The sequence below is a fragment of the Dipodomys merriami genome, unplaced genomic scaffold, assembly GCF_024711535.1.
Source record: "Dipodomys merriami isolate MVZ:Mamm:240054 unplaced genomic scaffold, mDipMer1.0.p SCAF_30, whole genome shotgun sequence".
Lineage (NCBI taxonomy): Eukaryota > Metazoa > Chordata > Mammalia > Rodentia > Heteromyidae > Dipodomys > Dipodomys merriami.
In genome coordinates this window covers 3,428,218-3,716,575 of record NW_027204493.1, presented here as the reverse complement: position 1 = coordinate 3,716,575, position 288,358 = coordinate 3,428,218, and the positions used below count along the sequence as shown (strand labels likewise).

The window sequence follows — 288,358 nt, the reverse complement described above, 5'->3', positions numbered from 1 at the left end:
AATAATGCTGCAATAAACATAGTCGTGCTGGTAGCTTTAATGTGAACATTTAGTAGCTTTGTGAACATTTGGGTAAATGCCGAAAAGTGGGATTGCTGGGTTAAGGGAGCTCTATGTGCAGTCTTTTGAGGAACCTCCATACTACTTTCCAAAGTGGTTGAACAAGTTTACACTCCCACCAACAATGCAGTAAGGTTCCCTTCTGTCCACATCCCCTCCAGCATCTGTTGTTATTAGAGTTCTTGATTCTAGCCATTCTAACTGGGGTGAGGTGGTATCTCAATGTTGTTTTGATTTGCATTTCTTTTATGGCTAGGGAGGTTGAGCATTTCTTCATGTGTCTATTGGCCATCCTTCTTTCTTCTTCAGAGAAGTTTTTCTTTAAGTCTTTAGCCCATTTATTTATTGGGCAGTTGTTTCTTTGAAGATTTGTTGTTGGGGGATTTAATTTTTTGAGTTCCAGGTATATTTTAGATATGTGACCCTTCTCTGTTGTATGGCTAGTGAAGATCTTCTCCCAATTCGTGGGCTTTCTATTGATCTTGCTAGCTATGTCCTTTGCCATGCAGAAGCTCTGCAATTTCATGCAATCCCATTTGTCCAACCTTTCTTTGATTTGTTGTATTTCTGGGTCTCTATTAAGAAAATTTCAGCCTGTGCCAAGGAGACCTAGGGTTTCTCCTATTGCGTCCTGTAATGTTTTCAGGGTGTCTTCTTTGACTCTGAGGTCTTTGATCCATTTGGAGTTGATTCTGATGCAGGGTGATATATAAGGATCTAGCTTTAGTTTTCTACAAGTAGTTAACCAATTTTTCCAGCACCATTTATGGAAGAGGCTGTTTTTCTTCCATTCTATTTTTTTTTAGTTCCCTTATCGAAGATTAGATGACTATAGGTCTGTAGGTTCATTTCTGGGTTTTCAATTCTATTCCATTGGTCCTGAGGTCTGTTCTTGTGCCAGTACCAAGCTGTTTTGATTCCTATGGCTTTGTAGTAGAATTTGAAATTTGGTATTGATATTCCTCCAGCACTGTTCTTTTTGTTGAGGATCGTTTTTGCTATTCGGGGTCTTTTATTGTTCCATATGAATTTTTGGTTTGCCTCTTCTATTTCTTTGAAGAATGAGGTTGGAATATTGATAGGTATCACATTGAATTTGTAGATAGCCTTGGGAAGTATTGCCATTTTCACGATGTTGATTTTTCCAATCCAGGAGCATGGGAGTTTTTGCCACTTTCTAAGTTCTGTTTTGATTTCCTTTTTGGGGGTTTTATTTTATTTTATTTTTTTTGGGTCCGGTTGTGGGGCCTGAACTCTGGGCCTGGGCGCTGTCCCTCTCAGCTCTTCAGCTCAAGGCTAGCGCTCTACCACTTGAGCCACAGCACCACTTCCGGCTTTTTTCTTTTTGCTTATGTGGTACTGAGGGATGGAACCCAGGTCCTCAGGCATGCAAGGCAAGTGCTCTACCACTGAGCCACCTTCCCAGCCCCTTTTTCGGGTTTTTAAAGTTTTCATCACAGAGGTCCTTCACTTTTGGTTAATTCCTAGGTATTTTATTTTTTGGGGAGCTATTACGAATGGAATTGCTTTCCTAATTTCAGCCACACTTTTCTCATTGTTGGCATGCAGAGAAGCGATTGATTTTTGAGGATTAATTTTATACCCTTCTACTTTGCCAAAGTTTTGAATCAGCTTGAGTAATTTGGGAGTGGTGTCTATGGGATTCTTGAAATACAAGATCATGTCATTTGCAAAGAGAGAGAGTTTTACTTCTTCTTTCCCTATTTGGATCCCCTTTATGTTTGCATCTTGTCTTATTGCTGTAGCTAGGCATTCTAACACTAGATTGAAGAGAAGTGGAGAGAGTGGAAATCCTTGTCTTGTTCCTGAGTTAAGAGGAAATGGCTTTAGTTTTTCACCATTAAGTATAATGCTGGCTGTAGGTTTGTCATATACAGTCTTTATTGTATTGAGGAATGTTCCATGGATTCCTAATTTTTCCAGAACCTTCATCATAAAGGGGTGTTGGATCTTGTCAAATGCTTTTTCTGCATCTATTGAGATAATCATGTGGTTCTTATCCTTGCTCCTGTTTATGTGATGAATTATATTATTTGATTTGTGTATATTGAACCAGCTTTGCATCCCTGAAATGAATCCTGTTTGATCGTGGTAAATGATTTTTTGGATGAATTGTTGAAGTAGATTGACCAAAATTTTGTTGAGAAGTTTTGCATTAATGTTCATCCAAGAAATGGGTCTATAGTTCTCTTTCTTTGATGAGTCCCTGCCTGGTTTTGGGATTAGGGTTATGATGCTTCATAGAATGAGGTCAGTAGTGAACTTTCTCTTTCAATTTCATTGAAGATTTGGAGGAGTATTGGTGTGAGCTCTAAAGGCCTTGTAGAATTCCACTGTAAAGCCATCTGGCCTTGGGCTTTTCTTAGATGGGAGGTCTCTTATTACTGTTTCTATTTCAATGCTTGATATGGGCCTGTTAAGATGGTTTAACTCATCTTGGTTTAGTTTCAGCATGTGAATATTTGCTAGGAAAAGGTCCATTTCTGCCAAGTTCTCAAACTTATTAGCAGAAAGTTTTGAAAAGTATTCCCTTATAATGTTCTGCATCTTGGTTGTTTCTGTGGTAATGTTTCCATTCTCATCTCTGATATGATTTTTCTGATAAGATTTGGTAAGTGTCTGCCAATTTTGTTCATTTTTTCAAAGAACCAGCTCTTTGTTTTGTTGATTCTTTCTATGGTTTTTTTGGATTCTAATTCATTTAATTCTGATTTAATTTTAATTACTTATTTCTGTCTACTGGATTGGGGTTTATCTTGCTACTCTTTTTCAAGGAGGCTAAAATGTCTCATTAAATTGTTGGTTTCAGATCTCTCCAATTTGTTGATGTAGGAACTCAGAGCTATAAACTTGCCCCTTAGTACTGCCTCTGCTGTGTCCCAAAGGAGCTGGTAATTTATGTGTTCAGTTTTGTTAAATATCATGAACATTTGAATTTCCTTTCTAATCTCTTCCATGACCCACTCTTAATTCAGCAGTGTGTTGTTCAGCCTCCATGTGTTACAGGATTTTCTTTGGTGGCTTTTGGTGTTGAGTTCTAATTTTATTCCCTTGTGGTGTGAGAGAATGCAAGGTATAACTTCAATGTTTCTGAATTTGGACAAGTGTGCTTTGTGGCCTAAAATGTGGTCTATTTTGGAAAGTGTTTCATGTGCTACTGAGAAAAAACGTGTATTCTGATGCTGTTTCATGAAATATTTGGTAGATGTCTGTTAAATCTAGTTGATTGATGCAGTTGTTTAGATCTGGGGTTTCTCTGTTGAGTTTTTGCCGAGTTGATCTATCTAGTGGGGAAAGTGGTGTGTTAAAATCCCCAACAATTAATGTCTTTGGATGTATGTGGGATTTGAGGGAAAGTAGTGTTTCTTGGATAAATTTGGGTGGTCCGTTGTTTGGCGAATAGATACTTAGAATTGTAATATCCTCCTGAAGGAGAGATCCTTTAATTAGTATGTTGTGACTTTATCTCCTCACTACTTTTAATTTGACGTGTATTTTATCTGATATTAGGATTGCAACTGCCGCCTGTTTATGGCGGCCGTTTGCTTGGTAGATTTCCAACAATTCTGATCTCAGAGGTGTGACAAAGATATTTTTTACTGAAGGAATGCTGAATTTATTTCCAGCTTTTATTAATTTATGATACCACCTTTGGATAGTCCTCATGCAAAATCAATAAATCCAGAGTTTTAAAAGTCACTTTGTTATTTTTCTATTCTTTTTTATGTGTGTGTGTGTGTGTGTGTGTGTGTGTGTGTGTGTGTGTGTGTGTGTGTGTGTGTGTGTGCAGTTGTGGGGCCTGAACTCTGGGCCTGGGCACTGTCCCTCAGCTCTTTAGCTCAAGGCTAGCAGTCTACCACTTGAGCCACAGCACCACTTCCAGCTTTTTTTTTTCCTGCTTATGTGGTGGTGAGGAATCAAACCCAGGGCCTTAATCATGCAAGGCAAGCGCTCTACCTCTAAGTAGTGTTAATGAGGCTATCCAGCATGGCGTACCCATGGTGGGAATTCCAGTTAATGCTGACCAGCCCATAAACATGTTCCATGTAGAAGCAAAAAAACTTGGTGTCTCACTTTCAATGATCAACCTCACGGCAGAAACATTGGCTCTGAAAGTGAAACAAGTTATAGAAGACAAGAGGTGAGTAGCTGATCGCTAAGGCCGGATGCCATTCTAACACTTAGGGAAAAAATATGTGTCTATTTTTTGGTAAGCTGAGTTTTACAGTTCATTGTTGTATGTGTATATGATGGAAAATGTTGACTTGTGTCCTCTCAGAGTAACACTAGGACAATTTAGGTGAAGTATTGAGAATAATTTTCTATACTATGGCTTTGATGATCCCAAACTCCACATACAGAGTCTCTTGGAGAATTTTGGTCTGCAGAGTCTGGATCCATCATGACATTCAGCTCTGACATCCAATGTGACCTTCTTAGAGAATTCATCTATGACAGCTCAGTAATCTCTTCTTCTACCAACCCAATAATGTCATTTTTTGTTAATGTTTCTTAAGGCTCACAATTACTTTATGTTTTCATGATAATGTCCCCCATTAACAGAGAGCAATCCCCCAGAGGACAGCAGTGTGGTTCTTATCTTAACACTCTGTTCTCAGTTCCAGAACAAGGGCTGTTACCAAGTAGGTAGTTAGTGAATGCCGGAAGGTATGCTTCTAGGTGATGTCATAAAAGAGACCCAGTAACCTTCCAGGCAAAGTACTGCCAATCCAATAAAGAGACCACATGTGAAGAGAAGGAAAAGCATTGTCTTCCTTATAACTAAGAGGAATTAGAACAATTACTGGAGTTTCAAGAGCATGATCTTAATACAGATCTCAAAGGTTCACATGCTACCTTGCATGTGGGAGACGTTAACAAAGTCTTGTTATAATGAATGAAACACGAACATGTAGCTTGAGGTTCTTAGGTCTAGGTTCTAGATCTTTTACATATATTACATCAAATGTAATTTTTCTGTTGTGTATACTAAGATTCCTTGAGCTGGCCCTGGTCTTTGCAGGCTGAGTCACTTGTAGAGTGTTGCACTTTTAGGATGAATTAGTGATCAATCATTGTATAGAAGTTTTATTAAATGTTTTCAAGGCCATACCAACAAAATTCCTTTGATAGCAACCTATGGAATTAGAAAGGGTAAAAGTGTGTGTGTGTGTGTGTGTGTGTGTGTGTGTGTGTGTGTGTGTGTATGTGTGTGTGTGTGTGTGTACGCGCACACATGCGCGTGTGTGTGTGCCTCGTGGTCACACATAGTGATGCTTCCTTATCTGTTTCTGCCAAACCAGGTACAAGTCTGCAGTGGTGGCAGCCAGCATCATCAGGCACTCCCAGCCCTTCACCCCCCGCGCAGCGCCTGGTGGGTTGGATCGACCACATCCTCCAGAATAAGGGTGCAGAGCACCTCAGGCCTTATACCTTCCAGCAGCCGTGGACTGAGCTGCATCGGCTCAACATCTTCCTGTTCCTGCTGGGTTTCACTCTGGGTGTCCTGTGGCTTTGTGGGAAGCTGCTGAGCCTGCTGACCAGGTGGCTAAAGGCAGCCAGGAAGCTGAAGAAGACATAATGCTTAGTATGGCCTAGCCCTGACGGTGTTGGAGATTCTCTGGTTCTTTGCAGGCATCCCCTTTTCCAGCCCAGGGCACTCTGAGGTTCTCTCCTTTCCTCCACCTATTTTACAATTCGCTCCTCTTTATTACCTGCTTCTTAAAAAAAATCTTTATGCACCACATGGACTCCTTGAGTTGCTCCTTTTGATTTGGACCTCTCTGTGCAGACACAAATCTTCCCGAGCCAGCCCTGTGCGTTCCTTGCCCCCATGTTTTATTCTTTTTGGCAAAGTGGGTTTCTTTTTTGGTTGTTGTTGTTTCTCTCTCTCTCTCTCCCTCTCCCTCTCCCTCTCTCTCTTTCTCTCCCTCTCTCTCTCTCTTTGTGCTTATACTAGGCCTTGAACTCAGAGCCTGGCTCTCTTGCTTGGCTTTATGCTCAAGACTGGTGCTCTTCTATTTAAGCCACAGTTCTATTTCTGGCTTTTTGCTAGTCTCCTGGACTTACCTACCTGAGCTAGCTTCAAACTAGGATTCTCAGATCTCAGCCTCCCAAGACCTGGCTGACACATGTTCTGATGACTGCATTCCCCTGTCCAGATAACTTTTCAGTCTCTTTCCCTTTCTCCTTCTATCACCTTACATAAAATACATATTTAACAAATTCTTACATTTTCCTCTGACCTGTTGCCTACCTGAAGCTATCCTCAAAGTTCCAGAAGCCTCCTCTGTTCTCCTCCACTCAGGAAGGAGCCCCTCCCATAGTATAAAGTTTAATTGAATGGACAAATAGGAAATAAAATAATAATCATGTTTACTTGGTAAAAATTAAAAGAAAATTTATGAAATATAGAAACAGAAAAAATTGATATGTATCTGAAATGAAATATGAATTTCCTTAATATTTAATGAGATTAAAGAAACAATAGAGTTATCTACACTTTGGAGTAATTTTTTTGCTACAAAATATGGCAAGCTAGAGTGTGAAAATCTGACACATAATGAAGTTGAATGTTTTAGAGTGGAAAGAAAACAAAGAGGAAGAATCAACATATTTTGGAAGCCAAACAGATTCATGGAGCAAAGAATGTACCGTGGTTGCTTGAGACTCCACAATTACTCTTTTATTTATTTATTTTTTAATCCCTCTCTCATTTTGCTCCCACTTTCTCTCCGTCCCAGGTTGTAAAGTTCATTTCCAACATATGTCTTGTGAGTATCTCTGTTGCATTGGTTCACCCTTTGTCCTTTGTCACAACACTTCGTTGTTCCCCTTCAGATAAATGTATATACAAGAAACAGGGTGCCAAAATAAAACACAGTGATAACAGGGGATAAAGCAAAGGGGAAAAATGAAAGAGAAAAGAAATAACTTCACATAGTACATCAAAAACAATAACAACAAAGAAAAATCTCTCTTATTTCCATATCTTGGAGTTCATTTCACTTAGCATCATCTTATATGGTCATATGTACATATTGAGCTATTGTGATCCTCTGCTAGGACTATGCTAAACATACACAAACTACTACAAATGAAGGAAACCGTGGAGCCTATATTTCTTTGGTTCTAGCTTACTTCACTTAATAACATTTTTTCAAGTCTTTCCATTTCTTTAAGAATGGGGCAATGTCATTCTTTCTGATGGAAGCATAGAATTCCATTGTGAATATATACCACATTTTTTTGATCCATTCATCTACTGAGGGGCACCTGGATTGGTTCCATATCTTAGCTATGGTAAATAGTGCTGCAAAAACAAGGCCATATTAAAGCTAACAGCACAATTATTCTTGACAGGAAGAATAAAGCAGAGAATCCTGTGAAAGAGGATGTATAGAATTCAGAAAGAATGGGCTGGAGACACAGGGAAGAGAATGAGCTCTCTATGCTTTTCTTCTTTAGATAGGTTGTATTGCAGTGATATGCCAATATTTTACATACCAGATCCATATTTAAATGACTAATAAACCTTTACAATGAAATGTGCACAGAAAGAAATTCAGTTCATTTTAAATGAATATAACTTAAAAACATAATATTTAACAATGAACACTTAAACGAAAGCCATAACTATTATCCTAATATTAAAGGGCTACAAAAACCTGATGCTGGTGGCTCACGAATCCTAGCTACTCAGGAGGTTGAGATCTGAGAACTGTGGTTCAAAGCCAGCCCAGGCAGAAAAGTCCATGAGACTCTCATCTCCAAGTAATCAGCAGAAAACTTGCTCAAAGTGGTAGTCTTGAGCAAAAAGAGCTCAGGGACAGTGCCCAGGCCCCGAGTTCAAGCCCTACAACAGACAAAAAAAAGGTACAAAATATGCCCACAGTTTATTGCATAGATAATTCAGTTGTTTGATTTGGCATATCAGAATCCATATTGTAGGCACAGGATTGAGCAAGTGAGTAAATAATTTGTTAGAAAGTCAGGTTTCTAGTTGCAAAAGAGAACAGTAGAAATCAATAATGTAACAATACAGGTGGTGTTTCTTTTTAGCTGAAGGTATCAGTATGAATTCATAATCTCACACAAAATTAAGAGGCTTGGTTTAGATAGAGATACAAATATTGATCATTATATATTCCTATATATTGTTTAAATCTGTCCACTGAATGAATAGAAAACCATAGCGCTTCATTAGCAAGGAGGAAACCTATATTGTGGTTTCTCAGCACCATTCTCCTTGAGAAAGAACCAACGTACCTTGGATGAATTTAAGACTAGGACAGGGGAATATATAAGTGGAACATCATGTGTCAGGAAAGTAGAACTTGGTTGAAAAACACTGAACTTCCTCTGGGGCCAATCCAGCAAATATTGATAGTAATACATTTGTCTTGCTGAAAGTACTAACAGCACTTACTAACAGTAAGTAAATAAATATGGAGAAATAATGATGTTAAAATAATTGGTATGCCACTATCCCTGTCATAGCAAACGTGTTTGAGTATATATATGCATAAAATTGATTTCTGTGAGTATTAGAGCCAATTTTTTTTTTAAAGGTTCCATAACTGGGGCTGGGAAGGTGGCTCAGTGGTAGAGTGCTTGCCTTGCCTGCACGAGGCCCTGGGTTCAATTCCTCAGTACCACATAAGCAGGAAAAGCCAGAAGTGGCACTATGGCTCAAGTGGTAGAGAACCTTGAGCTGAAGAGCTGAGGGACAGCACCCAGGCCCAGAGTTCAGGCCCCACGACCAGCTAAAAAGCCCAATTGTCAGTCTGGGAACGATTGACATTTCAGCTTGACTGGTTTATGAGAGAGCATAAATATGTGGACATCTGGTGAAATTTCTTACAGACCTAGCATGGTTCTCCTCCCTTGTCTTCTCTTGGAGTTGTACCTGATTTTTCTTTCTTTTCTTTTCTTTTCTTTTCTTTTCTTTTCTTTTCTTTCTTTCTTTCTTTCTTTCTTTCTTTCTTTCTTTCTTTCTTTCTTTCTTTCTTTCTTTCTTTCTTTCCTTCTTCTTCTTCCTCTTCTTCCTCTTCTTCTTCTTCTTCTTCTTCTTCTTCTTCTTCTTCTTCTTCTTCTTCTTCTTCTTCTTCTTCTTCTTCTTCTTCTTCTTCTTCTTCTTCTTCTTCTTCTTCTTCTTCTTCTTCTTCTTCTTCTTCTTCCTAGTTTTCATCCAAATCTACTGAGGAATGGGGTGATTTTGCTTTTGTGCTTTTGTTTCTTGGCCAGAAACTACTTGATTGTGAAAGTCTTGTGAGAAGACCTGCTGAGAACCCCAGGCAGGCAGAGTAACATGATGGCGAATGAAAGCTGAAGAGCTGCCAACATTGTTTTTTGTTTTTTGTTTTTGTTTTTGTTTTTGATGGATTAGAACTCTGCTTTTTGTTAATTGCTGATTGGTGAAAACCAACATTTGGCATTTTGGAAATACCAAAACTTTTGTCTTATGTTCTAGCTCATGGTTCCCCCCCAACTCACCAAATGGATTTCTGGAGCAGAGTGTAAGAACTTTCTGTTATCTTTGTTTCTCCTTGAGGCAAAGGGAAATTCTGGCTTTGTTTGTTTTAGAGTTCCTTATAACAGCACTTTGTGAAAGCCTTAGACCAGTTTAGTCTCATCTTCTACAGAAAGCTAAACTCTGGTTTGTGAACCCTTACTTTGTCTTTGAATTTGCTTTGCCTCTGCTTCCCAATATCGTTTATACTAAAGGTTCAAAAGATAAACCTGGTAAGCCAATACCACAAAGAAAAACATTAGAGCTCTGTTTAGATTTCCTTCAGAGGACATGAGTACATAGGTCCTGACTGCCATGTGTCACCCACCACAGGGTTTCTTGGAATGAAGAAAACTGAAGCAGGGAGGTTTTTAGGTCACAATGTGTTCAAGGTAGTACAAGTACAGTGTTTGGCTTCCTCTAACCTGCTATTGAGATCTCTCTTACCACTTTCCAGTCCTGGTCAGATGTCAGAAAAGTCTCAAAATCAATGTTGATATTTTCATTTGTGTGATCTGTGTGATACATGGATCACACAGATAAATAAGCAGTTCTTCATAGCAACAATTGTTAAGGAGTCTTCATTTCAATTCGATTACCATGGGATTGTGAGCTCACAAGTTAGTCTATCTCCTAATTTTTAAAATTGATATTCACTCTTTCCTGGCTGGATTATTGCTCCCGTGTCGGGAGCCTGGTCTAGGATAAGAGATGGTTTGATAGAATTTGTAGTTCTTTGGAAAAACAAACTTCTCTTCTCTTAGGACATACCAATGTTGTTCTAGAATGTATGCTGTCACACACTCTCATGGTTTTCCTGAAAAATCTCAATTAAGCCTAAATGTCTTGTCAAATACATTTCAGACTCAAAGATTTAGGATGCAATTATTGCTTCCTACATGCTTTTCCTTCTAATGACTGTGCTATAGACTCTCCATTGAGTTCCCACATTTCTATCTCCTATAACATAGAGTTCTAAAGAGAAAGATTCCAGAAATAGCTCAGAATATATCTATATATCTATATATGATTTGGGGTCCGGTTGTGGGGCCTGAACTCTGGGCCTGGGCACTGTCCCTCAGCTCTTCAGCTCAGGGCTAGCGCTCTACCACTTGAGCCACAGCACCACTTCCTGCTTTTTTTCTTTTTTGCTTATGTGGTGCTGAGGAATCGAACCCAGGGCTTCATGGATGCAAGGCAAACGCTCAACCACTGAGCCACCTTCCCAGCCCTATATGATTTGTTGAATGGAAACCCTTTTCTACAAGTACTTAAATGTAATATTGTTAAAATAAACCTGAATATAATTGTGACAAGGAGAAAAAATAGCTTAGGTTATATAAATATTAAAATATACAATTATATAATATATGCTAATTCTATTTTTAGTATATATTTAATATATATTTAGTATATGTTATATTTATATACTATGTATATTCTGTATATTTAGCATATATGCTATATGCTACATCTAATGTATTTTAAATATATTGTAGTATATAAACTATATAGTGTTACATAGTTAGCCTGTATATACTAATTATATAATATTTTTATTATCAATATACTAATTCTATATGCTATACATATATTTTATTGAATTGTTAGAGTTCCTTATAACTTCTGACATACTGGAGGTTAATCCCCTGTCAGGTTTTTTTTTCTCTATTGTTCCTTTGTTTCAGACACCTTCTAGTAAGGTGGAAACCTATTTGTCTGTTTTGGGCTTTTGGATTAATACCCAAAGTATCCTTGTCTATTCCAAAACTCCAAAATGTTTTCCCTAGTTTCTTCTAATAGCTTCATAGTTTCAGGGCTTATATTTTGGTATTTAACTCATTTGAAGTTGATTTTTGTAACTGATAAGAGTTACAATTTTTTTTTGTAAAACTGAAGAGTTTCAGTTTTTTATGTGTGGATAACCAGTCTTCCCAACATTATTTATTGAAAAGACTATCCTTCTTAAATGCATCTTCCTAGCACTTCAGTCAATAGTCAGTTGGCTGTAGCATAGGCTTTGGAGGATGTTTTTGTGATTGTTTTAGTTTTAAATGTTTTTTTTTTTTTTGTGAAAATATCATACAGAGGGGCTACAATTACATGAGCAAGGCAATGAGTACATTTCTTATCAAGCATTGTTGCCTCCTCCTTTGCTTCCCTTTACCATCCCTGCCACCCCCCCAACCCCTGCCAAAGTTGTAAAGTTTGTTTTTCAACATATGGACCCATTGCAACAATGAGATGTACAAGACATTATGTTGAAAAAAGAACAGTATCTTATGCACAGAACAGCAGTGGTTTTGAATCAGATCAGTGCATCTGTCTGTCTCTGCCTCTGTCCCTCTCTCTCTCTCTCTCTCTCTCTCTGTATGTATGTATTTCATGAGCTGAGCAGTCAAGCATGGCCATAGACGAAGACATGGGAGAGAATCAGATAAACAAGGTTTGTTTGCTCACAAGTCCTAGAGACAGGAGACATGTTATATAGAGCCACATGGGAATGACATGAATGTGATCTCTAGGCAGAAGACAGGACTCAAGGGAAAGCATGCAGGACAGAACTTTTAATTGGTGTTTCTAATGGAAAGGCAGGGCAGTGTGAACAGTTCGTGAATGGTTAGTTTTGAACAAGTGGTTTTCTCTTGCCCCTCAGACTTATGTACTCTGTCAGAAATCTCCTCAACCTATATCATATTTATTAAGCTCAAGGATATTGCCTTTTTACCTCTAGGGAAGACTGATGTGTTAACAAGAATATATATAATCCTTTTCAGTGATCTGAGAAATCAGATACCACCCTTGTCTGAGGCTACACATATGGTAAAATGTAGAAGAGATGGTGGTACTCGGGTCTTTGCAATTCTGCTCTCTGTTTTTTATGTCATTGCTTCACAGTGGAAGGAACAGGGGCATGGAGTAGTGAAGGGAGGAAGACTGTCATATATACAAGGAAAGAAAGTATAATAAAGAAACTTTCCTTGCAGAGGGACATTTGACCACCTTTTATTTAGCAAACTTACTGCCATGGAACAGTTGTTAAAAGAGAGAAGTGAAATGAGAAGAGCAAAAGCTAAGAAACGGGAAAGTCATGTTGTGCGTGTGAGCCTAGAGAAAAATAGGAAGGCACTAATTACCAGTGGCCGCTCCTGAGAATTTGATTTATCCCACGTGGTGATAACCTACCGTAGCAGTAAGCTGTCTGGAGATAATAGAAAGGTTAAGAAGCAACTGCCTGAAAGATGGAAAAAAACTTGCTGAATGTTATTTTTATAAAACACAGGAGAGCAAGTTTTGGTGCTGTTCTAGAAATCAATCCATAGCAAAACTTCTTTCATGCATGTGTTTCTAACGCATTTATAAGATTATCTCTTTGTTGCTTTGTATGTCCCTCCCCCACAGTATAACCCCTGCTTTCACTATATTTGATGTCAGTATAACTTGTGGAGGAGATGGGGAAAAACCAGTTGTTTAAGGATACAGGTGGACCTGTTGCAACAATGAGAAGTACAAGTTGTCATGTCCAAAACTAGCTTTACAAGGTCGCTGCGGGGGGGAGGAGGGGGGAAGGAGAAGGATTGGGATTGGGGGAGGGGGGAGGCTGGGAAGGGATGTGAAGGGTAAACAAAGGAGGAGGCTGCAATGCTTGGTAAGAAATGTACGCATTATCCTGCCCATGTAATTGTAACCCCTCTGTACAGTATGTTCACAAATAAAATAAAATTAAATTAGAAAAAAAGAAATAAAAACTTCCAGCTGGCTTTGCTCCCCTAGAGCAAACAACATAGGCTTTCACAGTCACAGAGATTCCCTAGGCAACAAGAGCATAAACTTGAGCAAGGGAGAGACAACAGTAGAGATTGATAGTGAGCTGAGCCAGTTAGGTTGTGAGTCTGTAGCAGGCTTCTCAGGCCATCCAATTGGCACCGGGCTGGGCGGGGGGGGGGGGGGGGGGGTAGCCAAGCACACCTGAGAAAGGGAGGGGCAGACTGGGAGGGGACCAGATTTCCCAGATGCAGGTGGCAGCATCCATAGGTTCACTTTGAAGCATCTGGTGGCCACAGGTTGGCATTGAAGGTAATTCAATCTTTTTAAAAAATTTATTCTGGGGACTTGATCCCTTTTAACGAAGTAGACGGTAGATGTTACTCTCTAAAATAAAACCTATACATTGATGAGAGTTCTTGGACTTGGAAGGTAAAAATGGAGGTAGGGTAAACAAATTCTAGTGTTTTAAGATGCTGAGAATTGTTTGGAATACTTCCAGAGTTCTTTTGCATGAGAAAAGAGAAATCCTTTCATTTTCAGAGTCTGTGACTTGTTTCTGTTATGAGTAGTTGATATGCCAACAACAGGAATGTTAGCAGCATGACATTAGATTTCTAACTCCAAACTCTACTAGGCTTTCTGGAACTACGCATCAAGAGCACATAGAAGGCAAATAATTCACTGGATTTCTAAGTAGCCAGAAAATCAACAAGTAGACAAGTAACTCCAAAGGAAACAGGAAGAGATCGCAAAATAGTTACTGAGCAAGTGTATTTAATGACTAATGGATGCAAAAAGGCCAGTGACAGGCAGAGCTGTGGCTTTCTCTGCATCTATAAGAATGATGAAAGGGCTCTGAAATCACTGTTGGAGACTAAGCCTTTCTGCCTCTGAATAATGAATTTCGAGGTAACTTGGTTAGTTCCAAGAGCATAGTCATTGAAAACAGGGGCATTTGGAAATGAGCCTTTTTCTCTTTCTTTTTTTGTATTGCTTTATTATGTTAGTTAGTGGTTTGTACTCAAGTCTCTGCCTACCATTCATAGTTAAGCATTTTGTTTTCTCTGCTTCTTTAAGATGTTGTATGTGGTAGGCTGACTTCACTCTAAATAGCCTGCCAGTCATTTCCTGGTGAAATCCCTAAGGGGGAGTGGGGAAGGAAAAGCAAGGTGATTGCTCCAGACAGCTTCTGAGCTGCCTGGTGTTCCCAAGGATGCTTATTATCAGGAGAAGCTGTGATCCTGGGCTTCTGTGTTTCATTAAGCTTGGGTTTTCATGTTGCATTTGCCCTTTACTATCATGCTGACAAGTTTTCTCACTCTTCTCTCCTCGTGGAAAGTGCTAGGGAGCCCTGTGGCGCTCATCCATCCTGTGTCCAGTCTATGTGTTCCTCAGCCTCACCTCTACTCTAGCTCTGGGAGTGTGACTTAGTATTCTCCCTGACATCCTGAGAAAGCTTGGCCCGGGGAAGGCTGTCCTGCTTTAATTGGGAGGGGCAAAACTGACAAAGCACCACAGAAGGAACATGTTTAAGGTTTATTACTTACAGATCCTGAGCAAGGAAGGGTGTAAGGAGTCAGGAGGGCAGTCCTATTGAGAGGGTTAGAAGAGGCAGAAATGAGAGTCAAGTCTTGGGGAGACAGAGGGGAGGGGAGGAAGATGAGGAGGAGGAGGAGGAGGAGGAAGGGAGCAGAAGGGGGAGGGGAAAGGAGAGAGGTAGGGCCAGGGGAAGGGGAGGGGAAGGTGGAGAGGAAGGGGTAGAGGGATGGAGAGAAGGAAGGAGGAAGGACAAGGAAGGAGAAGGAAGAAGGAGGAGGAGAAAGGAAGGGGGAAGGGAAGAGGGAAGGAGGAGGAAAGAGGAAGGACAAAGGAAGGAGGAGGAGGAGGAGGAGAAGGAGGAAGATGGAGGAAGAGTGGCATGAAGAGGGGCAGAGAAGAGTAGAGAAAGAATGTAAGAGGAGCAGTAGCATATATAAAGGAATAGGTATAAGACACTTGAAGACAAATAGCTGGATGGGGCATTTTAATGAAGCAACCCCAAACTGCTACAGAGAGGGAGATAGCTCTGAGCTCACTTCTGCGGTCCTGGCTTGAACCATCTGAGTGGGATGTGAGCTGGAGCCTGTTTCAGGTGTGACATGGTAGGAGAAATCTAAACTTGTATTCAAAATGGATGCTGATATGACATAAAAATGTAAGAATTCTCTTCAGGCCTCCCTCCTCCTGAGGCAGTGTTATGACTCAGAATCAAGGCTGAGCCAGTAGAGATGGGAGAGGCTGGGGCTCAGATGAGGGCTGGAGGGGAACAAAGAGTTTTCCACTTTCTCAGAACTAGTTTGAGGCTCTCCTAGTTGAGTCAGCAACCTGCTCTCTGTGATTTTTTTTTCCTTTTTTCTTTTCACTTAGTAGATGGTTGTAAATTACATGACATTATTATAGTCCCTTTTTCTTGAGAATGGCCAATATAGTGGTCGAGCTATTTAACAATCACAGAAAGGCCTAAAAATTAGTCTTCAGGCAAAAATCATTACACGGTCTGGTGAAAATGGGCTTAATGGCATTAAGAGGCAAAGTAATACTTTGGGGGAAAAAATCAGACTATTTAGCAGGAATTTGCTGATTTGGAGTAGCTTACATGATATCCTCCACAGGTTAGTAAGAAGAAGCACTTCCGTTCCCCATCTCTACCCTTCTGCCTCCTTTTCTGTGCATCCGTTGACCTAAATCCCTCCCTCTCCTCATCCACACAGGGTAACTTTTCTCTCTTCAAGTTCACGGTGCTTCTTTTTCCTCATGCATTTGAGCAATTGTATATTTTCTGAAAGAGAAAAGCAGAAGTATAACCTTGGAAAAACAAAAAGGGGTAGGCAGTTTGAGAGATTCGGAAAGCAATTTCTTTGTATTTTTACCGTAAGAGATTATAGAAGAGTTTCGTTTGGGGTTTCTAGTGTGTGGATCTATGATTCCTAATGTGGGCTCTTCAGTAATTAGACATATTTTTGAGTTTGCAGGTTGTTAGCTATGAATGGGGGGGGAGAGCGAGTGAGAGAGAGCGAGAAAGAGAGAAAGAGAAAAAGAGAAAGACAGAGAGAGATAAAGAGAGAGGAAGAGAGAGAGAGGAAGAGAAAAAGAGAGAGAGAAAGAGAGAGAGGAAGAGAGAGAGAGAGGAGAGAGAGAGAGAGAGAGAGAGAGAGAGAGAGAGAGAGAGAGAGAGAGAGAGAGAGAGAGAGAGAGAGAGAGAAAGAGAGAGACTGTTTAGTTTTGTTTTTTGCCACTAGGAGGAACCAAAGACATGCCAATAAAATACAAACCCCAGTTTTACATCTCTCTCCTCTTCCAAGGATCAGCTTAAATCTGTCTCAGACCCTTACCTTTGCGCATTCCTCAGCGTTTCACTTTCCATCCTTCAAGGACTCTTGCATTGCAGGCAGGGCAGGCACAGAGCTTTGGCAGTGGTAGCTATCTGCACACTAGGATAGAGGAATGAGGTGACTTCAATGACGAGCAGAGCCAGAGCCTCCTCTACCTTTACTGCTGACTCCTCCATTTGGCCTCCACCGGTCTTGAGGCCTTTGCCTTTCTCTGCTCTGTGAGTGTCCTTTCCCATCTGCCATGGGGGATGGAGTGGGAAGTGTCAAGACAGCCTGGCTGTCAGGCCTACCCTTCCTCTGCCCCAACCTGCTGACTCAATCACTTGCCATTTTAAATGGCTCCATCTCTCTCTCTCTCTCTCTCTCTCTCTCTCTCTCTCTCTCTCTCTCTCTCTCTCTCTCTCTCTCTCTCTCTCTCTCTCTCTCTCTCTCTCTCTGTCCCGCATCACCTAGAGTGCAGATTGGAGACAACACCATCCAGGCTTGCCGGTCCCACTTCCTGTCTGTTCTTCACACCGCGTTTAGTGGAGTCTCTTTCTTTTAATGCCAACAGTTCTTCCTTGTTAAGAACCATTGAGGTCCACCCATGCAACCCCTGCCTCAGGTTCTTTGTGAAATGGTGCCTGTTTCCTCCTTCCACAAGATTCTGTTTCTGCTTCCAATTTTTCTTCCCAATCTCCACAACCGTTCATCTCCCTTCCTCTGTATCTCTAGTCTCCATATTAAAATCTTTGCACTTCTTCAATTATACTCGTCTAAGCCATTGCTGCATGTGCTGTCTAACGTATGCCATGCTTTTTAATCCTTTTACTGTCACAGCCTGCACTCCAATAACTATCATCTTCCATTGGGATTAATACTTAAATGCCTGCCTTTGAGCTGTCTTCACTCCACAGCAATATTAGTTATAATTTTGTGATTTTTTTTGCAGCTCAATAATGGAAGTTTATCATTCTCCGCAGGCTGTTAACTCTGTCTCTTCTTTTTGCCCCATATCTAACTTTGTGTGCATGTTTAGACAGTGTTTAGTCTCCGACATTTATTTAAGGAATGGGTTGAATGGCATTGCTGGCCATGGAAATACGCAGACACTGAGTCAACACTTGGCGGTGCTACAGCCACACATATCAGGGTGGAAGCGCTTTTCTGCTTGCACAAGCCTGGCTGGAGGCACTCAGCACCATAAATGTCAGTCTCCTGTTGAGCAGGGTTGTGATGTTACTGATGCATTTGAGGACAGGCTTGTGCCCCACAGCCTGTTGCATTATATAAACTTTAGAGTTTTGAGTATTTTCCTTTACCAGAGATTTTACTTCCTCTAAAGTCCTAGTTCTTGCAATCTTTTGAGTTCAAATGGATTGACATCCCAAGCTATTCAACGGATTGCTTCCTGAGAATTCCAGCACACTGCCAGCTTCTGCCCTAGCACAATGCCTTAAAAACAGTACACAATACACAGTAGTCGTTTGCTGATGAATTGAATGGCATTGATTTAAAGTGATGTCAAATGAGCTGGCAGGAAAGTATGTACTTTTATTTTTTTGAATTTATCAGCTTAGATTTCATAGGCGTAGGCTACATGACCACTGGGTGATCTCAATGTCAGAAGGTAGAGCAGATGAGAATGCTGGACTCTCTGAGACTCATCTTCCTGGATGCTATCTTGTTTACTTATGACAGAACATTATCAGATTGCTCTTTGGACCTCTCTTATACTATTCAGAGACTTGGTGGAATAGAAAGAATCCTGCTCAGGAATCAAAAGCCCAGGATTTGATGTTGGCCAGGAATTTGGGACAACTCATTTTACAAAACCACCCCACTGTTCCTGTTTGATTAAATGTGTTCCCCGAAGTTCATATATTAGAAGTTGAAATTTTAACTTCATAGGTTCCTGGTACTTGCAGATGGTGTCTTTGAGATATACATAGGGTTAGATGAGGTTAGAAGGTTGGAACTGATGGCAGAGAAAGTGAGACCTGCATCATGACACTTGCTCTGTGGTGTAGGTTGCTCACACTGTAGCTCTATTGCCTCCATTCTGATGATGGTACAGCAAGAAAGGCCTGCAGGGCACCGCACAGGTATTTATGTCATGCTCTTGGACTTCTAAGTCTCCAGAATTATGAGCCAAATAAACTTCTCTATTTTGAAAAATAAATCACCTGGTTTAGGTACTTTGGTAGGGCAATAACACAGAGTCTAAGACAGTTTCCAGCTGTGCAAAATGAGGATGTAGTCACAGAGGATCTTTAAAGGTTTTGCATTCTCAACACTCCCAAATGCTAGGATCCATATTGTTGTCTGGCTGACTCAAGTTACCTGATTTTTCTAGGTCTTCTGATTAAATAAGTGGACACATTCATGGGATTAGTAGTTTCTGGAGCAATTTAAAGATCATCTAATCCAACCCTTCCATTGTTCAGGAGAAAAGTGGGTTTTAGACTCAGATGCTAGCAGGGGTGGGGTAAAGAGGCAGGATTAGAACTCAGCTCTCCAGCTTCCCAATTTCATACTTTTTCCACTGCTACAAGAGTTCTGGGGAAACAGAACTTCACTTCTCTCACATTCACTTTTATATCTGAATGGTTCTAATACAACAAGCAAACTATGGCAAAAAGTACTGTATGTGTGTGTATGTGTGTGTGTGTGTGTGTTTGAGAGAGAGAAAGAAAGAGAGAGAGGAAGAAAGACAGAAAGAGTAAGAGAGATAGAAAGAGACAGAGAAAAAGATAGTTTTGTTTAATTTTTCCTATTCTTGAACCTTGTTAGGTGTTAATGTACTTGCCCGTGTTAATATAACCTGCCAAGCAAGGTGGACATACTAGTAAAAACTCATCCATGTCTAAGTATTGAGAGTTCAGTGAAGCAGATACAACAAAATAGAGTTTGGATAAAGGAAGAAACAGGGTGAAGGGAATATAGAGAATTCTAAATAAGCAGATAGACTGTGAGAATGTGAAGCAATTAGAGACTTACTTTGTATTAACTCATATTAATGATAGAAACTAGTTTATATGTCACTTCCATTTCATACATATACCGTGCTTTGTTCCAATTTTCTCTGTCTAATATGGCCTCTTGCCATCCTCTGTCTCTCCCTCACCTAGTCCCTTTTTCTTCCCTATTATTATTTTTTGTATGGAGAGAGGAGGGCTTCAGAAATATGCAAACATACTGTGAAATAGCTATTCATTTAAAGCTGTTGTTCCAGCTAGAGAACACAGGACTAGTTAAGTAAGTAATAAATATGCCAGTCATACTATTAGCATAGTTACAAAATGGGAATTCTAGGAGATTTGAGACAATTTATGACAAAGAGAACTGTAAATTTCTTCCTTGGTAAGGCTGCCTAGCTTGTGGTGTCCCTGAGGCCTGAACTCCACTCATGTGCTGTGGGTCCTCCTTCCAGATGGCCGGGACAGCGCGCCATGACCGAGAGATGGCAATCCGGTCCAAGAAAAAGCTCACCACAGCCACGGATCCTATTGAAAGACTGCGACTGCAGTGCCTGGCCAGGGGCTCTGCAGGTATCAAAGGACTTGGCAGGTAGGATGGGGTGGCCGGAAGAGATGGTAGAATGGTGAAAACTGCTAGGAGAGGCTAATATCGCCTATGTGACCTTGGGCAAATCATGTCTCTTGTGACAGGTCTTTTTTTGGTCCCTGATTTAGCAAAGCCTGTGTTGGTGGCCCCTGGGACCAAAAGGAGAAGTGTGTCTATGTAGTAGAGACACCTGGCAGAGAGGCCATCTCTGAGGCTGGAGTGGAAGAGGAAGGAACAGCAGGTCAGCCATTGCAAACCCAGTTTGAGTTCTCCTGCACAGTCATGTCTCACCGCTGAGAGCCGCGGATTGCCTGGGGGATGACTGACAGTCACGGCTTGTAGGGCTCTAGTGGGAGTGAGTCCTATCCTCCAGCTCTCTGATAGTGTGAGTAGCTCTCAGGATTGAGAAACTCAAGAGAGAAGAAAACATGAGCCTAGGGAAAAACACCTGGGCAAAACCTGACTAAAATGAGGTCCTGTACATATTTTGACAGCCTTCTACGTGAGCAAGCGTCTCCAGGCCCCATGGAGAACTTAGAGTTAAGGAAATAAAATAATAAAAATAAACATCTAATAAAATAAACACCTTTATTAGAAGCTATAGGCAAGGGAAGTACAGGATGCCAATGGCTGGGGCTTTCAAACTTGACCCAGAGGTGTGGGGAGAGCTTCACATCCAGCCAGAGGCTGATGGGATATCTCTTTGAATAGTCCCAAATCTCAGACTAAGCTTGGATTTATCTGGCAGAGGCCCAGACTATGTATGCATAGACTCAGGGTCCAGGCTGTCACAGTGCAACTTGTATGGAGGGAGGAGGGCTTCAGAACTTCAATATTGTATCATCCCTTGTACATCTCTTCAGTACTGTATCACCCCAAGTTCTACCTCTTTCATCCTTAGTCCACCTCACTATAACTCTCCGAGAATCCCTACTTTGCCCTTCATTGCCTGGTCTGGGCAATCAAATCCTTCTGGCTGCATGTGCCATCTCTACCTGCTGGTGCTAATGTACCCTCACAGAATCTTAGCCCTCCATTGTAAGTAGATATAGCTTTTTCATGAAATGTTCTCTCTGCCTCTGTCTTTCTGGCCTCTGCTTCCCTAAGTTTCTCCTCCACTCAAATGGGGGCATCTATTTCTCTCTGTCCCTACCTTTAGGGCTATTGAGAAGTAAATACTTCAGTGTAACCCAAGATCCTGAGAAATATGACCTTTTTTGTTCATTTTCCCACTTCTTGCCAATTTTGTCTTTGAAGGACCTCTCTTCAGGTTACATACTACCAATTGCCAGCCCACAGGACATTCATTCTTCTGGGAAATGTTGGCTTGTAAATCTTCCCACCCTGTTTTGAGTCTTTATTCTGGCCAAGATCAGGATGACTGAAATCATTATTTTTGTACTTCATCTTTTTTTTGATATTGATATCTGGTGGTTTTCTACAGTACATGTTCTTTCTTAGTCATTGCCAATTGTCTGAGAAATATAGATATGTCCCCAGATTCTGTGCCTAGTATCTTTAATTCTTCAGATATTCTGCCCACTCTTGATTTAGCTCATCTTTACCACCTTGGCTCCTTTTATAGTCTTAACATTAAGTTCTCTCCTGAGCTCCAAACTCATTTCAGAATTTGTGTCTTTTAACTCAAAAGGACACCAGCTAATAGCTTAACTCATTAGCTATCCAGTTAATACCTTCAATAGTTGCCTTACTTTCCAAAACAAAACAGAACCAAACAAAATCCATGGCCCCTTCCTGGAAACAGAGCTTTCTCCACAGCTTCTAAGCTTTCAATGGTATTACCACTCTTATAGAGCTGTGGGTTGAAAACTAGAGAATTATCTTCATCAACCTACCACACTGATGACTGTACATTTGCAGTATCTCCTGATCTCATTTAAACTGTTTATCTCAGTTGCTCACGTTAAGACACCCAGCATCATTTCCTGGACTAGTACTATAATATTCTCACTGGTTCCACTGCTTTCAGTCTTCCAACTCATTCCTCTTTGCATGCCTAGGGTTTTCGTAGCTTTTAGTTTGGTAATGTCACTTTCCATGAAAACCATGCAGTAAACTTTTAAAAACTTAATAATAAAGCTCAAATTCTTTAGAATTTAAGGAGATTAGAATATTCTCTAGATTATTTTGTGGCCTCAAGTTTTCATATGAATTCTACTTTTTTCTTCCTCAATATCTACCCTCCAGTTCTTCAAGCTGCCCCTCCAGTTCTTCAAGCAGCACTGCTGTTGTCCTGAAATTCATCCTTCTCTCTTCACACAAAGCTATTGATCATTCTTTTGAATTTTTTAGTTTCACATACTCTCTCTCTCTGTCTCTCTCTCTTTTCTTTCTTACAGTAAGTTCCTTTGGGTCAGAGGCTGACTCTATATAGTCTTATCCACTTATATATTCCTTCTCACAGCTCTTAGTCCAATTTTGGCACTTAATCAATGTTGAATTTTGTTGAATTATACAAGGGGGTTTAATAATTTATTATTTCAAACTTACTTCTGTTGTACTTGAAACCTATCAGTTCATTTCCTGAAGCAGTGCTGTTTTTCAATTCATTCATTCATTCAGCTAATTGATATTAATGAAGTGACTGTGGCTACATACTAAACACCTAGAAGTCATCTAAACAGTCATGGTCTCTAACTTTGTGGAGGCTATGCTTTAGTCTATAATGCACATATTCAAAGAGTCCTTTCTGTTTTTTTAAAATGAAATGTGAAATGAAATGATGAATGTCATTTTGATGTATGACTAACACAGAGAAAAGTATAAGTTGTGACTCAAAATTTATACATTATTGACTTTAGATAACTAAAGAATAACTGGTTCTCTTTTGTAGAAAAATGAGAGAGTTTTAGAGAAGTTGAAAGCTATGAGTAAGACTATAACCTAGTTTTAGCAATAGATCTTGAAATCAAGGTGTGTTTTCTGCATCTTAATTAAAATCTTTCTACCTGTTAGAATGCCAGGAAAACAGAAAATCCCAGAGCTGTGGAGAGGGTGGTAGTAGATGGTAGAGGAGAAGGAAATATTTAGCAAACAGTTAAGATCCTAACAGGGTAGGGCAAGATTGATGAAGGACCTGAGACATTAAAATTAAACACAGAAGATAGTCATATAGGTGCCATGTGTTTGAAGGAGCCCAGGCATATTTGGATATTTGGATATCATGGAGCATGTTTCTAAGTGAGGCTTTCTTTAGCTAAAACAGCATCTATACATTTTATGTGCTCTGTAGAAATATGTTTTAGAAAATAAGAGGCCATGTTTATATTCTATGCTAGGTTCTGGAGCCTTATCATGAAAAACATGGTAAGACAGGGTTTTTAAAATACTAACCTATATTTTCTGCTTTTTTAAATTGGGAGATGGGGAAATTTGGGATTTATGAACAAGGAGAGATGCCTGAAAAAATATTCCATGTGTTATATTATTTCTCCAGCTTTGTAAAAAAAAAACCCAAATACTTCAGATAAACATCTTATAAGGAAGAAAAGTTCATTTTGGTTCATTGTTTCAGAGGTTTCCTTCCATAGTCGATTTGCTGCACTAGTTTGGGCTTATGGCAAAGAATAACAACATGAAAGTGTGGTGGAGCAAATCTGCTTCTCTCATGGCAACTAGAAAGCAGAGAGGAAAACCAGGAAGGGGCTCAGGCTCCAATGTTCCCTTCAAGGACAAGCCCTCAAAGATCTAACTTGGTTCCACTAAGCTTTACCTCCTAAAGGCTGCATTATCTTACCTTAGCATCAGGGGCTAGCAATCAAGATCTCAGCTCCTTGCCTGTAGGGTACAGTCAAGATAAAAACTATTGCATATGCCATGCAATTAAAATTCTATAGTGTAATTGTGTGTGTGTGTGTGTGTGTGTGTGTGTGTGTGTGTGTGTGTGTGTGTGTGTGTGTGTGTGTGTGTGTGTGTGAGTTTAGAGGCATGTTCTCCTTTACAATAGTTTTTCCAATTTTATCAGGAGAGAACAGAGAAGAATTTAAGACTTCTATATTTTACATTTTAAAAAAGAAATCAAACCAAATCAAACTAAACCCAAACAAATAACAACAATAAAAATGAAACCAGGCACTGGTGGCCCAGGCCTGTAATTCTAGCTACACAAGAGGCTGAGATCTGAGGTTCCGAGTTTGATACCAGCCTGGATAGGAAAGTCCATGAAACTCTTATCTCCAATCAACCAACCAAAAACCAGAAATGGAACTGTGATCCAAGTGGGAGAGCACCAGCCTTGATCAAAATAACTAAGGAACAGTGCCCATGTCCTTGAGTTCAAGCCTCAGGGTGGCACATACACTCAAAAGAAAACAGAAACAAAAACCTGAAAAGTGCTTTTCTTCTGAATCTGTATACTTACTCCATTGCGGGGACGGGGAGGGGTCATTTATGTTCCTTTCTCATGTGTGTGTATGTTTTCCAGAGTGTTTCGAATTATGGATGACAATAACAACCGAACACTTGATTTCAAAGAATTTTTGAAAGGGTTAAATGATTATGCTGTAGTCATGGAAAAGGAAGAGGCAGAAGAACTTTTCCGGAGGTTTGATAAAGATGGAAGTGGAACAATAGACTTCAATGAATTCCTTCTCACACTAAGAGTAAGTGGCCCTGTGAATAATCAGTGTTATCTTCAGGGCTTGGTGTTCACATGGTGTGACTCGGGTAGTTTGAGGTTTTGTGTTTCAGAAGTTGTAAATACATTGTGGAGGAGATGGGGAGAAGACTGAATAGGCTGAAGGACTTTCTGAAGCAATTATAATGCATTTCCATTCAGAGGCATAGGAGTAATTTTCTGTCATTGAATGGAATAATATATTCTATCACATATTATACAAGAAGAGCTCATTTACATGCATACAAATGTGATTTCCAATTTATCTAGCCTCCAATGTCCAGAGCCAGGAAAGAGGTAATTATGAAAGCTTTCAGAAAGCTAGACAAAACCGGAGATGGTGTTATAACAATTGAAGACCTTCGTGGGGTATATAATGTAAAACATCATCCAAAGTACCAAAATGGAGAATGGACAGAAGAACAAGTCTTCAGGAAATTTCTGGATAATTTTGATTCACCTTATGATAAAGATGGATTGGTAAGTGCAAGTTTACTCATGAAATTGCTTATACTCAACTTGAAATTTAAATGATAAATTGTTGGTTCAAAACATTTTAACCATCTCAACACATTTGATATAGAAGAATATATTTCTTTAGAAAACACCTAGAAATTTGAAAACTAAAGTAATAAAAACATATTTATCAAATACACAGACACAGACACATATGTTTGCTAGGGAATCCCTAGATATCAGGTGGAAATGTGGAATTTTGGCTAGATTCTCCAATTACTTCCTGGTTACTGGATTCCTCCAGGTCAGCTAACTACATTACTATGAGTAGACTACAATCCAACATGTTGAGTTTTAATGAGATTGTAATTCAATTTGGGGGAACAGTGTCAAAAGGACTTTCTAAGTGTTTGGTGTCTTTTACATTTTTCTACCTGGGCGTCTCCTTATTTGAGCATCTATGGAAATACCTTTGAAAGGCAGGTTTGGGTAAAGGGAATGCCAGAGACAAGATTTACCTTGATTCATTCTTTAGTAGGATTTAAAATTAACTTGCATTTCTAAGTCACAGAGAACTTGGAAATAAAAACAACTACCCTATCTTCATTAGTCACTACCTTCCAGTTAACAAAAAATTTTGGATGGTAAGGGATTATAGCTCCATTATTCTGTCTAGGCAAAGATGAAAATATAAACTTTTACCAATATCCATAACATAAACACATCCGTTTCTGCTGTTTAGTGACAAGAGAGTTATGATGACCATGGAAGGGTTCCTTTTTTAGTCTCATTTGTCAGCAACCTTGGGGTGGGTTACGTTTTAACCTTTTGGCCATACCAGTCAAGGTAAGTGGGACAGTAGACAGGAAGGGGACATGATTCTGGAAAGAAGAAATAAGCCTTCCCCTTCTAAAGGGAATTTCCCTCTATATTTCCTATGAAAGTTTATGAATAGTCCTGTCACTAGAGGTGGGTTAGAAAGGTGACCTTTCTTTTCCAGTCAAGTGTGGAGAAGTATCCACTATTATAGGCTGTGGAATTCTGGAGGCAGATAAAAATGAAGAAAAGAGAGTCTAGATTTTGTAGGGAAGCCAAATGCTTCATACAGAAATAACAGAACTGTGTGGCCTTTGATCTTTAAGATATCAGTGGAAAAATAGCCAACTGTCACTTCCCCTAACTAGCCCAATTCTCCATGGACCCTGGGTGTCTTTGCTTCTGCAGGTGGTTCCTTCTCACTGCCCGGGGAAACCTCAGTTGCTCTTCTCTCTAACTCCAGTCAGAGTAGCCCTGATGAGTCAAGTTCCCAGTTCTCCCCCTTCTGACATTTCTCTTAATCAGCCACTTTGAACTCTTCCCTACTTATAAAGGTTACTGAGGTTTGTCACAGTGACAGCATTTGATATCATCTGAATATCAAACACCTTATAATAATCTCCAGCTCTTTACAATGGTCATCAGTAGCATATATTGATAAATCAGATTGCTGGCTCTCCTGTGGAACCACAAAATCTGATACTATGAGGGGGGGTGGAACCCAATAATTTGCTTATCTAGTACATAAGCCGGTTGGCTTTTATACACAATCATATTTGAGATCTTTAGTATTAAAATATTCAGAAAGAGATGTTTTAATGACTAAATACAATAACCTCATGTAGCATGATGATGAAACTTTGCAAAATTATTGACCCCTTACCAAGTGGGCATTGTGTGAAAAGACTCTACAGGACTGTCTCAATTAAATGAGATAGTGAAAATGCTTATGAAAAATGATTCAAACACTTCCATTTTTTATTGTGAAAATACCATACAGAGGGGTTACAATTACATGGGCAAGGTAATGAGTACATTTCTTATCAAGCATTGTTACCTCCTTACCTCCTCCTTTGTTTCCCCTTCCCATCTCTTCCCATCCCCCTGTGCCAAAATTGTAAAGTTAAAATATTTGTCTTTTTGAATCATATTTAAAACCCATCACGGATTGTTGATGTAAAGGAACTGAAAAATTCTTTTAAAAAGCATAATTACCTTCTGTGCATGTATTATTGATTTGTATTTATAGACCCTTGGTAAACACACTATCACCATTGATTCAGTTCAATGTCTTTTTTTCCTAAAGTCTTCTGCTGTTTGACAAGATGGGGTTGGAGAATGAGAAACAACTGTGACTCCTGTGGCTTTTTGAGTTTTTTTTTCTTTGCACTTATAATCTCCTCAAAGAAGGCAAGTGAGCAACTCTGATTGTTTTTCTTGTTTGGTGACAGTATTAGGGCTCGAATTCAGAAGTTCATGATCCCACTTGGATTTTTTTTAGTTTAAGGCTGGTTCTCTCTCTCTCTCTCTTGAGCCTAAGTTCCACTTCTGGCCTGTTGTTGATTAATTGAAGATGAGAATCTCATGGACTTTGTTTTTCGTCCCAGGCTGGCTTTGAACCTTGAGCCTCACATCTCAGCATGTGAGTAGTTAGAATTACAGTAGCATGAGCCACTAGGCCCTGGCAGCACTTTGGAGTTTTAGAAGAGAGGCACATTTCCAAAGACTTGGATGGAGAAAAGTGTGCTGCCTTCGACTTGAAAGCTTTTAGTTACTTATGAGTTTCCTTTCTTGAAATATTTTTGGTCCCCTGTGAGTCCTGACAATTGTGTTAGCCAGAGAAAATGAATTTCCCAAATATCTGCCATCATTTTTCTTCATCTTTTCATAATAGATAATCACCTACTTTGGGTAAATTCACCAGCCATCAAGATCTATCAACCTGGAAGATAATCATTACTCTGATTCAACTACTCACACCAGAAAACATGTTTCCATTAGAAACCACACACCAACTTCTTCCCAGTAACACTTAAGACCAATAACTATTTTTTCCCTCTTTCCAGAATGAAAACAATATAAAATTCTATTATGGATAAGCACATTGTTTGCGACAATCGTAGGCAAAAGAGAACCTGGGGCAGGGTGGGAGGGAAGGAACAGGAAGTAATGTTTTTGCTCATTCTGAGCCTCAAATGAGTAATTTGTAGCTTAGAAACACGTATAAACCAGGCATATTTACTAGAAATTTGTTTCTTTACCCACAGAGCAGAATTCCATTGCTTGAAAGGTGAGATATGACTTATTCTGACACAGGGCATGTTTCTGGCATGCCCCACCAAGACAGTATTAAGTACAGTTTGAAAACATGTACTCCCTTTTCTGAGTTGAAGTCACAGGCATCTTAACCAAATGGCTCTTTCCCTTCAAGAAAAGCTAACCATCCATGCCTCTCTTGCCAGTTAGTTCTGTTTGCATGCTTTCAAGACATCTTCCTCTCCTCCTCTCAGCCACTCTTCTTGCCATCTTCCACTTTGCTTTTTCTTCCCCTGGCTCACTCATGATCATCCCGCACAAAGCCTCCTGGATGGAGTGGGGCCACTTCTCTTTACAGGACAAGGGATGGGCCTCCTTTGGACGAGCGGGAAGCAAAGTTTTGTTTTTGTTTCAAACTTTTCCCCTGCAGGTGACCCCTGAGGAGTTCACAAACTACTCTGCAGATGTGAGTGCATCCATGAGGTACACGGATGTGTACTTCATCATCATGATGACAACTGTCTGGAAGCTGTAAGTCCAAGACCCTGGAGCCTGGTGCATGACCACATGATTAAACCTCAGCTCAGAAACCAGGACTGTATTTGCTGTCATGTTCATTCCAGTATTTCTTCCTTGTCGACACACAGCATTTTCTAGGGTGAAGGAAAAGACACACATAAAGTCACCAAGTAGTGACCTGTGAGCTTGCCTCCTCCGAAGCTGTTATCTTAGGTCTAGAATAGGGGGTGAAATAAAATTACATCTAGAAAGCTCCTAGAGTTATAGATGATACATGCAGGTGTCTAATCAGTTCTGAGTTACCTATTTGGGTATTAATGAAAATTTAAATATTTTAATTAACAAAAACTTCCCCCATGTTCCTATTGTAGCTCTTAACCTCCTTTTAGATCATCTATTTCTAGGTAAGAGAATGCTTCTGTTTGTACGTGTTTCAGTCCCAATTTAGGGACCAGAGGAGACCCACATTAGCTTCAATTCTTGTAACTGCAACTTGAGTTACATTACCCAGTTACTAAACTGAGTATTTTCTCTGTTTACCACCCACGTAAACCTTAGTTTGGACAATATATTGAAACTGACTTTGTTTTTCTTTTTTCCTTGCTTGCTTGCTTGCTTTCTTCCTTCCTTCCTTCCTTGCTTTCTCCCTCCCTCCCTCCTTCCCTTCCCCTTTCTTTCTTTCTTTTCATTTCTTTCTTTCTTTCTTTCTTTCTTTCTTTCTTTCTTTCTTTCTTTCTTTCTTTCTTTCTTTCTTTCTTTCTTTCTTTCTTTCCTTTCTTTCTCTTTCTTTCCTTTCTTTCTTTCTTTCTCTCTTTCTCTCTTTCTCTTTCTCTCTTTCTCTCTTTCTCTCTTTCTCTCTTTCTCTCTTTCTTTCTTTCTTTCTTTCTTTCTTTCTTTCTTTCTCTCTCTCTCTCTCTCTCTCTCTCCCCTCTCTCTTCCTCCCTCCCTCCCTCTCTCCCTTCCTTCCTTCCTTCCCTCCCTCCCTCCCTTCCTTCCTTCCCTCCCTCCCTCCCTCTCTTCCTTCCTTCCTTCCTTCCTTCCTTCCTTCCTTCCTTCCTTCCTTCCTTCTTTCCTTCCTTCCCTCTTTGCATATTAAAGATTGATGTGAGAGTGGAGGCAATTTCTTTGAACAGTAGATACAGGACTATTGAAAGTATTCTTGTGTGCTCAGACTTTATGTAGAACCTCTTGTCCTGTGAACCAGGAGTCTTTACTGGTGGAGTGTTTGCTTCTCTTATTCCCTATGCTTGGCAATCATGTTGGTGTTTCCATTATTACAAAGATGCTAGGTGTGACCTGGACTAGGATAGAAGCATATTCTAAGGCAGATTTTCCATTTTGACACTTCATGGACTAAAGCCACAAAACACTAAATTCTGGTGTCCTATTGTTGATCTGTGGGAATCTTCCTGTGAAAGGCTAATTGACATGTTAAGGCAGTCCTGTCTTCAATATCCAAATAAATACTTAATGGCTATTGAATAATATTGAATATCTACTCAAATACATATTCAAACTATGGCTCTTGCTCTGAATGTTTTGTTCTGGGGATGTGGAGAGACTCACAGTGGGCAACCTCTCATTGCAGGGCTGAAGGGAACAACCTCCTGCCTTTGCCACTCAGGAGAACTGTGGTCCTGGCTGCGCTTACCCCTGCTTCTGGGATATGTATCCTTTAAGATCCCATGTGTTTAAGCCAGGCACCATCACACCTATAATCCTAGCTACTCAGGAGGCCAAGACCTGGAGGACCATGGCTCAAAGCCAGCCTGCACAGTAAAGTCTCTGTTACACTCTGTCTCTAAAACAATCATCAGAAAAAGCCAGAATGGAGGTGTGGATCAAGTAGTAGAATACTAATCATGATCAAAAAGTTGAGCAAGAATTCAGGGCACTGAATTCAAGCCCTTGTACCTATACCAAATTGTTACAATCAATCATAATCATAATCATAGCAGATCTTATGTGTTTAAGTGGCTCTGGATTAAAGTCAGAACACACTAGCGATTTTTATGCTAATTCATGTATTGGATTGAGATCAAGATACATATTAAATTAAGAGTTGTGAAAGAAAGTACTGCTAGATGAGAATTATAGCAATCATTTAATAGAGTACCTGTTTCTTTTTATTCTTTTTTTATCATGGGACTTGAACTTGGGGACTGGACACTGTCTCTAAGCTCTTTTGATCAAAGGCAAGCGCTCTGCTACTTTGAGCCATAGCTCTATTTCAGTTTTCTGGTGATTAATTGGAAGTTAGAGTCTCATGGATTTTCTTTCCCAGACTGGCTTCAAACTATGATCCTTAGATCTCAGCCTCCTGAGTAGTTAGGATTACAAGTTCCTAGGGGGATATTATAGGCGGGTTGTAATTTTCAACTCATTTATCCTTGCGACAGTATAGAAAGGGATTTTTTTTGTCATGAGATTGGACATGTTCTCCTGTCATAGGAAACCAGTTTTTAAAGGATTTATTGCTTATACTTATATAGAGTTTGGTAGGCCAACAGTAGCAAGTGCTGTGAAGAAATATGTGGAAATTATATAGAAAGCCCAGAGAAATGATGAAGAAATGTTTGGGAAAATGCCCATGTGTTTTTGCAGCCAGAGTCTTGCAAATTGTGGTTGAAGAGAGATCCCTGTTTCCTGAGCATAGGCGATTGATTGTAAGCCTATAGCTCTAGCTAGAGAGATTTATGACTTTGATTCTGGCTATGACTCATGTTTTGTTTAACTGGGACTCTAGAGTGAGCATGTGATTATGAGCTGGGCCTGGGCTGCAGCTATCAGCTTTGTTTTCCCCAGTGGTACTTTGCTTCCTGTCTAATGCACGCATGGGGCAAAGTGATCCTAGAACAGATAACCTGTGCCACAGTGTATTTGGTCACATCTAATGGCCTTCAGCAATTGCTTCTTGCAGTTGGTGTTTTGGGCCCATGAGTGAGATTCCGTCAAGGCTTTCCTTCTGGAAACAAACTTCTTAAGAATTTGATGATCAAGGATAACTCCAACCCCATTCTCAGTCTAATCTTTGATTTCTGGAATTGTCAGAGACAGATCATTCTACTATTCAAGTAGCCACGGAAGAAACAGAGAAGAATCATTTGAAAAATATTTGTGGACAATTTGATGGATATATTTTCTCTTTGTTTACCAGTTCACCCAGTTTTTAAACATTATTCCACTCACAATCTAAAAATTAACCTCTTAGGTGAGAAGATAAAGCACAGAAAAAAATCTTTTTTAATTTTTAAAAAATTATTTTAAAGTAATTGTACAAAAGAATTGCCATTTAACGAAACAGTTTATGAATATATCTTGACTAATGTCACCCCTTTCGACAAACCTCCCACACCTTCTTAATTTTGTAGCATATGCATTGGATTCTTGAGTGTTCTACCCCTCTTTTCCTTCTCATTCATCCACCTCTTTCCCCTTGAGCCTACTCTACCCCTTTCTAATACTCACTTTCTGGTGTTTTATTTTGCTAAACTTTGATTTTTTCCTTTTTAAGCAAGTATACTATTTGAGATCTTCCTTGACTCTATCGTATTTCAGTTAATACGTTTGTATGTACTTGCTTACCACCCAGTGTGTTTACTTACCAGTTTGTAAGTGAAATCTAGCCTCACATATAAACGAACATGTCTTGTTGGTCCTGGGTCCCCTATAGGAGATTAAGTGAGTAAGCCAAAGATAAAAATCATCTAAAACAAACCAACTAAAACACATTGAAGTCTGGGTTCTAAATTCACTCAAGGCAAGCCTTTGTGAGAACACCAGAGAATGGGCCACCAGCAAGAACAGGTGCACATTTTACCTGAAGTCCATTCACAGTACAAAAAAGAAACTCAAGATGTGTTGAATTATAAACCGAGAAAGGATTCTTTCACCAGTCTGTGGAGCTGGTTTGTACTAGTATCTGAACTCTAACAGGTTATAACATGGCCAGATGGCAATGTACTTGCCCTGTCTGGTTTGGAAGTCATCCTTCATACCTTAACAGTGCCTTGAAGGTGCTTTCCATGTAGGCTGATGATTAATTTGGCTTGCATCATGGTTTAAAGGCTGGAATCCATCCTATATATAACTACTTATTGTCCTGCATACTCTTTCTTCTTAGTTTGTGAGGACAGACTTATGAGTTAGAAGAAATACACAGAATAGTTTCCAAGCCAAACTAACAACCTGTGTTTGTTAATAAATGAAAGAAAGCTAAAGGTGGTGGGAATCATGTGTGCTAAAATTCTCTTCCTTAAGTGTCATCCAGGAGAGCTGGAATCCTTTATACAAACCTGTGTTGAGCAAACGTGTATTAAATTTGATGAACATACATATTCTATCAAGCCAACACAAACACAATTATTGATGATCAATCAATTCCCTTGGCCAATATAGATTGCCTCACTGAACCAGTAGAGTGCCAGCATGAGTCTGCCTACAAAGAAAGTCTGTTGTAATCAAGTGCAGAGATCAAATTAAATACATGCATTGCTGGATGGTATGTATGTGCCTTACTCTTGCTTCATGAAATCCTATTAACACGCTTTGCCTTGTATCCATCCTAGATTTCTGCATGTCTACTTAGTTCATTACAATTTTTCCAAATTATAGACTGAGTTTGGAAATAATTCTCTGCCTTTTGAAGTTAAGAATGTATTGAATGGCACAGCAATGTTTCAAGTCTTAGGAGTGCTTATGACTCAAAGGAAAAAAGTATCAAGGGTCTTTAAATTAACAGCTTATTAAATGCAGCAACATTTCTAAGTCTTGAAAATAATATGACCCAGAGCAAAAACAAATTTGTCAAGGGTTGGGTAGATTACCATGCAATTGGTCTGTTTGACAACTTGTATTTTTCAGTGTGATTTTTCTCCTCCAATTTACTTCTACAGAAGCTATATACTCTTGAAAGACATCTTGTATTTGAATAGAAAGCTCACTAAGTTAATGTCTAAAGTTATATGTCTAAAACAGATGATAGGTGAAATCTGTTAAAGGATACATAAACAAATGATTGATGGGGCTTCTGTGAAGACGGTGTGAACATTCTTTCTGCCGTCTTGGTTGGTGTGGTAGGAGGTTGTGGTGAAACAGTCCTTCCTCTCTGAGAATAGCATGTCCTTCTTGTTTTAGTTCTCACACCTGGCTCTCCAGAGCCCTTTTGTTTCCCTTTGAAAACTGCAGTGGTAGGTTGCTCCTCAGGCTTGGAACCCTCAGAAAATATAAGCTACTCATCAGTTGAGTGTTTGATATGGATCTTACATCTTGTATCAGGGAAAGATAACTTTGTCCTTTGTATTCGATTCTTCTGATTTTTTATAATAGAATGTACTGAGCTTACCATTTGACACTCAGAGATTTGTATTGATTTGGGAACATCTTGATCTTTAACGTGAAAGGGCTGATGACTGGTCTTCTGGAAACGCCCAGGCCACATGTTGAAAATTGATGACAGCATTCTGAGAGAACTGTAGCACAGAATGGGGGCATGAAGTAGAGAGAGAAAATGACAGATGACAGAGTGGCTTGTTTCCTCCAGGGCTTTCATGAGTCTCAGGTTTTCCAGGTTGATGGGATAAAATGCTACACAGACTCTGGTTATTATCAAATGCCTGAAATTACCTTACTAAGCCTAGACCATTCTTTTTGTTACCAAGGGAACTGGGAAGTAAAGTGCCATTCCACTAGTTTCATACTTAGTCATGTCGAAATCTCCTTTAGCAATATTATTTAAAAATCCATTTACTTAAGATGATTATTGAAGCTGAAAAGTGTATATTGTAAATCACTGAAAATTCTCTCTAATTAATTGAAGTCATTTGGAAAGTGCTTGAGTGAAAATTCTCTTTTATTTCATTGAAACTAAAAACTAAAAGGAAAGCAAGTTGCTAAGTAACTCAATAAAGTAACAACAACTGATAGGGCTGTTTCTCCCTTTACTCATATATTTATAGATCCTTGGAGGTACCTATTTGCACAATAAATATAAGTGTTCCTAGAACCTTTTTCAAAAATCATACCCCAATCGTTAGTGATATTTTATTATATAACTGTTATTTTCTGCACAGTGAAATATTCCCATATGTAAATCCTTTCTTCATACTATTTTAAAGTAGAAATTGAATAAAAATAGATTTCAAAACAATATTTTGCTCGGTTAAAAATTTTTCATAGACCTTATGATACAAGTGTTAAATGATTCTAATGGTGAGCTATATTTACATTGAAAGCAAGAACTTGGCATTTTTATTTTTATATTACCTTTAACTAGTTGCACAAAGAAGTTTCAGAAAACTCAACATGTCACTTTTTTAACACAATGCATCTTGATCAATAGCACCTCTTTTCTCATCTTCTCCATGTCTCAGACCCCACCATCCCTTCACTTTATCTAGTTCTATTTTACATACATATATACAGAACGTATCTTAATGGAAATAGTTGGGATATCATTTTTAGGAATCAGAGATTGAGATATTTTTGAGCTACCAGGTCAGGTATGTATTTGCTACTGTCTTTTTCTTTCTTTCTTTCTTGTTTTAAAAACAGGGTCTGTTATGGATCACGGGCTAGCCTCAAACTCCCAATCCTCCTTCCTCAGTCTCTGAAGTCCTGGGATTATGTTTTATCCCATCCGGTTTAGATTTGTTTTAATTGATAAAATGCAACTTATCATTCCCTCACATTTTCAGACTGTGTTTTGCAATTAGCGTGATTCCGATTTCATAGAATCTCTTCAGCTTAAGGTTGGAAACAACAAACATGATAATAAGAGAATTATCTAGCTTTGTTTGAAAGTATTTGTGAAATACATTTTTTGATCATATTTCTTCTTAACATGTTACATATCTTGCTTCCTTTTAGTGTTTACTTCCCTAATGGTGCATTTGGATCTTTTAAATATGCTGTTGGAATGATGTTTTAGTTACAGGTGATCAAATATCTTCTTTGAAAATGATAAAGCGCTATTCACATTATAATTTCTCATGGTTTAAAACAGACACAACATACTTATAAATCATTATTTTGACAGCCAAAAATTAGTCCTTCAGGGCTGGACTGTACCCAAGCACACCAAGTTCCCAGCAGGCCGGCCTGAGTGCTTCCAGATCATGGGGGCAGTGTAACTATTGCTGGTCTTAAGAAATGAGAGGGGTTAGAAGGGGAGAGAAGGGTCTTACAGACTGATTCTTGCTACATTTGTTCTTTTTTGTGTGTGTATGTGTGCCAGTCCTGGGGTCTGAATTCAGGGCCTGGGTGCTCTTCTTGAGCTTTTATGCTAGCATCTACCACTTGAGCCACAGCTCTGCTTCTGGCTTTTATTAGTAGTAAATGGCAATATGAGTCTCATGGATTTTCCTGCCTGTGCTGGCTTTAAACCATAATCCTCAGATCTCAGCATCCTGAGTAGCTAGATTTATAGGCATGAGCTATCAGCACCTAGCTATTTGTTCTTTTTTTCTATTTGTTCCTTTTTAAGTGAAACATGGGAAACAGTAAACTCTTGGTAGACAAAAAATGGGTAATCTCTAGAGTGAAGGATCTGTATCTTTGTTGTTAACGCCATTGCCTAGCATAGAAAGCACAGGTTAACAATGGAACAGCAATATTCACTAGACTCTATGTATAGAAATTTACAACTGGGAGGGGAGTTGGGGAGGGAAAATGGGAGAAAATGAGGGAGGGGTAATACCTCAAAAATAAATGTTCTCATTATCTTACTTATGTAACTGTGACAACCTGTACAATAAAAAAAACAACAAAAAGGAAAGCGCAGGTTAAATAATGGAATACACATATTCCGCCCAAATTGATGGGAGAGCTGGCTTTCAGTACCTACCACAACACTAGACCCTCTGGACTTGGCCATAGAACATCATAGATTCTATAGTTTTAGGTGCCAAAGATTCTGTGAAGGGTCTTTTCTCTAGTCTTGTCACTATCTACATATTTGATCTAGATTCCCTCTCTCTAAAGAGCATCTTTTCTGTACATTTGTGCTATAAATTGCTTTATGTTTGTCCCCTAAAATACCATCATCCCTTTTAATCTACAGAGAATTTGTTCCAGTACTCCACACAGGTAACTAAATTCCTGGATGCTCAAGTCCTTTATATAAAATGACAGAGTTTTGTATATGATTTTCTTCCATTTCTTTAGGTCCAGCAGAACATAATTTTGATTTTTTGAGTATCTTCCATTGGAGGCTGGTTTAAGCCACAGATTCAGAACCTACAGCACAGATGACTGACCATGTTATTAGTAGCCACAGTATGATTGGATTTGCTAGGATGATGGAAATATTCTTTAAACTCTGTAGGATGCTAGCCCATTGGCACATGTGGGTAATGGGCTGTTAAAATATAGTTACTACAACTGACTGTTGAGTTTTTAATTATATTTATTTTAATTACTACATAGTTAAATAGTCACCCACGGTTAAGGGTCACCTTATTGGGTAGTATTGTAGAAATCTAGAGATCTTATTTTACTGCAAAAAGTGATGAGTGAGTAGAGAGCTATATAGTTAGTTAGGGTGCAGGGGGAATATTTGGCTGGCTTTGTTAAAAAGCCACCTTAGAGGGAGAAAGCAAGGCAAGTATGCCTTGAATGACACAACTCTACTTGATCACTGGTTGCCAATTGCATTCAGTAGGAAATATCTCAAAAAAACATGTGAAATTTTCTACTATGACCCACAGATTTTGATACTATTTCTTTTCCCCACTTTCACATGCTTTCAGGTTTCAAAAGAAGACTTTTTGAACTATTACGCAGGTGTTAGTGCTTCTATCGACACGGATGCCTATTTCATTTTGATGATGACAAAATCCTGGAGATTATGAATTTTGACTAAGCATTCTTTGAAAAATGATGCTCTCTCATGGAGTGGAATGAACTTGAAAGAAGTCCAGCATGAAGGATTTTGATCAAGTGTAAACTGAATTGTCTGAAAGACCTGAAAGTTTAAAAACAATAGATCTTTCAGCAATCCTCTTGACTGCCTGGAATGTGTTTACTTCTACATATGCCTGATGATATAACTTAAAAGAAAAAGGACAGGAGGAAAGAAACAAATGGAACCAGGAATTGAGAATGGAAAGTGGTTTCTAGTTTTAAAAATGAGTGTACTTGTTACAAGTGTAGGTGTAAATGTAGACTTTCCCCAAACCTTTTTCTTATTTGATGTCCTGAGACTCTATGGGTGAACATGATAATTAAAAAAGTAAAGGAACATCTCACTGTGTGAAATTTTCTGAGTGCACTTATTTTACTGTGTCTCTTGGTGAATACTCTTAAAGTAAAAAAACCCACTTTATTCTGAATTGTATGACTTTTTTCTACTTTTATATTATAGTGTAGGGATTTAAACATACTGAATTTTATGGACAGTGAAGAAAGGAAAATAAGCTTGGATGGCCCTCTGGGTTCATGCCAGACTTGCATGGAATGGACTCCTCACTTATTAGATCAGCCTAATAGGATAAAAGAGAAGATAAGGAGAAAGCTGGCTGCTGCTAGCTGTGGTGGCTTTTTGAGCTTAGGGTAAACTGTAGAGATCTAGTTTGAACCTGTTTTGGGAATTGTTTTTTGAAGTCACTTATTTTGAAGTCACTTGTAGTCTCCCATATATAATACCTAAAAAAAAGGTTTTATGACTGATTTCCTTTTAAATAACTGCTTCTTAGGTAACAAACATGGCTGTAAGTTGGTTACTCATACCTCTAGGCCCTTCCCTTTGGGGAAGGGGTGGAACTGAGAAGAGGGGCCACCGGAAGATGAAGCTGACCTTCTCTAACTTTCCTGAGCACACGGACCACAGTGGATGGTATGCACATGGTATTTCTGAATCGGAAGCCTGGAGTGGGCTCTGACTTTCTGTCCACTTAGCAGACTTCCTCGTGATGCTGTTCTGTTGTCTTTGGTCTTCTGATAAAATTTGGATTCTAATTTGTTTATTTTCTAGTGTTTTACTTATTATTTAAAAGTTCTGAAATTTAAAGAAACATAACATATACAACTTTCAGGCATGTGTACAGGATTATAAGCCTTCAGCAAAGAATTTCTCATAGTCCAGGACTGAATCCTGTCGACTCCTAGCTTCAGAGACTTGAATTTGTCTGCTCCTTGGGATTTAACAAGCTCACAGCATTCGGTGCTAAAACAGGAATGTCATGCCACTGATGGGCTGTGGAAAACACAGTCCTCGTTTCCTGACCTGATTGAAGACTCAGATGAGTATGAGGATGGGAAAGAATAACAGCTTACCTTTAGTAGTAAGCAATACTGTACGGTATGCTCGAAACACTCTTTAATAAATTTTGTCACATTTAAACAAGTAATAACACAATATGTATTTTTTTTACTCATTGTCAGTGAACAGCTTTTCTTTGTAGTGATTCCTTTGTGATTCTTTGTAGTGATTTCTGTAGTGATTGTGTGGCAGGCTTCTATCTTGTTTGGTTCTGCCATTTTCCAGGGAACCATAGTCAATGACAACTGAACAGGAGGAGGGGTACTGAGGATACTGAAAGACTTTCTAAAAAGCGCTGCCTGGATGAAGTACATGCCACTTATAGCTGGATTTCACTTAATGATCACTAGTCAAATGATCATATCAAAATGGGAAAGATACAAAGGAGGATGGGAAAGGCAGTTCTTGTACATTAACTTTTTGCCACTGAAATTCTATTTAATGGGAGAAGAGTACAAATTTTAGTGGACAGTTAGCTGTCCCTGCCTCTCAAAAATCACAGTCCTTAGGGTCTGCTTTTCATTTTATTATAGAGGCATGCTTAGTGGTTTCTGTATCCCAGAAGGAGTGACATCTCTGCTAGTGGAGGAAGTATAGAACTAAAGCATCTCTACACTTAGCAATTTCAGCAAATGAGCAAAAAGAAACAAAAGTCTTAGTCAATCATGTAATTTTCCAACCAGTAAGACTTGTCACCCAATTCTCATCGTCTTCCAAATCTTGAAACTCATTATCTGTCTCTATAACTAAAGGATTGGAATTCTTCATATCTATAGGCTTAGGAGACTTCTTTGCAGATGATTGGCCTTATCACATATACTAGAAGCAAGTTATTTATTTATGTTTGCAAATAAAAAATATTTTGCTCTAGAGCAAGGTCCCTCATTGGAATACTGAGAATAACTATGAGGTTCTCCGATCATGGGAATCAAAACAATGGGCCTGAAGTAGAAACCTTTGAGTAAAATTTGGCTGACAGTTTAATGTGTTCATTTTGCCAGAAAGACCTTAATACTTATTTCACAAGTCCCTGGAGGGGACTAATAAAAATGTTCTCTTTGACCTTTGTATTTTGATACCACAAAGCCAAGTAGGAGAGAAAGCCTGTAGGAGAGAAACTTGCATCACTTTAGGTTTGTTAATAAAACAAGCTAATAAAATCCTAAGGGGACACCCTAACTAGTCTGCTGAAGGGTGAGGGGCATGTTTGTATCTTTCAAGGGTTTTAGCTATCTCTTGCTATGGTCTGAACTTTGTATCCTCACCAAATTGGTATGTGGAACTACAATTCCCCACAGTGATAGAATTGAGAAGCTGTATTTAGAGAAATGCTCAGCTCATGAAGTGAGAACCCCCATAAATGGAGTTAGTTTTGTATAGTAGGTTCAGCAGACCTTGTTCACTGTACTAACTCTGTGAGAATATGAGGAGGTGTCAACCAGGAAGCGGACCTTGATCTCAGCCTGATCAAATCTTCGAGTATCTTGAACTTGACTTTCTGACCTTCAGAACTACAGAAGCAAATTTGTGTTGTCCATGAGCTACTCAGTCTGTAGTATTTTGTTATAAAAGCCTGAACAGGATAACATACTTTTGTTCTAGTTTACTGAATATAATTTTCACAGCAATTTCCCTTTTCTGAATGCTGTTTATTTCCATATAATTTAGGCTACCTTAATGTAGTCTAAATGTGCTCTCTTATTATCATATTAAAGGGAAAAGCTCAGTCAAAAGAGATTAATTTTATTTGGAGGCCTTTAATTAGAAGTGATAACCAACTCTTCTAATAAACTTCAGAAAGGGGACTTGTGGATTTGGAAATGTACTAATCTGATCATCAAGATTGAGTGTGAGTAAAATGGAAACTGTAGGCAAAAGATTAGAAGCAAAGCGAGTTAAAAAGCAAAATATATAACATATAATGCCTGTTATCAGCAAAGCAGCAATGGAAGACCCATCTTACTTTGATTGCAGGAGCTCAGGTCACAGACATTTGTACATCTTGCTCATGTTTACTTCAAAATCATCACATTAAAAATAGAAGGAAACATTCCTTCCTGCCCTCTGTTAACCCCACCCCATCTTCTGCTTTTACTGAGCGATCTTACAGGTCAGTGTATGAGCACTGTTCTTCCAAATGTCCAAAGACCTCTGTTATCTCTCTTGCAAAAATGGCAGAAAAATTACAGATTAAAAGAGAGGATTAGAACCAATCTGGATGGTTTAAAATACAGCCCTCTGTGGCATAGTGACTGTGTGAGTAGGTAAAGCACTTCACTTTTTAAATTGTAGTTTCCTTATCTAGGTGGAGATGACTATATTATAGGATGAGGATTAAAAGAGTTCATACTAGTAAAGCTCTTAGACTATACTTGGGAGCCACAGAAACTTGTTTTTATTTTAAGGCACTTTAATGATATATTTGAGTGACATTTCTCTTTCTTCACATTTTTCAGTTCATGTTACTTCAAATACAGACATAGTTTCCCAAGACCTTTAATTTTTATTGTGAAAATACTGTACAGAGGGGTTACAGTTACATGAGTAAGGTAATGAGTACATTTTCTATCAAGCATTGTTACCTCCTCCTTTGTTTTTCCCCTACCATCCCTTCCCTCCCCACCTCCCCAACTCCTCTGATTAATAAGTGGGCTAAAGACTTAAAAAGAGACATGAAGAAACTCTCAACTTCTCTAGCCATAAAAGAAATGCAAATCAAGACAACATTGTGATGCTACCTCACCCCAGTTAGAACGGCTATAATCAAGAACTCTAATAACAATAGATGCTGGAGAGGATGTAGCCAGAAGGGAACCCTACTGCATTGTTGGTGGGAGTGTAAACTTGTACAAACATCCTTTATCTCTTTCCTCCTTTACCACCTCTGTTTTGACTAAGTACCCATCATGTTCCTGGTCCCACAGATGCTGAGCCAACTTCAGGTTAATCACTGCATGACATTCTCTTAGTGACATTCTCTCACCACTGGTCTAGGGAAGTACAGTAGACTTTTCAGTTGGATCCATCACATTAAAAAGAAAACCTTTCATTTCATGATAAGGAAAGAAATGGTTTTTATTTTTTTCATTAGCTAATTTCAGTAAGAAATGTGCATGCATTTTGGATATTAGATTAAGAAATCTGTAAGTATTGAAATCCTTTCATGATCCAACCACTTATTTCTTTCCCAAAGTTTCCCAATAAGGTACAGACAAATATAGGCAAAAGTCATCCACTAAATGATAGGAAGAAGATGATGAAGGTGGTCCCACTGCGGAGTGGATTAGACAGGAAGGATTTCCTTGGAACGAGGCCTGTATTTGTGGTGTGTGGTGAGCGGAGCTTTAGTGGGCCTACATCTCTTCAGAAGCCTCCAAAGGTATGCAGCTCTTCTGACCCTGGATGTTGGTTAACCTCATTGAAATCATTTTGGACATTAGATGGTCTGATCTTTATGGGCATAATTTGTGTTGCTTAAATCCACTAAGGTGGTGAACACTTGAATAGTAGACATGAAGACATTTCCTTATTGAGAAGTTGTATGCCATTCTGAGAAACCACTGAAAGTTTTTAGCTAGAGGAGTGACTTTGAGGCCTATCCCTTCCTGTAGATACCTAGTGTGTCAAGTGGATTTGGAATTTCTGTTCAGGAAGTAATATATCTTTTCTGTCTTTGGCTCTAGGTTTAGTCATATGATCTGCTTAGCTAATAGAATAAAGTGTGATGGATAGATATATTAACCCTGCAGTTTTCCTTCTTGCTTATTATTATTATTTTTTGTCGGTCATGGGGATTGAACTCTGGGCCTGGACGCTGTCCATGAGCTCTTCAGCTCAAGGCTAGTGCTCTACCACTTGAGCCACAATGCCACTTCCAGTTTTCGGGTGGTTAATTGAAGATAAGAGTCTCTCGGACTTTCATTTCCCGGGCTGGCTTTGCACCTGGACTCTCAGATAGCAGCATCCTGAGTAACTAGGAATTACAGGTGTGAGCCACCGGTGCCTGGACCTTGCTTCCTTTTTTCTTTGCTGTGAAAATGCAAGTTAGGCTAGGATGCTACTTTCAGAAGAAAGATAAAACTCATGGCACAGAAACTCATTTGAACTCAACTGATTTGCCTCTCTTTTCATATGCAATCTAAAAAGGAAAATATCACATTCATTTCATTTGAATGGTTTTATTCTTGAAGTGATTGAATATATTTTCATATCTTAAAAATTAGTTTGATTTCTTCTGTGAGCTTGATTTCTATTAATGCAGTTTTGTTTTTTCTTTCTTGGACTCTTCATGTTGTAAGACCCTTTAAGTGTCAAGGATATTAGCTCTTGTTTTTTTTCTGTCATAATCACATTTTTCCAGATTACTTTATCTCTCCTTGTTGCTATTGATATTTTAAAATTCAAAAAGAGATTATAAGTATTATTTGCAATTAAAAAGTTTATAAGCTTATGTAATATATCAAACTTTTTGGCTTCTGTGTTTCCTGTTCTATTTAGAAATGTTTTCCATATCTGAAAAACCTACGATGATTTATTCATATTTTCTACCATATTTATTTTCATCTTTAAAATTACTCATAATTTTAATCTATATTGTATTTATTTTGAAATAAGAGGTCAGTCTTCTTTGTTTTAACATTTCTAATGTGTTGCTCCAAAATTATTTATTAAATAATCTACCTTTCATCAGCAATTAGAAACAGATAAAATTTTTGTAATTACTTGAATCTTGACACAGACTCTATTCTATGCCATTTAATATTCTGTCAATTTTTATTAAATCAGATTTTAAAATCACATATGATTAGTCTCTTCCAAATTCTTTGTTTCAGTAAAATTGTGCATGCTATTCTTGAATTTCTCCATGTGATAAAAACTCCCATGTCATTCATATTCAGAAAAATAGGACAAAATAATATGGAAGATTACATATTAGATTTAAAATATAGTGATTCATGTAATTAGAAGAGTAATATCTTTAATATATTTATAACATAGTTATATATGTTTATATTTTACATTTAGGAGCACTGATAAATATTAAATAGCAAAGATTCAACACAGACTTGAAGAAATAAATACATGGCAATAAAATAGATTTTAATTTTTAAAAATAAATCTCCTTGCATTTTTCAATATACCACATTACCTGCCAATAAGGACAATTTAGTTTCTTCCCATTCACAATTTAGGTTTCTTATTTTATTTTCTTCTCTAATTGAATTTCAAGAAAAATATTAAGTGTGGTGATAGCAGAATATTTTAATGAGGAGCTTCTAATCATTAACCACTCACTATGACACTGGTTTATATTTTATTGATACTTCATGTGTTACCTTTCTCATTGCTGTTGCAGAATGCTTGATATAAATGACTTAAAAGAAGGTGAATTTTGAATCCCAATTTCAGAAATGCTAATCCATCTGGAAGGACTGGTAGATCAAAGCAGTTTATATCTTGGTGACCAGGAAGCAGAGAAAGATTATGGCGGGGGGGCATCAGGGAAATATATAGCAACTAAGGACACAGCTCCGTTGACCTTCACCCGGCTCCGTTTACCTTCTTCCTCAAACTAGGCCCTACCTCCTACCTTTCATCGCTTCTCAAGAATGCTAATCTATAATCAGTGCACCAACAGATTAAGTCACTGTTTAGGTCAGAGCAGTCCTCATTTAACTCTCTCTGGAAACAAACCCTGTGGTGTGCTTTACTAACCTAATCAAGTTGGCAATCAAGATTATTACTTTTTACTGAAGTTTTTATTTAAAAACAAGATTCAAATCATCATTTATATCAATATTTTCAACTTCATATTTGAATTCTTTAAAACATTACCATATAACTACGGATTTTATGATATGCTTGTAAGTATCATTTGTAGAACTTTTATGTAATTAAAATTAATGGCTCTAAAAGTAGTATTGCAGTCAGTCGACATGATAGTAAAATATTTCTGATTATTTTGTACCCCCCCCCCATTTTTTAACCAAATGCTGAGTACAGTTACCACTTTACAGGGTCAAATTTCAAATAAAAATGTCTTTTCAGTCTACAAGTTCTGCTCTTCTTCTTGATGAGAAGCGGAACAGCAGTTATTATAAAGGTGATGTACAGAAGGGTTACAGTTACAGAAGTCATATAATGTGCATATTTCATTCTGAACAGTGTCACTTCTTCCCTCATTTTCTCCCAGTTTTTCTCTCCTGACTCCCCTCCTCCTTAAGTTGTATAATCATAGTGTCTAGTGACCAGTGATACTCATGAGGTTTTTGTTTTTTAATTGACAATAGAGCAAAATTGACACCTGAATCTTCCAGCTTAACTCAAGTGTTGCAGCACAATTCAGTATTTAAACTGTTTTTCAATCCTCAGGAGGATTGCCTGTTGTTTTGTGTTTGGTTTTTTTAAACAGTGTCTTAAGGAATTTTAATGTGTTCTAAGATCTTTCAAGGTTTACACATTACACTTTCTTCTTCAAGCAGTTATATTATTACAAGCTGTCCATGAATGCCCACAGTAGCCATTAAGTTCTGAAGTTAAGGTAGACACAATGGGGATCTAAAATAAACACATATCCAAACAAAATTAGATGCAGATATTCTCCAGAGAAATGAAACTTGGAAAGTTCTTGCCCCACTCCACTCTATTATTTCCCCATGTCTGTGGTCACAGTGGTTAACAGCACAGCTGGGGAGGGTAGCGTGGATGGCAAAGGCAACTGACTCCTTGCACGTGGCTGCCCAGATGTGCTGCTTCTCAGGGATGTGGTGTGCCAGACTCTGAATAGTCTAACTTGCCATTCTTCTTGAATAACGATGCACTAGTGTGTTTATTCATTTCGTGATCCCATCATTCCCTGTTTATGACCAAATACCTGCTAGATTTTAGGTACTGTGTTTAGCAAGAGCTATAAACACAAACAACCATGATCTTCTAAGTGGTAAAACATGGATGAGTCAATGAAATAATTATAGGCCAGTAAGGTAACAATGAAATAATGATAGGCCAGTAAGGTAATAAGGGAAGTGAACACAGGGTATGACAGAGATGGACAGAAGCATCATATCCTGGCTTATAGGAGGAGGCCTTCCCAGAAAGAGTTGTACCTGAAAGAAATATTCAGCGATGAGTGTGAACTAGATGGGTGGTGGGAATGGTATATAGAAAGGCCAGGGATTGAGAGAAACAAGGATGGTGAATAACAACAAAAGCAAGGCAGGAAATAACAGGCTGAATAATGGTACCATAAAGATTTCTACCCTTTAATCTCTCCTGATCTAGAGATGGAGAGATTACCTTTGTGTTATTACAGGGCATCCAATATAATCACAAGAATTCCTACAAGAAGAGGAGCACAAGAGAATCACGGTGAGAGAAAGCATTATGGTAGGAAAACAGAGTTGAAATGATCCATTTTAAAGATGGAGGAAGGGGCCTTGACTTAGGGAATGCACTTGGATTTTATTAAGGGGAAAAGCAAGAAATGGATTCTCTTCAGAAGCCTCCAGAGGCATGCAGCTCTACAGACCCTGGATGTTGGTTAACCTCATTGAAATCATTTTGGACATCAGATTGCCTGATCTTTATGGGTATAATTTGTGTTGCTTAAATCCACTAATGTCGTGTACACTTGAATAGTGGACATGAAGACATTTTATTACTGAGAAGTCATACGTCATTCTGAGAGACCACCAACAGATTTTAGCTAGAGGAGTGAATTGATCAGATTTTGTTTAAAATATTCTCCTATGTGGAGGTGTAGGGTAGGTCATATGAGAGCTAGACTTAGGGGATGCTACAAGCAGGTCCAGGATGAGCCTGAGGCAAGAAAACAAAGTATTTGTGCCCAGTTCTTCTCATCAGAAAAACTTGTCCTCTTCTTCACTTCCATCTACTGATATTACTAGAGGCTCATTTTAAATTGGAGGGAAGAACTTGCCTTTTACTTGAATTTCAGAATTAGAGACAAGCAATGACAATAATCACAAAACATAAGCAAGGTAATGAAAATCATAAAAGGGATTTCGGAGGAGAAAAGAAGACATGATTAAGATTAGTGGAAAGAGAAGAGGTCATGTTTTTGACAGAATGAACTCCCTGTGAAGAAGTCTCAAAGGGCCCACAAAATAAGGAACCAGCCACACAGACAGCCAGAGAATTGTTTAAGACAGAGGAAACAATAAGACAAGAGGCCTGTATTTGGGAACTCTATTAACATTTAAGAGGTGGAGGTGATTTTTATGCAGGCCAGAGTGTGAGGTCATCACTGTGGACTCTGACCTTTTTGGTAGTGAAGAAGAAATGTTGGTACTTGATGTGCAGTTCATATTTTATTAATTATGAACAGAATCATGGCCTGTGTGTCTTCTGTGTTTGTTTATGGTCCATGCCCATAGAACTCCAACATTTGAACTAAGCACAATCTTCTATGCAGCTTTATAAGCGAGGGTTACTCTAAAAAACTTTGAGCACATTCTCAAATTGCAGGAAATTCCCAGTCTTTGATAAAGTGGTTCTTAAGTCTGACAGTTGTACATTTAATCACCTGAAGGTAAAATCAATATAGATACAGAATCTATATCTGATCAATTAAAACAGACTCATTGGGAGTAAGTCCAGAGACTCATGGAAAAGGATCCAGTATAATTGGCAGAACTTGGAGTTAGTCATGCACACAGGGAGATGAGTGTTTACTTTTTAAAGCTAAGAATTCAGATTGATCTTTTGTGTAAAGCAAGGGAATGCTATTATAGGGTTCCTATGTATCTTTGGTCTCACGTAATTGTAACTAGGGTCGGTCCATTTCATTGCTCTAATGTCAGCACTATTGCTCTAAACTATCATAGTGTAAAGAACTGCAGAGTGGACTCAGCAAAGTGCTGATCATTATTAACTAAGTACTTAATTGATAATTTTTTCCTAGGAACCCAGACCCCTAAAATGTCAGCAAATAACTTCAGAATGTTTCTCTGGAAGAAACATACAGATCTGTTGTCAGTTTCCTTCTATCTGAAATTATTACAGAAGACAAAACAGCCATGCGAAGTCTCAAAATATTTAATTAAATATGAGATGGTGTCACACACTGTATATTTATGTTCATAGTAGCAGCTCTACAAATATTAGTAATGCATGTGAAAAGAACACATCAGTTTCAGAGACGTTCACTGTAGTGAGTATTGGATCCATTTAAGATTAATTCCAAGGAAAACTACTGAGCTAGCAAAAATGTCTTCTGAGCTGTGTCCATACACCTACAACATACTCTTACTATCTTCCTTGCCAGTTCCAAGCCTGGCAGCACCTCCTGAAGAGCAAAGTCACATAAGTACATTCATCTGAAATTGCCCTTACTTGGACGTGTGGAGCCAATTCCCATGGAAAGCATAACACATACAGAAAATCCACTGAATAATTGTGAGTCCTCTGGACCCACGCATAGTCATTTGACCAAATTACTGCTTTGTTTCTCATTGTCCTTTCAGTTCTCCTTTCATTTCATGTTACACGGAGCTAGCAGTTTAACATCTCTGATTTACACATCATCTCTAATCAAGAGCTTTTTCTTTCTTTATAAATCCCAAGAAAGGGATGGGTGGGGACCAGATAGAAATCTTACATTGTATGTTCTCCCTGAGTATATAATCAAGCATAGCAGCAGATACCATTAATAAGTAAAAGTCCCATTACAATACATAGGTTTTCAATTTCTCCAATAAACATTATAGACACATACCAAATCAGATGACAACAATTGTCTAAACAACATTGAAATATAGGATTTTAGAAATGGAGAGGGATCTCAGTGTGGTCCCCAAGTTATTTTTCCTTTCTTAAGGAGATTGTCTATATATACGAAGGCTATAAAATTGGAGCTCCCAGTTCTGAATTAACATGTGAGTGTGAGTAACTTACTTGTTCCTTTCTGTGTTCCAATTTCCTCATGAGTCAAAGATAATAAAAATAAATCCTTCAAACAACCTCAGTGAATCAGGGAGTCTAAGATTTAGGGTGGGTATCAGATTTTGTGTGATCTTCTCTTTGTGGCTTGACTCTCATTTTTTAATATGGATAAAAAAATCTGCCTTCCTAATGGAAAATATCTCTACTATTTCTGGACCTGGTAGATTCTACTTTTTTGCATGCAAATTTATGTCATTTTTGTAGCATTTTCTTGATCTCTAATCAGCATACTTCTGTTATAACATTTTGAAGTATTATGATAATTTGTTGACAAGCTGTCACTTTGGTTAAATTTTGTACTTTCTGAGGTAGGATCCCATTGTTATTTGTTCTCTGATGTCCTGTGCCTAGCATTTTGGATGGCATATAGCAGGCTTTGTATAAATGATTGTCAAAGAGATGAAAGACAGTGTTTACAGAAGTGCTTTGAAAAAAAATCACAAAAGCACTAAGCACAGCTAAGGGGTTAGGGCACTGTATTTACTACTTCTGATGTAGAGGAAAAGCACTTTGAAAAGTAAAACATTCATCCCCAAATAAAATAGTCTGATTATGACTAGGGCTTAAGCCAATAGGCAGGCTCTATTTGTCCACAGTTTAAATTGCCATTCACAGCACAAGAGATACATGAAAATTAAAATCACTTAGTTTCCCTAAACAAAGTAGAGAGCGAATAAAGATGAAACACTAAACATGAACAACAAACTCTGAAAAACGACCTTGAACTTACATCCTTCTTTATCTCCCTGTCTCTACCTTGGATGATTCTATGAGCTGCCAGGACCAGGGGCCTGTGATCTATCAGGGTTGGCTGACATTGCCTAGCTGCCTTGAATTGGTTTGACCTAATCATTAGACATTTATCTAGACTAAAAAAGGTGAAAGGACAAATGTTAAATATTCATAATATGCCATCTCCATAGCTTTACAAGTGTAGCCAAAACTGGCCGCTCACTACAGTGTCCATAACCTATCCTCCCTGAAGTTTGTAGCAGCATCCAAGGATAATTCAGGGGCAGTATGCACACACATTAAAGGCACCATTCCTCCATTTCTTTGTCAACTGTCCCACTGTCCAGGGCTGGCAACAGGTTCTTCTCTGATCATACAAGAGGTTGATGGATGGTAGCAGCAATGGGAGCATACTCTTGGTAACTAATCAAACTTGAGGTCAGCAAAATAAAATCAAATCAGTTTGGAGACTTTCTCTTGCCTTCTTCCCATATCTTTGACATGGCTAGCCATGATGCTTACCCCTTGGAAACCATTTGTCTCCACTTTTTTCGTTACAGTGGTATTCATTCAATAACAACATGCTTATATTTATCTAGGACAGTTCCAGTTCATGCATGTCATTCTGGAGTGATTATGACTTCGCCTTTCACTTTCAAAAGTGACTCGGTTTGGATAATCAATCATATCATCACCCAGTAATTAGTAATGCTTGGTGCTCAAGAATGAGGCAGTCCTTAGTTAAGAGAAAGGTTCAGAAACAGGTAGATTGAAAATAGATCCCACGATCTTCACGCCCAACTTAGTGGGAAACTTAGAAGACTAATTTTCCCTTCACTCTTACTTTTATTTTCTGTAAAAAAAAGAATGATGGTTATAATTGACCTACTTCAGTGAAATAAACTGTGAGAGGGACTTAGCACAGCACTGGTTATGCAAATCCTGCCAATAGAAATTGTCATTGGTAATCCTTTTCTTCTTTCTTCTCTTACTCCATTGCTCATACTCATCCATCTTTTCCTTCACCCTTTCCTTAATTCTTTCTTGCTTTTTTTCGTCTGTGTGTCATTCCAAAGCTCAAGACTAAATCAATGTGATAGAAGCAGAATTTTCTTTTCTTGTTTTGAATGCTACTGAATCAGGATGTCACAGTCATGGCTCAGAGTCCTGAAGAGTGGATAGTGGAGTTCTCTCAGCCATATTTGTTGTTTGCAATGGGGATGGTCTTCAATTTCCTCACAATTCACTGGTTTTGGTAAAAGCTGGACATTGTGACGTATGCTTCTTCTTGATTTGGTCCCAGGGAAGTGTGGATGGGTGGTCCCTGAACAACTGGGTTTAAAGTCAGGATTCCTGATTGGAGAGGAAATGGTGGGGATAGGATGCTATCTGTAGTTCCAGGACTAGGTAGCAAGCCCAGGTACACATGAGGCCCATTCTTGTCACCTTCCCTGTAGTTTGGAGAATTGCAAGAGGGAAGAATAAGGCTATTGCATGTACTGACATTTCCAGCCTGGTCTCTGTGGGGTGCTTCTCTGCTGAAAGCTTTGGGGGTGATGGCTGTGCTCTCAGAAGGCCTGTTGGGGCTGCAGACACTCCCTCTAATCCCCTGCTCCCCAGACCCTAGTTGTGGAGGCAGAATGTCCTGCAGAAAACCTTGAGCTTCATCTCTAGCTTGAATTCCATCCACCTCATGAATCTGGTAGTCTAGAAAACTCTCGGGATTGAAGCTCACATTTAAATTCTGGAGAGAGAGGGAGAGAGAGGGGGCATTAGAAAGATGTGGACTAAGCATTCACTTCAGAAAAACAAATCTAAAGAATTTTCTGATGGATTTTCCTGGAATGTCACGGCATTGCCTACATATTCTTCAGCACTGCTGGGTTTGATGCGATCACTGATGTACTCTCCAATCCTGAGAAGCCCAGTAGTCCTGAGACACATATCTTATTCCAATTTCCTTTCTCCACTGAGCTGCATCTAGTATCTTTCAAGGTACATTACTTATGGAATGCATAAAAGAGTGGAAATTCATGTTCTGCTCTTTTTTGTTCTGGAATATCACTTTTAGATACAGAATGCCATCAGCAGGAGGCTTCTTCAGTGATCAGCAACACTTACTCTTTTTGGTTTCTTACAAAGTTGTTCCAGAGTCTTCTTATGATCTGGGAGACTCGGCCACACAATAGGCTTAATCCTGAAATCGGAAAACATTGGTAGTTAAGTGGCAGAGGGAGCAGGTCAATAATAGGCGTTTCTACTTTGTTCTGATCTTGGCTCTGTCATACTAGGTAGGTGACTATGGAGAACTATATTGTATTCTCTGAGGCCAGTGCCCTATTAGTCTCGGGAGGGGCTAGATCAGAGATCATTGTTATTAACATACTCAGTGAATAAGACAATGATACACCTGTGGAAAATGAGGTTTGTCAGGTGTCATTTTTAATATAGCTATAAAGCTTAAATTTGACTTGGTCATTTACCACCAATCTACATGGCAGTACTTTTTAGATTTGAGTATTTGTAATCCTGGAGATGTGGGGCTCTACGCTCTGGGCATCTCCTAGAACATTAAGAAATATAAATGGCATATCTTCTAAAAATATTTATTTTGAGGCTAAACATGACTCTATCATATGGTAGAATATAAACTTTCTAAGAACTTGAGTGCTTGAAATTAGCATACCAAATATATTTTGCATAGGTAATTATTTCTATGCTTATTTGGAGACTGGAAAAAAATTGAGAAATACTGCTTAAGGAATTCTTATTTTGGAAAAAGGTCCAATGAATACCTTTTTGTCTCTTTTGAAATTAGTGTAGAAATTCTTTAGCACCTAAGAATGGGAGAGAGGCTGGGTACCTACAGTTCCTGAAATCTATAATTCCCCCTTGAATTTTCCTCATCACTAAGTGGAGCTTCAGCGTTGTCAGGGATTCTACATAATCAGCCTTCGGATTAATTAAAGAAAATCACCTTTTTTCCCACAACATGCAGGCTAAGATGACCACCAGAACTATAGAGAAGCAACTCAGAGTGCTGACAGTCAGTAAAACAAGATTCATCTCCCCTAGAATATAAAAAAAATGATGTCATGGTGAATACCAGGATGCACACAGGCTTTCATAAAGCACCGAGTTTATTTAGTAACATGGTCTCACTTATTATTTCCGGAAAGTTGTTCTTAATAAGCAGAAGGATTTGTCTGGCTTAATTGGCAATGATTGGGTAAACAGAATGAGATCATCAGCTACCTGAAAGGTAGAAGTGAGGCACTGGTAAAGCCATCTGCTTTCTCAACTACTAATACTGAAGTAAAGAAGCCAGCACATAGGATGAAGAGGTAAATATTCACATGAAGCAACAGTAAGTGCCAGGTGAGGAGGAGAAGCTGGGGTGATACAACAGTTCCTGCAGCCTTCCAAAAGGGAACTCTGTGTGGGGGTACGTTGAACGTTTTTCTGAGCTGTGTTACCTGGCCTTTTCTGGCCATTATTATTTCATCGACATCAAGGACATATTTATCATCCTAGAGAATGAAACACAGGACAGCACCGCTGACCTGTCCACCTGTCACCAACAAAGTTATTCCTTACAGAAGTCTTCGTAAGGCCCATTGAAATCCTAGCTTAAGCAAGAGGCATGGCTAGGGATTTTATTTAGACTCAGGAGTAACTCCAGAACACCCCAGAGACCCCAGAGAGTAGCATCAAGATACCTTCTACCATTTACCAGCTACAGTGGATTCTTCCCGCACTGCTCCCTTATTCCTCATAGAAAATAGAAGGCAGGCTGTTCTCCACAGGAAATTGAAGACTTTCTCATAAGTCCTTGCAATCAGGGAGGCTGACTTGTGTCAACCTCTCTCTCTCACTTTCGCTCCCACACTTTGACACTCCCTCCCAGGCATTGTTAACAGCGATGGTGAACCATTGCTCACCTGGACTCTTGATCTCTGGATTTCTGAAGAAGGAACTTGGACTCCATTCGCTCCAGAAGCCTTCAAAATAGCCTTTAGGAATGGATCGGACTTTAATCTCATACATTGTGTTAGGTTTCAGCTTCCTCTGCAGGAGTGTCAACCTTGTGTTGGATAAATTCATGTGCTAAAGAGTTAAGAGGTATGGGAGTCATTTAGCACAGAAAATGAGGTACGGCTCCAGTAATTAGCTAGCTCTCTCAAATAACTTTAAGCTGAACTCCTGTAGTCATTTAGGCATCCTCATGAAGTTCTTAAGTACCTCTTACACCTAGGACCTTGTGTTTGTGGAGGGATCAGTGGCAGAAGCAGGACAGAGTCTGTGAAGATCTCAGTCACTTCTAGCACTTATTTCACCAGGGATTTCCTTTCCTAGTTCAATAATTTTTTTTATCTTTCTTTCCTCCCTTTTTCATGTCAAAAGTAGTCAAGAGATAGCGAGGAAGAATTCTTTCTCTTTAGAAAGATACTATTCCATCTTACATGGTAAATAGTAAAATAAAGCTAATACTCTCCTCAAAATGTGTGCATTAACCCTTAAAAACAAAAGAAAATGTTCTTACCGATTTGAGAGTTCAAAACCGGCCCAAGCTAAAAAGCTAGCAAGACAGACAGGTACCAAATGTTCATGTCTGTAATCTTTACTACAGGAAATTAAGATCTAATGGATCTTGGTTCAAAGCTAGACTGGGCAGAAAAGTCCAGTAGACTCCATCTCCTAAATAACCACCAAAAAACAAGGGCAGAACATGGCTTAAGTGATAGAGCATAAGCAGAGTGAGTGAAGGCACAATCCAATCAGGCTTAAGGCCTTGAGTTCAAACTCTTATGCCACTAAAAAGAAAAAAAATCTCCAATAATGCACCTTCATAATCTCAATCCCAGCTACACAAATGGCAATGGTAGGAAGATCATGATGCAAAGTTGGCTTTAGTATAAAAAGTAAAAGCCATGCCTATAAGCCTAGCTACTCAGAAGGCTGAGATCTGAAGACTGTGGTTCAAAACCAGCCTGGGCAGGAAAGTCCATGAAATTCTTATCTCCAATTAACCAAGAAAAAACTGGAAATGGAGCTGTGCCTTAAAGTGGCAGAGTGCTAGCCTTGAGCAAAAAAGCTCGGGGATAGCACTCAGGCACTGAGTTCAAGCCCCATGGCTGACACACATACACACAAAAAGTGAGAATCTGTCAGAAAAATAAAGAAAATAAAAGATACAAAAATGCAATGAATAAAATTCAGAGTTAGGTGTGTGGGGGTCAGGATTTGTGGGGTCAGCTTCAAACACAGTAGGAGGTGCTTTGGATAAAGGATAAGTTCTGGTAGTAAAACTAGAATGATTGCACCTCTGAGAGAATAATGTGTACAACATTAGGATGTTTTTATTTTCTGATCCTATTTGACGTTACCGTCCAGTTGTTTTCCTCCTTTTCCGGGTGGAAGGCTACATCATGTATTAATTGATTTGCATATGTCTTGTGCAAGTATGACAAATTAAAGGTCACTTCAAAGTCATTTGCTCCCTCACGATAAATGGCTTGTACATCAAAAGGTGGATCAGGTTTAACTGGCAAGAAAAGAAGATAAAGTCTATTTACAGAGCCATCAATGAAATGATGATAATTTATTCAATCTGCCTATTCTGAAAATCATTTAATCCATTCTTTCCATCATTTCATCCTAATCTGTAGTTAACAAACTACACAGAAAGCTATTTGTTTTTCTTTTTCTTAGGTTCAAATCCAGATAAACCCAAATGTAGTTGTTCATGTCTGTAATCCTCACTACTCAGAATTAAGAGGAATATAGTTTGAGGCCAGCCTGGGCAAAAAGTTCAACAGTCTCTACCTCAACCAATAACAAGCTATGTCTTTCATCCCAGCTACATGGGAAGCATAAATGGGAGGACAATGTTCCAGGCCAGGCAGAAAAAGAACCAAGGTCCAATTCAAGAAATAATGGAGGCTGGGAAGGTGGCTCAGTGGTAGAGTGCTTGCCTTGCATGCATGAGGCCTGGGTTCGATTCTTCAGTACCACATACCCCGAAAAAGCCAGAAGTGGAGCTGTGGCTCAAGTGGTAGAGTGCTAGCCTTGAGCTGAAGAGTTGAGGGACAGAGCCCAGGCCCAGAGTTCAGGCCCCACGACTGACCAAAAAAATAAAATAATGAAAACATAAGGAGCTGGGAATATAGCTCAGTGGTAGAGTGCTTGCCTGTTAAGCCCAAAGCCCCAAGTTCAAACTGCAGTAAAACACACACACACACACACACACACACACACAGAGACCAGTATTTTCTAGCCCACCTTGCAGTTTGTATATAGCCTTCTAAATGATGTGGATAGAAGTAACACCACTGGCTCCAGTCTTGGCCCAGAATCATACGCACATATGATCCTTATGTTTGCCGACCCCTGTTGGAGTCCTATGTTTAAGACAGTGGATCACAGGAGGGAGGGTGAGGGAAAGTCCTAAGTATTGCTTGGTGTTTCACTATTCAAAAGTTAGTAACATCCATTTTGTCTTTGATATGAATAAGAAATGAACTTGAGGGGCCAGGTGTTTTGAGCTAATTTTATACTAAAACACACTTATTTGCCTTTGAAATATTAGAGAACTTGTTGGCAACTAACCCTAATGCAGGAGTAGTTCAATGAAAACTTTAGGTCTCATTCTTCCAGTAAAACAAGGCAATGAATGCAGAGATAGGTGTCTTATCTCTGCTGCATGGAAGTGAAAGGTCTCTATCCTAACTCCCAGCTTGCACTGTGTCTTCAAAGAGTCTCCTCTGAGAGTCTCAACAGCATTAACTCTTAACTCTTCATCAGCCTCCCTCTGCCTTCTGCCCGTCTTCCTCACAGAGCTGTTAAGATTAAATGCACCACTTAAGAGAAAGTATTAGCGGGAGGCAGGGATATTTGCAGGCAGAAAAAAAGCCAGAAAAAGTATTAGTTTCCTAGGGAAGCATCTATATTAAGCCACTTTCACCTGAGACTTCTCTGTCCTGGTCTTGGTACCTCCTTTAGTCTGGAAAATTATCTATCACACCGATCTACCTCTAATGTACAGCTAGCTGAGCAAATTAGGAAAAGTTGCTCCTTCTTCAAGCAATATTAAAAAAGATTAATATGTCCTCATATCATCTGAATGATCACATCAATCTACCCTGGTCAAGCCAAGTGGGAAGACTAGAAACTGCCCCTCCAGTTTCACTGGGTGGGGACATCTAGGGAAAGGGAAGAGAGGGGGCAGGTGGTCCCAGTGGGGGTTGGAGGACTCTGGCTCTGGAGTCCATTCAGGAGCATGCAGTTGAAATTCTATTAAAAGGTAATCTAATACATGAAATGTTATGGGGGAACCAGCACAAGATGCTACTGGGCTCATGCTGGACTTCCTTAAAATGTAACCTGTGCTACCGCAGAGTATCTACTCAGCTCCTCCCCAGGTCATGGTCATAACCTGTTGATGAGAATGTGGGCCTGCAGGATCCCTGGGCACATGAGATCTGGATCGGATGTTACATGGTGTCACGTAATATGTGCATATGGATTGTGTGCATTTCCATGAATGCAGGGGGCTTATTTGCTGGGGTGGGTTTGTATGAGAAGGAACTCTCCCCTGATGTTCCAGCCCTGCTCTTTGAGGAAATAAATCTCTGGCCTCTACTTACCCAAAGAGAAGTGAATATAACCGTGCAGTGTAAATGATGATCTTTCAATATGATGGCTTTGTGTAGGGCACAAACTGAAGAGGTATCCAGAAATGCCTGGTCTCCAAATGACCAAAATCCAGCTTGCTCATGCCTAAACTCAGGGATATTCTGCAGTAGGAATCCTTACCTCAATAGGACTGAACACTAGTGTGGCCAACATACCATAAAGTTAACATATACAACCTAATGTTTCTTTCCTACCACATCTGCATGTTCAGTCAAGATCATCATTCACACATGGAACCTCTGCTTTTATTCTTCATTTCAGGATCTTAGGGAAGCAAAGTTGAACTGTTTCTCACTCTTCCTGATCTCTAATGAGAATTGTTCTCTCACTTTTAATTTTCTTTTGAAATGATGCAAAGAGGTCGAAAACAGAGTATATAAGTAAGTATCTTAGAGTATATAAGTATCTTTATACTTATGTATATACTTACTTATAAATCTGCAGAGGTACAATACATTCATATCTTATTCTCCCATTGTACTAATTCAAATTACAATTTGGATTGAATCATAATTTTTTCATTCACTTGCAGCAAAGTGTAATGTATACATTCTGAGTCACATCAGATTTGGCCATGCTTCATGCCTCACTTATTCTCATAGGAAACCATGATATCTTATTTGTCAAGCTATTAGTTAAGCTATGATGTTTCATTGTTTGGTTGAATGCCAATTTAAATAACTTCTGAATGACAAAAATTTGAATTAGTAGACCTAGTATGAAGCAGATCACCTTTCATAATGTGATAGACATCAGGTAATCTGTAGGCAAGAAAAAAGACTTGAGGTTCCTTGAAGAAGAAAAATGTTGTTTTTAAAAATGCAATAAAGAAATCCTTTGGTTTTCTGTTCTACGGAATTTGGATTCAAGATTGTAACACTTGAAACTTCCTAACATTCATTCTTAATTTCCAGGCTTCTAGCTTACCCTACAAATATCAAGTTTTCTAGCCTTCACAATCATATGAGTCAACTCCTTAAAATAAATGTGTTTATAGTCCATCTATCTGCCTACTATATATCTGCTGTCTATCTATCTAGCTATCTGTCTAGCTATTATCTATCACCAATCTATTTCTCATGTATCGATCTATCCACCTGTCTACCTATCTCCCTTTTATTAGATCTCTTTCTTCTGGATAGTTCTAATAGGGAAGTATATTTTAAAATAGCTTGACAATTTAGCTAATCACACTCAGAAGATGGTGCAAATATGTGCAGAAAAGTATAGGGAATTCAGGAAGAGGTATGATGAAGAAGGAAAGAACTTGTATGAATAAATGGCAAAGGGCTTATCTTCAGTTAGATATGCAAATCAATTTGATCTTCCCTCAGTGTGTAGCTGTCAAACACATAGCTTTAGTTTAAAGATTCTCAAAATTGTCTCACAGTAGGAATGAATATTATAAGAATCTATTCTTTTCATTTAATAAAATGGTATCAGATAATTAATTATTATCTATTGTGAATTGTTTCCATAACCTGCTTACCTTTAATATACAGAATGTTGAAACACAGAGTCAGCAACAAATATCTAGACCACAACAAACATGTCTTTCCAACCACCCCTTACCTATTTTGACTATGTTGAATATTTTGCAGTATATGTTTTTTTCTCCAAGCTTCACACATATTCTGCTTTCACCAATCAGTAAGAATCGTTTTGTCTTGAGGAAATACATCTCTTGCATTTTATTAAGACTCAAGCAATTTATACGCATCAGAGCTCCACTGTAGAAACAAAAAAGAGATTATCTTGATTTAGGTAGAAGCTTCATATGACAGAAGTTTCATATGACAGCAACAGAACCACATGTATGACCATGTATGGCTTAAACTTCAATCTCTCTCTCTCTCTCTCTCTCTCTCTCTCTCTCTCTCTCTCTCTCTCTCTCTCTCTCTCTCTCTCGGAATGTGAAAATGAATGCTCAAGAGAGAAAGACAATGAATTAAAATAATGTAGCTCCCTGTTCCATTACAATCAATGATGACTTATTCTATCATTAAAAGTAAGCATACTTGAAATAGTCAAAAATGCTTATGAAAATTAGGAAAATTTCCTGAATATTTACAATTATTAAAAACCAAAATTTTGATGGGAAGAAATGTTTGTTGTTGTTCTGCAGGAATAAATGGAGAAAATCAAGTTTGTAAAAAAGGGACACTTCCCTCTCCATGAAGCAGGGTTAAAAAGGAAATGTTAAAATATTCTAAAAAGCTCTATATTTAGTGGATAATTTTAGCAATGTTTCATTGGCAATTTTGGCTGATGAACCAGATCAAGAAAAGAAAGAACAAGATCAAGATAAAAAATCAAAGATGTAAATTATGAAAATCTGGACTGTAACAAGACACTTTACTATAGATTATTAAAGATTGTTTTAAAAGAATAGTAAGAAAAATTTATGCCAACAGAAGTAATAGCTGAACTATAGTAAAATTTTCTTATAGATACAAGTTAGTGAAAGTGGCCCAAATACAAAATGGTATCTGAATAGTTCTTTTTCCTTTAAAGAAATGACATGTATTATCAACATGCTGAATGGCTACAGGCTGATGAGTTCCATCAAATATTTCTATTGAAACACTAGACTGTTTTCAACATATTTGATGATTCTGCTTAACCCTGGTACCAAAATCTGGCAAATTTAATATAGAAAAATAATTAACAATGTCCAACAAGTGTCACTTTTAAATGTATATACAACATTCCTCAAGAAAACTGGAGAAAATTGATACGAGCACAATATCAGTCTTGGCACAGTTTATACTGTACTAATATGAATGTCCCAGGAAGAAAAGTAAGTTCAATAGTGAAAGATCAATCAATAACATTTACTACATTAATGAAATAAAACATAAATAATATATTCATAATTGCTGTGGTCTTTTTCATAAAATTCATGATAAAAACTTCACAGATTTAAAAAATAAAACCAGCAAGACCAGTGCTCAGTTCAATAAAAAACATTTTTAAAAATCTGGTAATTAATATGATATTGAATGATGTAATTGTGATCATTAATTATTTTCTGAGATCAGGATAAGAAAGAGCCACTTTTTTACATTTTATTCAACAGCATAGTTCACAAGAAAAGAGAACCAAATAAAAGATATTCAGATTAGCAAGGAAGAAAAAATTCATCTTTTATTTATAGAACATGTCATTATTCACAGAAGAAATTATAAAGTGGCTCCAGTAAAACCATAGTAACTACCCATTACCCAAAGGTCAATTTTAGTTCTATAAGTTAGCATCAAACAATTAAAAATAAAGTTTAAAGGACAGTTTCATTTATGATAACCATGAATACCAAATTACCTGGAAATAAAATTTATGAAAGATATTCAAGGCCTTTGTTCTAGAAAATACAAAATATTCCTCAGAGACACTAAAGACAATAAAAAGGAAGAGCTATATTTTTGGATTAGCAAAGTCAATAGTGATAAAATATTTTTAATTAAGCTTAATTAAAAATATGATTGAAAGATAACAGTAAACTGATTCAAAAGTTATGTGGAAATATAAAGAGCTCAAAATAATCACAACATTGACAAATGTGTAACAACATGGAGCATTTAGGACATTAGATTCCAAATTTATAAAAAAAATCTGTAATGATCAGACCTATATATTATTGGCACAAAGATTGACCAGTACAAAAATAGAGAGTTCTATAATAGACTGAAATATGCAAATGTGAGGTTAACTGACTTTAAAATAGCAACTTAGTGGGGGAAGATGGAAAGGAATGGTAAGGGGAAACAAAGGAGGAGGCAACAATGTTTGATAAGAAATGCACTCATTACTTTGTCCATGTAATTGTAACCCCTCTGTACGGTATTTTCACAATGAAAAAAAAAAAAAGAAAAATATAGCAACTTAGTAATTTTAATGGGAAAAATAGAAAGTCTTTTCAGTAAATTTTCATGAAAGGAATAGAAAAGAGAAAACTTAGTTTTCACACACTTATCTAGAGAATATAACTCTAGATATAAAATCTAGAACTATAAAATATTTAGAAGAAAGAAAGAAAATAAATGTGGCAGCTTTCTATGGTGAAATGGATATTGGACCTTTTTTTCTGCATCTGCTCAAGTGAGTCCTTTCTAGGAACTCTGTAGAGAAAGGGGAGTATGTACCTGTATCTCTGAGTGAGCTGGACATTGGGCCCAAATCTGAGACACATGTCTCAAGTACAGAATCTCATTCTTTGGGATCACTGTGATCTCTGAATTATGAAAACTGGAAATTAGTTGAAGGAAATGTAAGGTAATTGGTTAAAGGTATTTATTATCTGTAAAACATTTCTTAAAATTTCCCCCCTTAACATGTAACTTTTGTTACCTGCCATATTTTAGAGGATCCAGTTGTTCAGACTTTGAAGTGTGTGTGTGTGTGTGTGTGTGTGTGTGTGTGTGTGTGTGTGTGTGTGTGTAGTTTGTAGAACATTATATCCTTTTTGGGACCCATTTTTGAATTTTAGGTATAGTAAGTTAAGCATGAGTAGAATATTGAGTTATACATCCTAAGCCTATAAAGTATTTTGGTACTTTGGGATAGTAAGTAGTATCTAAAATAGTATTCTTAGCTCATTTCTATTTTTTATAGAATATAATTAATGAGCAATGGGCCACAAAAGATCGTATAGCTATTTTATGGACCTGGTTAAGGGTCCTGGAAACTCTAGGAGCTTCCTCAGGTGGAGGGAAATTCATGCCAAAAGACAAAGGTAAACCCAGCAAATTAGAACAGATAGCCTTTTTGCTACTAATTCTCATTTTGTGTGTCTGGAACATTAGTATCCCTTTGTGCAATCCAAATCAATTCCAGTCAATTCAACTAAATTAATTTACTTCATTGTCAAATATATGTTGCCTGATTTACGAATGTTCTAGTACTTTGAACAATAACTACTACTTTTTTTGTGCTGATTGGATAATTGAAATGTGGTTGGTCCAAGATGCAACATGACCTTAAACCTTTTGAACTACACACTGCATTTTGAATATTTACTGTAAAAAAAAGGTAAAACATCTCATTAATATTTATGTTCCCAGGGACTGGGAAGGTGGCTCAGTGGTAGAGTGCTTGCCTTGCATGCATGAGGCCCTGGGTTCAATTCCTCAGCACCACATAAGCAAAAAGAAAAAAAGCCGGAAGTTGCACTGTGGCTCAAGTGGTAGAGTGCTAACCTTGAGCTGAAGAGCTGAGGGACAGTGCCCAGGATCAGAGTTCAGGTCCCACGACCGGACCCCCCCAAAAAATATTTATGTTCATTTGACTACATATTGAAATGATAGCTTGGGTTATATTGGGTTAAATAAAATATACTTTTAGAGCTGACTTTATTATTTCTCTTTTTTTCTTGTTTAAAATGAAGCTATAATTAAAACAGCTAGAAAAACAGGAAAAAATGGAACCTAAAGCTACTAGAAGAAGCCAGATAACCAAATTAAAAGCAGAGATTAACCAATTAGAAAATCAGAAAACCATAACCAAAATAAACCAAACAAAAAGCTGGTTCTTTGAAAAAATAAACAAAATCGATGGCCCATTGGCTAGATTAATTAAAAAAAGAAGAGAGGAAACCCATATTAATAGGATTAGGGATGCCACGGGAAACATCACCACACGTACCCAAGATATCCAAACAATTCTAACAGACTACTTTCAAAAGCTATACTCTCTAAAGGAAGAAAATCGGGCAGAAATGGATGCATTTTTAGAGAAATATAAGTTGCCCAAACTGAGCAAAGAAGAAGTTAACCAATTAAATAAGCCAATATCCTATAATGAGATACAGGAAGCTATCAAAAGTCTTCCAACAAAAAAAAGCCCAGGACCAGATGGATTCACAGCAGAATTCTATAAGACCTTTAAACAAGAACTAATACCCATACTCCTCAAGCTCTTCAGAGAAACAGAGAAGGAAGGAGCTATCCCAAACTCATTCTACGAAGCCAATATCACACTCATCCCCAAACCAGGCAAAGACCCAACCAAAAAGGAGAATTACAGGCCAATCTCCTTGATGAACACAGATGCAAAGATCCTTAACAAGATTCTAGCTAACAGAATCCAGAAACACATAAAAAAAATAATTCACTATGACCAGGTAGGCTTCATCCCAGAGACACAGGGATGGTTTAACATACGTAAGTCAATAAATGTAATCCAACATATCAACAGAGCCAAGGTCAAGAATCACATGATTATCGCTACAGATGCAGAAAAGGCCTTTGACAAAATTCAACATTCATTCATGCTAAAAGCTCTGGAGAAAATAGGAATAGAAGGAACATTTCTAAAAACAATAAAAGCCATTTATGACAGACCAATAGCCAATATTATACTTAATGGGGAAAAGCTACAACCAATTCTCCTAAAATCAGGAACAAGGCAAGGATGCCCACTGTCTCCACTCCTCTTCAATATAGTCCTAGAACCCTTAGCCAGGGCAATAAGGCAAGAAAAAGATATTAAAGGGATCCTCATAGGAAAAGAAGAAGTTAAACTATCCCTTTTTGCAGACGACATGATACTATACCTCCACGATCCCAAAAACTCCATCCCCAAACTCTTAGAAATCATAAATCACTTTGGCAAAATAGCAGGATACAAAATAAACCCACAAAAATCAGTTGCCTTCCTATACACTGATAATGTACAGGAAGAGAGGGAAATAAAGGGAGCAACCCCATTCACAATAACCTCCCGAAAAATAAAATATTTAGGAATTAACCTAACCAAAGATGTAAAAGAACTATTTAATGAGAACTATAAAAAGTTAAAGAAAGAAATTGCAGAAGACACTAGGAAATGGAAAGACCTCCCATGCTCCTGGATAGGCCGACTTAATATAGTAAAGATGGTAATACTTCCAAAACTAATATACAAATTCAACGCAATTCCTATTAAAATCCCAATGACGTACATCACTGAAATACAGAAAACAGTCCAAAAATTCATATGGAACAACAAAAGACCTAGAATAGCCAAAACAATTCTAGGGGATAAAGACAATATGGGAGGGCTATCCATGCCGAACTTCAAACTCTACTACAGAGCTATAATAACAAAGACAGCATGGTACTGGCACAAAAACAGACCCGAAGACCAATGGAACAGAATAGAAGATCCAGAAATAAATCCACAGGCCTACAGCCAGCTGATATTCGACAAAGGAGCCAAAGACATACAATGGAAGAAACACAGCCTCTTCAACCGCTGGTGCTGGGAAAACTGGGCAGCCACATGCAGAAAACTAAAAGTGGACCCCAGCCTATCACCATGCACCAACATCAACTCAAAATGGATTAAAGACCTTAACATTAAACCTGAATCTCTGAAACTACTGCAGGACAGAGTAGGAGAGACACTTGAACTAATAGGCACAGGAAGGAACTTCCTGAACAGAGTCCCAGGGTCACAACAAATTGGAGAGAGACTCGACAAATGGGACTACCTTAAAATAAAAAGCTTCTGCACAGATAAAGCTATCGCAACCAAGCTAGAAAGACAACCAACTAATTGGGAAAAAATATTTACCAGCAATATATCAGACAAGGGGTTAACATCCTGTATATACAGGGAACTCAAGAAACTAATCCCTCCCAAACCCAACACACCAATTACTAAATGGGCAAGGGAACTAAAGAGGGACTTCTCAAATGAAGAAATAAAAATGGCAAAGAAACACATGAGGAAATGTTCATCATCCCTGGTGGTGAAGGAAATGCAAATAAAGACAACCCTGAGATACCACCTTACCCCAGTCAGAATGTCCCACATCCACAAATCAGCCAACGACAAATGCTGGAGGGGATGTGGAGAACGAGGAACGCTATTACACTGCTGGTGGGAATGTACACTCATACAACCACTTTGGAAAGCAGTCTGGAGGGTCCTTAGAAAGCTAAAGATTGACCTCCCTTACGACCCAGTCATACCACTTCTAGGCATCTACCCTGAACAACAGGAACCAATATACAAGGACACGTGCACCTCCATGTTTATTGCAGCACTGTTCGCAATAGCTAGGATATGGAAACAACCTAGATGCCCCACCACAGATGAATGGATCCAAAAATTGTGGTATCTATACACAATGGAATATTATGCAGCCATTAGAAATGACAAAATAATGGCATTTGCAGGGAAATGGATGGAGCTAGAAGGAATCATGTTGAGCGAGGTAAGCCAAGAACGAAGAGACAAACAGTACATGGTCTCCCTGATAAGTGGATGATGAATCCAAAATGTTAGGTGATATGACAAAACTAACAGGACTTAAGAAACAAAGAACTCCCACTCATCTGGTTGAACCACTACTAAATATCCCCATGCTGCTGATCACATATATGGTATATAACATATGAGCACCGTTATATATTACAGACTGTGATAGACAATTTGCTCCAGGAAAGTTAGAATGAACTTGTGACTTTAAATGAGCATCATTATTCCACAATACTGTGAATTTCCGGAAATTAAGTAATCACTTAATCACGATCAAAAAAAAAAAAAAAAAAAAAGAACCTTGGGGAAGGGAGGGAGGGAGGGGATGGTAGGGGGAAAACAATGGAGGGGGTAACAATGTTCAAGAGGAAGTGGAAGTGTACTCATTACCTCACTCATGTAACTGTAACCCTCTGTATAGTATCTCTACAATAAAAAAAATTAAAAAAAAAAAATAAAATGAAGCTATAGAAAATTCAAAATTGCATATGTGCTTTAAGATTTGTTCATTGTATTATATTTCTCTCAGACAGAGCTATTCTATGGCATTGAATGGTAGGTGAAGATAATAGCATGTATCCATCAGCATAATAGTAGATATGGATTTGATCATGTAAGGTCTTCCTAGGGAGTGTCAACCTTAAGTCAGTCACCTCCAAAAAGGCAGAAACTTTGGGGAACCATTTAACCTGGTTCTTAACCTCCTCTAGTCTTGAATAGTTCAGTAGGTAAGATTCTTGCCTCTTATTGTTGAAAACAGATACTTATATGAAGTAATGAAAATAGAAACAACAACCCCCCCCCCCGCCCTGCCCAAATCCAATTAAATCCCCCAAGTGTCCCTGGAAGAAATATAACTCCAAAACTCTGAACGATTTGGCGTGTTAGGGTAATTGGCCGTCTCAAGGACTGAATGAATGCTTGGGATATAACAGTAGTTCAGCCTGACACTTCTGGGTGTGGTCTGTGACTGTGGTGGAAATGACTGAAAACAATGACAGATTTGAAGTGGTATCTGGGGGTGGCACATGGGAGGGGTTGTGGGTCCCCCAAGAATTTGGAAGTCAAAGAAATATGATTGCCTTTTGAGAGTTGACGCAAGCATTCAAGGAGAAGCACCCCAATTTTAAATGCCCACAGAATCTACAAAAATAATTTAGGTGAGAGAAAAATGGTCTTAACTTCAGTACTAAAGATAAATTCTGCATTTGTAAAAGGGAGCCAAAAGTCCATTCTAGCTTTTTTTTGGGTATGGATCCAGCACTAGTCAATTTAATTTTTCTTTTTGCTTATGTGGTGCTGAGGAATCGAACCCAGGATCTCGTGCATGCAAGGCAAGTGCTCTATCACTGAGCCACCTTCCCAGCCCCTAGTCAATTTAATTTTTAAGGGAGAGAGAAACAGATTCTAAACAGTGAGTAATTTATAGGCAAAGGAATTACATTGATATTTAAATCAGTGTAACTCGTCTTAAAAATCACCAAATTTGTGAACATACTGTACAGAGGAGTTACAATTACATGGGCAGGATAATGCGTACATTTCTTACCAAGCATTGCAGCCTCCTCCTTTGTTTACCCTTCACATCCCTCCCCAGCCTCCCCCTCCCCCCCAATCCCAATCCCAATCCAGTATGTTCAAAAATAAAAGAAAATAAAATTTTTTAAAAAAAGAAAGGATGATAAACGCAGTCTTTGATTTGTTAACTGATCATATAAATGATCAAACTGTGAATTTCACCCAACAATGTAATTCTGACCTCAGAACTGAGTTGTATTTCCCCTCCATTTTGTGTGAAAAAGCAAAGCATTATGAATTTATATTTATTATTATATTTTAATGCACAAAATATTCCTGGAAGGACATACAAGAAATAAATGATCATAGGTGCCTTGGGGGAAAAAAAAATCACCAAATTTTCTTTGCTTTGTTTGATTACATTTCTAATGAAAATCAATGTATGCTGAGAGAACTCAGTACCATTTGTAGACATTTACCATTGCCAGACATTCACTCCATGAATTCTGATGCAATGTAGTTGCTATAAAGCCTGGATTACAGAACTAATTCAGTTATTCTATCAAGATTCCATACCATGTAGCTCTTTCCAGATGTCTCTGCTTTGTTGCCCAAGGCATATGGCTTTTGGCTAGAGTTTTGATGGATAAAATTAGTAACCCTACCAAGTAAAAGTGAATGTATTTTGATAGGCAACCTGCTTCCCCCCAGCACACACTCACAATAGGTCCTGATGCCAGAATCAGTATTTAAATCTTATCATATCTATCCATTTAGAATGGCCAATTGGCGCACTGGCAATCCACCTCTTTGAGTTTGATTAATCTGAATCTAACTTCACTTTTGAGATTTGCTAACTGAACACTACTAAATCTGTGTTTTGGACTGGTAAGATAATGGTCATGCCTAAGGTAAGGTAGTTAAACACATCACTTTATGAGAGAGAGCAATTGACATCTACTGATCCAATCTATATAACTTCATCAGCAAGCACCATTTTCATAGGATTCTAATTCAGTTTTTATACTTTTATATTAAAAGAAAATAAAAGCACCAAAAAGCCAGTTTTATTTATCAAACTTAACTGGCAAATACAGCATCCTGGAATTTAATTGCCTGTTCTAAATGCAAGGGAAATTAATTGCTTCTTCTGAACCCAGAGGCTACATGAATTTCCTAGTCAATGTATAGATAACTTCTTTTGAAAGTGGCTGCTTTCTGGAAGTTCATTTCACCCATGTTTTAAGAAAATCCTTTTCCAAATGGAAATATCTGAATCCATTTGAGAACTCCAAATGGAAGCTCTAGACAGAGTATAGTAAGACATACATAAAATCGAGACGTGCTAATGGAAGTAGGGAAATCTGTTCACTTGGGTAGGAAGTGGTTAAATATCCTGTGAATGAAGTGAACAGAAAGGTCAGCCTTGGCCTCACCAAGACAAACCACAGTGCTCATGACTGTCTACCAACAAGATAGTTGGAGAACCCCAAACCATCATTGTGTGGGAGTGGTTTTCTTTCATTTCTTATTGAATTGAGGATTGTTTGAGTGAGTTGTTTGGCTGTTTTAGCATATCCTAGTTGGGGCATCTGTAGGCAAGTGTATGATAGAACTGAACTAACAGACACTGAGAATACATAACAATTGTCAAATCCAACACTATTGGATGAATATCCAATAAATGTGGAAGAAAGCCTCGCATGAATACATGCAGGAAGCGCCTTTAGATTAAATAAGATCAATTGAGGGAGGTTGGCATTTGACTGGTGGGAAGGACAAAGGAAGTTAAATACAGTTTAGCTAAATTATTTGCAACTATGAAACCGTTAGGGATATTACTGGATGTAATTGAGAGGTTGATATTTATTGAAATACAGTGTGGAGAGGTAGCAATGAAATCTCCCCTTATATACCCAATATAAACTAATGTAAATAAATAAATAAATAAAAAGGACTTGTCAGGAGTGTAGATGGTGAAAAAGTGTCTCAGCAAGATCTGTTTCACTACTGTCTTGACATATTTTCTTTATTAGGAAACTAATGAAAAATGAGATCATCTGATGTGAATTTAGAGATAGCCACAAGTGAAAATTTTATGTTTGAGGATTTTTTTTTCAAGGTACTAGAGATAGTAACCTTGGCAACAAAAGATAACTTGTGAGGAAAGGAGAAGATAAAACTTCCTGAGCTCTTTACCAACTCTCAAAGTAAGTACTTCCTTTTTTCCTTTTCCTTTTCTGAAGTCTTATGATACAGTGACCCAACTTAACTCTGGTGGGTTTTGGAAAAGTTTATGTTGGGTATATGATCTAGAGATAAAGTGTTCCAAGAGAGTGTAAGGTATAATTTCATAGACTATGAATTAATGTCTCTTCTCCATTATTCATTACACATTGGTTGATTGTTTGTTCTAAGTGCTTTCCATGTGTTGAACTAATTACCTCAGCTCTCTTATATAATCAACCATCTCATTTTACAAGAGAGGAAATGGAGGCACACATAAGTTATATAACTTGCTACAGGTCAGGAAGTGTATGGATTAGAAATCAGCCAACTTTTAAATGAGAAAAGTGTAACAGAGTTACTTTCAATAATAGCATTTTTTTTGGTCGGTTGTGGGGCTTGAACTCTGGGCCTGGGTGCTGTCCCTCAGCTCTTCAGCTCAAGGTGAGCACTGTACCGCTTGAGCCACAGCACCACTTTCGGTTTTCTAGTTGTTTATTGGAGATAAGATTCTCATGGACTTTCCTGCCTGGGCTGGCTTTGAACCGTGATCCTCAAATCTCAGCGTCCTGAGTAGCAACTGGTGCCTGGCTTAATAATAGTATTTTCTTTATGGGCTTATTATTATGATAGTAGCAATATAGTAGTCTTTTGCTTTTCTGAAAAAACAAATCAGCCAACTTCACTGAAAATCACAATCTGAACCCACTAGATTGCCTCATAGCAGGTAAATAGATTCTTTGGAGAGAAATGTTATATGAGAATCCAAGTTTAAATTCTATTATAAAATTGGGAGGAATGTGTGATCTCCAAGAACTATAGAAGAATTGAGACCTGGAGACCTAACAGATGAACAGTGAGAGTTGCTTTAAGATAGTCCCTTGGCAAGGGGCACAGTTCTAACACTTGATAACTTAACTAGATATTCCTTCTTTTGCAGGTACTAAAAAGGGCACATGTACTAAGAGACTGAAGATTTATTTCTCAGCACCCAAGAAACCATATTCCTCACCATATTTCCATTTCTAGATTGGTGCTGTTGATGTCTGGGTCATTAAAAGTACACGTAAGTGAGTGCTGAGCTCCATCGACTTCCAACTGACTGTAGCACCAGAAGGAGTAGTCATCTAGTTCTGCATCTTCCAAGTCTCCTGTGGAGGAACCAACAAGCAACTATTACTGAGATGCACAAAAATCTTCCTTCAGAGCTGTCTTGATCTTTCTCTTGGGAGTTTCTACCAGCCCTATACAACGAATATAACAGATGATTCAGGTGCCCTGTGGATCAGCTTTGTCCATACAAGTTTTCACTATATAAGTAAGCCAGATGCAGAATCACATGCATATACACACAAATGTATTAACTAAGCTATAGTATATTCAGGGGCAAATTTCAGCAGTAGAACTCCTTTGAGCTACTAACTTACAGTTTCTCAAAATGAATACCAGGAAACTAGAACATATGTTATGGGGGAGGGGGGGTTAAAGAAAGGGGCAGATGAATGGAGAGAGGAAGGGTGGGGGACAATGCAGTCATGATATTCAATGAACATATGTGAAAATGCAACTGAGTAAATTGAGGGGACGGGTGGGTTGCGAGGTATAGGGAAGAAGGATCAAAAGGGTGACTTTGATCAAGATAAACTCATAAACTGTCATGTTGAATTAAAACCTCTTTGTACAACTTAAAAATAAACAAAAAAAGTTAAGACATAGCTCACATTCTAACTGCTGCCAATTACTAGAAGAAGGTCCTTTGCTCTGTAACCTGAAAGAACAGGTCTGTTGCAAGATCTCACACACAATGCAAATTAGTGTTTATATGGGTTTCCCTGGCTCTTAAAGTCACTATGTTTAAGAAGCAGCACATTGACTTATTAGCAAGTGTTAGTGGGAAAATTGCTGTATAGTTAAGAAAAATTCCCTCCAATGATGTGTAATGTTGTATGACATTTGACAAAGAAAATGTCCTATCTGATGTGAGCTAAAATCCACAGCTAAGAGTAATTTACGTAATGGTTAAAATTTTGATGTTCTCGCTGCACAGATGTGGGGTTAAATCTTGTCTGTACTACTGTGCAGTATGGTTATTTAACCTTTCTAAGACATTGTCGTTGATGTAGAAATTCATCTTTTAGGAATCTACAAAAAGACTTAGCTTAGAGCACAGTAAGCTCTCAATAAGGATTAGCTCTATTATCATTTTTGAGAAATGATTAATGAAAAGGTAGAGTAAGATATACTCGAGACTTGCAGTTCATTTGTAAGAAAAAGTTCTCTATCGATTGAAGGTATTATAAGTATCATTTTAAATTACCTAAGAATTTCAACACTGAGTTAATGTATCCTTCAATAATTGTTAATACTTTAGTAGGGACCAAAACTATAGTTAAAATTTGTGCCCAGGCACTGCTGGCTCATGCCTGTTATCCTAGCTAGTCAGTAGGCTGAGATCTGAGAATTGTGGTCCAAAGCTAGCCTGGGAAGGAAAGTTCATGAAACTCTTTTCTCTAATCCCAGAAAAAGTTGCAGGTGGTGCTATAGCTCAAGTGGTAGAGTGCTAGCCTTGAGCAAACATTGCTTAGGGATAGAGTGCAGGCCCAGAATTCAAGGCCCAGGACTGGCAATAAATAAATAAGATAAATAAGATAAATAGGTATAAAAATGTAAGAGTTTTAAAAATATGTATTTTAAGCAAGGCAACATGATTTTGAAGACTTCTTCCTGCTGAATGAAATTAGATGAATAGCAGTTCAAATGGCTTACCATTTTTCAAAGTATTCTTGTAGTGTCTTGATCATCTTTGTGATTATCTTTCATCCAACAACTGCTGCTTGTTTATGAATTTCTTATACACTCACAGAAAGTGTTTTGATATTATTATATGATTATATTCATTGTTACAGACTCCTAAAACTACTGAAAATTTTAAAGCTGAAGCAAAAATTTAGTTTTCAACTTTATATCTTATTTCTTTGGAAAAGTAGTGTGATTGCTAGAAAGAAATAGGGATAATATGGTATATCAAAGGACAATAAGGTTTTCAAGGTTCTTGCCACACATCTGTCTTTGTGTAAATCTGAAGGAATATTTTGCATGAAGGAACAATTCTCTTTTAGCTTACTGTGAAAAATGTCATCCTCTAACAATTCGCTTAATGAGAAAATGCATGAGTCTTCCATCCTTGATAATTACTAAGTAAATTAACTCAAATATGTAAGTTGAGGAACTATGACTAAATAAATATGATTCAAAATACCTAAGTTATTAGCCTGGTGTGTTGGTATTTTCTATAAGGAAAATTATATAGGCATCGACCTATGTTATTAGATGGAGACGGGAGGGGCGGGGACAGGGAGAGAGACAGATTCACTATGTAGCCCAAGCTGGCCTAGATATCACTATATAGACTGGGCTGGCATTGAACTTGTAATCCTTATGCCTTAGCCTCCTGAATGCCTTCTGAATGCCTGCTAATCTCAGGAAATTACTTTTTTAATTTTTAAACTGAAAAAGCTTAACTTATAAGAATAATTTGTAGTCTAACTTTTCATGTGGTCCTGCTATTGCCAAATGCTTTTGTCTATAATCCTATTTTAATTATAATACATTTGCTAAGGAGTGAAAATGTTTCCAGAAAGCAGGCATTTAAGCATTCCAGAGAAGATTATTATGCATGATGAGTTGTTCAATAGGGAGGCGATGAATGTATTTCAATAAGACAACTCATTCAGATCTCTACTGAGCTACTTATTAAGAATCTAAGATGAATCTGGCAAACCTATAGGATTTTGAAGAATTGTCCACGCACTGAATGACTATTATGTTCTAGATAGTGACTTTAATACTAAGGAAATAGTACTGAGAATACAGACAATGCAAAGAAAGCTACTATTTCTTCAACATTTACTTTATCATTTAAAATGTTTTGGAATCAGTTAAGCCAAAGACAGCTGAATTTCTGGACAGCATAAAATTACCTTAGAAACTTTTCCAACAAGACTATTTCTATCATTGATATGAGTGTGCTGTTTAGCAGAAGCACAGTCAACATTTGAGATCTGCATTTTGAGAATCAATTTTAGTCCTTCTTGGCAATGCCCACAGTATTGTCCCATGCTCTAGTTGCATAGGGGCTAAATATATGGTAAGTATGTGGACTCTATTCATAGACAAGTGCTAGGTCCAGGTCTGTTAGGGAACTGAGGAATCCAAAGCATATGTCTGAAATAATTTAAAATCCTTAAAAAAAAAGTTAGAAATGACTCACCATTCTGTGCATAGCCACTTTCTCCAGAAACAACTTGAAGTAAATAGTAAACGATGCCAAAAGCTGTACCTAGAATCACCATTCTGAGAGATCAAGGGGGAACAAGAGAGAGAGAGAGAGAGAGAGAGAGAGAGAGAGAGAGAGAGAGAGAGAGAGAGAGAGAGAGAGAGAGAGAGAGAGAGAGAGAGAGAGAGAGAGAGAGAGAGAGAACAGAGACAGAGACAGAGACAGAGACAGAGACAGACAGACAGAAAGAGAGAGAGAGAAGAGAGCGAAGTGCAAACCTGTGTATACAAATGAATGAGAGAGAGACACACAGAGAGATTAAGTCTACAGCTCTAAACTTACTTGACCACAGACAGGAGGAAGTATATATACAGCATAAAAAAGGCAAGTGCCAGAAACAGGAAGTCTGAATAAAAAGATTGCTTTTATCAGCAGAGGTAGAGGAAATTAACAGATAAAATATTTTAAATTATTGTACTTCTCTGGTATTCCTTAAGTGGACAGGGCCAACTTCAGAGTTGGTAGATTTTGTGTGAAAGCTCAAGTAGTCTTCAGCCCAGTTTGAAAGGATCAAGAGACAAAGATCTAAATTTTTGAAGTCAACTGATTGTATGGGGGTTTTTTAATGAAGGATTCTGGGATTTATGAAATATAATGTGGTGTAGGTTTGCTTTAAATAGCTTTTTTCCTAACCTCTAAAATTCACATGACCAGTAGTTTTTCCGTTTTATTCTTTATTATCTCTAAAACTTATCTATATCTCATTCCTATAGTAGGCATTTAGAATTATTTGTTTAATTCAGATGTTTGCAAATTGGGGTATAGGAACCCCGATTTTTTTGTAGTCTGCAGTGGCTCTCATAGCAGAGTTGTGTAGATAAGACAGAAGTTACATGCTACATAAATCATAAAAACTTTATCATGACTCTTTAGAACAAAGTCAGCTAAGTTCTTGTTTTAAGCACAAAACATTGATCAAGATGTGCTATACTCACAAACATGTTGAATTAAAACCCCTTTGTACAAGTACTTAAAGATAGGTTCAAAAAATAAGTGCGAAATAGTTATTAGTGTATTTTAAACAGGATTCTACTTGTGAAAATCAAAATTGCCACCCCGCTTCTCAGAAACATATAATATATACACCCTTTCCTGATACTTTCCTATAAAGGAAAAACAGAGAATAACATATAATTTGGTCTGCCCTTAAACTTATATGAGAACCAAAATTGTTCCCATTAAGGCCTCATGGCCATATTTGGGAATATAAGAACAATGGGATGTACAAGACACTAGGCAGAAAACGAACTTTACAACTTGTTGGGGGGAGAAAGAGGGAGTGGGAAGGTGGGGAGGGAAGGGATGGTAGGGGAAAACAAAGGAGAAGGTAACAATGCTCGATAGGAAATGTACTCATTACCTGACCCATGTAACTGTAACCCCTCTGTACACTATTTTTACAATAAAAAACATAAAAAAGAACATATTAGGGGAATGTAGATAGAGAAACTAGTAAGTGATTATGCCTTTTTAAAATCAAGCTGGCTTTTTGGTAACTGTTGTTTCTTTTTCTTTAAGACAGCATCAGGTTTTCCTATTAGGCTCCTTGTAGTTCTGTCATCAAAGGATAAACGATACCTCTTGTAATTCATAACTTCTGCTCAGGTCTTTAAAGGAATCATCAAGTTGGGTTAAGGCCATAAAATAGCAATCTCATCATTCTCTATGGGCTTTCTTGGCAAGAAGCAGCCAGGCTGTGTTTTTAAGATGATGAATACACAGCAGCTGAGCCGACAGTGAATTATGGACTTCTGTTTGATTTCCTGTCATTGGATCAAATTGGTCCCATGAGCCTGTAAAAATGGCTTAAAATAAACAGAGATGAACAATCAAATCTCCTGAGATTTGAAGCCAATCAATATCTCTGAAAGCTGAATGAGTTAGCTTGTCTCATCCAGGTAGCTATTTATGACTATTGAATAAATTTACAAGAAAAGATGTCAGGTGTTTTGGTCTCTAGAAACTTCTACTCAGTTTTGAGAGAGCATGGGGTATAGATATGTTTGTACCAGGTATAACTCCATTCAGTGGACTAAATGGCCAAGGAGATTTAGAACAAAAAGCCAATTGAAGTGTATTCTGTCCTTTTCATCCTTCTTTTCCATTTTTTACTTCCCTACAAAAAACAAATTGGTGATATTTTGTGCCCTCTGTAATAAGTTTTGTCCTCATTTCTGATCTGGAAGCTTGGTTAAGGGAATTGTAAGGCTTATTCATTAAAAAAAACAGTATGTTTTATGCATTGAGCTGAATAGACTTTTAAGAAACTTGTAATTATATATTCCATGAACTAGCAAATTTTGAATGAGAAATCACAGATTATATCTGCCTACTATCCTGAATTTCATGAGCTGTTCACAGATGATCACTTTTTGAGTGAGTAATTGGACCATGTCTCTTTAAATTCTCTTGTTTATCTTTTAAGTGGACCATCATTTTGATTGTATCTATTTCCTTCAGTTGTGAAGATGTAAAAGAACAAAGTCAAGAGACAATATTTTGATACAGCCTGTGCTAGTTTGCTCAGGGGATTTCCACTGGTAAGTTTACCCCCTTTGGGTGGGCCAGGAGAGGGAGAAAAGACCTGAGAGACAGACACCTAAATAAAGCAGAGGGAGCTCAAAGAAAAATGAAAACACTCATCAATCCTTCAAGGAATTGTGGGAAACTTAATGGTTCCTTATCTTTCTTACTTGGGTCTAAGTAGTTCCTTGAAATTGACAAAAAGTGGAGGAAGAACCCAAAGAGCTAAGGAAGAACCCTCTTGCTGGAACTGTTCCGCACATAAAACAATTACTGGGTCTCTTTGTCGTTATCATTCTCAACAATAAAAGACAGAAGAACAGAGGACCCTGAAGAACACGGGCGCCTCACTGCAAAACCAGCACTGAAGCTTTGGACTGTGGCCAAGCAGGTCTTTAAGCAGGGAAGTTTGCTTGGACCATTTGACTTCCTCTCCTTACTACCTTCTCTCCTTCTTTAGTTTCATGAGTTCTTATGATGTGACAAACCATCTTGGGCAAATCCAACACACCCATCTCGTAAGACTCCCCATACCAGCTGCTCAGGTCTCTCCTGTTGCTTGCTTTTGTGATTTTTCAGGCTATCTGTGAACCTTATAAAACCTGTAAAGAGATTTTTTTTCTTCTACTTTTACATTGTAAAAGCTTACATTGTGTTCATATCTAATCCAGAGCCATAGAGTTGAGAGTTGACTGTTCAGTGAGACTTCAGATTCTAGAATGCAATGTGTTACTTCTGTACTTGATTGTTGTCATTGTTGTTGTTAACTGAAAATGGAGCCAAGAAGACCCTTATCACCTAGTTTTTTTTCCAGGCAAGAACAAAACATTTTCTAAGAACTATCCTTACTTATTTAGATTCATCTCTTTGGAACAGAAATTTCACCTCTATACTTTATTGAAATGACAAATTGAGTGAAATAAATACTAATGTATCAGCTGTCAGCATCTCTGGGAAATAATCTGTTGCCAGAGAAAAAGCAGCTCTCAGAGTCAGTTTTAATCTTATTATTTTATTTTAATTTTTAAGCCATTTGTTCAAATTTATTTTATATGTCCCATTTTCAGATTTATTTTTTATTCAAATTTTATTCATATTTTTTAATTCACATATATCATTGCAAAATAACCCCTCAGTTGTAATTCGTATTTGTGTATAATTCTTTATGTTTTCAGACTGAAGGTAGAGAGCGTTGGATTCAACATGGCTTTGTTATTTTCTTCTTTCCCAGTGGTTTTGTTATATATTTCAAATAACAGTTGGGCTTAAAGGTTTCTGTAGATATTCTGTTTTATAGTTCTTTTTCTTATTATTTGGCTGGTGTGAGTTGATATTATTTTTAATCAAATTGGGAAAATCAAAATTGTGTAATGAGGCACATTCACAAATGTCCTTGTCCTTCCCTGTCTGTATCGGGTCTCTCTTCCACTGTCACACAGGCATGGCCAATCTCAGTGCCCTTGCCCTGGCTTTCCTGGGTCTCCTTATATATTGAATGCATTTTAAATACCACACAGTCAGTTCTTAGATGCATTTTTATAAAACAGTCCTATACATTTGGTAATTTGTCCACAATGAGAATGATTTAAGCCACTTATTTTGAGCTTGCAAATTGAAGTAAAACAATCACCATCAAAATGACAGGCAGGTGATGTGGCAACAGAATCACCTGAGTCAAAATACAATCTGCGTTCAGATATTCAAGAAGTCCCAAATCCCATTCTACGAAATCTATATAAACTGAATTCTCTTAGTAACAACTTACTTTCCTTAATTAATGAGTTTTAGCTTAAGGCAAGGAAATTTGGGGCATCTGCTTTCTTCTAGGTGTATAGAAAGGCCTTCTCAGTGGAGTGAATGACGATCCTAAGAACCATGGCAAAAGTAAAGTGGAAAAAGCCAAGGGTGTCAAGTAGGTGAGGATAGATCAAAACAAACACAGTGTTGCTCTAATCTGAGATGAACTGTGTGTGAACGTGTGTCAGTACATGCTGACTAAGTCCCTAGGGCTCTCAGGGGATTCCTAGCATCTTGAAGTTTCATTTCCAGGTTCATAACATTTTTCTTCTTGTGATTTTTGTTTCATTTCCCTTTCCACCTTACACTACATCTTCAGTCCCATGCTTTACTGTTGTGTCTGCCCTCACTGGGCAGAGTTTGAAATGTCACTGTTGTCTTGACTTTAGAATACTTCAGTCCCCATCTCTCAGTGCAAAAATATTAAGCTTTTAAACATCAACATTTTTTCCTTTGCTAAATATGTTCTACCAGAAAGTAAGTTTTTTTTTTTGGTTGTTGTTGTTGGTTGTGGGGCCTGAACTCTGGGCCTGGGCGCTGTCCCTCAGCCCTTCAGCTCAAGGCTAGCGCCCTACCACATGAGCCACAGCAGCACTTTGGGGTTTTTCTGTTCATGTGGTGCTGAGGAATCGAACCCAGGGTGCAAGCATGCAAGGGAAGCACTCTACCACCGAGCTACTTTCCCAGTTCCTAGAAAGTGAGTGTTTAGATTTCAGGATATGCCTAAATGTGAGCAATATGGCTGATTTTTTAGTAAACTGCTACTTCTTCTGGCAAAGGCTGAATCCCAGCACTATGGTGAACGGCTGGAACAGGCATGGTGTGTGTCCTGCGCACGGTCTTCCTTCTTCCTTTCAGGCTCTGGGTAATGTCAAGGTCAGGCAGCATGTCTTCTGTGTTTGGGGGAAAGTCTGACTTCATGACTAGTGCCTGGACCTAGGTCCCTCTTCTGCAAAACATCTTCAGAGAGATTGCTATGAATTGCCACACTCTGCTGGTGTATTTAACCCAGACCTGTGGGAGAAATGGCAGGATCTCTCAATTGGCCTGCAAAGCTCCTTCTGCCATTTTGGAACACAGTTCCTCTGTGCTAATACAGTCGGCAAGACCATCTCTAGTATAATTTCCCAAGCCAACTATGCAAAGGCAATTTTTTTTCTGTTGTTATTGGTTTTGGGGCTTGAACTTGGGGCCTGGGTACTGACCATGAACTCTTTTGCTCAAGGCTAGCGCACTTTGAGCCACAGTACCACTTAAGATTTTCTTGTGGTTAATTGGAGATTATAATCTCACAGACTTCCCTGTCCCAGCTGGCTTTAAACCACGGTCCTCAGATCTCAACCTCCTGAGTAGCTAGGATTATAGGCTCCACCAGCACTTGGCTGCAAATTTTGAAGTGACTTTAAGTGATACATATGTCCCTAAAACAGAAAGAACAACCAATCTATCTGTGCCATTATGAATAACAAAGGGCCATGTTTTTAAGGCACAATTGTCACTTTCAGAAATTGTCCAAGAAAGTGGCATAATATTGCAATCTTTTGCTTTTCCATATGTAAATCTATGGGTTTATTGGTTTATTTATGGGTTTACATTTATTTTACCAGTGGTCTCAGTTTCACAATTCAATATAGTGATTCTTGTTCATATCTATCTATCTATCTATCTATCTATCTATCTATCTATCTATCTATCTATCTATCTATCTATCTATCTATCTATCTATCTATCTACCTATCTATCTATGTATCTGTCTGTCTGTTTGTCGATTGATCTATCTATCTATCAATCAGTCTATCTGTCTGGCTGTCTGTCTGTCTAGGCTAAGCTTCTAAAACACGGAGACCCAGCTATACATTTTGTTTTATAATGCTTAAGTAGTTATACAAAGGAGTTGCATTGGACAAAGCAGCTTATGAATACAACGCATCTTGATCAATGTCGCCCCTTTCATCCTTCTCCCTATCCTCTCAACTCTGGGATTTGCATAGAATGTTATGACCGCATCCTCTCTCCCTTCACTTCTTCATTCGTCTATCCCTTCCTTTTGATCCCCTCCTTCAGATAAGGTGATGTTAGGAAAATGAACCCTAAGATATGTATTTAAATGTTTTTTTTCTTTCATGCATTTGTTTCTAACGCATTTATAAGATTATTTCTTTGTTGCTTTGTATGTCCCTCCCCCTTCCTTTTGATCCCCTCCTTCAGATAAGGTGATGTTAGGAAAATGAACCCTAAGATATGTATTTAAATGTTTTTTTTCTTTCATGCATTTGTTTCTAACGCATTTATAAGATTATTTCTTTGTTGCTTTGTATGTCCCTCCCCCACAGTATAACCCCTGCTTTCACTGTATTTGATGTCGGTATAATTTGTGGAGGGGAAGGGGAAAAACAAGTCGTTTAAATAAGGATACAGGTGGACCCGTTGCAACAATGAGAAGTACAAGTTGTCATGTCGAAAACGAACTTTACAACTTTGGTGTGGGGGGGGGGGGGGAAGGATTGGGTGAGGGCGGGGAGGGATAGTAGGGGAAAACAAAGGAGGAGGCTACAATGCTAAATAAGAAATGTACTCACTATCTTGCCCATGTAATTGTAACCCCTCTGTACAATATTTTCACAATAAAAAATAAAAAATTAAAAAATTAAAAAAAGACACGCATACATTTGTTTTAATGCATTTGAAGATTTATTCCTCTTTCAGAGTAGATGACATTAGGCAGCTTCAGCTTCTTCAGTTAGGAATCCAGTCTGTCATTTTCTAGGCAGTTACCTTTGTCTGTGTACTCGAGACTAGTTTCTCAGCAAAACAATCTTATTCCAACACATAAAAAAGGGAAGCACATACAAATAAGAAAGTAAAGACAATCTGGCTGAAATGAACATGGTCTGGGGTGACTTCTTACTCATTTGTCAGGAACGAGTTACCATATCTACTTTGACCTCAAGGAATGAAGAGAAATGGAGTCTGAAGAGGGATTGCTATGTGCTCAACTGAACCTGGACCTCCATTAGTGAAAGGCAGAAGGCACACACAGATGGTAGGAAACAGCATCTTTTGCAATAGTTACCCACTCAGAGGCTTGGCAGGCACATGTATCATGAAAAACATGAGTAGCAGTGGCTAACCCCACCTGAGGAAGGTCAGATGGGACAACCGACCTTAGAATGAAAAGGTAAAAAGATCTTTTCAGGTAGGCAGGTAGATCAAGATCTGAACAGAGTAGAGACGCACTTGACAAATGAAGCTGTCAGATGTTCACATCTCTAATTCCAGAAAGGTTTAAGTATAATCAAAACTCTAAAACTAATGTTCCAAATTTGGACATTTAATGAATCTCCTAAAACTCTTAAGTAAGATATAAGGGTAAGAGATTATTTTATTTTATTGGACTCAAAAAGAATTGTGACTCCAAACTTTCAATGCCAATTTATTGACCTATAGGTTGAGCCTATGCTAAAGCCATTTTGTGACTGTCAACTGTGAGGCATTCATATCACTAAGTCTGAGCTAGGAATTGAACTTCTGTGTTATGAGACACTGTAGGAATTTGGCCAGTTTTCCCACATTTGTATTTATATGTTCTGTCCTTATCACCAAGGAGGAGATTGAGTGTCCTGGGCAGGCCTCTTACTACTGTTTTTCTTTCCGAGCAAAAAAGAGAGGATTTAAAGCAGCTCAATGTAGAATCATGAAGGTAAAGGGATGGAGAGGAAGGACACCTTCTTGTGCATAATTTACTATGTTTCCATTGAAAAGACTCAACTTAAAATGAATTTCAGCTGATTACTTTACATCAGCTACAAAGGCAAATTTTACTTTAAGTAAGATTGTCAAAGTTATCGGCCACTATTCTGTACTTGAGTTTTGAGAGGAGTCACTATAAAGGCTTTAGTGTACAGGAGGAAAGAGAGGAGGCTGAATCAGCGGCTTGTGGGTTGACCTACGGCATGGGGATATTTTGGAAATACCAATCACTCTTCCCTATCTTCTCCCCCCATGGTTTTACTTCTTGTTATTGCATTTTCTCACCACCACCCCATTCCTCCTACAGGGCCAGCCATTCTGCATCCTTGATGCAAAGAAGAAAGGTGTTAGTTTGTGGCTTGGAAGAAAATAGTCTTCTTTTAGCTTTTAAACTTCAAAAGTCTGATCCATGGAACCAGTGAAAAAGTAGAATAAAGAGGAAACAACAACAGTTCCTCCACCGATATGCTAGCAAATGGTTTATGTTGGTGAAGAAGAGAATGGAGAACTGATGGGAAAGACATCGGTAATCCCAGACTGAGAGGGCACGTTTGGAAGGGAGGGCTCAGCATAAAGCATAAAGCCATCTGGCTTCTCCTAACCAAAGTTTCAGATAACTGCTGAGTCACACAGAAGGAAAATGTCACTCTGGACCTCCAGATTGGGCCTACAAATGGAGAAGAGAAACCCTCCCTCTCTGCATCCCCATCATGAACTTTTACTTTGTGGCCCCATCTTGAGAGGACTATCATAAGATGGGGAAATGGTACTTTTCCTCATTACATTTTGTTTTATGTTGTAGTTCTTAGCATAGGATTTTGCTTGGAAAATAAATGCTTAAAACCTGAATTGTGAGGCATAGGGCTTGGATTTATAGTCACGTCTGTGATTATAAACTGTGATCTTAAGATCTCAATCTGAGCAAATAGCAGTACAGGTGTGAGCCACTTGTGCATGACTATGCTGTCCTCTTCAGTAAGAGTGTTTTAAGTAAATAATCTCTTAATCATGTCCTTTCTGAACAACTCCATCTTCTATTCTACAATTCTTTTGGTTATTTACATTAATTGGTCATCTACTTGTTATCTTGCCCATGTAATTGTAGCCCCTCTGTATGGTATTTTCACAGTAAAAGAAAGATAAATTGGAAAGAAGGGGTATATTTGAGTTAAGAAAAGATAAATTAGCTTCTGAATCTCAATTTTTGAGATGATATTTATCTCTTGTTTTCTATGTACCAGAAGTGCATTAAGGAGGGAAATTAAAAACCTGAAAACTTTGCAGGACAACTTACCAAATATATCAGGTTCATTTTTTTTTACAATGCAATGTAAGTTTCCTGTAATTATTTTTTCAAAATGGTAGTAGGATTCCATGTATAACTATGGTCTCAGATTTGGAACAAGGTAGGGTCTGAAGAAGAATAATCTTGAGAAGATGTTTTCAAAGCAAAGTAAATGGAAAAGACTGCTGGAGGACTTCCTATCCAAAGGTGCAGTGATGAGATAGTTTGGCAGGAAACATGATAGGCACTTGACTTTGTGAGGAGTTTTTGCATAAATTTGATAGGGCTCTGAAGGGGTGTGAACAGAAGATTTGAATGTCCACTTGTGCTGTCATATGGAGCACATAATACACTGCGGGGTTTGTGGGAAGCAAGGAACCACTGAACAGTAGTGTGAAAAAAAACAGTAGTGTGAGCACAAAAAGTGCTCAGGTCAAGGTCTTCATTCCCATGCTGCTACTGATTCCCTGAACTCCCTGACTCCATGGTTTGCTTTTAAAGGGGTTTTCTCAACTCTGGCGGATCATCTGACTCATTAGCGAATATTTAATGTTTAGACTGGAATCCAGTCTTTCCCTCAGCCAAGTAGCTCAATACGTCTCTGCTAGGGTGGTACCAGAATGTCCAAATGCAGGAGGGTTAGAGAACCATGGCCCACATCTCTTTTCTCAGGATGCTGAACTGTAAGGGCTGCTTTTACCACCACCCCTCAATGCCAGAGCTTCTCTATTTGTCCATAACCAACACCCTGCAAAATCATTTCTCTTAGCTTAATGACATAGGACTTTTCTGAAGAGTTCTTAAATTGGGTGTAAAACTAAATGAAACCAAATACATAAATGAAAGTTTATGGTGGATAATTCTCCTTTTCTTATTTAGCCATCCTAATGAAGCCTACTCAGAAATGAGTAAGATATGCTCCTCTCAGATCCTGCCCCCTTGCCTACTGCAGTCCTTACTGGAAGTGCCACCACAGATCTGTCTTCTTGGCAGATTTGTTCTCATTTCCTCTGATAGTGGCCCAACTTCTCAGCCCACTCCACCCACAGCTGAAGAAGAATTTGAACTTGTTGCCTTCTCAACTGGTGTCATGGGACTGCCTAGAGTCTGGGCTAATATTGCAAGGTCAGACAGAAGCCTCCTGCGGTGCCCTGCACCATTGCCTGACATGTCCTACTGGCTTCTCCTCCTTATAGCATGCACACTTCTATTTTCATATGGAATTTTATCACAGGTTGCACAGTGATGCTTGTCAGCTTGGAGTGAATGGGCTCTCTGTATTGGAAATTCCAACTAAATATCTTCCCTAATTGGTGCTTTCTCTAGAGATAAACCCTTTGGGGAAAAAAAACACCAAAGGTCCCTCACTACTACTGATCAACTTACCTGCATTATGTCCTGTCTCTGTTCTCTTCCATCATCTTCTCTTCTGCTCAACTCTCCATCTCAGCCTACCTGGCAATCTTTTATTTTCTTACTGAAAAGCTTCTTGTTGGAGATCCAACAATAGGAGTCCACCTCTCCATTTCTCTAGGGAGAATCACATGGAATACAAAATATAAGAAAACTTCAAGGAAATATAGGCTTGGTCTTTTCTTTGGGGAAAGTTTTTCTTTCTTTTTTTCTTTTTTAACATTTACCAATTCATTTTCTTTACTTGTTTATAGTTACTCAGATTTTCTGTCATCTTAAGCTTTGGTGTCTATGTGTTGCCTAGAATATGTCTATCATTTATTTACTAAATTTGTTGATATCTGGTTGGTCAGAGGATTCCCCTCTCATTAGTTTTATTATTGCAAGATCTGTAGTAATGTTTTCTCTTTCATTAATGACTTTAGTGACTTGGATCTTCTATTGTTTTTAGTTTATAGCTTTTTTTCTTGGTTAGTTTTTCTTAAATAAAACATTGTGCTATTATTTTTATCTTTCCAAAGGCTTTTCTTACACATAAAACTATGAAAGGAAAGAAGAGGAGAGAACATTATCTTGGTAAAATTGTCCTTAAGATTCCACTGTGATATTAGATTGGGGAATTCATTAATGACTTAAGAGTCATACGTTAGTATGACTAACTAGAATATGACATAGTATGCCTACTATGAATAAATAGAATCACAGCAGAAATGTGGGAAGAGGTGAATCATAGTTCAGATGACATGATTTGGAGAAGTATACGTTGTTCTTGGGAGTCCAGTGAGATGGATCAAAATCTCTTATTTCACTTTATGACTTGCATGCAGATGTGTACATGGGACAGAGCTCTTGCTTCTTGGAAAGAGAGCTCCATTTTGTGGTAACTGTAAGTGCAGTGAAAAGGCTGCGTGACTAGCAGGACAATGAAGTATAGACAGATTAGTGTGTGGCTGAAGGAATGGTGGCTAGCCATTAGACACAATGGGGTGGTCATGTCTTGCTAATTATCAGATTTTAGAATTAGTAAATAACTGGCTTGTTTTGATTTTCTAACGAAAAGAACTGTTTCATTTACATTGATGAACGATCTATGGGCATGGATGTGGAGATTGTGAGGGCCTAGAGAAGAGAAGAAAGTAAGAGACCAAGGACAAAAGGAGACTGAGCCAATGGGGCAGCTGCCTGCCAGGTGTCTCAGACTACCTGATTGTGTGTTGGCCAATATAATAAACTCTGTGCTTTAATCTCAAGAGACTTGAAATGAAATCTCTTTGTCAGTGGTTCATAGAGCTCTGGGCTTCTGTGGAGAGGATAGCAATGGCATGACCTGCTTCATCCATAATTAGTACATGTCTTTGGTTTTTCTCTTTCTTTCTTCCTTTCTTTTCAGTTTTGTGGTTTGAGCTCAAGGCCTCACACTTGCTCCACTCACAGGGCACCCCTGAGATATACTTCTGGCCATGCTTTGCCTGGGTTATTTTTAGGATCGCGTCTCATTTCCTGACCCAAGTTGTGTGCCTGTGCTAGGTTTCATATCAATATTGCAATCCCTACCCTGGGTAGAGTGGAGTCTCACACTTTTCTGCCCAGACTAGTCTAGTACTGCAGTTCTCCCAATTTTACCGGGTTATGTATTTTGGGATCACAGGCATGTATGTAGAGAGAAAGGGGACTGTTTTATCTGCCCAAGCTGTTCTTGAACCATAATCTCCCTGTTCTTTTCTTTCCCTTTATGTTAGGATTACAAGTGTAAGCTATGAGTATCTGATTCTCTTTGTTACTTTTTAACATATTGCAAAACTTTAAAATTTGACTTTGAAAAAATCATTTATTGATTGTTAAGGTGGTATACAGAGGGGTTACAGTTACATAAGCAAGGTAATAAGTACATTTCTTGTCAAACTTGTTATCCCTTCCCTTATTTTTCTCCTATGTTCCCTCCCCCAACACCTCGTTGTACAGATCATTTCTAACATATTTTCTTGTGAATATTGCTATTGCATTGGTTCCCTCCTTGACCTGTATCTCACCATTCTGTTATTCCCCTTCCCTTCCCTTCACATAAATGTATATGCAATACCAGGGTACCAAAATCAAATACAATGACCACAGGGGATAAACCATAGGGGGAAAAACATCCAAAAGAAACAAGAAATCACACAGTACATTAAAAACAACAACAACAAGTAAAACTTCTTGTATCTATGTCTTGAAGTTCATTTCGCTTCGCATCATCTTATATGATCATATGTACATAGCTATTGAGCTATTCTGCTCATCTGCTAAGATTATCCTAGATGTATACTAATTATTGCAAATAAGAGAAACCATGAGACCTATGTTTCTTTGGGTCTGGCTTACTTCACTTAATATGAACTTTTCCAAGTCTTTCTGTTTTCTTAAAAATGGAGTGGTGTCATTCTTTCTAATGGAAGCATAGAATTGCACTGTGTGTGTGTGTGTGTGTGTGTGTGTGTGTGTGTGTGTGTGTGTGTGTGTGTGTGTGTGTGTGTATGAAACATTTTCTGGAAAAAAAATCACTCTTTTTTTCTTTTTTTATTGTGAAAATACTGTACAGAAGGGTTACAATTACATGGGCAAGATAATGAGTACATTTCTTATGAAGCATTGTAGCCTCCTCCTTTGTTTCCCCTTCCCGTCCCATCCTCTCCCTACTCCCCCACCAAACCCTCCTCCCCCCACACCAAAGTTGTAAAGTTCGTTTTCGACATAACGACTTGTATGTCTCATTGTTGCAATGGGTCCACCTGTATCCTTATTTAAATGATTTGTTTTTTCCTTCCCCTCTACAAAGTATACCAATATCAAATACAGTGAAAGCAGGGGTTATTCCGTGGGGGAGGGACATACAAAGCAATAAAGGAAACATCTTATAAATATGTTAGAAACAATCGCATGAAAGAAAAAAAACATTTGAATACATATCTTAGGGTTCATTTCCCTAACATCACCTTATCTGACCTTTTCTGCTTGTCTCAGACATATACTAGTTATTGCAAATAAGGGAAACTTATGTTTCTTTGGGCCTGGCTTACTTCACTTAATATAATTTTTTCCAAGTCTTTCCATTTCCTAACAAATGGGACAATGTCATTCTTCCTGATGGAGGCATAGAATTCCATTTAAAATCACTCTTTTTTAACATATTTTTATTGTAAAGATTCTGTACAGAGGGGTTACAGTTACATGAGTAAGGTAAAGAGTACATTTCCTATTGAGCATTGTTACCCCTCTATTGTTTTTCCTCTACCATTCCTTCCTGCTCCACTTCCCCAACTCCTCCCTCCCCACCCCAAAGTTGTAAAGTTCATTTTCAGCATAGTGTCTTGTACATCTCATTGTTACATTGGGTCAACCTGTACTCTTATTTCAGCATTTTGTTATTTCCCTTCCCCTCCCCAAATCAGAAAAATGTATAAACAAGATGCAGGGCACTGACATCAAATACAGTAAATCCCTCAACAACAAATCCTAAAAAAAAAACAGCTTCCTGATTGATACGTGGGCTAAAGATTTAAAGAAAGGCTTCTCTGAAGAGGAACTAAAATGACCATTAGACATATGAAGAAATGCTCAACTTCTCTAGCCATAAAAGAAATGCAAATCAAAACAACATTGAGATTCCACTTCACCCCAGTTACAATAGCTATAATCAAGAAATCTAACAACAACAGATGCTGGAGGGGATGTGGACAGAAGGGAACCCTACTGCATTGTTGGTGGGAGTGTAAACTTGTTCAACCGCTTTGGAAAGCAGTATGGAGGTTCCTCAAAAGACTCCACATAGAGCTCCCCTATGTCCCCCCCCCCCAAATCACTCTTAAGATTTGTTGTCTGATGATTTCTAATGCAATTTTAGTAGCTTTATAGAATAAACAGAAAATGATTTTAAAAACAAAAACCACACATCTCTCAAGTTTTTGAGTGACTTTTGTTAATAGGAATAGGTAAGAGAAAAACAGACTGAAAACTGAAGGAATAACTCGTCAAGATCTTAAATAAGACAAGTTTACATCTGTAGTTAATTAATCCTGGACCTCAATTTCCTGGACTTCTTTCAACATAAGATTTGCCAAACCTTTTATTTTCTTCATATCTGCCTTTCTTTGTACTTTCTTTTATTATTCTAAGTGAAACTCACAAGATACAGCAAGATAATAACCCATTAAATGGATACAACAGGGTAACACTCAGTCATTCTTCTTCTTTTGATTATAGTATTTATCTTAGACCACCCTTGTCAGTGTGCTGAAAGGAATAATAATAATAATAACAGTGGTGTGTAACAGAAACTTTTCCATCTGATCATCACAGAACTTAATCTGGAGGCATGCTCCCCTAACCAGGGCAGTTGTTTACTAAAGAGAAATTGTGTTTTTCTGAAAATTCATCTATGCTAGATGTAATTGTTTTTGTAATTACCCAGGCTAGTTGAAACACTAGATGAATTGATCAACTACAAAAGCAAAATGTGAAGGGCAGTTTTTATAAAACATGTCTAAAATTTTTGGAAAGTGAAGTTGGTTCAATGACAATGAATTATTTCCACAAACAGGTGTAAGACAATTGTTATGGTTAGTCTAAATTGTAAACATCACAATGAATTGTTTGCTCAGCTTCTTGAGTTTTATTAATTACTCTTGAAAGAAAGAGTACACCAGGAACTGGTGGCTCAAGCCTGTAACCTTAACTACTTGGGTGGATGAAATTGCAGTTTGGAGCCAGTTTGGATAGGAAAGTCTGTGAAACTATCTCCAATTAGCCAGCAAAAAAACCAGAAGTGATGCAGTGGCCGAAGTTGTAGAGCACCAGCCTTGAGAGAAAAAGTTAAAGGCCAGCATCTAGACCCTGCATTCAAACCTAGTACCATACCAATACCAATCAAAAAAATGAGAAACCACAACTTGCTGGATAGGACTTATGAATATACATAGAATATAATGTAAGAAAACTAATTCCAAAGAAAGTTCATTACTCTTATTTCAAGACACTGCATGCTAATATATTTTAACATGTTTAGAGCAAAAATAGGTTTCACTATGATTTTTTAAATTACTCAAACATTTATTCTACTATTTTCATTTTACTGATCCATTTCCAGTGGTGTGGAGTCACTTTTGTTGTTGCTGCCTTTGGTCAGGCATTAGTTGTTTCATTTATGCCTTGCTATCAGTCTAATTCCCATCTACCTTATCTCACACTTACAAACTAAATGAACGGCTCCAACTCACATAGTTATAACATTCATAGCAAGAAATAAATAAGTGAGAATCATAAATAACCCACAACTCTCTTCAAGACAGAATTTTTCAATCATGGTATCCATCATTAAAAAAATTAGGGACTGTATCTGAAAGGTATAGAAATTCTTTTAAATACACACATTTTAAGACAATATCTAACACAACCAAACTATAGTATGGTGAGGATTAAGTACTATTAGAGAGTCACAGCTCTCAGATGGAAGCTACGGAGTGGTAGAGGGATTGGTTGTGAAGGTCTTCCATTCAGTTTTTAAGCCTTGAAAGTGTACTCTATATGTCATCACCAGAGTGCAATTAGGAGTATATATACATTTAGCAAGAATCTTATATATGATAGAGCTTTAGTAAGTGATGACTGGGCCAGTTTCAGTACCAAAGTTAGGTTTTGCTACTCCTGCCTTGTTTGATTTCATGCAAATCTGGGATTTTTTTGTTCAACCTCTCAATTCAGCCAACTCAGAATAAAACCCATCAAATTAAGTCTTTTGTGGAGGGCAGATACACAATGTCCTGAACTTTTCTTTTGACCTTCTGCACTGGTGCTAATGTGGATGTAGCGCATGAGCATCCACAGCCCATATAGCAACCAGGAAGGAGGAAGGCTGATTAGCTCCAGAATCATTTCCAAAACCCATCTTCTCAATGGGTAGAGGGTATGAAGTAAGCAGTCTTCTCTAGAGTCCATGTTGATTTCAAATGGAGGGATAGATATTCCCCATATTTAGCTTTACTTTTCACTTTATGTGAGTTCTTGTTTGCTTCTGTCTTTGAAAAAAGTTTTTCTTGTCACTTTCCAGTACTTTGATGTCATCTTTTACTTTTCCCTTTGGTTCCCACTGACTTTTGTCTCATGGTTGCTCAGAAATTTATTCTCCTATTTGGTCATCAAGATAAAAACTCATTACTGTGTTTCATATTCAGAGATCGATGAAGATATGGGATCCAACTGCATCTTAGAGTTAAGAGTTATTTGGAAATTTTAGATTTCATCATCTGGGAAATTAAATTTAAAAACTGAGTTGAGATAACAAGAAAGAATGTTGGAAGTCTATACTTCATGCTAACCACAGACTCCAGAGAAAGATCTCATCCACTTCAATAGTCTCATTTCTCCCAAAGTTTAGTCATAAAGCACCACTTTCAGCCTTTCTCTGATTAACAGTGAAAAAAGAAACTCATGTCACTACCTCTTTCCCTCAACTTTCTAGGTAGCTCTTTTGCAATTACAAGAAATGTTTGTTTATGAAACAAGTGAGGAATGACTAGAACGCAGAGTAGTAGTTACTGATGAGTGCCAACAAGGTAATTTGGGACTACTGAGGCCAGAATCATAAGAACTTTTATTGAAAGGAAAGCCTGAAATTTCTGAAGGATGAATGAAAAATTCTAGGCAGAAGAGGGAAGTTAACATTTCAAGGATTTTTTAAAAAAACAATGTCACCTAAAAACTGTATTCTAGTGAGAGCACAGCAAGGTTCCACAAGTTGAAAGAGTTGTGTGAGAGTCAGTGGATTCCAGTCACTTTGGCTGACTGTGCTTCATCATGCTGTTGTCCCATTGTTCTCATCATGGCCATCCTTCTCCTCGTCTTCCTCTTCGTCAACATCTTCATCGTTGCTAGCACATGCTGGTGGCTGGCAGACATGGCTTTTCAGGTGAGTCTTCACAATTCTCAAAGTCTGCTAAGGAAATTTCACGCACATCTTCTCTCTTCCAGGCAGGACAATTTCAAGTCCTCTGTGTTTTGTTCAGTGTGTTATCCTTCAGCTCTTTAGCTGGCTGAAGGGTCTTGTTTGTTGTATCTCCAAGTTCTCTGCTCCTTCTTAGTTTAAGATCACAAATGTCGGCCAGTGTCTAGCAGCACTGACTGACTCTCTCTCTCAGGAGAGAGAGAGTACATTTTCTACAAGCTAAAATATACTTCTGTACCTTCCATGAGAACAAATGGACATGTTGATGTTAAGTCAGGGAAGTGAATAAGAAAGCAGCAATATTTCAGGGACAAGGTGGTTTCAGATTATAAATGTTCAAATGTGAACATCAGTTGGCTGTAAGTTTTAAAAGGAGATTGATTGAGTTAATCAATCTTGTTCAATTTTCCCTCACATTCTTATTGTAACTCCCAGGGAAAGTGTGATCTTAGTTGGTGTCTTTGCCTATTTTTCCTCTTGGTACAGATCATACACAATTGGTTCAATTCTGATTGGCTTCAACCATTGCCATCTTGTTTATCATGTGGTGAGTTACTACGTGAAAGATAGTATGTCAGAATCAGGATTTTAACCACTGGAGGAAGCTTTTTGATGTTTTTTTGATGATGTACCAACAGACTTGTTAAACAGCAGCAAAAATGGTGCTCAGGTAGGAAATGTTAGAGAGATTAGGTTTTACTATTTATATAATTTAGACAACACATCTATCTTGACACACTGGTTTTGTTTTTATGATGCTTTAGCTACTTTGAAGTACGAGTGTATTATGAGACCAAGTTTTTAAATAAGTAGAATTTAGCCTTGCCTTAAAATAGTCATATAAATACAATAAAAATGTGAACTATTTTTAAAAATGGAAATGAAAAACATTCCTCCATGCTCCTCTTCTGTTTGATTTCTGATGTCCAATTCTTCTCTGTCCTTTTGTCTTTTTTCTCTCTCACACAGATCTGTTACCTTTTGAACTGTGAACCAGCACATTGTCTAAGTCAGCACTTGGGGCTAGCACCATCCTGATAGCAAGTTTTGCTTACATGTACAAATTGTTGTTGAACAAATTGTGGGAACAAAGGACTTTGTTTAATCTGACATATGTGGTTTCTAGGTGTTAACATCATTTTTCCCCGTAAGAAAACCCAAATTCATGTAATCAGCAATTTGCCAGTGGTATAAAGGAATGGATGAATGGTTTTGCTTGGTAATTTTCAAATTTTCAAACACTTAGATCTTCCAAAAGCTTAATCTGGTGTCATTTTGGGTACTACTTCCATGTGTGCTAAGTAGAGAATATTTTATATTTTATTTGCAATGATCAATATCAAAAATACAATTTTCAGATAATGTTTTATGATATTAAAAACATTATTTAAACAGTATTTAATTTCATAGAGTAAGAAAAAGTTTATTCAAATACGACTGACCATTCTAGTAAGAATAATTAAACTACCCACAGAAGAGAGAAGATAAAATTTGGCTAAAAAAAGGGGATTTTTTTGGTTCTTGAGGATAATGATAAATCATTAAAGGCACTCAAGGAGAAATAAAGATGATTGTGGTAATAGAGGTCTTTTTACAAATGGCAGAGAATATGATTTTATAGTAGCATTTTTTCTGTCATTTTGTTCTTGCCTGATTGAAGAAGCAATTCCATAATGATTTTAATTCATGTTCTTTCTCAATGAGAATTTCAGAGAAGCTTTATAGAACTAGGTCAGCTCAGTCTAGTGAGTAATTTATAAATGTGCAGCACATTCACATCAAAATAGGTCCACTCATTGTCCTGCTAAGAATTCTTCTTGTTTAAGAGGAATTTTAGCTCTAGCAATGAAAATCTATGTAACAAAGAGGAAAGAAGTTAGACCTGTATAATGTCATAAATTGTTCAAATAAAATTGGGTTGAATGAGAAGATCAGGTAGACAGGATACAAGCCAAGATGCAAATAGACAATGACAATAAAAATGGCATTTGGAACAAATACTTCAGAATTCTAGTAAATTAGGTAACCTACAATGAGGCTTACTTATGCACTCTCTTAAGGTAACACTTTCTAGGTTAAAAATAATTTAAAAAATTAAAGGCAAAAAACTTGGTATATCAGGATATTAAGTGAAGTAAGCCAGACCCAAAGAAAAACAGGTCACATAATCCCCCTCATTTGTAAGAACTAGAACATGTAGAAGATACTCTTAATAGAGGATTTCAAGAACCCAAATGCTTAGTACAAAGGACTATACATAATGAAGTATATTCACACGAACCCCAACTCATGGAAACAAGAGGCTCTCATTAGACCCTGTATATAGTTTGTTCTTTTTTCTCTATTGTTTTTTTCTTTCTTCACTTTTCTTAATTTTTTTGTACCTCATGTTTTGCATAATAGACAATGCAACATGTGGAAGAGAAAGGGAATCACAGAAACAGCAGAACCACAGCAACAGGATGAACCATAGCAACACAGATACTCATTTGACACTATGTTGGATCTGAACATTACAACTTGGGTGGGGGGTAGCGAGGGAAAAGTGGGAGAAAAAGAGGGATGGGGTAATGATGATTTAAAACAAATGTACTAGGATGGGAAGGGGAAACAAAGGAGGAGGCTACAATGCTTGATAAGAAATGTACTCATTATCTTGCCCATGTAATTGTAACCCCTCTGTACAGTATTTTCACAATAAAAAAACAAATGTGCTTATTGTCTTACCTATTTAGCTGTAACTCACCAACACATCACCTTTACAATTAAAAAAAATTAAAAAACTTCCTATGAAGACACTTCCAATAACTTTACAACCAGCCTATTTGACATATGAATTTGACATTGGTTATTTTACCAAATTTCTGATGCCTTTAATTTTTAGGTTCATTTCAATTTCAGACTTGTTGACATGTAAAAAATTAGGTTTTCCAAAGAAATTTGCACTTTGATCAGGAAGCACTTTGTCATCCTAATTATTTTTAAATATGTATGTTTGATATTTAGAAATAATAGAACTTGTTGAAGAATATCATATGGTTTGTGCTTTTCTAAACTTCCAAAGGCTTTCCTGTCATCTCGGGTAAATGAGAATTTACCATGCTCTGAGGTTAGAGTAGGAAGGGATCTGTATTGCAAAACAAATAACTGGTATGTAGTATATTTTATGGTTCATAAAGGCATCTTAGCATATTTTATATCTCATCATTAGGTATCTATGGCTTTTCCTATATTCTTCTGAGGTACTCTTTGACTACATTTTCAGAATCCACAATAAATCTAGAATTTTCATTTGACCTTAATATTCTCCAGATGCTGAGGAGAACATGGAGTGGGACAGCAATCTTTCTAGTGTAGCAAATACCTCAGGGAGCAGGTAGGCCTGGGCACTAGCTGCCCACTTGTAGGTCAGTATTTGATTACAAGAAAAATTAGTGATGGATTAGTGGCAATGACTCTCTCAATTATTGCTGGTAATGGCCCTTAGCATTTTATCCATGAAGACTTGAAATCTTCCTATTTTGCATATGAAATTTGGTTCCCAAACATGGAGGTGAGAAAGGTGTAAAGTTATTTATCAAATAAGACTAAACACTTACACTTTGGTGGCACCAGGTACTTTTGAACACCAGTTGGAACAGAACCTCTTTAACAAACCATAAGTGGAAAGTACACTGCCCATCAACACTGGTTATAAAAATTGATAAAAGTAACAACCAAAATAAGTTGTAGATGTTGCACAAAGTGAAACCTAAATTTAATTGGTTTCTTAAATAGTTAAAGCCTTACCCTGGACTGTAAAAGTAGGACTGTGGCTTGGAAACAGTCTTTGATATTATCTGAAAATCTTCAAAACAAAATGCAAGTTTTTTTCTAGCTGATCTGCAATATGTGTATTTTAGATATCTGATTGTGTTTAGATGTGGGTAAGTGGTGAGGAGGAAAAAATAATGCTTCTTCACTTAGAGGAGAAAAATACTTCAAATTGCTTGTGACCTACATGCTTTGGTAATCTACCCACAGTCTCCATAAGGTGGGAAATGTACTGGTAATGTGATACTTCTTCCTTCAGAGTTTGGAGTAGAGAAAAGAACAGACATTGACAAAGGTATTATTGATAGGTGGCAACTTCTGAGCTGTCATAAGAGGAATCCAATATCCTCTCAAGGTAGACCTCTAAGGGATTTATTTAATTATGGTTACTATCATGCATATCTTTAGAACTGTTTTGGGAGTACCCCCAAATCTTAGCCTTCCTGATCATTATCCATATATCAGTCTCCACTGAATTTTTTTTCCTGCCCAGACCAGTCAAACCCCAAACTGTTATTTAAGCCAAGGAGCTAAGAAAGAATTTTCAAATATTCATATCAACGTCTTTTTAATACATTGAGAAAGATTGTGTTCTGAGAATACTGAAGTAACCTGTCTTTTCTTTAAAATGTATTCATTGTTTTGTTTTTGATGACAAATGAAATGTTTTTCTAATTTCTATGTGTACAGGCATACTTAGATATAATTTTTTCATTTTAGGTTTATGTCTTTTAAATTCACTGTCATGTTTTTCACCATTACATTTTATACATGCATAGAATATATTTTGATCATATTTGTTTATATTAACAGCTTATTTCCTCTCCCAGTGATTCCCTTTCTCTTCTCAAATAGTTTTTCTTCTACTTCATGTCTTGTTTTTCTTTTAAAATCTGCATTCCACACATAGTAAGAGAACATGCTTGTGTTTGGAGTTTTGCCTATTTCATTTTACATGATGATCTCCAGATCCACCCATTTCCCTGCAAATGACATGATTTTAATTCTTTTTTATGGCTGAATAAATCCCATTGTGTATGTATGTATCACATTGTTTATTAGTTCATCTGTTTATGGGCACCTGGGATAATTCTGTAACTTGGCTCTTGTTAATAATGCTTCAGTAAACATGGATGTACAGGCATCTCTATAGTATGCTGACTTATTTTCTTTTGCATATATGTCCCAGAGTATGGTAAGTAAATTATTTGGTAGTTTTTGCTGTTCAAATGACCCTCCATAGCGACTTCTGCAGCATCTGAACTCATTTACAACAGTAATAAGGTCCCTTTCCTCCACATTATTTCTGGCAATTTTTGTAACTATTTTAACTGAGTGAGATAGAATCTCAATATAGTTTCAATTTACATTTCTCTGATGACTAAGGATGTTGAACATTCTCTCCTATCTTCATTGGCCACTTGGACATCTTTGGATAATTATCTTCCAAGTACAATTCCACACTAATACTTTAGTGGAATTGTCCTCTTACATTTTGTTAGCCCTTTCTCATAAAATTAACTTCTATTTCTTAAATTTAGATTAATATCTTAGTTCTCATGTTCCATGTTTATCTATATGCTTATAGAGTAACATACTCATGTGTAAAACATTACATAATAAATACATGTAAACCCACATATATGAAGTTACTTGTCTTTTATTTTATGAACCTTAATAAATATTTTAATATTATTGTGATTCTATAATACATTTTTTTATTTTTTTAAATTTTTTATTGTGAAAATACCATACAGAGGGTTACAATTACACGGGAAAGGTAATGAGTACATTTCTTTTCAAGCATTGTTGCCTCCTCCTTTGTTTCCCCTTCCCATACCTTCTCATCCTCCCCTCCCCCCCAAAGTTGTAAAGTTTGTTTTTCGACATAATGACTTGTACATCTCATTGTTTCCACCTGTATCCCTATTTAAACGATTTGTTTTTCCCCTTCCCTTCCACAAATTATACCACCGTCAAATGCAATGAAAGCAGGGTTATACCGTGGGGGAGGGACATACAAAGCAACAAAGAAATCATCTTACAAATATGTTAGAAACAATCGCAAGAAGGAAAAAAACATTTAAATACTTATCTTGGGGTTCATTTCACCTAACATCAACTTATCTGACCTTTTCTGCTTGTCTCAGACATATACCAGTTATTATAAATAAGGGAAACCATGGGACCTATGTTTCTTTGGGCCTGGCTTACTTCACTTAATATAATTTTTTCCAAGCCTTTCCATTTCCTAACAAATGGGGCAATGTCATTCTTTCTGATGGAGGCATAGAATTCTATTGTGTATATATACCACATTTTCTTGATCCATTCATCTATTGAAGGGCATCTGGGCTGGTTCCATATCTTAGCTATGGTAAATAATGCTGCAATAAACATAGTTGTGCTGGTAGCTTTAGAGTGGCCTTGTTTGTGATCATTTGGGTAAATGCCCAAAGTGGGATTGCTGGGTCATAGGGGAGCTCTATGTGGAGTCTTTTGAGGAACCTCCATACTACTTTCCAAAGTGGTTGAATAAGTTTACACTCCCACCAACAATGCAGTAGGGTTCCCTTCTGGCCACATCCCCTTTAGCATCTGTTGTTTAATAAGAGTTCTTGATTATAGCCATTCTAACTGGGGTGAGGTGGTATCTCCATGTTGTTTTGATTTGCATTTCTTTTACGGCTAGAGAGGTTGAGCATTTCTTCATGTGTCTATTGGCCATCCTTCTTTCCTCTTCAGAAAAGTTTCTCTTTAAGTCTTTAGCCCACTTATTTATTGGGCAGTTGTTTCTTTGAGGATTTGTTGTTGGGGGATTTAATTTTTTGAGTTCCAGGTATATTTTATTTCCAGGTATATTATATTTGTGAGTTGTGTGGCTAGTGAAGATCTTCTCCCAATCCGTGGGCTTTCTATTGATCTTGCTAGCTATGTCCTTTGCCATGCAGAAGCTCTGCAAGTTCATGCAATCCCATTTGTCCAACCGTTCTTTGATTTGTTGTGTTTCTGGGTCTATATTAAGAAAATTTCGGCCTGTGCCAAGGAGACGTAGGATTTCTCCTATTCCACCTTGTAATGTTTTCAGAGTGTCTGCTTTGACTTGGAGGTCTTTGATCCATTTGGAGTTGATTCTGATGTAGGGTGATTTTGATCTATTTGAAGTTGATTCTGGTACAGGGTGATATATAAAGATCTAGCTTTAGTTTTCTACAAGTGATTAACCAGTTTTGCCAGCACCATTTACTGAAGAGGCTGTCTTTCTTCCATTCTATTTTTTTAGTTCCCTTATCAAAGATTAGATGGCAATATGTCTGTAGGTTCATTTCTGGGTTTTCAATTCTATTCCATTGGTCCTGAGGTCTGTTCTTGTGCCAGTACCAAGCTGTTTTGATTACTATGGATTTGTAGTAGAGTTTGAAATTTGGTATGGATATTCCTCTAGCACTGTTCTTTCTGTTAAGGATCATTTTTGCTATTCGGAGTCTTTTATTGTTCCATATGAAATTTTGGATTGCCTCTTCTATTTCCTTGAAGAATGAGGTTGGAATTTTGATAGGTATTGCATTGAATTTTAGATAGCCATGGGAAGTATTACCATTTTCACGATGTTAATCCTTCCAATCCAGGAGCATGGGAGGTTTTTGCCACTTTCTCAGTTCTGTTTTGATTTCCTTTTTCAGGTTTTTAAAGTTTTCATCATAGAGGTCCTTCAATTCTTTATTATAAGATCATTATAGTTACTTGAGATTTTTACCTGAGACATAGTCAAACATTCCTTGTGGAAATTTCTCTAAATAAAGCAGTTACCTCTAAAGTCTTTTTCTCTTTCCTTTAGGATTGTTGTAAGGAATATTATATAATTAATTCAATTATTCCTGACAAATAGACCTTTCATCTTCTCACTTATTTCCATTACCAAATATACATATGTACATACATTCATAAATATACAAATATATGTATGTATTCACACACATTTTTTTTTTTTTGGGTCCGGTCGTGGAGCCTGAACTCTGGGCCTGGGCGCTGTCCCTCAGCTCTTCAGCTCAAGGCTAGCACTCTACCACTTGAGCCACAGCGCCACTTCCGGCTTTTTTCTTATGTGGTGCTGAGGAATCGAACCCAGGGCCTTGAGCATGCAAGGCAAGCGCTCTACCACAGAGCCACCTTCCCAGCCCCATCACACACATTTTTGACTCAGGATCTTGCTTTGTAGCCCAGGTTGGCCTGGAACTCTCGGTCCTGTACCTCAGCTTCCTAAATGTTAGAATTATCATGTTTGGCTTTCTATATATACAGAGTTACAGATACCAATATTTATAGCTATAGCTTCTGAGTTGAAGACTTCAAGTATTTTAAATTTTGATATATTTTACATGACTTTGATTTTAAAACTTGCTTCACTTTACAGTTCAACTAGCATGAGTTTAGAGTCAATGTAATTTTCTAAATACTAGTTGTGCCAAATGTGGTTCATGGGCCATCATCAGCATCATTGTCTGGAGCCCTGTGAGCTCTGTAGCCTCACAGATGCACTGTTCCCCTGTCTGTCACTGTAATCTGTTTTGAATAACATCCACAGGGTGGGTGACTTTACCAGTTGAAAATTGCTCTTTTGAATAAGCTTCAACTCATTTAGGTGGAAGTTGGTTTATCAAATGTTTCTTTCCTGGAAGGACAAAAAGGCAGTAATAGAGGCTGATTCTTGGGTGAAGAACTTGAGAACTATTAGACTATCCTGGGATGGAAATGTACTTATCTGCAAACATTTGGGTGAAATTGAGCTTTTCCATGTGCATACACTATCTCAATGGATTTTTGTTGTTGTTGTTGTTGCCAGGCTTGAACTCAAGGCCTGGGCACTGTTCCTGAGCTTCTTTTGCTCAAGGCTAGCACTCTACCACTTGAACCACAGCATCACTTCTGGCATTTTCTGTCTATGTAGTACTGAGGAATTGAGCCCAGGACTTCATGCATTCTAGGCAAGCACTCTGCCACTAAGCCACATTGTCAGCCCAGTATCTGGACTTTAAAAAATATTTGTTATTGTAAAGATACTGTACAGAGGGGTTGCAGTTACATGATTAAGGTCAAGAGTACATTTCCTCTTGAGCATTGTTACGTACGCCCTCCTTTGTTTTTCCTCAGCCATCCTTTCCATCCCCACCTCACTAACTCCTCCCTTCCCCCCTGCTGAGGTTGTAGAGTTCATTTTTAACATAGTGTCTTGTACATCTCATTGTTACAGTGGGTCAGCCTGCATCCTTGTTTCAGTGTTTTGTTATTTCCCTTCCCCTCCTCAAATTAGAAAAATGTATGTACAAGATGCAGAGCACTGGAATCAAATACAGTGAAAACAGGGATTATACCATATGGGAAGAACATATGAAAGAAACAAGAGAAATCACATAGTACTTTATAAGTACATTAAAAATAACAGCAACAAGGATAATTGCTCTTGTGTCTCCATCTTGGGGTTCATTTAGCATCCTCTTATATGGTTATATGTGCATAGGTTTTGACCTTTTCTACTGGACTGGTAAGGTTATCCTAGATTTATACGAGTTATTGCAAATAAGGGAAACCATGAGACCTATGTTTCTTTGGGTCTGGCTTACTTCACTTAGTATATTTTTTTTCTCAAGCCTTCCCATTTCTTAACAAATGGGACAATGTCATTCTTCCTGATGGAGGCATAGAATTTATATATATATATATCACATTTTCTTGATCCATTCATCTACTGAGGGGCATCTGGGTTGGTTCCATATCTTAGCTATAGTGAATAATAATGCTATGATAACAAAGTTGTGCTGGTAGCTTTAGTATGGCCTTGTTTGTGATTGTTTGGGTAAATGTCCAAAAGTAGCATTGCTGGGTCATAGGGGAGCTCTATGTGGAGTCTTTTGAGGAACCTCCATACTGCTTTCTAAAGTGGTTGAACAAGTTTATACTCCCACCAACAATGCAGGAGGGTCCCCTTCTGGCCACATCCCCTTTAGCATCTGTTGTTAGATTTCTTGATTATAGCCATTCTGACTGGGGTTAGGTGTATTCTCAATGTTGTTTTGATTTGCATGAAACTTCAGAACTTCTGCATGGTGAAGGACAGACCTAGCAAGATCAATAGAAAGCCCATTGATTGGGAGAAGATATTCACTAGCCATACAATGGACAAGGGCCTCATATCTAAAATACACTTAGAACTAAAAAAATTAACCTCCCCCCCACAACAAATCCTCAAAGAAACAACTGTCTGATTAATAAATGGGCTAACGACTTAAAGAGAGACTTCTCTGAAGAGGAAATAAGAATGGCTAATAGACATATGAAGAAATGCTCAACTTCTATGGACATAAAAGTATCTGAACATTTTTTTCTATTCTTTTTTTATTGTGAAAATACTGTACAGAGGGGTTACAATTACATGGGCAAGATAATGCGTTCATTTCTTATCAAGAATTGTAGCCTCCTCCTTTGTTTCCTCTTCCCATCCCTTCCCATTCTCCCCTGTCCCCCACTCAATCCTCCTCCCCCCTACCAAAGTTGCAAGGTTCGTTTTTCCACATAACGACTTGTACATCTCATTGTTGCAATGGATCGACCTGTATCCCTATTTAAACGATTTGTTTTTTCCCTTCCCCTCCACAAATTATATCAACATCAAATACAGTGAAAACAGGGGTTATACCATGGGGGAGGGACATACAAAGCAACAATGAAATCATCTTATAAATGTGTTTTTTTATTTTTTTTTAATTTTTATTTTTTGTGAACATACTGTACAGAGGGGTTACAATTACATGGGCAAGATAATGAGTACACTTTTTATCAAGCATTGCAGCTTCCTCCTTTGTGTACCCTTCACATCCCTTCCCAACCTCCCCCTGTCCCTCCACCCAATTCTCCCCCCCCCCACCAAAGTTGTAAAGTTCGTTTTCGACATGACAACTTGTACTTCTCATTGTTGCAACGGGTCCACCTGTATCCTTAAACGACTTGTTTTTCCCCATCTCCTCCACAAATTGTACCGACATCAAATATAGTGAAAGCAGGAGTTATACTGTGGGGGAGGGACATACAAAGCAACAAAGAAACAGTCTTATAGATGCATTAGAAACAAATGCATGAAAGAAAAAAACATTTAAATACATATCTAAGGGTTCATTTTCCTAACATCACATTATCTGACCTTTCTTGCTTGACTCATACATATACTAGATATTGCAAATAAGGGAAACCATGGGACCTATGTTTCTTTGGGCTTGGCTTACTTCACTTAATATAATTTTTTCCCAGCTTTTCCATTTCCTAACAAATGGGGCAATGTCATTCTTTCTGATGGAGGCATAGAATTCCATTGTGTATATATACCACATTTTCTTGATCTATTCATCTACTGAGGGACATCTGGGTTGGTTCCATATCTTAGCTATGGTAAATAATGCTGCCATAAACATAGGTGTGCTGGTAGCTTTAGTGTGGTCTTGTTTGTAAACATTTGGGTAAATGCCCCAAAGTGGGATTGCTGGGTCATAGGGGAGCTCTATGTGAAGTCTTGAAGTCTTTTCCAAAGTGGTTGAACAAGTTTACACTCCCACAAACAATGAAGAAGGTTCCCTTCTGTTCACATCTCCTCCAGCATCTGTTGTTGTTAGAGTTCTTGATTTTTGCCATTCTAACTGGAGTGAGGTGGTATCTCAATGTTGTTTTGATTTGCATTCCTTTTATGACTAGGGAGGTTGAACATTTCTTTATGTGTCTATTGGCCATCCTTCTTCCCTCTTCAGAAAAGTTTCTCTTTAAGTCTTTAGCCCACTTATTTATTGGGCAGTTGTTTCTTTGAGGATTTGTTGTTGGGGGATTTAATTTTTTGAGTTCCAAATATATTTTAGATATGAGACCCTTGTCCATTGTATGGCTAGTGAAGATCTTCTCCCAATCCGTGGTCTTTCTATTGATCTTGCTAGCTATGTCCTTAGCCATGCAGAAGCTCTGCAAGTTCATGCAATCCCATTTGTCCAACCTTTCTTTGATTTGTTGTGTTTCCGGGTCTCTATTCAAAAAATTTCGGCCTGAGCCAAGGAGACCTAGGGTTTCTCCTATTCCATCCTGTAATGTTTTCAGAGTGTCTGCTTTGACTCCGAGGTCTTTGATCCATTTGGAGTTGATTCTGATAAGGATCTAGCTTTAGCTTTCTACAAGTAGTTAACCAATTTTGCCAGCACTATTTACTGAAGAGGCTGTCTTTCTTCCATTCTATTATTTTAGTTCCCTTATCGAAGATGAGTTGGCTATAGGTCTGTAGGTTCATTTCTGGGTTTTCAATTCTATTCCATTGGTCCTGCGGTCAGTTCTTATGCTAGTACCAAGCTGTTTTGATTACTATGGCTTTATAGTAGAGTTTGAAATTTGGTATTGATATTCCTCCAGCAGTGTTCTTTCCATTGAGGAGCGTTTTTGCTATTCGGGGTCTTTTATTGTTCCATATGTATTTTCGGATTGCCTCCTCTATTTCCTTGAAGAATGAGGTTGGAATTTTGATAGGTATTGCATTGAATTTGTAGATAGCCTTGGGAAGTATTGCCATTTTCACGATGTTAATCTTTCTAATCCCGGAGCATGGGTGGTTTTGCCATTTTCTAAGTTCTGTTTTGATTTCCTTTTTCAAGATTTTAAAGTTTTCATCATAGAGGTCCTTCACTTCTTTGGTTAAGTTAATTCCTAGGTATTTTATTTTTGGGGGGCTATTACAAATGGAGTTGCTTTCCTAATTTCAGCCACACTTTTCTCATTGTTGGCATACAGAAAAGCCATTGATTTTTATAAATGTGTTAGAAACAATCACCTGAAAGAAAAAAAAGTTTGAATATATATCTTAGGGTTCATTTCTCTAACATTAACTTATCTGACCTTTTCTGCTTGACTCAGACATGTACTAGTTATTGCAAATAAGGGAAATCATGGGACCTATGTTTCTTTGGGCCTGGCTTACTTCATTTAATATAATTTTTTCCAAGTCTTTCCATTTCCTAACAAATGGGGCAATGTCATTCTTTCTGATGGAGGCATAGAATTCCATTGTGTATATATACCGCATTTTATTGAGCCAATCATCTACTGAGGGGCATCTGGGTTGGTTCCATATCTTAGCCATGGTAAATAATGCTGCAATAAACATAGTCGTGCTGGTAGCTTTAGTGTGGCCTTGTTTGTGATCATTTGGTTAAATGCCCAAAAGTGGGATTGCTGGGTCATAGGGGAGCTCTATGTGGAGTCTTTTGAGGAACCTCCTTGAGGAACCTCCATACTGCTTTCCAAAGTGGTTGAACAAGTTTACACTCCCACCAACAATGTAGTAAGGTTCCCCTTCTGTCCACATCCCCTCCAGCATCAGTTGTTATTAGAGTTCTTGATTTTTGCCATTCTAACTGGCGTGAGGTGGTATCTCAATGTTGTTTTGATTTGCATTTCTTTTATGGCTAGGGAGGTTGAGCATTTCTTCATGTGTCTATTGGACATCCTTCTTTCCTCTTCAGAGACATTTTAAAGAGAGTCTTTGTGAGTGTAAAAATTACTTTCCATTCTCAATCTGGATGAGCAGAGGAGTTCTGGGATCTCACAGTTACTCTTTACATATGACTGTTAGTGTTGTCATGTTATGGTACGCCTCTTTAAGAACTGTAGTGGTATGAGAAAAAATTTCCAAGCCACATATCTTGCTTTTTGAGGAAATGAAAATGTGATGACAACAGTGAGGGAGCATTTGCCAAGGCAGAATTTGAGTCAGTGTATAGGAAACTTTCCAGCTGGTGTATGGTTCTACAGCTTGAATTGTGCCTATCAGCCCACTGTGAAATTTACATTAATGTCAGATTTCTCAACATCAGAAAGTTAATTTATTTTTTAGATTTTATTTTATTTTATTGTAAAGGTGATGTACAGAGGGGTTATAGTTACACAAGTAAGGTTTTGAGAGTACATTTTTTGTCGAAAAGTGTTATCCTTTCCCTTGTTTTCTCCCACTTTCCCTCCCCTGAATCCCCTCCCCCACAAAGTTGTAAAGTTTATTTCCAACATAGTGTCTTGCCCTTTTGTTATTCCCCCTTTCCTTCTCCAACTCAGATAAATATTTATACAAGGCACAGGGCATCAACATAAAAAAAGTAGTGACAACAGGGAATAAAACAAAGGAACAAAATGGAAGAAAAAAGAAATAACTTCATACAGCACATTAAAAAACAACAAAACTCCCCCTATTGTTTACATATCATTTCTATTAGCATTCTATTAGCATCATCCTATTAGATTTGTCTTCTACCAAATCCCCCTTATGCTCATGGCCTCAGAAAAGAGGAGAGTTAAACAAGTGATAAGGAACTATTTCACCTAGAGCTTAGTGTTGCTGCAAGGGAATGATATTCAAAGAGTGACTGGGCTCTTTCCCTCTATCCAAAAAGATGCCTCATTGATTTTCTTCTTCCATCCCACAAATTCCAACTTTGACTATAAGAGGATGTCTACAGGGCAAAAAAAGATGCTCATAGGAGGAAAATCTCCCATATTTTTTGAAAAAAATGGGAGAACCCAAAGGGTGGGAACAAAGCCTGAAAAGAAAAGAACAACAATTTGTCAAGAACACCATAACCATGATATTGTCATAGAATTTTGCTACTGGTCATTAGGGGTACATTTTGTTCCAAGATTTTACTTTCTGGGTTTTGTTCCACCCATAGTAGAAAGTAGATTCATCTGCTCAGCTTTTGAGGACATTTCAAGGATAAGAAGCTCTTGTTTCTGGGGAAGAAAATGGCAAGCACCTCCATCTTTCCTGGGAAAGAACAAGTCATGATCTCACAGAAAGGCTGAGGGAGGAGAAGACCATTCACCATCCTCAGGTCCAGTGGTACTGCAAAGCTGTTTCCTGTAAGTGTGTTGGGTAAGGAGAACTAGGCAGGTGTTAGCGATGAAGAAGAAAAGATGAGGGAACAATGATGGGCTATCTTCCTGGCAATGAAGATTTTAGGATATCCATTTGATTTTCAATCTCATATATAATAATAAGGATTGATCTGCTGACCTGGAATTTTCTGTGAGAGACTAGAATGCCTTATAATGTAGCTCTGCAGCCAGATTGAAAATAGATCCGCCAGTGTAGTTTCCAGACCATATCATAATTGATATATGATCGTCAGCAATCATTACCTCAGTGCTAGTATATTGCTAATCGCAATGGAAGGGGTAGCTATAGGAAGTTGTGCTGACTTTTCCATTTCAACTTATTTTTGCAGTTAACATTGAGAGTTAGATAAAAGTACACTGTTCAAAGTCCTCCCCACACTAAGGAACTTGCAGGCAGTTGCCTGACGCCTCAAGAGATTAAGATCATACTCCTCTCACTTATTTCATGTGATTCCCTGTGGAAAGCTGAGAGGGAAAAACTGAGAGGCCGCAGGATACACACTAGCCTCATGGATGTACTTGTTTTGCACAAAGTTGGACTATACAGTGTTATAAATTTATTGGTAAATATTTAAAATGTAGGAGACTTTGCATAACAATCAGAATTTCTGGCTAGCTGATATTTGGTTACAGCCAAGTACTCTGTAACACAGCCCTCAGCATACCTGTGACCTCTCTAGGATTTAAGATGGAGGGTAATTGCTACTTACATTGTTTGTGCTGTTTTCTTCTACTAAAAAGAAAAAAAAACAATGAAACCTACCTTGCATTTTCTTTAAAATATGGGAAAACAATAGAAAAAAAAAGAGAGACCATTTGCCAAAACTCTCCTTATCATGGCATTTATTTTCAGCTGATACTCTTTTGTTCAAACAGTTTCATAATCATGCAGCTGAAGAAATCTGGGAAATTCAATTATGGCCCATGCACTTTCATTTCACCATGAGCTTAATCAAGAGATACACGGAAGAACATTTGAATATCTCGACTCCTTTGCAGTGGAGAGTTTTCATGGGAAAGTACATTCTGAGGTTCATTTGTTCCACTGTTATCTGTCTAAAGTTTTTATCCAGACAAAGGGTGTAGACTCTTTTTCCTTACATTTCTGCAACAGAATGCTGAATGACAGATGATTTAGAAAGAAAAGAGGTTTACGTGGCTCACAGATCTGGAGGCTGGGATGCTAAAAATGATGTGGCTGCATTTGGTGAGGGCTTTAGGCTATGTCACATAACGTGGTGGATGGCATCACAAGGTAGGATGGATGAATAGAGGAGAGGTGGGGAGAGGGACAGGGTGAGAGAGGTCACACATTGCATGAAGAAGCAAGAGGACAAGCTATGGAAGCTAAGCTCACTTTCTAACCATCTGTTTTCTGGGACATTACAGTCTCATTCCAATACACAATCCCTCTTAGAGACATTTTCCATCACCTTTTAAAGGCACCTCTTCCCAACACTGATGCACTGGGACCAGATCTCACATTAATATGTGGGGACAGATCATATTGTAAATGGCAGGTCCTTCTTACTGAGCTGAGAGTCTGGGTAATGGTAGACCACATGTAATGGAAGGCCAGATAGACAAATTGAGGGACTGTTGGTCAGAAACGGGAGCTCAGAGTAAGGGTCTGGGACAGACACCATTGGGAACGCAGATTAACCAAGACAAATGAGCTACAAGAAATCAATGTCAGTTAATGAAGTCTGATTTTTCCAGCTAAAGTTCCAATGCAAAGTTCTGTCTTGAGTCGCAGATAATTAAAAGACTAAGTCCTGGAAAGTCCAACTCAGCCCTAGGTCAGTGACAGTCTTGGGAACTTCATGCACTTGCTTATATCTGGAAATGCCTCCCTTCTGCTCAGGTGACCGAGTGGTCCAGTCCAGCACAGATTCAGGAGACAGATTCCTTTCTGAGTTACAATCATACTCTCTTCTTTCTAGCTTTCTGAAATAGCTGAGCCTCTTATGCCCTTTATATCTTATGTCCCTTTGCTACATCATGAGGATAGTTACATTCCCACATTAAAAAGCTTCCTGTGCCATTCAATGAGGATTAAATGGGAGAATTCTTCTAAAGTCCTTAAAATAGTATCTGGCACATGCCAAATATCCAATAAATAACCATCATTTCCTGTCTGCAACTTCTATCTTCTTTAGAGAAATACAGTAATTTAGAAATAGAGTTACCAACTTAGAGAAAGATACTTCCCTTAAAAAGTAGCAGCACACTTTTTATGAGTGAAGTATTAGTATTTGAAAGTATTTTTGCTAGTATAAAGCACCAATTTCATAAAGGAAGCTAAGCGTTGCCTTCTGAACCAAAGCAACCTTGTCTTAGTTTAAAATGGAGCAACATGGCAGATACTACACTTGGTGTAGAGGAACATTGCCATGAAATGGGCCCAAAGAAAGAAAGTGGTGGGAGATGAAAGGTAAACCCTCCGCCTCCAAGGTGCATGGTGATGTCTGCCCTACACAGGGAGGATGTTGTGGTTTCAGCCTGGTTAGTGGGGGCACAGCAAGGTGAGACTCTTTCAGGGACCGTGTGCAGTGTCGCTGTCTCCTGTGGTTAGTGTGAGGTGAATAGAGATAGGGCAGCTTGTGTTTGGAGCTTAAAAGCTCCAGGCGCCTTTTGAGCCCCATGCGCCCCTTTGAGCCTCTATGTGGCCCTTTGGGGCTTTGAACAGAAGCCGCAAGACTTGAGTGACATCTCTTTCCAGATTTGTTTTGAAACAAGCTTGAGGACAAATTTTTTACCTTGTCTTTATGCTAAGAATCTGCCTGAGGACTTGTTTATTCCATTCAGAGATGCCCCTAAGTTTTAATTAGAAGATGTGTCAGGAAAAAAAATGTTTAACAAACCAGAAAACAAACTATTGGAGATAGAAGGATTCATGCCAGCAGGCAGCATGAATTTGTGATTGAGTCAAATCCAGTAAACTGTGAGAGGAGATGGAAGCTGTTTTAAAGGGTGTTGAAGCAGAGGCAGGCACTTTGTTTAGGAAGATGGATTTGGAGCAGAAGGATTAGGCTGAGACCATTGGGTTCTATATGACTGACCTCTTTAGAATTAAATGAGATTCCAGATACCATAGAGTTGATTGTAATAGACTCTTTTTTAAGCGTATGATTTATTTTGTTTATTTATTTTTGGTCATGGGGCTTGAACTCTGTCCTGAGTGCTGTCCCTCAGCTCTTCGGCTCAAGGCTAGCAGTGTACCACTTGAGCCACAACGCCACTTCCACCTTTTTGTGCTTATGTGGTGCTTCATGCATGCGAGGCAAGCACTCTGCCATGAAGCCACATTCTGATCCTCCTTCCATTATTTCAACAGATTTCATTGTTCTATGTTCATAGATATGTATGAAGTACTTTGACCATATCAACCCCCCTTCACCTCTCCTTTTGCTTGTCTCCCTCACCTGTTGTTGCCCACCTATAAACACGACCTGTCATTTATTTTTTAAGGACTAGATTCCACATACGAGAGGGAACATGTGGTTTTTCTCTTACTTGCTCTAGTTATGTCACTTAACATGATGATATATTTTTCTTGCAAATGACAATTTGCAGGATCATTCTTTTTAATGTTGAACAATATTCTATCTATCTATCCATCTGTTTGTCTATATCACACTTTCCTTATAGATCATTAGTTGATGGACCTCTAGACTTCTGATTTTGGCTATAGTTCAGGATACTGTTATAAACACAGAGGTGTTGGTATCTTTATTATATTGACATACCCTCCTTTGGAAATATGCCCCGGAACATTCTAGAAAGGTGATACAGGAGTTCTGTTTTTAAGTTTTTTAAGGACTCTCCATACTGATCTCCTAGTGGCTACACTAATTTACATTCGTGCATCAAAACAGTATATAAGAGTACGTCTTTCTCTCTCCCTCTGTTTTGTTGATGAATTTTTATAGCATACACTAATTTCCAAGAGGGGTTTCATTGTGACATTTCCACAGGTGAATATAATGCATCCCACCAACATCACTCTATCTCCTCCCACTTCGCAAAAACTTTCCTCCAGTTTTCATATAATAATAGTAAGGGCTATTGTGTTTTGACCATCCTCTCCAGCATTCACTCTTGCTTTTTACCCTTACAACTCCACTGATTTCCCACACACAAACAGGACCTGTTTTACTTTCATGTCATTTATTTTCTAAGTGCATATCAATTGTACCAAGAGGTTTTACTATGATATTTGCCATATTTTAATCAGAGTAATGGTTTTCTGCATCCTTGACAGTATTTATTTTCTTGATGATAATGATTCTGGCTGGGATGAGATGGCATGTCAAGGTTGTTTTGGTCTGCATTTCTTTTATGTCTATGGATGTTGAGCATTACTTCATATGTTAGCCATTTGTCCTTCTTTTGAAATGTCTCATTTGTCTATTTTAATTGGATTATTTATTCTTTTGCTGTTTAATTTTTAGAGCTTTTTATATATTCTAGATAAACACCCTTTATTCTATGAATAACTGGTAAAGGGTTTTTCTCTGTAGGTTTTCTGATCTTTATAATTACCTCCTCTGCTGTGCATAAACTACACTTGATGCAATCCCAGTTTTCAATTCTTATTCTTACTTTCTGAAAAACTTTATTTTATTAAGAGAATATTACCTATTCTTATTATATCTTCCTATATCTTGAAGTATTTTCATGGAACAGTTTCAAATTCTTAGGTCTTCATTAAGATCTGTGACACATTTGCAATTTGTTTTGTGTATACACAAAAGTTAAGAGGTAGGAACCCACTTTCAGTCTTCTGCATGAGGACATCCAATTTTCCCAGCACTATTTGTTGAAAAGGCTATCTTTCTCCAACATGAACTTTTGGTGCCCTTGTTGAAAATCAGATGGCATAGCTATCTGATTGGATGGTCTTATTTCTGCGTCATCTCCATATTCCATTAATCTGTTTGTTATTGTGTCAGTATCATGTTATATTCATTACTTTGAATCTGTAGCATGGTTTGAAGTTAGGGATTATGATACAGCCAGCACTGAGGTTTTGAGCTCAGGTGACTATAAGAACAATAGCTATTGCTATTAATCAAAACTGGAGGTTAAGAGGAGGAGTTCCTCCCAGTGAACTTCCCAGATGTGTGATACCACAGGTCATTCTGCCAAGTGCTAATTGAATAACTTTATTCCCTTCACTCCCACTGTAATCTCCCCCAGGTAACTCCAGTCTGCCTTGAACAGGAAACCAGCCAAGTGACTGCTGTATGATTTTGGGCTCCAAGTTACTTCTAGTATGAGGATCATGGAATGCTCAAATGGTGGTATAAGTATAGTCAAAGTGTTCCAGAGAGGGAGAGATTCTTATTCAATAAAGACGGAATGAAAAGTGTTCATTGAGGAGGGACTATGGAATTTCTTTGAAACAACAAAGGGTGAAGCACTGGGCTTCTATCATGGCCATTCCCATCTTTGCCACATCATATCCCCACTCTCCCACACTCTGTGCATCTGGCAAGGAAGAGCTCATGGAATTCCAATCAATTCCAATCACGGTTCATGTTGGCTCATCCCTGGAGAGCAGAGACAAGACACTTCACTTAAACACCTTTAGAAATGGTTAGAGATGGCTCTGTGGTTCTCTAATCTGAAGCTTTGCTTTGCTTCTCAAGGCAAAGGCTAAGGAGTTTTGAGTTTCTGCCTATCTGAATAAAGCATGTGTGTGCAAAAGTATATGCGATGTTTATGTTTATATGGAACCAACTTCTCTGTATATAGTGTGTGCATGTGATGCGATGTATGCCCAAGAACCAGGCACAGTTTGCTGTTGAGGTCTCACCATAGCAGACCAGAAGAAATTGATCATTTAACTCAGTTATCATACTATTACTGATAGCCTGAAGATATTCATTAGGAGACACATAGCACAGCAAATTAGATTGTGCTTAGTTTATAAAAGATTTCATTTTGCTTTTAAATACCATGAAGCCATATTTCTTTCATTCTTTGTTTAATTGCTTATGTGTACCTAAATGTAGAAAATTAGGTAAAATGATGGCTTTGGGGGTTAGAATTAGGTTTCTAGTCTATGGCTATTTATCAGTTCTGTGACTCTGAATGAGCTATATAACTTTTCTAAACTTAATTTTCACCAGAATGTACTGAGGTTTCATGGAAATAGGACCTATAGGACAGTAGGAAAAATGTAATTTTAATACTGTGGAAATGATAGCAAAAGGAAATAATAAATGGTCAATATGAGACAGTGGATACATTGTTATGATAGAGAGGCTCACTATGACCAGATCTGCTGGTTATGGTTTTAGTTTTAGGTACTAGGCACAATAGTAAAGAAATGCAAAAATAAGAAATAAAGAAGGAAGGAAGGAAGGAAGGAGGAAAAAAGAAAGAAAGAAAGAAAGAAAAGAAGGAAGAAAGAAAGAAAGAAAAGAAAGAAGAAAGGAAGGAAGAGGGAGAAAAGAGGGGAAGAAAAGAGGAGGACAGATGGAAGAAAAGAAGAAAGGAAAGAAGGATGATTGTGGAGCTTGCAACCCATTGGATTGACAGACAATAGAATAAACCTTAACTTTGCAGAAATTGGTAAATGCAATGAAGAAAAGTTAGAAAGTATGTGGTGTTGATAAGATGCCTTGTTCCTGTTTTGTATTACCTGGTGAAGGAAAGCTTTAGAAAATAAAGTGTCATTTGAACAGAGACTTGAAGTCATGTGACAAACCATCCAGAGGCACTGGAGTAAAATCTGTCCAACCAGGGAGAGGAGCAAATGCAAAGGGCCTGAGGCAGGAGGGTGCCTGGTATCTTCTGTGACAAGTTAGGTGGGCTTGTTGTTTAAATAGAGAGAAATAGGGGGAAATGGCAGGTGAGATCAGAGAGGATGCAGGGATAATAATGTCCAGGTAAGAACCTGCTCTAGATAACATGCCAATAGAGGGGTGGGAAAGGAAGAGAGTATGGCATGACTTGCACTGAAGAATCTCTTGTCTAGCTGCTGTGGGAACAAGGATGGGGAACTGCTGCAAAGATCCAGGCAGGATATGATGGGATTTTGGAGCAGTATTCTTGTGATGAAAGTAAGGAAGATTTGAGGATAGATACATTGGGACGCTATGTGCTGCTGGAGTGGAGCTAAGAGTCAAGGGAAGGATGACTTCAAGGTCTTTGGGTAGAATAGTAAGACTGAGTTGCTTTAATAGGGGAAAATGCAGAGGAGCAGGAGGGAGAGCAGAATTCCATCCCACACCTGGTGAATTTGGCATAAACACTGCCTATGAATATGAAGACAGAGATTTTAGAGGATTTCAGAGGAGGTCAGGAATGGAAGTGTCAAGACTCTCAGCCGCAGTTACACCCATCAAGTCACACAAGTGGGTGAGTCATCCACATTCTGGCTTGTGGATAGAGAAATCAGGTGCCAGACCTCTGGGGCATTGGGAAGCTGAATACACAGAGTAGATCTCCCAAGCGACCTTCAGAATTGGCATCCTGTAACCCGCCCCACCGAGAGGCCAGGGAAGCCCAGACAATGGACTTCCATCCCCACTCAATTTTTTAAGACACTTTCTCAAAATATGTCATTGATGTTCACTCTCGTATTGATCAATACGCCTGATCAATACCAATCAGCACACTTGCACAAGTACTATTGTACATGAAGAAAACCTTCTGCTAAAGAAATTAATTATTAATAGGCAAAAGGGGCCCAAGGGTACTAGCAGCTTGATAAAGAAGGCTTCTCCTGGAACACTGAAATGCACCTTGTTTTATAGCATGAGGAGCGAGGGGGTTTGTACAGAGCAGTTCTTTCCTGGTAGGAATTTGGGGGAACTTTTATTCAGGGTTTTCACCTAACATAGCTACTTCTCCTGGGGGAATTCTCTCAGTAATGTTTCTGGTATTTTCTATTTTCAGAATGACTTCAAAATGCTGCTTTGCTTACTTTGGGTATTTGCACTTTCTTCAAGGCTGATGACTGATCATTGAGCAAGATTTCCTTTTCAGGCATTTCCTTCCCCTCCCCCTCACCCCGTGAACTGCAGGAGTCACATCTCAAACAGTATGACACACACCACAGTCACACTTAATTTTCAGAAGATTCATTGCTAAATTATGTTTAAAAAATCACATTCATTCATCTTCATTTCTTTTCCTCTGTAACTCTTGAAGGTGACCTCTCTCTATCACTTCCTTGAATGTGTTCATTCCTCTGCAGAATCATTTTAATATCCTAAAAGAAAACATTCAAAGAGAAGTTACAAAAATGAGAGTGTTTGATTAATGATGAACAATGTTTCTTCCCTGCCTCCCTTTTGAGAAAACGTTTCATTGAGTTTGAATCTCACTCTGAAACAGAGTAGTTACACCTAAGATAGCTAAGGTTTTTTTTCTCTTAATAATAGAGCTGTCAGCTGGGTGCTGGAGACTCATACCTGTAGTCCTAGCTACTTAGGGGGGCTGAGATCTGAGGATCATGATTCGAAGTCAGGTTGGCAGAAAAATCCCTGTGAGACTTATCTCCAATTAACCATTCAAAAACCAGAAGTGGCTCAAGTGGTAGAGTGCTAGCCTTGAGCACAAAGAGGCTCAGGGACAGTCCTTGAGTTCAAGCCCCACAACTGACAAATAATAATAATAATAATGAAGAAGAAGAAGATGATGATGATGATAGAGCTGTCATTTCAGCTTCTCTTGCCATAAAACAGCAGAAGGTGTAACATCTAACATCAAAGTGATTTTTAGCTGCCAGGAACTGAGCTAACCATATTATATTAGCCCATTTCATCCATACAAAACCGGTTTATGGATCAGAGAGCTGGGATAATGTGAGGTTACTTGCCCAAGGACACACATCTCAGAGGTGAAGCTTCAGAGCTCCATCTCATAAGTTCAAAGCCAGTTCACCTTATATTAGGAACATGTCATCATCATTGCACACAAAGATACATCATTTTCAATGTTTCAGCTCCTACACACACATCTTATAAAAACAGGGCTGTCAGGTAGCAACCTTCACTTTCCACTGTTTATGATAGCAAACAACATTTTAATCTTGAAAAACCACACTCTAGCTTTTGCTCTGCTTATCTTGAGCAATCTCCAAATAACATCACTGTGGTTTAAGTTTGTTTTTAAAATGTGATCTATTTACTTGTGCCTGGATATCTGGAGCAAAAAAAATGGTAGGTGGATATGATAGACTCCAAGTTTTCAAGATAGTTTTCCTTCCTTTCCCTTTCCCTTTTCCTCTTTCACTTTCCCCTTTCCCCTTTGCCCTTTCCCCTTTCCTTTCCTTTCTTTTCCTTTCCTTGATAATAAAAACAAGCATTGAATATCTTTCTCAAAAAAGGACATTGTTTCATTTTAGGTGTCAGAATGTAGGCTTTCCAGGTCATGGATACAAGTCACCTTGATTCACAGTCATCTCAATGAGAACCAACTGTGGTAGTTTTCTGTCTTTTTTGTTTGTTCATTTTACTCCAATCAAACCAGCCACAATGAAATGTGAAGGGCAAGAACAAGAATCGAAGCATCTGACTTAGACATATCTTAAAGAAGTATTCTGGCAATGGATTAATTAGCTAGTTAGTTTGCTGATGAGCACATTAGCTTTGTGCTAAGAGAGTTCTTGAGTGAGTGACACTAGGAAACAGGCTAACTGGAGGATTCATCTTGAGAGGGACTGCACAGCAGGGAAAAAGTTAGAGGTAGTTTTGTAGCTCAACATGTAAGATGCTCCTAGAATGTAGTTTGTAGGAGCCCAGAATCTTTGATATCATGCTCCATTTGAGACAGTCCCACACAAAGAGGAACTAGACTGTCCAAAGTAGTTCAGCTGAGGAATCTAGCAGGTTGAGAAAACTACTTCCAAAATGAGAGAAACCATTGGAATAGAGTCCTGTAGATTCCAGCTTTCCTGGAGGATTCCCATTAGGATTTGCTGTCTGATCTTCTTTCAAGGTCCACTCTCACAGGAAGTCATCTAGGGGCTTTCTTCTTTCAGGTGAAATAGCAAACAGAATCTTCTCTACAAGGGAATCATGTTTAGTCACTCTGGTCAGAGTGAAGGTATTCCAAATCACTCTGACATTAGAGAAAGTTTTCTTCCCACTCAGGGAGGAAGTATGCTATCATTTTATGCTCCTACTTTTTCTGGTAAAAAAAAATGAATCTTACTATATGTCATTCCCAGAGATTTTGTAAGTGATTTTACTGGTTCAAAATAAGAAGCTTCTTTCCTGACATGTGGATAAAATGTAGTGGAACTCACTTTATAGAAGATGTCATGATGACATGATGTGGTTTAGTGACAGAAATATTTAGGGATGAAGAGATCAACCCCCTTCCACTTAGCTCCTTAGAAGCCTATTCATACAGCATTATTTTTCAAATGTAATCCAGATTTTCTTGTAGTTCTTTGCAATCTGACCTGATTTTTTACTAATTCAGTGGGGTCATACTCTATTCTTGCCAATGGCTCTTCTAGGCATTAGATCTACCCACAGAGTCCCACTGTCATACCATATTCCAGGCCTGCTTTTCACTGAGGAGTCTGCCATCTTTCCAGCCAGTAACAAAATGTATGCAGACCTCCTTATCTCTCTCTCCACTGTCCATCTTTCCAGAACAGTTTAATTTTATACTGAGCAGATCCCCATGCTTCTAGCACACAAAAGTCATCTTTTGAATGTGTATAATTTTGTACTTAGTTGGTCTACCTTATATCATTCCCTTGTAATTCTTGCAGGTAAGAATTGCCTTCCAAATGGAAGTGGGATTTGTTTAAGAATGGCAGCTGCATTTGCTATGCAGGGAAGCTTATGCTCCTGGGGTCGGTGATTAGGGCAGTTTCAGTGGCCATCTTTATAGCACTTTTCACGTGACAGCTTCCATGACAGGTACTTTACATGCAGGATCTGTCATAATCTTGAGTCATTCTATTGAATAGGATTGGCTGTGATTTCCCACTTCACAGAGGAGACAGCCAGGATTTGGAGACAGTTGCAATCAGATAGCTGATGGGTAGTGGTCAAAGGTCCAGATTCACAATTCTCTGATTCTAAACCTGGATTCTTAAATGCTATAATTATATTTCACTTCTGGATGTGCTGAAGGTCTCAAAAGCAGTTAGCTTTATAAAAATCAATTTCAATTAGTTTGAATATAGGTTATAAAATTGATATGAAAAAGGAGCCTCAATTTAGAACAATTAAACTCAGATACAAAGATAGTTCCATTTCTGGGCAAATCTGTAAAAAAAAAATTTATCGCTAAAAAGTCAGGAAAAATGCTTCTTAGACCCCATGGATTTTAGCAAAGAGAAAGGGCTTTTAATCTCAAACTCAACAAACCCTTTCTAGTTCAATAAATGGGTAGCAGGAACCAGAGATGTCATGCTGTTAAAAATGGTACAGGGGAATGATAGAACAAATCTCCACTTGCCTTAGTGCATGCTATTGAAAACTTGAGATTTGTTTCGGTGCCTGTGACCTGACTGCCTACTGTGTGATCTCTGAGTTGCTGTTCTTTTTTATTTCTTCCTTATTTTTTGTTGAGCCTATCTATTCCCTCTGCTCATTTTTTTTTTTTGCGTGTGTGTGTTTTGGTGTGTGTGTCTGTATTGGGGTTTGAACTTATAGTATTATAGTTTCATGCTCTTACTTTTTGTTTTTGCGCAAAGCTGGCACTCTACCATTTGTGTCACACCTCTATTTCTGGCTTTTTGGTGGTTAGTTGGAGATTAGAGTTCCACAGGCTTTTCTGCTGGGGCTGCATTGGATCCATGATGCTCAGATCTCAGTCTCTTGAGTGGCCAGGATTATAGGCATAAGCCACCAGTGCCCGATCTTCCCAAATTTTCTTTAATTTCCTCATTTTACATATTGCTTTCTTGATGGAACTGAAACCTTATCTTTTTTTATGTACTATCAGTTCTACCTATAGACAATATATTCTGTGATTTGAGTTTGACGGACATGTCAATGCTTGGCTGGAGACCTTAAATCTTTGGCTAGTTCTCTTGGACAGGAAGGATCTTATTATCTGCACTCTTTTCTTATAGGCTAGGATCATTATATCACCAGAAATAGTCCATAATTTAATGGTCCACAGACCCAGCTTTAACTACTTGTATCACTAGTCTTCTGTGGTAGCCTCATAATAGTGAGAAAGATTCTTGACACTGAGAACTGCTTCACTACTATGGACCCTGTGCCTTTTTGCACTCCATGGCCAAATTCATCTCCCCTGAGAGCCACATTAGAAATTCTCAGTGTGCTCTGATCTTGAGCTCCAGATAGCAACAGCTTGCAGTCATACTCACAGGAAATTTGTAGTCTGAATAATTTGCAATCAGGTCTTGAATGAAAGGATGCTTCAAGAGGAGAGAAACTTCAATTGGCTCCAGGTTCCTGGAACCCAGATCCTGAAATGTTTTGATGAAGCTCTTTAAAGAAGAACAAAAATAAGGGTAATTAATTTAACGTTAGTAATTGTGATAATAGTGTCATATAATTTAATGAAGGTAATTAAGATAATGTTAGCATTCTGGAGATAATAAAAATGTTTTCTTATTAAAGAAATCCCCATAATTAATTTTTACACTATGATATTTTCCCAAGCAAATCCATTTAAATATACCCAAAACTAAGGCCAGCTTTCCCAATGTACACTTGTCTGTTTTACAAATAAGCTAACCAACCTCAGCATAAATGTTCTCTGACTTTAGATGGATGACAAATCTGTTCACATCTTGTGCTTCGTTTCCTCCTTGGAACACTTTGAGTAGTGTCTCTATGGAAATCTTTTCAGTGTTTGTATTTTCAAGGACTTCTTCTTCCTTCTGTTCTCTCTCATCCCTCTCCTCTCTTATTTCCCTCTCCTCTCCTGTGACATTTTCCTCAAGTTCAGGAAATTCTTCAATGGGACTTATATCAGTAGAGAAGGAAGTCTGCAAAGTTAAATGAAGAAAATGCAAAGTCAGACTAAAGTGCTTTCAGCTGTAGAGGCATTTAGAAAACACTAATTCATGCAATGGAACACTAATGCCTAACACAACCTAAACAAAATGGAGAAGAGAATGTGCTAGCTGCATTGGGATTCGCAACATCAAAATCTTGGACCAACGTTCCTTAGCACTTTAGTCAACGTCAGTGAAGACTTATTCTTTTTTCCAAAAGCCTTTGTACTTACTGCATTGCCAGCGATATCAAGTTACTCAAGTAGACACTGAACTAAATTTGTGGAAGTAGTGTCAGGCTTCTACACATGAATATAGGTTTTTGACAGGATGTGAATTTGAATAGACTGAGCTTAAGGTAAATTATTATTTCAGATCCACCAGTGATTCCTACTATTACTCTTGGCTAACAGCATGAGCTCAGGCACATTTTGTAGATGGCAGAGAATAAAATGCTGCTGAGATAATTTCTTAGGTTATGAAAGCATAGAAAATATTTGAATTCTTTGACTTAGTATAATCCAGGAATAAAAATCCAAGAGCATAAATATTTTTGAATTATTTCAGTATAATAGAAAACCTATTATTGTAAAAATGACATATATATATATATATCTGTGATGGAATACAATATGGAAATTATAGCTTTGAAAGATATATAGTAATATAAAGAAATATCTTTAGCCCCTTATTGCACTGGTGTTTGTGTGTGTGTGTGTGTGTGTGTGTGTGTGTGTGTGTGTGTGTGTGTGTGTGTGTGTGTGTGTGTACTGGTTGTGGGACTTGAACTCAGGGCATGGGCATTGTCCTTGAGCTTTTCTGTTTAAGGCTAGTGTTCTACAACTGAAGCCAGAGCTCAACTTCAGGCTGATTGGTGGCTACATGAAGATAAGAATCTCACGGACTTGCCTGTCCAGGCTGGCTTTGAACCATGATCTTCAGATTTCAGCATCCCAAGTAGCTAAGATTACAAGTGTGGGGCACCTGGCACCTACTGCATTGGCCATTTTTGAAACAGTTTTGCTTTCTGCCTGGGTATTCATCTAGACCACAATTTGCCTCTTTATACTTCCCATGAAACCAGGATAATAGGCACTCAATGTCATTTTATTATTGGTGAAGAAGGAGTCTTGCATGCCGGGCTAACCTCCAACGTTGTTCCTTCCTGCCTCAGCTTCCCAGCTAGCTCAGATGACACACAGGAGCCACATTAAACACTTTAGAGTGAAAAAATATCTGTATCCTCTTTACATCAGAGAAAACTAAAACAAAATGTTTTTGATGATTTTGATTTATGGGGCTGGGGGAGAATAGGTTAGTGATTCAGACGGTGGGGAGGAAAAGTGATGAGGCCCAGATCAGACTAAAGGAGGACAGTGCAGCATCCTGGGCACCTGAGGCTATGTTAGGAAAGGACATTCTCTCCAACAGACTCTGAAGAGAGAAAATTTGAATGTTGCTCTATGAGCAAGATCAGTGATACTAGGTAGAGGAAAAGTCAGGGCTTTTGAAGGAGTAAGTATTAGTGGTATCAGAATTCTGAGGGTCACTTTATTTATAAACAGGGGACCCATGGCACTGAGGTAGCTCTCAGAGACAGCCCTTAGGCCTCAAGGATTTCCAAAAAGTTCATCTTTGGACTGGTGCCTGAACATCTTCCAGACCACACATTTCTATCCTTCAATCAACTCAGGACTGTATCTCAGAAGGCAGAAAATAAGGTCAGTTCTGGGAACTAATGTGGGAAAGGCATTAAAGAAAAGAATGGAATTAGAGATTTATGTGCCTTGAGCCCCAGGGCCACCAATACTCCTACCAAAGAGGTTTTTTATTTAATGTAACACTTTTCTATGTAGGAGAGTCAAACTCACAATTTACTAAATCCCGGCCTCACAATCCAGTGCTACACAGGTTGCAGAATGAACAATTTTCCCCACAAATGTCATTTATTCACCAGGACTAGTACATTACTGACCAGTGCCTTGCTCTTGGGCTTCTTTTAAAATTATTCAAGAAGCTATAGAACTTAACAAAAGGTCTGAGCCATATTGAGTAACACCAGCATGAATGGTAGAGTAAGGAAGAAAGAAATTCCGGGGGAGATTTCCAGTTGTTTACACGGAAAGCAAAAGCAGAGACCTGACTGAATGCCTTGGGAGTGAATATAGATCAGCTGGAAGTATGATTGCTAAGCAAGCTCTTTATGATGGCCTTCTGAGATGAGGTTGCCCAGGAAACTAGAACACAGTTGGAAATGACTCAGAAATAGAGCAGAATAATTGCCACAAGATGTTAAGGACCAGGGACAAGTGAAAATGAAGGAAGTGGGCAGTTTCTGGATTTCAAAAGCTCTTAAGGATCACTCTAAGCTAGGAACAGGTCCATGAGTTGGAGAAAGGCTCCCCAGTGCCTCAGGGCCCACAGATCTCTGTTGCTTGGTTCCATTTCTGTACTGTGCCTTTGGATTTGAACAGACCTCTCCAGAGCAGCACTCAGGATGTGTTTGCATTAGGGTTCATGGATGGGAGCAACTAAAGCCTCTGGTCCTAGGTAGCTTGATTGCCGCCTGCTGAGGTGGCTGTTTGTTGCTAGGGTAACAACTCAAGCAATGCTCCCTTTCCCCTTCTCTTCCATTTTTTAATTATACAGAAAAACAAAAAATAGTGTATAAAAGCAATAGTGTTCAATTTGTTAGATATGAATCAGATGAACAATTGATACAAGTATGAAGAAAGTATATTACCTAGGTTACTTGGAGTGGGATTTACAGCCTTTTGAAACCAAGGATATATTGATAAAAATTCAAACAATGCCAAATAAATTCAACTATGCCTAATAAACATTAGGTTATGCTGAAACTATAATTCATATTGAATTGTCTAATGTAGTGCTACCCATGATGCCCATGATCCTAATTAAGTTGGCGGCGGCTGCCGCGATCATGCACATCTTCCTGGAAGATCTGCACTCCTCTTTCTCTGCCCTGGAGATCAGAGCCCATTCATTGTGCTCTCCCTCTCTCTTATTTTCCCTTGTTCATAACATTGAGTATATGTGCTATGTGAAGCTACTTTGGGTTGCAAGTTGTTCCAGACTCAAGATAGGACTAATTTAGAAGCAGAATTCAATGGATAAACAAACTGTATTAATGACTAAGTGGGTTTACTTTCTCTCCCTTGCTTCCTTCATTGCTCTGTTTGTTCTCAGTGGAGCAGAGAGATCCTGAAGTAGTTTAATTTGGTTTTCCCAAGGACTTTTCATCTTGTTTAGAGCAGCATTAAGCTAAGATCTCCATGGTGACCCAAGTCCTTTCTCTATTTTTTTCTGCACTATGATCACTCTATTTGTGCTGACCAACTCTGTTCCTTGGAACACACAAGGTCCAAACCCATGTTAGGTCTTATACATTCAGTGTTGTCCTGTCTTAAAATGCTTCCTCACAGGGCCATCCCTGACCCCTTTCTTCACGTCTTTATAATTCTCTTTATAGACAGACAGTTTAATGAACACAGTAACTCCCCCTCAGCTGCTGCATTTCCTCCTACTCAAACTCCAGTTTTTAAAAATTGTTTGTAAATCATTATTCTGTGCAATCTACATTTTTGTTCAATGATATTCCCCTAGGTCAAGTGTGGTCCCAATACTTAATATATATTTATAGAAATACTCTATATGTGCATATGATGTTCAACCTAGCAGAGAAGTTCTGAATATAACTCAGGGCCAGATGAGTGTCACCAGGGGAAGAATAATCTGGAATTCATAATGGATACTCATGGCCTTGGAAAATGGGGAGGGATCCACACTTTGAGCTGTGATAAATCATACTTCGGTGGAGGTAACAGTAAGAATCAAAAGTGGGGGCTGGGAAGGTGGCTCAGTGGTAGAGCGCTTGCCTTGCATGCCTGAGGCCCTGGGTTCAATTCCTCAGCACCACATAAGCAAAAAGAAAAAACCTGGAAGTGGTGCTGTGGCTCGAGTGGTAGAGCACTAGCCTTGAGCTGAAGAGCTGAGGGACAGTGCCCAGGCCAAGAGAACAGGCCCCACAACCAGACCCCCTCCCCCCATAAAAAAGAATCAAAAGCAGGGGCCAGGGTAAAAGGCCCAAGTGCCTCTTGTGATTGGAAAGGCCCAGTGTGTATCTGCTCTTTATTCTGAGTTCCCTTCCTATTGGGAAAAATTATTCTTTTTGACACAGATGCGACAAATATATAGAGTCCTTTTAGGAAAATCAATTTGTCTTCTTCTGAATGTCTCAAAGATTGAAAGGGCACAGAAAGAGTACAATTTACAAAATGAATGAATGAGCTGGTTGAGCCACTGATCTCACTGAGCATGGTGGCAGGCTTTGTCCTAAACTGAAGGAGGCAGAGTGAGACGGGAGGCTGCTCCTCGTCAAACCTCCTTCCCACAGGATGCCAGTCTAGCGCTGACATTGAAGAAGTCATCAAATCATCCTCCTGCAAGGAAGCTCAGTGGACTTCAGGAACACACAGCTAGGATGGAAAGTAGCGGGGGAAAGGAGTCTAATATCATCTGAATTCAGGAAAGTGGGTGGTACTGTGGACTTTTAAGAGATGAGGCCTACAGAGAAATTCCTAGACCATTAATGGCATTCATTCCAAGGGAATTGTGGAACCCCTGCGTCCTCTCTCAGGCTCAATTCATAGATCCCCATGCATAGTGGGACACAGGAACATCAAGAAAGAAGCATTGCCATCCCCAGGAATGCAGACCATACCTAACTCCTCACATAGTTGAGGAAAATATAAAGTATTCTATTTCTGTTTAAGAAGACAAACACCATTCTTGCTCAAGGTTAGTATTTTTGCAGCTTTGTGTTGAATCAGCAGCTATAGCACACTAGATATGAGATCCCTACATTATACTGTAACCATCTACTAGCCTTATTCTAGCCCTTCTTCAAGGGAAAAATGATTGCTGTTATCCATGTGTCAGAGCTAAAGTTTAAGTTCACATCTAAAGAACTCTCTCTTCCCCAGCATGAATATTGCCCCAGGAGCCTCCCATTTCTTGTAGTATTTCTCTTTCTTGAAAAGGGAAGACTGTAGTTAGGCCAACTATGTAATTTGCACTGACACATAGCCCACTCTGCTCGGATTGTAGGTTTTCCCACCTGAAAAGACATGATTGTCTATCCCTCAGAAATCTCAAACGAGGTGGTATGGTGGCATTTTAGTTAGCTACTAAGCTTCTTTGTCCTTGGGGGCAGGTGAGCCAAAGTATCTTCAGCTTTTAGGTAGTGGAGTTTGGCCTGAAATACTGTCAACAATCACATTGATCAAGATGTATTGTATTCATAAAATACTTTGTTAAATGCTAACTTCTTTGTACAACTACTTAAAGATAATGAAATATCTTTTAAAATTATAAAAAAAGAACCACCTATATAGATGAAGCTGAAAGTATAAGCTTGTTTTAAATACAGTTTCTACAAAGTAACACACAAAGTGGTCAATACGCACTTCCTTTTCATTTCTCAGATTCAGACCTCAGGCAAAAAGAAATCCTGTCCTTTCTAGAGCAAATTTTGATTCTACCAAGAAATGGAGTAGAATTTTCCTACCAAAGCAAAGCATGTGATTGAATTTGTCCTCCTCCCCCCAGTTCTTAATGTTATTGGGAAAGTCTTCGTTGAAGATCCAGTATGTATAAAGTATTATATTGGGCACCTGGGAGATATGAAACAACAAAAAAACAAACAACTCAGACTGAGTGTTGGGAATTTAGCATCTTCTTTCCTCCTGTTCCATAGCTCTGAATCTGTGCATTTCTGGAGTGTCATTACCTTTTCTGCAGTCAGCATAGGAGTTTCAACTTGTCGGAAGACATGGGTCCCCACGGCCACACTGAGGGCCCTGTAGACACCTTCCACAGGGTCCGGGTGGCATGCGAAGTACAACAGCATCTGAGTGTAGTCAAGCTGGGGTGGGTCCTTCTCATAGTCAGCAAACAGTCGGAAGAAGAACTATTACCCAAAAAAGAATTCCAACCAAAGATAAAAGAAATTCACTCTAATAGCAGAGAGGCTTTGGAATAGAGTCCCATTTGAGGGCAACATTAACAAAGTCATTATGTAATGAGTGATATTAATTGAAGCATCTGCTAAATAAAAGCACAGGTAAAGTTGAGCTCTAAATTCTAAATTTCAGTGAAGATGGGTGAAGTGAGGATGAGTTAAGTGAATTTGAGATGTCTATTAGCCTATTCAAATAGGTAACAGGTATTTGGAAGAGAGATTTGTGACAAGAATAGACACATGGGCTTAACCATATTGAGGGAATGAAAAGATTTCACGTAAACAGACACTATGGAAATGAGGACAAAACAGTACTTGTGGATTTCAGAATGACAATTAAAGCAATTTGTAAAAGAAAATCCCTGAGGATTTATTAAACCCAAGGATAACTACTTTTGAGGCTATTGATGTGAACAGCTGGAAGCCAGGAATAGAACTCGCTAAGCCTCACTGGTCACAGTGAAGTGCACTGTACTGCCAGTAGACAGTGTGACAGCAGTGTGACTTCTACCCAGTACTTGAATTTCTAAGGTCAACCAAGCCACAGTCAGTGATAATGGCCTGTCTGTAGGAGCCGTGCAAGAGGTGGCACGTAGGCACAGTTGGCAAAGCAGGGCACAGGGCACGGAGAGCAAAGCAGGGTAGCTGAACATGGCTCTACAGTGTAGCGCATACCCTTTCATTCATTAAGGGGCTACAGACAGGCTGGGGGAGGAAGAGATGCATACAAGTTCCTATGGTGGATCATGGCTGAACTAGAGCAGAGTTTAGGGCTCCCAAGCTGTTCTCTCTTAGCTGACTTCTTCTACTTTTAATTACTGACAAATAAGTAAATTTTTTTGTTGTTCTGTTTTCTCTTTTATACCTTTTATCTATTTATTAGGAGACAATGGAAATCTTGATTTTTAAACATGACTACATTTCAGGCTCATCTCTGGCAGTGGCTTTTTCTAGTGGGTCATTGTATTTATGTTTTAATATAAAAACCATAAACTGCCTTCTGGTAATGTGTACTTACTGTGGCTAGCTTCTATTTGGCTAGTACTTATTACTGTGGTTTGGATGAGTATACCCAAAGGGGGAATGTTAGGGGATGGGGTGTAACACTTAGCAGTCCTGTGGACTTTCAAGAGTTGAGGCATAAAAGGAAAGAAGTCCTTAGATCACTGGAACATGCTCTCCAACGGAATTGTGGAACCTCTGTGTCTTCTGTTTCTTTCCTTTCTTTCTTTCTCACTATCTGTCTGTCTGTCTCTATCTTTTCCTGCCTTGAGATATGACCACTCACTCTCTGACACATTTGCACTGTGATGTGCTGCTGATGCTCAACCTCATGGGACTGTTCAATTTTGAACTTGAACTTCCAGAACCACGAGCTAAGAACGGCATTTCTAAACTTCGTGTGTAGTCTGTATCAGGTATTTCACTACGGTGATAGAAAGCTAACATGTTTATGTAGGACTTACTATGCATCAATTACTGTTCTAGGGGTGCCAAACATATCAACCCACTATGCATAGTAATCACAGAAGGAAAACAAAACCCAAACCAGGCATATAGAGACTGAGTAATGCCATGATGACCACATAGCCTGGAAACAGTGGATTTTGTGCTTTTATTCCATTTTTAGAGTTTTATGAATCACTATGAATCTAGTACTGGGCACTGGGAAGAGGCAGAACTCCTCATCTTCCTCATCATGTGTGCGCTCACCTATCTTTAGCTCCATATAAACACATACACCCAGGCTCCAGTGTTTTGTCTCTGCCTCTGATCTTTCCTTTTTCTCCATTTAATTTTCCAGCATCAGGTGTGCATCAAAAGATCCTTGCCTGTTAAACGGCTCAGTGAACACCAGTAAGACTCTGCCTTCAGTTGAAAGGTCTGTAACCTTTTGGCTTAATAGGAGAGTACCTTTACTGGAATGATATTCAAGCTGTCAGGTTCTTTTCAAGCATTGAAGAACATGTTTATGTTATTGGCAAAAATCATTCAGAGACTATCTTCCAAAAGCTTTATCAGAGAATTGATGTTGGTCTTCCAGTTTCATATTTAAAATAGCAACAAGCAATATACCTCTACCTACCAACTTCATCTCATGGAAATTTTCAGCAATTTTGTGGCCTCTTAAATTCACTGCCACTTCTGCTAGCATCTAGAAGTGCTAAAAAATTACCAGTCCAGTTGAAGGGAATTGCTCATTTTAAGCTTATATCTGGAGTTATGTTCAATTTTTGCTCTGCAATTTTGACCTAATGGTTGGCTAGAAATCGAACAGTCGAGATCAGACAGTAATGAAATCTCATTGATATATATATCTATATATCTATATATCTATATCTATATCTATATATATATAATATATATATTCAGACAGTAATGAAATCTCATTGTATATATATATATACAATACAATGAGATTTCATTGTATATATATATATATATATACAATGAGATTTATACAATGAGATTTCATTGTATATATATATATATATATATATATACAATGAGATTTATACAATGAGATTTCATTGTATATATATATACACAATGAGATTTCATTACTGTCTGAATTTACCAATCAGCTTTTCTCATAGCTTGACAAAGTGGCTTTGGTTTGTGTTCTGTTTTAAGCATATATAAAGAAGTCAGAGTGGCATTTTAATATTCTAGAGTCCTACTTTCTGTTATGGCCTTGGGAATAAAGTTAATAATAAAGCTATTATTGCAAGTGTTATAGACAGCAACAGCTTTGAGGCAAAATAGTAGATGCAAATCTGCAGTGTCTGACAAAAATTGAAGGAAAATTGGACCTAAGAAATACACTGACACTAATTAAATGACAGAAACATACCCTAAGCTTTTAAAATTGAAAGTTCATTTAGAGACAAAGCTGCCACATAACAGCTTAGCTTATTGGAAAAGTGAAATGGGGAGAGACCAGTAAAATAACAAGATTGTATGGTTAATAACAAGAGTTTGCCTAAAATTTTGGTCCCATATGTCCTTCCCTAGAACTTCTCTATGCCTCGTCAGTGAATAATAATAAAGTGTAAGCTCTGGGTAAGACAGCAAAGGAACAAAAGGATAAGAGTGGAGTTTAAGGCAAATATTCCAAGTTTAACAGCCTAAAAGATGATGATCAGAGTTCAATGTACTTACCTCTATGAGATGTTCTTGTCTATTAAATGGCAGGGGTTCAAGAGGATTTTCTGGAATCTTCACATCTTCATCTCCTGTAAACCACAGTCCAGCCTACATATACACACAAAAATGAAAATCATTCAGGTTATTATGCTGTGTGGTAACAGTTCTTGCCAATCTTATTCCAGTCTCTAGAGAAATGGTGTCCTAAGTAGGCACAGATCCTATGAGCATACAGGATAAAGTTCCAGGAATTGTATTTATGGAGTTTCTTTGAAATCCATTCTTCCATTTTAACTTTTATACATCTGATGAGATATGTGAGGTATTAATACTCTAGTATCTGCATGTAAACAAAACCACCTATGATAGGAATACTAGCTATATTTTAGCTGTTGGGACATGTGATTAAGCTTGGAAGTCTTAAACTTGACTAATCAAACACTGGATACATTTTGGAGGGAATCTGTGCTCCTATAACAATAGTTCATACCCCACATGTCCTGTCTATTCTTGGAGCCTCATGTGGAATTAGTGTGTACTATTTCTGTTAGGAAATCTTTGAGTTGCTGGATGACTCAAGATCTCATTGGCCTCATGTTTAATGTGATTCCTTCCTCTTTCAGTCAATATCCAACATGAATCACCAAGTCCTCTTGATTTCCCCTATAGCAGCAGCCCTATCATCTTCACCCTTTCTTTCCTTCTCAATGGCTCTGGGCCACCTATTTAACCTCAAACTGTGTTTCTACAGTCTCTTCCTTATCTATTTCAGCTTTTCCTTATACAGCTCTATTGGTTTCCTCAAACTACAATGTTGTCTTATCATCCATTCTCTATTCAGAACCATTTTCTACTGTTATCATTTTATGTTATCCTTTATATCTTCAGTGACTCTGTTCTACCCAGAGAAGCCTACACATCTTTCAAGATCCAGCTTATATCACTTCTCGGAGAAGTCATCTTTGCTGTCTCCTCTGAATTGCAATTAGACGGTTTGAAACACACATTTGGCACTTAGATTATTCCTTTTGGAATTATCACTTATGCCTGCTGCTGGATATCAAGTAAAATAGTTGATTTGTAAGAACATATTTTATGAAGCTTAATTTGCATGCCTGGTAAGCACTTAATATACAGAATTATTTGGCTGCTCATCATGTTCCAGAGTGACACCCTATCCTCAGCATCGCATTCTTCCAAGAGCTACTGGATTTTCTAGCTTAACTCAGGCCCATGCTCTGTGTTTATCTTTTTTCTTTCTTCCTTTCTTCCTTTTCATCTTCTTTCCTTCCAAAAAATAAAGAGAGCTTTAGATGATAGATATGACTATACCATATGACCTGTAAAAGAGTGGACTGTTTTTAGTATAAGGAGATGCAGCTTTTATGGAAGCTTGTGAGAAACAGAAGAATTTTAATGTCCAGCATAAGCTCAAGCTTTGAAAATAAGAAGTTTTTTTCTACTGAGTGGAAGTAAATCTTTGCCCAGTGGCTTATCTGAGACTAGAGAGATGAGGCACTTTGGTAAGCACTTTGCCTCTAGACTTGATTAATACAGGGCAGCTTATCTTCATTCCTTAAATAACATGAAAGAGAATTTTCTAGGCATGGAACAATAGATAATACAAGACAGTTATTCCTGAAAATAAGCAGGAAAATGAGAAATCCTACCTGTGCTCCCACCTGTGGTGCCAGAAGGAACACATAAGGCTTGGCAGTCTTGCTGAGTTCAGAAGATAGATTTCAGGGGTGAAGGAGGCCAAGGTGGCTAGAATTCACTGGAAAGAATATTAGAGCAGTGTACACACAGGGAAATGTGCCCAAGAATTCCCTCAGGTCTTGACCTGTGTAGGTATGGGTAGAGAATATCAGAGGTTGGAGAAAGGAGCTCTGGAAAATAGTAAGCTCAACAATTGAAGAGACTCCCAAGTGTTGGGATTAGTTCATGTTATCATCGTTTGTTGATGGAAGGCCCTCAATGCACAGGAATTTGAGTACAACCTTTACAGTAGAATGAGATTAACACTATAAAGAGTGCTCTGGAATCACTTTCATAATTCTTGAAGTAAATTTGAAAGAATAAAACTGATTCTAAGAAACATCACATGTCTGACAACACCTAAGCTAAATAATAAAGTTGGGTATCCAACAAAAGAATGTTCAAAATTCTAGTATGAACTACTAGACATTGAAAAAAACACTAATAAACAGAAAATATGACCCATATGCAGAAAAAAATCAACACTGAAATGAGGCAACTAGTGGAATGAATGGATAAGGATGTTAAAACAGATATTCTCCATATACACCAGCTGTTTAAAAGAGCAATTCTGAGACTATTGAAGGAGATTAAGAAAAACATGGACATACCGAGGAAATATAATCAAAAGGTCCCAACTCAAATGTGTAGAATTGTGTAAACTATACAGTCTAAGATGAAACTCACTGGATGTTGTTAATAGTAGACAGGTCTGAAAAGAAAAATACAGATAAACTTGAAGACTTAGTTATAGAAATGAATAGAACATGAATATATTGGAAAAACACCAGGCATCAGTGAGTGGTGTGTAGGACAACTTGTCTAATAATAGAACTTTTCCAATAAGCCAATTTGTCTAATCAACACAAAATGGGTTTGAGGCACAGAGGTACAAAACTGTATTTGAAAAATAATCTTTGAAATTTCCAGATTTGACAAAAACTGCCAAATAGACTCAACAAACTGTAAGCAGACAAAACATAAAGAAAACCTCACTAAGAAACACTCTAATCAAATTGCCAGAAGCAACCATGAGAAATGTGAAAAGTTAAAAGAAATTAGATTTGGAAAAAGAAACAAAGATAATATCCTTACACTTTCTTCCATTTTCAGCCATCATTTCCATATCCAAGTATTTTATTTTTATTTTATTGTCAAGGTGATGTACAGAGGGGTCACAGTTAAGTAAACATAAGTAAGGTAGTCATTACATTTCTTGTCTAACTTGTTATCCTTTTCCTCAGTTTTCTCCCTCTTTCTCCCCCTAATTATTTTAATGTACTGGAATTTCCTGATTTTTAAACTAAGAATTCATTTGTACAGTTTTCTAAAAATACGTGATATTTTATAAATTAGATGAACACTTCACAGTGTTTCTCATACAAAAGGACCATATTAGATAAATATCTGTTTTCTAACAGATCATCTACAAAAATTTTAGCAACCTGTAAAGTTAGTAGTAGTAGGTACTAATGGGTTTAAATTACATACTACCTTATTGAATTATTAAATGATTTCTCTTTGAAATATGAAGATATTCTTTGTACTCTCTTGCTAAAACATTACCAACAATTTTAGGGTGTTTAATTTTCCTTAGAGATGAATTGCTATACTCTTTGGAAAATAGAACATCTGACTCACTGAGACTATAGTAACATTCATTCTGTTAGAAAATGAGCCATTACTTGGAAAAATGATGTTAAGTGAAATAAGTCAGGCCCAAAGAGACAAAGGATCTGTGTTTTCCCTTATAAATAGAAGCTAGATTTAGCTTGCAAATTCCTAAGTACGCAGGCTGGGTGGTATGCAAGTATATACAAATGTAGTAACTGAAATATGGTAGACTCAAGGAAGATCTCAAACAGTCTAAGTCCATAGAAAGCCCAAACCAAAGTTCAGCAGAATAAAACACCAAGAAACAGCACTAAAAAGGGTGTGGAGTGAGATCAAGAGGGAAAGGTAGAAGAATGAAGAGGAGATGAGGGAGGAAATGCAGACAAGAATCCAATATATATCCTACAAAACTAAGAAGAGTGAGAGAAGGGGTAGATAGGAGATGGATGGGTGAGACTGTTGAGGGGCGACATGGATCAAGGTGTCTTTATAAACTGCTTCTTCAATTGCAACTTCTTTGGGTAAGTACTTGAAGATAGTAATAAAATTAATAAAATGTATTCAGAAAAAAGAAAATGAGCCAATATTTCAAAATCAAAGAATTCTAAATGTGTATGACTAACTCAAATTAGGAAAGAAGCTTCAAGACCTAGAACAAGGGACAAACAGACTCCGATACTCATTGCTTAGTCAAGGTAGACCTGAATAACTTCATATGCTGAATGCCTGTCCATTTTTAGAATTTGGAGAAATTAGCTTACTTCTAAGTAGCTGTACAATCGGTAAATAGAAAACATAAAGGCAAATGGAAGGTATAGTAGATAGCTCTTTTCTTCAGAAGACTTCATTTCACCAATGCAGCTACATTAACTAGTGTAACTACTGTTCTTATATGGAATTTTCAATAGATTTTATGAAAATTTTCCCTCAAAGTTATTAGGAACTTTCATTTTCATGAAGCGTTTTGTATGTGTGAGCTAATTAAGAGTTGGGAATCTAAAGAGAGCATGGAGAAAGTTCTGCACACTCCTCCAAATGGTATTAGCACCCTGGGACTTCCAAGGAATAGATACTTTTAAAAATAGTCTTGCCCCCAAAACACAGTGCTCAAGCAGACATTTCTGAGTTTCTAGTAAATGCAGCATCTAACTGTCTCTAAAGGAGCTTTCTGCTTTGAGCTAGGCACTTCTTTGTTCTTTACATGCTGTATAAAAGATGTTCCATTTGATATTTTGTGTTGATATCTCATATCTATTTTATTTACTGTAAACAATGAAGGTTTTCATGAATGTCCACTTTGAAAAATCCTAAGTCATTGGAGAAACAGTTTAAATTTTATTCTGCTAATTTTCATCTTCAAACAAACAAATCCTAACAAAATTTTAAGTCCAGGACAGTTACTCTGCTTATGAAATAAAATATTTTAGAGCCCAGTTAGCCAGATGTGTGTCTTGATTAGCCATGAAGAACCTTTTCAGAATTCATGCATTATTTTCTTTGGCTCTAGTTTGGTAGCATGGGAACCTTGGAGCTTTCTAAACAATTCCATCTGTCAATCAGGAAGTAAAGAGAGGCACGAAGGTATCTGAAGTTTCAGTAGTGAGAGACATGTAGGATCCTGGCACTAGAAGCTAGTATTTTGCTTCCAAGTTAATGCCTTATGAATACTCACCTCTTTTGCTGTCATTCAGTCATGTAAATGGTGTATAAAAGACAAATTCAATTAGAAATACAAAATTAACAAGCAAGGCTGCTAATAGACATGGAAATTTATTCTTACTATTTATTATTCAAATGTTTAAAAAATTCCGTATCTGTCATAGTAACTAAAATGTCTGCTATCTATTTATGTCTGTCTGTTTATATCTATCTATCTATCTATCTATCTATCTATCTATCTATCTATCTATCTATCTATCTATCTGTCATCTGTCAGTCTGTATCATCTGTCATCTATCCATCTATCCATTCATATATCAATTATCCTAATGACCTATTCCTTATCTCAACCATTTTCAATCTGGTTTCTGTACTCCATTTTCTACCACAACTATTCTAGCAGAAGTCCTTTTTTCCCTGACAAGTCCAATGCTCAAATTTCTAAGCTGCTTGCTCATCCATCACATTCCTTGGGTTATCTCCATTTATAACTTCACAACCACCTCCATGAGAGTGTCTCACAATCCCTCTCCATCTGTCCTATCAGACTGGACATTTCAAATGCAGTTTGTCAGAAGGAATTACAGTATCTACTAATCATCTCATCCCTAAGTGTAGGAAAAAATACCTCCTTTCCCTGTGTTCTTTACTATTGGACAAGTGGCCATTTAACAGTGGTATCATTAAAATCTCTGAAAAGGATTTTAATGGACAGGGAAAAGCTCTCATCCGCGTCTCCACTGCCATGCTTTTTCCCCCGGATGCCAAACTCTTAGCTAGGCCTGGGACTTTGTATTGCATCATCTTGGCTGCTGAGAAGGAAACCATGGTCCTCTCCTGAAGCCTGTGATGTGATATCTGTGGGTAAAACTCTTCCTAAGTCAAGAGGATGTCAGGGCATCACTGGTCCACTAGGTCTGGTATCAACCTGTATGTACTGCTCAAAAGTGATGGTGCCCAACTGCGCCTTATCTGCAGCCTTGAATCTCTGCAGGGTCTCGAGGAGTTCCTGTTCCAGTGGGATGGGCCAGGGCATCGCTGCCAGTAACAGGAATTTCCGCCAGTCCACGAACTCAAAGTTGACTGTCAATAAAGACGTTAATTCCTGCAACTAGAAGAAGAAGAAGAAGAAAGCCACTGGAATATTCGTATGATTACCTTGAAGCCACGCCCACTCAGGTTCTGAAAGTGAGGGTCAGATGAAAGAAGTAGGACTTTATAGTGCCAAAAATGCAGCCAGTTACTACGGCTTTGTTCAGTTTTTGCTCCCTTTTCTGGCTACTGATTCATAACAACTAGAAAGTGTTTCATTTTTCATTCCTTGACATTCATGGGATTTGCTTATTGCTATATGACCAATATACACTTGGGGTTCCAGTTTACTTTGTATCTCTTCGACAGAGGCTCTTGGGATTGAACTCACCTCTGGGGCCTTTTGCTTTCGTTTGTTTCTCAGATTGGTTCTCTTGTTAACTTTGCTTGGACTTGCCTCTGATCCCAGTGTGAGTCTTTCCCTTACTACTCATGTTGCTTTCTATGGTTCTACAGGCATACACCAGCCCTAGGAAGAGCTCTTTAACATTAGGTTTCTGAGATTTTCTTTTTTGGGAGTGGGAGGCTGAATCTGTATTTCACCTTCTCCCTCTGCTCATGGCTTTATTTGAGCCATACCTCTACTTCCAGCTTTTTGCTAATTTATTGGAGATAAGAGTCTCATGGCTTTGTTTGCTGGCTTTGAATTGCAATCCTCAGATTTCAGCCTCCTGAGTAGCCAGGATTACAAGATTAAGTCACCAGAACCTGTCTTCTGAGGCCATGATGAAAAACAAGGACTCTCAGAATCATAGGTTATTACTAGTTAGGATAGTTTTATCAGACAGTAATAAATACAAAGTCATTGATTGTACCTCATAGCCTCTGTTTTTTTTTTTAACTGACTATCAACACTTCTCAAATGTTGAACATGTGTATATCATGTCTTAATTTCAAGGTCAGTCATTTATTCATTTATTCAAATTTTATTAAATTTCTTTTTTTGTTTTTTTAATATATAGATATATATATATTATTGTGAAAATACTGTACAGAGGAGTTACAATTACATGGGCAAGATAATGAGTACATTTCTTATCAAGCATTGTAGCCTCCTCCTTTGTTTCCCCTTCCCATCCCTTCCCATCCTTCCCCCTTCCCCCCACCCCCCCCGCCAAGTTTCTACTAGGTCAAACACTGTGAAACTGTTAGTTATTTTAGAAATATTGATTCACTGATACAATAATAATAATACTAAAGGTTTTGGAACCCAAAAAAGAAATGGAAGCTTACCTCAAGTTGGGTGAGATGCATCCAACTATTAGGGAAGTTGTTTGTTCCTAGATTCACAGTCACCAAATCAAGCAGAATGTCAGTAAACGCTTTATTTCCTAATGTGCCTATGATAGAATGAAAGCTATTTGTTATTTATACAATAAAGTTTATTTTTGCTAAAAAAATAAACGCATTGTATTGTTATTTTTTTGGCACTGGCATATTTTGAAAAACAGAAGATATTTTGGAAACATAATAACCATAGTTTCCTGATATTCTGGTTAGTATTTTCCACCCTCATCAGAATGTCTTCTTTGCTCTTGTAATAATTTATTCCACTAGAATGATATGCTTTTTAGTTTTGAATCGTCTTTGAACTTTTACTCAGAATAGGTTAAATTGAAAAAAATTAACATTACCTAAGTTTTCATACATGTAGTAGGGCACAAAAAATAAACTTTTTTGGTACATATATGATACAGGCATACAGATCACCACTACAATCAAGAAACATATTTATTTTTATTTACTCCAGCTCAGATTATAGTTATTTGCCGTAGTAAACATAGATTTATATTTTAAAATCACTAGATTGAAAGTGATAATGTAATTCATTTAATTGGCTCAATAGCTCAAGAGGCTTTATAAACTATCACTCAACTTATCAATACTTTTATACATTATTCTACATTATCCTGCTTAAAACAAATGCCTACTTTGCTCATTTCTCATTTACATTTGCATGTGCATGCACTAAAAAGAAATAGGAAAAAAAATCATTTTTTTATCTTACAAGAGACTGGAGAATGCATCTAACAGAGGAGAGGTAACTTCAAGAATGCACAGAGAATCCTAACATGTTTCCAGCTATCTTTTAGGTCCCGAGTTTATAGTTATTCTTCATTGTTTAGTAATAAAATGAACAAAACATAGATGTTGCACCCCAAAGTTTCATATGAATTTTATCATTTCCTCTAAACTCTAGGGCAAGGGACTAAATCACTTATAATGTTAGTGGTTCAAGTAAAACATATAACAAGTTTTACACGGTAATATTATGAGTAGGAAGAGTGGGACCTTTATTCCTTCCATGTTGTCCATCCAACTAGGTTGTTCAGAAATTGCATTTTTAAAATCACTTGTGATCACACTGAAGTATCCAATTTTGTAGAGATGAGAATATTTTGCTGTGTAGAAATTTTTCAGGAATTGAAGATTTATATAATGCCAACTAACTTTCAGGTAAGTTTAGAAATAAATCCATCTGTCCTCAACATAAAATCATAAATAAAATCTATTGAAACTATAAAGAAAGCCAGAGCACTTAAAAATTCTGTTTTCCATGGTCTCTAATCACTGTGGTAAACAAAGTAATTTGCTATGCCAGAAAGTACTTGCAGTTTACATAGATACTGTTTATCTGGGGTTGGTTGTGAGATGGGAAAACTATTTTACTATTTGACTTTGTGCTTCCAGTGACCAAGGCATGTACTTATATGATTTTCATATCTGATAATCATAGTTTCACTTAGAAATTCTCTTCATAAGGTAAAAAATCAAAAGGTTTTTCATTTGATCCAAATTTTACTGATGCAACTACCACTTATACTTAGGGGAAAATAGTAAATTGTATATACGAGGCCTATGAGAGCTAAGGTCAAAATCAATCTCTTCACTCATAAGAAAAATGTTCAGGAAAATGACTCTGTAATAACACCATGGCTTAGAAGCAAGCATATAAAACCAAAGAACTCAAAATAATACATAAACACAGAGGTGAAGCCAGAAAGTTACAGGAAATAGACATATCTGGAGTTTTGTTTTGTTTGCTTAGAAGATGACAAATGACTTTTTACGTCTGAGGTGAAGACTGATCACTGTTCCACTTCTTAATTTCAAATTTGTGAAAACCTTCATATTTTCCCTTGGGTCTTTGCAATGATCCTATTGGTCACATTACTCGTCACTTTCATCTTGGCTTTCTGAGTTTGATGAGCAATCTGAATTGGATCCTGTATCACTAGTGGAAGATGGTGTCCTTGTGTTCCATAAATGGATAGCTTTCCTAGGGTCAAAGTGATTAATGTCCGGAGAGTTCAACTGAATGATCAGGCTATCTGTCAGACTTTCAGCCCTGATTTTAGCATGCATGTGTGACTTGGTGCGTTTCATCTGATTGAAGCCACGTTCTGCTTCAGCTGAACTTGCAGGAAGGGCCAACACTAAGTCCACCAGCATCAGGATATTTGGATACTTGTGTGAGTAAATGGAATTCACAAAATCCCAGGTCAATTTTCGAATGTTCTGAAACCTGAGGTGGAGGCGGGGAGTAGGGAAGAAAAATGTTAAAGATTGAGTGTCCTGAATTTTGCCCTAACGTTTATACATATAAACCAGTATTTTTATTGCTTTTGTATTTACTTGGCATAAATTTCTAACTTCAACATGCTCCATTCGGTGTCCACTTCATCAATTTTTACACTGGCAGCTTCTAATACTGGTTCGTAATGTGCGATCAGGATAGACACCTCCTTCTCTCCGAACTCTGCAATCAACACACACACACACACACACACACACAATGAGTCACGTATATGCACGAATCTCATCCAATCAAAGAACAATAGCTTCAGAGTTAGCACATGTAGCATACCTTGATTTATCTTTGTGGGCCACAACTTGAAACTTCCAATCATGGTTGCTCTCACCACATCTAGGCTGGCATCTCTGAAACAGCCTCGCAGCCTCCTGATAAGATGTGTTAAAACCACGTTTCTCACGTCAGATATGTTTTCTTTTCCTTTGAGACAGTTACTGTGAAAGTGGATGACTGAATGTACGCTACGTTCTTTTGGCCCTGGCCTGGGGGGAGAAAAAGAGAGGTGGACGGGGGTGGGGGGGGGTGCAGGGAGAGAAAGAGACAGAGGCGAAGAAAGGTGGGACAGGGAGGGAGGGAGGGAGAGAGAGAGAGAGAGAGAGAGAGAGAGAGAGAGAGAGAGAGAGAGAGAGAGAGAGAGAGAGAGAGAGAGAGAGAGAGAGAGAGAGAGAGAGAGAGAGCTCAAAGAATTAAATAGAAAATCACCCAGAAAATCATGTCTCTCATGTATAACTGGATGATGGGTCCTCAGGTCATCCCAACCCCTCACCTTGTTTGATAAATCTGGAGCATTTTCACTGTTGACTCCAAAGTGGCAAATATGTCTGCAATTGAGGAATTTCTATTCTGACTGACCCGGGACAGAATGGTAAGGACATTAATGACATCCACCAAGAAATGGGCAAACTTAATGATGTCAGCTTGGAGAAGAAGATTGAGGAGCTCTTTGGCTTTCTGTTCATTGGTATCCCATCTGCCTTCATCGGCCTGTAACACAAGATCAGCAATGATGTGCTTATCCTTCTCAAAACACATTATTCTGAGAAATGAAATGAAAGTATTTTTTGTTACGACGTGGAAGAAAGAATTACTCACTGACTGCAGTTGCTGGACAATTGCTGGGTATCCCTTGAGAAAGTTCTGGAGGGCTGCTTGCAGTCTGTAAAGCCATCGTGGGCCTCCAATTTGAGAAGGCATCACAGGTTGAAGGTGAAGGCCTTTGAAGGCTGTTATCAGAGAACTCTTATGAACAGTAGAATTCTGATAGAAATGGTAAATGCTGTGAAGGAGATCTTGGAGAGCATTGTAGAGAGGGATGTTCTGGAACACTGCCTTGTAAGAGAGTTCAAGTTGATGTGCTAAGCAGTATACAGTCTGGACACATGGTTGGATTTCTCTTAAAAGTAAGGCCAGCTCCTTCCCTTCTTCTTTTTCAGGGGCATCATCACTTCCAAACCCAACTAATTTCTTGGCCCAGTCTTGGCTGGACAGCCTAACTTGAAGATTTACCTCTAGAGTTTTCTCAATGGCAGTTTTTATTGCCAGAGGGTCTTTTTCCTCTACAGTATGGACCCCCACAATTTGACAATGCACTTTCCCTGCGTGTGCAAACTGCACATAGACAAGTTTGGCTTCCTCAATGAAACTGTCGATGAATCCATCACTGATGACTGAGAAAAATTTACTTTTCTCTAGCTTTTGTCTAAGATTTTTCCGTTCTACCTCAGCAATAAAATAGGTAAACGTTCTCGCTGACTTGTTAGTCCTGAACACGAGGCCAATATCGACACCCTTCATATCATCCAGCTTGCACATCCAAATAAAGTCTTTGAGGGGGCGGCCAGTCTTGGCAATGGCGTGGCATGATCTGAATAAGTTCTCTACTCTGCCCAGAGTTACTTTGCTCATGGTCCTCACCATTAGATCGGTGGCAGCTCGGTTCCCTGGGGAGCCACTTGTCGCTTCCATTAATGAAGCCTTGGCGTGTGCCTCGCTGAGGTGATGGGCATTGAGGAATTCCGTCCTGAAGTTGTCAGTTCCATGGAAAAAGCTCCCTTGACTTCCTCCTGACTTTACTCCGTGCTTACGACACAAGGCGCAGAACATCAGATTTAAAAACTCATCATACACAAGCCAAGGGTATTTTTTTAGCCAAATTTTCAGAAATTGAGTGTTTCTGTTTGGAAGGTAGTAGTCAAGTTTTTGTGTCTGTTTCTGCTTTTGGGTGAATCGAATCATACCATCTGGAGGATCCCTGCCTTTAAAACAACTCTGCGTAGTTATTTTTACAACAACCACAGTTGTTATCCTCAGTTGTGCTCAATCTCCTCCCGCCCACCCTTCCCCCTCCTCCTTCCCTGTCCCATGCACGGTTATGATTCCTGGGAAATGATATCAAATGTTTATTAGGTAACATGTAATCTGATAAGTGCTTTAGCTCATTCATCATTTAGTTCTTAGCAACCATTACCCCTACTTATAGTTAGGAAAATAGTTCAATTATCATTAACACTATTTTGTGGCTAAGAGGTTTATCCATTGCGTGTTGGTGATGATCAGGAGCAGAGCAGCTGGAATCCACACATGTCTGTGAGTGTCACTATTAGGGAAGACAAGCTAGGCTTCGTTTGTCATGTGAAAGAGAAGCACCATTTTGATCTATGGTTCTTCTCTCTCTCTCAGGATGAGGAGAAAAAATACTAATCAGTGCATAATCTTGGACTTTTCCTTTTCTGACCAAGTCCCAAGAACATCAGGTTTTGAGGCTTGCCAGGAAGTTTCATAGACAACCTGTATTTAATGCTCCAACTATCTTTTAGCTTTTTTTAAAAAGCCCATTTTTAAAAACAATCATGTTATTTAAACAACTTGTTTTTCCTCTTCCCCTCCACAAATTATACCGACATCAAATACAGTGAAAGCAGGGGTTATACTGTTGGGGAGGGACATACAAAGCAACAAAGAAATAATCTTATAAACAATGAAAAGTACAAGTTGTCATGTCGAAAACGAACTTTACAACTTTGGAGGGGGGGGACAATTGGTTGCGGGGGAGGCAGGGAAGGGATGGGAAGCGTAAACAAAGGAGGAGGCTACAATGCTTGATAAGAAATGTACTCACTGTCTTGCCCATGTAATTGTAACCCCTCTGTACAGTATTTTCACAATAAAAAATATATATAATAAAAAAAGTCATGGTACTATTACGTATTGTACAGAAGGTTACCATTTCGTAAGTCAGGTAATGAGTACATTTCTGGTTTTAGACAATGTTACTCCTTCCTTTACTTTCTCCCAGTTTTCCCCTCTCATCCCTGCCCACAAGTTTCATAGTTCATTTTTTACATAGTGTAGACTGAATAGCATGATTATATTTGTTCACCCTTTCTCCCTTCCTGTGTCCCCCCCACAAGAATAAAAAAAAATCCAAAGCAAAAGCAAATATCACCACTACCAACAACAAACACAGTAACAACAATAACAGAAAGAGAAAACATGTTTCCATTACTTGTACTTCCTTTTAATAGGTGGTATTTTAAGTGTTCAGAGAAGTTATACCTTTGGGTTCTTTCCCCTGGAGTATCCTCCTTTAGGTTGACTGTGTGTGAATTCCTGAGTCCTGTATAGGTTATCATGTCCAGTTATATTTTGGATCTAGCTTCCACATACAAGATGAAACATGCACCATTTCTTTCTTAGCTTGGCTTACCTCACTTAGCACAATTTGTTCTAGGTCCATTCATTTCCCTGCAAATGACATGATCTTATTCTTTCTAATGGATGAGTAAAATTCCATGGTGTATAAATACCACATTTTACTAATCCACTCCTCTGCTGTAGGGCACCTAGGCTTTTCTATCACTTGGCTATTGTGACTAGTGCAGCAATGAACATGGATGCACATGTGTCTTAATGTATTCTGACTTGTAAAGTTCTAGGTAGCTGCCCAGGAATGGTATGGGTGGGTCATAAAAAAGTTCATAAGAAAAGTCATAAGAAAGTTCAGTTTTTTGAGGAACCTCCAAACCTACTTCCAGAGTGGTTGTAATAGCTTCCATTGTCACCCACATCCCTGCCAACATGTACTTTTCATGTATATTTGATCCCCTTTTAGAGAAGGAATATACATTTATTTTGATGGAAGACAAATAAAATAAAAGTTGCTCAAATTACATCCTCAAGTAACAGTTTTTCCATGAAGGAAGAGGAATAAGATTATGTGTACTTTCCTCTTATACAAGTTCATTGACCTTACTGATCGTCAGATGACAGATTCTCTCCCTGACTAACAATGGAGTGACAACCCCATGATCCCATTATGAACTGAAAACATCTTAAGCTGAAAATGCATCAATCACATTTAACCTTCTGAATGTCTTTGCTTTGCATTACTCTGTGCACAATACCAGATGGCTATTTCCCCTGTGACCGGGGACTGAGTGGGAGCTGTTTTTCTCTGCTGCTTCCCTGGATCATCAGAGAATATTGTACTACATGAAGATGGTATAGGAAAAGTACTCAAATGAAATTTTACAATTCAGTTTCTACAGATTGTCTATCATTTTAGCACTACTGAAAATAACAAAATCATTAGGTTGAAGCACCATTAGTTATACTAATAACTGTACATAATGAAAAAATTAATATGTGTTTGTATGATAATTATATTAAAATATCTCCCTGAAACAAAGCATCTCCCCAAACTAGCAGCTCTTGCAGGAGGATCATGAATTCAAGGCCAAGCTAAGCTAACTAGTTTAAACACTTCTATATCAGAATTACACTAACTTGTTTTCTGCTCCATCATGTCTAGATATCTGATAAATATTTAATAAATATTGTATGAAAATAAATCTTTTTGTACTTGAATATTATGATCTATCTTTTGTCTCTTTGATATAATAATAATATAATAATAATCTTTGTATTAGTTGATGTCTCTCTAACTTTCATACCCTATTTACATCTTCTGTTTTATCTTTTAATCACATTTGTACATTGTATAGATCATTGCTGTCCTCCCTCCCTCCCTCCCTCCCTCCCTCCCTCCCTCCCTCTCTCCCTCCCTCCCTCTCTCCCTCCCTTCCTCCCTCCCTCCCTTCCTTCCTCCCTTCCTTCCTTCCTTCCTTCCTTCCTTCCTTCCTTCCTTCCTTCCTTCCTTCCTTCCTTCCTTCCTTCCTTCCTTCCTTCCTTCTTTCCTTCCTTCTACTTGGGTTTTTTCACCCACAGCTGTAACTCTATCAGTTGAACCATGCCTCCAGTTCAACGTTTCTTGCTGGTTTATGGAGATGGAGTCTTGAGGGCTTTGGTGCATATGCCAGCATTGAACTGTGATCTCCAGACCTACCGTTCTGAGTAGCTGGGATTAGAGTTCTGAGCCACTGGTACTCAGTTTCTCTGTTTGCTTTCAAGGTCCAGGTATTGTGTTTTATTTAAAATTAGTCTAAATGTAGTTGCCAGCTACTGCCTGCATCTTTTTACCTAAGCATTGGAGTGTTTACCAATCTTTTACATTAGGTTATGTTTGATGCTTGCTGTACACAAATATATACTGGCAAGTTAATGAAGGAAAGGATGAGAAAATCAGTCTTTGGTTAAATGACTGATTTAACTAGTTGTTATATTTTAGTTTTAAAGGCAGATTTTCTAGAAGACACTATGTGCCATAGTGAGCATAAGTTTTCATTTACTTCTCAAGAATCTTTCATCCTGACAACACTTTTGAAACTTCCTGTGGACAGTTTTGCCGCATTCACTGTACATTTCCATGATCCCAGTCTGCTCTTGAGAAAGGAGTTCACCATTGAGAGAACCACAGATCATTAGGAAGGGGCACCATACACCCTTTGCTGGGATTCCTTCGTATTACCACACAGGAAGCTATTCCTATTAATAATACTTATGTCTCTGTAATAACCCCTTTCTAAATAGGCTTTCTGTATCTTTTGGATTTAGGAAAATTTAGTTTAATTTAAGTAATTGTAAGCAATTTTTGGATCAAAATATGCTTAAAAAGTTACTGTGTTTGATGTCGGTGCCCTGTATCTTGTATATACATTTTTCTAATTTGGGGAGGGGAAGGGAAATAACAAAATGCTGAAACAAGGATACAGATTTACCTATTGTAACAATGACATGTATAAGATACTATATTGAAAATGAACTTTACAACTTAGGGAGTGAGGAGGGAGTTGGGAAGGTGGGGAGGGAAGGGATGGTGGGGGGGGGAAGTAACAATGCTTGATAGGAAATGTACTCATTACCTTATTCATGTAACTGTAACTCCTCTGTATATTATTTTATAATAAAACACTTATAGCATGATAGTTGTTTAATGACTTTAGGCCCAGAAAAATCCACAGAACTTTAAGATGACAACCCTTCCTGTACTCCTTCCTGTCTCTCAGTCACTGGAGTCTTTGGAGAACAATTTGGTGTCTGTTGCTCACTCAGACATAGTTTCTACCCTTTTGGAACCATTCACCATTCCAGTCAGCTTCAAATGCTTTTGGAAGCGTCTCAAGATACCTCACTGATTGTGGCTTTTTACCATCTCACCCTGTGTAGTTTGCTGTTTTATGACCCCACAGTTTCTATGTCTGTTCTATCTCTTCTTTTTCCTGTAATGCCGTTCTTTGACTTGCTTTCTCAGGGGTGCCAATCTGAAAAGCTTTCTGTGCCCTGCACCTATGATGCTCCAAGGAAGGAGCAAGGGCCAATTCTTTTATGGAACTCTAGCAAGATCCTAGAAGCTGAATGATCCAGATTAGCTACTGCAGCTAGCATTCTGAATGTACATCCTCTGTCACTGTACTCAGTCACTGCATCTAAGAGTCTGCAAGAGGGATTTCAAAGGAGAATTCTTTTCCAAGATGTTACAGTCCTTGTACACCCAAATACTTCCTCTTCTGAAGAAAGAGTGAGAGTGGAGGATTTGCTAGTGCTCTTTCAACACAGACTCTCAGTAGAGGCCAAAATAGCGATGAACCAAATCTTTACAGGCATTACACGGAGTACCAATGAATTTACAAGGAAAAGAAGTTCTGATAATTTTAAGTGGGGATAAGGGAACACAGTTAAAATGTTTCAGTTTCAATAGACTACAATTTGCTTCTCCCAGAGCTAGGCTGTCTTCCCAATATGCTTGCCATTTGGTGTTTGGAGACAAGATGTTCCTAGCAGAGTTTACTGCAGCACACAACCCCAGTGTTTTCTGTTTTGGATGCTCACACTCCTCAGGGATCCACACTACTTTATGATTTTAGTCTACTATGTAGGATAGATTTCTCTTTTTGTGTGGAATCCCTCTAGGATGGTATTAGGTACCTACTAGGTCAGAACACCAAATAACATTTTAGGTAGTAATAAAGGTCTTAATCAGCATTGTGCAATTCTAAATATTATACACTAATATGACACTAGAAAAATTACATTATATGACAATAGCTTATGTATAATTAAATTGCATGAGTTTTGTGGATTTGTAGGGGTTTTCACATCGCTTTTCAAAAAAATTCCCAGTGGAAATATTAAACTACTTTATAAAGTTTTCTGAAGAAGATTGACTTACTAAGTGTCAAGAATTTATGAGACTGAGCTACAATTTCAGGAAGACTTAATGTTACTAGATTATTTGTTTTATACTCTTTCTAAGGACATTAAATATATAACTTTCTTTAATCTTTATAGTGATTGTGTATCATTACCATCATTTTGCAGAGGAAGAGGCGGGAAATTCAATAAATTGCTCCAAGTGTCATGAAGATCATTTAACAAGAAGTAGACTTGAGAAAGAGCAGTGTGATTCCGGACATCCCATTATAGGTTGAGATGCTAAGAATTACTACACAGAAAAGGGCCCGACTCATGGTGGTCATGCCAAAACTGGCTATTGTTATGATTCAGAAAACAGTCACCCTATCCCACTCTATGCTGGGAGAGCACTCACAGGATGATTCCTGGATGGTCAATGGAAAAAATGGTTCTCAGATCCATTGTTTATCTATTATCATTCCAATATACGGACAGATCTTTGCTCAGTGGCAGCAGGAATGCAAGCATGATCACTGGATTCATTTCATTTGACCTGAGTCAATGTGTAAACAGCAATATTTTATGTACATAAAATGTACAACAAACAATATTTTATGTACATCACTTTTGCCAAAGAAGATTTAGAATCATCAAAAGGAGGATTTAATCAGGAAAGGAGTTTTAAACTTCTATATTACAATGTGTGATTCAATATTGCATTCAGTAAGGGTTATTTTATGAACACTTCTTTTTCATTATTATCTTCAAATATTTGTACAAGGGCATTTCATTTTGACTGAAGACTGACTTCAATTTGGTTAATCAATAACAGGCAGAAAGCTCCTTAGCTCTGTTATATCCTGATACTCATCATTCACAAGATTTTAATCAGAGGGTATCATTTCTGTCAATAATTTTATATAGTATATTTAAAATTGCATTTTTCTTAAACCAGTCTCACTCACTGCACATTGATTCTCCTATGCTTTGCTTTTGAGCACTTTGATAAAGTGTTTATTCTCTCCTGGGTTTCTATTGCTCAAGGGCTAGCACTCTACCACTTGCGTCACAGAGCCACTTCTGGCTTTTTCTGTTTATATGGTATGAAGAACCAAACCCAGGGCTTCATGCATGGTAGGCAAGCACTCTACCATTAAGCCACATTCCCAGCCCATCATGTTCTTTTTTTAAATCAATGGTAATTGATACAGATCTCTGGAAATATTGGACTAATTTCTTAAAAATGAAATCATGTTAATACTGAAGTTATGAACAGCTTCTTAGTATGAAATCATGTTAATACTGAAGTTATAAAAAGTTATGGTTTACCAATAAGTAGAATATATTTGGAGATAAAATAAACAGTTTAATGAGCTGCAACCTAGTTCAATGTGTGTATGAGAATTTTGAACCAGTAGAATTTTGGATGATAAATTGCTCAAATACCTTAGTATTCATTCTTAAAGAGTTGAGATGATAATGCTACATGATTGATCATATATTAATTCCAACTTTTAGAAAACACTTGAGTTTTGAAATCCTGTACAAGAGCTAAAAAGTCATGAGAGAATGTGAAGGAGTTGAAATTTTTGTGCAGAAAACTGTATGCACATATACACATGCATAAAATAACATGTACATGCACACACAAATTAATTCACAAGGGAAAATTTGTAAATACATCATTTTGGTCTATGAATTGTCTAATATGCAAAGAGGGAAAAAGAAGATATTTTTCTTAATATTCTTTATATATAACCTACATACATATATTATATACAATGTTATACCCACATATACATATATATCAGTATTATATATATGTGGTGTATACACACACACACACACACACACACACACACACACACACACACACACACACACACACACACACACACACACACACATTCCCTCCAGAAAGAGGAAAAAGAGGACAATAGGGAAGAATTACCAGGAATGAAGACTGATACACTCCTCAAATGTGAATCAATCTGATTCTCCTGTCTGTTTAATTCATATCTACATTCTATGCTAATAGGTCAGAACAGGTTTGAGGGCTATGTATTGCCTTACTCTCCCATAGAACTCATGTTTCTTGTGGCCAAGTGATACCCATCCTGGTTACTCATAATCTTTTTAGTGGTTTTTTTCAATAATAATTCATTTTCCTACCTTTAGGTGCCAAATCGAAGAACTGATCTCGAAGATTATCAAGCTGTTCGATGGTCAAGGTGCCATTTTCTTCCTTTTCTATAGGTGGTGGACGTGTTGGTGGTGGAGGATCTGGGAAGACTTTTACATCACCATTAATGAAGAAGACTTCTTGGCTTAAATAAAGCTCATTCTGAATTTTTGTAGATGTTTCAATGTGATAGCGAGCTACTTCAGTTAATTTTTCTACACTGAAAGTAGTAAAAGGAATAAAGTTATCTCTGCTATAAAGATGCTATTAGATTAATATTTGCTTGTAAAATATATATATATGAAATGAATGCTATGCATAAGTTACACAATATTTTAACTTTTCTTTAAATCTATTTTACATAAGGTCAATGTGCAATGCAAATTTAAAACATATATGCTTGTTACATAGCTCATAGTTTCACATATTTTTAACAAATTGAGCCAAAAGAGAATCTATTCTTTTTTTACTATTAGTATTGGAACATAGTTTACTATCTGAGCAAGATTTTATCAAAAGTAGATTTCATTCTAAATTTGAACCTGAATAAGTTAATATGTTGGGTTGGTAAAATATGACTGTTAGAACAATACAATTATTTGTAACTAGATATAAGAAAACATATTTCAACTACCTTTATATAATTTCCATAGTGACAATTTAGTAAGTAGTATTAGTTGCTGTCTTCCAAAAGATACCCTTTAAGTCAACTCCTGAATGCCATCTTTGTGAGTGTTCATTTACTATGTGGTAGCTGATTAGTTCATAAACTTATGGTGTTTCTTGTCTGGGACATTGGCTCTGATTGGATTTCTGTTCGAGATCTGATTGGATCCAGTTTGAGATCCAATCAGAACCAAGATTTCAGGCCAGTGTGCACCATCTAGTGGATGGGAAAATATGCCAGAAAAATAGATTTGAAGTTCAAAGGGAGACTCTTCTTTGTGTCTCTCTGTGCCTGTTTTTTTCTCTCTACTTTCCTCTGTGTCTCTTTCTCCTCTCTGTCTCTCTCACTTCCCATTATAACACTATAACAATGCTAGGTTTTTATTCATTTCTTGCAGCCACAACTTAAGATGGCATCCATAATTCTGGAGACAGAGATATACACAAAAGAAACACAGGTATACCATCTAAAAACAACATCCATTTACACTTGATAGAAGCTATGAATCCTTCCAACGAAGACAACATAGTTTCATTTGTAAGTAGCTAGCACAGAACAGGACTGAGAATTACTGCTTGTGAGGCTGATGGTAATGGACTTGGGCCATTTAGCCATGTGATTACATTAAATATATTACTACTGCAATGTGTGTTAGAATCTTCTTTAACTCTGTTTTTTTATGGGAGGAACCAACGGAACAAGATTTCTAAACAACTAGGCTGAAGATTTTATAGTAGAACTTTGATTATGAGACAAGATCTGGAGAAAACAAACCATAAAAACTGTTTTTTTTTAAAGATGGTAATTACTGCTTCTGAGAATACTTGCTATTTGAATCCTATTTATATGTAACTGCTAAAATTTCAGTAAATGTTTATTGCAAACTATAGTGCATTACAAAATACAGCGTAAGTAGAAATCTTTGAAATACAATGACTGGCATATTGCCTCTTGTAGAAGCTGATAATAAGGTTCAAAGCAATCCGCAATGGACACTAGAGCAATCCTTGTCTCCTGGATGCTCGGATGAGGGCCTTTCTTCTCCTCTAAGCTGGATCTTCATGCCTTTTCAAGGGGACAAGTAAGAAGATGAAATCTTCTGCCCACAATAGTAATCAGACTCTGGAAATTCCTTCTAACTCAACAGCAAAGGAGAATGGAATGTTGAGTTTACCAAGGAATCATTCCAACTAGTAAAACATTTCAGTGGATGACTTCTTAATCTCACAATATTAACTCTGACAGGGTTTACCTTAGAAAGATGGAAAGCATTATTTTACATTTGAAAAATATGGAAAATTGTATCCTACCTTGTAAAGTAAGGTTCCCATTGAGCTTTATGAAAACCAAGCAAATAAAATACAAAACTGGATACTCTATTTTTTTGTGCTGGTTCTGGGGCTTGAACTCAGCTTCTTTTGCTCAAGGCTAAGACCCTACAACTTGAGCCACAGCTCCACTTCTGCCTTTTCAGTAGATTATTGGAGAGAAGTCTCATAGGCATTTCTGCCTGGGCTGGTTTCAAACTACAATCATTAGATCTCAGCCTCTTGAGTAGGCAGGGTTATAGACATGAGCCACTGGTGCCCAACTACTTTTTACACACATAATTTACTGTGTGAAAAGAGGTAATGCAAATTCAATAGTAAAGCTGGCCTCATGCCTTTCTAACAGTGATTTCCTAAAGGCCAAAATGTTCATTTCTAAAGGTAATTTAAATTTGTGAACACTTTAAAAATCCTTATCACTTTTGGCACTGAGGATTAGCAGTGTCTTTTAAAAAATGTAGTACTTTACCTGGCCATTTCATTCAAGTACCTCTCCCCAAGCCATTTTTCCATAAACTTATAGACATCCACCACCTTTGTGATTAAATCTTCAAGGACAGTCAATGCTTTTGCCTTGATCAGTTCTAGTCGAAACTGTGTGGCTATCTCTATATTAAAAGAGAAATAAGCCATAAGTGAAATAAGCCAGACTCAGAAAGATTGCATGTTTGTCTCAAATAAGATGTCTATTATTAAAAAACATGATAGTGGAAATGAGACTATTTGAAAAGAATTGGGAGAAGGCAAATAGTGGCAGATAAGAGAAAGTAATATATGTGTTTGAATATGACCAAAGTATATTATATAAATGTATCAAGATATTATAATGAAGCCTATTAATTAATATAATTACTACATGCTTATAGAACATGATGACACAAATTCATTTTTATACTCATGCTTTGATTTGTGAAATTTCAGGTGCACGTTTAATATATCAATATAGGTAAGGTCACATCCATCTCATTGAGAAGCCGAATGTAGTTTAAGTCATTTGAGAAATGAAGCTAGAGCTACACTTGAGTTTTATGTCTGCTATAATTTCTAACAGTAATGATTTTTAAATAAATAAAATGACCACAACATCTCTGAGTTTCAAAAGTAGGGGCATAAAATCTTTTGCTTATTCTCTCCTTCCTTTAGAATCTTGGGGGCAGCAATGCCACCATATTTCTCTACATTGTGAAAATGAGAGTGGAATTTGTCTCTGGGCTTATTGTTGCTCCTAGTTCATTGTAGGAACTGTGTACTTTACTCCAAAAAGCTTTCTGATCTTCACTATTTCTCTTTCAATTGCCACTGACCTTATCTGATTATCTCTCACTTTTGGAACAGCTTCAACCTTGCTTCTACTGACTTATTTCCCCTTCTCAAGTTCAAATCTACATACCACTATCCAGAAGAATCTGAATAATCTGCGTCATCTGCTATCATGGTCATAATCACTTTCTTTGGCCCCATTTTTTCCATTAGCTCCCAGTTGCCAATGGCTGCACCTATTACATCATCCATGGTTTGGCTTCCCTTTTGCAAAGTCACTCCTTTCTAAAATATGCCTCATTTACCTGAGCTAAGTAGCTACCAAATAGACTACCAAATAGAATGCATTCCTTACTCCTCTCAGTCCTTGCAAATGTCCTCTCTGAATTTCTACCCAAATTGCCTCCTGGGAAAACTCCTTATTCTTCCAGTATAACTCACACATCAGTTCCTTTTCCAATTTTTTTTTCTTTTTGACCATATTGGGATTTGAACGTAGGGCTCTTAGGTTAATAGGTTTGTTTGCTCAGCTTGATCTCAACTATTTGAGCCATGCCTCCAGCCTAGCATTTTGCTGGTCATTTTGGAGATGGAGTTTACCATCTCTTCTGCCTTGGCTGGCTTCAACTATTTTCTCGATCTCCTGAGTAGAGTGTGTAGGTGTGAGCCACCAGTTGATCAGCATCCTTTCTTTCCAATCTCTTGCATCTAGTGTTCTACATGGCTATTTCCAATATAAAACATATAAGTCATTGTTTTAATTTCTCTTCTTCTAGATTGAGCTTTAATTTTGTTCATTTGTTTTATATTTGTGCATTTTTGCAGGTGTACCAAGCAATCACAAGGAGACTTGGCCCAACAACTTTTTATGTGAATGAGTGAATTTCACTGCAACAGGTCTCATGAATTGGATGAACTAAAAGAAGTCTACTGAAAACCACTGGAACCAGATGTGAGGACAGATAATAGGAGGCAAACAGGTGTCTTCATTTGCCTCAGGGCTGGGGACTTGTGAGGTTCACTGTGTTACTGTTACTTATGGGAGCTTGCTGTCTTTCCAGTGTCAGCCCCATGTTCTCGCAGACACAGTCTGGGGTCATGATGAGCCTCTTGTGGGCTATTTGGCTGTGGGTTTACTTGGCACTAAACAGCACCAACTGCCCTGGTGCCCTCCATTACCTTCAAATTGCAGGGCAGCAAGATGTTCTTCCTTGATTCTCACCTTCAGTTCACTTCTATTTTGAGTTTCGATGTTTTCTTTAGGGGGTGATAACAGTACAGGGGTGGATTCTGTAGTAGATTCGAGTTTACCTGAAAGGAAAATGATGGAGGCTGAGTCAAATATCAACTGTTGAGTGTGTGTGTGTGTGTGTGTGTGTGTGTGTGTGTGTGTGTGTGTGTGTGTGTGTGTGTGTGTGTGTGTGTGTGTCCTTGGTACTTAGGCAAAATGAGTACTAATGAAAAATTATGTTATAAACATCTGTGATTTAGGATGGAGAAAGCTAGGCCTTGCCTAGTGAATTATTGATAACCCTTCTTGTGAATTCTCAATGTGCTAGCTAGAAAAGCACATTTGTGAAACCTTGTAGGAAGGCAAGGTGTATGTGACAAGCAATATATTCCAATCTCACTTGCAATTGTTTTTAGAAGGGGCAGTGGAGTGACAGGTGTAATAGAGATGATGTCATATGTGCATGTATGAAAATACCACAATGAAATTATTATATGCTAATAAAAATGTAAAATTATTAATGAAAAATGACTGCCAATGTCTGTCTCTGCTGTTACACTATTTATACTAGGGCAGAGCTATGATTTTTGGCTTTTGTTTTTGCAATTCACAGTTGTGTTCTTGGCACCTATGTTAGGGTATTTCAGGTCATAAATATGATGGACATGTGCTTCTACTTCCTGTCTTGCTTTATATGAACTTAGAAATGTACAAGTGAAGACATCACAGGGGGACAATGTTTGTGGTAGATTTCTCCATAAGGTTAAGTAGTATTACCTCCCAACCTAAGTCCCCTAGTGGCTCAGAAGATAATGTGTCTGGTTGAAGATTTGTTTCTTGCCAAGAGGTTGAAGAGCCCAGGAGTCTGAGCACTAAAACCATGAATACCTTTTGCTTTCTGTTCATCCTTTTTCTTCTTGAGTGTTTCCTTTTCCTTTCTGCCTTTTTTACTTGCACCAGGCTGAGGAGACTTGTCGTTTGATTCTGGTGCCTGATTTAAGCTTTCTTCTTCCATGAGACTCTGATGAATTTCAGCAGCTACCTAGTTGGGTCAAAGCAATCAGTGTGGTTAGGGGAACATTTAGGAAGTATACTAACCTTTTGGATTTAACGATTACCAGCTTCCTCTGAAACCTTATTCCTTTGAAACCTTATTCCCCATGACCTTATATTCATTTATTCCAAAGCACATTTTAGCAGCTCTGTCACTGTCCCCAATATTCTGCTTCCCATTTCTATCTGAATGGAGGTTCTCAATTTCTCAAAATCCTGCCTGTAGTGTATCACTAGGTGTCCTCATTGCTGCCCTCAGCAGACAGTGAAAACTCCATTGATATGCAAACCTTCTTTAAAAAAAAAAAAAAAAAAAAAAACCTCAGAAGGGCTGGGAAGGTGGCTCAGTGGTAGAGTGCTTGCCTTGCATGCATGAGGCCCTGGGTTCGATTCTTCAGCACCACATAAGCAGAAAAAGCCGGAAGTGGCCCTGTGGCTCAAGTGGTAGAAGGCTAACTTTGAGCTGAAGAGCTGAGCTGAATTGCTGAGGGACAGTGCCCAGGCCCAGAGTTCAGGCCCACAACCGACAACCCCCCCCCCCAAAAACAACAACAACAACAAAACCCCTTAAGACTATGAGTTTAATAACCCTTGTTAATATTCCCTAAAACAGCATTTCTTAATTGTCATTCTAATGGCCCAGTATGGAGATTTTGTTATAGTTTCTCCTAATAGAATTTCTATGAAATTTTAATATTTATGAAAGTGTATCTACTTATGTGTTATGTGTCTGTGCCTTGTACACAAAATGAGATCTATTTTCATACCCCCTTAGCTGACTTTGGAGAATGTGTGCCCTATGGCAATTGAGTTATGAAGACTTGAATACTGGGCTTCCATTTTAAGATTAGCTAGAAGGCTCAGTGCTTGTGAGGATGATCTGTTCCTCAAAGCTAATCTCATAAATCCTGGCTTCCTCTTTCCAGCTCCTTTCTTTTCCCTCCGTTCAGTCTCAAAAGTGTCCTTGTAGCTGGGCGCCAGTGGCTCACACCTGTAATCCTAGCTACTCAGGAGGCTGAGATCTGAGGGCCACAATTGAAAGCCAGCCCAGGCAAGGAAAGTCCATGAGACTCTGATCTCCAATAAGCAGCAGAAAACTGCAAGTGGCACTGTGGCTCAAGTGACAGAGAACTTGCCTTGAGCTGAAGAGTTCAGTGACAGTGCCTACACCCAGAGTTCAAGCCTCACAATTGACAAAAAAAAAAAAAAAATCAAAAGTGTTCTTGTAACAGTGTGTGTATTTATATCCCATGCAAGCCAGGAGTAAGGAAGCCTTTACTCAGAAGAGCCAAGCCTTTCTAGGATTCCTCCAACTCTCCTCTGACATTAGCTCTGCCTGTAGGTGGTAGCAAACCTTGTGTCAGTACAACAGAGATGAAGCAGAGATGGACCAAGTATAAAATTCTGGGCACAGAACAATAAATACTGCATGATGTCACATGTATCATCTAATAGAAACAGAGAAGGGAATGTCTCCCCAGAGACAGTGGGTTGGACAGAGGAGTTGTGGAGATGAGAGATGCTGGTTAAAAGGCACATGGTTTCAGTTAGATGGGAGGAATAAATTCTGGTGTTGTATTGCATAACATGATGAACATAGTTACGTACTATAGGTTTCAAAATTGCCAGAAGAGTAGATTTTATATATGCTTGCTTCAAAAGAATGGTAAATGAATGAAGTCAGAATGTGAATGATGAGCCTTAATAATTACACAAAGTTTACAAATATAACATCCCATTGTAAGCCAAAATATATGCAATTACTATTTCTGAATTTGAAAACATAAATATATGTCTATATCTACATATACCATATAGAGAGCTACATATTTATATTTATATATAGTCTTTATGTTAGGGCTTGTGTCACTGGGGTCACCCCTAGATAGAAAAAGGTAAGGAGAAGTACAGGTCCTGTGTTCAAACTCTAGTCCCAGCTTACACACACAAAAATGAAGGATAATGAGGGCTGTTTTTTATTCAGATGCTACAGTACCTTAGTTTGATATTATTTCTGGTGAGATTAGGGTAAGGAGAGGGAGGAGAAAGATGAAGACTAGTAGACAAATGGCAAGGCACAATGCTTTCCTCATGTAGTCTTGTGTACCGGTCAGTTCCTGCCTTATAATTTTTGCCTTGTCTTATATCCCCATAGCTTAGCATGTAGCTGTCCATAACTGTTACATTAATGTTTAATCTTACCGCATTATTCAAATGGTCTATGAAGCTACCCAGGCCTAAGGACCAGACCTGCCTTTATAGTTTTCCATAGTGTTGGGTCCCTGTGCTCTGTTTACAGCTGATGTCAAGTGCTTATTAACTGATAACCTTTCTTCTAAAATAATCATACTCCATCGAGTAAACTTACAATTTCTTCTATATCAACTATACCTTGAATGTATATGGAAAGATTAAAAGAGCACACTAGTATTATCCTTTTTGTTTTCTGATTTTTTCTACAGATGTTCTTTTGATAAAAATGGATTTCATGCTATATACTGTACTTTCAAATTCTTGGTAAAGCTGAAAGCACACTTGTTAACATTCTCCCCTAAATTGCAAGCAATTCATTTTTGAATCTCTTCTTGCAAATCATGGTAGGTTAGCAATTTCCTTTAAAATTGGATTTATCTCCTTGGTAAACAACCTTGTGATGATGACGATGATGATGATAATGATTATAATCTGTAGAGTATTTTTTTGGTCCACTTCCTTTAAAGACTTGTGGATCTCTTTTAAAAGTTAACACAATTTGCAATGCATTTAGCAATCTAGCTTCCAAGGCAGGAGAGTACTTTAAATATAATGCTTTGACATTGTGGGCGTTAAATATGACTTCTTTGAAATCATTGCATACCTAGTAATTAGAAGAAAGTTTTGCTAAAAATCAACATGGCATCCTAAATGGATAGCTCTTGCTAAGAGTTTTGTATTGAAAAGCTGTCAAAGTGCTCTTACTCCAATTGGACTAATCTCAGAGGGTACTCTTCTGCCCACATCCATTTATCTATGCTGTACCATTAGGAACTCAAAGTTCCCTTAAATATTTGCTTTCTGTCAGGGATAGGTTGAAACATCCAGGATTCTGGGTGCTAACACCATGAGTATAATTTATTTTTAGTCTGCTTTTGAGCATGTGACCTCCAAGTCATCAAAGTCTACTGGAAACTTGTGAAAGCTGGATTAAGATCTAATTATCAGTAATATTAAATAGTAAGCATTCCTTTTGTTCATATGCTTTTTAGGATTTTTTAAAGCCCTGAAGGAAATGATAAATTTTAAAACAAATTTCTATCAAAAATTTCTAAAATGTTTCATTTACATTACTTTGTTGGATCTTTTCAATCTTTCAAGAATACCTTGCTACACAGAAGAAACTGAAGCCTTAGTTTAAGAGATTTTCCTAAAAACACAGTTAAATACTATGAAAAACACAAATGATATGGTGTTCTTTGGCTCTGCAATCCTCCCTAAATATGCAACATATAGATGATGCAAATGATAATCATACTTATATAATCTAATATTTATAGTATTATTTATTCATTTTTATTAAACATTATAATATTCGAATTATGCAATCTCTTCCAGGCAATTTTTAATGGGCTGTAGAAGACTTTGTAGATTATATTTATGTAGTTCTATAGACAGTAGTCCACCTTGTTTCCTAGAAACCCTCCATCTGGTTTTCTACTCTGTAGTGTTTCATATATCTTAGATTCTTTGTGGTAATCATTACTGCCAGTCCCATCATCATTACTACTGATATCAGTATTGTACGTACAATAGCAACAGCACTTTAATACTGTATTACACTACATAGGGGCACTGGGCTAGATTAGGGGATATGGAAAATTGTAGGGTGTGGTGTAGTGAATATTCTGGAAAACAACTAGAAAGATACGAAGAGCCAAGCTTGTAAGAGAGAAAGTAACCGCTACAAATATAGGCAGAGTTTATGATTACAGAAGGCTGGGTGTTAGGAAAAGTGGTAATTGCCTGGTCAGGAATAAAGGCAAGAACTAGTTCTAAATACTTAAATAAAGTGCAGGAATGAAACAGGTGGAGAAGAAACAGATTTTCAAAGGAAAAGCTTCCCTAAACCATGAAATTGAAATTGGTAATGTTCATGGAAAAGAGATAGATGATATCCCATCAGGTTAGGAGAGGGTTGGCTGGTGGAACAAGCCAGAATGTGGGTGAAAGGGATATAAACCTTAAAAATCAGAAAGTCTAAAGTCCAAATTTCATTTTGACTCTTACCTTCTGGGAGAGTTTAGGCAAGTTTATTCATGTGCATGAACTTTAATTCTCCGGTGAAAAGGGGATAATAATACTTACCCCATAGATATGCGATAATAATACTCACCCCATAGGTAAAAGATAATGCTGACCCTCTAGGGAAAGGATACAGGTTTAGGAGGATTGGAGACTGAATTGTTTGGCTTGTGTCTGAAAAGTATTTTTAAAATCAGATTTCATTTGCTACTGTTACAATCAATAGCTGAATTTCTGATGGTTTGTTTTTTGTTTAGAAGAGTAGGAAATCTGGCTGTTGGGTCATTTGTAAGTAGCAAAGTTTGCCAGCACAGTCCCAACCTTCCCCATTGTCTCCCATTTGACTTGCCTCTTTCACTGGCCTGACTGACCCTTTTGGTTACTTCACTTGTAATCCTGGCCAGCACAGGAAACTATCTAGCACTGGTTCACTTTATGCATGATCTCAAGCTTTCAAAATTATTTATACAAGAAATGATTTGAATGATTGGAAATAATTCTTACTTAAAATACTAAAACATTTGATTTCCTGTTTCTCTCAGAAGCAAAACAAAACTGCATACAGGCAAACACCTATAAAATGCTTGAAGAGATCCTATGGCATATGACTGATAGGATCCCAACACTCTAAACAAAAATGTGAAAATCAGCACTGCTTACCATGTGAGAGATTGCTAATGAAGCCTGCTGCCATGTGTCCATCACCAACTTTTCATCAGCCTCAAAGTTTGCTTCCACGTTTTCTAGTGAGTAATCAATCTTGCCTTTCAGTATTGCTTTGACTTTTGGTTTGGGTGTAGCCATTTCCGGAGAAATAGATATTCGAGGGATTAGAGGAATCCTTCAGAAAATGATCCAAAGAAACAAAGATTTTACTTAACAGAATTCTGTTTTTGTAACTGTATTTCTTTGTTTTATTGCATAACTTGCATTTTTAAAGTTTACCTGGACACATTATTTCAAAGGAGAACAGATGATAAAACAGCATATTTAAATATTCATGCTTTAAACATTCTTACAAAGAGGAAACTCAATTGTTTCCCTTATTGGCAATAGCTAGTATATGTCTGAGACAAGCAGAAAAGGTCAGATAAGTTGATGTTAGGTGAAAAGAACCCCAAGATAAGTATTCAATTTTTTTTTCTTTCTTGCTATTGTTTCTAACATATTTATAAGATGATTTCTTTGTTGCTTTGTATGTCCTTCCCCCATGGTATAACAGTTTTCATTGTATTTGATATTGGTATAATTTGTGGAGGGGGAAGGGCAAAAACAAATTGTTTAGGGATACAGGTGGACCCATCGAAACAATGAGATGTACAAGTTGTTATGTTGAAAAACGAACTTTACAACTTTGGCCAGGCAGGGGCGGGGCGGGAGCGTGGGGGTGGGGGGGAAGATGGGAAGGGGTGGGAAGGGGAAACAAAGGAGGAGGCAATAATGCTTGATAAGAAATGTACCCATTACCTTGCCCATGTAATTGTAAGCCCTCTGTGTGGTATTTTCACAATAAAAAATTTAAAAAAAAGGAAACTCAAAAACAACCAAACATCATTTCCAGACTTAAATGTCAATAACTACAAAGAAGATAAGATACTAGATATTATCAAGAAATGCCACTCTGGAATTTGTCCACAGTGAACATTTCCAATGAAAAACAAAGCAGCCATGAAAAAAGTAAGCCAAAATAGAACTTGTGCGGCTTTTCTTTAAGATCTAGCATCATCTTCAGTCTTGAAGTAGAAAGTTATATAGGAGGCATGTGAGACAAGGTATGTATGTTACATAGATTACATGTGAGATCTGAACATAATTATTGAATAGAGGCAGCAAGGATTTGGTGTAGTTGGGGCATTGGACAAGTATAGGAACAGTTAGGCTCTTCTGCAACCCTCTCTCTACCATATTACTGTTCCCATGTAGAAATTTCAGAGCTATCCCAGGTAATATGGTGTATTTGGAACATTCTAGGATCTCAAAGGTTAACACAGAGAGAGATGCACACTGTAGAATAATTATTGTGATGGGAACAGTTCCATGGTGACAGAACTTTAGGAAGGAATGGGAAAGGGGTAGCCCCAAGAACACTTTCGCAGAAACTTTGCTGACAATCTACCACACCTAAGAAAGGCAAGATCTGGAGATTCACTGCTCATCCCTCCACAAGTGAAGTTATGAAATAATGCTAAATCATAGCCCAGTTCAATTGTGATTTGTATGCCCAATTAGTTGATGTAAAGTTTGTGCAATCATCTCTAGATGTAAAACACTGTCCAACAATATGCTTTAACATCTTACTTTGAAACACAGCACTGGTGCCTATCATTTGGGAAAAAATTCAGACTTATAATTTATTTATTAGAAAAAAATTCTAGTCTGCTCTCCCACTATGAGAAAGTGAATTTGGGGCATGGTCCTTCTTTACTTATGCTCCCTTTGGAAATATACAAATATATTATTATTATTTATTGTTTATTATCAACTAATTAGTAGTTACTGCTGTTATGTATAATGTTACTTTATTACTATTACATTTTTTATAAGGCTGTTGGGAGGACTATAGTGGAAAAGCTACGTAAAAATGCTCATTGCTATGCTTGGTTCTTTCTGTCTGTTACAGAGACTGTGGCTTGGTTGATTGGTTGATATACTGATTATCTGATATTACCAGCAGATAGCCACAGAGTGATCTGAGGTTGAGATTGGTACAGAGTCTGCAAAATAAGAACTGGTTGTTCTTTTGCAGGTTTTATTCTACTAAGCAACATTAATAGCTTCCCAGTTATTCTTGACTTGCTATTTTGTGCTAAGAACAGAATGCAGTGCCACTGAAGACACTGAAACCTGGCCTTTTGATGGTTTTTATGCTTTATATTGACTCTAGAGTTTTAATTGTTTCAGTTTCACATTTCTTCTTCAGCAGTTTGCTAAATATTTCTCTTGTGTTTGTATCAAAATGAGGGTACAGGCTTCTCTTCTTGTGTATTCATGTGCCTGCATTTGTGTGACCAGATAGGACCAAGAGGGTGGTCAATAGAAGAAGTATGGAGAGAAGCGAAATTTAGGACATGGCCTAATTCAGTTGTGTTCATGTGATCTCAAATCCTTGAAAAAAACAAGGGAAGGTAAAACAAAGCATGCACATGCAATAGGCACAATTGCATATAAGCAAGAATAGTTAATTGCATATTGTGTAATAGTATTAATTCTCCCCATTTGGTGAGAGTTTTATTGGGTCTAGCTTTCAAATCTTTTGATTCTCAACCCTGCTTTATAGACAAGGAAAACTGAGTTGGAGAGTTGAAGTGATTTGACCAGATAAGTAATTGTCTTAACCTACTTACATATAACTAGGAAGTGACAGACCCAGAACTGAAATCAAGTGTTCTTGACTTGAAAATATTCATTGCTATACATTTTGTTTGAGTTACTCCTACTGCATATATTGGTTGATCAAACTTACAGAAAGAGCATACTACTTTCAGTGTGAAATATGTAGCTTAGCTCCTAGAAGACTAAACCTGCCACTCAGTGCTTGCACATTGTTTTTGAAATCTAACTTCTTTATTCCTTCTTATCCACTTTTTATCATTTTTATTAACACAATTATATTCTTAATAAGAAATTATTTCTATACTTTCTTGATTTTTATTTGTTGTTTTTGCTTTATAGTTTTTCATCTGAATGTTTATTGATATGAGAGAATGTTATTTTAACTCATCTTTATGTTTCATCAATTTATTTTCATTTGATACATTTACTAACAGGATTTTCAATTGTTTTTTAAATTACTTTCATTTATTTTGATTTGTTACAAGAGTAAGCAAGAACTCTTAGTTTTTCTTGGTTGGAGATTATATCATATGAATTACCAACCACTCTACCCCACATTTCTTGATGACGTTATTTTCTATCTGTTCAGTTTTTCAGTGTTTCAGATGTTATCCCAAACTTACCATGCTTCTATCCATTATGTTATTCAAAATAACTACCTACAAAGTTCTATGTTATACTGATCTGTTTGTGTGACTAAAAACATTTTTTCTTTTGTCTGACTACCAATCATTCTTTCAGTTTCATGAAGTCAAAATCACATGTATATATTTCTCAGTTCCCTCATCTTTGGGTGAAGTCCCATTTTCCATTCCATTTTCATTTCTATAATCATGCCCACACATACTCGTGTGCATCACACCCTCAGACACCTGTGTGTATTCCACATACTCATGTACATCACACACACACACACACACACACACACACACACACACACACACACACACACAAGATGGATCTTTTTGTAAAGACAATAGAGGTTCATAATCCTTTATTAGAGATGCTCAGATTTTGCAAGTGTTTCAGAGTTCAGAATTTGTGCATACTATATATCCACTTATGCCCCTAAAATGTCCAATAGAGGAACTCCTAGATAACAATACAACATCTGTGCATAAAAAGGAACAAATAACACTCTTCACAGTATAAATAAAGTAAGTTAGTAGTCTTAAGCCAATGACACACTGGAGTCAGAAAAAAATGTTCGATTTTTAGAATCTTGGCCATCTGTATTTGTAATAAAAGGAATGTGATATTCTATTTGTAGTAGTTTGAAATCACAGCTCTATATCTAGAAACAATTATGGTGTAATACTATGAAGAGCCTCACCTAAGCTGGTTTTCTGAGATGTCTTTACCATCAAGTTGAACCAATGGGATTCTCGTAAAACTCTCATTGTCTTCTATTGGGACTTTTCCTTCCATCACACTGTAGTAATCTTGAAGGAGTCTCTTGGTATCTTGGAAACGGTTCAGTTCTGCCTTTAACAGAAATCGTGACTGTCAATACTCAAGAAAGAACAGATAAAGCTACACATATTGCCCTTATGAGGCTCTCTAAGTACTACTTTAAAAAACATTTAGGCTGAAATTGTACAACTGTAAATGAAGAAGAGGAGACTCTGATCAAGATGCACTGTATGCATCAAAGGGCATGTTAAATTTCATCCCCCAAACATTTAAAGTTCAAAAAATAAAAGAGCCTTGGTTATACGTATATATATAAAACACTGTCACAAGAGTTAAAGGTAACTTTTTTTTTGTTTGTTGGTCATGGGGCTTGAACTCTGGGCCTGGGCACTGTCCCTCAGCTCTTCAGCTCAAGGCGAGTGCTCTACTGCTTGAGCCACAGCACCACTTCCGGTTTTCTAGTGGTTTATTGGAGATAAAAGTCTCACAGAGTTTCCTGCCTGGGCTGGCTTTGAACCGAGATCCTCAGATCTCAGCCTCCTGCGATCTGAGGCATGAGCCACCAGCACCCCACTAGTAACTTTAAAAAAAATAACTTTTTTTATTGTGAAAATACTGTACAGAGGGGTTACAATTACATGAGAAAGGTAATGAGTACATTTCTTATCAAGAATTGTAGCCTCTTCCTTTGTTTCCCCTTCCCATCCTTTCCTATCATCCCCCCCGCCCCCCATTCCCCCCCACCAAAGTTGTGAAGTTCGTTTTCGACATAACGACTTGTACATCTCATTGTTGCAATAGGTCCACCTCTATCCCTATTTAAACGACTTGTTTTTGCCTTTCCCCTCCCAAAATTTTACCAACATCAAATACAGTGAAAATAGGGGTTATACCGTGGGGGAGGGACATACAAAGCAACAAAAAATATTGTAGTATCTTATAAATATGTTAGAAACAATAGCAAGAAAGAAAAAAAAAACCTGTGTCCCTATCTTGGGGTTCATTTCACCTAACATAATCTTATTTGACCTTTCTGCTTGTCTCAGACATATAATAATTATTGCAAATAAGGGAAACCATGGGACTTATGTTTCTTTGGGCCTGGCTTACTTCACTTAACATATTTTTTTCCAAGTGTTTCCATTTTCTACCAAATGGGGCAATGTGTTTCTGGTGGAGGCATAGAATTCCATTGTGTATATATACCACATTTTCTTGATCCATTCATCTACTGAGGGGCATCTGGGTTGGTTCCATGTCTTAGTTATGGTAAATAATGCTGCAATAAACATAATTATATTGGTAGCTTTAGTATGGTCTTGTTTGTGATCATTTGGGTAAATGCCCAAAAGTGGGATTGCTGGGTCATAAGGGAGCTCTATGTGGAGTCTTTTGAGGAACCTCCATACTACTTTCCAAAGTGGTTGAACAAGTTTACACTCCCACCAACAATGCAGTAGGGTTCCCTTCTGGCCACATCCCCTCCAGCATCTGCTGTTGTTAGAGTTCTTGATGATAGACATTCTAACTGGGGTGAGGTGGTATCTCCATGTTGTTTTGATTTGCATTTCTTTTATGGCTAGAGAGGTTGAGCATTTCTTCATGTGTCTATTGGCCATCCTTCTTTCCTCTTCAGAGAAGTTTCTCGTTAAGTCTTTAGCCCACTTATTTATTGGGCAGTTGTTTCTTTGAGGATTTGTTGTTGGGGGATTCAATTTTTTTGAGTTCCAGCAATATTTTAGATATGAGACCCTTGTCTGTTGTATGGCTAGTGAAGATCTTCTCCCAATCTGTGGGCTTTCTATTGATTTTGCGAGCTATGTCCTTTGCCATGCAGAATCTCTTCAATCCCATTTGTCCAACCTTTCTTTGATTTGTTGTGTTTCTGGGTCTCTAATAAGAAAATTTCAGCCTGTGCCAAGGAGACCTAGGGTTTCTCTTTTTCCTTCCTGTAATGTTTTCAGGGTGTCTGCTTTGACTCCAAGGTCTTTGATCCATTTGGAGTTGATTCTGGTGCAGGGTCATATAGAAGGATCTAGCTTTAATGTTCTACAAGTAGTTAACCAATTTTGCCATTTACTGAAGAGGCTGTCTTTCTTCCATTCTGTTTTTTTTAGCCCCCTTGTCAAAGATTAGGTGGCTATAGGTCTGTAGTTCATTTCTGGGTTTTCAGTTCTATTCCATTGGTCCTGAGGTCTGTTCTTGTGCCAGTGCCAAGCTGTTTTGATTACTATGGATTTGTCGTAGAGTTTGAAATTTGGTATTGATATTTCTCCAGCACTGTTCTTTCTGTTAAGGATCATTTTTGTTTTTCAGGGTCTTTTATTGTTCCATATGAATTCTTGAGTTGCCTCTTCTATTTCATTGAAGAATGGGGTTGGAATATTATAGGTATTGCATTGAATTTGTAGGTAGCCTTTGGAAGTGTTGCCATTTTCATGATGTTGATCCTTCCAATCCAGGAGCATGGGAGGTTTTTCCACTTTCTAAGTTCTGTTTTGATTTTAAAGGTAACTTTTACTCTGTGTACTTATTGACTTGATTACATTGAAGAAACTGATATTTCTATGCTTCTTGATACTGTGACAAAAGGTTTTAGTAGGCATTATGCTTGAAGTGTGCCTTGTTTTGATGCTAGGTATTCTTATTGCTGCCAGGAGTCAATCAATCAATATATTAACAAACAATGATGTATCTTTGTTGTCATTGCCAACACATTACTTGATTTGAGCGATACCAAAAATGCTTTAGGCAGAAATGCAAAAACAGAAACAAAAATAATGCAAGATGATAGGCTTGTGCTCTAGAACAGTATACGCTAGTGTGGACGCATAACAAAGAAAATCATAACATGATAATGAATAGTTCTCATTGCAGTTTTCCTCTTGCTAAGCATATACAGCACAGAGATAATATCTCCAATGCTGACAGCTGGAGTTTTTCGCTGGGATTGCCAGGAGGCTTGTGAGGAAATGAAGCAGCTCAAAGGAGCTGGTAGCAAAACAAGTATCAGTTATTCATATGAGTGACTCTATCAAGATAATTCATTTATTGGCGATACATGCAGTGAGAATCTGCACAGTACCAATGCTACAATGTAGATTCTGTAAATGTCATGCTTAGGTTTGTAAAACTATGGGAATAAAACAAAGTTGTACAATACCACACTTATAATATTCATTATAAGAATATACAAATGTATAATCCATTAACACAAACTGGGTATTGATAAGTAACTTTGGAGAATTGAAGAAAAGTGTTGTGGGACTCTAAAAATAATCCTTAATCTGTAATATTCTACTAATTGGTAAATACATTTCAATTTTTTTTGTCAGTCCTAGGGCTTGAACTCAGGACCTGGGAACTGTCCCTGAGCTTCTTTTGCTCAAGGCTAGCACTCTACCATTTGGGCCACAGTGCCATTTCTGACCTTTTCTGTTTATATGGTACTGAAGAATTGAACCCAGGGCTTTCTGCATGCAAGGCAAGCACTCTACCAATGAGCCACATTCCCAGTCCTCATCTCAATTCTTGAAGAACTGAACTCTCAATAATAACTAGGTTTAGAAAAAAAGCTTATTTTTAATAATTGGTATGTGGGCCTACACTGATATCGGTGCCTTAGGACTTCCTTATTATAATGTTTGTTTTGTATAAGAGATTAATTTATTTTCAGGGAGGTAAATTGTGATTTATTATATACCAAAATTGAATAAGATACAATACCATATTCAGGATTGCCACAGCTGGTATGATATAATCCCTTTGAACAAGTATCAGGTACTTAATAAAATGAATATTAGGAAGCTAAGCATATCTTAGCTAGAGAGTGGGGGTAGATGAATAGAATGCATGAATACAGTTGTATTATTCAAGGTATATGCGCAAACAGAACTAGGAAACTTGATGAGTGGTTTCCTTCATATGTATTCATTAGTATATGTCTAGGGTAGCTCTAGCAGTAGATCACAATAGCACAATAGCTATGTACATATGACCTTATAAAACGATGCTAATTGAAATGAACTACAAGATACAGAAGCAAGATGTTTTTTTCCTTAGTGTACTGTATGCATTTATTTATTTTTTCTTTCAATTTCCCCCCTGTGCTTTACCCTGTTGTTTTTATTTTCATATTCTTTGTGTTGTATATAAGTTTATCTGAATTGGGGATAAGAAGAGGAATTACAGAAATGGTGAGACAAAAGACAAAGGGTGAACCAATGCAACAGTGAGAATCACATGACACTATGTTGCAAATAAACTTTACAGATGGGGGAGGAGAGTGAGGGGGGAAATGGGAGAAAACTAGAGAAGGGGGTAACACTGTTCAAAAAGAAATGCGCCCTTTACTTTTCTTATGTTACTGTAACCCTTCTGTACATTACCTTTACAATAAAAAATAAATAAAATTTAAAAATGTTTTGTGTAAAAAAGTTGTCTTAGAAGTCGTTAACGTGTATCTTCTTGGGGAAGGAATAAATGACACAATGTAAAGGTCAAATAGTTAAAGAAATGCTGAGTTAACTTAAAGATTTTCTTTGCAGAAGAGCATCTTGATATTTGAATATGTTAATGTGTGTCAATTCCCAGAGAGAGGAAATGATAAGATTTCTTTAGCCCTTACCAGAATCATTTAACAACAAAATTCTGTTTGTGAAACTAGGATTCTAGGGAACCTAACTTGGAAAACTCTCATCTAGCTATTCTTTTTTCTTTCTTTCTTTTTAAACCAGTACTATGGGCTTTTGTAGACCTTCTAAAAGGTTCTTCACTTTTGTCCTTCTCATGTAGGCTTCTGGCTTTTTAGCATCTTGGACAAATGATCATTACCTGAAGTCTATTCAAGGATTGGTGCCATGAGAAACATGGCTGCCCAGGGAGGGATCTGGGGTCGGCTGCTCTTACTTGCATCAAGGAAAAGAAGTGGTTCATGGTGATTCCAAGGAAGTCCTGCAGCCAGCTCTCATTAATGATGTCCAGCCGCTCCTGCTCAGCCTCTTCCTTCCTAGCCTCACAAATGTCCCACAGGCGGTCTCGCAAATCCTGAGGAGAGAGAAAGACAGTTCTGCTGAATGATCATGGTTCAAATTACCCCAGTGTGATGGAGGTAAAATCTTTGCTGCTGTTATAAATGTCTCTAACAAAAATCTAGACCTCATGTGTTACAGTCATTCATTCAACTGGTAATCATTTTTGCTTCTGCTTTCAAATCATGTGTTCACATTAAATGCAAATCCACTAAAGTGACATTTATCCATGGGTGATTATGTGTTTCAGTACTTTCTCAGTAAGATCCTTTGGTTGGAAATCATTTTCTGTCATTTTCTGAGTATAATGTATTGTGGATGGGAAATGATACATTTCTTCACTGAAATAAAGGCTTCATAATCAGTGATCATAGGCAGACACCATTATTTGCCAAGAAATATAGTTTGATTTTAATGGGTGGTCCAAAAGTAAGTTTTGTATTAAAGAGTTATCAATAAATTCTTTTGAAGAATTTCAGCCTAGCAATATAATAGATTCTAAGCAATAATAATCTTGAATATACTATTTATATATAATATGTTTAATTGGGCAATTTAAATAAAACATTATTTGTTTGTTTTATAATTTACCATTTCAATTGAAATGGTAATTCAATTGGTAAATTATAAAATTGAAATTTACCATTTTAATTGTTAAATTTCAATTTTATAATTGGTAATGAGCTCTTCCTAATACATGTTAAAGCATTCATCACTATGCTTGCATCACCCCATTTAGTGCCTAACAACTTCATGTGGTGGTAGTGTTATCTTCATATTGCAGATGGGGAAAACAAGTCAGACTGAATATGCCTACAATGAAGAATCGGTAGAGCTGGGAGGATGCTGAGAAGAGAATTCAGGTAATGTGAGGTCAGGTTATTTGCTTATGGTTTTGAGCTGGTAGAGCCAGTAATTCAAACCCACGAAGTTTGATTCCAGTTGGAACACTGTATCTGGACTCTTATTTTAGCATTTTGGCTTGTTACCATGTACAGACTGTACCTCCAATGAAAATGCCATACATCATTTTCATCAGAATATAATGCTATATTTCAGAGCTGATCTTGACATCTCCTTTGTATTGATGTAAGTGTTTTTTTTTGGGGGGGAATAATAAATACTGACTTATGACAGTAGCAGAATTCTACTTCTATCTCTATTAAGTTCTGCCTCATCCTCTCAGGTCTGACTTCTAGATTTGTTTTCAGGTTACATTTATGTATTTTATTTTCCGTTGAGTTTTTTTTTCTTTTTGCTTATGTGGTGCTGAGGAATCAAACCCAGGGCCTCATGCATGCAAGGCAAGCGCTCTACCACTGAGCCAACTTCCCAGCCCCATGTATTTTATTTTCAAGTCTAACAATAAATTAAGAAAAATCCTATAAGGAAATATATGGACCATATGTAACTAAGGAGATAAATGGTTATATATAGAGAAAAGTGTGCCATATGCAATTCAGTAGAAACTCAAAGTCTCTATTAAAGTAATATAATTTAAGTATTTACAAGTTAAACATAACACTAGAAAGTTTTAAAAAATAGTGGTACACTTGTATTTAATTTTGCCATGAAGAAGTGTTTTTAAATTGGCCACAAAATGCTATAATAAAATATTTCTATATTTATCTACATAAACATCGATTTTTTGTGCATGTTAAAAAATCACCTAAAATGTGGGGCAAACATTAAACTGGCAATACGTTTGTAATATATGATCAATAGATTGTCTACGTCCTTAATATATAAAGAAGTCATAGATATCAATAAGAAAATAAGCCCACTTCAATAGAAAAGTGTGCAGAAATCACAAACAGGATTCAAAAAATGATCATTAAACTCAGGGATGAAAGGTCAACCTTATTAAAAATAAAAGTTTAATTTTCTATGCTAAATTAGAAATTAAATTAATCATTAAGTTGACAAAGATTTAAAAAGATGTTAGAATTTAATAATGGATGACAATATAATCTTTAAAATAAAATAATCTTTTATTCAACTATTTACCCTTTTATTCTCTATTTTCAATAATGACCTAAAATACAATTAAGAATGTAATCAGTGTTTAGCTAGATAAAAGTTTATTATGTATAATTTCTTATAATAACAAAATTGCTGCCTAACAAGTTTTGTTAGTGAAATTGTGACTAATGGTAGCAATCTGTATGATTAATCATACCATTTAGCCATAAAAATAAAGCTCCAGGTCAATCTTTATTAAAAACAAAAATGTACTGTTCCGATGAAGAAAGAATGTTACAAAACAGCTTCTATGTTGCAATCATATTTCTGTAAAAATAATCTGGAAATGCACATAGACATGCCCTAAAGTGTATTTAAATATTGGCGGTAGAATTACAGATTTATAATATTAAGTTTTGTCTTTTTCATCATTTAATTATCGACAGTAAACACACTGTGCATTTGCAATTAGAATAAAAAGCCTGATGTTTCTGCACAGTAGAGGACAAATCATTTCTAAATCCTGCTGTCTGTCTATTTCTGTTGTGTTTTCCCTGGCTTATTTGTGGCTTTTGAAATAGTGGCTTATATTGTGAAAATCTGTGTTTGCTGTTGGCCAGTATCCTGGATCCCATTTCTGGTCCTGCCTCTCTCCTCTGCTGAAGCAGCACACTTTGTATTAACTTGTGTCTCTTGTTCATTGAGGTTAATGTCTGTGTTTTGTCCAAAACTATATTGAACAAGATTAATATTATATTGTTTAATGCAAATTGAAGGAATGCAACAAAGAGTCAATACACCTGAAAAAAAAGAATAAAAAGCTGGAATTTCTAAATCTTCTCTTTTTCTACCAACAATCATCTCATTGCTATGGGTAATATGTATAAAAACTTGAGGCTGGATTTATAAATAGGCAGGAAAGAGATTGAAAAAGGCGGTCATAGGATTTACATAGTTGCTTGGTACTTTCAGGAATAGCTAAGAACAGGTTTAAAATGTCAGTTTTACTAAGACATATGCTACCTATTAGGGTATTAAACTCTTCAGCACTTGCCCATCATCTGGGCCACCATGATACCTAGCCTCTATTCTAAGAGCCTCCCAACTGATCTCTACAGGATCTTAAAACTAGAAGCTGAGTTTCCTAGTTCCTTGTCCTTTCAACAGCTCTTATCACTTATAAAATACCCAGTATGAGTGTATTTGTTTGTCACTAATTCTCTGTACCCTGGCTACCGGAATATAAATTTCCTGGGCCACACAGCGTTGGGTTCACTGCTGAATTCCTTGCCCTTGAACAGTGCTGGAATCATGATGCTTAACAAAGAGTTTCAGAGCAAATGATGGGTCATGGGGTTGAGTTCAGTGATGTATTTGTTTCACAAATAATTCTTGAGATCACTGCCAGATTCAACTATTAGTAGCCTATACTTCTGCTGGGATAAGATGTCTATCAATTTTCAGAGGAGAGATGAAGATTGAAAGGCTGATATCTTGTACGTTAGAAGCCCTTGTTGAGAGTAGCAGGGTGACAAAACTCATTTATGAATTTCTGAAAATATACCTGTCTACAAACTTTCAACCCTTGGCTTGCTGGATATGAAGATATGTAAAGTTCGATATCTGCCCTCAGGAGAGGTAACTCCATGTATACAATAAAAGCTATGCTTTGGGTCCTCCTACCTTGCAATGAACTGATTGTGAAATTGCATTCAAGATAGGCATGGAATTCGCATTAGGACTGGACACAGCTACATAGTCAACGTAAGAACTGGGGATAAGACTTTATGAGGCAGATGCCCAGGGGGGCCTTTTCCCAGAGGTGGACTTGCTCTATTCTCATTCTGAATCAAACTGCAGGTGAACGTCAGCTCTTGAAAGTAAACTGGGTGGCAATTATTCAAAGCATTGCCACCTTCAGCCTGCCGTCCTTGAAAGTAAGAAGGACAGGAACTGGTATTTGTTGGACAAAGTATGAGAAGGCAGTCATTGAGGCCAATGGGCACTGTGGTTCTTACATTCACTCGTTGGTGTAGCTCAGCCTTTGTGTCCTCATCTTCCCACAGATCATCGGGAAGAGAATTGAAATCAGCCTGCCATTGAGAAACGAAATCCTGCTTGTGATCTGGACGTCTTAGAAACTCCTGGAAACTTGTTCTGTAAGGAATTAAGAGAATGACATGCATTTTTTCTGTGTCGTGCTTGTAAAGGATAGAATTCTGACATGGGCAACTTCCTTACCGGGTCTCATACAAGTAAACGAGCACAGAGGACTGGTCTTCTCTCAGATGCCTGAGTACAGTTTTGATGGTGTTGATATAGGAATTCTCTATCAGTTCCCAGTAAGGCACTAAAAATGAAGTTATTTCCTGTTAAATGATAAAGAGCAGAAATAGTTGTTTCAAAATGAAGATCCTTCTGAATATTTGGGTCAAAATAAGCAAGAAGATCAAGGTGAAGCAACTAAGCAGATTATGCCTGGTGAAATTTCTTACTCCTCTTTCCCCAGTGAACTCCTATTCCTCACTTCTCAGCACAGACATTACTCCTTCTCTGATCCAGTCTGATGCTCTGAGGATTTCTCTTAGTACCCTATGCTTGTCCCATTGTGATAGTGCTGATGATATTAACTTAAACTGCCTATTATCTGCATTCCACTCCAGAATATGAGTCCTGTTAAGTGAGAAACAATACAATCTTTTCTGTAATTACCATAGTATCAGAGACCTAGCAGGTCCTTAAAATATGTTTATGGATCATATGAATGGAATAACCATATTTTGTTTCAGTTGGAGCACTTCCCGATGCTGATGTCAGGGTGGAAGGGAGATCCTTCCCTGACTTTCCCCAGGACACTGTGTCCTTGCTCTGTGTGCCACGGGGGTTAGAACATCTGTTTCATGTTAGCAGCAATAACACAGATAGATGATGAAAATGTGAGAAGTGATCCATGAAATAAAGCGAGGTTACATACTATAGTCAATATAAATGTGTTATATAATTATTCTTCTATTGGCTGTGTATTTATTTACTCAGGGAGTCACATGTGTATTCATTAGAAGTCATCCAGATACTTTCCAATCATGAAATGCCAAGTACTAAAGATATATTATTCAATTTCTGTGGATGTAGTAAGCAGAGTATTTTAAAGCAGAAGTTCTCTTACAACTCATGTCATTTTTCCATGAGAAATGTGATGTTTTAGTGTGAATTTGCTTTCAACTTTTTGACCTTCATTATGGTATTTGAAGAAGGATAGCCGCCATTCATACTGTCTTCCTTCTTGGTTTGCTAAACAGTTATCATTCATAAGGAGAAAGCCAAGCAAAAATGCAGGATTCATGTCATTCTATTCACTGTGTTCAAGTCATTCTATTCATTGTGTTACTATGTCCAGGCCAGTAAGTAATCAATCAAGATTTACTCGTTGACTGGCAATTTTATGAGCAACTATTATAGAGAATAGGAGTGTGGTGGTGAATACGGTATACACACACACACACACATACACACACACACACACACACGTATATATACATTATTTAAGTAGATTGTAAAGAAGGGGAATTTTAGTAATGAACACTGTGAGCATAAGGAACAGCACTATGGTGGAAAGGTTCTGGCACATTCAAGGACAAGAATTCAGGCTAATGAGGGTAGAGCATCATGAAACAAGAAGGGAGTGGAAAATGAAAAATCTGAAAGACACCTTTTCTGAATCCTACATAGATTTTTATCCTTTCTTGCCATCTTCTGTTAATGCTTATACTTGTCTAGAGTAGTTCAAAAGCCTTCTGACAAAACTTTGGAATCTTCTGAATATTCTCAAACAGTATTGTGAAATCAGCTAGTACTATATAAGGAATTTACAACCACCTGTAAAATCAGTGTCTGTTAGCTTTCTCATTTAAAGGTGAAGCAGTTGTGGCAATAGGGCTTAAATAGCGTGTACTAGGTGACACTAGCTCCTTAGTGTCATGGGTGGACAAGCCAGAGAAAATGAGGGAGGTGGTAACAGTGTTTAAAAAGAAATGTACTCAGTACTACCTTACTTATATAACTGTAAACCCCTTATTCATCACCTTTACAATTTTTTTGAAAACAGACTAGTCACAGCTTACACTTTTAATCAGTGCACTGTCCTGTTTTTCTGAGTTATTATTTTGAAAGTGGATTTTAATATGTAACTTGCATAAGAACATGGATGGGTTCTGTTACCATGTAGCTAAAGGCCAAATGCTTCACTCAGCACTTCTTTTAATGCCCACGTGAATGAGGAGCTGTCTTCCTGCCAGGTTTGTCTCCTAAAAGATGTTCCCTCAAACACTCTTGGACTTTCCTTCTCTCTGTTCCTAACCAATGAAATCACATTTTGAGAGTCCTTACAATGGGAATGTTTTTTGTTATATTGCAATTTAAATCCACTGTTCTCTATGTGATTGTAAGTCTCTGTACTTTGGTTTTAAAGTCTGGTACAAGGCTGTAGCTTATATTTTTCTGTCTCCAAAAAGATGATGTTATTGGATACAGAAATTCCCCCTTGCCTGCGTTGCGCTGTCAGTCCTGAGTGCAGTGTTTGTACATAACGGGTATTAAATGTTTATGTGGCTCTAAGGTGACCTGCCCCATGAAACATCTTATCATTAGTTACATTTTTGGATGTAGATTTGATGATAGAGATAGGATAGTCTTAAAGACCCCAAATATTTCATGTTCAGACATATTGCAAACGTCCATTTATCAAAGTTAATCATTTAGAGATGATTAACTTAATTTTTCTTTGACATTTTAACAACCTTTTCTGACCTACTTCCAATCACTGTTTTCCAGTTTATCTTTTACAAAATGGTTCTGAGGAGCATTTAAAATAATCATATTACTATCCTTCCATTCTGGTCTAGTCAAACCAGCTAGTCTATATGAGGAATAATTTAACTTTTAGTTTTGCTTTTCTTTCTTTTTTTTATAGTTTTGCTTTTCTATATTCTTCTTTTATGAAATTTCCCTCCTTTAAAGTCTTCTTCTATATATCAAATATATAAATATATGTATATCTATGTATATACATATGTACATATATTTTACATATAATGTATATATGTGTGTGTATAAGAATACATGTATACATTTTATATATATATATGTGCATACATACATATATATAGAAGATTCTCTTTTGCTGAGTGATATCAAATTTCAAATGTAAAATACATAATATATGGATATATATCATTTAAGAGTCTGTTCTAATCTTGTCCTCATGCTCATTAACTAAATTACTCAAAATTAATCAAGAATCTAAGTTTGATTCTGTGTAGGATTCTATTACTTACTCTTCATGCTCTCAAGATGTCCCACCAATGAATTTGTAACCAAATTGGGCTATCAGCTATCTCTGGGAAAACCCAGAACCAACAGCAGCACTATCACAATTGCCTCAATGTAGGATGGATCTGAAATACCTGATATAGAGAGCCCTTGCCATCATGACAGTAAGAAACCACTGTAAAAAAGAGACTACAGTAAAAAAAGATGGAATTTAGTCTTGGAAGAACTCCTTGCCTTTGAAAAGTTATAAATCACCACCCTGTGTGCCATTTCCCAAGGCAATTAATCCATTAGAGCTGCTAGGAGTAAGTACGCAGCTGACATTTGCAGCTGTTGGAGGACAGTGGGTTCTCCTGGGGCATCTCCTTGTCTTGTCCTTGAATTTCAGGGTCTAAAGTTAAGTATCTTGGTATTATTATTATTATTATTATTATCATCATCATCATCATCATCATCATCATCATCATCATCATCATCATCATCATCATCATTTAACAGGTTTACTTAAGTTAAAAATTATCTTCTAGTTCTAAATGGTCAGATGTGAAACTTCATCTAAAAGCATTGTGATGTGAACATTGGAACATGGACGGAAGGCTGTAAATTATCTGGTTGGTGTGTTCAGTGGCAGTCCCTCTTCTAGGAAACTGAATCTCTGCTTGTCCTCAGGGAGCGAATTGGCCCTCATAGAACACATTGTTCCCTCATTTCAGCGCTTCAAAGCATGACTCAGAAACTCCAGTAAGGAAGGAAAAATTTGAGATGTGGTTTTCAATGAAATGTCTGGAAAGTTTACCTCGGATATTATGTTTTCAATGCTGCGGATGGAAATCAGGACCTCACACAGGCAAGTTGACCCCGACCTTGTTAACAACATACATATTACTAGCTATGAAAGACTTGGTGATGCTGAAAATCAATGGTGTGAATTTTATAATAACTAGAAGTTTGATTGGAAGCTGCCATACCTCAGGAATTGGCTCATCAACATAGACCCATTCTTCTGATCCTGGCTTTGGTGGCGGTGGCATTGTTGGAGAGGGTGACGCTTCTGAAGAGCTAACAGGAGGAGACTTCTTTACCGGTGTTTTCCCTCCTGGTGATTTTCCTTTAGGAGAAACTTAAACATGCATATTAAATCATTCCAATCCAAGTAGATGAGCAGGAAAGAATTCTGGGTGTGAATCAATTTGGTTGACTTAGATTTCAGGTAATTACTCATTTTTGTTTAAAGTATCTTTAGGCAGTCTTAACAAAAGAAAAATTAAAACTTCATTCTTCCTACATTCCAAATGAACTATAATACTACAAAACATGTTTTCTTGTCTTAAACAATCCAATGGCTCTTACCCAACTGACTATTCAAAATAATTTAATAATTTATCTCCTCCTTGTTTCTTGCCTTTTACAATGGAGCAATGGTTCTTATATGGTTTAGACTCCAGGAAAAAATGTGTTTAATTTCCTGTTACAGAAACTGATAGATTATTCAACCTGAACGAGAATGGAGGCAGGCAGAGGGCAAGAAGGAAGATGAGCAGGCAGAAGGAGAGAGGTCATTGTATCAACTCAATCTGTCCACATGCCCTGTAGGTAACATGGCTTCTGGGAGGAAACTATAGTTCTTGCTGATGTCATAGTAGAAAGATAGAAAGATAGTTATTGTGCAAATAGTCTCAGTAAATAAAGGAGAGAGAGATAGTCAAGAGTCAGAAAGACAAGAAGACAGAAACACATGAAGAAGAGAAACACTCAGAGACAGAGAGAGAGAGAAAGGAGGAAGAAAGGGAGAGAGGAAAGGCAAAACAGAAAGAAAGGAGTGGGAGGAAGAGAGAGAAATAAAGGAGGAGGAAGGGAGGAAGATAAAAATACAGAGAAATAGAGAGGGACAGGGTTAGGGAGAGAGGAGAGAAAGGTGGAAGGGAAGAAAGAGCAAAACATCAAAAGCAAGAGACTGAGAGAGACAGAGACAGCTAGACAGAGGGAGGGAGGAAAAATTTAGGGAAGGAAGTTGAGGTTAGAAATGGCAGAGAAGGAAAGAAAGAAGAGGAAGAAGAGATCTACTGCATTAATTTAGAATCTGAAAAATATCCACTTCAATCTTCCTGATATCAAGAGGAGATCCAAAACTAGATAAGCATCATCCTTATGGTCTGAATGACCCTATTCTGTAACTCAGAGAACACCAGGAACTTCCTGAAAAGATCAAGGTTATTATTCTCTAGAAATTCACTCAGTTTGAGCTTAAAAAGTTTACCTTCAGATTAATTGCTGAACTTAAAAAAAACTGGTTAATGATGTCTGTAACACTAGGTAAGAGTGTTTTCTTTCTCTAAACTATATTTTTGGGGAAAGACTAAATAATAAAGAAAAAAAATTTAAAAATCTAAGTTTTATTTAATGTTAATGGTGTTTGGTAAAGTTAATAAATCTACTTTATTGTAATTAAAACTGCAAGGCTTATAAGTGGAGGAGCAATAGTCTGTGTATTACGAATTCTGGGAAATTTAGGTGATTTTAATTTGTATATTTAAAAAGTAGTATCTATTATACATATATTGAAGTTATATTTACATTTTTTAAATATAGAAAAATTTTAAATATTTTTTCTGTCAGTAGCCAAAGACATTTATAATTTCATTCATTTTTCATGGTTCCTTAACCTGCATCTCTGGTGAAATAAAAATAACATCTATCTCCAAGACATTTTTTTGGATAAATCCCTAAGCAGAATTCCTAAAAAGAGAAATTTAGAATATTATGATCATGTAGTAAAAACTGAGAGAGACAGGGAACATTTTGGATGAGTATACTTAACTCTTTAATCTAATTTTTAACAATAAAAATGTTGAAAGAAAAAGTATTTGAAGAAATAAAACGTATTTGTTGTGTAGTGAAGAAATGACGTGAATTTTGAGCAAAATCTTTCATCAGTATACTGAACAACAGTGATAGCTCAGGTTTCTAATAAGAAATTTGTTTTCACTTGCGAAGTTGAATCACTGAGTGTATCTATTCTTCATGATTGAATGGTTTGGAGCATAATCTATGATTAGATTTTCAGAAGTTGTGTTATATCAGATAGAAGCCAGAGCAGGCACAAATAAAAATAAGTCAAAAAAATCAATTTTAAGGCACAGGGTATATTTAAGCAGTGTTGTGGATAAAGAAATTGTCAACCAAAGTTGAAATGAGAGCTCAGTAGGCATCAGCAATAAGTGACTAAACAATAAATAACACTAACAATGTAGTAAAGCTCTGAGTAATGAAATGTCAAGATTGACCTATGATTTAGAATCAAGAAAGTAAATAGTTCTAAGATATGTACAAACTCTACTCATAAGACAGAGAAGACACTAAAACATAGAACATTTTTTAATTCAATAAGTATTTGTCAGAGAATGGAGAGGAGGGAGAAAAACATGGAAAATTTAATTTATTCTGTTCTTAAAGAAATGTATCACAAGTATCTCCAAATATTATTTTTAGGGTCTGATTTAATAAACAACAGTTATCAACTAATGCTGAGAGTTGCTTGGGCTACAAAGAAAAAGAAGACTCTAGGGCTGAGAATCAAGACAAAACAGATATCATGAAGAGTTTACCTCAGAAATAAATAGACTGAAGCAACTCAACGGGGAAGAGAAGGTGGCCAGTACTAAGCAAAGAGCCAGAGGTTGAACATGACTTCTGAGAATTTGTTCTCAAAATCTTCATTGAGAAAGTATTTAGGGAAAAAATTAGTGAAGAAAAGTTCTGTGTTCTCAGGAGCCTCAAGACCATTTTACTACTCTTAGGGTGCCTAAAATACAAAATGAGGACAAATCTCTAAAGTAATGAGACTGATCACTGGGACTCCTTGTAAAAGCTGATTTTTAGTATAGTTACATATTCAGTCAGTGATAAATAATGGAAACTCCTTACCTCAAGTTTACAGAGGGTTCCTTCTTCTAGTTAATCTTTAGTAACTTGGTGGAGGACTGATAATTAGATAGTTTGTTTATTTAGTGTACACTCTAAGCCAGGCATAATTCTGCCTGAGGTCACTAAATGGGAAATGTCAGAATGAAAATTTCAACCTGCCTCCACACTTCATGATCTGATTGGCTTTTACTGTCTAGTGATAAGCTCATATTCCAAATGCTCATTAGACTGATATTTAGAAATCTGTAAATGTTAGAGTAGTATGCATGAAGCCATTTAGCTAGCCAATAGGTTGATTTTCTGATTGTTTGCTAATTATAATGCATGTAGATTGCCTTTTATGCAATTTTTGGGTTAATGTATTGAAAAAAATAACAACTACGTTTATACTTAAGAGCAATAATATCAATTAAGGAAAATCTAGCATTGCTATAAGCAATTTAATGTTGCAACTCAATCTGAGGTTGTGACAGCATGAAGAGACTCTAATTTTCCTTTTTGTTGTAGGTCAACAGTCAAGTTACAATTTAGACTTTTGAGGTGGGTGTGAGAATTTAGTGAGATTATATATGTAGATTATTTTACATAGTGCCTAATATATAACAGATACCTCAAAGCAGTGGTTATTATTATGATTATGAATTGTGTAAAACAAGATTAATATAGTTGAGTTTTACTATCTGAACTATTATCCATGCTCATAAAGCAATCACGAGCTTTTAGATATGTGGTATCAAGTTTACAATGAAAAACAACATATTTTTGTATCTTCTATAAAATCTACTAAGTCCTTTTGCACAATGACCCTTAATTGACCTCTGTGTAAGATTCCAGGTAAGAACAATTCATTTGAAAAGATTACATGTGTGTTTGTATGTAATATTGGGACACCCCTTCTGTTTGAGAATAGATATGAATAAGCCCCACAAATCCCATCATGGTGGCAGGACTTGAGAAGTAAAGAGAATTTTACTAAATTCCCAAGAGTGACAGAACTCTAGTCATAACAGTTACTGCTCTAAGGGAGAAAAATTCTGCAGCCAAAATACTCAGAGTTCTCACACATTCCATTTCTCCCTGGGAGATGCACAGTGACATAAGCATAAATTCCGTGGCTAAAAATATTTTAATGTGACGTAAGTTGTCTTTACTGAATTTGGTTGTCCATGAAAATAATTCTTTATCTAGCACCTAATTAACAACTCCAGGTAAGATTATAAAACTGCTTTATGAAGAAATATAATAGGATGAGAAAATGACTGAAAGAAGACAAGAATACTTTAAGATCACTATAAGTACATCTGTGAATGAACCATCAGTGCTAAGATTTTCGAAGAGAAGTTCATCTAACATCTGAGAAGACTATGAATGCCTCAAGAATGCTACTGGCAGGAAACAATGAATTTGATCATCGTTTTGGCTTCTCAGCTCAAGAGATAGGTTCAGATAAAACTGTAATCAAATAGTCTATGACATAACAGTGTTTACATTTTATGACATTAATATCAAATATTAAGAAATAGAATCATGTACTTTCCTCTTGATGAAGGAAATCCTATTATACATGCCTAAACTTTAGCATTTCTATACTATACTATGTTAACAAGAAGTTTGACTGTGTTAAAATGTCACTTCTGGCCTTTTCTGTTTGTGTGGTACTGAGGAATTGAATTCAGGGCTTCATGCATGCTAGGCAAGCACTCAACCACTAGGCCACATTCACAGCGCATCTACATTGATTTTTAGAAAAGGAAGGGATGCTTTTTCAATAAGACAACTAGTTCTGTCTTAAAGATGATGCCAAAGCAGTTGGAAGAGCAATTACACAGTGGCTTTGTTTTGGCATGGTACAGTTCTCTTGACCACAAACTCAATTGTAACTCCCATATTTCCAGTTGGATGAGTGCAATTTAAAATTCAGAGGGTGGTTTAGGCATATTTATTTTGGATTCTCTGGCATCCAAAGTTCAAAACTACATTGAAAAGGGCAACCTAGGAAACTAATGGAGTCAGTAATATGTCTTAACTAATAAATTAGAGAATTCCTTGGGAAAACTCACTACATCCTGTGAAATTCACCAGAAAAACTCAATTTCTTTTCTCCACCCTAGTCTACAGCTTGTAATTGGTTGACCTATCTTGATGTCTAGAAGTGATAGGGATGGGACTGTGTCTATGTATAGCATGTAGGACATTTTTGACCATAGCATGTCTAACATCTACAAGTCTATAGAAATATGATAAGTGAATGTCATAGAGAAGGATCATCCTGGAAGCTTTCTTAAACTCCTGAGGACTTTTGAACATACAATATTTTATCATAAAACTAAACAAAATGCATGATCAAATGTTTTAATGAAATTTTGCTTTAAAGAAATAATTCTAAATATCTGTGAATAAACTTAACCAAAGAAGTAAAAGATGTTTATGGTAAAAAAATATAAAAATTTAAAGAAGTCAAAGAGGACATCAGAAATAGAAAGACCTCCCATGTTCATAAATAGGTAGAAAATGGCCATACTGATAAAAATAATCAACAAATTCGGTACAATCTCCATCAAAATCCCAATGATTTTTTTTACTGAGATAGAGAAAACAATCCAGAAATTCATTTGGAACAACAAAAGACTCATAGCCAAAAAAATTCTAGGGGAATAAAAGCAATGCTGGTGGTATCACAATCCCAGACCTCAAGCTCTATTACAGAGCTATAATAACAAACACAGCTTGATATTAGCAGAAAAATTGGCCTGAACATCAATGGAATAGACTAGAAGAACCCAGAAATAAAATTACCTATTTCAGTTATCTGATATTTGATAAGGGAGCCAAAGATATACAGTTGAAAAAAGAGAGCCTGTTTAATAATTGATGTTGGGAGAACTGGGCATCCAGATGCAGAAAAATAAAGGGGATCTTAAGTTTGTCACTATGCACTAATATCAACTCAAAATGGAATAAAGACCTCAATGTTAGACTGGACTCTGAAATTACTGCAAGAGGGAGTAAGAAGAACATTAGAACTCATAGGCATAGGCAGAAACTTTTTGAAGAGAGTCCTGGGATATAGCAGCTACAAGAGAAACTTGACAAATGGGATTACATCAAACTAAAAATTTTCTGCACAGCAAAGGACATATTTACTAAACTAGAAAGACAATAAACAGATGAGAGGATCTTTACCAGCTTTACATCGAAGGCCTAATCCAAAATACACCAGGAGCTCAAGAAACTAACCCCTTCCAAACCTAATATACCAACCATTAAATGTGTAAAGAACTAAGGAGAAACTTCTCAGAAGAGGTAATGAATGACAAAGAAACCCATAAGGAAATGTTCTTCATTCCTGTCATTATGGAAATGTAAATAAACACAACTCTGAGATTCCATCTTATCCCATTTAGACTGGCCAACATCATGAATTTTAACAACAAATGTTGGCAGGGAATGTGGGGGAAAAGGAACCCTACTGAACTGCTGGTGAGAATCTAAACTAGTACAACCACTCTGGACAGCAATTTGGAGGTTCCTCAAAAAAACAAACAAACACAGATCTTCCCTATGACTCAGATATCTGGGCAGTTATCCACAAGCCAGGATAGTGTAAAAATAGTTGCATATCCATGTTTCTTGTTGCACTATTCAAAATAGCCAGGTTGTAGAAACAGCCCAGATACCCTACAATAGATGAATTGTCCCCAAAACGTGGTACCTTTACACTATGGAATTTTACACAGCCATTAGAAAGAATAATACTATGTAATTTGCAGGGAAATGGATGGACCTAGAACAATTCATGTTAAGTGAGGTAAGCCAAGCTCAGCAAAACAAAAGGGTCATGTGGAAGCTAGATCTAACATACACTGGACATTGGTAAATTATACAGAACTCTAGACATTTACACACAGTGAGGCCAAAGGAGGATATTCTTAGGAGAGGAACACAAGGGCACGATGCCTATGTGCACCTGATCATATAAAATAATATTTATGTAAATAAACTCCAGGAAATGGAGAAAAGGAAATAATCCTAATAACCAGAGTTTTAATAAACCTAGTTTCTTTGATTAAAAAAAAAAACTCTTGGATAGGATGACACTGTTCAAATAGAAATGTACTCAAAACCTAGCTTATGTAACTGTAACCCCTCTGTATGTCACCTTCGCAATTTTAAAAATGTATAAAAATTAAAAAAGTATTTCTGAATAACTGAATATGTAACTAGGTCTAAACTTTAGTACAAGATGACAAATGAAACAAAGTAAAGGACACTAGACCTGCAAAACATTGTGGACAAGTCTGTTTCTGCAAGTCTGTTTTTGCTGGAGATGAATGTTTGTGACCCCTTTTCAATTAGCCCTAAAAAGTAGTCTGAACTTCCTGAAATATTCTTAAATAGCAGCAGAGGCAGTATTACTCTATTTCACAATACTGAAAAATTTTAGTTTGATATTAAATAATGGTGATGGGATAAGCTAGTCAATGGGACATAATTAAAATTTTTCAAATTCAACTGCAAATGTAGTTGAAGCAGATAAGTTATATAAAATATAGACTAAGTTTGGACTGAATGTCTCTTTAATGCTCAGTGTACTATGCTACCTTCTCTTTTTGACAGTGATTTGCTCTTAAGAAAAGAATTCTATTGTCTATCTTAAGTTCAAAAAAGATTGTTAATTGGATGTTTGAAAAATTACAGAGTTTTGGTTTTGAAAATACTCGAAGAAATACTAAATTCTTTTTATAAGACTGAAAACAAAATAAAACAAAATCCCCTGGTGGACTCTTCCCATCCCCAAATGGCTTATCTCAGCTTCTAGAATGAATTGCCAGGCACACCTCAACCACTTGCCCCACCAGTGCTGAGAGCACCAAGATGTATTACTAACTATAGAGTGTTGCTAGGTAGCAGTAATTAGAACTTTAGAGATTAACTTTTAATATATGTTTAAACAGTGGGCACTAGTCCTTCCCTGTGGAAAATAAATGAGACAGATACAAACACTCTTTGAAGCAATGATTGATTTATTATTCCTGCAATGCACAGTGCTCAAGTATACAATTTTTTAAATAGCAAACAAGCCCCAGGAATTTCAAAACTGAACTGTGTCATCATCAGAAACATTAAAGACTTGTTTCAAAGAATGGCTTAAATATATCAATCCTCTGGTTGTAAGCAAGCCAAAGGTGATTAAATAGTGGGTACAGCCATAACCATAACCATAACCATCACTTAAAAGACAGCTGAAAAATTCTAGACTAACCTCAGCCTCTCTCTTCCTTTTCATTTCTAACTTGCCTTTTAATGGTGTCCATTGAAATTGATTTTTCTAATTGCTAATTAGATGATAGGGAAAGGATGCATGTTTTGATTCCGTTAAGCCCTAATTTTCTGGAGTAAAGTAATCTCTAACACATAATAACTTCTGTTAGCTATGTTTTCAAATTTCTTTGCTAACATGAATACATTTCATCTTTAAAAGAAATTCAGATTCACCTAAAAATCTTCACAAAATGGACAAATGATGAATTTAGACATGACACATTGAGGTTAGCCAGAAAAACTTGTCTAACTGCAAGGCTAGCCGCTGATTATGCTGAAATCCAAAACCAGGGTGCTGTTCTATCTATGTCATAAAGGAAGGCAACTGTCCATTTTACTTTTGTCTTCTTATTCAATTTCTACCACTTAATGCTAGACTCATGATCTTAGTGACTAGTATCTGCAAAGAAATTAAACTAAAGAAATTACCTACCAGGATTTTAATCTATATATGTATAAATATAGGTTTACTAAAATGTCATTGGTTGTTTCTTTCTTTACATAATCTTATAGTCCTGAGGACTTGGGGGTTACATACAAATTTTAGTCTCTGTTGAATGTTGTTGATTGATTCTCTTATTCTTAAAGACAATCAGCTATGTTAATTCTCTTTTTAGCTAGATGTTTTTACTTTACAGGAATGTAACTCTATTAATCAGTAAGCTACTCTCTCACTGTCCTAAATGATTACTTTATTCTACCATTTTCCTCTTTCTATCAGCTAGTCAAACTAAGATGGCACTATCCTCTCTGCTAAATAGAAAAGACTCTAAGCTATTAAAAACAACCATGTCCTTAGCTGTTAGAAGACACTTTCTTCTTAATAGGGATGTAACTTAGTGGCATAGCATATTCTTAACATCCAAGATGTTCAATGCCTAACACTAAAAAGCAGTGAGTTGGGGAGAATTGGTTGCTTTGATCTGAGTATAGATCTTGAATTGAAGTTGCCAATTTCTTGAAGCTAGAAAACAGACTAATGCTATACAATTCTGTCCTAAGTTAAAATAAGAAGATGGCAAATATAAATCCCAGTATAAATCCCAACGTCAATCACCTGATTGTGGCTTTCCTTTTGCAGAAGAAGATTTTGAAGTATCTTGATGGTGAATTTCCTTCTCTTTTTCTGGTTCAGATTGAGAGGGAGTAAGACCTGAAAGCTCCCTCGGAATTCCTGCTTCTTTTTTCTCAGCTTCTAATTTCTTTTCTTCTAATTTCTGTTCCACTTCAAAAGGATGGCAAAAATTAACCTTCATTAGAAATTCCAAAGGCCTACTATTTCACTTGAACTAAGAGAAATTGAAATTATTATAAAATTACATTTATTGATTTAATATATATTGTTTTGGGCTCTCCCTTAGTCATTCAATCCTTAAAGCTAAGGTTTTAAGCTTCTCTGCCTGATCAAAATACAGTTTCTTTTACCTCTTGACGATGGTAGTGGTAGTGGTAGTGGTTGTGATGGTGGTGTTGTTGTTGTTGGTGGTGGTGGTGGTGGTGTGTGTGTGTGTGTGTGTGTGTGTGTGTGTGTGTGTGTGTGTGTGTGTGTGTGTGCAAAAGGTAAATGGGGACCAAAGGTAAATGAATGGTAAAGACTAATTTTAAATTTCTAGTGGAAGAACAAGGTAAAAATGCAAAAGAGATAAATATGAGCGGTTAAGCCTATAACCTGACCTACTTGAAAAGGAGAGATGGGGACTGGGGTCGGGATCATGGTTTGAGGCTAGTTTAGGCATGAAAGTCCACAAGACTCCATCGAACTCAGTGGCTGGGTGTTATAGCAGGCTCCTGTTACCTAATCTGCAGGGGAAGAGTAATGGGTGGGCTCAGAGGCACCCCAGCCATCCCCAGCCTGCAAGAAAGCACAAAAAGGAAGATTTGGCCCAGACCTGGGTATAAAGCAAGACCCTATAAAAAAAATGAATGGGTGAGGAGGTAGGTGAGATTGGGCAGATGTGGAAAACAATCAAAGGGTAATATTGATTGAGATACATTGTACTCATAAATTCTTACACTGAATCAAGACCTCTTTGTACAACCATTCTACTAAAGCAATTTTTAAAAAGAAGAATTAATGGGTAATTGTTTTTTGGTTGAATGAAAAGGAAGAAGGTACAGCAGATTTACTATAATGTAAATATACCATGGAAGTGACTATGGAAGAAAGAATTAACTCACATCCAAATTGGTAGATTTGGGAAAAACTAATTGCCTAATGTCTCCATCATAATTTGAAAATTCACATACTGTCTCCTAATAATGCTGAAGTTAGCAAAGTTAAATTGTTTCTCCTTTTTGCATTCTCAATTTTTAATATTTTATTTTAAGGTAGCTAATAAATAAATAGATTGCTTATATTCATGGTTTATAGGGTCATTAACTTTCATTTTACTTATCCTTAATTTTAATTCTGATATTTGTTACTTATTTTTTAAACATGAATTAATGTTTTTAATGAGATGGCCTCTTTTGTATTAAATTAATTTAAAAGGAAGAGAAAGATATATTTTGTTCAGAAACCTAAAGTCAGAGGTATATACATGTAGATTTTATAAGTACAATATAAGAGAAAATTTTGTGGTCATATTTTCTTTTTCTCTTAAACTCATTAAACCATGCATTGTAGTTATATACAATCAGAAATCTAAAGAAGTATAGTTACCTTTCTTCTTTTTTTTGTCAATTTCAACTGTAAAAATTTCTTTCACATTTTGACATAAAGATTCTTTATCGATTTCAGCATTGATTTTTATCAAAATATTTTCTGGCTCTGAGAACCAGCGCTCCAATGCAGGCCAGTTGTCCAAGAAGCCTATAATCCTGCCAAAAAATCAAAATATTATCTGAATATCTCATACTGACTGAAATAGCTGAGTGAAGAGACATTAAGCATGACCATGAACACTGATGAAAGCTTCTGCTCTAATGATAGAGTAACTCCGAGCCTCATCTTGGAGATAGGAAATAAAGAGGTCTCTGAGTGACTATGGACTGTTCAGACTTTATTCAAAAGTATTCTTGGAATTATTCTTGAAACTTTTTTTCTTTCTAGAGAGTAGCTAGACTAATGTAGCTTAAATTACTCTTCCTCAGTTTATGATATAGTTTTAGATTTCTGAGTTTCATAAATTGTCTATGTTCATCTGAGTGGACATGCAACCCAAAGAATGAAACATAACTTTATTTTAGCAATATAGAAGTAGAACTACAGTGTGTAGTCTTATGTCCAGCTCCTAGGAGTTTCAGGATCTTCCCTGACATTTCTTTAGTGACCTCCAAATTCCAAATAGTTAACTTACAAGCTCATGCCCTATAAAGGGAAATGTTGCCTGACTGACTTCTTTCCTCAGTTTAAAATCATTTGATAACAATGTGAAAGGTACCACATAAATATTTGCCTCACTATCAAAAGTATTTAGTTGGCTCTTACCTATAAAAGACTGAAAATGGTGAAATATTTTCCCCTAGAGGCTAATGGTTAGTCTCTTCAAAGAAGAGTACTTGATATAAAAAGCTCACCTATGCTGTATTTGGTCTTTTAAGTTCTGGTCCCTTTCCTTATGGGTTTCGACAGCTCCATGTTGATCAATGTCCTCCTGAGAAATTTCATGTGAAATATCTTCAGCTATGATATAAAATTTACTCAATTAGATCATTTTCTAAACTAGTCAAAATTGCTACTCACTGCTAAAGTGACAAGTAGGTACAGTTCCATCATTGATACTACTTAAAAATGCTTCACAGGGAGAATGATGAAAGAGGTCACATTAAGATGCATTATATACATAACATAATATGTTGAATTGAAACTCTTTTGTACACAACTTAAAGCTAATATAATAGATACATAAGATGTTTTACAAAATAGTGAACAAATACAGTTTGGGCACACACATGTTAGATTTGTTTCTTAAAGTTTGTGAAGAATGAGGTAAAAATACATTAAACAGTAGCTGCAATGGATCTGGAAGCTTCTGTTGGTAAGAGAAGAATGCTGAGATCTCCAAAATTAAGTTACAGGCTAGAAAGTATAAGAGAAAGAATTAGAGTGCTCCTTTTGATTGGCACCTTCAAGTCAAAGGCAAAGAAAATCAGCTCCCTGGTTCCTTTGCTGTGAGTAGAATTTTGGCAAATGTTTCTATTGGCCATTCTTCTTTCCTCTTTAGAGAAGTCTTTCTTTAAGTCTTTAGCCCACTTATTAATCAGGCAATTATTTCTTTGAGGATTTGTTGTTGGGGGATTTAATTTTTTGAGTTCTAAGTTTATTTTAGATATGAGACCCTTTGTCCGTTGATTGCTAGTGAAGATCTTCTCCCAATCCGTGGGCTTTTAACCTGATGCTAAGCAAAATGAACCCCAAGATAGGGACACAAAAGGTTTTATGTTCGTTGCTGTTCTTTTTAATGTACGTATAATGTACTATGTGATTTTTTTGTTTCTTTGTATGTTCTTCCCCCATGGTACAACCCCTGTCATCACTGTATTTGATACCAGTGTTCTGCATCTTGTATATACATTTTTCTAATTTGGGGAGGGGAAGGGAAATAACACAATGATGAAATAAGGATACAGGTTGATCCACTGTAACAATGAGATGTATAAGACTGTATGTTGAAAAAGAATTTTATGGGAGGCAGGAGAGGAGAGAGGAGTTGGGGAGGCAGGGAGGAAAGGGATGGTAAGGGAAAAATAGAGGAGGGTTAACAATGCTCTATAGGAAATGGACTTATTGCCTTACTCATGTAACTCTAACCCCTCTGTACAGTATCTTTACAATAAAAATATATATTAAAAAAGAATTTTGGCATCTGCTTTTGGGACAAACCAATCAAGAACTAGAAAAATATCTCCTGTCTCAGGAGAGTGGCCACTTTGTGTTGTCCTCATCATCTTATTTGTAACAAATATAGGTTCACCAGAAAAGTGTGGTATGCCCTCCACACCTTCCCATTTTTATAACCTAGTCTGGCTCCTTAGATTCAATGAATGATTTTTTTCCAGCTGGAATTTGAGCATGCTTCTTGGAGCTTAGAGAATTTGTCACCTGATTCTTTTAACTTTTTCTTAGTTTCTGTAGCATCTTAATAGGTCCATTATAATAGGGACCTCTTACCCTCAAAAGTTTGATTTAATAGTAAACTAATTAGGCTAAAATGTGCCAACAAACTAAGAAGAAAGAAAACCAACACTGGGGAGAAAAATTAAGAATGAAATATTAAGGGGGACATGAGGTCCAATATGCTTAAAATATTTAATATTACCACAAAATAATTACTTCCATAAATAATTTGTCTCTTTCTAGACCTATAACTTCTATGTAGATTGGAAAAGTAGATGCCAAGGTACCAAAAAAGATTTCAAAAACTCTAGGTAAAATGATACAAAAAACAGAATTCTAAGAATTTTAGAATAAATGGAAAATGGTAAAGAGAAAAGAGTAAAAGGAGTTAGCTTTACTCAAAGCAAAAAAATGTTGAACTGTGAATTAATAACATTCAAGAATGAAAGACACATATTTGGTAGTAATCATTTTTTCTCCATCTACATTCATGAAAAAAAAAAACAGGACGAAATGCACTTAGAATTCTGAGTAGTGGTTATTTATAAATCCTACTACCCCCAGAGCCAGGGACAACACATTGAACTAGATTAAAAGGATTACTCAAAGCAAAAGAACATGAGTAGTAATCAAGCATTCAGGAAAGAATAATCAGTTGTTCCCCATCTGCAGAGAGGATGATTGAAAAAAAATGTGGAGCTTCTTGAGAGATGTAACCATTCATAGTCTTATGGTCCTTACATCATTTTTGACAAGAAAATCAGTACATGGTTTAGATTTCTTTTTCTCACACTCATATCCAGCTATTAGCCTTTCTATTTCCAGCATTCACTGCTATGGCCACTGTATTTCAGGACTCTATCGTCCTACCTCAAACATGGATTCTTCTTCCACTCCTGTGTAGCTGGTGGACCTCTGGAACAGCCTCCAGTCTCTAAATTCTTACATCCTTTGCCCAAAATTTACCAGTGTTGTATGTCTTAATTTTCTAGTAAACCTAAATTACATGGGCCAACACTTCAAACTCTTTTCTCACCGACACTTAAATTTGTGTGTCCTCCTATTACATCAGTCCCAAGTAAAATTCATCTTTTTTCTCCAGAATTACACTGTGGTTGGCATTCTTGCAGAAAAAGACATAACTAATTACCTAGCTGAAAAATCAGCTGAGCTCTTCAATGTGTGTGTGTGTGTGTGTGTGTGTGTGTGTGTGTGTGTGTGTGTGTGTGTGTGTGTGTGTGTGTGTGTGTGTGTGTGTGTGTGTGTGTACATTTTGCTAAACTGAGTTAACCAAAAATATAAATTACAAATACCCTGTCCCATGCTTTCCTCTTTACTTCAGAGATAAGTTCTGGAAAGTTACCTCCATTTACTTTCAACCTCTTCATCTCCCACTGGTGCCTTATCCAACCATAATCTATCCTTCCCTCCAACTCAAATGGCATTATTGCCATAAAAAATTGCAACGCCAATGGATGTATTTCAGTCCTTATCTTACTTGATTTGTGTATGTGAAATTAGTAAGTAGAATTCAGCATGCAATGCTTAATGCTTTTACATATATTTGTATTCACAACCAAATTTATGAAGTAGAGTTGAAATTTTGTAGTTAGTCCTAAATCACACTTTAATAATGGTGGAGAATCAATATAAATCCAGAATTTGGATTTTTATTTTAACTTTTATGCCTTTTATTCAATCATATCTGCTCAAAATATATCTATGACTATGGAGCTTGATGAATTAATAAGCTGGAAATAGAATCTAAATTAAGAGACAAACATCATGTCCCTTTTCAGCCACTATTAGCATCCAGAGCCTCAATTCAGAACCTCTCATATAAGTGCACTGCTGCTCCTTCTCAGGCTGACCATATTCCATAAGGCATTAGCTGAACAAATAGCTATCTACCTTCCATAACACAGCCACTTTCTTATTGGCTAGTTCTTACGTCTCTGTGGTCTCCTTCCTATTTGCTTTCACTTTAGATCATTTGCCTGTCTTGCTCAACCTTCGTAACCCACGTGGATTCCCTGTGGTGTTCAACTTTATGACAGTAGGCTGTTGCTTATCTTAATGACGGAGCTGCCACGGTTGGACAGGCTCCTCCTGGTCTGGAAGGGAAATTGTTACAACTATGTCTTGTAAACTTCCATCTATTCACTTAGGAAAACCACTACTCTCTGTCTGTCTTCTGCTTTAGTTAGGCACTTCTAAATACATTTGCTTTACTCTCACTGTAAAATGTCTCCCAAATTAAAAATGCCTTTCTCTCTTCTTTGTTCCCCTTTCAGCCCGGCTACCTCTCCCCATGTGGGCACATTTGTTACAGCACATAACAAACTACATTCATAATTAACTTACTTTGTTTCTCCTCACACTAACTTTTAGAATACTGGAGAATGGAGACTTATCTTTGATTTTTATATTACCAGGGCTTAATGTATTAAAAATAGTAGTTTACTAGTGATCCACTTTTGTTCCCATCACTCTAGCCCTTGCTGTCCAGGAGAATCTTTTGAGGTGATGAAAATATTCCATATCAATGCTGTCAATATGGCAGCCATTGACATCCTTAAACAATGTGATTGGGAAAATAAATCTTTCATTTTTTTCATTTTTGTTAGTTAAGTACTTTAGTGATACTTCAGTTTAAAAAAATCACATTGTATTTTAAGACAAACTTCTGGGAGTAGCTTAATAAGGTTTTTCAGTTATGTAAGTACATGAAACTCTCCCTAGAGCAGTGAAAAACATTTTTAAGCCTAGCTATAAATCAAGGGTCCAAAATGAGGAAATTAGGATGACAGTACCAGGTTTAGCAAATATGCTAGTCATTCATCATGTAGTTTTGATAGAAAATTGTGAGAACTCAAAATTGGATTTCTTGAAAAATTCTTGTTCATTGATTTTTTTTCTGTTTCTGAAGCATAGAATATGCATCATTCAGAGCTCTACAATGATAGAAAACATTTCAATACCCTGGTGTGAACCTTCTCGTTCAACAGACTGTATGCAATTTAGAATTGTCAAATCCACTTTCGGGTCAGATTGATCAAGAGGTTCTGGATCATGTTATGTCACCCAGTGGCTATGGACTGACAGGATTCTCAGCCAGTCTTCAGAGATCTCCAGACAGGTACAGGAAGTGAGATGAAATAACAGATAAGCATGTTTCTAATCCTTTGCACAGACAGAAGTGACTTCTCTTTTCGGAGATGATGGATGGTTTAAACTACTGGCTTCGATTAATAAAGTAGTATCTAATGGTTTTGTTATATTATTTAGGTAAACAATGAATACAAGATCTCAGACTAGGGCTGGGAAGGTGGCTCAGTGGTTGAGCGCTTGCCTTACATGCATGAGGCCCTGGGTTCGATTCCTCAGCACCACATAAGCAAAAAGAAAAAAAAAACCAGAAGTGGCGCTGTGGCTCAAGTGGTAGAGTGCTAGCCTTGAGCTGAAGAGCTGAGGGACAGTGTCCAGGCTCAGAGTTCAGGCCCCACGATAGGACCCCCTCCCCCCAAAAAAGATCTCAAACTACACAAACCCCAAATAAAGATTAGTGTGACCTTTGCTAAGTCAAGTACTCATGCTTTAAATTGCAGTCTACAAATAATGGACTGTGTGATTATATGATAAATCAAAGGTTTTATGATCACTTAATTCTCTCCCAGTTCTGTTTTGTGTTAGTAGTAACAGATAAAAGAATAAATGCTACCATTAATCAAAGGATAGTTCTGTTTTAAAGAAAACAATAATCAAGACCTTCAATTGTAAAATGAACATGTGTCAAAGATATCATTTCACTCTCCAATGAATGAGAGAGCTTGTAAGATGCTAAAATCGTTCAAATGAGAATTTGCATAAAGGACAATCAGGAATGGTGAAAAAGATATTAGTAGATGAAAAACTGGCTACTATTGACAGAACAATATAGGAATAATAGTTTTTATTTTGTGGCCTTGTGCTTGCTTGACAAGCACTCTACCACTTAAGCCACAACTTGAGTATTTTGAGCTTTAGTTGTTTTTCACATGAGGTCTTGTGTTTATCACCAGGCTGGCCTGGCATGGAAGTGATCTTCCTCTTCATGTTTCCCAAGTAGTTGGGATAACATGTTAATATCACAGCACTCAGTATTTTATTAGTTGAGATGAAGGTCACATGTACTTTATTTTCAGGCTGGCCTTGACCAGAATCCACCCAATATCAGTCTCCTAAATAGATGAGATTACAAATGTGGATCACTGAACTCAACCTGGAATAATATTTTATTAACCACATTAAAATGGTATTTTAAATAAACAAAAGATTTGGTTGCATTTATATGAACAAGAATCATTTGTAGTCCTACCAATATTGTATAACTTACAGTTATTCAAGAATCAAAGAAAGCCACAGATCCTAATAGAATCAGATACTTTAGAGAATCCTGTAGAAAATACTTGATTCTCTAATAGTCAGTACTATGTTGCTCATTTTGAAGTCTTCCACAGTATTTCTGACATTATATGTCAAATCAATCCAAAATGTTTAACTATAACTTCATTAAATACTCTCTGCAGTATAATAATTCACCCTGTCATATATGTTGAGGCTTAGAGCCCTAAGTACAAGTTTGCAGTCCAAGAGGCTCAGGAAGCTGAGGTGAGGATCACTTAAACCTAAAAGTATGAATCCAGACTGGGAAGCTGAGCAAGATCTTTTCTTAAAAAGTATTAAGAAATGAAGAAATCTTTTGAAGTTCAAATACCTTTTAATTAGCAAAGCCATAATTCAGGCATATGGATTTCAACTCTTATGTACTTACTTTACAGAATGAAGTAATTAATGTTTTTGATTGGAAGATGAAAAAAGTTAAATCATGTATTTGGGCAAAAGAAAAAAATTCAACCTCATCAGGAGAGGACTTCTGGCAATTGCTAACTTGCTTTTTAGAATTAACACACAGTCTAAGAAAGGGTATAACCACATCATTGTTTATGGCATTGGTTGGTTAATGAATTAATGATCACCATCAGGATTATGCACATGCAAATATTTGCAATAATTTTGTTAGTACATGCATGATGTAGCAATGTCAAGATGTAATAGAAAGCCACAAAGAGCTCCCCTAAGCATGAAATTCTCGAACAGTAACCTCTGTGCCAGGAGAGCTGTCAATTTGATGAAAGAAGCTTGTCCATGCTCTGGAATTCTCTAGTTCCAGGCTTGGCCATTACTGCTGCACACTAACAGTTCAAACAAGTGGCAAGTGGGCTCAGCTAGATCATTCTCTCAAAGGCTAAATGGATTCTTTCTTACAATTGTAACCAGAAATATTCACTGATCTAGTCAGAAAACAGAGAAGTGTAATTAGAAACAGGAGTGTCAAGATGAAGATGTCCAGCTTACCCAGGCGATTTAGTGAAGCAGTATCAGATATATCGAGTAATAAAACAAAATCAAATGCTGGAGAGGGAGGAGGTACTGCTTTGGAAGTTGTAGGATCAATAGCCAGTGTAGGTATTTGTGTATTCTTTCTTTCTGCTTCTATTTGGCTTCTGTTATAGCCCGTAAGAGCTTCTTCCAGGAGCTGTGCTTGGTTTAAGGTCATTGGAAAACCATCAAGGACCCAGCCTTGATGCATAGGTATCTCACTAGATTAAAACAAGATCATCCATTAATGTTTTGATAGATATAGATACTTTACAAAATAGGAACACAATGAGTCTTAGCTTTCTTTCATGCTCACCACACCCCCTTACTGCATGGATTTCATTCCTTTATAGCTAAAAGATTAGGCTAACTGAAGTGCTACAATTGTTCCCTTGCTTAAAATACTTCTGTGAGTCCTTGCTGCCCTTTATATCTATTCCAGAGGCCTTAATATGTTTTTGAAAGGAACTGGGTACAAGATAAGCCTAAAAACTTTTAATTTCTCACAATTTTGAATGTTTACTTCAAAAAAATTGATCTCTCTACCATTATGCAAGGATAACCTGCGAGTTCTAGTTTGTGTTTATAAGCTGTTTCTTCTTATACCTCTGTTTCCTCCTCTATACAATGGTAGAACATAACATGTTCTACTAGATGGTTTGACGATGAACAGACTGGTGAATTTAACGAACCCAGCCCAGAAAGTAGCACAGGCTGGATATTCCCACTGAGCACCTGAAGACTCCTTTCCACCCCACCACTGAAGCACAACAGCCTGATCCAAGCTCCTTTGATTGTCATCTATTTCACCACACAAACAACATATTCTCAACTTCAAAATTCAAGTAAGTGTTTTCTAAAAAAATCTTAGATTACAAATTTCTGAAGGATATGGACCATTTCTTGAAATATTCCCCAAGCACCGTCTTCTTCTAAAGAGAATGTGTGTTCCAAGAATTATTATCTTTGTTGGCAAGTGCATTGTGAAAAGGGCATAAACTTCAACTGTCTTCTCAAGTTTCAAATTTGCAAAATTGAAATGTTGTCCTTTGGATGATTTTGCTCCTTTCTGTTGTAGCACATACAAAATAATAGAATCGCCTTTCCAGAAAGTTCTAAGTCTGCCTAGGTGCCTGTGTATGATCCTTCTGACAGGGTGGCAGGAAGAAGTGAGAAATAAAGGCCAAAGAGATTTCATTATGTGATCAAAATTTCAGAACTATTTGAGCTATTTGCTCTAACTCAGTGATCTTTCCTGCAAATCAAGCTTTGTGCAGATCTCTAACTAGATTTTTTTGTTTTACAACTTCTCCAGAGTTCAGTGAAGCATTTTACATAGACTGGATTTGTTGGAATCTGAGGGAAAGTGATTGTCCTTGAGGATATCACCATCTCTGCATGAACCATAGTCTCAGGAGATACCTCAGAGAGAAGGGCAGGTAAGGGCCATGTTTGTTCAGTTGTAGAGTGAGGACCTCAGGGATTCAGCCTCCCCACCACCAGATACATAGCAGAGACACTTTACATTTCTTTCTTCACTGGACTAGGTCAAAAGATTCAAAGCTACTGAGAGTCCTATGGAGGTGCTTCAGGAGCAGTAGAATGGTGGTAGTGGTTGTAATGTTGGTGTTAGTGGTAGTGGTGTTAGGGAAATGGGCTCTAATGATGGAGTTCAAATTGTCCAGTTAACATACTGACACCAAAGTGAAGAGATGCTTTATGTATGATGTCATGTGTACCCATTTTTTCTATGAACAAAGAATTCCATAGCTAAAACATATGACTATTCTGAGAAATGTTAGAAATTATTACAATTAAAGGATCTGCCTCGCCCCTCTAGACCCAATTTTTTCATGTATCTAAAGATGGAATATGAAGGACTGAGTCCTGCCTTTTCCCCAGGGTCAAGCAAAGCACCAGTTGTGTGCTCATGTGCTTGTCAGCAGGCAGGTCATTCCGACCTTGGCCCTCAGGAGATGATAGCCCCTACACCCAGCTTCCACTGTGGGACCTGGACAAGGACATCGCCCTTGATCTTATTTTTTTTATTCTCTGCTTCATTGTTAAGCCCTATATAAGCCCACCCCAAAATCCAGTCCCTTGCAGGACCTCCAAACCCGAGGGAAGGTCTCTGCCCCTTGCTGTTCCTCAATAAACAGTCCTTGCTTGTTGAAGATTGAGTCTGGCCTATTCCTTTTCCATTTTCCTCCATTTTACCAACAAGAATGAGATATTTTGTAGTTCTTAGGACAGAGGCTCTGTGGTACAATTTCTAGAAGCATCATAACTGAGAAGCAATTTAAATGTTTAATATAATCCTTTAAGAAGACACTAAGGAGAGTCCATTCCAGATGCACAATTCAAAGAAAATTCTCTAAAATCTCATTTCTTCTAATCTTAGTTTTTCCCATATATCACAGCTAATCATTTTTACTTTTCTTCAAAGCCCTCCAACACTATTTTACAGAAGGCTTTTAAATCTTTGTGTTCCTTCCTGCCTGGATTTATTCCTTTATGAAACACATCATTTGGCTTCTTATATCCCCCCCCCCACATTTCTAGATTAACCAAAGGAAAACTGTGAAAAAGGACAACAGAGATTATAAAGTGATTGGCTATTTTGGATCTTTTTCTTATAATCCCTTGTTACATGTGTACTCTGAACCATGCTTATATTACTCTGTCTCTGCAGCTGCCTACCCCAGCACTGCTCAGCTTTTGGGTCCCTGGGTTCAGCTGCTAACTTCTCTTCCTCAGATACTAAATGAGGGAATACAGTGACCCCTGTGATCATATGGATAGGATCACTCTTCTCTACAACCTGCTCCTTTATTCTTTTTTATATTTTTTCTTTTTCTTTCTTTTGTTTTTTAATTGTTTTTTTCTATTCTTTCTTTCTTTTCTCCTTTTTTTTCTCCTGATTATCCAGTCTCAATTCTCCCAAAGCAAGAGAACCTTATTTAAATCAACTCCAAAATGAAAGATGTCAAGGTTAGTAAGGGGAGAAGAAATTTAAATACAGGCACACAAATCTATATAGATATGTCTTACTGTATGTTTAAATACATTAGACATCAAAAACATAAAAACTTTATTTCTCTAACTCTCATACTCAAACATCACGTGGATATTATAAAGAAAAATGAAGTACATACCTAATAGCATTCACCATGATGCTAACTAGCAATGAGTCTGGAATGCTTTTTCCTCTCTTCAGCAATTGCTCTGATTGTTCACCAAGCTGAGCACGCACACTGAGCTGTAAAAAGCAAAACAAAGCTAAACAAAACAAGGAATGCTAAAATAAAGGCAGTTTAAAAGTTAAATTTGCAGTGATTTCAGGGGAAGCAATTAAATAGTCATTCTCTCTGATGAAATCACTGAGCATTTTAGCACAATTCTGGACTCAGGTAAACATTTAAGGAAAATTTGTGTGCTGATTTTGAAACATTTTTGGAGTTCCTCCCTTGCTTCTTCCAAGATCTCCTTTTTAAATTTTCACCTGCATGCGTACACCAAACTTTATCTTCATACTTTTAACCAGAAAGAATGAGCTCTAGCCTCTCATGTCCAGCAACATATGGCTTTTGTCCAGTCAACTTCTCTTCTTTCATTGACCTATCCCAGTCATTTTCAGTCTGATTTTGGATGCTTAATTGTAGGTTATTTTGGTTTTATTACCCTTCATTTGGTAGAGTTTATAATTGTTATTAATCAGGGTATTAGTTTGAAACAAGTTCTATAGTGTTACTAGAACAGAGACTTCTCCAATGCCTATATCTGAATTCAGCCACTGGAGTATATATATCAAATCATGTTATTTCTCTACTTAACAAATCTCCTTTTGTGCCAAATATATCATTTGTATCACCATAAAAGTCTTTCTGCTAATTCATATTTCAAATTTAGAGTAAAATGGCAACCCCATCTTTATCGCTATTTCTAAACCTGATTTACTCTCCATTAGTCACCATGTTCATTGTTTAGACTTTTCCAAGTTTTCCATATTTAGCAAGTTTAAAATTGGAAAGATTGAAAAATTATTGTATATCATGAAGTGCAAAAGAAAGGTAATCAAATGGAATGCAATTAAAGTAAATGGAGTCCTATATGATTAATCTGATTATTTAATGATAAAATGTGCTTCAAAATATAGTAAAGCAATAGTATTTATTGAAGTACTAACTTCCTTTCAAAACAATATTGAAAGATTTGTTGTAAACTTTTTATTTCTAGATTATTCAAAAATTTTGTACAGTCACTAAGAAGATCAGCACTCAAAAATAGATGTAATACTTACTTTTGAGAAACCATTATCGTCAAGTGTTGGTATTATATCAGCATCAGTACCTAGTAATAGAAAAGCTAGTAAGAACAGACCTTAAGTGCCTCTGCCTCATAATCCATGGAAGGGTTTGCGCCTTCTTGGTTTTGACTATGAGGGCAGTGAGATCCAACCATGAATGAGATGCCAGGAGTCAGGAAGTACTAGAATCAACAGAGCCAAGTGTTCACTTCCATTCTATAGCATTAGAATCTCAGCCACCACCTGCCTTGACAGGTTCCACTTCCTTCCTTCTGGCAGGAACTAACCTCATCACAAACCATTAGATATTGGTTAACATAGATTTTTTTTCCCACAAAACCAGAACGCTTGATAAGAAATGTACTCGTTACCTTGCCCATGTAATTGTAACCACTCACTACGGTATTTTCACAATTGAAAAAAAAAAAAAGGAGGAGGTAATAATGCTGAATAGGAAATGTACTCATTACCCTACTCATGTAACTGTAACCCCTTTCTCAAAAACTTTTCTAAAATATTTTTGCACTTTTCTCTGGTTTTCAAGCTACAGATAATAAACACATCCATAAACCCAACAACTGCAGCAGGAGTCAGCGAAGAATTTAGTGAAATTTTATGGAAAAGAATAGGGCGTTTTCAGTTTGTAGTAAAATGTAATAAAACATTTACAAAATTAATGAAAATATACTGAAATGATCTATTTAGAAATAAAATAACTGCTGGTTATGGACACAGGGGAGATACAGGATCTTCCTATCCTCCCCACCCCCCCCAAAAAAAATCAAAGAAGTCTTTTTTGAAGCATTTTTTAAATTTTTATTTTTTAATTGTTTTCTATTAATCTTTTTTTCTCTTATAATTTTTATTTTAGGTATCTGGGTGTATGTGTGTGTATGTGCTTTTTAAAAAAATCTCTTTTGACCTTTTGGTCCTTTGTTGTTGTTGTTGTTTATTCTTTTCATTTTTTTCTTTCTTTTTTGCGGGAATTAATTGTTGTTCTGCTCATCCCCAGATATATACCCATCATCAATTATTACACCTTATCCTCCATTGTGTATATACTTAATCCAGAAATGTATTACTCCATTCACATCCTCTTAGGCTTAACTTTTTTAATAGCAGTATTATCTCTTTATACCTATATGATTTTCAAGTAACTAATTTTAAGAATTTTTATTTTTTAGTTTTGCATGTCTCCTTTCTATCCCTCCCCTCCTCTCATCCTATTTTTCTTCTCTCAATATCATTTCTTTATACTTATATTAATTTTTAAGCGTTTCACTTTTTAAATTTAAATTTTTGTTTTTCCACTTTTTCTTGTTTGTTTTTTTAAAAAAATCTCTCTCCTATCATTCTGTCCAATCCATTTCCCTCTCTGAGATAGGACTTGGTTAAATTCACTCTCCTTTTACCTCTCCACATTTCTCTAATCCTATTTTCCCCCAAATTTCACCCTAAACCTAATAATTTCTGATTTGCCATCCTTCTTTGCTGTTCTTGCCCATTAATCCATAGTTGTTTGATGTTGAATAGATTGAATCTGTTGAACTAGATTGTATCTGCAGCCATTTTCACTGTGCAACTATAGGACTCTGGTGGATGCTTGCCTTAAAACAGTGTTCTAGCACAATATTGGTGTTACTTTCATACCAAATGGACAGAACAAGTCAGAAAAACAAGAAAAATGGCAAGTCTGGATATCTCAACTCCCACTCATGATAATCAGGTGACAGAACAGTTAATAAATAATCCAGAGGACAGTTCCCCAAAAGCTCTACAAACACTACTGGTAAACATGGTGAATGAAAAGATTGTAAACCTGGAAAGACTCAGTGTGAGCATGATAAGGAGTGAGAGGATGCAAACCAAAGATTAATACAGGAATCTCATGAGCATGAGGATGCTACTCAAAGATTAATACAGGAACTGCATGAACAGGTTGAGAACAGTCAAAGAGAAATAAAGGAATTGAGTGAGCAGGCTGATAATAGTCAAAGAGAAAGACAGGAATTGCATGAGCCGGCTGAGCACAGTCAAAGAGAAAGACAGGAATTGGGTGAATGTGAAGAAGCTAATCAAAGAGTAATACAGGAATTGCGAGGGCAGGATGAGAATAGACAAAGATCAATAGAGGCATTTATGGAATCCATAAACAGACAGCTGAAAGAATTCAGAGTGACACAAATGGAATGCTGAATGGAGCCCGACAGAAGGAATGGGAGTCCAAGGAAAAAATAAGCATCAACTAAGTGATTCGAGAATAAACACTGAACACCAAATTAAGGAAGTAAAGAAGTTCATACAATATCTAAAACAAAGCTCCAACAAAGAATTTGAAGCCATCAAAGCCGACCAATTAGGAGGAAAAGAAATAAAAAACAAAGTAGAAAGTCTTGACAGTAGGTTAGACCATTCAGAAGATCGAATCTCAGGGATTAAAGACAGCCTAGATATTATAGAGAAAAAACATACAACCATCCAAGACAAGTCCAAGAAATATGATCAACATTTGGAACATACCATCAGAAGACCTAATCTGAGGATAATGGGTATAGAGGAACACCTAGAGACAGAAGTTAATGGTCTAGGAAAATTGTTTAGCAGGATCCTAGCAGAGAACTTCCCAAACATGCAAAAGATAGGCCTATTCAGATACAAGAAGCTTTTAGAACCCCAAATAGACCAGACTAGAATAGGACATCCCACCATCACATTATAATCTGCACAGGATCAATTCAGACCAAGGAAAAGATCATTAAAGCTGTCAAGGAGAAAAGACCAATCACCTATAAAGGGAAAACAATTAGAATCATCTCAGATTTCTCAGCAGAGACAATTAAAGCATGACCCTGGAATGATAGATGCCATGTCCTAAAGAAAAACAACTATCAACCAAGAATACTGTACCCAGCTAAACTCTCCTTCTAAACGAAGGTCAAATAAAAACCTTCCATAGCAAAGAAAAACTGAAACAATATATGTCTACCAAACCAGCCTTACAAAAGATACTTAAAGATGTCCTACACATAGAAAACCAACAAGACCACATTAAAGACCAAGAAACTGCATCCATACTGAGAATCCAAGAACCATAGAAACCATTGAAAAAACCCAGTTGTAGTCCCCAAGAAGGTGGATAATGTGGCAGGAACTACCAAACACCTCTCAGTTCTAACTCTCAATATTAATGGACATAATTCTCCCATTAAGCGACATAGACTATCTAGTTGGACTAAAAAGCAAGATCCTTCAATCTGCTGCCTTTAGGAGTCAGACATTGCCCATAAAAAATGAATATATTTTGAAAATGAGGGGCTGGAACAAAATCTACCAAGGAAACTGCCCCCATAAACAGGCAGGAGTTGCAATCCTGCTATCAGGATTGCAACTCCTGCTAAGAGATTTCAAATTAAAATTAGTGAGAAGAGATACAGAAGGACACCACATACTAATTAAGGGATCTCTCCTTCAGGAGGATATTACAATTCTAAATATCTATTCGCCAAACAGCAGAGCACCCAAATTTATCAAAGAACAATACTTCCCCTCAAATCTCACATAGATCCAAAGACATTAATTGTTGAGGACTTTAACACACCACTCTCCCCACTAGATAGATGAACTCGGCAAAAACTCAACAGAGAAACCACAGATCTAAACAACTGCATAGATCAACTAGATTTCACAGACATCTACTGAATATTTCACCCAGCAGCATCAGAATACACATTCTTCTCAGCAGCACATGGAACATTTTCCAAAATAGACCACATTTTAGGTCACGAAGCAAACTTGTTCAAATTCAGAAACACTGAAGTTATACCTTGAATTCTCTCAGACCACAAGGGAATAAATTTAAAACTCAACACCAAAAGCCAAAAGTCCTGTAACTCACAGAGGCTGAACAACACACTACTGAATCACAAGTGGGTCATGGAAGAGATTAGAAAGGAAATTCAAATGTCCATAATATTCAACAAAAATGAACACACAAATTACCAGCTCTTCGGGGACACAGCAAAGGCAGTACTCAGAGGCAAGTTTATAGCGCTGAGTTCCTACATCAACAAATTGAGGAGATCTGAAATCAACAATTTAATGAGACAGCTGAGTCTCCTTAAAAAGAATAGCAAGATAAACCCCAATCCAGTATACAGAAAGAAATAATTAATAGTAAATCAGAATTAAATGAATTAGAACTCCTCCCAAAACATAGAATCAACAAATCAAAGCATTGGTTCTTTGAAAAAATTAACAAAATTGACTCAGCAAATCTTATCAGCAAAAGAGGAGAACACACCCACATAAATAAACTCAGAGATGAAAATGGAAACATCACCACAGAAACAAATAAGATTCAGAACATTATAAGGGAATACTTCTCAAACCTTTATGCTAATAAGTTTGAGAACTTGGCAGAATTTTCCTAGCAAATATTGACATGCCAAAACTAAACCAAGATAAGTTAAACCATCTTAACAGGCCCATAGCAAGCACTGAAATAAAAACAGTAATAAGAGACCTCCCATCTAAGAAAAGTCCAGGACCAGATGGATTTACAGCAGAATTCTACAAGGCCTTCAAAGCAGAGCTCATGCCAATACTCCTTCAACTCTTCAATGAAATTGAAAGTTCACTACTGAGTTCATTCTATGAAGCCATCATAACCCTCATCCCCAAACCAGGAAGGGACTCATCAAAGAAAGAGAACTATAGCCCCATTTCTTTGATGAACATTGATGCAAAACTTCTCAACAAAATTTTTGCCAATTGACTTCAACAATTCATCCAAAAAATCATACACCACAATCAAATAGGATTCATTTCAGGGATGCAGAGCTGGTTTAATGTACACAAATCAATTAATATAATTCATCACATCAACAAGAGCAAGGATAAGAACCACATGGTTATCTCAATAGATGCAGGAAAGGCATTTAACAAGATCCAACACTCTTTTATGATGAAGGTTCTGGAAAAACTAGGAATCCAAGGAACATTCCTCAAAACAATAAAGTCTGTATATGACAAACATACAGCCACCATTATACTTAATGGTAAAAAACTAAAGCCACTTCCTCTTAACTCAGGAACAAGACAAGGATGTCCACTCTCTCCACTTCTCTTCAATTTAGTATTAGAATGCCTAGCTACAGCAATAAGACAAGATGCAAACATAAAGGGGATCCAAATAGGGAAAGAAGAAGTAAAACTCTCCTTCTTTGCAGATGACATGATCTTGTATTTAAAGAATCCCACAGACTCCATTCCCAAGTTACAAAAGCTGATGCAAAGTTTGGCAAAGTAGCAGGTTTTAAACTTAACCCTCAAAAATCAATGGCTTTTCTGTATGGCAACAATGAGTAAAGTGTGGCTGAAATCAGGAAAGCAACTCCATTTGTAATAGCTCCACAAAAAATAAAATACCTAGGAATTAATTTAACCAAAGTAGTGAAAGACCTCTATGATGAAAACTTAAAAAACCTGAAAAAGGAAATCAAAACAGAACTTAGAAAGTGGCAAAAACTCCCATGCTCCTAGATTGGAAAGATCAACATCGTGAAAATGGCAATACTTCCAAAGGCTATCTACAAATTCAATGTGATACCTATTAATATTCCAACCTCATTCTTAAGGAAATAGAAGAAGCAATCCAAAAATTCATATGGAACAATAAAAGACCCTGAATAGCAAAAACGATTCTTAAGAGAAAGAACAGTGCTGGAGGAATATCAATATCAAATTTCAAACTCTACTACAAAGCTATAGGAATCAAAACAGCGTGGTACTGGCACAAGAACAGACCTTAGGACCAATGGAAGAGAATTGAAAACCCAGAAATGAACCCACAAACCTATAGTCATCTAATCTTTGATGGGGGAGCTAAAAAAATAGAATGGAAGCAAGGCAGCCTCTTCAGTAAATTGTGCTGGCAAAACTGGTTATTCACTTGAAGAAAACTAAAGCTAGATCCTTATATATCACCCTGCACCAGAATCAACTCCAAATGGATCAAAGACACCAGAGTCAAAGCAGACACTCTGAAAACATTACAGGATGGAATAGGAGAAACCCTAGGTCTCCTTGGCACAGGCTGAAAATTTCTTAATAGAGACCCAGAAACTCAGCAAATCAAAGAAAGGTTGGACAAAATGGGATTGCATGAAATTGCAGAGCTTCTGCATGGCAAAGGACATAGCTAGCAATAGAAAGCCCATGGATTGGGAGATCTTCACTAGACATACAACGAAGAAGGGTCTTATATCTAAAATATACCTGGAACTCAAAAAATTAAATCCCCCAACAACAAATCCTCAAAGAAACAACTGCCCAATAAATAAGTGGGCTAAAGACTTATGGAGAAACTTCTCTGAAGAGGAAAGAAGGATGGCCAAAAACCCATAAAGAAATGCTCAACCTCCCTAGCCATAAAAGAAATGTAAATCAAAACAACAGTGAGATACCACCTCACCCCAGTTAGATGGCGATAAAGTAATGCTAAATCCTGAGATCTGTGCTTTGTAGTAAAATATGAGGAAGATGTTTCTAATGAAAAAGTCTTCACTAGCATAAATTTTTTTTAAATCCAAAGCATTTTACACTTAAAAAATATTTTCCTTCAATGAATCTACAAAGGATCTAAAAAAATCAAGCAGATTATTAGGCTCAAAAACTTGGTCTTAATGGCAGAGTTTAAGATTGAGAATAAATTTACTTTTTTTTTGTTCTATCATAGGATTGAACTCAGGTCTTGGATGCTATCTCTGAGCTTTTCTGCTCAAAGCTAGCACTCTACCACACTGAGCCTTAGCTCCATTTCCAGTTTTATGGTGATTAATTGGAGATGAGTCTCACAGACTTTCCTTTCAGGGCTGGCTTCAATGCAATTCTCAGATCTCAGCCTTATGAGTAGCTAGGATTACAGGAGAAAGCCACCAGAGCTGGCCTATACATTTGCTTTTGACCAAAGGAGCCACTGTCTTTGTGGGCTGAGGAGCCAGACTCTACAAACTCCCTCAATGCAATGCAAAGCACCAGCCCACAGAGTTCCCATATGACTTGCACACAGACGTGTACAGGGGAGAGAAACAATGAGGTACAGGAAGGAGTGCAAAACCAGGAGAGTGAGGATGATGTATCTTGGCTGTTCTCTCCTAAGCACAAAGCTGAACCACTATTTGAAGGAGGGGAAAAAAAGGATTCTTGGGTAATTTTCACCTTTATCCTTAGTTATACATAAGAGTTATATCGCAGTCTCTGCAGTGTTGTAGACCACTGTGCAACTCTCCCCCCGTCTCGTCTCTCTGAGAGCATGCTTGTGCTCACACGTTTGTCTATCTGTCTACTGTACAGTCTAGGTGATTTAACGTTTTACTTAAAGTTTTACCTTCTGTTACTGGTAATGCTCCACCTGAAACTGGGCCAGCGGATGATATATTTTGTGGACTTTGTGAATCCTTTTGTGAGAAAACAGAAAGAGAGAGACAGAGGCATAGAGAGAGAGAGAGACAAAGAAGAAGGAAGAGAGGAGGGATGGTAGGAGAGAAGAAAAGAAGAAGGGAGGGAGCGATTAACATTGTTATATCTTCATAAATTTCTTAATTGTGTATCTCTAGGTAGGGAATTAATATAAAATATGCAATTTTATCTATGACATTAATTAGATTAATGGTTTTAGACTCAAATGATGATTTCCATAAACAAAATTACTTATATAGTGGTGTTCAGTAACTTGTGTTACAGCCTATCTTTTGAATGGCTTTCATTTTCTCTATAAAATACACCTGCTATTTTGAAAATAAAATGGAACCTGATGAGACAAACAAGAGTTTATAGTAAACCATATAGCAATATAAGGTGTCGAAACCACATTAATGGTTCTCAAAATGGGATAACCTTTTTCTGTCCCTTCAATCCCCTCAGAATCATCATGCAACAATGAAATGAGATGCAAAGCTGAAAGAAATATGATCGAAGTAAATGATGTACCTGTGATTTGCATAAATACTATAGAGAGCCTCCCTCCACTCCTATACCCTGTTACACTGCATCATGGATTAGTATATTATCATTGTGAGTGAAATTTGTATGGCCCAACACATCATTCAAGTGGCCTACCTTTGGGACCCTGGAGACTAATCCAAGATTCCCCCTCTATCTTTGTCCCTGCTTGGCTCTAGTACTTGTCTCATCCACTGTCTTGGTCTGGCCTAGGGCCTGCATTAGTCTCCAACTACAGGATGGGAACCTCAATGTTAGCAGTGGTTAAGGACTGACTTGTGGGATCCTAGCCTGAAGTCAGTGACATCAGTTTCCCCAGCAGACCCATATCCCGTCCTCCTAAGCCTGTAGTTCAATCACTATCCACGCTCATCCACCGGACACTGGCTTTATCCTCTGTAGGAGAATGTTTCCAATTAGTGAGCCACCACTCTGCATGCTCTATACAGGAAAACCAGTGGGGAAGGAGAGGCAGGTGAGGGGTGCAGGAATTTTTTCTCTTGATTTGCCTTTTGGCTCATAACACCGCAACTATTTACTATCTGGACCATTACTGAAAAGAGCTTTTGTCTAGAGGGTTTCTGTGTTCCATTGAGAATCCTATCTCTAGTACACTGAGCTGCAAGAGCAATTGAACTCACACTTGCCTGGGTTTCTTCTTGTATACTAGGTACAGCCTGTCCTTCATTCTTTTCCTGAATTGGTGGCATCACTGTACTTTGTTCTTTATCATGAAATGCTTGGATGGCTTCTTGGACAAGAGTGTCAATAGAAAGTACCTGAATAGGAAAGTCTAAAACAAGATTTTTTTTTTCATTTAGGTAATTGACATAATGCTCTTGTGCTCGGGCTTTATGCTACAACACCACATTTGGGGCCCCTATGAAGTAACTTATAGGTTAAAGTGATTTTTTTATTACTGTTAAATTGCACACAACATACACTTAATTAACTGATCATTTTAACACTTGACTTAGTGGCACTTAGACACTCATAATTCATCAAAATGGTTCCAGAAAAAATGCACTGATCCAAAAGAAACCCCTTCCCATTAGGTTAACACCCCCTATTCTCCTATTGCATTCCTCTGGCAAATACCAGTTGTTTTCTTTCTTTGTTGATGTGCCTATTTGGAGGTATTTCATATGAATGACAACTGACCTGACCTTTTGTGTATGGCTTCCTTTGTTTAGCATAATGCTGTCAAGATTACCCATTTTGAGGCACGTGTCACTCCCTCTCTCATTGTATGGCCTGAGTAAGTATGGCCTGGACAATATGACACAGGATCATCTTGTTATACCCTCATTAAAAATAGAGATTCTATAAATGATCAGCAGAGATTTTTATAAGTGTTGTATAGACGTGGGCTGGTACAGCTGCATATAGTGTATAAAGAAATAATGGATAAAAAGAATGCAAAGTTCTACCTTTCTGTAAGGCCTTTAGAATGCTAGTTTTTCCACTCAGTGTTTTCCCTAGTAAGCATCCTTTAACAGCAAATGAAGGTATTTCAGGTTCTGTTGACTCAATTTGAGGAGGAAGAGATTTTTCTATTAGCCTGTGAAGCACATGGCCCAATATACTATTGTTGGAGGGTGGTAGATTTTCTATTAATTCTTCCGGTACTGCCCACTCTCCAACCATGTTCTGCAAAAGTAACAAACAAAACATAAATATTCTTTTTTTTTAATTTTAATTTTTATTTTTTGTGAACACACTGTACAGAGGGGTTACAATTACATGGGCAGGTTAATGCGTACATTTCTTAGCAAGCATTGCAGCCTCCTCCTTTGTTTACCCTTCACATCCCTTCCCAGCCTCCCCCCACCCAATCCTCCCCGATTCCCCCCCCACCCCCCCCCCCCGCACCAACATTGTAAAACTCGTTTTCGACATGACAACTTGTACTTCTCATCAAAACATAAATATTCTTAAAAGTATAACTGTAGGTCTGAAGAACGGCAAATACTAAAATTAACTCCAAAGTACAGCAAATACTATTTAATCAGTGTTTTATGCTATGTAAAATTAATCACATCTATAACACTTTCATATTAGATAGTAGAAAATGAACTTTATGTATACAAAATTTAAAACAAAACCAGAACAAATCTTAGTTTATTAAAATAGGCATTTTGGTGCTCGCTTCAGCAGCACATACACTAAAGTTGTAATAATACAGAGAAGATTAGTATGGCCCCTACACAAGGATGACACAAATGCATGAAGCATTCCATATTATTATTCTTTTTTTAATTGGTTTATCGCTGGCAATCACTGTCTTTGCTTCTGGTACCCTGCATCTTGTATATACATTTATCTGATCTGGGGAAGGGAAGGAGAATAACAAAATGCTGAAACAAGGACAAAGGATAACCCATTGCAACAATGATACTCAGAAGACACTATGTTAGAAATGAACTTAACAACTTCTGGAGGGGGGTGGGGAAGTGTAGGGAAGGGAAGGGATAGTGGGAGAACAACAAAGGAGTGGGTAATAATGTTCAACAAGAAATATTCTCATTACCTGTAACTGTAACCCCTCTGTACAGTATCTTTACAATAAAATAAATTAAAAAAATAAAAAGGAGGGAAAAATAAGCATATTTATTTCATTGACACATATTGATGCAGAAATTAAACAGAGAGCATAATATGTAATAGTTTACATTCTATTTTGTGTAATAGCTTATTTTAAAATATATTAAAACAGAAAGAAAAGAACTTTTATGTCTTATAATGTTCCTTTAGTCTACCTATTTGACTCTCACTCTCTTGTCCTTGCTAAAATAATGATGGCACTTGGAACTATAGATGTCCAATTTTCTGGCCTCCATAATAATAAAATTATAAATTAATTTGAGAAGTTATGAAAATTATAGTGTTTAAAATTTTAAATTAAAGCAGTTCTTGTATTAAAAGATGAAATTAAAACTAAAAAGTTTGGGAGCATATTAAAATAATAGATTCATCAAAAATATGGGATTCAATAAATTATACTTGAGGGAAATTGCAAAGCATTTTAGCCTAAAATGTCTTGATTTGAACTGAAAGAAAACTACATATTAAAATAATGAACAAAAGTAACTTAAAAATAATCAAAGAATTTGGGTGCTGGTAGCTCACAGTGTAATACTAACTTTTTAGGAGGCTGAGCTCTGGGGATCACGTTTTTAATCTGAGTCCAGGTAGACAAATTTGAAAGACCCTTATCTCCAATGAACCAGCAAAACACCAAAACTGAAGGCATGGCCATAGTAATAGAGTACCAGCTGGGAGCAAAGAAAGCTGAGAGATAGTGTAAAATCCTGAGTTTAAGCCTGAACACCAGAAATACCAAGAGAAAGAAATTTAAATGAAATGGGAATTCATAGAGAGCAAAGGTGTTGATATATACTGGTAATGACTAGAGCACAATTTATATCAATCAATGACAAACTTGCTACTGTTTAGGCACAAAAATGAGGAATGAGAGTCATTAGTGTTGCAACATAATGTAAAAGATAGCAAATGATATTTAAAAAGATTTATAGGGGGCTGGGGAGGTGGCTTGGTGGTAGAGTGCTTTTCTCACAAGAATGAGTCCCTGGGTTCGATTGTTCAGCACCACATAAGCAGAAAAACCTGGAAGTGGCACTGGGGTCAAGTGGTAGAGTGCTAGCCTTAAGCTGAAGACAGCTTCAGGGACCCAGATTTCAGGCCCCATGACCAAAAAAAAAAAAGATTTACAGATAATTCAGAAAGTATTTTGTAGAATATTGAAAATATTTTAAAATTTGAAATCATTACTATACAGTAATAAATTCTATTCTGAAAGTACAAATGTTTAAAATTAAGATAAATGGAACATTTGGAAAGATAAAAGCTGTGGAAAACTAGTAAAGTTCATAAAGAACTATATCTATAATTCTATATATCTATAGTAGTGGTTTACAGAAGAATTTTAATTTCTTTTTTTCACATTTGTTATATATTTACTTATATATATAGATATATATTCACACATATATACCTATTACATATGCTTATTTTATACAGTGCATGAATTAAACATTTTTAATTATGAGAAATGGGTGACAAAAGTACTTTCTGCACCTCAAGAATGATCAGCTGCGAATAGACTGGGAAATCAACAGGCATAGATTCTATTTCTGGACGCTAATTAGCTGGATAACCTTGGGCGTGCTCTGCAGCCTTGTTGTCTTTTACAGGAGGAGGAAGCCGGGATCTGGGGTGTCAGAGGCACACAGGCAAATTCTACACGTGGGAACTGGCTCATGCCCAGCGCATGAGGGTCACCGTCAGGGGTGAGACAGTGAGAAAAGAGATTCAAGCCCAACCCACTGTTCTGTAGGTAAAGGGGTTGAATTGGTACGCATGAAAACGCCATTCAACAGCTAATTACGGTGTTTTAAAAAGTACTCTGCAAAGCCATTAAGTAACTTGGCCTTTAGGGATTTTTTAATTTTTATTTTACAGCTGCTTCACTCGAGACTTCAATGATTACTTTAAGGTCTGAGGTTTGGGGAAAGTATTTGTGCTTCACCCCGAAAAACCAAATATGCGATTGTTTTCTGTGACGGGCACCATAGAAATCCAATTAGGAGATCTAGATTTAGATTCACCTATTGAGTGGATGAAAGGCTTTCTTATTTATTTGTTCTGGAACGGTTTCTTTTTTTTTTTTTTTAAGTATTCAAATGTTTTTTGTTTTTGTTTTTCCTTTCATGGAATTGTTTCTAACATATTTATAAGATGACTTCTATGTTGCTTTGTATGTCCCTCCCCCACGGTATAACCCCTGCTTTCACTGTATTTGATGTTGGTATAATTTGTGGAGGGGAAGGGGAAAAAATCGTTTAACTAGGGATACAGGTGGACTTATTGCAACAATGAGATGTACAAGTCGCTATGTCGAAAATGAAGGTTACAACTTTGGTGAGGGGGTGGGGGGAAGGATCAGGTGGGGGAAGGGGTGTATGGGAAGGGATTGGAAGGGGAAGCAAAGAGGAGGCAACAATGCTTGATAAGAAATGTACTCGGCTATCTTGCCAATGTAATTGCAACTCCTCTGTACGGTATTCTCACAATAAAAAAAATTTTAAAAATAATTTTAATTTCTTAAATAGAAATTTAAATATTGTTTAAAGTCATCCAGAATATACAGCTTTTCAGAACATTTGGTAAGGATAAATATCTTTATGCTGAAATGTGTCAAAGACAACTGAGAAAATACTATTCTGGAAGAAAATTACAAGCCTATCTTACCTGGAAATATTTTGGAAAAAGTAACGCACACAGTATTAAGATCATCATTACATTGCAGATAGTAAAACACGAGATATATTTATTGACTTTGGCTGAGCTCACTGTTGGTTTCAAGAATTATCTTGAATGATTTTCACACAACTCTTACTAGTATTATTATTTATCTTCCTCATTTTGCAAATGATAACCCTAGTTTTACAGGAGCTAAGTTCTTTACCATGGTCACAAAATAATCATGACAAAACCTAGAAGATAATTGAGGCAGCCAGATTCCATAACCTGCACCCATAACCTAGGTATTACATAACAGTTTATCCTACCATGACTGAGTGGGTGTAACTCTTATAAGAAAGTAAATGTTAGAAACCTATTACTGTTCCACATTAATGCATTCATTGAAAAATAGTATCTTTTCATAAGAAGCATCTGATAAAATTCAAATTTTATTTCTTACTTTAAATATTAAAAACATGACTTTTTCAGATCCCCAATCTCTTAGAAATTGAGGTATTGAAGATGAGTTCCCTAACATTCTTTGGACAAGTATGTGATGGTGTACCAAAGAAAATACACATTTTTCTGTTAAAGTCAGGAAACAAAATGGGTATTTAGCATTAACACTATTAATTTTTCTGGAAGTTCTAGCAAGTATGCAAACTAAGAAAAAGACAGAAGTTGCTCTAAAGCCCAGAAGCACTGCTGTGTGCTGCAGAGAGGAGTTTCTGATGCCGTGGTGGTGGCAGCTGCCACAGGAACTGTCACCATTCAACGGAGCTGATATGGGTAACTGTTTATCTTGTAGGTTCTTGCTGACATGGTTCAGGTTATTTTCCTACAGTGACTTTGAACCTGATTCTCCAGCACATCCACTGACATTTTACATTACCCAACATGTTTGTGTGTGTGTGTGTGTGTGTGTGTGTGTGTGTGTGTGTGTGTGTGTGTTTGTACTTAGCAATGAGTCAGCCAACGTTTGTTGCTTGCTTGAAAAATCATTGGAACTTACAGAGTTTTAAACCTCTTGGGGGATTAAAGCATGGCTTTAAAACAATCATGCAAGTCCCTTCCAAATTTTATCAAAAATTATCAGCTCTATTAGCACCTGTTTTATTACATCACTTGCCCCCAAATATCTTAAGTTGGTCTTCTCAGACCAAATAATGAGGACAATGGCACTGTGAAAAAAGTACAAACTTCTTCATCCTTATGTGTTCTCTTGAATTCCTTCCCTCAAAAAAACAAAGGGACAAAAATGAAAATCAGAGTGCCTTACATTTCTTTAAGAAATACCAATCTGAATTGCTTATCTTGCCTTAAGACAGTTCATTATTTTAAAGAAAAAGGCAAGTATGTATCTTCGTCTAGACCCTATATGTTAAATTCATGTTTCCCAACCATTTTCTGGATGAGTTGACTTTTGAAAAGGTCCATGTTTTAAAATACAATGGCTAAAATGGATCACTAACCTGAGTGTTTTATTTTTCTCTCTCAGCACCATGACCAATGGATGATATATGATTTATAAATATTAATTCACTAAATAATGACCAAGTCATATTTCTAGCTTATAAAAGGGCCTTCATTTTATATAATACATCAGTAGCTAAACTAAAATTAGATAATCACTTCTTTTGGTAAATTCTGTCTATATATGAAGCTATTTTTTCCTGTCTGAAAGTAGCAAAAACATATTAATAATTTATCTTATTTAGATCATCATTTTGGCATTATTTGTAAAAGTTACACTATATCATGCATCAATAAACACATCCTTATCTCCTTGTCTTTTCTTTTTTATCAATATCCTTTTTTTTGGACCAAGACTGGGACTCGAACCTAGTATCTGATGTTTTATGCTCTTTGGCAGACAGAGTGTCTCCAATCCCCAATATTCTTTCCATATTCAGTATATGACCAAAATAGTATTTGTTCAGGTCAGATTTGATAATCCTGTGGATGACTTCCCTGGATTGGTATTGGAATTTCTCATTGGAAAACACCAAATATTAAGAAATATTCTTTTCAGCAAACAAAAAATACCCAAAGTATTTCTTTTTAAATTGATAGAATTGGTCTATAAATATAATTCACTTAACTGTCACTTCTATACAAACCAGTCTTTATTTTAAAAGTTATTTGCTTTAGCTTAATAGCCTAGGGGTTTTTAAAAAGTGATTCTATGCCTAATTGTCAGTACTATTCAAATTTAGTTGAATAATGAAATAATTTATATGATTTTATTGCCTTATAATTGTTTGTTTCTGCTTTCATGCACTGGAATGAGTTAGACTTTTAATTAGACAAATAATTGTTATTTATTATGTAGCCAATCAGATGATAAACAAATAAGAAAACAAAACGAAGGCTAGATAATTGCACAGCCACAATGAAAAGAAAGCTATCAGTGTTCTAATGATGTTGAGCTGTGCCGTATTTTAACTAGCTCTAAAGGAAGAAGTCTTAGATATGAATCAGGTAATAGAGGTTCCTCTAATGATTTCTCTATTTGCTTGCTCTATATTCTTGTCCTTTATATCTGAATCACCATTTTAATATATTCCCAAGGATTATTGCAAAAATTAAATAATACTGCTTATGTAAGGGGCCTTTGTTCCAAAGACTATAGACAGTTAAGATGTCCTTAGGTGCCACACAGGAGACACCCTGCTTTCATCTGTGTTTCTTCCCACTGGCAGAAAGCACTTTCAGGTGCACTCCCTTCACAAAGCATGCCTGCTCACAAAGAAACCAAAATAAAACCTCTTCTATCACTGAATTAGTCATGGACTGTGGCCAAACACAATGGAACAACAGAATGTTCAGATTAAGACAAGAACTAAAGTCTGGCCTAATTCAGGAAATTCAGGACTTGGTGGAACACATTGGGACCGGATCACCTTAGAAATACAGCTGATGGCCACATCCCCTCCAGCATCTGTTATTAGATTTGATTGTAGCCATTCTAAGTGGGGGGAGGTGGAATCTCAATGTTGTCTTGATTTGCATTTCTTTTAAAGAGGGTGAACATTTCTTCATGTGTCTATTGGCCATTCTTATTTCCTCTCTCTTTAAGTCTTTAGAGCCCACTTATTAATGGGGCAGTTGTCTCTTTGGGGATTTGTTGTTGATGGATTTAATTTTTTAAGATCTAAGTATATTTTAGATAAGAGGCCCTTGTCTGTTGTATGGCTAGTGAAGATCTTCTCCCAATCTTTGGGCTTTTTATTGATCTTGCTAGCTATGTCCTTTCTTATGCAGAAACTCTGAAGTTTCATGCAATCCCATTTGTCCAATCTTTCTTTGATATGTTCTGTTTCCGGGTCTTTATTAAAAAAATTTCTGCCTGTGCCAAAGAGCCCTAGAGTTTCTCTCATTTTTTTCTGTAATGTTTTCAGGATGTCTGCTTTTTCTTCAAGGTCTTTGATCCATTTGGAGTTGATTCTGGTGCAGGGTGATACATTAGGATCTAAGTTTAGTTTTCCACAGGTATTTAACCAATTTTGCCAGCACAATTTACTGAATAGGCTGTCTTTCTTCCATCTTTTTTTTTTTTTAATTTTTTGGCTCCTTATCGAAGATTAGGAGGCTATTGGTCTGTGGGTTGGTGGGAGTGTAAACTTGATCAACCACTGGAAAGCAGTATGGAGGTTCCTCAAAAGACTCTACATAGAGCTCCCCTATGACCCAGCAATCCCACTTCTGGGCATTTAATCAAATGATCACAAACAAGGCCATACTAAAGCTACTAGCACAACTATGTTTATCACTGCATTATTCACCATAGCTAAGATATGGAACCAACCCAGATGACCTTCAGTAGATGGAAAATGTGGTGTATATGTGTGTGCATATATATATATGTGTGTGTGTATGTATATATATATATATATATATATATATATATATATATATATATATAATGGAATTCTATGCCTCCATCAGAAAGAATAACATCACCCCATTTGTCAGGAAATGGAAAGACTTAAGTGAAGTAAGCCAGACCCAAGGAAGCATAGGTCTCATGGTTTCCTATTTACAATAATTAGTATACATATAGGACAATTTTAGCAGATGTACAGAATAGCTCAATAGCTAAGTACATATGACCATATAAGATGACAGTAAGTGAAATGAACTCCAAGACATGGACACAAGAGGTTTTATCTTTGTTGTGGTTGTTTTTAATGTACTATGTGATTTTTTCCCCCTGATCATGGGGCTCGAACATTGGGCCTGGGTGCTGTCCCTCAGCTCTTCATCTCAAGGCTTAAGTAACAGCACCAATTCTCAGATCTCAGCCTCATATCTCAATCCTCAGATCTCAGCCTCCTGAGTAGCTAGGATTACAAGCATGAGCCACCAGTGCCTGGCTGGAACCAATGCAAGAGCGTTATACACAAGACAGTATGTCAGAAATGACCTGTACAACTTTGGGGGGCTCTTAGGTGGGGAGGAAAAGTAGGAAAAAATAAGGGAAGGGGTAACAAGTTTGCCAAACAATGTACTTATTACCTTACTTGTGTAACTGTAACCCCTCTGTACATCACCTTGACAATAAAAAAAGATAGTAAAAGAAACACAGCTGATGATGTTTCTAAACAAAAATGCAGAGTGAAGACTCATGTAAACATCTGAAGGAAGATGGATCAAGAACATGATGATGAAAAAGATCAGAAGAATTATAAAGAAGGATCAAACTAGATTGAAGATTACTAGCTTAGCTAAAATGAGGCACAAAGAATTTACCAATTCATTAGTAAATTGCCAGAGATTTTTAGCAAGCCTGTCTTTTACTGTTTGTATTTATATAAACATGGTTAAATTAAATTGCCATAAAACATTTAATTTAATCCTTCAGATCTTATTGTAGACATCTGTTAGTTTTAAGATTGATGTCAAAGCAGGCAATAACAGGTAAATATCACTTAGTAAAAGTACTGTTTAGCATGTGTTTTCTGTAGAGATACAGTTCTAGCCAGATGCCAGTGGCTCATGCTTATAATCCTAGTACTCAGCAGGCTGAGATATGAGGATCAAAGGCAGAGACAGCCTGGGCAGGAAAGTCCATGCATCTTCAATTATTCACAAAAAGCCAGAAATAGAGCTGTGGCTCAAAGTGGTAGAGTGCCAGCCTTGAGCATAAGAACTCTGGGACAGGCCCTAGGCTCTGAGTTCAAGCCCTAGGACCAGTTTGGGATTTTTTGGGAGGAGGGGTGGAATGGAAAGCATGTTCATTGCTACTGCATTTTGAATTATATGAACCTAAAGCGTATAGGAAATATTCTTAACATTAGTTTAATATTAATACTTTACAGTTCTACATATCCAGATGCATTTAGGAAAATATATAAGTGCAAGATTGGAGATCTACCTCGCTCTGTAAATTTTAGTCTACCCCCATACAAGGATCATAAAATTACAAAATACGGTCTTTATTGAGAACAAAACTCACAACCTGTTCACTAGCACAGTTTTTTAAAAAAATTAATAGTGATTATTAGCTGTTGTGACATTTAGCCAAGACTCTGTAACTTCTTCTGGAGACTATTACTACTATATTTCATCTTTGAAGACAGAGAATTTAAAACATTTTTTGATGAAGAACCTCCACAAAAGAGTCTATTCTCTATTGTGATCTAGTATTTTGTATAGACATAAAGCAGAAAATAGTAAAAAGTTTTTCTATTGCTTATTCTTACCATTTGTGATGGGCTTTATTTCCTGTGGTATTGAAATGCACTGAATCATTATTCATCTTTGCTTTCTATTTTTAAATAGGTGACATTTGTGGTGCAAAAATTAATTTCATAATTTGGAGTTAAGACTATCAACTATGATTATTAAAATCCAATAAATCTCAATCTATTGGAAAATAAATCAAAAGTTAAACTGGACTCAAACAAAAAGTATCAGTGACTGGGGTATGATGCAATTTGTTAATTCAAATCTAAATTCATAAGCATAATTCATCTGCCTATTCATAATAATCTAATTGTTTGGAAAATTTGTATATTTCTTTTTGAAGATTTTGAGACAGGGCAACTTTGAATCTTTAGAAGTTAATGAAAAAATTCATGAGGGAGTTGATTCTTGGTAATGACAAAGAAAACATACTCTTTAAGCTTGGCTTGGTCTACATGACTGAAATTAAATGAAACCACAGAGGAAATACAAAGACAGATGAGTAAATATGCTGTTCATATGATTAGATAAATTTTGAGGGAATACTTGTAAATCAACCAACATCTACCCATACTTTACAAATCAACTTACTACCATTCATCCTGAGATTGTCCCCATAACCTTGCATTATTATCCATGAGGCTGATTTATTATAACAAAGAAGGTTAAGTACCATAGCATCATGATTATCTCTCATCCCTACTATTATGAGCAAGGAGGAGAAATCTCTGTACTAACTTTATACTCCCGAGTACCTAGAATTCTACTGGCACAAATATCCACTCAACAAATATCAATTAAGTGATCAAAAAAGTAAATGAATTAATAGATATAAGTTAAATAGATATGTTAAATAAGTGAATACATAGAAATTAAATTTTAATTATTTTGATCAAGTAGAAAGATGATATACTTTTAATAGGAGAGAAAGACACGATCTACCCACCATGCTTAGAAGCAAGATTAGGAATGATCATCTTCACAAATAGAAATTCCTATCAAGAATCTATGTACAATGTATGGGCTTAGCTAATATTGGAAACAGCTCTACAAAAAGCAGACTTTATAATTCTCTTGGGCAGTACTGGGTTTTGAAATATGGTCTTACATGAGCTTGGGAAAGTCTCTGCTATGTGAACTCTATCACTGAAGTAATGTGACTGAGCTTAAATTTCTTTTTTTTTTTTTTTTTTTTGGTCCGGTTGTGGGGCCTGAACTCTGGGCCTGAGCACTGTCCCTCAGCTCTTCAGCTCAAGGCCAGTGCTCTACCACTTGAGCCACAGCGCCACTTCCGGCCTTTTTCTTTTTGCTTATGTGGTGCTGAGGAATCGAACCCAGGGCCTCAGGCATGCAAGGCAAGCGCTCTACCACTGAGCCAACTTCCCAGCCCGAGCTTAAATTTCTTAAAGCCCTCCTGGTGCCAAGGACCCAGCTCCAAGGCCTAGAGGTGAGACAAACTGTCTTTTGAAATGCAGATGCCTCACAGAGCCCAGCCTGGAGCCCCATTTGTTAGGAAATGGAAAGACTTGGAAAAAATTATATTAAGCGAAGTAAGCCAGGCCCAAAGAAACACAGGCCCCATGGTTTCCCTTATTTGCAATATCTAGTATATGTATGAGTCAAGTGGAAAAGGTCAGATAATGTGATGTTAGGAAAATGAACCCTTAGATATGTATTTTAATGTTTTTTTCTTTCATGCATGTGTCTCCAACGCATTTATAAGATTATTTCTTTGTTGCTTTGTATGTCCCTCCCCCACAGTATAACCCCTGCTTTCACTATATTTGATGTCAGTATAACTTGTGGAGGAGATAGTGAAAAACAAGTCATTTAAGGATACAGGTGGACCTGTTGCAACAATGAGAAGTACAAGTTGTCATGTCCATAAGGAGCTTTACAATGTCTGTGTGTGTGTGTGTGGGGGGGGAATGGATTGGGATTGGGGGGGAGGGGGGAGGCTGGGAAGCGATGTGAAGGATAAACAAAGGAGGAGGCTGCAATGCTTGGTAAGAAATGTACGCATTATCCTGTGCATGTAATTGTAACCCCTCTGTACAGTATGTTCACAAATAAAATAAATTTAAAAAAAAAGAAATGTTAAAAAAAAAAAAAGAAATGCAGATGCCTAGCTCAAGGTGAGCTAGGAGGGCTCTGCTTCAGAGAAATGCAGATGTTACTTTGTTTTCATGGTGGGGGAGGGTGATGCCCCCACCCTCCTCAAGTGGTAGGCATATTTGGGTCCCTGGAGATAGAGGCAGGCACTTGGCTGATTGGTTGCTGAACTTGTCAGTCCAGTGCCTGGGACTAGAAGTGTCCTGCGACCCTGCCCCCCTGCCCAGACCCAATTAGGGTGGAACAGCATAGGCGTGAGCAGGCTATCCCAGGTATGTCTCCACGATTGTGTCCTGTGTCCTGTCTCCTGGCTTGTCTCTACTCATCACGGTGTGGCATTCCAATTCAGCTCATCATCAGAACTGAATTGGTTTGTTGGTATTGTTTTTGTTCTTTCTTTCCTCTCTGGCCTGTTTCCTAACAGTATTATGTGTATTTATTTGGGAGCTGCAGGCTTTTGTAACAACGACTACTTGCAGACTGCTGACTGTGTAATAAAGACTCCAATATTCCATCTTCCAAAATGTGACTTCTCAGATAATTTACCTTACAACATCACCATGTCTTTTTTGCTGTAGTTATTTTTTGGACAGATTATTGCATTTTTGCCCAAGGGTGGCCCAGGCCACCATTCACATGCTTGCTTACATAGCTAATGTTATTGGTCTGATTTACCATGCCCAGTATGTTTGTTGAGATGGGGGGGTCTTGCTAATTTTTTTTTAAGTCAAGAAGAATGATCTCACTTAAAAAGTAATAGAGAACTCATTAATGTATGTATTACGTATGGATTAAAGAACATCAGTTTTCTAAAGTTTTGTATCAGATGTCTCAATTGTTAATATAATTATCCTTAAAATCTTCTAAAATGAATAGATAACAAGAAAGAAAATTCTTTAAGAATATGGGCTATATTCCTATTATCAAAATTCCATGATTGTAAATATTTTTCTAACTGCCTCCATATTTAGGATGAGGAAACCTGTTAGATATGAGTAGTCAGGATTCAGTCTAGTAGGTAGACTGAAAGGTTCCAGAGAGGTGGGCAGGAAAGAATTCAGGTCTAACATGATTGGGGAACCTTCTAAAATGAATGGAGAAATAAGATCTACTCTACATGGTAGAATTTTTTATGGTCTAGTTCATTTTTTATCCTAACTGGATATTTACTTGGAGTCTACTAGTTTTGTTGGATCTGTATGTCAGAAGACAGGCAGAAAGTAAAAATCAGTTCCAGGCATTCTACCTCTGTTTGGGTCAATTATCAAGGTTGTCCTCACTTTGTGTCCAAGTTTCTGAGTCATGTTCTTTTCCATTTCCTACCTTGTGTCCTGCCAACTTAGTATTTAGATGGTTCTCCCCTATCTTGTTTCATCATTGGAATGCTCAGGCCTTGGCTCCATCTCACCCTTGTCTCTTCCTGTTTATGACCATCTTACTGATCTTGGTTGCTACACCAGGAATTTCATCTCTGGTACTAGATATCCTCGTTAACTTGCTGGTGTGGCTTGACATGGCATCTCACAAGAGAAAATCAACTTATTTATAGACATCCATCTATTGCTTGGGTAACATGGAAAGTTTAGTGGCCATTCACTGTAAGAACTACAGTTTCTTTCCTTTTAATCACTTCCTAGGTACTGGCTCCCTGTCCTACCAAAACCCTAAAGGGCATCTGAAGGTACTGCTTTAGTCTGTTTTTCAGATTTAAAGATTCATGGCCACTAGCCAGCAGTCTCAGAAAGGGTAGTTATATATTTCCTGACTGCCACTTCAATCTGTATAATCTGACAGCCCAACAGAGTTATTTGGTAGCCAGATTTCAATGGAAAAGGTTTGATGCAGCATATCTGGCTTTTGACTAGGTGTCAGAGAGAAAGGAGTGATTCGCTAAGTTAAAATTGAGCTTTGAATTCTTAGCAAAGAGATGTTATATAATGAGCTCTGTGTTGGGGCTCAGTTTCAAGAAGGTTCCAGAACAAACTTAAACATGATGGACCTTGTTGAATTACCTTGGCAGTCTTGTGAAGCTGCTTCATTTTTAGGTAGGCCTGAGTACAGTTAGCTCCCTGGCCACACATTTTTGCCAGAGAGTCTAAGCTTCATTGCCAAGAGGTGAGTATATCCACCTGGTCCAACACTGGCAAGATAGGGACTTTTAGAGAGGAGGCCATATCTATTAGCAGGAAATAAAAACAGAGCTGACAGTGCTAAGGGAATGGCAACCGATAGCTCTATTTCACCTGCCATCTAGATCTCCAGGCTGAGCTAGCGTTTTCTGCCTGGGAGTGGAATTGTGGGTAAAGTTAATACACCCTGTAGGACTTAGACTATGCCCTACTCTATAATACTAGAGCATATACCATAATATATTGGACAGTGTTTTTCAGGCTGTTTTTTCCTGACTATTTTGTAAAAGCACAAATGGCAGCTTGTTACATTTTAAGTAACAATTCTGAGTAGGAATGATTGTATATATTGTCTGTACAAGTAAGCAGGTACCATTTATTTAGCACAAACCATGAGACAAATGAATAAGTTATACAATTAAAGTAAACTGATGAACTTATCAAGGTAAGTTGGAAGCATATGAGTATGTAAAAATCATATTAGAAAAGCAAGCAAGAGCTCTTTTGATACCCTACTCTCATCTAGATCATACAAAGAGAGGGGCACTTAATGTGGATATAACACACCCACAGTACCATAATCACAGTGATCAAACCATCTGTGCATGTCTTAAGAAGTCTGATTGTCCCATGGCCTGCAGGCTCAGTATGATTCTGCTAACTTTATGTGACACACTAGAATTACCAAATGCCATTCATCTAGCCCCATAAGCCTGGAACCAGCTTCATCCATTGACACCCCTGTTCTAACAATTACAAGTGAAATGAAAGAATCTATTTGCTATCAAGCTCATTACTATCAAGTGAAATCATTATTACTTAGTAAAGTCAACAAAATTGACTATAAATTTAACTAATGTGTCTTTTCATGTTAGAATTTACATTGCTCAATAAATTCTAACATGAAAAGACACATTAGTTCAATCTGTTTCTGACATAGCTCACTTATGATAAATCTCAGTTTTAAATCATTAAAAATTAAAATAAAACTGGTCCTGATATAATATGGCTTTTTCTCAGTAACCAAATCACTTTTGTCCCAATAGCAGTATTCTTCAATTCTCTAATTAGATGAATTTATGATCTAATAGTATGGAAATGTCCATGTTTAATTCTAACCCAAAAAAAAAAATGCCTCAAATGAGGCACTTGTTGCTCAGGCTTGTAATTCTAGCTTCTCAGGAGGCTAACACTTGAAGGATCACTGTTTGAAGCCAACCTAGGCAGAAAAGTTTACCAGACTCTATATTATTAACCAGCAATAGCTCCAGTTGAGAGGTGTGGCTCAAGTGGTAGGGTGACAAGCATGAACCAAAAAGCTGAGTGTAAGTGTGAGACCCTGAGTTCAAGCCCCCATGATAATTCTCTTCCTCCCCCCACCAAGGACAAAAAAAAAAAACAAGAAACTCCACTGATTATTTGCCTCTGTTTGGAGGGAAATTTGAACCAACCATAGTCAATTACCTAGTATGTATCTTCTAAAGGGGCAACTAGGACTCAGGAATTGAGAGCTCCATTGTAAACTTATACTACAGTGCTGCTGGAATTCACTGATAAATCTAATGCAAACAGTGAGCTAGTTTCTGCCTAGCATTTTGAGTCCATTTGTGTTCAAAGTAACTCACTTAGGAGACCAGTGGAAGAGTAGCTTAGTCACCACCAAATGACAGGTTTGTAGTCTTAGTTCAATTCTTTTGTCTTCTAAACCACTCTGGTACCTCCAATGTATTTGCCTAACACACAATAGCCTGGTTAAACAAGAGAGATGTAAAGTTGTATTTCTCTTGATCTTCAAATCCTAGAGGCATTATCACACTAGACCTCATTTCACTTCTCTCCTTGTGTTAAAGCCATCCGCTAATTCTAGTTGCTGGTGACTAACCTGAGAAATGCAATAATGAATTGCTCCAGTTATGCTTTATTCATCAGGGAGGTGGTAGTCTACCTACAATCATTTCTAAGAAGATGATCTTCCTACACAAAACAACTTTTCCAGACGCTTTGAATTCTGAATTCATCTATCTTCTGCTATTGCCCAACCAGAGGTAATTGGACAGGCAGATATAGATAGAACTTCTGTATAGTCACACAATGTGTAAATATGTAGGCAGTATAACCTAATCCCTCCCTTCCTTCCTTCCTTCCTTCCTTCCTCTCTCCCTCCCTCCCTCCCTCCCTCCCTCCCTCCCTCCCTCCCTCCCTTCCTTCCTTCCTTCCTTCCTTCCTTCCTTCCTTCTTTCTTCCTTCCTTCCTTCCTCTTCTTTCCTTTTCTTCCTTTCTGGTACTGGGGATCAAACCCACGGTTTCACACATGCTAGACAAGTTATCTGCCACTGAGCTACATCCCTAGCCTGGTACAACTTTTTAAACTATAACGTTCACATATAATTTTCCTACATAGAATTCCTTCTTTCATAGTAATGGTAACTGCCACCCTTTTGACTACTTTTACTTCATTGCTAAGGCATATACTGGCAAGCTATCCCCAGAAAAAGCTTAGACATGTCACTGAGCATTATTTCAAAGATGAGTACAGATCCAGTGTATCAAAAGTTGTAGCTGACAAGCTCCTAGTCCTGGACCGTGGTTGTGGGAGGAGGGTCTTTTCAAGTGGGAGAGTTTCTGGCTTTCAGCCCTGCCTTATACCAAAATTCAGAGATTCTTAAGATTTGTTGAAGTTTCTTGAGATTACCAATGCCATTACCTTCTTGCTACAATACCAAATAAGAAATCTGAGCAAATGTTTGAAGTGAATTAGATGTGTAGAAGCTGTCTCTTGTATTTGACCAAATGACAGAACACAAACCAGAAAACCAAGGGTAAAAAGTTCAGAAAATCCTTAAATGTCTTCTATTTTGCCTATTTCCATATAGAATACAGTCTGAACCAGAATTAATTCTTTCTATTCTATGTAATCAATAGCAAACAAATATGAGTGATGGACACTAATTTTTTTCATTAGAAGTTAAAATAACTGCAATTTAAAAACTATTACAAAGCAATTTAAATAACATGGATGATGTGTTTCTAATAATAAAAAATTTTAACCACAGCTTAGCTGTTGGAATACAAAACAGAGCTCTACAGAGAAATCTACAGAGAAATCATAGGAAATCTATGAGCTTATTTTAATTTGTAAGTATTACATTAAATACAACTGTCCCTTAGAATTTTGTGAATTCCAAGATCCATTGTGTTCAAGTCTCTTATAGAAAATGATGTACTATTTCCATATAACCTATGTATACTTTAAATCATCTCTAGATTAATTAGAATGTCTATTATCAAGTAAATGTTATGTAAGTAGTTATACTTTATACTGTATTGTTTAGGAAAATAATAGCAAAAGATAAAAATGACTGTATATGGTCAGATTGAATTAAAGTATTTTCAATTAATTTACTTTATTGTTATTATAGAGGTGATGTAAAGAGGGATTACTATTACATGAGTCAGGTAATGAGTTCATTTCCTTTTACACAGTGTATTCTGTTCCCTCACTCTCTTCCAGTCCCTTCCTCCTGTTTCCACCTATGAGTTATATAGTTTATTTTCATCTGTGTCCAGTGAGCTCCACTTTTCAACCTTTTTCCCTCATGTTCTGTGCCCTCCTCCACCCTCTTGAAGATATACATGTCAGTATAAAAAAAAAAAAACAAAAGAAGACAGAAACATCAAAAACTAAAAACTAGTAAGCCAGGCGCTGGTGACTCATGTCTGTAATCCTAGCTAGATCCCTGCTGAGATCTGAGGATTGCAGTTCAAAGCCAACCCCGGGCAGGGAAGTCCATGAGACTCTTATCTCCAATAAACCACTAGAAAACCATAAGTGGCATAGTGGCTCAAGTGATAGAGCACTATCATTGAGATAAAGAGCTGAGGGACAGCACCCAGACCCAGAGTTCAAGCCCCATGACTGACAAAAAACTAAAGAAAAAGTCCTTTTTCCCCCAATATGTCCATCCCCAAGCTCCTAGAACTAATCAATAAAAGTATTTTTGTTATGTGACTCATTCATTCTCTGGATGCAGAAGCTGTAGATAATAAACAATAGTAACTTCTAGAAAGCAGCTAAAACAAAGTGCCATGGAGGAAGACCTGTTTTCTAGTAAGAGCCAGAGGAAGGACTTGCATTTGGGACTTGGGGAAGTTAGTGGTGCACCAGGGAGTCACTGAAGATTGCTAACCACTGGCTGCACATGGGACTGTGCTGGATCACTTGATCGAGACTGCTCCTTGTGGTCCATTGGGTTTTCAGGGCCTTTCTCCAGGCTTTACTGGAGAACTCATTAGAAATTGCCTGGGCATCCAGTGGGATCTATCTGTCCATGATGCTGCTCTGACATACTAATTAGGAGACAAACTACTTCTAGAAAAACCATTCCTTGTGTAAAGCTTCCTCACATGTGGGTATTTTATATTCAAAATACGATTAGTTAGGAAACAGTGCAAACAAATGACAGTCAAATATTTGTTGGATAAATCTAATGTGTACATACACAAAATCTGTTTTATTTAAGTGTTAAGAGTGATAGCTTAGTCCAGGCAGGGCACACTATGCAAAGCATGGCTTACAACTTGGGTGTATCACTTAGGGGTACTGTATGTAAGGGGTGCAAGGTTATTGAGATAACTGCTACATTATGCAGTTATCATGAACAAATTCAGCAATGACAAATGTGGACACGTTTATTATCTGAGCCAGGGTACCTTGGCCCTGCTATATCTTGTTTACAGTTTACAACAGGTTTATATCTTCCAAGTTGAAATATTTATTTTTTATTCACATATAGGAATATTTAGAATACGTTCCTTGAGACAAACACTTAAAAACAGAGAAGAAAATAATGGGAAAAGTTACAGTACACATTTTTCCACTAAAGGAAAAAAAGCATGTAAACATGTACCAGAAACCCTAAGGAAACCTTCATTTCTAGCAAACAAGCCCAAAGCCCTCACAACATAAACTGTGCTGCCAGACATTCACAAACTCCTAACAAAACTGTACAATTTCCTGAGAAAGAAACATACAAGCTGCTTCAGGATGTGGGTAAGACATGTTCCTGTGGTAACCATTTCCCAAGCAAGAAAAGAAGGTAGAAATATAAATCTTTGCTAAGCTGTAGCCTACCAGGCCTTTTCATTTACAAAACAAAAACAACCCATAGGGGATATTAAGCTGTTTAAGTAATAACTAAGAAACAAATATTCTATGAACCAGAAAAAATATACCAACTAAATGTTTTAATCTGTCAGCTAACATGATTCCTTAATTTATAATGGAAAGAAGTATCAATATAATTTGATATTGTCAAAAGCTTTTATTGTGTCATTACACTTTAGATTAACATACTATTCTAAAGCTACTAAGAGTAATTAAAGCTATGCAAAATAAAATCCACATGTATTACTTGATGTTTTTGTCCATCCTAAATAATATTTCCTCTATAATCTCATATTCTTTCTTCTTCACCTTATCTTTCTTTAATATCTATGTAATAGTTATGTTTCCCTGTTCATTGTTATTCATTCATTTTTTCATTCATTGTACAACAAGCATTTATTATTAACTAATTATCAGCTGATAATTTGGTTGAATGATCTTTACTGGACTTTTGTTTTTGTTCTTTAGCTATTCTTGTTGAACTCATCCAGTAATGTTTCTAATGAAATGCATCACTGTATATTCCATGGCTGATTTTACCAGCAACATGTACCTCCAAACTATAATTTTACAACTTGAAGAATTCTTTTTTTTTTTCCGGTCGGTCCTGGGGCCTGAACTCTGGGCCTAGGCACTGTCCCTGAGCTCTTCAGCTCAAGGCTAGTGCTCTACAATTTTGAGCTACAGAGTCACTTCTGGCTTTTTCTGTTTATGTGGTGCTGAGGAATCAAACCCAGGGCCTCATGCATGCAAGGCAAGCACTCTACCACTGAGCCACCTTCCCGGTCATAATTCTACAACTTGAAAAGTATTATTTTTAGTTATACAAAAGAGATTCAGTTCAACATGTCAGTTTAGGAGTACAATGCATCTTTATCAATGTCAACCATTACAATATTCTTCCCCAGTTTTCCCAATCCACCCTTTCCTCTCTGTTTCCCTAGTTTCATTTTTCACATATGTATATTGAGTATTAAACATCTTCAATTCTAAGGGTAGGAGGGAGTGATATGGGGAGCAGTGAGTGGTGAAAGAAATGCATTATTTTATAACAATAAAATGAGGCAATCATATTATTATTATTGCCATTTCATAAGTTTGGAAACCATATCTTTTAGTACATAAGAGATTAATCACTTGGGGTGATTAATAATAATAATAGTGATTAATCACTATTTGGCAGTGCCAGTAATGGATCTGTGGTCTGTCTAATCTCAAAGGCTTCTGACAGCTGTTGTGTAGAGCACATTGTGCACTTCCATCTCCTTACATGTTTACCATTTCTTTGTGCTGGGAACCTTCCAATTGTTACACACACATACAAACACACACACGTATGTATATAGAATATGTGTATGTTAAACATCACAATTATTTTATTTTCAAAATAAAATAATTTTGATTGAACAAAACATAAAAATGTATTTGGTCTAAAATTATGATACTGATCAAATCTTATCTTGCACCTCTTCCATTTTCTCATAAAAATAATATCTTATTTACAAAGATACAAGACACCTCATAACAATGGTCTTTGAATCAAAGGTATCGAGTTCATACAATGAAAATGCTAATGGGGAATTTAAAAATTCGGATATCTATTTGCCCAGTGTATTATATGTGATTAGTTTTAGATTGTTCTTATGTTCTTTGAGAAAACATAACAGATTACAAATAACAGATAACATATTACAGATGCTTAAAACATACAAAGTACTATAAATATAAACGCAATATAAAATGCAAATATATTAGGTAGAACTGAAATAAAATAGTATTACAAAATTAATGGTAAAGAGAAAAGAATTTATTATGTTGCATTCTCTCTAATTTAATTCCATATTTTTATGTACCTTGTATTCTTCATAGTCATTGCTATCTAGCAGGTTTCTTTTCTCCAGTTCTATGAGTTCTCCTGAAGAAGACCTAGGGAGCCCAGGCCTGACTTGTTCATATATGGGCTTTCCATTAAAAAACAGTTCCTTCCAGTCATGCATCATCTTATATGGAATCAGACTATTGCAAAAAAAATAAATAAGAAATGAGTCAATGCTTAGTAAAATACATACTTTAATCCTTGATCATCTTACTCTTATATATTTGACTTATTTTCTTCAGACAATTAGAAACACATACTTAGAAATTAGTTTGCAGGTTAACATTTGTGCAATAATAGTGATTGGTATTAGATAGATGATAATTTTTTGTTGAAAATTATACATAAGTAAACCAACTGTTATCTTAAAGAAACCTTGGGAAGCAATCCATCTATTCATTGTGCATAGGAGAATACCAATGCTAGAACATTTAATGTTTCATAATCATTTGATCTCAGTATAGAAATTTGAGCATGGTCATTAGTTTTAGATATATTGTTCTGTTATAGCACAGGCAATAACAAAGTTTGAAGAACTAGTGGTATTAAGTGACTTGTTTTCATTCAAACCAGCTAAGTTCCAGATAGTTCACATGGGACATGATACAAATGTAAATCCTTGTTTTATCTAAAACAAAATCTCTAGAGAAACAGCCAACAAGAACTGCACAAATATCTATCTATCTATCTTTCTTTCTTTCTTTCTTTCTTTCCTTCTTTCTTTCTTTCTTTCTTTCTTTCTTTCTTTCTTTCTTTCTATGAGGTTTGAGTGAGAAGTTTGCAATAAGGATACATATATATGATTTCACTTTAATTTATTGGTTCAAGGCAATTTTCTATAAAGAAATGACTCCGAAGCTGAATCCTAAAATATAACTAAGAGGCAACCAGGATAGATTGACCTAGAAAATAGTTACAGGAGGAAAAACAGTGTGTGAAAGAGAGAACCTAATAATTATTCAGCAACATCTCTAAAAGCAGTTGGTTTAGAATTTGAAATCATAACTTAAATCAGTATACCATGAAACATGTTATAACTTGTATATAGACCTTAAAGAGATTATTCTAAGTGAATAATCTAGACTCAAAAGGACAAATATTTGGAAGTGGTGCTGTGGCTCAAGTGGTAGAGAACTAGCCTTGAGCTGAAGAGCTGAGAGACAGCACTCAGGCCCAGAGTCCAAGCCCCATGACTGATAAAAAAGGACAAATATTGTGTGATTTCATTTAAATAAGATATCTAGCAACATATACTCATAAAGTAGAACAGAGACCACCTGGGGCAGAGAGAAAGATGGGGATCCAGTACCCAATGAACTTTCTTGATTAAAGGGCTGTGGGATTTGACCAGTGATGATTCTCATAGTCACACACCTTGTTTCCTTTCTTTATCCATCACTATCACAAGGCTTAAAAACTAAAATTGTCCACATCCTTAGAACTTTTTAACATTCTTTTTCAGTAATGATTCTACTAGCACATTTTTAGAGGTCCCTTGCCTTTGTGATTGCAATCTATTAAAGTAGACCAAATACTTGAAAAATATTAGAAAAATAAAAAAAACAGCCATCTAACCTGTACTTTAAAATTCTTACATATAAAGATGGAAGGATAAAATCAGGTAAAATGGCAAATAGTTTCCACACTTTTACAGAAATCAGTCTCCTTGTTCTCACTCCTGATTCTTGTTCTCTTCAAAACTTTGCCTTCCTGCTCCCCATCTAATAATATGCTAAGGTTCCTGAATACCAAAACCACCTGCTATGGCTTCTACAGCCTGAATGTCCTCCTCTCTTCTTGTCTGGAATTCCTAATATCTCTGAATATGTGTGGCTAACATTTTCCCCAAAGATCCAAATTCTATCAGTGTACCTCAAATAAGCCTGGTCTGATAAAGCAATTATTAATTCAAAATAAATCAAATGAGTAATAAATACTATCGTATTGAAAAGGGCCTCTTTAAAAGCTTACTCTGTCATTCCATTTAAGAATGAACTTTTTAACATTAAATATCTTTGCCTGAAGGTTCAGCTATGTAGTCTGTTTTTATCCAAATGGTCTCTGAAGCACTAGTGGTATTAAGAACCTTGCATTCATCTAAAGTAACTAAGTTCCAGAGAATTCACGGCTACTAGAACATAATACAAATGTAATTACATGTTTCTCTTTAAACAACAAACCCTAGGCAAGATGCCAACAAAAACTGCACAAATATATGCTATTTGCGTTTTATTCTATTGTTATTTAAGCATACTTTGTTTGAGTTAATTTTTTAGATAATTATAAATTCAGGAAAAGAGATAATAGAGACATGTGCCCTTTACCCAGTGACCTCTAATCATAACATTTTATAAAACTAGAATTTGCTATCAGAATCAAGATTTGACTTAGATACAATTAAGATAAAGAATATTTTCATTACCACAGAACCTCTCACCTCTTTCTTTTACATAAGTACTTACTTCCCTCTTCCTTCCTAACTTACAATCCCTGACAATTGCTAATCTGGTTCACTTATTAAAAAAATTAATTCTGTCACTTCAAGAATATGATGCTGGTGTAGTAGGACACACCTCTAATTTCAGTACCTAGGCAATTGGATTTAGAGTTCTAAGTGAATCTGGTTACACATCAAGAATTTGTCTCAAAAGTGTTATGTAAGTGGATCATGTAGCATCCATAATTATACCTAAGTTGTGCCACATATCAATAGTTTAAACTTTTTTATTACTCAGTGGTATTCTACAATATGTATATATCATAGGTTAACCATCACTTGTTGAAGGACATAAGGCTTCTATAAATGTCTGTGTATAGGTGTTTGTGTGGCCATAGCCTTACATTTCTCTTAAGAAATGTCTATTTGTTACATGGAGATTGCATTTTTAGCTTTTTAGGAACTTGCCAGTGTTTTCCAGAGGGGATGTCCCATTTCATATTCTCAAAAGCAATGGCTTCTCATATCATTTCCATAATTTGGTGATGTTATTCCTTTTCAATATTGTAACTGGAGTAGAGTGATAACTCATTGTGTTTCCAAATTGAATTTCTCTAATATCTAATGATGAACATTTTCATGATTTGGTTTATCATCCGCATATCTCTTTCAGTGAAATGTCTTTTCATGTCTTAGGTCCATTATTAAACTCAATTATTTATTTATTTTTGAACTGTTATGGTTGACTGTATTTATTTGAAACAACAGTCCTCTGTTGTCCATGTGCTTTGCAGCTATTCTCTCCAACGCTGTATAACTTTTAATACTCTGCTTTGCAAAAGCTTCCATTATGTCAAGGTTGAATTTATCTATAAACTTTTAATCTGTTGCTAAAGCAAAAGTTTTGATCTTAACAAAGTCCAATTTGCTAACTCTTCTTTTATGGATCATACTTTTAGGGTCTGAAATCTCTTGCCTTGTTATAAAAAACATAAATTTCCTATTTTAAAACAAGCTATATAGTTTTATGGATTCATTTTAAATTAACTTTTATACAGTATGTGAGTGAATCAATGATCCTTTTAAGTTTTTTATTTTTCTTTTTTGCCTATACAAAACCAATTGTTACAGCATCATAGTGTATCTTTCCTTCAAATAGCTTTTGAATCTTTGTCAAAAATCATGTCGGCATTTCTTTAAGGGTCTGTTTTTGAATCTCTATTACATTCTATTTGTCTTTGTTGCTTTTCCTTCTGTCAGCATCACTTATTGATTATTACAGTTATTCATAAATCATAAAACTAAGTTAAGTGATTCCTCCCAGTTTATTTTTCATTTCCAAATGTTTTAACTAGATTAATTTTCTTTGCATGTGAATGTTAGAATATATTTGTGTCTATCTATGAAAATTTTTATTGGGTTTTAGATAGGAATTGATTATATATCTGTATTAATTTTGGGAGAGGTGACATCTTTTTCAATTCATGAACTCAGTGTTTCTCTACATTCATCGTATTTATACCATCAATTTTTGTCAATATTATATAGTTTCCTACAGAAAAATTGTATACATATTATGTTAGATTCCTCACTAAAGATTCTTTGCATTTAAAAACAACTTTAACAAGTAACTGTATATACTTGGAGTTACAATGGGATATTTGCATATTACAGTGTATTGATCAAATCACAGTAATTAGTGTCTCCAACTCCTAGTATTTTGGGGGGGGGTCTGGTAGTGGGGCTTGAACTCTGGGCCTGGGCGCTGACCCTCAGCTCTTCAGCTCAAGGCTACCGCTCTACCACTCGAGCCACAGTGCCACTTCCGGCTTTTTTCTTTTTGCTTATGTGGTGCTGAGGAATCGAACCCAGGGCCTCAGGCTTGCAAGGCAAGCACTCTACCACTGAGCCACCTTCCCAGCCCCCATCTCCTCGTATTTCTTATGTGGAGACTTATGTGTTGTTAAGCAATTGTGTCATTATATTTATTATTATTGTTGTTGTTATTTTATCTTTAAGTAGTTGTACAAAGGAGCTGCCATTCAACAAAGTAGCTCACGAATATAATGCATCTTGATTAATTTTTTCAAGTTTCAATCATTTAATTAATTAATGCCTTTAAATGAAACATAGCTTTTTAATGTGCCTCACTCAAGCTTCAGGGAAAAGAGAATGAATTGTTGTATAGACATATCAAAGACTCAGAAATTTAAAGAAATATATATATATATATGTATTTATGTCATCTAACATTTTTGCACAAATTAAAAATCGGGCTTTTGGTCTCCATTTGCACTAGGTCAAGCTCATTTTAGCTTGAAGACAAAGTATTGCCTCTTCTAGATTCATGATTCTCCTTTGTACTCGTTTCTTAATTGTATAGGATATGCATTGAATTTTATGACTGTATTATATCCTTAATCTTTAAATGATATGCATACAAGTTGTTTTCATGTTTATCTTGCATCCTGTGAACTTTCTGGTCTCAGTTTTAGGTGTTGTATTATAGATTCTCTGTTGTTTTCTAAATGATCTCTCATGCCATTTGAAAATAGAGCAACGTTTTATTTCCTTACCTCTGTCTGATTGGTTTGTCTTTGATTCCCTTATGTTGTGGCATTGTGTAGTACTTGGAGTACTACACTGGAGGAAAGAGCATGTTTTCCTTCTCTCCAATCTTAGGTGAAAGTGAGCCAGTGTATAGTGTCCACTGCAGACGCTATTTGGAAAGGGCAGAAGGTTTCTTCTCTATTTCTCTTTTGAGAGAGCATTTATTATTAATAGATGTCTGAACTGGGTAAATGATTTTCTGTGTTGATTCACATAGGCATGCAGGTTTTGAGTCTGTTAATATGCATTGATTGATTTTGAATCATCATTGCATTCCCAGAGTACATTCAACTTGGCACATACTTCTTATCAGTCAAATTCTACTACTTAATTTTTCATTACAACCTTCTTGCGTCTATGTATATAAGAAATTTCTGGGTTTCCTTTATTGTTTCTGGTTTTTCTTTTGATATTGGTTTAATCTGGCATCAGGATAATATTGCTACATAAAATAAACTGGGGAAGTGTGCTTTCTTTTCTATTTTCTAGAGGCCTTTGTTTATTAAGAACATATGCCAGTGGACCCTGCTGGGTGGGACAAGATTTTCTTTGGGAGAGTTGTTAAATTATAAACTCGATACTCAATATAAAGCTAAACCTGACAAACACCAATTTCATTATATCATTAGTAGTAGTTTGTGTTTTGTTTATAGGAATTGAACCTTTTCTTTCAAGTTGACACATTTAAGTGTGCTCAGTTATGCATACTATTTTCTTATTAGCCTATTTTTAATAAAAGGGCCAACGGGCATATCCTCAACTTTCTTCTTGATACCAATAATTTCTATCATCTCTGTTTTCTGGTTGTCTTACTAGTGTGTTTTTTCAGAGCTATTAATCTTTTTAAAAAGTCAGTTCTTTGCTTCTATCAAATTTTCTACACTTTTTGTTCATATGCTTATTTTTCATTTTATCTATATGCCACTTCATTGTGTTTTTCCTTTCTTCTTTTTATTTATTTTTTTCTTCTTATTCTAGATTCCTGAGATGGAGGCTTAGATGATTGATTTAAAACTTTTCTTAATTTCTGCTAGCAGCCTTTCTGCTATGCCCTCAAAATTTTGATACTTTGTGTTTCTATTTTCATTCAGTCAAATGCACTTTTATTTTCCCTTGAGCATTCTTCTTTCATCCAATATTTATTTAGAAGTGTATTCCTTAGTTTCCTTATGTTTGGAGATTTTTTTCTCCTTACATTATTGTTTTGATTCTACTGTGGTCAAAGGACATATACTTTCTGACATGAGGTATTTTTAATTTGCTCAGGTTGTATACGGTCTATCTTGCAATAAGTTCACGTATACTCTATGATGTGTTTATAATGTTGATTCTGATTGGTTGGGTGTTGATTCTTCTATATCCTAGTTGGTTTTCTAATTGCCTACAATTGTCTAAGTCTTCAATTACAATTATGGATCTTTCCATTTGCATACAGTTCTACCCATTTTTCTTGTATATAGTTTATAGTTCTGTTTTTTCCTTGATGTATTGACTCTTTTATATCATTTAATGTCCCCCTTTGTGTCATGATTATCTTTGCTCTGCAGCCTACTTTACTTGATATCAATATAATCATACATCCATTCTTTTGATTGTTTGCATGTTAGGAACTTTTCCATTATTTTACCCTCAACCTGCTTATATCATATTTAAGTGAGTTTCTCATAGACAGCATATAGTTTGATCACATTTTAAAACCCACTCTTTCAACCTCTGTACTCTAACTGGTATATTTAGAGATATAATTACTATATTAGGGTTTAACTCTATCATTTCCATTTTGTTTTGTGGGACCTTTTGTTTTCCTGCCATCATATTATGTAAATGATTAATTTCTTTTTTAATTTAACCTATCTATAGTGTTTTAGAATGTATCTCTTCTGCTGGGCATTATTCCATCTATTACTATCAGAATGATACCAGTTTCCTTTAGATTCCTTTACTTTTATCTATTTATACAATAACTCTTAAATATTTCCTTTGTATACATTCAGAACTCCATCAAACGATGTTAGCAATTTTGCTTCAACTGCTAAACTGCCTGCACAAAATGCAAAAGAAATTCTATTGTGCATTTTGCACACTGCGTCTTTCCTCCTTTCTGATTTCTTGTTTTGAAAAGTAACTTTATTTCTGTTTACAGAACATTCTTCAGCTGTTCATTCAAAGGTAAATATGCTGCCACCAAATTTTTTTTGTTACCATAATTGCAATACTGATTTCTGCTTCATTTATGAAGTGTATTTCCACTGAGTACAGGACCCTGGGTTGCGAGGTCTTTCTTCCAGCAACTAAGAAGTACTGTAAACCTTCCTTCTGGTCTCCAGGGTTTCTGGGGAGAAATCTTCTGTCATTTAAATTAGTTTAGTCTTAAAGATAACTGTTGTAATCTCCTGAGTGTTTTGATGAGGTTTTCTTTTTCAATTTTCAGAAATTTAATTATAATGTGTTTTCACATGGAAAACAGACTAACAGAGCATGAATGACCAGTCCCCAAGGCTCTGTTAATTATTTTCAGTCTAATTATTCCTTTTTATATTCAGATGGGGCAATTTCTGTAATTCTATATTTTTTATTTTACTTAAATATCTTTTTTATTTTGCCATTAAGCCCAACCACTGAGCTCTTTCTTTTGGTTATTGTATTTTTCAGTCATAAAATTGCCATTTGCTTCTTGTTTATCTTGGGTCTTTGCTATGACTAAAGTTTTGAGTAAAGCCAATTTTACTCTGTTTGTGTCAGATGTGTTTATAATTGTTCCTCAAAGCATTTGGCCATGGATGCTTTTCATGAAAAGAAGGCCCTGCCATTCTTAAGTGGAGCCCATGCTTCCTCCTTAATTATTTCAGTCACTATCTTGGAAGCTGCACTGGAGTCTCCTTGTTACAGCTCTGAAAGGATGGGAGATGAGGTATCCTGCCCGACCTTTTTCGGTATTACTAGATGTGAAGTTACTCTTTTAATCTGTATATTTGAACATAATTGAGCAGTCATTCTCTAAAAATTTTCTATTCTGTTATTATCTAAAAGTTTTTTTTTATCCTGTTAGCCTGTCCCTTCTCTGAGCAATCTGTTCCAGTAATGTACCTGCTGCTAGAATATTCAGGTCTGACTTGGATTATCAGAAGCCAAAAGAAAACCCAAGAAGCATACCACTATTTCTCATCCTGAAGACTAGTCACATAGCTCTCTAGCTATCAGTCTTATCATCTGTATTTCATAATATCCAGGGGTTTATTGTCATTAGTAGAAGGAATACAGATAAATTTCATTTGTTCCCTTGTTCAGAGAAGAATGAGATTTGCTTTTAAGTATTAATTTTAAATTTCAGGCCCTTATTCATTTAAATAAACCAGTCTGCTCTATTTTGTACTTCTTGGCTTTTTTGTAATTTACTCTCTTGTTAGTTTTCTGTAATTTAGTCTATCATTGACTTTTCCTTTTAGAATCTTTTTATGAAGAGCTCTGTGTCAACTTCTTCAAAACTGTGCTTTTATAATTTTGGGGTATTTAGAATTATATGAACCTAAAAAGCATCTTGATACCTTCATACTTTTCACGATGTTTTTATTCTTTGGTGTAAATTATTTGATTTTACAGCTTAATAGTTTTATCTTCAAAATTTCCTCTGATATTTCATTTAAAAGAGTTTATATGGCAATGGTCTAGACACTGGCCATAGGAGGAGGACAAAAACCCTTTTTAACAAGCCAGGGTGAACAGATGTTGTCTCTATCTCCTACCTTTGAACCCTATAGGCCATTTGGCTTTTAATCCTTTCATTGCAAGTTCTTGAGAAGACCTCATCATGGGAGGCTTGAGGGCTAGAGTTGTTCTGATGGAATGGCTTTCACTTAAGTCTTCTGAAGTGTCATTCTATTCAAATTTGCAGCAAATGACACCACAAGAAATAGACCTAGGAATCATTTATTAAATTTGCTTGCAAGAGTGCTGAAGACTTTCCCTACTAGATCAGCTGCTCTGAGCCATTTATTTCCTGAAATCACATGAGAAAATGGGGGTTTTAAACCAGACAACAAAAACTTTATATTTTGTAGGTGTCTGGGATAGAAATGGAACTAATGTGACAGTTTGCATTTCCTTTTGTCCTTTGCCAAATAGTAAGCTCAGCTGCAGTACCTCAGAAATCTATTGATGCTTATATAATTGTGTTTCAATTTATTCCTTATTCTTTTATTTCATTATTTAGAGAATACTGTATTGATGACTATAATCAAGGCCACATAGATAAAATTTTACATATTTATGATTCCTTATTTTTAACATCCTGTCTTAATTTCAATTTTCCTTCCTTATTATGTTGGCTTATTCAGTTTAGAAATATTTTTTGGTATTTCCTTGCAAATATATTGATTCCTCACAGATAAGATGAAATGAAAATACATCATTTAGTTGTAAATCAGATGATTTACTGTTCTGGAAGTTCCAATTATTTCAAATAAATTATTATAAATGTATTCATAAATCACAAATGATTAAGATACAATTTTTTAAATGGAAAAAGACACAGATGTACCTGAAATAATGCTAGCTGGTAGGTGAATCAACTCAGTAAGCACAATCTCCTATACTACTTCTTAGAACTTGTTTTCTCATGAAATTCTTTTACCTCCTTTAGAATCCTCCAATCTACCTTGTAATCCTACCTTATTCATTGTCTGGGGGTATTTCCATACCACATTAGCTTTACTCACTTATTTGTCAGCATCCGGTAGTCTGCCACTTTAGTGGACAAATCAAGTATTTGATCCAAAATTTCTCCACAAATTGTATAATGCTTTTCATAACGAGCCTGAGCCCTTTCTACAGCAATCTTCTCATGAATTTCCTTTTCTCTGAAGATTTGTTCTTCAAATTCAATTTTGGCTTGTTTTGCCAGAGCCTGATAATGCAAAAAACATATTTTTAAGTCATAATTGTCTGAAAGTGGAAGAAATACAGTCATAAAATTCAATGCAGATTCCACAAACTTAAAAAAAAACTGAGGGAAAGTGTGGGGTTGGAGAGGATAGGGGAGAATATTGATCAAGATGCACTGTACTCATAAAGTGTTGTTGTTTTTTTTTTCTGCTGATCATGGAGCCTGAATTCTGGGCCTAGGTGCTGTCCCCTCAGCTCTTCAACTCAAGGCTAGCACTCTACAACTTGAGCCAGAGCACCACTTTTGGCTTTTTTGCTTATGTGTTGCTGAGGAATCGAACCCAGTGCCTCATGCGTGCAAGCCAAGCACTACCACTGAGCCACCTTCTCAGCCCAATGTATCCATAAACTTTGTTGAATAGAAAAATCGTTTGTGTAACTACTTAAAAGCAATGGAAACAAAAAAGAAAATGATGCTAAAAGTGAATAGTCAAAAAAGGCTTTAAAACAACTACATTAAGTACTGAGTATGATGGCAAACACAATATGGGGAATATTTCACCTTTACTTTATCAACCAAGCACAACATGGTAGTCTGACTGACCAAAGGAGAAAACAGTAACTTAGACCTTCAGGCTTTCTTAAGCAGTCACAAATCACAGAGAAATTGACAAGTCTGTGCCAAATTGTAAGATAGCTCATCACCACATGGGAGCCCTTACCGGGGCACCTCTGCTATGACCACTACTATTGGTGTTTTCAGTGTAGGAAGCCCACAATTCTGGTCTATACTTAGAAACTACTTTGAAATGCCCTGATTTTGCTAGTGTGAGATCATCATACATTAGAAAACAAATATGAAAGGTGTTAACCCCCTAGTGTTAGTTTTAATAAATTGATAACCCTCATTTTTAGAAACATCTACTTCTGCAGAAAATGATGAAATATTTAGTATTTACGATGAAATTAAACATACAAAAAAGAAAGTAATAAAATATTTAACTGTTTATTCATAACTTCTACTTGGACAGTACTGCCATTTTGTTTTCAGAACCTTTTTTGTATACTAAATTTAGCCTCCTATCATGACGAATAACACAATACTCAGTGAATGGGATTCCAGTGATCAAATGTGGCTTCACAGAAAGCTGTGGCAAACTCAAGCAATCCATCAAGTGCTAGCTTGATGGAATCTAGACTTGGTCAATGAAACTTGATCCAATCAGTAAAAAACATAAGTAAAACTTGACTTTACAAGTTCTGTGGTCAAATTCAAGCTCTTCCTTGTGTGGAATTCAAATTCAAACTATGAGAAGTTGGGCAAATTGTTCAGCCTCTTTAAGCCCCAGTTTCCTCAAAGTGGGGATATTAATAATTCTTAGCATTCAGAGAAAAACCCAATTATCTTCTGAGAATAAGTATTTTGTATCACACCATTCTTTTTTTTTTTTTTTTTTGGTCGTGGGGCTTGAACTCTGGGCCTGAGCGCTGTCCCTCAGCTCTTCAGCTCAAGGCAAGTGCTCTACCACTTGAGCTACAGCGCCACTTCCAGTTTTCTAGTAGTTTATTGGATATAAGAGTCCTTTCCTGCCGGGGCTGGCTTTGAACCGTGATCTCAGCCTCCTGAGGATCTCAGCCTCCTGAGTAGCTAGGATTACAAGTGTGAGCTACCAGCACCCGGCTTATCATACCATTCTTAAATGATTACATGTCTGATAGTAGGTTTCTATGTAAGGTTTATTATTATTAGTTTGCTGCTGCTGCTGTTTATTTTTACAAGCTTATTTTATTTTTTTGACAGGCAACTGGTTGGGCCAGAGTCCAGAATTACACAAGAATTTACCATTCTTGAACTGTTTTTATTTTCATGGGTAAAGAATATAAGTTAGGTGCAAAGCTTTACGGAATGTTTCATGAAATGTGAAGAGGAAAAAATGAATCTAAGACACCAGGAATATTAGAGCATTCATTATGGAAAGAGTGAAAGAAAAATTGATCATTAGTTTGGTTTGCTACTGTGCCAGTGAAATATGTGGAAATTTTTGTGATGTGATAGAACCAAAGCTTTGAGAAGAATGAAATGGCCATATCAATAACAGAACAGCTTTCAATTTTGCTTCTTGTTATCGTCTATCTGTTTCCCTCCTGCCATACTTTCACTCATCTCCTTCCTCCCTTGTAGAAAACTATATGAAATGAACTGCTAGAGCTATTCAGTCTTCTCATTCTACCTACCATCAACTTGGCTCAACTCACCACAATTTCCAGTCTTCTTTCATTAAAGTTGGCTGTAGTCTACATTAGAAAGGAGGAAAGGAAAAGGAAGCCCTTGGGAGGTAATCAATTTCAGGGATTGTGAGCTTGCACTCTTGAGTTTCATAGAACAGGCGTTGCTCTTCCTGTGGAACTGATAAACTGGAACTTCTTAAGTGTTCTAAGCTTCATTTTCCTTGTACTTAAAATGCACATAAGGAAGTGTCTAATTGTGGCTATTGCAAAGATTTTATATGCATACAAGCATAGGTAATGCTTGGCTCAAAGCCAATGCTCCAAAAAGTTTTAAAACTGGATTGTAGTTAAATAGTACTGATACAAGTTGATGGCACATAATTTGGGGACCTGGAATTGTCTTAATGGAGAATGGCTGCCCAATTGCCATGAAGTAAGAGATTAGTAGATTTAATCTAGAAATTAAACAAATTAAAAAAATAATCTCTTCAGTGTAAAAAACACAAAGTTCTCCCATTTCCTTACCTCACTACTTTGTTTGTTTTTCCTTTTTCTTTGAACTGTGACAGATGCTGGACTAAGTCTTGGGAAACAGTGACCAGAAGCAAATGGCTTACTCCTGAGCTTGCATGCTAATTGGGATATGCAAAGTCAAAAAGCCACAGGAATAAATGACTAATTGGCAGTGCATGTCAAGTGGCCCTAGATCTAAAATGAAGGTAGGGAGCTTACACAACAGGGAACCCTGATGTAGACAAGACATGACATTTGTAAAGAGCTCTGAAAGATGAATATTAGCTGGATAAGGGCACAGGGCCGGAAGAAGAAAAATGCAAGAAATGCCTCATTTGGGGATCAGGAAAGAGCTAGGAGATGGAGGGATATGTTGTTGGTGGGAAACTAAGGATGGGATTCCAGACCGGATGGCAGCTATCAAACCAGAGTTCAAAAGATTCTCTTGCATATAGAATGGATTGGAGAGGAGCCAGACTTCAGCAGCAGGGCACCATTCTCAATGACATTGCATTCTTAGAGTACCCAGGTAAATGAATAATGCTGATGGAAAGAAAAGAGGAATGCTATATGGATTAAAAACCCCACAGTGCCTTGTTGAAACAGTGTAAAAGCTATCACTAGCTGAGGCTATTCACCTAGAATAAGCAACATCAGTGTTTACCTAGTAACACTAATAGACTTTAGAGAAAAGGAAAGTCCTTTGGGCATTTGTGGAAAAAGAAAGTCATGATTCAAAGAAATGAATAGGAACATAGGAAAGGATTAGACAATCATCAGGGTTTTTTTTTAACAGCATTATATTATGCCTGAAGAAATAGTGACATATTTCAGATAAGCAAAATTGACAGTAGAGGAGGTACAGTCTATTATCAATCTAGAAGAACTCAGGAAATATTATTGTGTATAGGTCTTTCCTGGGAAATTATCTGGAAAACAAGCACATTAATCCATGAGACACATGAACACAGGACTGATGGGGAACATTACAAGCTTAGGTACTAGGAGAATTAAGACTAAAGGAAGAAAGTGTCATGTAATTATGAAGAAATAAAAAAATGGGAAGATAGTAGGCAGATCACACAAGAAATGAATTCTTCTTAAGCAATAGATAATAAAAGACAGCTTTGCTTCACAGAAAGTTTTAAAAAGGACCCCCAGGAAGATTTTTAAGGGAGATTTGGCTTACCGCTTCTCGATCAAGAGCATCCTGGAAATCTTTGAGACGTCTTTCTTCATATTGTTTTTCCCTGAAAATTCTGTTCTGCCACAAAACTTCCTTTTCATGCCTAGCATGCATGAGCTGAACAGCAATCCTGCGTTCCTGCTGGGACTGGCGCATCAACCGGTGAATCAACTGCTCCTCGCGATAGGCTTCCTGTGAAACCAAAGCCAATGATTCCTCAAAGCCAAGTCCAGATTCCTCAATAGGCTAACAGATCTACCCACAAATACTCTATAAAAGGCATCAAGTTTACCTAAAACAACTTTTGTTACTTGATTTCAACCTGAATGTGTCAAAAACACAAGCTGAAAAAGAAAAAAATTCCCAACAGATGCTGCATAATTTTAGTATTTAGAAACAATATGGTCTTGAAACTTACAATTAACTTAAATGAATTTTACCCTTAAAATATGATCAAAATATTATCCTAGATGTATACTAATTATTGAAAATAAGGGAAACCATGGGACTTATGTTTCTTTGGGTCTGGCTTACTTCACTTAATATGATTTTTTTTCCAAGTCTTTCCATCTTTCCATTTCCTTACAAATAGGGAAGTGTCATTCTTTCTGATGGACGTATAGAATTCCATTGTGTGTGTGTGTACATACCACATTTTCTTGATCCATTCATCTACTGAGGGGCATATCAGGGTTGGTTCCATATCTTAGCTATAAGCTCAAAAGCTATGTACATATGACCATATAAGATGATGCTAAGCACAATGAACTCCAAGACACAGAAACAAGAGGTTTTTCTTTGTTGTTTTTAATGTACTATGTGATTTTTTGTTTCTTTTGTATGTTCTTCCCCCTATAGTATATCTCCTGTTGTCACTGTATTTAATTTTTGTACACTGGTATTGTATATATATATGTTTATTTGAATTAGGGAAGGGGAATAACAGAATGGTGAAACAAGGGACAAGGTGGGAACTAATGCCACAGTGATATACACAAAAATATATGTTGGAAATGATCTGTACAACAATGATCTGAGTGGTGGAGGGGAGAGAAAGTAGGAGAAAAATGAGGGAAGGGGTAACAAGTTTGACAAAACAATGTACATATTACCTTACTTATGCAACTGTAACCTTTCTGTATATCACCTTGACAATAAAAAATGCATGCCAAAAATATGATCAAAATAAATTAGACATTCTCTTCAAAGTTTTTTTAAATCACTGACAAAATTGTTTAATTATAAGAATGTTTTCAGCTGTTTGGAAATATGATATTTTTATTTTAAGGTAACAAGTAGCTATAAAACAGATGCAGTTATTGCCCATGAAAAGACAGTAGTCCTGGTTATTTCCCATAGAGTTAGTTCAATACTAATATGAGGAAAAGTTAAAAAACTAACAGAATATAAAGAGTAGAGAGGCCAGACCAAGTAGAAATGGTATTTTGCTTGTCTTAAGAACAAATCTGTGTGGCTAGATCTCAAAACAGATGAACTCTGCTGTTTTAGAAGAAGAGAGAACAGAAGGGGCGGACCAGTAAATGTACAGTGGGAAAAACACCAACTTGAAAATAGTGAATACAGGTGCTGTTCCCAGCTGTACCATTCATTGGCTATGTAGCTTTGGCAAATAACTTAGTATTACAGGGTTATTTCTTGATAGGTCACAAGGAGAGGTTTAGGTGGAAGATGACTTCCCAGGGCCCAACAAGTTCATTTAATGTCTAAACAGAGACCTCATGTGGAAAGAGGAAGTAATTATAGTTCTCAAATTATCTTTACGAGATTACAGAATTATTGTTTACTTAACAAAATTAAGACACAAATAATATTTTATGAAACTTTCACCTGGGAATTTTTTGGAAATGTGAATTACAGTTCAGCTGAAGTTAAACTATTTTTTCTTGCATCTTCTTTCAAATATTTTAAAAATTCATATTAATGTGTTTTAAATTAATTTTGTGGCTGTGGGTATGACTCAAGTTGTAGAGAACCTACCTAGTAAACATGAGTCCTTGAGTTCAAACTCAGGATGTACCAAAAAATTTAATTTTGTGTACATTGAGTCTCCAAAGTGAGGGGAGTTGTGATATTTCCATAGACATATCTTCTATAACTTTTTCTTGTGTATGTGTGTGTGAGTGTGCTCCTTTCCTGGGGATTAAACTTAATGCCTAGACACCATTTGCTTTTTGCTCAAGGCTACTATTCTACCATTCGAGCCATATCTCCAATTTGGGTTTTTTGGTGGTTAATTGAAGGTAAGAATCTCAAGGACTTTCCTGCCTAGGCTGGCTTTCAACATCAACCCTCAGATCTCAAGCCTCCTGACTTGCTACAATTACAAGTTTGAAGCCTGCTTACAACTTTTTATTATCCTCTCTTCCCCAACCCCAATTTTAAAACTTCCTTGCAGAATTTTTAACAGGGGTTTCTATATTCTTTGGTTTGTGCATAGAATCAACTTTAATCACGTTTTGTCCCCCTTGCCTTTTTTCCCTTTCTCTTCCTTCCTCCATCTGGTTCTCCACTCAGTAGTCTGCCTTTTATATTCATGTCTTGATTTATTCATGTATTTATTTTAGATCCCAATTTCATATATGAGAAAACTATATAGCATTTGTTCTTCTGAATCTGGCTTACTTCACTTAACCTAATAGTTTCAGATTCTATCAATTTTCCTGAAAAGGACAATTCCATTCTTCATTCTGGTGACTAGTATATTTTTGTGTAATATGTCACATTTTCTTTATCCATTTATCCATTGGCGAGCATGCAAGCAGGTTCCATAGCTTCGCTATTGTGAATAGTGCTGCAATAAACACAGGTGTATTGTATGGTGATTTACTTTCCTTCAGATATGCCCAGAATGGTATAGCTGGCTCATATGGCAGTTCTAATTATAATTTTTTAAGACACCTTATACTGATTTCCATACTTATTTCCATTTTCACTAGTAGTATTTAGGGATTCCTTTGCCTGGGTCCTTGCCCACATTTGTTTTCTTGATGACAGTTATTCTCACTGGGGTTAGATCAAATCTCACTGTTAAAACAGTATAATTGAGTCATTCGTTTCCTTTTAAGATTCAGTAGTGAAAGTGGAGACAAAGTGTGAAAAGGGCCTCAAGTTCCTCATGTCTTTTCATTCACAGCTTTTCATGTTACCCTATGGCTGTGCTCATCAAAACACAGAACCTATTTCTCTACTCCTTAAATATGAGGAAAGGAAGTGTCAATCTTGATCTGACCAGTGGGACATCAGCCAAAATCTAAAAAAAGTATAACTATAAAAAGGCAGTTGGGTCTGCCGCTACCACTGTGTGAATCGCCTGATGGACCAAAAAATAAAATCTTACAGAGGCATTAGCCTTGCAAAAAAGGGCTCCTAGAATCTTGTGTGTCTGCCGGCCTCAGCCAGCCACCAATTGACCACAGACATTGAGCAAGTCCAGATGAAACAACAAGAAAACATGGAGGTGAGGCTAGCCTCAAGTTTCTACTGCAATGCTGAGATAGTTTAAGGGTCACAAAGTACCATTACATTTTAAATTGGAAGTTGCTTTATTATTCCAAATGAATTCTAATTCCCCAAAGGTTCAATCGAATGAAATGAAGGATATAGTTTCTCACAGAAACTCAGGTGTAAGTTACTGTTAGGTGTTCAGGAAAGCCTACAAACCTACAAGAGACAAAATATCCTATGTTTGAAATGAATAAAGTAGAAAATGGTTATTCTGATTATATTTACTGTATGCGGAGGGATTTCAATATATCTCAATTTGACTGTCAAGGCCTCTACTAAAGTTAGGAGCTTATTCAGGTCTACCACCATTTGCTTAATTCTCCATTTATTATGGATCTAGTCTAGGCAGTCAACTAAGAAGCAATGAAACATTCCATTTCTCTGAAAGCCCTGAATCTCCTGTGAGAGTCTCTTCTCTGAAAACACACTTCACCTTGCAGCGTTTCCACAGCCCCTGGAAGCTGCACCTCCACCCTGTCCTCTTCCTCTGCCTCCACTTCCACCTTCAGTTAGTGAGCTCCTGGCTGTCCTCCATGTTTCTGTTCTCACCTACAACACAGCATCCCCTGAACCAAGCCAGGGACCCCTGTCTTCTGTCATCTACTTGCCCATTACTTTCAACTCACTTTCTCTCTTGAATGTTCTTGCCTACTCACAGAGCTTCCCTACCTGACAAGTTCTCTGAGACCAAATTTCTTAATATTTCTGCTCATTATGGAGTCTCTGGGCCTCCTACAGTATCTGGAGCACAGAGGAGGGTGAGTGTCTAAGTAATATAAGAGATGGTCAGTGATTCTTCAACTGCAGCCACATCAGAATCTCCTCCAGTCCTCCACCCTGCAACTATCTAATTCCTCTGTGTGGGTTCAGAGTAATGAGAAAACCTGATGTCTTCCTTCAAGTTCTCAGATGTTGCTGATGCGGTTGATCCACAAAACATACCTTGAGAAGCACTGATGTACACTAATGGAAAATTTGCAAGGACAACCATCTTTTCTTTGTTGTTTTCACGATAAAGTTCTTTTACCTCCAAAAGTAACAGTAAATTGAAATATCTAGTGTAGATTCCTTTTTGCATCTGTATTTTTTTTTTTTTTTGGTCCGGTCATGGGGCCTGAACTCTGGGCCTGGGTGCTGTCCCTCAGCTCTTCAGCTCAAGGCTAGCGCTCTACCACTTGAGCCACAGGGCCACTTCCGGCTTTTTTCTTTTTTGCTTATGTGGTGCTGAGGAATCGAACCCAGGGCCTCATGCATGCAAGGCTAGCACTCTACCACTGAGCCACCTTCCCAGCCCCATGCATCTGTATTTTTATTGTGGTAAAATATGAAAAATATAAAATCTATCAGTTCAATTTTCTTTTGATAAGTCCTGGGTCTTGAACTCGAGGCCTGGTGCTGTCCCTGACTCTCATATTGTGCTCAAGGCTAGTGCTCTGCCATGTGAGCCACAGCACCACTTCCAGCTTTTTTGAGCAGTTTATTGGAGATAAGAGTCTCATGGGGACTTTCCCGCCTGTTGAACCACAGTCCTCAGATATCAGCCTCCTGAGTAGCTAGGATTACAAATGTGAGCCACAGCCACCCAGTTCACTTCAGTGATTTTTAAATAGACAATTCGACTAAGTAAATGTACAATTCTGTGTTACCATGACTAGATTTTAGGTTCTTTAGTAAATATGTAGGTTTTGATTTCTTTATAAATATTTTTTGCTGTTTTGACATGACAATATATCATGAACAGTGGCAGATAATATAAGCAATAAGATAGAGATTTGCCTGTACTATGTTTTGTAAAGTTCCCAGTGTTATTATTATTTAACCAGCATTAAATGTATTACCTCCTGGGCTTCATGAGCTATTAACTGGTCCATTAACAACCTCCGCCGTCTTTTCTCTCTTTGCTCTCGAGCAAAAGCATCTTCTTCCAGGCGCTTCTGGATTTTTTTAATGTAATCATCATCCGAGTAAGTGTTTAACAAATCTGAAATTATCTGGTCTGTTGTATCTAAAAAAGTCTTGGAAGAACTAGAGACAAAAGTTTTTAGATTAAAAAAGTAATGCCATCATATGTCTCTATTTGTGAATTCAGAAGACCTCTAAGGAAGGTCCCCTGAGTTCTTTGTTGGTTCACTAACAAAAACATTAAAGCAAATACTAGATTTCCAGTATAAAACCCACAGCTTTATGTCATTTCTGCTCTTTCTCTGTGAGATTCTCTGCATAACCCCTTTAAAAGGCCTATCATGTTTTGTCTTTTTTTTTTCCCTCAATGATCTTCAGTCTACATAGATATTCTAGAATTTCCTTCCTCATCTTTCTGTTGATTCTGGGGCCTCCTACTTCAAGTTTATACTTACTTTGTGTGTACATTAGGCAGGCTATTGATAACACACTTGTTCAGTACGGGACACAGGTTACCGTATGCATGGTTGGTTCCATTCACTACCATTCTCCCTCTCCTTTTAGAGCTCAAGAACTCCCTAATGAAGTTCTGGCTACCTACAGGAATTACTCAACCCTCCTGGTAAACTCAGAAAATGAGAGTTGACTTGTTTGTCATGACATGCCCAAAAATACAGTTGTAACCTGGCTTCTTACCTTACCTCACATCCAAAACTTAAAGAATCAGGAAGAGCCTGGTGTTCTTCCCCAAAGAAAATAAACACATTAAATTTAATGAGACAGATAGAAGCCTAGTATAGAATTTTCACTCACTCAAAAGTTATCATTCCAAACAAAAATTCAACTTTAAAATAGTAAAGAAATATATGCAAAAAAGAAAAAAAGATGAATTTTATGTACATAACTGTTTCATCACCAATTTTAATCCACATTCCTCTTTAAAAAATGCAATAGCATAAACTGTTCCATATGATTTCTTGCCAGGAAATGATTTTTATATTAGGAATAGTCATTGTTCTAATATTATGCATAATCAATATGCTTTATTTAATTTAATTCACAGAAACAAGGACATATTATTAAAGTATGTTGGGAACAATCATTATGATGTAGAAAGGACTTGAATAAAAGCACAGTGGACTAATGTTAAATGATGGGATAATTGCCTATTTATAGTACAGATAGTATTGAATTATAGACCATAATTCGCAGGTCTGTTGCTTTCAGCTCAATTCTGAGCTCAAAAGTCATCTCTTTACTTTTTCTCTGTATATGTGGCTAGGATGCCTGGCAAAATGCTGATGTTTGCTAAATTTCAAATACTATGGTAAGAATCACTGTGCTAATGTAAAAATCAATCACTGAATTTCTGCTTATTTTATCAGCAGGGTTCAATGCTCAGTGAAACTTTTTGGAGTTAGGCACCAAACTATGCAGCTGCCAAAATCACAGTCAGAGTTTAACCCTATCTACTCATAAAGGCTTAAGAAAATTAGTATTTAGGAAAAATGTTAGTATTTATGAAAATGATATGGTAAGGCACTTATTTATTTATAGTTAATTACTTATATGCAGTTCTAGAATTTAAAACTCACATTTGCTAAGCAGGTATTCTGCAACTTGAGCCATGCCCTCAACCCTTTTACTTTAATTGATGAAAATTCCCAAAGTGAAAGATCTTGGAATAGCAGTTCAAAATAAAATGTTTCTAAATATTCAAAAGTGTTGCATAGAATAGAAAACAGTTTTATAATTACCTTTCTTTTGCTTGAAGATCCTTTTTTATTAATGCCTCAAAGTTCCTAATTTCATTGGCCACATCCTTTAAAGAAAGTTCATCATCAGTTCTGTTTCCAAAATCCATTGGAAAATTTCATTCACCAGGCTCACCCAGGATTACAAGGTAACACACATTATTAATTCAAGGTAACCAGTAGCTAAGTCACTAAATTCTATATGCTGGAATCATTTGGTCATTCTAATTTATCACCTTGGACTAGTCTAACTTTCTAAAAGACAATGAAAATTGACTAACAAAAATCCCTCAGTTCATGATTTGAATTAAGTGAGTCAAAGGGCATTTAATGAAAATGCAGATGATGAGCCAGGCAAGTTTCTTTTGGATATAAATATTTCTGTAAGAAGTTACTGTTTGAGTTGTTTCAACTCAAACAATTCTCATGTTACATGAGATTACATTTCTCATGTAATCTTATTTATACTATTATTTTTTCCATGAAAATTAGCTTAGCTAATTTTACAATTCTTTACTAATGAGCTTCAATTATTTCAAAGAAATTGAAGGTTTAAATACTAAAATGGCTCACAAAATGCTTCTGTGTGTAACGTTTGCTTAGTATTATAGTGGAAGATACTTTGCATGTAGTTTTAAAGAAAGAAATGTGTATTAATTTCTAATGCAACAGATGTAGAAGTCAGAATGATGCAACAATCTTTTTGCCAGTGCTGGAAACGTGAGGAAACTTGTCAGCTTTCTGGGTCTCAGCCTTCTTACTTACTTCAAACAAGTGAGTTCAAGCATTATTTGTGAGTTTAAGCTGATGTGGAACAACAAAAAGGTAAGACAAAGGACAAGGGCGAACCAATGCAACAGCAATAGTCACAGGACAATATGTTGGAAATGAACTTTACATCTTATAGGAGGTTGAGAGGGAGGGAAAGTGGGAGAGAAATGAGGAAAGGGGTAACAATGTTTGACAAGAAATGTACTAACCAGCTTACATATGTAACTGTAAACCCTTTGTACTTTACCTTGACAAAAAATTAAATTTAAAAAAAGATGATGGGGAGCACTAATCTACATCCCGACAAACAATATATGTTCACTAATTGACAGCTGTTAGTCCTCTTTTAGGTCACATAAGATAATATAGACCATGAGAAACTAACCTTAAAACACAATATTGCTCTCCTACAAATTGTAATCAAATTCCTATTGACATGACTAATGATGCAGTCTAGAAAACATCATTACTGTAAGTATCTTATTTTTAACCTTAACAAGTTACATAACATTTCTGGGATTTATAGTAAAATAGTACTACATGATGAAGAGGAATGGCACGCATATAGTATGTGGATCTTACCTGACCCTGGCTGTACCCAGGGCAGTAATTATCCAGGAGAGTATCACTCATCTTCAGCTACTTTATCAGCAATCATAGAATCATAAGCATACCAGTTGTGACTGATACAGTCAATTTCAAAGTGTTTGACAAGCCTAGTTTAAAGCTACAGTCTGTCTGTTAACAACACTGTAAAATAGATTGAATATGGATTTGATGGGGAAATTATGATTAAGAAGTACCAAGGTCAGAATCATTTGAAGAGAAAATAAAAGTTTTGAAAAGTTTGTCTATGTGATTTTTTGAAAGATCATTGTGTGTGTGTGTGTGTGTGTGTGTGCATGCATGCGTGTGTGTGTGTGTGTGTGTGTGTGTGTGTGTGTGTGTGTGTGTGTGTGTATGTGTGCAAGAGAGACAGAGACAGAGAGTCAGAGACAGAGGGAGTCTCCCTATATAGCCCAGGCTGGTCTCAAACTCAAAATCCTAATGTTTCTGCCCCCTCCCTTCTGGGATTATCGACATGTTCCAACATGCCCTTGTTTGAAGGACCATTCTTTAATTGAGATAAACATAACACAACAACAGTAAAGGATATTTTCCTTTACTAAGTGGCTTTTATCACTTACCGCTGCCTCTTTTTTCTTTTTCATCATTTTTTGGGTCTCAAGTGCTTTCACTGTACGATTTGCTGCAGGCTTAGGAATCTGTATGATAGCTGCTTGAATTTTGGCCATTATTTCATTTTGTCGTCTTCTGCTTAAGCGTTGCTGAGTATCCCATATACATTAGTTTAGTTATGTCATTGTTCAGCATAATAGTCAATGTAAGACATGTACAGATACATATATATTCAACTTGTCTGTGGGAAATTTCAGAACTTGGCAAGTAGGCGTAGTACTAGGTATTACAATTGTCTAATCAGGAAACACTTGTCAGTAGCATTCTTTGAAAAGTATCATAAAGCACAATTCTCAAATGACGCCTATTAAATGTATTTTCCTTCTGTGTACTGTTACTAATAGATAATGAAAGTGTTTCAAATACAATGAAAAGTACAATTGTTTCCCAGTCCCAACTTCATGACCTACCTAATCATGAGAAGAAAAAACCTAAAAATATTCTGTAGGGAAAATAACACCTAGAAGACTGCTCTGAGTTGTGGACGCCCCACAGAAATGAGAGCTTCCCTGAGCCATATAGGTTCATAAGTTTAGAGATGACCTCAGACACAAAATTAACATTAAATTATCTGTCGTTATTAAATCACCTCTTCAGTAGGTAAGTAGTTATTTTAATGAGGAGATAAAAGAATATAACTCAAAGAAAGCAAGACTAATATCAGATAAAGTTATTTTAAATAAATTATTTGTAAGGCAACATATGAAAGGACTCAGGAATTTACTGCTAAAGCATTATATTTTATAGAAATATACTAAAGTTATCACCTATATTCAATGATAAAAAATTTAATTTACTATTAAAACAGACATTGTTAACAATTTAATAGTCCTCATTTCACTTTCTAAATGTAAAAATTTTCTTAATTATTATAGATACTAGGTTCTCTATTGTCATATTTACTTCCTATGGTCATTTTCAACAAAATTAATTTCTAAGTATTTAATGGCCTCATATTTCCTTTTCTACAACTCTGTTTGGTGGTTTTCTGCATTCGATTTGATACGTTAAAGCTTGGAATGGCTGATTCCATATAAATGAGTCCGAGCATTTGGTTCCAACATGGAATGCTAAAAGAAAGTGCAGTGCTTTTCTCTGGCAAATCATAATGGAATCAGAGCTTCTAGATCTGGCCTCTCATTGTTCCCTCCTTCTCTACAGGGAGTTGGCTATATTCAGGATGTATTGATTTCTTATTATCCTAAACACATAAATTTAAAAAGTGGTTTTGTAGCTCAACAGGAAAAATCAGCTCTGTTGCCTTTAGTTCACACATTCCATATGCCAAGCCACTTAAGATACTTTTTAAATTCTTTAATGATCCCATATATTATTTCCCTCTCATATCCTTAAAGGTACAGATCATTAAAGATTTTCAAAGGACTTGGAGAAGCAACAGGAGTCAGAGGAACAAGCAAGGACAAAGAAGCTAAAAGATATTCTTAAAGCGACAGTTTCAAAGGGCAACAAACAGAATTACCCTATAAGAGAGAAATGAGATGGGCAGAAAAAAATTGCAAAGAATAAAGAAGCATAGGGAGTATGCCAAGTATATCTCTCTTAGTGTGGACAATGGTTATGGATTTTTGAAAATTAGGATATCTAATAGCAAGCCATCATCCTCAAACAGCTGAAGCATACATTTCCACCAATGAAAGAGAGCAACTTGTCCTGACACTCTAGGGATTGACAGTTACTGTTCTCAGCCAAAAGTAGATGTACCAATAAGAAGCAAGGGTGAACATAAAGAGAAGGAGCAAAGGCAGGGAAAGGAAGGGTAGAGCAGGCAAGGCAAAGCCATGCATCAGGAAAATGCATATTGTGCTATATTACTTCTTATGCAATGTGTATCAATAGGCATACATTACAAATAGTATACTATATACTAACGAATTTCTGGAAAAAATTGTTCTATAAAACCTTTTTGAGTTTTAAACATCTTTGGTCTTCCTTGATTTTTTGAAATTTTTCAAATTCCTCAAAGTGCGTTTGGTCAAAATCTTCATTCATCTGTTTAACTTTTTCTTGAAACCTGTATGTAACCCGCATCAGATTGAAATCAGTTTGGCGTGGTATCAGGTTTTTAAGTTTCTAAATGAAGAAAGCATTCAGAAGATTCTGTTACTAGAGAATAAGCATACATTATGAACATACGTAAAATTTGTCTTCAAAATAAAATGTCTATGTGTTTCCACTGTTAGAAGGTCAAATTACTACAAATTGTATGCAAATTCATATCTTGAATATCAATCTAAGGCCAATAAAAACCAGAGCTGAATTCCTTCTCACCGAATAACAATGTCTGAGCGGTAACAATGTTCGACAAAAAATGCACTCATTACTTTACTTATGTAACTGCAACCCCTCTGTACATCACCTTTACAACAAAATCAATGAATAAATAAATGAATAAATAAATGGAAAACGTTGGAGGGTCATCAGGTAGGGTGAAAGTAAAAGGAGATGGTGATAAATAATAAATCCAATAGAAGAATTATAGAGATGTCAATATATGTATTTTACCAAGGGATTTCATTGGGTTATTTACAGCATGAATATATAGACATTGATAAAAAACACAAAATATATGTTATTCTTGACATATATGTCACAAATATGGAATATATGTCACATACACTACACATGTCATATATGTGACACATATGGCATGTGTGACATGTATGACACATATGACATGTGGTGCATGTAGCATATGTGGCATATGCAGCATATGGGTGGCACATGTGACATGTGTGACATGTGATGCATGCCATGTGCATCACACATGACACACATGACATGTGTGACACATGTGACATGTTTGGCACACATGGCACCCAAACAGGCATATGACCCATGTGCCATAAATGACATGTGTGGCACACACAATCTGTTACATACATGTGACATAAGTGATGTGTTGTGTATGTGATTTATGGCAATGTGCCACTGTGTCAGCATGTCATATATGGCACATGTGTTGCATTGTCACACGTGCTACAATACAGAGCATATGTGTCATGTGTGCCATATATATCACATCTATCATATATATGACATGTATATTACAGGTATATGGCATAAACATATATGTCAATAAAGAATAACATTTCTTTTGTATTTTTGATCAATGTCTATTATATACATGTTGTAAATATTCCAATGAAATCTCTTTGTATAATTTCCCTATGCTAATACTATTTTTTTAAGGAAATTGCAAAAAGAAGCAACTGTGTTTTGGATCTCCAAATCCTTGGGAATTTTCTGCTTTGCTTTCTGTAATTACTATCTAGTTTTATACCATTGTTATTTTAGAGCATATTTATTTTGATTTTTGTTTTAATTTGCTAAAATGTGGTTTCAAGTGCAGAAATGATCCACAGTAATGGTTCCACTGAGTTTGATGATGATTTGTGTTCTGCTATTGTTTTGCAAGTGTTAAGTATTCAGTCTAAATATGCCTTCACTCATTTTCTACCTGCTGGCTCTTTCAATTACTAACTGGGATGTTAAAATTTCTATATTATAAGGAATATGTCTATTTCTTTGTATAGTTCTTTTTTCTCATTTGATAGTTTAGTAGGCACATGTGAATTAAAGTTGTTTATATCATCTTGCATATATATGTATACATATTATTAATTTTTATCTTGAAATGTCTCTGTAATTCGTGATTATTTTTCTTGCTGTGAAGTATGATTTTTTGAAATTAATAAAGGCTCTCCAGCTCTGTTCTATATATAAAGAAAAGGAGTGGGGGAACAGAGTCAAAAATTCATGTAATACTATGAAGTTAAGAAAAGCAAGTGAGGGAATGGTTGAGTTGGGAGGGATGACTAAGAATGTGGAAAGGGATGACTATCAGTCAGATGTATATTGTATTCATAAATAGCTTTGTTAAATGGTAACTGCTTTGCGCAACTACTTAAACATAATTTAAAAACTAAAAGTATCTACAGAAAAAATGAACAGTATTTATATCTCACAAAATACATTTTCACAAAATAACTTATAAAGAGTATCTCAATATGTAGAAGATAATAAAAGCATCCTGCTTCCTCCCATTATTCAATCACTGCCTAGCAAAACATCAAACATTAAAGCTGCCTAGGCTTGAGTTTCAGGTCTACTAGCTGCATACAACAATCTAGTAGTTGCCTAGCCCCTCTGTAGCCCAGTTTCCTCATCTGTAAAGTAGGAACAAATAAAACTTCACAATGTGCAGTTGTGAAGCTCTAGTAATATAATATGCACAAGCCACCCAGATCAGGGCTTGGTATATTACTTTGTACTATCAATAAACTTCAGTAATCATTAATACTTCTATATACTGGCAATCTGCCTGTCCAGATTTAGCATCTCTACTTCTTTAAACCCTCTTCTGCACAAACCATTGGTTCCCTTTTACTCTTTTCTTCCCCTGAGGATCTCTTTCCATTTGGCACTTATATCATTTCTGTCTCCTACTACTGACTTTATTTCTCAACTTACTAGTTGTCCTAGTTTCTATGTCCATCAAATATATAGTCTCATACTTCTGGCAAGCCTCAAGTATTGTTCATATTTTTTCATTTCCTTTTCCTCTGCATTCATTGATAAAATAATTTATGTCCCCTTCTTCATCATTTCTACCTCCTCTTTAAACCACTGCAACATATACAATTCTACAAAAACATTTGTTTCTTCCAAATATATAGTCTAGAAGAGTTCAGAACTTTCCCAAGTATTGTTCATTTGCAAGTGCTTGACAATGTAGAGATCTAATAAATATCTACTTAATGATTGACTCTGGAAGGTTGCCCTGGCTTTACACAGTATTGCACATTCTTTCCACTTGGTTATATATGGACTTCTTAAGGTTATACAAAAGTGCAGTGTTCAAGTAGGTAGATACAGTACTTCTTGGTTTATACAGTTGAGAAAATAGAGTTTGAAAGTTTCTCAGGGACTGGCTCCAAGTTAACCAGTTTGTATGTGAAAGAGGAAGGACACAATTCTGTATTACTCAGCTGTAAGCCTAATGTAATTTCTAGAAACCAATTTGTGTAAATCTATTTAGCTACCAGGTCTATAAAGATGTCCATTAAGAATGTATCAGTCTGAAAGTGGAGATGTTGTCATATCCACCATGTCAATTCTACTTTAAAAATTGACTTAAAATTTTAATTATCCACATTTATATTTAATACTTTTCATCAACACCAAAACATGAAAAAGTTAATGTACGTCAATCACTATAAGGAAGCAGAGCAGGAACTTGAAGAATTGTTAACTAAAAGTTATAATTATTAAATCTAAACATATTTACTAAGTATAATTGTCAACTAGATATATACACAGAGATGAAATACTAAAATCCTTGGAGTCATATGACAAAAATGGTTACTCAACAATACCAGTATCAGGAGACTTACAGGGAGAATTTATGTATGTCAGAAGGCTGAACAGCATAAGTAAAAAAAGAAGTTAGGGAAGAAAGAATGAGAAGACAGTAGGGAAGGAAGAGCAGGAGTATGTGACTCATATTCAAGGATACACTGTCAATTAATATGGACTTTACCTGGAAAGTATGAAGAATGTTAGGAGAGTGGACACTGTTTAGTGAAAAGCTTTGAAGGTCAATCCAAGTTAAAAACAGGATGTATTTAAAATAGAGATTAAGCCAAAGAATTTGGTGAATGTGGAATTTAGAGGAGATACACCTGGAAGGATTTTGCCGCTATTAGTAATTCTGAAATTCAGGGAACCAATTAATAGATCAGGTAACCACATTAGCACAAAAAGTAACTGAGAATGAGGGCAGAATTTGAAAAGCTATGAAAATTGTGGAGAGGGAGAAAAGGTGACATCACAACTGCATAAATGAATTCAAAATCTTAAAACTAAGTTTGAAAAGAAATGGACTCATTACTTTACTTATGAAACTATAACCCTTTTCTGTTCATCACCTTTACAATACAAAATAATTATCCTGCTTGAATGAAAAAAAAAACTAAGTCTGGCTAGTAACATACATAGGAACATATTTACACAGTAAGATTGTTTTGAGAATATAACATTATTTCACTGTATCAAGTTTGTTGAGATGTTAGGCATCTTTATGTACCTACCTCTCGAAAAGCTTCGCTCTTCATGTTTTGAAGTCTTGAAGTTGTCTGAGGCTGCAAAGCTTGTATTTCTATGCCTGTCAGTCCACTTTTCTTTTTTCTCTGAAGAGCAATGTACAATTGATATAAAAGTTTGGTTGCTGCCCCAGGCTTCTCTGTGATGATGCTTTGGGCCACATTCTGATCAAACTGCACGCCCAAAAGGTGGAGTGTTGGCTCCAAGCGGGAAAAATTATTAAGTTTGGCAGTAGCCACCCTGGACATGAAAATAATTCATATAATTAGATGATAGTACTGAAAAAGCATAGAATTTTGTAAGTTTTACCATAATATAATATTATGAATTGTCCAATGTTCTTTTAAATGTACCATTTCTCTGTAAGACCACTCAGAATGAAAATACATTGAGAATTTTTAAATTAGATATGTCTACCTGAACTTTGTTTATTTCTCTTGAATGGTTACATTCAATTCACTAATTTTATTCAATTATATGCTCTAAATTGAGAATTTTTAAAGGAAGTAAATACAAAAAGTAACTAAGTTCTTTCTTCCATATGGAAAATTTTAACTATAATTTTGAAAAATATTTACTCTAAAGACAAAATTTTAACTTAATGTCTATTTCTTTAAATGATATTATTGCTAGAATCCGAAGATATTTCAAATCCTTTGTTGAAATTTCTAGCAATGATTCTCGTAGGCATTGCTAAAATTATTTAACTAAAAATATTATTTATACAATAAAATTATGTATCATAAATTTAATATATAAATTATGAATCATTATAAATTAATATATCATATAGTTTGTATTACTACTTTAAAATAATAGACATTCTAACTAGAAGCGATATTTTATATTATTACATTTTTAGATGCCTTTTCTAAAAGAAATCCATTAATTTGTTCCTTCAGTTAACACTGTACTAAATACCAAGATGTATTAGGGTTTCAAAACTTAAAAAATGAGTGAGTTGGCCAGGTGCCAGTGGCTCACCCCTGTAATCCTAGCTACTCAGGAGGCTGAGATCTGAGGATCATGGTTCAAAGCCAGCCTGGGCAGGAAAGTGTGAGACTCTTATCTCCAATAAACCACTCAGAAAAAATGGAAGTGGTGCTGTGGCTCAAGTGGTAGAGTGCTTGCTAGCCTTGAGCTGAAGAGCTGAGGGACAGCACCCAGGCCCAGAGTTTAAGCCCCACAACCGACAAGAAGCAAGAAAGCAAGAAAGAAGTAAGTTATAGTTACAGGCCTTTAGCAGGGTAATACTGAGAAAGATAGATGTGTTACAAAGTAGTAATGAATGGAGATAAGGATTACAGTAGCAGTTTCAAATGATTTAAGGCTGTTAAGATATGAAGCTGATGACAAAGTATGTTAAATATATTTTCAATTCTCATGCCCCTTAATGAGAAAACTAGACACAAAATGTTTTTTCCTTATCTTGTAGCATTCAGCAACATTTTTAAATGTAAAAAATTAATTGAATCCACTTCAATCAAAGTTGAAGTTCTATACACTTCCCACCAAAAATGTTCTCTCTTAAAACAGAGAATTGCAATTGCTTTGAGTGTCTTAGGAAACAGTCGTTATGAGACCCTTAAGGCTCACCCTTTGCCAGTATTAGAGATGGGGGACTTGAGAGGCACCTGTCAGAGCTTTGCTCTGGGTCGCATATAGTGCCACATGAGTTAGGGACAAACACTGGAGGCAAACATTGGCCATCTCCAAATTTTGTCAAGGCTTAGCCCTGTATTCAAGAAAATCAAAGAACATATTTATAGTCCCTCCTCTCATTCATATTACATGGCTTCCAGAATGCAATCTAATGTAAAAATTAGGATTTTAAATGTTTTTATATTGATTAGCCAAAGTATTCAAAAGTATTACATGACTTCTTTATATACATTCTTCGGAATATTCTAAATTTCCAGTCCAATCAATCAAGTTGTACTTGTGGAACATAACTGTGTAAACTGGTGGAAGCATATAACATTAAAGCATGTGCACAATTAACATAACAAGATAAGCAATAGCTGTTTTTTTATGAACACAGAAAAAAAAGAACTACTGGGATTTCTCTGCTCTTGAGGCAGAGCATATGATGTCAATATTGTCTCTGAGGGAATGAGAAATATGTTCTGGGAAAAGACATCTTGCTCTCTACTTGTAGTGCTTATGTGCCAAGGGACTTCCTTCCCTCCTTGCTATCTGTCCAGAGAGCCACCAGAGCCCAGCTCAGAGAATACTTCTTGAAAGATAAGTAGGCTCACCTAACTTCCCAGAAACATTGTTTACTTTTCCTTTGAATGAATCTTCTCATTGCTCAACTGTTTTCTGCTTAACTTTATTTATTTATTTATTTAGTGCCAGTCACGGGGCTTGCACTCAGGGCTTGCGTGCTGTTCCAGAGTTTTTTTTTTGGTTCAAAATAGTGCTCTACCACTTGAGCCACAGCTTCACTTCCAGCTTTTTGGTGATTAATTGGATATAAGAATCTCTGAGGCTTTCCTATTCATGCTGGCTTTGAACTACAATCCTCAAATCTCAGCCTTCTGAGGAGCTGGGATTACATTGTGTGAGCCACTGGTGATAGGCATGCTCACCTTTTATTAAAACCTAAAAATATTCTTCGGAAGAGAAGTATTTCTGAGTTAGATGAACTACTCTTAAAGTTGAGTTATTTCTAAGATGCATGACTTCAAGTCTTTCTAGCACATAGTTTTACTATTTTCAGATTGAAGAAATTAAAAGTATTACAAAAGTGCCTTATAAATGGGCTGACAACAAAGCATCTTTCCCCACGAATCACACTATTATGAAGATCATAGCCATAGATCTATTCATCCTTGCTTTATTTAAACAATAGGATAATGCAAGACTTGAAGATGGATGATATTTGGGAGTCAGTTAAAGCAAGTCTCCTCCTTGTTTCATAAACTGCTATGCCTTTCAGTGGAAAAACAATAATAATAAAGAGATCAGAAACCTGGTTTTATCCAAGTCTCTATAAGCCAGTCTATGCATTTGAGAATTCTTGAGAGTGCACAAAATTAAAGGGAGGGAATGGACATTGTCTGTCCTGGAATTCTTACACTTTGAAGGCTGCTCCTGCTTCTCCTGGTAGCAACAGAAGGGACATGGGGAGTTCAGGCCGAGGAGATAGCTGAGGCTCACTGTGATATTGCTTGTATTCCATCTCCTTAAGGGAGACACGTGATAGGAGCTGTCGGTTCCGAGTGTAATGATATCTAGCACCCTAGAAACTGAAGAAACTGGCTAGGATTCACACAAAAGGGGTTGGTATGATGCCTATTGTGTCATATGCTCCTTAACACATGTAACACATCTGGACTTGTGAAAGAATGATTCATCACTGCAATGGAAGCATTAGGATTTTTTTGCTTCAGAAATATTGCCACATAGGTGAGGCTCTGTGTAGGCAAACACAACAAAGGAATATTTGAGTAGAAAGCACCAGGTTAAAATAAAATGTATTTGTTGTGGATCATCAAGAATAACAGAAGAAAGAATAACGAAGATCTGTGAGACAGCAAACATCCTAATATATAGCAGAATTCAGTGTATAATCTAATTATATACTGCCCACAGAAGAATACACAGTAGATTCAACATATCTTTGTAAAATCAAAATGCACATTATTCCTAAGAGGTTGAAAGTCAAACACCCATCAATTTATAGATGGATAAAAGAAACATGACATACTATCCCCATATAACTGAAATAAGTAATTTGAAATAACGATAATATTAATGGACCTTAAAACCACTGAAAACATTACTTTAAGTGGAAAAAACAGCACAAAATGTGATATATTTTCCTATTCCATTGATATAAACTTGTTAGAACATTCAAATTTGTAAACAGGAAGTAAGGTCACTTGAAGTAGATTAGATTCATTCAGACAGGAAATACATTAGGATATAACAAGGAGCTCAGTAGTTAGTGGTGATGGTTGCTAATACATTTAATATATGAATGTACTTTAAAATGGTAAGCCATGTTCTAAGAATTATCTCATTATAGCTGCTAAAACACTATGCATTTTTATTAGCTAAGGTCAATTTTATTTTTTTGAAACACAAAGAATACTCCTGCTATAACAAGGTATACTATCCTATTTCAACTGTAAAAGAAGGAAGAATCATTTAACAAAAGAGGAAATAACTGTCTATCATTGCAGGAATAGATGGAAGATATTGAAATGAATACTATCTGGAGATGAAGTCTGCAGCAACCATGTAACGTTCTCTCTTTTGTACTCCTGGAACAATAAATATTCAAATGCTTAAGGAAATGACTTTTTTGAAATAAGAAAATCTCACTAACCTGCTCTCTGAAAATTCTGAAAAATCATCTTGAAGTTCAAACTTGTTCAGGACTTCTCCAATCAGGTAACCATTGGAAAATGCCTTTGCAAATGACTTGGGATCTAAGTTTTAAAATATTGGGATAGAAAAGTGAATGTAATGTTGCAACATAACGTTTACATACAGTCAAACTTCATCATTTAGCTTAACTCAAAATAGTGTGCTTCTTGAAATATATTTAAATAAACAGAGAAGAAAATTTAAATTAACAGTAGACAGACTGATCCCAAAGATAAATCAATAGCTGATAAACTTTTGAAAGAAGAGGAAAATAATTTCTGATCAAAATAAAGGAAAATACAGCCAATATAATTTATAAATAAATATATAAATAAATAACTTTATAAATAAATTTAGATGCAAAAACAAAGGTTTTTAAAAATAAAAATTACATTCTAATACTTAACTTTTCCTACAGCCAATGAAGGCAACACATTTTAGATTGCCAAGTAAAATGAAATCTAACTTTTTAAGTGAAGATTTAATTTTAAACCTGCAGAGCAATGGAATGTTTGCATTTGGTAAAATCATTTTGTCTTTTAATGCAATCCCTATTGAACATCTTCATATTCAAGTGCTTGCTTCATGTTTCTGATTTTCACAATTCATTTCTTTGTCCTTTTCAGTGATGAAAATTCACTTTGGAACCAGTAACTCTGTATCATAATGTTGGTCCTCTGCCCATTACTAGCTATTTGATGTTGGGTAAATTGCTTAATCTTTCTGAGTTTCTGCCTCTTTTGTCTCTAGAATAGAGGAACCAGATCTATATTTTGCAGGGTTATTTCAACTTTTGGTTAGTGTATTTTGACTGATCCATATAAATATAAACATACACCTTCATGGAATTAACATGATGTATATAGCATAATATTCAAGTTCTGGTAAATGTCTCTGTATCCTCAAACACCTCATAATCCTTTCTTTCTAGCGTATTTCTTATTGTCATTTGTTTGTTGGTGGTACCAAGGTTGAACTGAAGGTCTCAGCCTTGGTAGGCTAATACTGTGCCACTATATCCACTTTTTGAAATGTATGTTGGTTTTTATAATTTGTAGTCATCATACTGCACACTTACGCTTGCTCCTGCCTCCCTGTAACTAAGTAATGGTTTACCAAGCCACCACCATCCTGCCCTTCTTACTCTGTAGTCTCTGATAACCACCATTCTACTCTAGCTTCTAGGAGATAATTTTCCTTTCTATGCCTGGTTTATGTCATGTAACATAATGATCTCCAGTACCAACTATGTTGTAGTTGTTACGGACTAAGGATTTCATCCATTTGGTTGATGTTGAATAGAATTCCATTGTTAAAAATTACAGGTATTATATGAGAATCACTGGCACCATATCTACTACATACATAGGGTGGAGCACAAAATGATAAGTACATTTAAAGTTTCAAAATAATATGCCCTTTTTGAAGAAAAAATGTCCTTGGTTTTGGGCCACTTGTAAATATTTTATGAAATGAAAGGTGCAGAATTATACAGCATTTAAGTACAATATATAAAAACTGATAGACAAATAAACATTATCATCTGCCAAAGCTATCAGAGTTCAAGTGATTTCACAATCTTCCATAAATCTTGAACGTGCTTCCATTCTCCCTTTTAAGATTTTTTATTATTGTAGTTGCACAAAAGGATTACCACTCAACATGCAATTTGAAAAATGGAATGTATTTTGATTGCTATTGTCCCTTTCACTATTTTCTCCCATTCCTCCCATACACACCCTTTATTCTTTTTCAAAACACTAGACATGACTGCAGTATCATGCCCAGCTATACCAGATCCTTCAGCTTTTTCTAGCTGACTAATGAAGTGGTAATATGAAGATTATGAAGAATAGCTTTGTTCATGATGTGTAGAGTTTGTGCTTGGTTCTGGTTGCAGTGTTTTGAGTGTGATGCCCTATAGAGGCCACTGAAGAGATATTTTCTCAGCAGACCCCACATCAGCATAATCAAAAGGTTCTTTGGTGTATAGATTATCAGTCCATATTTTTTTCTGATAGAACTCAATTCTATGAAAAGTATCCCAAGTCTTCATTGATGCAATACATAAAAAGTTGGAAAAGATGTGAGCTATTCTCTTTGACTCAACTCACTTGAGGTGAGCCTCAGAACTGACTAGCTCTGAAATCTAACAATAAGCTTATGTAAGCTTGAATGTACAATAGAAAACAAGTTATGAAGCCTTTAGGATACAAAATGCTTTCAGAAAACTAAAAATAATTTTTTGCAAACACTTAGAAACTGAAAGATTCTAACCATGTAAATTTATGTTCAGCCATGATTTATAGAAGGGTATATACTTATTCTTACTGAAATATGAGAGTTAGGTGAGCTTGTTCTCATGCAGATCCATTTATCACAATTTTAAAACTACTCAGGGCATGATTATCTCATTCTATAAGATGGTGTACTTTTAAAAGTAGAGGGTTTGATGCCCTTCCTTATAGGTTTTATCTGAGTTTGTAAAACTGTGTCATAATCTGAAACATGGATGTTATTCTTGAGAAAAATATACGTAAAGAACTGGTACCTCGGGGCTGGGAAGGTGACTCAGTAGTAGAGCGCTTGCCTTGCATGCATGAGGCCCTGGGTTCGATTCCTCAGCACCACATAAACAAAAAGAAAAAAAAAAGCCAGAAGTGGTGCTGTGGCTCAAGTGGTAGAGCGCTAGCCTTGAGTTGAAGAGCTGAGGGACAGCGCCCAGGCCCAGAGTTCAGGCCCCACGACCGGACCCCCAAAAAAAAAAAAAGAACTGGTACCTCTGCTTTACCAGAAAGAAGTGAGCCATTACTTCACCAGTACTACCTTCTCCTTCCTTCCCCAAACCCCTTGCTAACTCGGGGTGCCGCCACTATCTTCAGTGTGCCACCTAGTTTGCCTAGGCTCTGCCTTCTACCTCTTCTGTGTGCCCTTCCCTCTCTTTTATTTTCTTCAGATCTGTTTTCCCTAGGCCTGCCTTATTCTCTTAGTTTTCTAATGAAAGGTTCCACCTAGACTGATCATTACATTATCATGTAGCTTTCTTCCTGGCCATAGGCCTTTAGGCATTTGGTCTCCTTTCCGGTCATTTCTGGTGTATAGTATCCTGGTCAGGAATTGTTGCTATGTTAGCCTCAGGTCATCTCCTCCACTTCCTGCCTTCCTCTAGAGCTTGAACTCTGACCTGCTTTTTAGGTTGAAATCTGGCTCATGAATAACTGTGGGATAAATTAATTCGATCTCATCCTCATCAATGACACAGATAAATGACCTGTAGCAAACTATTTGCTAAAGAAGGTCACTTCCAAAATAAAATTGTAATCTACCTCCTTTGAAATGGCATAGCATATTAAAAGAACAATTCTGATATGAATAAAATAGAAAGGCTTGTATTATAAAAGTCAAATAAAGACAGAAAATACATGTATTTTACTGTCAGGATTGTTTGCAATAAATAAGCAAGTATGACAGACGACAAAAAACAAAAAAGGGGAAATTTAATGAAGGACAAGGAACAAAAAAGCATACATTCAAGAAGGCATGGGAAAAGATGAAGAAAAAGTATCTTTAGAAACAAAGAATGAGAAGCCTAAAATGAACAAGGAGGAAAAGGAAGAGGATAATGGGGGAAGAAAAGAAAAAAGAAAGATTTTTTAAAGTTTTGGTTTACTGAGTTTTCTTCTATAAGTTAAGTCTGTACTAACAGAAGAAGTCATGATTTGAATCCAGACAGTAAATAATGAATAAGAAATCAATAGATGACAGCAGCCCAGTAGTAATTTTCATTGTCCCCAAGTGATTTTCAACTGGGATTTCAGTGGTATAACAACAACTCAGTCCCACCTCTGATCGTTGAAGCCACATATCTGGGTGGGTCCCATCAGTGAAGTTTCTTTTTGATAAAATCTTTGATAGGCCTTTGTGGTTAGACTGTAAGGCTCAGACAGCAGGTGAAATGGTTCATGTACTTCTCTAATAACGTGGCATTAAGCAGAAGGCCCTGAAAGCCAACTAGTAGTAGTAATAATGAATAGAATGCAAGCCCTGGAAAAAAGTTTCTCTTTAACTCCTCACTCACATATAAGTCCCTTAACCATGGGAACTTTAGACAACTAGAGTTCCTCATTTATAAAAGTGGGAGAGTGGTAGACTCTAACTCATAAGAGGTGTTTAGAGAATTAAGTGATACATTATATGTATAATGTTTAGCCTAATACTTGGCCCATAGTAATTGTTCAATGACATTTATATTATTACTGTCATTTTCTAATTTAAGCATATAGGTAGCATTTATTACTTACATAATCTGCACATTCAGTAATAGATGTTAAATGACTATAACACATGCACACTTGCTAAAACAGCATCTTAGTATTGAGAAAGCAAATATGTGACAGTTTCCTGAAACTTAGATACAGTCCCACACTTAGGGGCAGATAAGATATAGCACTGCTGCAGGTAAGTACCTGGAACCAGTTGATTTCTATGGCAAAACAGTAAAGTATTCACCTTTAAGAGGGTAGATAAAGATTAAATGCCTCCTAGTGTTTATAGTCAGGTTGTATTGCCAAATTAATAAAGAGCAAAGTGTGAATGTTCAGAGTTGTCTGGGTTTTGGAATTACAGATGAGGTACTTTATGCTCATGACCTTTGCTCTGCTTTCATTGGAGGAGCAAAAGCCTAGTCTGCATTACAAGAAAATTTACTTTTATTTCAGAGAAAGAAAAGCAACTTTTTTGTTGTTGTTCATGGGTCTTGAACTCTGGGCCTGGCTGCTGTCCCTCACTCAGCTCTTCAGCTCAAGGCAAGCACTCTGCCGCTTGAGCCACAGCACCACTCCCAGTTTTCTAGTGGTTTATTGGAGATAAGAGTCTCATAGACTTTCCTGCCCCTGCTGGCTTTGAACTGTGATCCTCAGATCTCAGCCTCCTGAGTAGCTAAGATTACAGGTGTGAGCCACCGGCGCTCCACTTTAGAAAAGCAACTTTTGATGGCTGGGAAGTGGTGTGGCTTACAAGGCTTTGGCATTCCTAGAGCTGGCCAGGCACGCACAGGCAGGTCTTGGCATTCTCCTGTTGAACCTAACCATTTCACAGAACCCCAATATCAGACAAGGCTACCTGGTAGCCCTGATAGATCAAAATAGAAACAAAATGCTTCTATTAATCTGTTTGAACTTAGAAAAAATAAAAAATTGACCAAAACACGAAAGTGGCCCCCAATCCTCCTATTCTCACTAATACGGGTGATTGTCAGTGCTTTATTAACACCAGGTTATTCTGCCTTGCTTCGTTCTATCCCTTTCTAGATAAGATCCACTTGAAAACTGAGTCACAGAGTAAGGTGCTGGTGGCTCATGCCTGTAACTTTTAACTCACGAGGCTGAGACATGGAGGATCATAATTCTGAACAAAAATCCATGAGAAGCCATCTCTAATCAATAAGCAAAAGGCAAGGCACTGGGTTCAAGTTTCAGAACTGGGAGGGGAAAGGGAGTCATGGCAGGAGTAAACTCAGAGTAAAGCAGTCTTTCCTGGAACCTTTTCTGAACTTGAGCCCACCTAACTCTTAGAGCAATGTCCCACAGGTCCCTTGTGAGACGTTCTTCCACTGAAACATCTCAGTCAATCCAGCTACATGCAGCTATAAATGGTTCCTACAGTCTTTGGATCATGTGGCAACATTTTTTTCAGGGTGGTCAGCCTTTTCAAACTGTCTCCATTGAAGGCTTTCTCCATATTTCTCAGGACTTATTATCTGAAATTGAATGTGTATATCATAATTTTGTTCTATTATGAAAATACTGGGTATCCTGATCTTCTTGGAAATGTGTATCTTAAAGCTTTGATGTACACACTAGCTAGTCTTCTGCTGGTATTTGCTGTGTGGATTTCTAGTAAATGAAAGTTGTAATTTTAAAAATTCTGCTGAGCTAGCAAGAAATTATCAAAATATTTTTGTTTTCTACTAGAAGCAACATATTTTCTAATGACCTTGAAAGCTGCTGTTTGAGAAAACGTGTACTTCAAGGATACTCAATTAAAAGAAGTACTGGTATTCCAACCTAACAACGCTAAACAAAACTCCAAATATATCTGATATAATTCATCTGCCAAAGAAAATGAATGGTGTGTGCCTTGGCTTGTTTGCTGTTGCTATTACAGAATACCACAGTACATTGTAATTTTTTAATTAATATTTTCCCACAGTTTTAGATGTATTAAAGTGTTGGCATCTGTCAAGTGCTTTCTTTCTGCATCAAAACATGGCAGAGGTGGAAAATCAAGAGTTCTACAAACTGAGAAGGGATAGAAGCCAAATTTATCCTTTGGTCAGGAGCCTCCTCTGGAGATAAGTAAATCTTTTCCACAGTGATTGCCTTAATCCATTGCTGATGGCAGAGCCCTCTTGATCCAAACACTTTGTAAAGATTCCACTGTTAATACCATTAGCATGGCTATTAAATATCAATGTAAGTTTTGGAGGAGACTGTCAAACCATGTCAATTTCTAAGATTCTCTTTCAGATCTAAATTATATTACTTTATAACATTATACAATCATCACAACACATTATAAAATATATTCAGCAATGCTTTAATATCTCTATTCTTAAAGTCTGGGAGTTGATTTTTATTTAAAAAGCCTACATCTATGAATAAATCAACCAAGTCTAGTTAATACAGGATTCAAATAATTATGCCCATAAAATATAAGGCAAAGTATAGAAAATATCATTCTCCAAAACAAATACTACAAATAGTTTATATATAAAGGGATTGCATTTGCCATTTATGAAATTTCACCTATAAAAAATCAATGCAGGGTGACCAGAGTGATAAAGTCTCTTTATCATATCATCTTTGAGCATAAGTGTGAAACCTTATGCTCAAACCCCACAACCACCATAAAGCAAAAACAGAAAAACAAAGCAATAAACAAAGACTACATATTTAGTGTCTCGAACAAAATTTAAAGATATGCTCTAGAATTCAGAGATTTTTAAATTCAGAAGCTTTTAGTGAAAAAAAATCTGAAAATATTATTAAATACTAGTGTATTAAAATACTATTAAATACTATTTAAAATACTATTAAATAGTACATTTCTTAAGTACAATGGGTAGATATGCAACTTAGGGGAAAAATCAAATACTGACTTGAGATGCTTTTGATATTGCTTAATTTCTGGTAGTCCATCAGTAATCTGGTGTGAACTTGGTCTTTCCTCCAGTAAACCAGAATACTAAGGCCATGAGCCATGTTAATTTACCAGTGTTAATTATTTATGGGCTTTCTTCCATGAGAAATTCTTATCATAGCCTATAAAACTTAAAAGATAAATTGCAGTTGGGCTCTGGTAGCTCATGCCTATAATCCTAGCTGTTCAGGAGGCTGAGATTTGAGGATGATGGTTCAAAGCCAGCCTGGACAGAAAACTCTGTGAGACTCTTACCATCAATTAACCAAAAAGCCAGAAGTGGAGCTATGGCTTAAGTGGTAGTGCTAGACTCAAGTAAAAGAGCTCAGGGACAGTGCCCAAGCCCTTATTCAAGCCCCATGACCAGCACGAGAAAAGAAGAGGAAGAGGAAGAGGAAGGAGAAGGAGAAGGAGAAGAGGAGGAGGAGGAGGAGGAGGAGGAGGAGGAGGAGGAGAAGGAGAGGAGGAGGAACAGGAGGAGGAGGAGGGGGTGACAGGAGGAGGAGGAGGAGGGATGGGGAGGAGGAGGAGGACAGGGGGAGGAGGAAGAAGGAGGAGGAGAAGAAGAAAAAGAAGGAAAAGATTCCAAGCCATGTGCTAGTATGTCACCTCTATAATTCTAGTTTCTCAGAAGATTTGAATACCTGAAGGATTCATGGTTCAATGCCAACCTGGCAGAAAAGGTCTGTGAGGCTCTCTCTCTGTAATTAACCAACAAAATGCTGGACAAAAGGCAAGGCTCAAGTGGTAGTGTACCAGTTGTGAGCAAGAATGTAAGTCCTTAAGTTGAAGCCATGTTTTGTCAATAATTACAATAATAATAATTTCAATTAATGTAAAACAATTCCCAAAAATTGCTTAAAGTAATGGGACTAAGCTTCTGAAATCACACAACTGAGATTCAAAGAACACAGTCAAATTTCTCAAAATGAACAAATCAATTTAAAGCACATTTTATTTTTGCTTCACTCACGTATCGTTAAGTCATAGAAATTACTACATGTCTACTATTTGATAGGCACTGTCAGAGACAATATTCAAAACTGAGAAACAGGAAATACAGTTGAGATAATATTGATTGGTTATATAGTAGATACTCATTTCATTCACAAGTTCATTGAAGACTCTCCCAAATTTGAGTCATTATTAAATATAAAAATGTTTGCACATAAATAAGTGTGTAAAATGTGGGATCAAGAGAATATTATTACTAGTTTTAAACTCAACCTTTTCTCTATTTCAAATTAATAATTATGTCTGACTAGAGAAATTGTTTAAATATGCATAGTAGAAGTAGCCACAATTTTCCATGTAGCCACATTCCAAATCCAAAAGGATGTGGACTGGTTTTTACAACTATCATGGCAAAGAGTCTTGCAGGTACTGTACATGGAATTTGAAGGCATCTATTCACTTACAGAGAATATTCAGTTATGGCACTCAGTATCTTCTTACCACAAATCTGTATGTTATATAAAACAAAGGCAATGTTTACTCTTTAAAAAAAAAACAAGAGTTCTTAAAACAAGTTACAGAAAAAAAATCTTTCAATTCCTCTAAGCTGCTTTTCATTGTAAAACTATTTCCTGAATTTCAGCTGGAACTGTGCATTGACTATCTTTTATTTCCAAGGTATTTGCACTAAAATATATGTCTAAGACTTGTTTTCCAGGAGAAATGGCCTCATTAAATCTAACTTGCTGAGGATTATTAGCGTTGCTTTTATATCTTGGAATCTTCCTGTGTTGAAATTAATTAATTCTCCAGGGATTCCAAGGACTCTTTGCATTATCACCTTTCTAAGTACAAAACGACTATACTCAAATGAGATTATTGGAATGAGTTTTCTCTATTGTAGATATCCAGGCTAATCCAGGCAACAAAACATGCAATATAATATGTTTTATCCAGATTCTCATGAACCATTCAGAATAGTCCAGAAATGAATTTGCTTTTACTGCCTCTCTAATAATGGAACTGTTAATAAGGAACTTGTTTGTCCTTATTATTCTATTTCTTTGCCCCACAAACAATGAATAGACTGAACCACTCCTAATCAAACACTAATTAATCCACTTTGGGCACTTGACTCTTCTTTTTTTTTCATAAATTTTTCATTGTTCATGCTATATTGTGTATTTTTTCATTGTCTGAAAGCAATACAAGCAACACATTGGAGACATGTACAAACGAAAGCTACTAATCTGGGCTCTGCTAAAGTAACCAGTACCTATGCAAGGATTCATTTCTACCATACTTTCCTCTACTCTTATAAACTACTATGTGCATATGCTATGTATGTCAACTGCCCAGTCCATGTCTTTGCATACTTGACTCTAGATCAATAGTTAAAACTTTCCATATTCAAATTTGTGTTTCTGGTTGCTACAAACTATAGTTCTAGTAAGAATAATGAGCTGTGGCCATTTGATTTTGTGTGAGCTAAATACCTGAAAATCATTTAGGTCAAAACTTAAAGCAATGAGTCATTCTTTCTATACTTGCATAGAAATGAATAATTGAATAAGCCATCGTTTATCTGAAGGATATTCAGATCGTTTCAGATGTCTCTGTTTGCCCTATAATTAATATAATAGGCATCCTATTGAAACATCCTTTGGTATTGTTGCTTTGTTTTCATGTGACAGGTTCTGACAATAGCATACACTATTTACTGTTCAAAAGATTTACATTGATTATCTCATTTAATTTTGACATATCCAGATGAAGTATCACTTTAGTGCTGTATTTTGCAATTATTTTATTGTGATTAAGTGATTACATAAATTTCACAAATTTCACAGTAGTGTGGGATAGTGATACTTAAAGTCACAAACACATTCTAACCTTCATGGAGCAAATTGTCCTTATTGTGGTTTATAAAGTTTATGAGTTCTATGAGCATTGACAATACACTTATTTCTTCCACATCAGGTGGTATGTACATTCTTTCCTTTTGCTTAGCATCAGCTGTTCCCTCTTTCCTGCTCATTCCCTCCCTCCCATCGCTGCCATTGAGTGCTGTTTTTAATTATGATGAAATTTAGGGAAATAACTTATCTGAGCTTACCAATTAATAAGTGGTAAGATATTTCAACCCACTCAGTCTGGCCTGTAAACCCTTGTCTTTACCCAGAAATAGCCAAATTACTTTGTTCAGAGTACACACACTGGACCTCCTCAATATATCCACAAACTGCTCAAAGTTTTCCATTGCACAGTAGAGATGGTCTAATAAGGAGACATCTGGAGCAGACTCTCTGCCTTAGGTAGAGATCCTATCTTGTTTTCCTCCAAACAGGGGGTTGACTGTGTTCTATGTACCTTGAAAAGCCCTCAAATATTATCTCCTTGTACATTTTTTCAGCAGTTGAATAAGTATTTCTGGCAAGGGAAAAGGAATTAGGATGGTGTGTCTCAGTTAACTGCTTCCAGGTTTATGCATTGGGAAAGCAGATGCTGAGGATTTTCCATTCATAGTTTATGGTGCTATAATTCTTACTTTAAAACCTCTGGAGCTTTCATTCTTCAAAGAATGAAGTCATTCTTCTTCTCCCTCCCCAAACCAAAATTCCCCCAACTCTATAGAATTATAATAGAATCCATTGTTTTTATGGTTCTTATTAATTCTATTTGTCTTTGACTCCCCTCCCCAAAGTGTTGTAATCTTCAAGACAGTTCTAGGCACTTGAGCAACGGCTGTTTTACTAATTAAAAAATAAATCAAATTAAATCAAGCAATTAGTAACTTCTGCTCCTTTGGCAGAGAACAGCTTTAGGGCGAGATATTGTTGTTTGGACTTCACGATGAAAGAAGAAAAAAAATGTGAAAACTCTAATATTGACCTGAAGTCAGCATCATACTATAGTTGGGAATTCATCTGATCACAGTGGAGTGCAACTCTGGGGAATCATTTACTGCTGCTCTTAGGGTGTGGATGGGATTTGGCCAAATACTCAGCTGGAGATAAATGCTCAGTGTTAACTTCCTCCTGCAGATAATAAATACATCCCACCATCCGATGCACTACAGTGCCAGCTGCTTGTACAGACCACCTAAGGCTCAGCTGACACCACTGTACCCATGGCAGCAAGTCAGCAGTCAGCAGTTACGTCAGTTAGACAGGAGTGGCCTTCCCTGAACAGCAGCTGGAAGTAAGGCCTCCCCGGAGGGAACAACAGAGTGCTCTGTAGTGCTGTCTGTCATCAAATCTAAAACTGCCTGGGGAGAGTGAGATTCAGGGGCCTTCAGTGGGAACTTAAGGCCTACAGAACATCAAGTTGATGATGATGAAGGCCAGCTTTGAGCCAGGGTAACCCGTGCCAGTAATGGCTAGGGTGTGTGCAACTGGAGCTTCACACCCTAAGACGGGTGGTCCTTCACAGAGCAGATCGCACACAAACCCTCCTTTCCAAGAGCCTCGCTGGCAGGCGACTCCTTCGGGAGCTTCCCATTCCCTTGTCCTGCCAGAACACGGTAGGCCTGATGGGGTGAGGCAGGCGACGCCAGAGTCACACAGAAGGACACCCCTCAGCCCCGGCCCCCGCTAAGAAACTGGGGGCCGGGCCCGCGGGCGGATGGAAGGGCCGGGGGGGGGGGGGTGCGTGAGCTGGGCGGCCGGCCGGGCACGCTGGGGCCGGCGTGGGCGCGGGGTGCGAGCGCTGGCGCTGGGCCGGCCTGGCACGTGTGCACCCCTCTCCCTCCCCGGTCCCCCTCCCCGACACCTTCCACGGCCCACCGGGCGCCACGCCGCCGGCCCTGGTCACTCACTCACGGTCCGGGACACCCTCAGCTCCTGGTTGAGCCACTGGCAGAGGATCTCGGACATGGCTGGCCCGCGCCGGGCTCAGCCAGCAGGTGCTACGAACTTGCCGGGAACTAGCCGGCCGCGCGTCCTCCTGTTGCCAGGACAACCCGTTGCTAAGGAAGCACATCCAAGCCAGAGCTCCGTGACGTCTGAGTGAAGAGGGACACTGGAGCTCAGCCGCGGCGGGCAGAAATCGGCTCCTGCCCCCTGCTGGCTGGTAAGACCCGAGCGCGTGCGCGTGCGCGTGCGCGTGCGCAGAAGCCAAAGGCGCCCCAAGGCCCTTGCAGACGAATAGGGGTTTTTTGTTTTTTGGGGTTCTTTCTTTCTTTCTTTCTTCCTTCCTTTCTTTCTTTCTTCCTTCCTTCCTTCCTTTCTTTCTTCTTTCTTTTTTCTTTCTTTCTTTCTTTCTTTCTTTCTTTCTTTCTTTCTTTCTTTCTTTCTTTCTTTCTTTCTTTCTTTCTTTCTTTCTTTCTTTCTTTCTTTCTCTTTCCTTCCTTCCCTTCCTTCCTTCTTTGCATCCTTCCTTCCTTTCTTTCTTGAAACAAAAAGCAACTTTACCTGGCATTCGAGTCACAAATCTTTATCTTCTGCAAATTAACCAAAGGTAGGCTATAAGTAGTTCCGTTGTCGCCACAAGCTGGTTTAAAAAGCGTATTTACTGAAATTCATTTTGTTTAAAAAATGAAGCTAATCCTTATTGTAAGCATTTTCATAAAGCCCTAGCTTTTCCAGCTGATGACTGTAGTTCTCTTTAACTTAGCTAGCTGTTTAACTTTGGAAAAACTACTTAATCTCTTTGAATGTCAGTTTCCTTATATAGAATAAGGGTATCAATATTTGTCTTGTACAGTTACAAAGATTACATAAAGTTACATTTGTTAATTCCTGGCTCGTAGTTGAAGCTCTGCAAATTGCTTCCTTTCTCTCCGAAGTCTTTGTGCATTTTTGCATATTGTTACTGTTTGCAGGAATTCCATTTAGCTCAGAGTTCAATGTACTATTTCAAGTATTTTAAGCGATATTATTTTATGTATATGATTTGATTTTATGACTAATTCACTATTTTTTCATACATAAATGGCAAGTTTATAAAATCCTTAATTGGCCCTCTAAATATGTCTTAATTCAGTTTTTCATTTCCCCTGTCATCACCTTCCAACCTTTCCTCAGCATGCTTCGCAATGGCCTTGCTCACTTGACGTTCATTGATACCTCACACGTTTGCCTTCATGACCACAATAACCAGAAGGCTGGGTGTCCTGGTCTCTTCCCCTCTGGACTCTCCTGTATAACAGACACAGTTCATATTCCTAAAGCCCTCTTCTATTCCTCCATGTAGACACCTTCATGAATTCCACTACAGCATGGCTGACTGTTAACCCATATAATGCAATTCTTTCAGGCCAATGCAGAATCCTGAAATTAAACAGGGTAAGAAACACAATGTAAGAGAGCCTTTCAGTTAATAATAGTAAATGTAAGTGTGCATTTTGAGGGAAAATGAAACCATTTTATTTTACGTAGTTGTGCACATACATATGATTGCATGTAGATGTGTGTGTGTGTGTGTGTGTGTGTGTGTGTGTGTGTGTGTGTGTGTGTGTGCAGTTAAAGGTATTTTTACCTTGGTCAATAAAACTTCAAAACCATTCTCCTAAAGGATAAAAGATGAAGTCCTAAAAGACTTTGCTGAAACTTGTTTATGAGATAGCCTTGATCCAAGAAACCACAGATGGTCTCTGCAATCCTGCTAACATTTCTTGCCCTGGTGTCAGCTTTCCTACCTCAACACCAGACTTCAATCCTTCCCCTACCAAAAACAAAAACAAAAACAAAAAACAATTACCTCTCATAAAATCCAGCCTGTTCTTTGGGACCAACTTTTCAGTTACTGCTTCCTCAAGACCTCTTTTTTCTTCCCAATCCCAACTCTCCTCTGAAACCTTTTTTTTAAAAAAGTGCTTTCCTTTTAGCTCCCATTTCATGCACCTAATTCTTAGCAAATGCCCACAGCTTGGCCAGACACTTATTTTTGCAATCTTCATAATGCCTTTCTTGGTACTTTCTCAAATGTGGCTTTAGGCTCTCAGTAAAACAAGTTACTTCCACTCTTTTTTTTTCTTAATGGCAGACAACAAAAACATTATGAATTTTCAGTTTCATTTCAGAATTTTTAGTTGTTATTTTACACTGAAGCATGCATAATCCTTTCTCTTGTACTGCTTGTATTCAAGGTTCTGCATGGTTTGTCTCATACATGGATTCTTCCTTTCCCAGGTATACATTTAGAGTGCTTAGAAACTAATTGGATTTAAAACAAATCAAGTGAAAAAAAGCCTTGGTTCTCTGAGAAAATATATCAAATCATATTTTCTGTAACTGAGACAAATAAGCCAACTTTCCAAGCTCTCTTGTTTTATCTCCTCACATTTCTCATGCTGAAACTGTTAGAGCTAAAACATTCTTGTAAGTCTATAAAATTTAAACTGAGCTGGGTGCCGGTGGCTCATACCTGTAATCCTAGCTACTCAGGAGCCTGAGATCTGAGGATTGCAGTTCAAAGCCAGACCTGGCAGAAAAGTCTGTGGGACTCTTATCTTGAATAAACCACTGGGAAACAGGAAGTGGGGCTGTAGCTCAAGAGGTAGAACACACACCTTGAGCTGAAGAACTGAGGGACAGCACCCAGGCCCAGAGCCCCACAACAGACCCAAGAAACAAAGAACAAAAAAATTAAACTGAAATTAAATTTTTGGTGTTAAATTTTAAACCACAAATCCATGTCCTTTTCCTTTCTTGAAAGAGAAATTTAATATTGCTAGTATGCCCACTAAGCTTTGATGATCACAATCAAATTGCTCTTACAGTAGTACTACAGTCATACAGGTAAGATGGACATCCTGTCCCCATTGCAGACTGCCTCTAAGCAGGTTGGATCTCTACCTGTTCCAAGTGTTGTAGCTAACCCTATTGTAGGGTTATAAATATTTCCCCTGAGTATCATTGTTTTGATGAGTAGGATAATTCTTTATTTTATTTTATTTGTGTTGGTCAAGGGATTTGACTTCAGGGCCTGGGTGATGAATCTGAACTCTTTTGCTCAAGGCTGGAGCTTTTTCATTTTGAGCCACAGTGCCACTTCTGGTGTTCTGGTGGTTAATTGGAGATAAAGAGTCTCAGACTTTCTTGCCAGGGCTGGCTTTGAGCCCCATCCTCAGTTCTCAGCCTCTTGAGTAGTTAGGATTTACAGGCATGTGCCACCAGCACCCAGCTTGGATAATTCTTTAGAGTCATTATCCTCTAAACTTCTGTTATTGAGGTCTGCTTTATTATAATGTAATTATCCCACATATGTAAAACAAGACATCATGTGTTCTGACTACTTGTGATGGAATCATCTTCTTGCATTCTGCTGTTTCTCCTTACAATATGCCAGATTTTTTCACTGTTACATAATTCAGTTCTGTTCTGTTTTGTGATCCTCTGATTCCACAATTCTATTATGAATAACAATATTCCATTCAAATTCCTGCCTTCTTTTTTTGACCAATTGTACCCAAACCTCTGCTTTCATTGAAGTAAGATACTCCCTGCTCTCTTACTCACTGCCTCATTCCTCTCTCTTATTGGCTGATGAATTTTCGTTTTCTTCATGTAGTTGTATAAAGGTGTTTCAAGTCAATATGTCAGTTTATGAGTACAATGCACCTTACAATGTTACCTCTCATCATTCTCCCCATGTCTCTCAATCCTTCCCAGACCCTCAATTCTCTTACTTCTTTTCAGATTGCTTTCTTAAAACTATCATTGATAACCCTTAGTGATAGAATCAGCTGGGATGCACAATAGCATCTGATACACATCTGTATGTTTGGGTTTTATTTTCCCATATCCAATAAATGCCATGATGTGAATCTGAATGTCAGCAGGACTTTAAATATAAACCACTCATTTTAGTATCTATGTACTACGTTTTATAATTATTAGCCTTTGGTGTCATTGGATGGATCTATTCCCTCTGCATTTAAAGTAAAATGATCATCATACTGGAGTTTGGAAGGTAGGATAGCAGAGAATAAACTATGTAGAGAAGAGGCTGAGGGTTCCTTGAATCGGTGGTCAAATATAAAGTACTCACATCGGGATATAAAGACATAATTGGAAATTCCAAGTGTTTCTCATTGAGAAGAGTCATTAGATTTCCAACCTTCAGAGTGGAAAAAATTCAATGAACACAGAGTACCTGTTACTTAAAAGAATTCAGGACTTACTGCTCTCGGTACAGCGTTGCTCCTATTACTTGAGCCACACATCCCTGTCCTTTTATGCTTTAAATATTATTTGGATAGTGTCTCATGATTTTCCATGGGCTGGCCAGGACAGAGATCTTCTAACTTGTGTTTTCCACATAGCTGGAAGGCAGGGCCATATCACCTCACCTAAATTATTGGTTGAAATGGAGGTCTAGCAAACTTTTGGCCTAGGCTGGTTTCAAGTAGCCTCCTGATCTCTACCTCCTAAATAGTTTCTATTACAGGTATAAGGTACCATGCTCAAACTATTTTTACTAGTATTTTTTAAATTACTGTACTTTATAGTGTAAGGACTAACAAAGCCTCTAAATTGTAGCAACTTGACAATGCAAGAAATTAATCCTGTTTATAATTAACACTAAAATTATAAAATTGTAGTGGAAGAAGACTAATATTTCACTCTCAGCAACTGATGATAGACAAAACTTTCATTGAAGGTTTAGAGAACTTAAAAAATTGGTGTTGTCAGGTGCTGGTGGCACACACCTATAATCCTAGCTACTCAGGAGGCTGAAATCTGAGGATCACAGTTCAAAGCCAACCCTGGCAGGAAAGTCCGTGAGACTCTTATCTCCAATAAAAACCACTAGAAAACTGGAAGTGGCACTCTGGCTCAAACAGTAGAGCGCTCTCCTTGAGCTGTAGAGTGCAGGGACAGTGCCCAAACCCAGAGTTCAAGCCCCATGACCGACAAAAAAAAAAAAAATTGTGTTAAGCTGGGCACTAGTGACTCGCACCTGTAATCCTAGCTACTCAAGAGCTGAGATCTGAAGACTGTGATTTAAAGATAGCCGGGGAAGGAGACTCTTATTTCCAATGACGCCAGAAAATCGAAAGTGGCACTGTGGCAGAGTTCAAGACTGATCAAAAAAAACAAAAAAAATTGATGTTAAACAAATTACGTACCTCATATATATGTATGTATATGAGATATGTACTTTATATATCTATAGAGAGAGAGACAATTATGTTACAAGGAAAAAAATACACTTCAGCTTTTAAGATAAATGTCATTAAATTTAAAGCAATTGAAATCTTGTAAACTATCACAACAAAGTGGTACTAAATTGAAATCAAAATAGAAATATATCTGGAAATTTCTAAAGTATTTGTATATTAACCAAAGCACTTCTAAACCAATAAGCCAATGATAAATTCATTAAAAAATAGAAAATGCTTTTTACTGAAGAATAATAATAATAGTAATTATCAGAAACTAATAGTAATATCAGAAACTAAAATTATGATTAGGAGGAAATTTATATGAAGAAACATAAAATATAGAAAATCATTTATTTTGACTTTCATTTGAAAAAGATAAAAATAAAAAGTGAAGCACATACAAAGTAAGTAGAATGTGGGAGAAATGTAGAAGCAGACAGAAAAGACATTAATAATAGAATTCTAATAGAGAAAATTGCAAATATTAAAAGTAATTTCTTTGACAAGATCAAATCCCAAGTAGACTTATTAAGAAAATAAGAAGAAATCAGTTGCCTACCAAAGGAATAGAGAGCAGATGTCATTGCAGATGCTCGTCATGAAAAAATAATTATACCCATATATTTGGAGTCATAGAGGAAGTTTCTTGAGAATTACAAACTACTAAATTTTATACAAGCAGAAATGAATAACATACCTCCTATGTAGTATTTTCCAACCTCCAGCATCTAATCTTGGATTAAGATGAGCAGACCTGTGACAATGTATTCTAATTAGATGTACTTATGTCTTCAATAAGTGTCTGATAGCCATCTTAGAGATGAGGAACTACCTGATTACTCAAGCCACATCCATGTTTCATGATTGAAATGGCAATAGCAATGCACAGTTTAGCATGTACTGAATTCTACACCACCACAAAGGGACTCATTTTACTGGGACTTGAACTAAGGGCCTTGGCTTAACTTTTTCAAACAAGGCTTATGCTCTACCACTTGAGCCATACCACCACTACTAGCTTTTACTGTGTTAATAGGAGATGAGATTGTCTTTGATTTGTCTGCTTGAGGCTGGTTTAGAACCAAGATCCTCAGATCTCAGCCTCTTGAGGATCTAGGATTACAGACAAGAGCCACCAACAAACACCCAGTTTATCTTTACTTCCTATGTAGCCTCAAAATTCTCTTCACAGTACAGGCTGATGGATGCCATGGGACAATCAGTTACCAACTTTAGAGGAATCTTGAAATCATTGGTTTAACCTCTTTCCCACACAGCACTTACTTTTAGAGGAGGCAGTCATTCAAGCCCAATGTTTGACTACTCAATATTACAACTAGAACTAAAAACAGCATGCAATGCTTAGATACTTTAATGACCTCTAAAGTCATAAGGTAATAGTTATCTTTTACTTTTCTCCTGACTTTGAATCTATATGGTCATTATTCAAGTGTTCTTCTAGAAAGGAAGAATAATCTGATTAGGTGAAGGTCCCATCATGTCCAGACTAATATATTTTTTTTTGTTGGTTGTGGGGCTTGAACTCTTGACTTGAGCACTGTCCCTGAGCTCTTCAGCTCAAGGCTAGTGCTCTACAATTTTGAGCCATGGCACCACTTCCCAATAGTAATTTCCTTGAATTGTTAGACTAGTAATTCAAGGAACTGATGCTGTATATATTTTTAGAGGTCTCATAACTATATAATCTACCACTGTGACCACTGTGTATGCTCTTAGATGTGTATTTCTATTTCATCATTTACAGTGAGATTTTGAATTGCTTCTCCTGCAGAGTTTCAGTGTGTCTCTCCTTAACATAAACTTACTTGCTTATTTCTAAGGAGAACATGATCATTAGAAAATAGCAGGGGTTTTGCACTACTGGATTGTTTTAATAGAAATGGAATGAGCTTTCAATCCATTAAGTTTTGCTCAGTTACATCACCACTGGTGTTTTGAATCCATCTGTTCACATTTAAAATTTTTGGTGGTGCTTTTTTTGTATTTTTTTGTAAAAATACTGCACAGAGGGGTTACAGTTACACGAGCAAGGTAATTAGTAAATTTCTTACAGAGCATTATTGCCTCCTCCTTTGTTTGTCCCCTACCATCCCTTCCCTCCCACCTCCACAACTAACCTCCTCTCCCCTCCCCCCCCCCCAGCTAAAGTTGTAAAGTTCGTTTTCAACATAGTTTCTTGTATATCTCATTGCTATAATGGGTCAACCTGTGTCCCTACTTAAGCATTTTGTTTTTTCCCTTCCCCTCCCCAAATTAGAGAAGTATATATACAAGATGCAGCACATCAACATCAAATACAATGAAAACAGGGGTTATACCATGGGGGAGGAACATACAAAGAAATAAAAAAAATCACATGGTATATTATAATATGTTAGAAACAATAGCAAGCAAGAAAAAAAATTTGTGTCCCTATCTTAGGGTTCATTTCGCTTAACATCATCTTATATGTTCATATGTACATAGCTTTTGACCTTTTCTACTTATCCTATACATGTACTAGTTATTACAAATAAGGGAAACCATGGGATCTATGTTTCTTTGGACTTGGCTTGCTTCACTTAATATAATTTTTTCTAGGTCTTTCCATTTCCTAACACATGGGGTGATGTTATTCTTTCTGATAGAGGCATAGAATTCCATTGTGTATATATACCACATTTTCTTGATCCATTCATATTCTGAGGAGCATCTGGGTTGGTTCCATATCTTAGCTATAGTAAATAATTCTGTGACAAACATAGTTGTACTGGTAGCCTTAGTATGGCCTTGTTTATGATCATTTGGGTAAATGCCCAAAAGTAGGATTGCTGGGTCATAGGGAAGCTCTATGTGATGCTTTTTAAAAGTAAGCAATCAAAACACTTTTCACTTTGTAATCACTTCACTACAGTACTAAATAAAAGTTTATTGAATTATGCATGTTATTATTTCAACGAAATCACATTGTTAATTTTGCAAGAAATACAGGAATTAAGGTTGAAAATCTTGTATCTCAACAGCATTTTCCATCCCACATATCCCACATGAAGTAAAATGTAACAAAGTATAGATTCAGTTATTCCATCATTTGTTTACTTTTAATTTTAATTAGGAGAAGAGTCCAGTAAAACAAGCTTCTCTGTACGGCCAAAGCAATGGCACAAAAATAATTTCTATGAAATACTTCATAATACCTCAATGAAGATGTTTGTATGTAGAAGTGGGGATTCCAGATTTTTGGATTTTATCAGCAGCTTACATTCCAAATGCAGACTTCAAAGCCAGTTAAGGTTATTAATGTTCTTCCTTCTTTTTTCAAGTTAAAAAACATAAAAACACATCTGAAGAAATGTATCAAAATAAATAGGAAAAGCCAGGAGCTGGTGGCTCACGCTTATAATCCTAGTTATTCAGGAGGTTGAGATATGAGGATCGCAGTTCACAGCCAGCCTGGTCAGGAAAGTCCTTGAAATTCTTATCTCCAATAAACCACTCAGAAAATTGGAAGAAGTGGCACTGTGGCTCAAGTGGTAGGGTGCTAGCCTTGAGCTGAAGAGCTGAGGGACAGTGCCCAGGCCCAAAGTTCAAAATAATGAAACAAAAATAAATAAATACATAAGAAGAATAACTGATATTCACCAATAAAAATATATGAAGGTTGCCAACATATAATGTGCTGAGAGTATAATGGATTCTTGTGGTAGTAATATGGATAATTAAAATTAAAAATTAAATAACCCTATAAAATAAAAATTCCAATCATGCTATTTTGAATATGATCAGGAAATCAAATCCAAAGTAAAGGTTATACTTGCTTCTGACTACTAATAGCTTCCATACTAGATTAATAAGTACCTAATCTGACCATGTAAGTGAACTATCAAATCTTCTCAAACGCTTAGAGACTGGGTTGTCTGTCCTAGGGGGAGATCCAGACACAAAAGGGAAGTTCATTAAGTCAGTTTACTTATTTGATATTCTATTCTACCAAGCTGTTATCAGTTCTGAAAAAATTCAATTCATTCTAACCCACCCAGATATAAGAGAGGCAATAGGTGATTATATTATAATGAAAATGCATTGTATTTTCTATATGAAATTCAATTTGTTAAGCCTAATTAGTTTTTGGAAAGTGAAACTCAATGCTCAATTTCTTCTAATTTGATAGCTCTCCCATATAGGTCCCTTTTTTTTTCTTGTTGGTTGTGGGGTCTAAACTCAGGGCCTGGGCGCTGTCTCTCTACTCTTCAGCTCAAGGCTAGTGCTCTACCACTTGAACCACACCACCACTTATTTCTGCTTATGTGGTGCTGAGGAATTGAACCTAGGGCCTCATGCATGCAAGGCAAGCACTCTACCACTGAGCCACCTTCTCAGCCCCCAGATCGGTTTCTTTTTATATTCCTTCTAAACTCACCAAATAATTTCTAGTAGTGATACTTAGGGATCTCTGCAGATAAGGCAAGGCTTTAACTGACATTGGGTAATGACTGTAATTCATGCTAAAACCATGATGCCATGATGACTAGCAATTATACTAACTTCCAATACTTGCAAACTATTTTCTTTAATCAGTTGTGGTAGAATTTTTATTCTAACAAAAGATAAAAGGGAAAGTCATGAGATCTATCTAGTTGAAGATCTATAAAAATATGATGAGCTCTTTCCCAGCTCTCTTTTTTCCAGCTCTTGCTCTTTCCTTGCTCTCTCTCTTTCCCTCCTCTCTTTCCCAGATCTTTCTTAGGCCTTTCCCAACTGCATGGAGGGCCAACATGCCCTGGTGCCAGCCAGAACGATGAATAAACCTACCCCTTACCTGAATACCATGTGCGTGGTGCTGTTCTTACTCAACTACCTCTTTTTAAAAACCTAACATAAATGATGCCGTGACTCGGATAAAGGACTTAAAGTCAGGATAGGTGGGATTCCTCTCTGTTTTATTTCCTCTTTTTTCTTTTTTTTGTTTGTTCTTCCCTTTTTGCTCTGAGGAATACCCACAGATGGCCTTTTGCGAACCTGTCTGTCTGCTGCGGACACAGCGCATCGATACCATTGCTGGCCTTCACATCCATGTCCACACTTCTCTACTCTGGTGAGTGAAACTACTCTCTAAGGTTCTCTGTCACTCAGTCTCTGTCCAGAGAGCTCCTACACCTTTAGCAGAAAGGCCGGTCACCTCTGAAGCCGAGGATGCTTGGTTTTGGGGGCTTGGTCATTTCTCTCTAGAGGGCTCTGGGGAAAGTCGGGACACCGCTTCTGCCTGGTCAGCTCTCCTTCACTCACCAGACTGACTCTCCTACACATTTAATGGTGTGCTATGAGCCATGCCTGAGCTATGAAACCCCCTTGAAATGCCTCCTGTGCTCCCTGGAAAGCCAGAGCACCTAATTTTATGCCATTCTCAGATATAGACAGTTTTTGCCACTGCAATGGTAAATGGTCAGAAGTCTGTTTACTTTCAGGCTCTCTTTGCTCTCTCTGCCATTTATGTCCAACTTTCCCTTACTCCCTTTCTCTTTTCTACAACATTTTGGCTTGTGCCCTGAAGAGGGCAAGGCAGGCTGGGTCCTGGGGACCCCCTCTAGGTTCCCTCTCAAAGGCTAGCCAATGTAGGCTTAATCTATTTGTTCAGGGTTTCTTTGCATGAGGATTTGGCCCCATCTGACCGTTAACCTTCCACCAAGCTTACCACCCCATCCATCTATTCTAAGGTGCCTTGCTAACAAGTTGCTCTTTTCACAGGGCCTGGTAAGTGAGGCCCAACCATCTGATGTGCTTTGTTAGCAAAGATGTCTACACATTGTTGTCAAAAATTTTAGGTTTTGAGTTTTGCCTTTTTTGTTTTGTGTTGTGTATTCTACTACTGACTACGTGGTTCTAAAATTCTAGGCCTATCTGTGCTAAAATTCTCATTACATCTAACAACTTTTGTCATTGCAGAATATTTGTTGGTCAATTCTTGATAAGGAGCAGGTAAGCTCTGTTCTATTTGATCTCCTTGTTGCTTTAATTGGAAATAATAAAGGGCTTTTGTGGCAAAGATTGCAGTTCAAAGCCAACCTGGGCTGAAAAATCCCTAAGACTCCATCTCCCAACTAACCTGCAAAGAGCCAGGCTGGAAGCATGGCTCAAGCCTCTTATCTCGAACCAGCAAACACTGCAAGTGGTACTATAACTCAAAGTGGTTCAGTGCTGGCCTTGAGCAGAGTGCTCAGGGACAGTGCCCAGGCCTTGAGTTCAATCCTCCTTGCATACCAACTGGGACAAGCCATCCCAGCAACAAGCACCTAGACTCAGCCAGTCTGGGGAACAAGGGACCATGGAGAGGAGTAAAAGGAGATGTCACATCAGCAACTTTGTGCCTTCCCTTTCAAAATTAACCAGAGCTGGGAGGTCAATAGAAGTAAGAAGCCTGCCCATCCAATGTCTATACCTGTCTACCTATTAACTGGGCAGGAATTTATATTCTTGCCTTTGTTACCTGACTTCTCCTCTACCTAGTCACCAGATGTCAGAAGTAGCTATTGACATTTCTACCAACATTTCTCAGCCCCAAGTCCTTCCTCTTGCCATTTATTTGCTCTCTAGTATTTTTCAGCCCCTCAATACTCATGAGACTTCTCCAGATTTCATCTAAGGACTCATGCCACCAAGGGACAGCTGCTGCTCACTGCCTTCTCTGGGAGGGGACCAAATTCCAGCCTTTTATTCCTATTGTTGACCCCCCCCTTGTCAGCAGGAAGTAGCCAGAGAGAATCCGTGTCCTATTTCATGATTATTAAAAGGATGGAATGTAAGGTCCACTGCTGGATGGTGAGCAGACCCCACCCTCCTTGCAGCAAAGTTTCCACCCAGTACCTGCATTACCTAGGCAACTGGCACAACTGGAAGAGGTCACATCTGCATCCACTGAGGTCACATCTGAATTTGATGTGGCCACACCTTTCTCTGCCCATACCCAGATGCTCTCTCTCCCAGCTGTCTCTTTCCCACCTCTCTTTCCCAGCCCTTTCCCAGCTCTCTCTCTTTCCCAGCTCTTTCCCAGGCCTTTCCCAACTGTGTGGAGGGCCAAGATGGCCTGGTGCCAGCCAGAGCGATGAATAAACCTACCCCTTACCTGAAAAAAAATGAAAATAAAAGATAAAAATATGATGAGATCAAGAGGACAAGTCATGAGATCAAATAATGAACATAAAATATATAAACAATAAAATATCAGGAATTATCATGAAGTCAAATCCAAAGAAAGCTTTGCCTATCTATATTAACTACTGGCATTTGGCATATCATACTCTTGAATGTATGCTTAGGTAAGTAAACAGACATGAATAAATTCATATAAATTTCATTAAATATGAAAGAAGAGGGCTAGGAATATAGCTCTGTAGTAAAGCTAAACAAAAGATCTTAATAAAGCAATGCTATCAAATACAATACATTAGAAATTTAAAAGTAATGATAAATATGTGGAAAAAGTGCATTGCTATGTTAACTTTTTTTTCCCCAGGGCTGAGGACCGAACCCAGGGCCTTGCACACGCCTGGCAGGTGCCCTTCCACTGGGCTAAACCCCCAGTCCCTACAATGTTAACTTGTAATACTTGAATGCTTCTTAGGGCTGTGGATATAAAACAGAATAAGTCACAATTATATAGAAAAATCTCATAAAATATAAGTTTGTCATTGAACTCTAAAAGTTGCATTTCCTATGTATTTAAAACTTTTGGAAATCAGGAACCCCTATTAACATTGCCTGTAGACAGATTGATACCATACCCACCATAAATTACAGTTCAAGATTATCTAGTATGCATCTTGGTCTCTGGATAAACGGAGACACTCTTATAAGGAATAAGACTACCAGTCATAGAAGAAGACAAATTCTACACCTCATTTGTGGAAAAGTTAAATTCTATTCTAAACACTTGGATGCATATTTTTCATTGTTAATTTACTTTATTGCTATTATAGAGGTGATGTACAGAGGGATTACAATTACATGAGTCAAGTAATGAGTATATTTTCCTTTTTACAGTGTCTCTGTTCCCTCATTCTCTCTCAGTCCCTCCCTCCCATCTCCACCCACAAGTTGTATAGTTCACTTCCATCAATGTCTAGTAAGCTCTACTGCTGCACTTTTTCACCATTTTCCTTCCAGTTTTGTACCCTCACTGTACAAATACATACATTTGAATGCATACACATAATGTGAAGAAAACAGAATCATCAAAAACTAAAAAATGGAATAAAAAAGGAAAAAAATAGGTTTGAGTGGATCCAAAAAATGTGATACCTATACACAATGGAAGTTTCCACAGCCATAAGAAAGACTAAAATAAAGCTATTCACAAGGAAATAGATGTAGCTAGAATA

The 288,358-nt window shown here is 37.1% G+C and overlaps 5 protein-coding genes, 2 long non-coding RNA genes and 1 other non-coding gene across 10 annotated transcripts in view; 5 read left to right on the top strand and 3 right to left on the bottom strand.

The window, feature by feature from the left end:
* The window catches only part of Ugt3a2 (UDP glycosyltransferase family 3 member A2), an 18,595-nt gene extending 12,933 nt beyond the window's left edge, over positions 1–5,662 (top strand). The window contains 4 exon segments of the mRNA XM_070040952.1: positions 3,592–3,659; positions 4,026–4,222; positions 5,385–5,439; positions 5,441–5,662. Coding sequence (XP_069897053.1) covers positions 3,592–3,659; positions 4,026–4,222; positions 5,385–5,439; positions 5,441–5,662 — 542 coding nt within the window.
* A 7,976-nt stretch (positions 5,663–13,638) lies between these two features.
* Capsl (calcyphosine like) lies at positions 13,639–38,107 on the top strand. Its single transcript, XM_070040930.1, has 5 exons — positions 13,639–13,669; positions 20,144–20,280; positions 24,722–24,899; positions 25,184–25,393; positions 37,708–38,107. The coding sequence occupies exons 2-5, from the start codon at positions 20,144–20,146 to the stop codon at positions 37,807–37,809; spliced, it is 627 nt and encodes a 208-aa protein (XP_069897031.1). The 5' UTR covers positions 13,639–13,669; the 3' UTR covers positions 37,810–38,107.
* A 10,152-nt stretch (positions 38,108–48,259) lies between these two features.
* Il7r (interleukin 7 receptor) lies at positions 48,260–74,186 on the bottom strand. Its single transcript, XM_070041027.1, has 8 exons — positions 73,864–74,186; positions 70,606–70,744; positions 59,181–59,338; positions 55,301–55,458; positions 53,855–54,020; positions 52,891–52,984; positions 52,035–52,110; positions 48,260–51,657 (listed from the first exon to the last, which is right to left on the bottom strand). Exons 1-8 carry the CDS (start codon positions 73,943–73,945, stop codon positions 51,157–51,159), a joined length of 1,374 nt encoding a protein of 457 aa, XP_069897128.1. The 5' UTR covers positions 73,946–74,186; the 3' UTR covers positions 48,260–51,156.
* Positions 74,187–114,163: 39,977 nt separating this feature from the next.
* Spef2 (sperm flagellar 2) lies at positions 114,164–274,880 on the bottom strand. Of its 3 annotated transcripts, none has more exons than XM_070041026.1 (36): positions 274,692–274,880; positions 262,680–262,782; positions 258,331–258,583; positions 254,141–254,311; positions 252,169–252,309; positions 250,214–250,278; positions 248,393–248,579; positions 243,033–243,221; positions 238,936–239,123; positions 229,151–229,313; positions 208,370–208,589; positions 207,581–207,732; positions 206,326–206,395; positions 198,933–198,982; positions 197,788–197,891; positions 194,609–194,853; positions 187,672–187,777; positions 186,815–186,972; positions 185,210–185,377; positions 175,875–176,014; positions 171,820–171,947; positions 171,597–171,735; positions 167,495–167,632; positions 162,507–162,658; positions 158,501–158,681; positions 153,398–153,551; positions 152,458–152,589; positions 150,488–150,626; positions 148,014–148,243; positions 135,950–136,056; positions 134,553–134,735; positions 128,609–128,701; positions 125,216–125,395; positions 119,149–119,397; positions 118,771–118,893; positions 114,164–114,678 (listed from the first exon to the last, which is right to left on the bottom strand). In XM_070041026.1, the coding sequence occupies exons 1-36, from the start codon at positions 274,747–274,749 to the stop codon at positions 114,589–114,591; spliced, it is 5,349 nt and encodes a 1,782-aa protein (XP_069897127.1). In that variant the 5' UTR covers positions 274,750–274,880; the 3' UTR covers positions 114,164–114,588. The 3 variants fall into 3 exon arrangements, with proteins under 3 accessions (XP_069897127.1, XP_069897124.1, XP_069897125.1); XM_070041023.1 differs by having other exon boundaries at positions 175,875–176,026; positions 274,692–274,879; XM_070041024.1 differs by having other exon boundaries at positions 175,875–176,026; positions 207,587–207,732; positions 274,692–274,879.
* Positions 136,493–140,572, bottom strand: LOC138840657 (zinc finger protein 862-like). Its single transcript, XM_070040929.1, has 5 exons — positions 139,404–140,572; positions 139,078–139,295; positions 138,585–138,793; positions 138,353–138,476; positions 136,493–138,242 (listed from the first exon to the last, which is right to left on the bottom strand). The coding sequence occupies exons 1-5, from the start codon at positions 140,544–140,546 to the stop codon at positions 137,888–137,890; spliced, it is 2,049 nt and encodes a 682-aa protein (XP_069897030.1). The 5' UTR covers positions 140,547–140,572; the 3' UTR covers positions 136,493–137,887.
* Positions 175,455–194,115, top strand: LOC138840722 (uncharacterized). Its single transcript, XR_011376207.1, has 3 exons — positions 175,455–175,753; positions 192,220–192,350; positions 194,032–194,115. It is a non-coding gene; the product is annotated as an uncharacterized lncRNA (long non-coding RNA).
* LOC138840723 (uncharacterized) lies at positions 195,271–208,193 on the top strand. The gene is made up of 4 exons (XR_011376208.1): positions 195,271–195,477; positions 195,948–196,071; positions 206,862–207,011; positions 208,133–208,193. It is a non-coding gene; the product is annotated as an uncharacterized lncRNA (long non-coding RNA).
* Positions 209,081–209,185, top strand: LOC138840833 (U6 spliceosomal RNA). Its single transcript, XR_011376237.1, has one exon. It is a non-coding gene; the product is annotated as a U6 spliceosomal RNA (small nuclear RNA).
* Positions 274,881–288,358: the final 13,478 nt, after the last annotated feature.

Excerpts from the sequence above, each read along its gene's own strand:
- LOC138840657 (XM_070040929.1), bottom strand. The coding sequence starts at position 140,546 with ATGATTCGATTCACCCAAAAGCAGAAACAGACACAAAAACTTGACTAC. Across the intron at positions 138,477-138,584 it reads GCCCACAAAGATAAATCAAG|AGTTCGGAGAGAAGGAGGTG; the intron begins GTATGCTACATG and ends TGTTGATTGCAG. Across the intron at positions 138,243-138,352 it reads AAGTTAGAAATTTATGCCAA|GTTTCAGAACATTCGAAAAT; the intron begins GTAAATACAAAA and ends CCTCCACCTCAG.
- Il7r (XM_070041027.1), bottom strand. The coding sequence starts at position 73,945 with ATGGTGATTCTAGGTACAGCTTTTGGCATCGTTTACTATTTACTTCAA. Across the intron at positions 55,459-59,180 it reads ATTCAACATAGTCAAAATAG|TTAAACCTGATCCACCTTTT; the intron begins GTAAGGGGTGGT and ends TTTTCTTGCCAG. Across the intron at positions 54,021-55,300 it reads AGGAGGAAAACAACTGGACG|CACATGAATTTATCCAACAC; the intron begins GTAACGTCAAAT and ends TTAACTCTTTAG.
- Capsl (XM_070040930.1), top strand. The coding sequence starts at position 20,144 with ATGGCCGGGACAGCGCGCCATGACCGAGAGATGGCAATCCGGTCCAAG. Across the intron at positions 24,900-25,183 it reads AATTCCTTCTCACACTAAGA|CCTCCAATGTCCAGAGCCAG; the intron begins GTAAGTGGCCCT and ends CAATTTATCTAG. Across the intron at positions 25,394-37,707 it reads CTTATGATAAAGATGGATTG|GTTTCAAAAGAAGACTTTTT; the intron begins GTAAGTGCAAGT and ends ACATGCTTTCAG.
- Spef2 (XM_070041023.1), bottom strand. The coding sequence starts at position 274,749 with ATGTCCGAGATCCTCTGCCAGTGGCTCAACCAGGAGCTGAGGGTGTCC. Across the intron at positions 207,733-208,369 it reads TCTAAAGGCCTTACAGAAAG|ACTTTCCTATTCAGGTACTT; the intron begins GTAGAACTTTGC and ends ATCTTGTTTTAG. Across the intron at positions 186,973-187,671 it reads AAAGACCAAATACAGCATAG|GATTATAGGCTTCTTGGACA; the intron begins GTGAGCTTTTTA and ends ATTTTTTGGCAG.